Source organism: Phacochoerus africanus, chromosome 13 (assembly GCF_016906955.1).
Source record: "Phacochoerus africanus isolate WHEZ1 chromosome 13, ROS_Pafr_v1, whole genome shotgun sequence".
NCBI classification, from domain to species: domain Eukaryota; kingdom Metazoa; phylum Chordata; class Mammalia; order Artiodactyla; family Suidae; genus Phacochoerus; species Phacochoerus africanus.
The window spans coordinates 47,383,996-47,672,353 of record NC_062556.1 but is presented as its reverse complement, the minus strand read 5'-3'; the positions used below and the strand labels follow the sequence as shown (position 1 = coordinate 47,672,353).

General features: G+C 41.5%; 2 protein-coding genes, 1 long non-coding RNA gene, 2 other non-coding genes and 1 pseudogene across 9 annotated transcripts in view; 4 read left to right on the top strand and 2 right to left on the bottom strand.

Moving 5' to 3' along the window:
* The window catches only part of COMMD6 (COMM domain containing 6), a 24,681-nt gene extending 6,851 nt beyond the window's left edge, over positions 1-17,830 (top strand). Inside the window, exons 3-4 of the mRNA XM_047756104.1 lie at positions 8,966-9,118; positions 15,260-17,830. Of these exons, the coding sequence (XP_047612060.1) occupies positions 8,966-9,118; positions 15,260-15,310 (204 nt within the window). The 3' untranslated portion in view covers positions 15,311-17,830. The remainder of the gene's footprint in view (positions 1-8,965; positions 9,119-15,259) is intronic.
* A 19,846-nt stretch (positions 17,831-37,676) lies between these two features.
* LOC125113669 (U6 spliceosomal RNA) lies at positions 37,677-37,783 on the top strand. Its single transcript, XR_007131536.1, has one exon. It is a non-coding gene; the product is annotated as a U6 spliceosomal RNA (small nuclear RNA).
* Positions 37,784-48,841: 11,058 nt separating this feature from the next.
* Positions 48,842-49,589, top strand: LOC125113164 (MORF4 family-associated protein 1-like; annotated as a pseudogene).
* Positions 49,590-51,289: 1,700 nt separating this feature from the next.
* TBC1D4 (TBC1 domain family member 4) lies at positions 51,290-265,864 on the top strand. Of its 5 annotated transcripts, none has more exons than XM_047755694.1 (20): positions 51,290-52,205; positions 183,038-183,625; positions 185,880-185,969; positions 190,365-190,469; positions 197,721-197,853; positions 206,740-206,831; positions 207,417-207,527; positions 208,676-208,795; positions 216,308-216,382; positions 217,691-217,917; positions 219,679-219,843; positions 234,147-234,307; positions 236,883-237,092; positions 240,515-240,673; positions 244,244-244,402; positions 247,472-247,716; positions 252,606-252,765; positions 256,828-256,997; positions 262,187-262,363; positions 265,048-265,864. In XM_047755694.1, the coding sequence occupies exons 1-20, from the start codon at positions 51,708-51,710 to the stop codon at positions 265,279-265,281; spliced, it is 3,879 nt and encodes a 1,292-aa protein (XP_047611650.1). In that variant the 5' UTR covers positions 51,290-51,707; the 3' UTR covers positions 265,282-265,864. The 5 variants fall into 5 exon arrangements, with proteins under 5 accessions (XP_047611650.1, XP_047611652.1, XP_047611651.1 ...); XM_047755695.1 differs by having other exon boundaries at positions 51,295-52,205; positions 219,682-219,843; XM_047755697.1 differs by lacking the exon at positions 51,290-52,205 and adding an exon at positions 176,357-176,473.
* Positions 113,619-113,726, bottom strand: LOC125113674 (U6 spliceosomal RNA). Its single transcript, XR_007131540.1, has one exon. It is a non-coding gene; the product is annotated as a U6 spliceosomal RNA (small nuclear RNA).
* On the bottom strand, positions 214,816-217,914 carry LOC125113165 (uncharacterized). The gene is made up of 2 exons (XR_007131373.1): positions 217,824-217,914; positions 214,816-215,441 (listed from the first exon to the last, which is right to left on the bottom strand). It is a non-coding gene; the product is annotated as an uncharacterized LOC125113165 (long non-coding RNA).
* Positions 265,865-288,358: the final 22,494 nt, after the last annotated feature.

The window sequence follows — 288,358 nt, the reverse complement described above, 5'->3', positions numbered from 1 at the left end:
ACGTTTTGGGGGAAAATTGATACTTGTTTCATGCTGCAGGGCAGTTGTCCTGTGTACTTTCTAGTAATGAATGTGTTTAGTGGGAAAGGCTTTCTTTTCTGTATTATTTTTACTGGAGACCTTAACACTAACCAAATAAGAATTTTTAAATCGGTTTTTAGGGCCACACTTGCGGCATATGGAAGTTCCCAGGCTAGGGGTCATATCGGAGCTGTAGCTGCCGGCCTTGGCCACAGCCACAGTCACAGCAACACCAGATCCGAGCCGTGTCTGCAACCTACACACAGTTTACGGCAATGCTAGATCTTTCACCCACTGACTGAGGCCAGGGATCGAGCACACATCCTCATGGATATGAGTCGGATTTGTTTCTGCCACACAGCTGGAACTCCCTGAAAAATTTTTATTATTTGTATTTGCTAAAATTTCAGTGATCTAATATGGTTCAGCTTATACAGTTTTGAGAATTCATTTTTGATAAATCATATGCCATAGTAAGTTTATTAACAAAGCTGTTTTCGGCTCGTTGTGTTTGCTCTGCTTTAGTTATCTGTTGCCTTGTAACAACGTACCCCAAACTTAGTGATTTAAAGCAATTGTTTAATTATCTCTTATGAGTCTCTGGGTTAACTGGGCTTAGCTGGGTGATGGTTTCTGCTCCTTGTCACGTCAGCTGGGGGCTTGAGACATTGAGGAGCCTTGTTGGGCTGGAAGTGAAGAGGGCTCACTCACATGCTAGTGATGCCCTGGGCCACGTGAGCTGGTGATTGGAGCACCTTGGTTCTCCTTGACACAGCCGCTCCCATGATGGTGTCTGGGTTCCAAGAGGGAGTGTCCAAGAGCCAGCATCTCATGAAGAAGGAAGCACATGCTTCCACTTCTCTTAAGGAAGGCCTGGAATCAAAGATTCTAGAATACCTCTTCTGCCATAGTCTACTGGTCAAATAACAGGGACAGTTCAGATTCTTGCTCTACTGCTTTTTTTTTTTTTTCTTTTTTAAGGGACGCAGGCATATGGAAGTTCCCAGGCTAGGGGTCGAATCAAAGCTGCAGCTACCAGCCCACACCACAGCCACAGCAAAGCGGGATCTGGGCCTCATCTGTAACCTACACCACAGCTCATGGCAACACTGGATTCTTAACCTGCTGAGCCACAACAGGAACTCTCATGACCTACTTCTTGATGTGAGAAGGGAGGCGTCCATACAGAAAGAGGTGGAAGTACTTGTTGGAGGCTATCTTTGGAGACAGGTTACCACATACTCCAGAACGTATTAGCTCAACAAATACTTATTTGAACATTGACTTACTAGAACATCAGATAATGTTCTAATAGATTTAGGAGTAACTAAAATCCTCTGCTGTCTTAGAATTTGCATTTCCTTGGCGACACAGGTAATGAATAAGTAAATCTGATAATTTTAGAAACTGATAAGTAAAGTTCTCCTTGTGGTTCAGTGGAAACGAACCCGACTAGGATCCATGAGGACACGGGTTTGATCCCTGGCCTCGATCAGTGGGTTAAGGATCCCTGGCCTCGATCAGTGGGTTGCTGTGAGCTGTGGTGTAGGTTGCAGACACAGCTCGGATCTGGTGCTGCTGTGGCTGTGTTGTAGGCCAGCAGATGTAGTTCTCTTTCTACCCGTAGCCTGGGAACTTCCATATGCCACAGGTGTGGCTCTAAAAAGCAAAAACAAACAAAAAACCTGATAAATGCAGTAAAGAAAATCAAGGCATGAATGAAGTTGCCGTTAAACAAGATGAAGGCTAATGACTTAGCAAACTTTGTCCACGTATGCTAGAGCTAATATGAATTCTCAAGTAAAAATTTGCTAATAACTCATGCCATGATAAGTTTCTGCATATATAAAGTACTTAGCATAGAGTATAGCACAGCACTGTCCAATAGAACTTTATACAATGTTGGAACGTTCTGGGTTGGCACTACCCAGTATGGTAGCCCCAGCCACATGTGGGGTTCTTTATATGTGGCCAGTGCAATTGAGGAACTGAATCTTTTATTTATTAAATTAAATCATTTACTTTTTGGCCATGCCCATGGCATATGGAAGTTCCTCGGCCAGGGACCAAACCCACGCCACAGCAGTAATCAGAGCCACAGCAGTGTCAATGCCAGGTCCTTAACCTGCTAAGCCACCAGGGAACTCTGAATTTTAAATTGATTTAAATAGTCACAACTGGCTAGTGGCTACTGTATTGGACAGTTCAGCTCTTGCATGTAGAAGATGCTAAACCTTGCCCCTTCTTAGACCTGTCTACTTTTCTTCACCTAGTAGAACTCAGTTTAATTCTAAATGGTAATTGTGTTGCAAGCTAGGTGTAATGAAAAAGTCAAGGAATATAGAATCAGACAAATTTGGGTTTGAAGACCAGCTCTATTAGTTTTGTATCCTGGGATGAATTGTTTAATCAGTCTTTTCCTTGTAATGCTTTTGAGAGAGGTTGATGTATACAGATCACTTGACATTCTTTCCATTTGAAAACTTTAAAAAAGGAGAGAACTTAAAAATGGATATTTTGTGACTCACTATAAAATTTACATACAAAGGCTAGAAATGGGAACACAGGAATGTGAACAAAGGTTTTAGGTTAGTGGTGTTGCGCATGGTTATTTTTAAAATTTTCTCTTATGTTTTGAAAAATAAAAGTTAAATTTAAACTGAAATGGTCTTTAAAATTTTTTTCTTTCTTTTTTTTTTTTTCCTTTTCCAGCTACCCTGCGGTGTATAGAGCTCCTGGGCCAGGGATCAAATCTGAGCCATAGTCTTGACCTAAGCCACAGCGGCAGCAATGCTGAATCTTTTTTTTTTTTTCTTTTTGCTTTTTCTAGGGCCACTCCCTCGGTACATGGAGGTTCCCAGGCTAGGCATCTAATTGGAGCTGTAGCCGCCGGCCTACGCCACAGCAACACAGGATCCAAGCCACGTCTGTGACCTACACCACAGCTCACGGCAACGCCGGATCCTTAACCCACTGAGCAAGGCCAGGGATCGAACCTGCAACCTTATGGTTCCTAGTTAAACACTGTGCCATGACAGGAACTCCAACAATGCTGAATCTTTAATCCACTGTGCTGGCCAGGGGTAGAATCTGTCCCAGGGCTCCCAAGACGCCGTCAGTCCCGTTGCAACGCAGCAGGAACTCCAGAATTTATTTCTTTATAGACATTTTTTTTGTCTTTTGTCTTTTTTGTTGTTGTTGTTGTTGCTATTTCTTGGGCCGCTCCCTTGGCATATGGAGGTTCCCAGGCTAGGGGTCTAATCGGAGCCATAGCTGCCAGCCTATGCCAGAGCCACAGCAACACCAGATCCGAGCCATGTCTGCAACCTACCCCACAGCTCACGGCAACGCCGGATCGTTAACCCACTGAGCAAGGGCAGGGACCGAACCCGCAACCTCATGGTTCCTAGTCGGATTCGTTAACCACTGCGCCACGACGGGAACTCCTTTTTTTTTTTTTTTTTTTTTTAATTTTGGTCTTTTAAGGGCCACACCTATGGCATATGGAGATTCCCAGGCTAGGGGTCAAATCAGAGCCACAGCTGCTGGCCTACACTACAGCCACAGCAATGCAGGATCCGAGTCACATCTGCGACCTACACCACAGCTCAGGGCCTTAACCCACTGAGCGAGGCCGGGGATTGAATGGCATCCTTATGGATCCTAGTCAGATTCATTTCTGCTGAGCCACAACAGAAAATCCCTTTACAGACAGTTTTTATAGTGATTTTTTTTTTTATGTTACTACTCACTTCAGCTATCATATCAACTAATTTTTAGTGTGGTAGACTGAGCTAATTTTTTGTTGAATAGCTTTTATTTTTATTTGTTTATTTATTTTTGCTTTTTAGGGCCTCACACATGGCATATGGAAGATCCCAGGCTAGGGGTTGGAATCTGAGCTCCCCAGCCCACTGAGCAAGGCCAGGGATTGTAACCACATCCTTATGGATACTAGTTGGATTCATTTACACTGTGCCACAACTGGAACTGCTCAGCTAATTTCTTTGTTTACCTTTTTAATCTATATTTGCCTTCTGAGTATTTTTCTTATGTTCCTTTTACTTCAGGATGTTTTCTCTTTCCTTTTTTTTTTTTAACTACTAGCTTTTTTTTTCTGTACATTTTCCTTTTAAAATCATTTTCTTTATTCTCCAAGAATTTTGAGGCCACATTACTTTATCCTTAATATTCTCCATAGTGATGTGTGCCATATTCTAATTTTTTTTCTTTTTAAATTTAAAATGTCCTATGCAGTTCATTCCTATTTAAGGCTCAGCAACCTTTATTAGAAGATTTGCTTTTAATTTGCATTTAAATGTTCAGTTTAGAATTTGGGAGATTCTTATCTCATAAACCTAATTCCAGTTCTCTTTACCCGTGAATACTAACTTTGCACAGTAAATGGCAGGTCTCCTATTTCTCCACCTGTCAGTTTCACCATCTTAATGGTCAATGAATTCCAACATTGTGTTCCTTAATTACTTTTCTGCTTGAAATGTTCTAAATAACTCAGAGCTTTATTTCAGACTTTTAGAGTCAAATAAGCAATATTTTACTCTACCGTTTTACTGTACCCAGTAAAAATGGAACTTGCTGCATCAAGAGTTGTACAGGCTGGATACACTTAAAAGGTTTCTGAATATCACTGTTGAGCTGATATAAAACTAGTCTAATCCTGAACTCCTTTAAATTCTTTTCTTGGATTTTTAACTTATTGAGCATTCCTCTTTAGATATTCCTTATCACTTTTTTTTCCTTTTTATTTATTTATTTATTTTTATTTATTTATTTATTTTTGCTATTTCTTGGGCCGCTCCTGCGGCATATGGAGGTTCCCAGGCTAGGGGTCGAATCGGAGCTGTAGCCACCGGCCTACGCCAGAGCCACAGCAACGTTGGATCCGAGCCGCGTCTGCAACCTACACCACAGCTCACGGCAACGCCGGATCCTTAACCCACTGAGCAAGGGCAGGGATCGAACCCGCAACCTCATGGTTCCCAGTCGGATTCGTTAACCACTGCGCCACGACGGGAACTCCTTTTTTTCCTTTTTATGACTGAAGCATAGGGAAGTCCCAGGATAGGGGTTGAATCAGAGCTCTAGCTGCAAGCTTACACCACAGCTGCAGCAACACCAGATCAGAGCTCCATTTGTGACCTGCTTTGCAGCTTGTGGCAACACTGGATCCTTAACCCTCTGAGCGAGGCCAGGGATTGAACTCACATCCTCACAGAGACATCGGGTCCTTAACCTGCTGAGCCACGACAGGAACTTCATGTTCAAGGGTCACCTGTGAATAAGAGTATTTTGAAAACCTCTGAACACTTGTACAGTTTGCAAAAGGTATTGGCCTCTTGCTGTCTTGTCAGCTTTACTTTCCATGCTTCCTTATACCTTTCACTTTAAGAAAGAGAGATGCTCCATGCCTTAGCTAGATATTTTCATCTCCAGTTGGTTTAGCTTAATATTACACATTTTTTCTTTGCTAGGTGTGTATTTATGGAATATGTAAATAAAACACATTTTTTTTCTCTCAATTTCACTTCTTTTATTCTTCAAAATTGAGTTCTATCCTTTCTAAAGCTTTTCCCTTGGTCACATAGCCTGCAATAAACTTTTCCTTTCAACTAGAAATGTGCTCACTGACATATCCTCCCCTCCCCCCCCATGTGCAAAATAACATACATATCCAAACACACATAACATATGGACTGTTTACGGGACAACTTTACTTTTCTAGTTTTATTGAAATATAACTGAAATAGATCTCTGCATAACGACTTCACATACACATACTGCAAAATGATTACCGCGATACATTTTGTTAACTTCCATCTCCTCAAATGGTTGTTTTTTAAAAATGAGTAATTTGAAAGTGATCATCAGGAGTTTCCATCATGGCTCAGCAGAAACGAATCCGACGAGGACCCATGAGGACGTGGGGTGTGATCCCTGGCTACACTTAGTGGACCAAGGATCCCGAGTTGCCATGAACTTTGGTATAGGTTGTGGCTGTGGTGTAGGCCCCGCAACTGCAGCTCCCATTCAACACCTAGCCTGGGAACTTAAACATGCCGCGGTGTGGCCCCAAATAAGACAAAAAAAGAAGTTAACATCTGTGTAGCCACGACGGAAACTCAAGAAATGGAACATTGTTAGTACCCTACAAGCCCACCACGTGCCCCTCCCCAATGAAACCTCTCCATTTCCTCCTCCTTAGAGATAATGATTATCCTTTTGTGATAATCCTATTTTTGCTTCTTTTTTATAGTTTTGCTATCTGTGTATGCATCCCTAAATAATATTACATTTCCTGTTTCTTAGGTTTAAGTGAATGGAATCACGTAACTTTTTGACTCGTTTCTTTTTTTTCCTTATGGTTGATTTACGGTGTTTCGTCAGTTTCTACTGTACAGCAAAGTGACCCAGTCACACATATCTATACATTCTTTTTCTCACATTATCCTCCATCATGTTCCATCTCAAGTAACTAGATATGGTTCCCTGGGCTCTGCAGCAGGATCTCATTGCTTATCCATTCCAAAGGCAATAGTTTGCATCTATTAACCCCAGATTCCCAGTCCATCCCACTCCCTCCCCTTCCCCTCCCCCTTGGCAACCACAAGTCTGTACTCCATGTCCATGAATTTGTTTCTTTTCTGTAAATAGTTTCAGTTGTGTGGACTTGTTTCTTTCAAGAGTTTTTGGTGTGTGTGTTAAGTGTAGCTGAAGTTCGTTTTCATTTCTGTGCAGCATTTCATTTATCTATTTTATTCCTAATGGACATCTGAATATGCTGCTATGAATATAGCTACTAGGAACATTCTCATGTGTATCCTGTGTATATGCACATGTTTTTCTAGGTTATTATCCCTAGTAATTGAATCACTGAATCACAGGATATGCATAACTTCAGTTTTACTAAGGAAAGCTAATTTTCCCGAAAAGCTGTCCCAATTTAGACTTCCATCAACAGCCCTGTGACGCATCCTTGCTTGCCTATTTTGGAACTGTCAGACTTAAAATTTTGCCATTTTGGTAGGTGTATCCTGGTATCTCACTGTGGTTTAAATTTGCATTTCCCTTTTTTCTTTCGGTTATTAGCTGTTTGTAGTTCTTTTGCTGTTTCCCTATCCTTTCTCTATGTTTGTATAGGAAACTTTGATTTCAAATATGTCTATACAATCTTTTTATTAATTATTAAAGATGCTAACTTTTTTTTTTTTTGGCTATGCCTGTGACATGCTAAAGATGTTAACTTTTTAGTAGCACCAACCTGGCCTTCATGCTGTAGCTGATTGATCCAAAGCTAGTCTGAAGACAGGAGGAAGTTTTAGTCTTTTCATTGATCCCACCTTTTATAAAAATATTTTTTATTAATCAGTAAAGCTGTTTGCCCAATAAGCATTAATTTAGTAGCAGAAGATATCAGTCAGTATACAGGTATTTTTGATGAGTGCCTCCTTGTGCTACATATTTGCCTAAGCTTTGTGGAGAAGACACAAAATTCCTCCATTAATTGTCTTATGCTTTAAAGTCAGTATTCAGAGCTGCATTTATCTAATCCTGTCTTAATGCCTTGCAACACTGAACAGTCATTGAAAAGAATTAGCTAGAAAGTATTGAGGCAGCCAGTAATCTTTTTTTATTTTTTATTATTAAAGTATAGTTGATTTGTAGTGTTTCTTCAAGTTCTGTTGTACAGCAAAGTGACCCAATCACACAGAGTTCCCTGTGCTGTACAGAGGATCCCATTGCCCATCTATTCCAGATTTAATAGTTTGCATCCAAAAAACCCCAAAATGCCCATCCATCCTGCTCCCTCCCCATTCCCCCCTGGGAGCCCCAAGTCTGCGTTCCTGGGCCATGATCTGTTTCTCTTTTTTTAGATAGCATCATCTGTTTCATATTTTAGGTTCCACACAAAAGTGATATCATATGGTATTTGTCTTTTTTTCCTGGCTTACTTCACTTAGTATGAGAATCTCTAGTTCCATCCATGTTGCTGCTAATGGCATTACTTTGTCTTTTTTATGGCTGAATAATAGTTCATTGTATATATGTTCCACATCTTCTTAATCCATTCATCTGTCCCTGGATATTTAGGTTGTTTCCAAGTCTTGGCTCTTGTGAATTTAGCTGCAGTGAACATAGGGGTGCGTGTTTCTTTTTTCAAGGAAGGTTTTGTCCAATAAGCATGTAATCTTTAGCGTCAGACAGACTTTGCTTTCATTTATGAGTTCAGAAATGTGTGACCTGGTACATGTTATCTAAGCACTCTGAAATTCAGTTTTGTCATCTACAAAATGGAAATAATAGCCTGTAACGTTATGATGAGTCAGTGTGGCATTTAATACATGTAAACTGCATAGCACATCCCCTGGCAGGTATCCATCATCAGCAGTGATGAAATCTAAAACCACCTATCCCCAGTATTTATGCTTGCCTGAGGTTTCAGGTCTGGGACTGCGGTGAGGCAAGAAACTGGGAGGGTTCCCATGTGTGCCTCAATCAAACATGAAGATATTATGTAACTCCTCTTCCATTTTAGGACTTCCAGGCTGTGTCCTGGGGGAAGTCATATATGGAACAGGAATATGGGTTAAGAGATGGTCTGAAATGTTTGGAGTCCCCTTAAGTACAGGAGCAAAATACAAGGAAAGCCAGTCTTGCCGTCTTAACCTCCATTGCATAGCCACCGGAGATTTTTGTCTCTGTTTCTTCCCATTCGTAATTATGAGAGTGTTGTTTTCCAACTCTGTCAGTATCCCCTATGGCCTCTCTCCATGTTCATTTGATTATCATCCCCCAGCAATATTAAAACGAAAGATTTTCTTTTACGACTGGCAATGACATTAAAAGTTGATGTGAGAGCAGAAGCATTGAATATCTTCGTTCGGGGCAACATTAGAACTGCTGTTTTGTACTGTTTTCATTACAGCTGATAGATTTTCAGTGGAAGCTGGGCATGGCCGTGAGCTCGGACAGCTGCAGATCACTTAAGTATCCTTACGTTGCTGTGATGCTCAAAGTGGCGGATCATTCGGGCCAAGTGAAGAACAAGTCCTTTGAAATGACCATTCCGCAGTTTCAGGTTTGTGATTTCACTCATTCAGTTTTAGTTCATTATTCTATAGTTGCTGCTTAGAAAAGATAACACAATCTTTAAGAGAAAATTTTAACGGTCATTTGCAATTGTTTTGATGTGCTTTACTTTCATTAATATGTGCAAAAGATCTAGATTTGTTTCCTTTGGGAATTTGATAAATTACTCTCAATGTAATATGCTGAATTTGTATGCTGAGTTATTTCCTCGCTTTCTCCATACTCATCTATGAATATATTTAGGAAATTGGCATCTTTTCTAGCAGGAATATTTACTTTGCATTTAAACTGTTTTATTCTTCTTAGGCTCAATATTCAAGAATGATTAAGCTAAATGGATCTTACTTTTGGACAGAATTGACCCTAACTTTTCTGACTAATAGTGTTTACAAAATGGAGATCGAACTGCAGTGCTTGATGGCTAATTTTATCTGCTAGAGATTTATATAACTCAATAGTTTATATTTAGAATCATGCTGTGTATGTTATTATTTTACCTCTTTTCTGTAAGCAAAGAGTTAAAAAATGGCAAATTTGAAATCAGCTATTCTTTTAAAAGTATGTAGGGGGATGCTTTGTCATTGCTAATTTAATTGGCCTCAGAGTATTGTTTTTGTTTATTTGTTTTGATCCCTTTGGTGAGAGAAGAGATACAAATTCTTTCTTAAAGCAGCTGCTACTCTAAGAAAAGCAATCATAGTGAGTGAAGTGGAAATATAATGAGAAATCTTTATAAAGCTAACAAAAAATATATTGGCCTCTCATATACTACTCCTGGATGCTTTTGATCTCTTTTACAAACTACATTTCCCCCTCAGCTATACTGAGGTATAACTGACAAATAAAAGTTGTATGTATTCGCAGTTCCTACTGTGGCGCAGTGAGTTAAGAATCTGATTGCAGCAGCTCCGGTTGCTGTGGCGGTGCCAGTTCAGGAGGTCCCTTCGTGGTGCAGTGGAAACAAATCCAACTAGGAACCATAAGGTTGCAGGTTCGATCCCTGGACTCGCTCAGTGGGTTAAGGATCAGGCGTTGCCATGAGCAGTGGTGTGGGTTGCAGACAAGACTCGGATCTGGCATTGCTGTGGCTGTGGTGTGGGCCAGCAGCTGTAGCTCCGATTAGACCCCTAGCCTGGGAACCTCCCTATACCTTGAGTGTGGCCCTAAAAAGCAAAAAAAAAAAAAAAAAAAAGCTGGATTTCCTTCTATTTAAAGGATGAATAGTATTCTACTATGTATATATACATACCACATTTTCTGTATCCTTTCCTTCGTCAGCAGACACTCGGGTTGTTTCCATACCTTGGCGATTATGAGTAACGCTGCATTGACCATGGGAGTGCAGATGTCTTGAGACAGAAATTTTATTTCCTCTTTTTGACAATATGGATGAACTTGGAGGACATGATGCGAAGTAAAATAAGCCAGACACAGAAAGACAAATACAGCCTGATCTCACTTATATGTGGAATCTATAAAAGTGGAATTCATGGTAACATAACGTAGATAGTGTTTATGAGGGCTGGAGGGTAAGGAAAATGAGAAGATGCTGGTCAAGAGGTACACACTTTCAGTTACAGGATGATAAAGTTCTGGAGACCTGGAGTTCCTGTCTTGGCTCAGTGGTTGGCGAACCTGACTAGCATCCATGAGGTTGCGGGTTTGATCCCTGGCCTCGCTCATTGGGTTGAGGATCCATCGTTGCCGTGAGCTGTGGTGTAGGTTGCAGACGAGGCTTGGATCCCGAGTTGCTGTGGCTATGGTGTAAGGCCAGAGGCTACAGCTCCGATTGGACTCCTAGCCTGGGAACCTCCATGTGCTGAGCGTGAGGCCCTAAAAGACAAAAAAGACCAAAAAAAAAAAAATAGTTCTGGAGACCTCATGTACATTATGACTATAGGCAATACTGAGGTACTATACACTTGTATTTTGAGGTAACAGTAGATTCACAGGCAGTTCTAAGATATAATAGAGAGATCCCAAGTACTCTTTTCCTTGGTTTCCCAGAATAGTAACACCTTGTGAAACTATGACTGGGAGACAGACATTTCTGCCACCACACGGATCCCTCGTGCTCCCGCATTCCGCTCTGTGATAGCCGCACCCACCGCCCTCCCTCCACCACCTCCTCATTAGCCCCTGGCCGCCACTAACTAACCTGTTCTCTATTTCAGCAATTTTGTCATTTCGAGAAGAACGTTATATAAGTAATCATCAGGATGTAACCTCTGGGGACTGGTTTTTTTTTTTTTTTTTTTTTGCTTTTTAGGGCTGCACCTGCAGCATGTGGAAGTCTCCAGGCTAGGGGTCAAATCAGAGCTATAGCTGCCAGCCTACACCAGCCTATCCCCAGCAATGTGGGATCCAAGCTGAGTCTGTGACCTACACTCCAGCTTATGGCAACATCAGATCCTTAACCCACTGAGCGAGGCCAGGGATCAAACCTGCATCCTCATGGATACTAGTCAGACTCCTTTCCAATGAGCCACAATGGGAACTCCCTGGGGACTGTTTTTTTTTTTTTTTTTTTTTTCACTCAGCATCATTCTCTAGAGATTCCTTTAGGTTGTTGCAGGTGTCAATAGTTCATTCCTTTTATTGCTTAATAGTAATTCCACAGTGTGGATAGACATCGCCTGCCTAACTCTTCACTCAGCGAAGGACATCTGGGTTGTTTCTAGTTTGGGGCTATTACGAATAAAGCTGTTATAAATATACATATATTTTTTTCTGTGCACACATAAATTCATGTCATTAGAGATAAATGCTCAAGAATGTAAATGATAGGTCCTATGGTAGTTGCAAAATGCTTTTTTTTTTTTTTCCCCAGAAACTGCCAAGCAGTTTTTCAGAGTGGCTGTGCTATTTCACATTCCCACTGGCAATGTCAGAATAATCCCGTTTTTCCACACTCTTGAAGCATTTGGTCTTGTCACTTTTAAAATAAATCTAGCTATTCTGATAGGTATGCAGTGATACCTCATGGTTTGAATTTGTAGTTCCCTAATGGCTAATGATGTTAAACAACTTTTCTTGTGCTTATATGCCTTCTGTATATATTTTATATAAAAAGCTGACTCAAGATGGATCATGGACCTAAATGTAAAATGCACAATGATATTTTGGAAAAGAAACAAAAGAAATGAGGATCAAGGCCTAGGCAAAGAATTCTTTGACTGGACACCAAAAGCTCAGTCTATAAAAGGAAAAATTGGAGTTCCCGTCGTGGCGCAGTGGTTAACAAATCCGACTAGGAACCATGAGGTTGCGGGTTCGGTCCCTGCCCTTGCTCAGTGGGTTAACGATCCGGCGTTGCCGTGAGCTGTGGTGTAGGTTGCAGACGCGGCTCGGATCCCGTGTTGCTGTGGCTCTGGCGTAGGCCGGTGGCTACAGCTCCGATTCGACCCCTAGCCTGGGAACCTCCATATGCCGAGGGAGCAGCCCAAGAAATAGCAACAACAACAACAACAACAATAACAACAACAACAAAAGACAAAAAAAAAAGGAAAAATTGAAAATTGGATTTTATCAAAATTAAAAACTTCTACTCTGTAGAAGACCTTGGTAAGAGGATGAAAAGATAAGCTACAGAGTAGGAGAAAATATTTGCCAATGACATCTCTAACAAAGGACTAGTATCTAAAATGTATAAAGAGGAGTTCCCGTCGTGGCGCAGTGGTTAACGAATCCGACTAGGAACCATGAGGTTGCTGGTTCGATCCCTGCCCTTGCTCAGTGGGTTAACGATGTGGTGTTGCTGTGAGCTGTGGTGTAGGTTGCTGTGGCTCTGGCATAGGCTGGTGGCTGCAGCTCCGATTCGACCCCTAGCCTGGGAACCTCCATATGCCACGGGAGCGGCCCAAGAAATGCCAAAAAGACAAAAAAAAAATGGTAAAATGTATAAAGATGTCTCAAAACCTTATAGTAAAAACATAGTTCCAAGAAAACAACAACAACAAAAGCAAAAGAAGACCCCTGGCCTGGGACCTTCATATGCCACAAGTGCAGCCCTAAAAAAAAAAAAAATATATATATATATGTATTTAAAATTCAGTTAGGGGAGTTCCCGTCATGGCCCAGTGGTTAATGAATCCGGCTAGGAACCATGAGGTTGCAGGTTCGAGCCCTGGCCTTGCACAGTGGGTTAAGGATCTGGCGTTGCCGTGAACTGTGGTGTAGGTCGCAGACATGGCTCTGATCCCGAGTTGCTGTGGCTGTGGTGTAGGCCAGTGGCTACAGCTCTGATCAGACCCCTAGCCTGGGAACCTCCATGTGCCGGGGGAGTGGCTCTAGAAAAGACAAAAACAAACAAACAAATAAAATGAAATTCAGTTAGGACATGGGCAAAAGGCATGAATAAATATTTCACCAAAAAATATATATAGATGACATAAAAATGCAGGAAAAGTTGTTTATCATTTCTTTCTTTTAGAACAGATATATCTGCTTTAGAACAAAAAAGGCAGTCAACATTTTAATGCTAAGTGGTATCTTGGAAGAATTAGGACTTGGTCGAAAGGAAATAAAGGTAGCATACGGTGATGTATGAGTAGCTTTCAACTGAATATAGGGACAAAATCCACTTCAAAAAGGAATATAGGGAGTTTCCGTTGTGGCTCAGCAGTAATGAACCCAACTAGTATCCATGAGGATGTGGGTTCAGTCCCTGGCCTTGCTCAGTGGGTTAAGGATCTGGCGTGGCTGTGAGCTGTGTAGGTTGCAGGCGTGGCTCGGATCCTGCGTTGCAGTGACTGTGGCGTAGGCTGGCAGCTGCAGTTCCGATTTGACCCCTAGCTTGGGAACCTTCATATGCCTCAGGTGTGGTCCTAAAAAAAAGCAAAAATAAACCCAAAAAACAAAAAAAGGAATACGGTTTCAGTCCTTTCGTAATTCATAATCCCACTCTAATTCTTATTTTTCTTGCAGCATTTGCGCTTCCCGATTCCACTTCTAAATCACAAATGAGGCTACTTTTTTAAAGGTAGTTTTTATGTGGTTAAAGCTAACCAGGCAAACAGAGCCTGTTAGTCACATTACAGGACTGAAAGCCAAGGAACATTCTTTGAGCTTTTAATTTATATCTTTCTAGTACCTGAAGTTATGATCATCAGTATCTATTTTTAAGGAAATAATAACTTTCTCTTTCACCTCATAACATATTTACATAAACATTAAAACAAAAGACAGATACTCTTTTAAGTAGCAATGTAGAGAATTAAATCCAGATGAGAAGGAAAAACAAGGATGTAAATAAATCATGAGGTGGTATCAAATTCGCCTCCTACTTCTTGGCAGATAGAGGAGAAGAAAGGAAAACAGAATTTGCTTGATCCCTCTTTTATCTGAGGTTTCAAAAAGCGTGACTTCTGTAGGAGAACCACCATGGTAGCTTAGTTTTTAAATAAAACAGAAATAAAGCTTCTATCATATAAGTGATTGTTGGTGTTGGGTCTCTCTTACTGTAATTGACAGGACAGCCCCTATCACCCTGAAATGCCATCTTTCACTAAATTAAAAGTGGTTCAAAGTCTAGGAACCATTCTATCATTTTTAAAAATCTTCGTTGTGCTGGGTATTTAATAAATCTTTCTGGTGTGATCTCAGAGAACTTTGTTGGGTGCTTTTAAAACATTTAGTCCTGAGCCAGTTATCCAACTCTATAGTAGTATTTTTGCTTGCACCAAATTGCACCTGTTTTTTTCTTATGTAACCTTCCAATAATGATAGCTGAGGGTATAACATTAAAATTCAAACTTGGAGTTCCCGTCGTGGCGCAGTGGTTAACGAACCCGACTAGGAACCATGAGGTTGTGGGTTCGGTCCCTGCCCTTGCTCAGTGGGTTAAGGATCCGGCGTTGCCGTGAGCTGTGGTGTAGGTTGCAGACGCGGCTCAGATCCAGCGTTGCTGTGGCTCTGGCGTAGGCTGGTGGCTACAGCTCTGATTCAACCCCTAGCCTGGGAACCTCCATATGCCGTGAGAGCGGCCCAAGAAAATGGCAAAAAGACAAAAAAAAAAAAATTCAAACTTAATATGTTATAGAGCCTCTGTTGGTCAGCTGTAATTAAAAGAGTGATATAAATAGCCTCTAAAAAGGCAAAATTAATGTTATTTTTTCCCCTTTCTCTCCAGAATTTCTACAGACAGTTCAAGGAAATTGCTGCAATTATGGAAACTGTGTGAAAGCTAATTACTTGGTTGATGAATTGCTACCATTCTAAAATCATGGACTTCACTTTCTGCAACCACACTGCCTAAGGATCAAATGATATTTATTGAATGAAAGTTGCACTTTTGGTTTTCCATTTTTTTAAATAATCAAAATCAGACAAACAGGAATTACAAAGTTGTGATTGATGCCCAACTTTGTGAATGTACCAAGAGCCACTGAAACCGAACACTTTAAAGGGTGAACTTTGTGGTATGTGAATTATATTTTTAAATCAAACAGTGGAATGATATTAAAAGCAACACAAATTTATGTATTAGGCCAATAGTTTTAAAAATTACAGGTAATGTTACCCTTTATAAATAAAACCTTATATAGAGTCCTTTATATATAGTCTTATAAAGTATCTATAAATGACAAAAGTAGTGTTTGATTAGGGTAACATTACTTTACAAACTCAGTTTTATAACATTCACTTGTCACAAACGCAATCAGTGAGAAGAGTGAGGCTGCTTCTTCTCAAACATTTGGGCCAGGTTTGGATTGATCATTGTTTTCCTTACGTTAGCCAAGCATTCAGATGTTTCTGTTATTAATATTTGTAGAAATTTCAAATATGTGCACAGATTTACAAAAATAGGTTTTATTCTGAGTTCACATATACCTAAATTAATCTGGTAGCACAGGTTATTATGTTAGATGATCTCTGTTGGATTTATATTTTTAAATCTGTTGTTAAAATATTTTATAAAGCTACAGCAGTCAACACTGTATATCATTGCTTAGGAATAAACAGGTCCCTGGAGTCAACTAGGTGGCCTAGAAATAGATCAAGACATTTAGGGCAAGGATGGTATTTCAGTTGGATGAGAAAACAGGATTTATTTAATATGTGCTACTAACACTCACAACATATGCAAAAGTAAGTTCCAGATGTACTACTGACCTAAATAAAAAAGATAAAAATGAGAAGTTTTACAGGATATTTATGTTAACTCAGGCTTAGGAAGATAGCAACTCCCCATCTATAATAGCAAATATAAATATAATGGAAATAAAAAAATTAAAAAGTTATATGTAGGGAAAAATAGACCATGAACAAAAACAAAAGACAAATGCTAGGTTGATGTTTAAGTTAGTTCTCGGTTTGGAAAACAAATTGCTTTAACTGTTTTAAATAGGAAGAGCTTTTATACAAGAAATGAGATGCTTACTCAACTGTGGGACTGAGGGAACAAGTCAGGAGAAATCATTGCTGGCTCTTGAAAATCCAGTAAAGCAGGAATTTCAGGGAAAGCTCCCACTAATCTCCGCACACTCTCTACAGGCCATTTCTGCCATCAGTCAGCATGTCATGATGAAATAAAAAACCCTTCCTCATTTTGGTGAGATTGCCTCTCACTGGTGAAAGTTAAACCAGGACCCTTTTAATACAGGTATCTGGACAATTGAGCTTCTAGTCTTTTAGCACCTATGGAGGAGAGATTTAGAAAAGCAAGAATGGTGTTGACAGAGTTCCCACTGTGACACAATGGGTTAAGGATCCCACGTTGCCGTAGCTGTGGTGTAGGTTGCAGCTGTGGCTCGGATTTGATCCCTGGCCCGGGAACTTCCATATGCTGTGGCTGTGGCTGAAAAAGAAAAAAAAAGAATAGCGCTGAGTATTTCTGTTCTGCTGACAGAAATAAGGGTTATTTTGTTCTTTTTGCAGGAGGATACATGTACATGCCATGTAGAAATTTCACAATCGGAAATTTCAGTCTAGAAATAGATCCTTTGGAATAAAGCCACCAATATGTAAAAATATTTGCAAAACTGGCTAACCGTTCATCCACTTCCTGTTGGGGCACACAGGAAGACCGCATTTCCTAGCCTCCCTTGCAGTTAGGTTGGGAGCTTGTGATTGGGTTGTAGCCAGTGAAATCTGTGCAGAAGTGCCCCAAGCCACATCCAGTCTTTGTCATAAATCTTTCCTTGTCTTCCAAGCTCTCTCCCATGTTGGCTGCTGGAAATGAAGGAATCTGAGGTAGTGAAACCATAAGATGAATCCCTGAATTATGATTGGAGGCCAGCTCCTCGTGCTAGCAGCCTGATTTTGCACCAGGCAGTGATGTGAGCTAGAAACAAACTTACTGTGGTAAGCTGGTAAGATTTTTGGAGTGTTTAAACTTGAGCCACACAAGATATTTATATGAAGATTTTTATTGTACCATTTCCAGTGGCAAAAAAGCAAAATAAAGGAAAGTGAATAGCAGTCAATAAAGAAATGGTGAATAATGCCATATCTGTTATATCATACACCTGCCATTATCAATATGTATTGACAACAGGTATTATCCATATTGCTTTATAAGACTAAAAATGCATTCGTATATATTTGAATTCCATATATAGTGGAAAATTAAGAAGTAATGTCCACTAAGTTATAAGCATTGGTGAAGAGGATCAGTTAAAATTTTATGAAGTCCGTTGTGCATTATAAAAAATATGTATCATGGTTTTAAAAAATACTTGATTAAAATATTTGCTTTTAAGTATGCTTTTGAAAATTCCTTAAAATATTTGTTTTTAAGTATGGTTTTGAAGATTTCTTATAGTTCTTCTTATGGGGTGACGTTTTCTTATTTTCTCAAATGTGTAGTATTTAGAAGCAGGATTTTTTGTGAACCCTGCCCCCAAATGAGAATAGACACACCGAAAACGCATCAGACGTCGGTGTCGCTGTGCTATAGACATGGTGACACCCCCCCCCCCCATACCCCCAGCTGGGTATACCATTTTGCCTGGCATTACTGCAAGAGACTTTATTTCTACTTCCTCTTCTGACCCTCTGTATTGGGAAGAGAGTTCTCTTCACATCCTGTCAGCATTTCCGCAGGTCTCCTGTGTGAATCCACTCTCTGGGTCCTCTGCTCGGCAACACAGTGCTGTGGGAAGCGCAGGTCCACTGCTGGTTGCTGTCCCCTCCACCCACCACCCCGCTCCCGCCCCCCGCCCTCCCACCGCCCCGGGTACTCAGATCCCATGAAGAGTGAGCACACTGGTCCTGCATGCTTCCCAACTGCCCACAGGCATATCCATTACCCACCCTCTGCCCAGTAGCACATTAAACCTTCTGGGATTATGAGAAAATGAAGTTCCCTTTCCAGCCCTCCCTCCATTCCGTGGGGTACCGACGTCATTGCCCCTCCCCACCCCATATTAGAGGCGGAACCTGCCCGCCCAATCTGAGTCCAAACCACACACTTGCCTTCCCAGACTGCACTCAGGATCTCTCCATCTCCCACCCACCCAAGTGTAACACCCACTACTCCCCCCGCTTCTCCCACCTACCCCCTCCCTCATTTGTAGTATGTAAGGTTATATGCAAAGAGGCCCAAAGTAAGCCCCTGGCTCAAACACTGGGTGGTGGATTTGATGAGAATGAATTTATTTATTTATTTATTTGTCTTTTTAGGGCCATACCCATTGCATATGGAGGTTCCCAGGCTAAGGGTCCAATTGGAGCTGCAGCCACCAGCCTACACCACAGCCACAGCAGCACTAGATCCGAGCCAGGTCTGCGACCTACATCACAGCTCATGGCGAGACCAGGGATCAAACCTCATGGTTCCTAGTCGGATTCGTTTCCGCTGTGCCAAGAACTCCTGATGAGAATAAATTTAAATTGCATGTTTATCTTTTGAATTTAAAAGGCAAGCTGTTTTCCTAAGTTTTGTACTATTCTCTTTGAGAATATTTATTTTGCTTCTTAGGAATTTAATGAGTTTCACTGGGCTGACCTGGGAATTAACCACTGTTTATAGCATTTCTGTGGGAAAATGTGTTTCAAGTATCAAACACTTGACCTAAATGTAAACTTTTGGAAAATATCATTCTCAAGTTGGATAATATGTTAATGAACATTTAGTTTCCAAAAACAAATCCTTTGCCCCCAGCTCATCAAGCAAAACCCAGATATTTTCATACATTCTGCTCTTCAGACAGGTTAACATACATGTCAGATTTATGTGGAAAGAAGGCAAAATAGTCTCATTAATTAAATTTTTGGGCTTTTTAGGGTTGTACCCGCAGCATATGGAGATTCCCAGGCTAGGGGTTGAATCAGAGCTACAGCTGCCAGCCTACACCACAGCCACAGCAACACAGGAACCGAGCTGCATCTGCGATTTACACCACAGATCACAGCAAAGCTGGATCCTTAACCCACTGAGTGAGGCCAGGGATTGAACCCGTGTCTTCATGGATGCTAGTAAGGTTTGTTACTGCTGAGCCATGATGGGAATCCCTGTACTTTAGATTTTTAAAAGTACACTAAGTTTCAGATGTATAGAAAAATTGAAAAGATAACAGAAAGTTTTCATGTACCCCACACCATTTCCCTGATTAACAAACATCTATAAGATATTACATTTGGTAGATGGTACCTGTGTTATTATTACTATTTTTGTGTGTGTGTCTTTTTAGGGCTGTACCCTTGGCATGTGGAGGTTCCCAGGCTAGGGGTGGAATTGGAGCTGTAGCCACTGGCCTACACCACAGCCACAGCAACTCGGGATCCGAGCCGAGTCTGGGACCTATACCACAGCTCATGGCAGCACCTGATCCTTAATCCACTAAGCAAGTCCAGGAATCGAACCTGTGTCCTCATAGGTACTAGTCAGATTCATTTCCACTGAGCCACGATGGGAACTCCATTACCTTTGTTATAACTGATGAACCAATATTGACACACTAGGTTTCCTTGGTTTATCCCTAATATCTCTTTCTGTTCCAGGATCACATCTAGGACATGATATTACATTTAGTCATCATGGCTCCTTAAATTTCTCTTGTCTGTAACAGTTCCTCAGACTTTCCTTGTTTTTGTTGGCCTTGGCAGTTTTGAGAAGTACTCAAACTGGTCAGGTGTATTGTAGGAGGTGCCTCAGTTGGGATCTGATGTCTTTTTGGACTGGAGTTAAGGGCATCACAGATAGAAGGTGCATTTTCTTCACATCGTGTATCAAAGGTACTTACTTGCAGCATGATTGATGACTATTGATATTGATAGCCTGGCTGAAGCAGCGTGTGTCACATTTCTCCACTGTAAAGTTACACTTTCACCCCCTTCTTTCCATACTTCACTCTTTGGAAGGCAGTTACTACTTGCCATCCATACTTAAGGAGTGCAGAGTTTTGCTCTCCTTCTTTTATGATGAAGTAGCTACTTTTTTTTTTTTTTTTTGCTTTTTATGGAAGTTCCCAGGCTAGGGGTTGAATTGGAGCTGCAGCTGCAGGCCTGTGCCACAGCCACAGCGATACCAGATCTGAGCCACATCTGAGACCTGCATCACAGCTCACAGCAGTGCTGGATCCTTAACCCACCGAGCAAAGCCAAGGATTGAACCTGTATCCTCATGGATACTAGTCAGGTTTGTTACCGCTGAGCCACAATGGGAACTCCCCAACTCTATTATGCCTACTGTACAGCTTCTTTAAGTTCGGGGTGGTTGTGCCAACTCCTACCTTCACATACACATTCCACCAGAAGGAATGTTTTAAGGGAATGACCTAGAAGTTGCCCTCATCACTTCTGTTCACTTCCCATTGGCCATACTCAATAGTATGGCCGCAATTGCCTGCAAGGAAAGCTGGGGCCTATACTCTAGCTTAGAGACCCTCCGCCTAAATAAAAGCCCCATAACTGTAAGAAAGAAAGAACAGATATTGAGGGACAGATAGTTTCTGCTCTAAGTGTTAAGACAAAGGTATGTACAGAGTATTGTGTGGGTATAGAAGCATCAGGTGCCCAGGTAAAAGCTCTATTGCTATGCTAAATTGGTTGCTAAAGATTTTCTGGAGGCTCTAGAAACCCTAGGAATGGAAAAAAAAAAAAAAAACTGAAAAAAGAAGAAATACACTAATAAGATTCCTTTAGGAATTCCCACTGTGGCTCAGTGAGTTAAGGATCTGGCATTTTCTCCATGGTGGCACAGATTCGATCCCCGCCTGGTGCTGTGGATTAAGGATCCAGCATTGCTGCACACAGCTGCAGCTTGGATTTGATCCCTGGGCCAGGAACTTCCATATGCTGTGGGTGTGGCTATTAAAAAAAAAAAAAAAGAAGGGATTCCTTTGACCATCAGGGATAATTATGTTTAGACAGTGTTATACACGGTCAAATGTGAATGTAAAATCCATTACTGAAAACCCAAAATAAATTATTTGGCATTACCGTCTTTTCTTCTCTCACTTTCTGTCTTGTCATTCCAAAGTGATGTGATAAATATATTCAAATGTGGAGATTTTGGCACTTTCATAGAGAATTGGCATTTTCAGGCAAATCAAGATATAATTTTAAGGAAAACAAGAAGTTAGATAATACCCATGGGAACTTATGTTTTGCTGAAAGGAGTATGTGTAGGTCCATTCCCTTTGGAAAATGATTTTGCTTACTTTGTAAAGTTGAATTGTGTATGTCCTTTGATGCAGCCGTTCTAGTGCTTACACATTTATCTTCATAAACTGTTCATGACAGCAAAAAACTAACAATCCATGGAATTCCCGTCGTGGTGCAGTGGTTAACAAATCCGACTAGGAGCCATGAGGTTGTAGGTTCGATCCCTGGCCCTCCTCAGTGGGTTAAGGATCCGGTGTTGCTGTGAGCTGTGGTGTAGGTCACAGACGTGGCTCAGATCCAGCAATGCTGTGGCTCTGGTGTAGGCCGGCGGCTACAGCTCCAATTCGACCCCTAGCCGGGCAACCTCCATATGCCGCAGGAGCGGCCCAAGAAATGGCAAAAAGACAAAAAACAAAAAAAACCCAAAACAAAACAAAAAAAAAACTAACCCAAATAACTGAACAGAAGTGAGAAATGAATACAGGTATGTTTTCACAATGGAATATTGTACTGAGAGAAAATTAATGAGCTAAAAGTATACATGACATCATAAATTGGTCTTAGTACCAATGTTGAATATATAGGTATCTGTGTGTAAAAACATCAAAGTAAATAAAAAATGGGAGTGAAAAGCAAAATCAAGGTGAGTGGTTACCTCTAGGCTACAAGGAAGGGAGAAGTTAGAGGCAGGATAGAAGGGGAACCCATAGCGGATGTAAATTTCTGGGAATGTTGAATTCTTCAGGTTGGGAAATAAATCCGTGGGGTTTCGCATGTCATTAAATAAATACATGAAGTTAATTAAAAAAGAGAGAGCTAGGATTTCCCGTTGTGGCGCAGTGGAAATGAATCCGACTAGGAACCATGAGGTTGTGGGTTCAATCCCTGGCCTCTCTCAGTGGGTTAAGGATCTTGCATTCCCGTGAGCTGTGGTGTAGGTTGCAGATGTGGTTCGGATCCCGAGTTGCTGTGGCTGTGGTGCAGACCGGCAGCTATAGCTCTGATTAGACCCCTAGTGTGGGAACCTCCATATGCTGCAGGTCTGGCCCTAAAAATACCAAAAAATAAAATAAAATAAAAATAAAAATAAATAAAAGAGAGCCAGGTTTAGACCAATAATGAAAGTGTGCCACAAGCCAAGGGCTAGAATTAAATGATTAATCCGGGATTCAAGCCTGTGCTTCTGAAGTAATGACAAGCAAGCAGACAAGCAGTAAAGCTACGATACATGGCATTTTACTAGATGATGTAGGTGAATCTGTTACTGGCCTGGTTCTTGACCATCCTTAATAAAAATTGACGAGAGGCCAGACAAGAAATTCAGGCAAGGCTTTATTGGGGCCCCTGCTGCAGCAGGGGTTGGTGGGGAGCAACAGAAACCCAACAACTTTCTTGCTTGCTAGAGGTAGGGGTGGGGCAAGCTGATTATAAAGGGGGCAGAATAGGGGTGGGTCCAGGAGTTGAAGGAGGGGGTGACTTAGGGTAGTCTGCCCCCCTCTTTGGGGGTGTGCTTTTGCTCTCCACTCTTTAGAAGTGGCAGTTGGGGTTCCCATAATTTGCCCCAAAGGCACAGGTACGCAGTTATTTTTTAACCCCCTATAGTTTGTTTGTATTTTGTTGCTCCAAGAGATGTTTGGCCAGGTGCAAGCATTGCAGCCACTGCAGGAAGGGTCCCAGGTCCCAAGTCCCTGCCTGTCTCAGGTCTACTAGTCCAACATTTCAAGAAACTCAGTCCAATGATCTTGCCTCCAGAGGAATGATAAATGCTGACCAAATTTGGCAAAGATAGGTATATAAAATATTTATTAACTTACACTGAAAATGTAATGGCTAAGTAGGCTGCAATAGTTTGGTTTGGTAAGACTTTTATTCTTTACATTCAGTTGATTTACAATGTTCTGTCAATTTTTGCTATACAACAAAGTGCCCAGTCTCTCTCTCTCACACACACACACACACATATATATATATGCATTCTTTTTCTCACATTATCTTCCATCATGTTCCATCACAAGTGATTAGATACAGTTCCCTGTGCTATACAGCAGGATCTCATTGCTTATCTGCTCGAAATGCAATAGTTTGCATCTACTAACCCCAAACGCCCAGTCCATCCCACTCCCTCCCCCTCCCACCTCCTCCCCCTTGGCAACCACAAGTCTGTTCTCCATGTCCATGAGTTTGTTTCTTTTCTGTAGAAAGGTTCATGTGTGCCATTTATTAGATTCCAGATACAAGTGATATCATATGGTATTTGTCTAGTCTCTTTCTGACATAACTTCACTTAGTATGAGAGTCTCTAACTCCATCCATGTTGCTGCAAATGGCATTATTTTGTTCTTTTTTATGGCTAAGTAGTAGTCCATTGTGTCTATATACCACATCTTCTTAATGCATTCATCTGTGGACAGACACTTAGGTTGTTTCCATGCCTTGGCTATTGTGAAGAGTGCTGCAATGAACATGCAGGTGCATGTATCTTTTTCAAGGAAAGGTTTGTCTGGATATACGCCCAAGAGTGGGATTGCTGGATCATATGGTAGTTCTATATTTAGTTTTCTGAGGTACCTCCATACTGTTTCCCATAGTGGTTGGACCAATTTACATTTAGGCTGTAATAGTTATATCATTTGTTCATTCAACAAATATTTATTGAACATCTCTGAGGTATCAGACACTTTGCTAATCACTTGAGATATAGTGGTGAACAGACAGTTTTCACAGGGCTTATAATCTACTGGGTGAGTCAGATATTTAATAACTAATAATAAAAACCAGCAGGTCAGCCTATTATGCATTGTGGTAGAGTGGAGGATTTGTTATCCATATTGCAGACTGAACAAATTGAGTTAGTTACATGCTCTTGGGCAGGAGGCCTTCCTGGCAGGATTTCATCATTTCTGTGGACCAGTAACAACTGCCACCCATTCCTCTCTTTCCAATAAGTAAGAAAGAAAGTAGGTAAATAAGATGGCATTCTTGCCTGTGTTATTCTGTCTCTGCATCATCAGTGTGTGTTGAGTATGTAGGGAGTGGGCAGATTGGTTGGCTTTTTGTTCCTACATGGATCTGTATTTGGATATGATGGAGACAACTGTGCATCAAATGGAGATCCTGTACTTCAATAATTTTTTTTTTTTTTTGTCTGTACCCATGGCATGTGTAAGTTCCCAGACCAGGAATCGAACCGGCACTGCAGCTGCGACTTGCACCACAGCTGTGGCAATGCTGGATCCTTAATCCTCTGTTCCACAGGGAAAACTTCCAATGTATTTTTTTAATTCATTGATTTTCTGTTTTATTTGTCCTTATATGGGCAGTAAGCGACAGAATTTACTGTTTCACAATTAAAATTGCTGGTCCTTTTAAAATTGGAGACTAACATAATCTCTGAAATGAAACAAAATACCACTTTTAATTGATAATATAAATTCTTTAAGAATCTCCCAAATATAAAAATATTGTTGTGCTTCTATCTTGTGGTCATTTTTGATACAAGAAATAAACTGGAGTTCCCATTATGGCTCAGTGGTTAATGAATCCAACTAGGAACCATGAGGTTGTGGGTTCGGTCCCTGACCTTGCTCAGTGGGTTAAAGATCCGGTGTTGCCATGAGCTGTGGTGTAGGTTGAAGATGTGGCTCAGATCCCAAGTTGCTGTGGCTGTGGTGTAGGCTGGCAGCTACAGCTCTGATTCGACCCCTAACCTGGCAACCTCCATATGCCTCTGGAGCGGCCCTAGTAAAGGCAAAAAGACAAAAAAAAAAAAAAAGATTCAAGAAATAAACTTTAGTAGTATTACAGTGCTTTCAACTACAGGTTGATTTTTACAATATAAATTAATTAAAAATTTATTTTGAACTAAATGCATAATGAAAAAGAGATGTTTTTAAAAGTCTGAAATACTGGAAGTGGGTAATAAACATTTCAAGACAAACTTTTTTCCAATGAAATTTTCAACTGAGTGATGGTCTTATTGTCTCATCCCAAGTTAAGCACTTAACAGGTAAGAGATATGAGCAGTTTTATACACTGCTATTCATTTATTCAAAGAGATATCTGAACCTGCATGTTCATGGCATAGTTCAAACATTACATGCTCAAAACGAACGTGTAATGTTTTCTATATCTGGGAGTAAGAGTGCCTGTGGATATCTGAAGGCCAGAGGGGCAGCCCCAGGCAGGATTGGCCAGCTATTTCCTCAGCCATAAAACAGGGATAACAACTCCCAGGGTTGCTGTGAAAATTGAACACCATATGAAAACATAGTAAACACTGAAGACATGAACAGTCCTTGAGACATGCAAATGAGAAGGACGTTCAATGAACTTGAAATCAGAGAAAGGGGAATTATGCCAGTCCAGTGCACCCACCTTCATGGGTAAAATGTATCTGTCCAGGAGGCCCAAGTACATCTGAGAGCTGGTCAGTCTAGTGCCTAGTGATATATTGACTAATTTTCATTTTCCAATGTTAAGTGCTTGTTCTTTCTTTGACTATTCTTTCTTTGGACATGTTACATATTCACTCATTTTCTTCCTTCCTATATGGTTTATCTGAAAATTTTTGAAATGTCTGGCAATAATATGTAAATAAGAGAGTTAGAAAAGCCCTGTGGAAGATAGGACACATTAAAATATGAGTTTGAAAATAGTATGGCTGAGCTCAATGCATAGAAACATATGTATAGGACATTATCCTGAACAGTGGTTTAGGTTGGGTTGCAATAGACTATTAGTTTCCTAAAGTTAAAGAAATAAAACATGGGAGTTCCTGCTGTGGTATAATGGGTTAAGTACCTGACTGCAGTGGCTTGGGTTGTCTTGGAGGTATAAGTTCTATCCCTGGCCTTCCGTTTAAGGATCTGGCATTGTTGTAGCTGCACATAGGTTGCAGCTATGGCTCAGATTCAGTAGTTGGCCCGTGAACTTCCATATGCTGTGGGTGCAGCTATTGGTGAGGGGGGAGGCAAAGAAAACAAACAACCCCCCCCCCAACCCTCAACCACACCTGAGAATCGTGGTAGGATAAAAGGAAAAAATACAATTCAAGATAAGCCTGGAGTTCCCATCATGGCTCAGCGGAAACAAATCTGACTAGCATCCCTGAGGACACAAGTTCAATTCCTGGCCTGGCTCAGTGGGTTAAGGATCTGGCGTTTCTGTAAGTTGTGGTGTAAGGCCCCGGTTGCGGCTCAGATCTGGAGTTGCTGTACCTGTGGCATAGGCTCTGATTCAGCCCCTAGCCTGGGAATCTCCATATGCCTCACGTGTGGCCCTAAAAAGACAAAATAAATAAATAAATAAATAAATAAGGCTAATTTAGTTAAAAGAGATCTGAATTTTGCCCTCGGGTCCTGCCTGATAGAGAGTACACGGTACAGTGGGTCAGACGTGATCTTGGGCAACATCCTGACAACTAGAAGAGAATGCCTTATAAATGGTGGATAATGTTGACTGGACCACTATAACCAAAGTCATAACAAGTTATAATTACCATCAGTTGTTATAGATTTCTTGATTTACAATGCTTAGGAAATCCTTAAATTTTCATTAGTAATGCATTCAGAAGCTTTTTCTTATGTTGGGTTGCAAATAACTAATCCTTGCGTTAGATAATTCTTTCTTTCATTCCTTCTGCTTTTTAGGGCCGAACTTGCCGCATATTGAAGTTCCCTGGCGAGGGGTCGAATCAGAGCTGCAGCTGCTGGCCTACACCACAGCCATAGCAGGATCTGAGCTGCATCTGCAACCTACACCATAGCTCATGGCAACGCCGGATCCTTCACCTGATAAGCGAAGCCGGGAATGGAACCTCCATCATCAGGGATACTAGTCAAGGTCATTACCTCTGAGCCACAATGGGAACTTCCTTAACTGATTCTGTAAAAAGTAGATTAGGGGATTGTGTCGAGGGTCAGCAAGACCACCCTCAGTTTTGGCAGTTCATTAGGAGCACTCACAGGACTCCTCGTGGCTCTAGTTTATTACAGCGAAAGGATAGATACAAAGCATAACTGGCAAAGAAAAAAGGCACATGAGGCTAACACTTGGGTAAACATTTGCAGGCTTCCAAGACTCCTCTCCCAGTAGAGTCACACAGGATGTGCTTAATCCCTCAACCAACAAGTTGTGACAAATGGTGTGAAATGTTGCCAACCCAGAAAGCTCATTAGGACTCAACCTTGAGATTTTTTTATTTGGAGCTTATCATATAGGCACCTCTGCCTGGTCTTTCAAATTTCAGAAGGAATGCAGGAGGTTGCATAATTATTTTGTTTGTACAGTTTAGACACAGTGAGCCACCTGTATCAGTCAATGGTGGGAACCCTCCTGGAATCCAGGTTCCCAGTTGCCAACCTTGTCAGCTGGCCTTTTCAAGTACAAGCAGCTATGTTAACTCTTTTCTGCACAGGAATAATTAAACTCGTCTAAAAACTCAAGAGGTAGCTTGCTGAATAGCTTCTTATATATTGCCTAAAGTATCTACTCACTTTTGTGCTAATTCATTAGCATCAATTCTCATGAAATTGAGAATGATGCTAGTATAAATTTAGCCTATACATTCTACTATACTGATCAAGAATTTCAGAATTTAAGTATTAAAGATTTTCAAACTTGAATAAGAAACTTATGTGCCAGAGTTCCTGTCATGGCTCTTCAGTAATGAACCTGACCAGTATCCATGAGGATGTGGGTTCCATCCCTGCCCTGCTCAGGGGGTTAAGGATCCAGCGTTGCTGTGATCTGTGGTGTAGGTTCACGGCTCGGATCCCATGTAGCTGCTGTGGCATAGGCTGGCAGCTGCAGCTCTGATTTGACCCCTAGCCTGGGAACTTCCATATGCCACAGGTGTGGCCCTAAAAAAAAAAAAAAAAAAAAAAAAAAGAAAGAAAGAAAAAGAAAAAAAGGAACTTGTGTGCCATCACTTAAATGGAATTTTACTATTTCATGTGTCATTCTCTAATGAGTGGCTGATTTTTACCAGTCCTCTGTTTGATTAGGGGAACATTCCAGCTATTGATTTAACCACTATTTCATAGCACACACAAATACTGAGGGTAATGGATTACATAGCTGATTAACTTGATCCTAATGGATGCTCTTTAAATTCCAAATACCTTAGGAGCAAGTTGCTATTAATATTTGGCTAGTTACTATTTCAGCATATGAAGAACATTTGTCAGAAAAGTGCACATCATTGCATTTCACATTTCTATGCCAAGGGAAAAGGCAAAGGAATATTTAAGATGTGCTATTAAAGAACTGTTATTATCCAGGAGTTCCTGTCGTGGTGCAGCGGAAATGAATCCGACTAGGAACCATGAGGTTGCGAGTTCGATCCCTGGCCTTGCTCAGTGGGTTAAGGATCTGGCATTGCGGTGAGCTGTGGTGTAGGCCTCAGATGCGGCTCAGATCCCGCATTGCTGTGGCTGTGGCTTAAGCTGGCAGCTACAGCTCCACTAGACCCCTAGTCTGAGAACCTCCATATGCCACGGGTGCAGCCCTAAAAAGACAAAAGACAAAAAAAAAAAACAAAACCAAAAAACAAAAAAAACTGTTATATCCAGAACATAACTGTGAGATTTCAGATTCTAAGCCATGATGACTCAGGCAACAGGTTTGTAGAATTCAGACAGAAATTAATATTCTGGACCAAAGGAGTTTCCAAAGAAATGGCAGGGCAAATGGGAAATCCTAGAGAAGCAGACTGCTTACTGTATCCTTCCAAAACATGCAAACCCATTCACACTATAGAAGCAGCAGCTTAGCTTGGAGGATGGGGAAAGAGGGTATTTTTTTATTTCCTACTAAAAATGCCACCCCGTGGATGAGTATGAAAAAGCCCTCGTTTTCTAGTATTGTCATCTAACCATTCATCTTCCATACCTTTGGGGTCTATGCTGTAGCAAGCATATATATACCAAGAGCCTGAGGTGAATGAAATTGACCCTTCCCTTGAAGAGATAAGCCTTTTTGGTAGTGGTTTTCAAACTATAGGGTGAGTACAAATTTATTTAGATAGTGGTCGGGGGCAGGAGAGTGTAGGTGAAAGCTTAGCCAGCCATTTATTAATAATTGCTGGAGTTAGGTAATGGGTATATTTGGATTTGTTACACATTGTCTTTTTTATTTGTGTGAAAATTTCCATATAAATTATTTTTTATATTCTGATAAATTTACCATGTCTTATTTAAAAAAAAAAAAAATCAAAAGACACCAGCACTTTTAGTTTACAAATATATTTGAGCTTACTCCAAGATGGGAGACTAAGATATATCATACGGCAATTTTTACCATACAGTTGGCCTAAATCATCCACATTACTGTAATTAAAGTATATTTTGAGGAGTTCCCGTTGTAGCTCGGCGGGTTAAGAACCCAAGTAGTATCCATGAAGATGTGGGTTCGATCCCTGGCCTCGCTCTGGCACTGCCACAAGCTGGGTGTAGGTCGTAGATGTGGTTCGTTTCCCACATGGCTGTAGCTGCAGCATAGGCTGGCAGCTGCAGTTCCAATTCTACCCCAACCCTGGGAATTTCCATGTTCCACAGATGTGGCCCTAAAAAGAAAAAAAAGTATACTTTGAGCCATATACTGTGCTTTTTATATTTTGATGACTGATACATGGATTGGTAAGTGGCTTGGTTACATAATAGGCCAGTAAAAGATGCTTGTTTCACTCTGACAATTTTCCAAAAGTAGTGTTACATGTAAATCATATGAAAAAACTAATTTGACTAAAATATTTAAAACATTTGAAAAGCAATTGACAATAGACAGAGAGATATGTTAAGATGAACAGAATAAATAATCTGGACATTAAAAAAAAAAATCCCCTCCTAAGTCACGGTGTACAGCTGGAGACAGGAATTATGCGCTAGTATATGTGAAATATGAATAAAGCTATAAAATAATAAAAATCAAATGATAATCTTTTAAAATGCCTTATTATCATTGTATGCTAGTTTTTAAAACTTTAAACAATAAAAATAAATATTAAATGAATGAATGAATAGATGAATAAATAAATAGGTAGTTTTCTTTGGGAGTTCCCATCATGGCGCAGTGGAAACAAGTCCAACTGGTCTGTAAGGATTCAGGTTCGATCCCTGGACTCGCTTAGTGGGTCAGGGATCTGGCGTTGCTGTGAGCTGCTGTGTAGGCCAGCACTTACAGCTCCGATCAGATCCCTTGCCTGGGAACCTTTTTTTTTTTTTTTTTTTTGTCTTTTTGCTATTTCTTGGGCCGCTCCCGCGGCATATGGAGGTTCCCAGGCTAGGGGTCTAATCGGCTACGCCAGAGCCACAGCAACGCGGGATCCGAGCCGCGTCTGCAACCTACACCACAGCTCTCGGCAACGCCGGATCCTTTAACCCACTGAGCAGGGGCAGGGACCGAACCCGCAACCTCATGGTTCCTAGTCGGATTCGTTAACCACTGTGCCACGACGGGAACTCCCATTTTTTTGTTTTTAATTTGAGAATCTTTTTAAAAATTGAAAACCCCCAAAATAGTGCATGTACATTCTCTAGTGCCAGTAATAGGCTAGAGCTGAATAGTAACTACCCCCTTAAATGGAGTTTGAATTCAATACATGAACAAGTACACGCATGCGTTTCTGTACAGCTTGAATGTTCACAACCGTTTGAGTCTGGTCTTTATACTGAAATGTCAGTTTACACAGGTACAAAACCCTCAGGTCACATTTTCTTGCCTTGAGTGTGTTACATGTGTTACTCCATTATCTTCAGTCTTAAAGGGTTGCTGTAGAAAGATCTGATGACAGTTTGGTATCATTTCTCTCTCCTTTTTTTCTTTTTAGGCCTCCGTGTAGCATATGGAATTTCCTGGCCAGAGATCAGATCTGAGCCGCAGTTGCAACATAAGCAGAAGCTACAGCAATGCCGGATCCTCAACCCACTATGCTGGGCCAGGGATTGAACCTGTGTTCCAGTGCTCCAGAGATGCTGCCAATCCCGCCAGGCCACAGAGGGAACTCCTGATATTATTTCTATTATCAATGATTTGTGTTTGTGTTTTGGTCTAGATACAAAGTGAGTACTTAAAGTTTTTCTTTAAAATTCATTAGTTTTACTAAAATAAGTCTTGATGTTTGTTATTTCATGTCAATTTTTCCAGGTACATAGATAGTATGTTTTTCAATATGTATGTTCAAGTACCCCCCCCACACACACACACACATATTTAACTTCAGGAAAATTTTCTTGGATTATAGGGTTTTTTTTGTTTTTTTGTTTTTTATCTTTTATTTATTTCTACTGTACAGCATGGTGACCCAGTTACACATACATGTATATATTCTTTTTTCTCACATTATCATGCTCTATCATAAGTGATTAGACATAGTTCTCAGTGCCACACAGTAGGATCTCTCATTCCAAAAGCAATAGTTTGCATCTATTAACCCCAAGCTCCTAATTCATTCCACTCCTTCCACCTCCCCCTTGGCAACCACAAGTCTATTCTCCAAGTCCATGATTTTCTTTTCTGTGGAAAGGTTCATTTGTGCCATATATTAGATTCCAGATATAAGTGATATCATATGGTATTTTTCTTTCTCTTTCTGACTTACTTCACTCAGGATGAGAGTCTCTAGTTCCATCCATGTTGCTGCAAAAGGCATTATCTTGTTCTTTTTTATGGCTGAATAGTATTCCACTGTGTATATAAACCACATCTTCCTAATCCAATCATCTGTCAGTGGACATTTGGGTTGATTCCATGTCTTGGCTATTGTGAATAGTGCTGCAATGAACATGTGGGTGCATGTGTCTTTTTCAAGGAAAGATTTGTCCAGATATATGCCCAAGAGTGGGATTGCTGGGTCATATGGTAGTTTTATGTATAGTTTTCTGAGGTACCTCCATACTGTTCTCCATAGTTGTTGTACCAGCTTGCATTCCCACCAAGAATGCAGGAGAGTTCCCTTTCCTCCACACCATTCCAGCATTTGTTATTTGTGGACTTATTAATGATGGCCATTCTGACTGGTGTGAGGTGGTATCTCATGGTAGTTTTGATTTGCATTTCCCTAATAATCAGTGATGTTGAGCATTGTTTCAAGTGCTTGTTGGCCATGGATTATAGTTTTTAATATTTATTCTGTTCCATTGTTTTCATTCTGTCCCTTGGGTATTTCTAGGATACTTCTGTAGGAACTTCTCTGTCTTCTCTGCCTGTCATTTTGTCTTAAATCCTTTTCACCTCTTTCTTCATTTCTTTTGGAATTTTAACATTTTTTTTCTTTTAATCATCTATTTCTGTCAAGACATTATTTATTGTTTTTAATTTGTTCTTTTGTTTCTTCTCATTTATGTTTCCTTAAAATTTTTGAAAATTATTTCCTAAGTTCACTCATTTTTTTCTCCATGTAAACTTTTTTTTTTGTCTTTTTGTCTTTTCTAGGGCTGCACCCACAGCATATGGAGGTTCCCAGGCTAGGGGTCCAGTATGAGCTGTGGCTGCCAGCCTACGCCAGAGCCACAGCAATGTGGAATCTCAGCCGTATCTGTGACCTACACCACAGTTCACAGCAATGCTGGATCCTTAACCCACTTATCGAGGCCAGGGATCAAATCTGTGTCCTCATGGATGCTAGTTGGGTTTGTTATCTGATGAACCATGATGGGAACTTCTCCATGTAAATTTTTGTGCTGCTAAAATAAAGCACATTTATATATGAGGAAAACTCCCAGGCCCAAATAGGGGACACTAAAGTTACCAATGCTACAATAAATGTTTGCCACACGCATTTTAAGTCAAATGAGTGGAGACCTAAAGATACTTTGAACTCTTTAAGCTAGAAAGAGAGCTGAAGACTGGGTGGTTCCCTCTACCTCATGCTTAAAACCACTGAAGACTGGATAACTTCTAGAATTAGAGGCAAGTTTCTGTTTGTTCTAGTGAACCTTTCTCCCCATCTTAATGATTAGAACAAAGGCAAGAGTTACAAGAAGAGACACTCCACTGATAAATATAGGTCAGTATCAGAACCTCAAAGGGGAGGTAACATAGAAAATCCTGTCTTTTCAAATAGCAAATGCTTTCATTTTATAGTTGTACAGCAGTAGAGTAAACGCCATCTCTCAAATCTTAATCCAAAATCATTCTTTTGGTATCCATACTAAACAAGGCCCCCTGTACTCTGTACCTTTCCTGAACTGTGAGATCCAGCTGACTCTTTGCGGGTGTTGGAAACCTTTATTTTGTGATCTTCATTGTGGATTTCAACACCATTAGCTATTTATTTAGACAGGTAGACCTCCTGACCAATTTAGACATCAGCATCCATGGGGGTAGCAATTTCATTTATTTTATTGTTATTATTTTTCCCCCACCCCCTAAACTGTCTCCTCCGGAGACCAGAAGTTTTTCAATGTCTGTGAGTCAGCATCAGTTCTGCAAAGTTCAGCCTGTCCTTTTTTCAGATTCCACATGTCAGTGAAAGCATTGGATGTTGGTGTCTCATTGTATGGCTGACTTCACTTAGCGTGATAACTTCTAGGTCCATCCATGTTGCTAAAAATGCCAGTATTTCATTCCTTTTAATGGCTGAGTAATAATCCATTGTGTATATGTACCATATCTTCTTGATCCACTCCTCTGTCGATGGACATTTAGGTCATTTTCATGTCTTGGCTATTGTAAATAGTGCTGCAATGAACACTGGAGTACATGCGTCTTTGCGAGTCATGGTTTTCTCCGGATAGATGCCCAGGAGTGGGATTGCTGGATCAAATGGTAGTTCTATTTTGAGTTTTGTGAGGAATCTCCACACTGTTTTCCACAGTGGTTGCACCAATTTACAATCCCACCAACAGTATCCTAGGGTTCCTTTTTCTCCACACCCTCTGCAGTACTCACTGTTTGTCGACTTTTGGATGATGGCCATTCTGGCTGGTGTAAAGTGGTACCTCATCGTGGTTTTGATTTGCATTTCTCTAATCATGAGTGATGTTGGACATCTTTCCATGTGATTTTTGGCCATCTGTATGTCTTCTCTGGAGAACTGTCTGTTTAGATCTTCTGTCCCTTTTTGGATGGGGTTGTTTGTTTTTTTTTGGTATGGAGCTGCAGAAGGTGTTTGTAAATTCTGGAGATGAATCCCTTGCCAGTGGATTCACTTGCAAAGATTTTCTCCCATTCTGTGGGTTGTCTTTTCATGTTGTTTAGGGTTTCCTTTGCTGTGCAGAAACTTTGAAGTTTGATTAGGTCCCACTTGTTTATTTTTGTTTTTACTGTCATTCCTCTAAGAGGTGGATCTGAGGAGATGTTGCTGTCGTTTATGTCAGAGAGTGTTTGGCCTGTGTTTTCCTCTGAGAGTTTGATAGTGCCTGGTTGTTATATCTAGGTCTTTAATCCATTTGGAGTTTATTTTTGTGTATGGTGTTAGGGAGTGTTCTAATTTCATTCTTTTCCATGTGGCTGTCCAGTTTTCCCAGCACCACTTATTGAACAAGCTGTCTTTTCTTATTATTTTTAATTTTTTGTCTGCCGCTTGGCATATGGAGTTTCCCGGCCGGGGATCAGATCCAAGCCGCAGTTGCAACCTAAGCTGCCGCTGCTGCAATGCCGGATCCTTTAATCCACTGTGCCAGCTGGGGATCAAACTCCTTCTTCAGTTTTTATAAGATGTCAAACAAGAAAGATTTTCTAGCTTCCCTGTTCCAGGACATCTTCTTCCGTTGTTTTTGCAAAGTAACAAAGGAAAAAAAATAGCTTCTTTCAGCAGTTTGCCTCTCACTGCCTTTTTTATTACTGGGAGAGCAATGGATCAGTTAACAAGAGAGAATGACTTTAAAACAGGGAATATCATAATTGGTAGCTGAGAGAAGAATGGAATTTTAATCAAAGGTCCATAGTGAGTTTAATGATCCAAAACAGATGAAAAATTCTCCTCTAGAGTTATAGCCATAACCATAAAAAAATACTGCCTAAAAAACTTTTGTCATGTACATCAGAGCAAAGTGATGAGAAAATTGAGTAACTGTATAATCCAGAGGTGGTCCCATTGGTTCTTGGAGTATTTAACTTCTCAGCCATCATTTTTTTGTTTCTTCCACTCCATCCCTCCACATTTGCTTAAAATAAATTTTCTAGGCCACCTTTTTTAGTGGTTTCTCTTAAAGAATCTCACTACCAGATAAGTTTTCTATGTACTACATATGTCACTCAAGAATCTGCGTTGCAGAGTTCCCGTTTGGTGCATTGGAAACAAATCTGACGAGTAACCATGAGGTTTCGGGTTTGATCCCTGGCCTTGCTCAGTGGGTTGAGGATCTGGCATTGCCATGAGTTGTGGTGTAGGTCGCAGATGCGTCTCAGATCCTGTGTTGCTGTGGCTGTGGTGTAGGCCGGCAGCTGAAGCTCCGATTAGAGCCCCAGCCTGGGAACCTACATGTGCCGTGAGTGTGGCCCTACAAAGCAAAAAAAAAAAAAATTGTATTGCATTCTCTGAAGTTTCGTTGAGAACTGACTTAAAATTCCCTAGAGTTTGTCAAAAATACTTTATATACACATTTCTTATTGGCATATACTTTCTTTATTCTTTTGTCTGATTTTTGTGTGGAAGGGTAATGCTTATCCTTATACAGATTTGGGAGTTCCCCCTGTGACAAAACTGCCTGTCTTATGACTATTTTCCTTTTTGGAGGCGTGTTAGGTTTCCTGTGTTATATCCTAACAGAATTTCCTTTTTGAGGCCATGGGCTAAGGTCATATCGACAGACTTTGAGCAGGATCTCCTCTCAAAGGACACTTAGGAGAGTACAGAGACCTAAGCCCTTAGGATTTAAGCAGGTGAGAGCAGGGGCTTAGGGGCAGAGATGACTCAAGCTCTGTGCAAAGGGACCGAGTAGACAATGAAGTAGGCTTACCCACTCCCCCTCCCCACTTCTTCTGCCTTATGCTCAGTTTGCTCCTTTGCAGGCTGGTGGATGCTTTGATGATGAGGTCAGTATCTGTGTAGGCAGGTCTCAGAACTGTCATGAATGATAAAAAATGTCCTCCATGGAACCATGGGACATTGTCCAGGCTAGGAGTCAGAATTGTCCAAGGTCATGGACTCCCAGGGAGCTATGAGTGTGTGTCAAATCTGGTGGAACAGCGCCAGGAAAACAAAGGAGAGAACAAATATTGAAGATTGTGGCCAAGAGTTTCAAGTGAGGGAGGAACAGGAAAAGGTGCCAGGTGGTGCCGAGTTTATCTGATTCAGCCCTGAGGCCCAGTACGTGGCGTGTACGCTGGACACACACCTACAAACCACCACATGTTCTGCAGGGGCTGCCAGCTACTTAAAGGGGCTTCTCTCTGAAGCATCCTTCCAGAACACAAGAGACTATTTCCTAAACCTTTTTCATTTTTCTCAGTCCTTCCAATCGACTATTCCTCCTTTATTCTTCTCTGTGAACTCATCTTTCCTTTCACAGATAAAATAGAAATCATCTGATGGAAAATTCTCAAATGCTTGACTCTACCTACATCTCCCAAATGACCTGCTTCCACACTTGCTTCCTCCTTTTTTTGCCTTTTTGATGGAAGAGATAGTGTGCCACCTGTCTGCAGACAATTCCTTCACTTCGTTTCAGGATTAAATATCCCTTTCTTATAAAGGAGTTCATTAATTTCACAAATACTAATTGAGCATCTACTTTGTAACAGATGCCAGATTCCATTTGTTGATTAACCTTCCATTTGTAGACTCAACTTCTCTCACTCTATTGGTTTTTTCCCCAATAGGGTTTAACAGTGCTCAATACTCTCCGACAGTTAAAAACTACTAAACTGAGCCAAACTGCAAAACATCCCCCCAGGCCATCCCCCCTACTCCCTTCTTTAGCTACTCGTCTTTATTGTTCCCTTCACAGCCAAGCCTCTCTAAAAAGATGTCTATACTTTGCATTTTAATGTCTTCCTCTCTCACTTATTCTACAACCCATGGCATTCTAGCTTCTGCTCTTACTAAAAGCGCTTTCACGCTCCTTTTGGCAGCACATATACTAAAACTGGAACAATACAGAGAAGATTAGCATGGCCCCTATGCAAGGATGACATGCAAATTCTTGAAGCGTTCCATATTTTTCTGGGACTTTGGGGTTAGTAGATGCAAACTATTGCATTTGGAGTGAATAAGCAGTGAGGTCCTGCTGAATAGCACGGGGAACTATATCCAATCGCTTGTGATGGAACATGATGGAGGATGATGTGAGAAAAAGAATGGCTGTATAAGTATGACTGGGTCACTTTGCTGTACAGCAGAAATTAACAAAACATTGTAAATCAACTATAATAGAAAAAATGTAAATCTTAAAATAAAAGTGCTTTCTCTCTGGTCCCTGATAACATGCATGTGGCTAAATGGAATGGAACATTTTTAGTCCTCACCTTATTTGATCTGTCAGTATTTTATTTTAATTAATTAATAATTGTCTTTTTGCCTTTTCTAGGGCCACTCCCACGGCATATGGAGCTTCCCAGGTTGGGGTTGAATCAGAGCTGCAGCCACCAGCCTATGCCAGAGCCACAGCAACACCAGATCCGAGCCATGTCTGCAACCTACACCACAGCTCACAGCAACACCAGATCCTTAACCTACCGAGCAAGGCCAGGGATCGAACCCACAACCTCCTGGTTCCTAGGCGAATTCGTTAACCACTGCACCACGATGGGAACTCCCTGTACTCAGCATTTTATTTATTTATTTTTTTGTCTTTTTTTTTTTGGCATTTCTTGGGCCGCTCCCGCGGCATATGGAGGTTCCCAGGCTAGGGGTCGAATCGGAGCTGCAGCTGCCAGCCTACGCCAGAGCCACAGCAATCTAGGATCCGAGCCAAGTCTGCAGCCTACACCACAGCTCACAGCAACACCGGATCGTTAACACACTGAGCAAGGGCAGGAATCGAACCTTCAACCTCATGGTTCCTAGTCGGTTTCGGTAACCACTGCGCCACGATGGGAACTCCTGTACTCAGCATTTTAAAATGAGGGCCACTTCTTTTTTCACTGGGTTTCCATAACATCACATTCCTCCTGTGTCTCTGGTTTGTCTTTCGCGGTCTTTTCGCTGGCTGCATTTTGACCTCTATTTCCCTTAAATGTTGATGTTCCTCAGGGTTTCCTAGGCGTCTTTCCTTCTTGTTGTCAGCCCTCCATAGTTATGGCCACAGCTCTTGAGACTGAAATTCTCATCCATGTCATGTAAGAAAAATGCTTTGACACTGTGTTTAGACGTGAAGTTGTTGGAATCACAAAGACTGTCTTGTTTGAATAGACCTATAAGGAGAAAGCCTAAATCAAAATGTGCTCATGAATCCTGATGAGCAATCTCTTTCATGCCAACTAAATACCAGAGGAGTGACACAACAGTTATTGGGTTTATAGTTAGTATCTTAGTCATCACAATGCTGGGTATATGTTATAACATAGATTCTGTAGGATCTTTTTTTTTTTTTTTTTTCTTTTTAGAGCCGCACCTGCAGCATATGGAAGGAAGTTCCTAGGCTAGGGGTGGAATCCGAGCTGCAGCTGCTGGCCTACACCACAGCCACAGCCACAGCCACAGCCACGTGGGATCCGAGCTGTGTCTGTGACCTACACCACAGCACTGGCTCCTTAACCCACGGAGCGAGGCTAGGGATCAAACCTGCATCCTCATGGATACTAGTCGGATTTGTTAGCACAGAGCCACAATGGGAACTCCCCTTAGGCCATGTCCTGATTTGAGAATCTTTTGCTTGGGAAGCTGGAAATAGTTTATATTTCAGACTGGCAAATTTCTGCCCTTCTATAATCTCTCTAAATTCTGCTAATAAATGGGTCAGTTGTTTTCTGCACCAATCTCTTTCTGGAAGCTCCTTATATTTAAGCTGGTATAAACACTCCCGATTTTCTTTGTGGAAATCTCTACTCAAATCCAAAAGTCCATCTAGTTAGTGCATGGACTATTTTTCAAGTTACTGCAGGTGATACTTTTACCATTTCATAACATGGGCCACTATTTTTTAAGATTTTATGGCAGTTTCCTCACCATTTTCTAGTCTCCTGAAATCATTTTCTTGCTATTTTTCCTGCCCCCACTAACAGTTTCCTTTCCATCTGCCATATCGTCCTGGAATCAATGTCACAATTTTAGAGTTTTGTTATGGCACTATTCCAATTCTATATACTGTATAAAAGTTTAGTTAGCTTTTCCATTGTCTGTATTCCTCATGTGAGGATGGCAAGTATGTATCCAGTGCCCGGACCGTAATAGGATTTCAATACATATTACTTAGTAAGTAAATAAAGTAGTTTTAATTGCTAAAGACCCTTTATTTTATTTCATTTTATTTTTGTCTTTTTTAGGGACACACCTGTGGCATATGGAAGTTCCCAGGCTAGGGGTCGAATTGGAGCTACAGCTGCCTGCCTACACCAGAGCCACAGCAACATGGGATCTGAGCTACATTTTCAACCTACACACACCTCGCAGCAATGCCGGATCCTTAACCCACTGAGCAAGGCCAGGGATGGAACTTGCGACCTCCTAGATGCTAGTCAGATTTGTTTTCGCTGAGCCACAACGGGAACTCCGCTAAAGACCCTTTAAAGGCATCATTGTTAAGTTGTACCAGCCCTCAGTTACCCCAGTAACTATTACCACTAGTTCAGCTAATTTCTTCTTAATTATTTTTTTAGTATAGTATCTGAGTAAAACCTATAGAAATATGAGTAGCGGCCTTTGTTTGAACCCAAATTCTTCCACCTTCAAACTATGACCCTAAAAAGATTCTTAATGCTTATATGGTTCACTTTTCTCATTTGTAAAATGAGTATAGTGATAGTACTTATACGATTTTGTGAGGCTCCTTGGTGCAGAGTGAGTATTCAACAAATGGTGGCTATTATTATGAATTCATTTTTAGATCCATGGAAAATAAACTTATGACAGGGGCTGTTTCCAGAGAGAAAACGGGTATCTCGGAAAAGGAGTGGAAGGGAGACTTACATTTTGCTGCATTTGTCTTTTTGTAACTTTCGATTTCTCTACCATCTACAGATATATTACCTATTCAATTATTGGTTTTAAAAATGTGACATGTAGGAGTTCCCGTCGTGGCGCAGTGGTTAGCGAATCCGACTAGGAACCATGAGGTTGCGGGTTTGGTTCCTTCCCTTGCTCAGTGGGTTAACGATCCGGCGTTGCTGTGAGCTGTGGTGTAGGTTGCAGACGCGGCTCGGATCCCACGTTGCTGTGGCTCTGGTGTAGGCCGGTGGCTCCAGCTCCGATTCAACCCCTAGCCTGGGAACCTCCACATGCCGTGGGAGCGGCCCAAAGAAATAGGAAAAAGACAAAAAATAAAAAAATAAATAAAAAATAAATAAATAAATAAATAAAAATGTGACATGTATACTCGCTTTAATCTCTATAATATTAGTGGCTTGGTGATGTGTTTAAAAATCAGTAAGGAAAATGTGAAAGAATTCATTCATGACACACTTAAAAGAGATCTGTTTATTTTTAATTTTTAAATTACAGTTGATTTATAATGTTCTATCAATTTCTGCTGTATAACAAAGTGACCCAGTTATACACACACACACATATATACATTCTTTTTCTCATATTATCTTCTATTGTAAGTGATTGGATATAGTTCCCTGTGTTACATAGCAGGAACTCATTGCTTATCCACTCTAAATGCAATAATTTGCATCTACTGACCTCAAATTCCCAGTCTATCCCACACCCCCTTGGCAACCACAAGCTTATTCTCCAAGTCCATGAGTTTCTTTTCTGTGGAAAGGCTCATTTGTGCTGTATATTAGATTCCAGATTTAAATGATAGCATATGATGTTCTTTCTCTTTCTGATTTTCTTCACTTATTTTGAGAATTTCTCGTTTCATCCATGTTGCTGCAAATGGCATTATTTTGCTTTTTTATGGCTGAGTAGTATTCCATGTGTATATGTACCATATCTTCTTAATCCAATCATCTGTCAGTAGACATCTTGGTTGTTTCCATGTCTTGGCTATTGTGAATAGTGCTGCAATGAACATAGAGGCACATGTATCTTTTTGAATGAATTGTCCAGATATATGCTCAGGAGTGGGATTGCTGGATCTTATGGTAGTTCTATATTTAGTTTTCTGAGGAACCTCAGTACTGTTTTTAGGGCCCATTATAAACAGTAATTAAACAGGAAGCATTTTTACAGGGGGACACTTTTACTGCAGTGTCAATATGGCTTTCATTTGCAAAGATTTTCATTAGTTTGAAGAGAAAATAGTCAATAATATTAATGTAAATCCACATATTTCTAAAGAGCATAAATGTGAAATTTCACACAATGATAAAGGAATGTATAGTGTGGGAAGTATTTAATCTTTCCACACTAATATGCTCATTCAAATATATAGTATTTCATAACTTGTTCTTGACTTCATATGCTTGGCTGATGTGGAGCTGTCTGGCCTGAAAACATGCATGAAATAAATGTTCATTTTTAACCCTACATTTCTTTTCACCACTCAAATAGGTTTTATTACAACACAGTTTTTCAGATCACTCGAGGCACTTCTGAATTATGCAGTAAGATAAAAATGGGTTTTGTAAAATTATCCCAGCCTTATGGCAGAAGGAAAAACTGTTCCCTCTGCAGTAATTTTTAACTTCTGAAACTCTCTGATTCTGTCCTTTCAGAGCTCTAAACTCATTCATTCACCAGACTTTTATTCATCACTTTCTGTGTGCCAGACAATGTGCCTTTGATTAGCAATCTGTTGCTGTGTCTTCCATTCATCTTCTACAACATTATTCTTCCTACCCACTTGTTTTGTGCCTCAATTTCCTAATTTAAAATATGGCACTTTTGTAATTCTTGTTATCCATTTATTTGTCAAAAGCATTGAGATGTATAGCACCAATGTTTGGTGTATGGGCTGAAATAAATGAATAATTATCTCAATTTTTGTGAAGATACCCTAAACAATGTCCAAAGAGGAAGTGTGGTTAATTTCTTTGACTATTCCACGAGTGTTTGAAAAAAATCTGGACTTCCTGTTGGTGCGCACTGGGTTAATGATCTGGTGTGTTGCCATAGTTGTGGAGTGGGTCATATTCCATACTTCCACATGCCCTGGGTATATGCTGTGGGTGCAGCAAAAAAAAAAAAAAAAAGAAAGAAAAAAGGAAAAAAATATCATCTATATTCTCTCTTTTTGTTATACATAAAAAACATAAACTGGGAGAAATATAGAAAATGGGAATGTGGGGTTAGGAAATGCACACTGTTGCCTTTGGAATGGATAAGTAATGGCATTAGCAATGCTGTTCCTGCTGTATAGCACTAGGAACTATGTCTAGTCTCTTGTGATGGAGCATGATGGAGGATAATGAGAGAAACAGGATGTATGCATGTTATGCGTAACTGGGTCACTTTGCTGTTTGTAGAAAATTGACAGAACATCATAAATCAACTATAATGGAAAAAATAAAAATCATTAAAAAAAAAAGAAAATGTATGTTGAACAAAATGTTACTATTCCTAATATGAGATGAATCCATAATTTGACCCTAGTTAAAAAAATAGGCAATATGGGAGTTTCCGTCGTGGCGCAGTGGTTAACGAATCCGACTAGGAACCATGAGGTTGCAGGTTCAATCCCTGGCCTTGCTCAGTGGGTTAAGGATCTGGCATTGCCATGAGCTGTGGTGTAGGTTGCAGACGTGGCTCGGATCCCGCGTTGCTGTGGCTCTGGTGTAGGCCTGTGGCTACAGCTCTGATTCAACCTCTAGCCTGGGAACCTCCATGTGCTGCAGGAGCGGCCCAAGAAATGGCAAAAAAAGACAAAAAAGAAAAAAAAAAAGAAAAAACAGGCAATAAATACGAGCACCAAATTCTTCAAAAAGAAGTATAGATAATCAATAGATATGAAAAGATTCTTATTTGGTATTCCTTTCTATTGCTTTCCCATTCTTTACTTTCCTGATTTCTAGACTTAATCTTTTTTTTTTTTTTGTCTTTTTGCTATTTCTTGGGCTGCTCCCACGGCATATGGAGGTTCCCAGGCTAGGGGTCAAATCGGAGCTGTAGCTGCCGGCCTACCCAGACTCAGGATCTGAGCCGCGTCTGTGACCTACACCACAGCTCACGGCAACGCCGGATTGTTAACCCACTGAGTAAGGGCAGGGACCGAACCCGAAACCTCATGGTTCCTAGTCGGATTCGTTAACCACTGCGCCACGACGGGAACTCCTAGACTTAATCTTTATAACTTACTTCTTTATTATTCCTTTGGGTTTTTCCATGACATTTTTTTTTCTACTTTTAAGTTGAATTCTTAATTGATTTATTTTCATTCATTCTTTCTTTTCTATTTTGATAAGTGTAGTTTAATCAGTACATTTATCTATATTACACAAGTTTTGACAGATAATTCATTTTTAAACTTAATTCCACATATTCAAAAGTTTCTCTTATAATTTTCTTTTTAACCAGGACTATTCAATATCGGGTCTCTTACTTTACAGATGTATGGATTTTTACCTTCTTTCACAGGTGCTCTGTGATAATTTTGGATTCCTTATTCATTTATTCATTTCATATACTTTAAAAATCATGTTATTGAAATTTATAAATCTGGTTATATTTAGTTTATTTAATGTTATAGTATCTGAGAATGATTTGTTAAAATCACCATTTATTTTTACTGTCATTCTTTTAGTTGCTGTTTTTTGTATTTCAGAGCAATTTATTTAGTGTGTATGTGTTTTATTTATCTTTGTTTATTTATTTATTTATTTATTTATTATTTTTTGTCTTTTCCAGGGCCGCACCCGTGGCATATGGAGGCTCCCAGGCTAGGGGTCTAATCAGAGTTGTAACTGCCGGCCGTGTCACAGACACAGCAATGCCAGATCCTAGCTCATCTGCAACCTACAGCACAGCTCAGCACAACACCGGATCCTTAACCCACTGAGCGAGGACAGGGATCGAACCCAAAACCTCATGCTTCCTAGTTGGATTAATTTCTGCTGTGCCATGAGGGGAACTCCCCAAGATAGCAAATTTTTGTTCGGTCACAAACACTTGTGCTCTGTTTACTATCTAGTCAGAACTCCATCACAATTTTGGAGAGGCATTCTATTATTTTCCAGTATTTTATAATTAGCTGGTGGATGTAATTCGTATGACTGCCTGAAATTAGCTAATTAAATAATTTGGTATATCACCTCTATGATATTAAAATCCCCTCTTAATCTTTAGTTTCTTAAATTCTCATTTGCCATTCATTCAATTGCACTAATTCATTCACTCCATATTTATTAAGACCCTTTAAGTGTCAGCTACTGTGTTTTCTGCTGGAGGAAAATACAGCATAAAATAAATCATTCTCTCAAGATGCTCTCTTTGTTTTTGTTTTTTTCCCACTTTTTTTTTGTCTTTTTGTCTTTTTGCCATTCTTGGGCCGCTCCTGCGGCATATGGAGGTTCCCAGGCTAGGGGTCTAATTGGAGGCTACGCCAGAGCCAGAGCAACACAGGATCCGAGCAACACAGGATCCGAGCCACGTCTGCGACCTACACCACATCTCACAGCAACGCCAGATCCTTAACCCACTGAGCAAGGGCAGGGATCGAACCCGCAACCTCATGGTTCCTAGTCGGATTCGATAACCACTGCGCCACGATGGGAACTCCTCTTTGTTTTGTTTTTGCTTTTCTAGGGTCACTTCTGTGGCATATGGCAGTTCCCAGGCTAGGGGTTGAATTGGAGCTGCAGCTGCCAGACCATGCCACAGCCACAGCAATGTGGGATCTGAACCACATCTGCGACCTACACCACAGCTCATGGCAATGCCGATACTTCACCCACTGACCAAGGCCAGGGATCGAATCAGCTTCCTCATGGTTACTAGTCGGGTTCATCACCACTGAGCCACAATGGGAACTCCATGATTCTCTCTTTGTGGTGGAGAACACAGGCAGATCACCCAAGAGCCATAAATGTAATAAGCTATAATAATGAAATGTATTTTTAAAAGAAAGATCCAAGATGAGGGGGCCATTAACTCTGACTGGGGAAGTAAAAAATAACTTTACAGAAGATATGACTCTTGACTTGGGTCTTAAACAACAGATGAGTGTTTCAGTAGTGAAGGATGGGGGAGTTTCAAGTTGCGGGTGGTAGGAAGCAAGAGCAATCAGGGAGAGGAAGAAGCCAACGAAGCCCCATAAAGACCTGAACATGTAATGATTGCATCTGGAAATGGAAATGCTGTCTGGGTGAGGGAGTAGGGGTGCCAGCAGAGGCAAATATAAGACTAGAAAAATTTGTGCTTTGAGCTCTAGGAAATGTCTTCGTTTAGAGATTTTGAAGCAGAGAAGAACAGTAAATGTTAGGGAAGGGCATAGAATGGAAGAGAGAGAAAAGACAGAGAGAGAGAGAGACACACAGAGAGAAACATGAGAAAGAGAACAAAAAGAAAGAGCACACTTGTGCTTGGAAGCAAGGAAACAAGTGAAGACATTGCCAGGAACTTCTGTGGTCTTATAGCACCACTCTAGCTCAGGTCCTTATATTTCTCATCTAGCATAATTTGTAAACTAGGATTTGACTGAATGTAGTAACTTCCAGTGAATGCTGATAGCATTATAATATTGGGATTGTCTAAAAAGAAGCACTTTAAAAATGTGTTCACTGTCAGATACAATAGGTTGAGGTGCCTACAAGACTATTCAGGAGATAGTTCTTGCAGATCGTGAGACATGCTTTTCATGAGCATATATTCTTTTGTCCTTTTGGGGGCAGCAGTGGGGTTGAAAGTGGAAGGGTTGGGGGTCAGAGGTTGATTTATTGCCCCACCATTGAGTGAGCATGATAGAACTGCATATTCTGTGAAACAGCTGCCAAACATTTAAAATTGTATCTTGTCCTCTTTTTTTTCTCCAAATTTGAGTGATCAAACTATAACTGAACACTTTTTTTATGTGCATGCAATTCTCTAAGGTTCTGCAGGTGAAGACGTGGTTCTACCTTGCACAAAGGTGTGGTGGTGCGAGTAACCTAAATGAGAAAATCTAATGAATTAATAATAACGTCTTTATCTTGGAGCTTAAATTCTTTTTTTTTAATATTACGCAATGAATTCATTACATTTATAGTTGTACAATGATCACCAAAATCCAATTTTATAGGATTTCCATCCCACAACCCCAGCACATCCCCCCACCCCCCAAACTGTCTCCTTTGGAAACATATGTTTTTCAAAGTTTGTGAGTCAGTATCTGTTCTGCAAAGAAGTTCATTCTGTCCATTTTTCAGATTCCACATGTCAGTGAAAGCATTGGATGTTGGTGTCTCATTGTATGGCTGACTTCACTTAGCATGATAATTTCTAGGTCCATCCATGTTGCTAAAAATGCCAGTATTTCATTCCTTTTAATGGCTGAGTAATATTCCATTGTGTATATGTACCATATCTTCTTGATCCACTCCTCTGTCGATGGACATTTAGGTCGTTTTCATGTCTTGGCTATTGCAAATAGTGCTGCAATGAACATTGGAGTACATGTGTCTTTGTGAGTCATGGTTTTCTCTGGGTGGGTGCCCAGGAGTGGGATTGCTGGATCAAATGGTAGTTCTATTTTGAGTTTTGTGAGGAATCTCCACACTGTTTTCCACAGTGGTTGCACCAATTTACAATCCCACCAACAGTGTCCTAGGGTTCCTTTTTCTCCACACCCTCTGCAGTACTCACTGTTTGTCGACTTTTGGATGATGGCCATTCTGGCTGGTGTAAAGTGGTACCTCATCGTGGTTTTGATTTGCATTTCTCTAATCATGAGTGATGTTGAACATCTTTCCGTGTGATTTTTGGCCATCTGTATGTCTTCTCTGGAGAACTGTCTGTTTAGATCTTCTGCCCCTTTTTGGATGGGGTTGTTTGTTTTTTTTGGTATGGAGCTGCAGAAGGTGTTTGTAAATTCTGGAGATGAATCCCTTGCCAGTGGATTCACTTGCAAAGATTTTCTCCCATTCTGTGGGTTGTCTTTTCATGTTGTTTAGGGTTTCCTTTGCTGTGCAGAAACTTTGAAGTTTGATTAGGTCCCACTTGTTTATTTTTGTTTTTACTGTCATTCCTCTAAGAGGTGGATCTGAGGAGATGTTGCTGTCGTTTATGTCAGAGAGTGTTTGGCCTGTGTTTTCCTCTGAGAGTTTGATAGTGTCTGGTTGTTATATCTAGGTCTTTAATCCATTTGGAGTTTATTTTTGTGTATGGTGTTAGGGAGTGTTCTAATTTCATTCTTTTCCATGTGGCTGTCCAGTTTTCCCAGTACCACGTATTGAACAGGCTGTCTTTTCTCCATTGTATATTCTTGCTTCCTTTGTCATAGATTCATTAGCTGCAGGTGCGTGGGTTTAATTCTGGGCTTTCTGTCCTGTTCCACTGATCTATATTTCTGTCTTTGTGCCAGTACCATAGAGTTTTGATGACTGTAGATCTGTAGTATAGTCTGAAGTCAGGGAGCCTGATTCCTCCAGCTCTTGGAGCTTAAATTGTGTTCATAAGAGAGCCACTAGGGTGCGCTCAGAAATTTGAAATAGAAATAATGGCAAGTGATCATAATGGCCTTGTAAAGGAAAAAACAAAAAAAAGGGTCACAAGGCTTTATAGTAAGAATAACATTAAACTCAAAATAAATAAATAAAGGGGGAGGCTTTCATTTTTCCTATATGTACCTTGGAGAAAATGGGGAACTTTCAGTGTCTTTCCCACTTACTTGGTTTACCACTTACCTAACTCTGAATTTTCATTCAGTAAGGGTAAAAAGAATGAAAGTCCAATTTGCTAAAAAGAAAAAAAAAATACTTCTCTGCTTTAAAATTAGAATGATTAACTTATCCCTAGAATGTTTTCTGAGTTCCTTGGAAATATATATTACTACCTATGAAAGGGTGGGAAATCTCTACACTAGTTTTGGGCTGGGTAGATAAAATGAATAAAATATAATTTTTTCCCCACATTTTAAGAAGCTGGCTGCACTAAGAGCTAGGACGATTCATGTCTGTCACAGCATGTTATATTTTAAAGTGAAACTGGAGTTAAAAATACTTTATTGTGATCGTGTTCGCTGCTCTGCAGTTTTCCTGCAAGGCGGTTTCCTCTCAGAGCAGTTGTGAAGCAAAAGGCATAAGGGGAAATCTAAAAAAAAATTATTCGGGAACACTACTGACAAGGAAAGTTTGACTCTAGCAGTAACTGGTGATGGACTGTCCCCCAGGGCAGGGGGGTGGGTTTGGGGGGTGGGGGGAGGGAGATGCGGTTCTGAAGATGAGGCAGGAAAGAAAGATGCGCCTCTTCGACCTGGAAGAGGTAGAGGCACGGGAGGGAGGGGCAGTGCTGGAGTCCCAGGAAGATCTGAAGCAGTTGCTGCTTCCAGTCCTGGACAGGCTGCGGGAGGGTATCGTGGCTCTCGCCCCACAGCACGTGAGAGCGTTATCAGAGGACCAGGAGCGAGTTACGGAAGGTGGACAAGACGCTCATCCAAATGAAAACGCAGTGGAGACCTCAGAGGAGAAGGCCTTGAATCACCTTTAGCATCCCAGGGAGGAGGCTGATGAAAGAGTGCCGGCCTTGCGCCGGAAGACGGAGGAGAAGGCCAAGGAGACCGCGAAGCTGGGAGCGGTGTTGGCAGAGCTGGTTTGGCAGATAGAGAAAAGCAAATCATCCCTAAGGGTTCACAGCTGATAGACCCTGGTCAGCTAGTAAGGATGGGCTGACACCTGGAGAAATCGAAACAGCTTGTCCTTTTCTCTATCCTGTTTGTGTACGTTTTTACCACCATGTAACAGTCTCTCTGAGGATAAGTGTTTGGTGACCTTGATATAAGTGTAGATTGTGCAGTGCATTTGGTTCTTGAAAAATAATTTTTGCTGGAAAAATACTCTCATAAGGGATAGGGGACTTTAAAGTTGTTTCAGGGCTCGTGTTTATTTTTGTTACTTTGTCCTGTTTTGGAAATGGTGGGTCTTGTACTTTGCTGTTACCCATGTGACCTGATTGTTTTCTGGGACCTTGGCAGACCCATGAGAAGACTTGGGGTCAGAATCTTCCAACTTGAGAGGTGCAGGGGAAGGCACTACTTGCATGTAGCTCCTGAACAATGAAGGAATGAAATTGTAGTTGGAGATGGAAGATTGCTGGGCCTGTATTTTGAAACTTGAATATCTCAGTGATACATAGGAAGAAAGCTATATTTTGTGACATGTTGTCTTTGTGAGTATTGTAAAACCTGTCAGGTGAGTTTAGTTAGACAACCTACCTGATCCTAAGCGCCAAAAAAGTTTGAATAGGAAATGATGGAGCACGCTTTACTATTGTAATATCCTCACACATTACAGAGGTTTAAGAGTATGTCATCAAAGAGACAATCTACCAAGAGCCTTGAGAGGCTGGAGGAAGGAAAAGGCCCACCAAGTCCCTTCCAGTTCACCAGGTAGTAGACCTGACCAGTATTTGAGGTCAAAATCATACGTGGGCGTTCCCCTCCTGGCTCAGCAGAAACGAAATCTGACTAGTATCTGACGTGAATGCAGGTTGGATCCCTGGCTTTGCTCTGTGGATCAAGGATCCAGCGTTGCCTGAGCTGTGGTGTAGGTCGCAGACCTGGCTCTGATCTGGCGTTGGCTGTGACGTAGGTCAGTGGCTATCCCCCTGATCCAACTCCTAGCCTGGGAACCTCCATATGCCGAGGGTGCAGCCCTAAAAAGACCAAAAAAAAAAAAAAAATCAACCGTGTAACAAGTGTTCATTTGCCTTGAAACACAAAGACCTAAAAAGCCTTTTCTGAAAAAATATTTTTTTTTCGGATGACCAAAGCCCCTGCAAGTGCTAATAAAAAAAAAATCATAGATTTCTTTTGCAGTGGAAAAAAATTCATCATGATTTCGTGATTTATTTTTTTAGATTATTAAGATATAAGACTCAAAAATTATTGTGTAGGTTTTAAAAAGAATTGAAACCAAGCAAGTATGATTTTTTAAAAAAGTCCCGTTGCCCCATTGCGAGTGCCCCCCCTCCTCCAGGGGGCAGCAGAGATGCCCAGAAGAAGCTGGAGATCTCGGCGACTCTAGAAAAACCGAGTTGGTCCGGGCAGTGCCGGTGCCAGGCGCAAGACTGCTGCCCGAGGGGCGGATTGGAGGGGCGGTCTGGGGCCTGGGCAGAGAAAGAGGCGTAGAGGTGAATTCACAGATAAGCTTTTATGGACACGCTCTCTGCCCGCCGGACGGGAGGCGGGGTGGCAGCCGGATTAAAGCAGCAGCCTGGAAGGAAGGAAGGAGCGAGGGAGGGACGGGAACAGTTGGAGGAGGAGCAGCGAGCTGGGCTGCGGCGACTGGAGGAGGCGCGGCCCCCGCGAGGCCACGTTTTGTTTTTGTTATTTTCCAGCGAAAGAGTTCTCACAGGCCCTCGCTGAGTACCGATCCCGCCGAAGCCCCGCGGCCCCGACCTTCCAGGTGACAGTCGGTCACCCCGGTGGGAGTCAGCTCCGCCCCAAGTCATCCCCTCCCGCCCACAGCCCATTCCCCGCCCAGCCAGCCTCCCAGTGCCCGCCCGGGGCGAGCACGGCGGCCGCAGCGGCTCTGCAGCGCTGGAGCGGACGGCGACCTGCGGCGGCGCGGGGCCCTCGGCGTGGTCTTCCGACCCAGAGGAGTCGCGGACGAGGAAGGGGAGGTCCGGCCCTCGGCGCAAGCCGGAGAAAGGAGGATGACGATTTAACCCGCCCTCTCCTGCCAGTCCTGTTGCCTGGCGCTCCTCGGGTGCCCGCCGCCGGAGCCTGGGAGCCGCGCCCGGGGTAGTGCCGCATGGGGCAGGGCCGCTGAAGCGCGGAGTTCGGGGTCTCGCCAAGGCGGGCGCAGGGGCCCGACGCTGCAATTGGCACAGTTTCGGCGCGCTTCAACGCGAGAGCTGGGCGGGCGGCACGCCTATCCGACCGTCTCGGTGCCCTCGGGAGGTGCGAGTTATGGAGCCCCCCAGCTGCATTCAGGATGAGCCGTTCCCGCACCCTCTGGAGCCCGAGCCGGGCGCTCCTGCACAGCTGGGCCCCGGGAAACCGGGCGACAAGCGGTTCCGGCTGTGGTACGTGGGGGGGTCGTGCTTGGACCGCAGGACCACGCTGCCCATGCTGCCCTGGCTAATGGCCGAGATCCGCCGGCGCAGTCAGAAGCCCGAGGCGGGCGGCTGCGGGGCGCCGGCGCCCCGCGAGGTGCTCCTGGTGCTCAGCGCGCCTTTCTTGCGCTGCGTCCCCGCGCCGGGCGCCGGGGCCGTGGGGGCCTCCGGCCCCGCGACCGCTCAGCCCAACCCGGCCGTGTTCATCTTCGAGCACAAGGCGCAGCACATCTCGCGTTTCATCCACAATAGCCACGACCTCACCTACTTTGCCTACCTGATCAAGGCGCAGCCCGACGACCCCGAGTCGCAGATGGCCTGCCACGTTTTCCGGGCCACAGACCCCAATCAGGCAAGCAGAGGCTGGGAGGCGCGGGGGAGGGTCCAACGCACAGGGAAGAGGTGTGGCAGAGCTGCAGGCGGTGGGACCGCAAGTTAAGGACTGTCTCTTGTCCAGCTCCTGGCGCGCGCCCTCCACGTGGCGCGCCTGAGCGCAGGCTCGTCCCGCTCCTGGGACCCGAAGTCCGGGAGTCTGCTTTTGAGGGCGAAAGGGGCGGCGGGGCAGAAAACCCGCAGGAACAGAGGAGAGGGAGGGAGGCAGAGAGTGGCCTCAGGACGGTGGAGGAGCTGGTGCGCCCTAGGAGGATGGGCGCGTCCCGGAAGGATTTCGGTGCCTAGGGTGTGACTGGAGATGCCCAGCCTTGGCTGAGCGTTTGCGTGTAGGCATGAGCGTGTTTAAGAGGGAGCGCGGGAGAAGGCCGGGCTCCTCTAGGCCTTCACACTCTTTGTCGGTCTTGGTCGAGTCCTGTATCTTAGCCCGTTTGGACGGGTGCGTCCGAGTCACATTAGCACCTGCAGTCTCAGATCTGGGAAGCTGATTTGGAGCCGGGCTTAGGGAGAAGACACTAGATGCTGTCATATTGTCCGCCGAATACGAATGCGCGATTACATGTTGAGTGGCAAGAAGCCTTTTGGGGGCAGTTTTTTACACACTGATTGGAGAGTCGGTACCTACTCGAGTGAAATAAAAATCATTGTCGTAGAGAGGTGAAAATCTCTTCTGGTGTCATTTCTTCAGGGTTTACAAAATCGAGGTGCCTGTTACTAAACAGTGCGTGTTTACTTCCTTAAAACAAAAACAAAAACGGACGCGGCCCTTTATCTTTTTGAGAGAGGAATCTTAATCTTTATCATAGTGATTGTCTGGGACAACAGCCCCCCCCCCCCATTAAAAAATGTGTAAGTGGTTTTTACCATATCAAAAGCCCCCCAAAGGCTGTCATTTATAATAGTTATTTAATGGTTGGGCCAAGTACGTTAGATTCTTTGGGAAAATAGTGTTGTCGAAATATAAAGTCTCAGTTGGACTATGTGGTGGTTTCTTTAGTAGCTGGGCAATTAATAGGTGAGAAAAATGTCTTATAAATAAGGTTTTAGTTTTTAAAAATTAATATAATTAGTATCTGTAATTGAAATACTTTGTGTTGGTCCAGTAGTTTTTCACAAAAGGGCTGTAGCAGAGTTGAAGGAAATAAAAGGTCATTGTGGCAGATTTCATCAGTTACTTTGTAAACTAGTTTCATGTTCTGACACTCAGAACTCCCAATGTGAAGAGAGTAGTTTTAAGTGACCGCTGCTATTTTACGGTAAAATGTCATATTACAGATTATCTCGGGATCCTAAACATGATTAAAATGGATTTCATTTTATGCTTATTTGTTCAAAATTTATTTTTAGCTTTTACCTATGTTGAAATCAGATGCAGCATGTTCTTTATAAGTTACCACCATGGAAATTGTATTAAATTTTGAGGTTTTATCAGTAAGGTGGAAGGAGTTGCATTTTCTCAGGACTTTAAGGACTATTTCATGATTCTTGGTGGTGATTGCATGACACACCATTGCTAATGTCACTGATGACCAAAGTTTGTTTATGGTTTATGGCACCTTAACTTCTCAATGTGGCTATTGGATCTTTCCCGGACTCATAGGAAGGTCATTTAAAACATCCTATTTTATTTACCTTCATTTCGTATTTAGATGTTAGAGGCTGAATGTGCTGTTACCTTACAAATAATAACCTGCTTAGGCTTATTTCCCCCTTTTGGTCTTGTAGGAGCAGTGAAAGCCATAAGGCTTTTTGATAAAAGAAAAAAAAGAAACCTTTTCCCGTTTATGGCCATTTCCCAGTTGGGCCTTTGATCTAAAGCTATAGATCTCGATTTGCTTCAAACCTAGGGAGTCCCTGGCAGAGGGCTGTTAATTTGAAAGGCTAGATGTTGTCCGCCTAAGGATTATCTCCAGCCATAAATCAAGGGTTACAAACTCAGAGGGCTGGGAAGAGGGTTGAGTGAGGATGGGAGGACTAGTCAGGGGTGTCCTTTCTCAAAGGGCTGCTCAGCTCCAGCTGGAAGTCACATTAACAGAATATAAGCCCAAATGTTCCTGTTGCTTTTGACTTCTCAAGAGAAAATGGAAATCTGGATTTTTATGTATGAGTCCACATTGTAAAGTATCAGCACGTATTTTAAACATTTAAGAATCCTTTCTGGGCTAAACAAAACACATCTGACGGTTGGCTTCAGAGATCTAAGGGTTGTCACTTTTGATCTTGAGTATAAATATTTGTTGAGTGGACCGGTGCCGTCAGATAGGGTGTACTCTTTGTCACATTTCCTTTTGAAATAGTGGAGAGAGGATGATTGGGGGGGGGGGGGGTAGAATTTATAAGTAAAACTCCCAGAAGTGAGGATTCTGCAGTTGAACTTGTTAGAGGGATGGGCTCATGACATTGTTACTATCCAGCAGTGGGCTTCATATAGAGTAGACCCTCTGAATACTTCTGAGCACCTTTGAAATAAGAAGAAAGAAGCCCTTCTGTTTGCTTTGCTGCTGAGTTCTCTGTTTAAGGTGGAGAATTATTTAGTTGGAGTTTAATATTATTATGAAGAGTCTCCTAAGTGTTTTCTACAGTCAGTGAACAAAGCATGGAAGGTAGCCTGGAGCAGAAGGCCCGCGAACATCCTTGAGTAAATTTGCCTCTGCTTTGTCTCTCTTGCCTGTTTCTTTCCTGAAATAGGCCTCTCTGTAGGATGACCATATAATGTATTGTTTAAGTTAGGACAATTTTTATTGAAAAAGGGAGCACCATTAAAATTATACAAGCATGGAGTTCTCGTTGTGGCTCAGTGGTTAATCTGACTAGGAACCATGAGGTTGCGGGTTCGATCCCTGGCCTCGCTCAGTGGGTTAAGGATCCGGCGTTGCCATGAGCTGTGGTGTAGGTTGCAAACGCGGCTGGGATCCCGTGTTGCCGTGGCTGTGGCGTAGGCCGGTGGCTACAGCTGCAATTAGACCCCTAGCCTGGGAATCTCCATATGCCGAGAATGCGGCCCTAGAAAATACAAAAAAAGACAAACAAACAAACAAAATTATACACGCATACCAAGTATAACTTGGGACCATTTAGGGCCAGCTGGGATCTAGGTGATCATAGCTGAATGACCAAGTTTGTGTTCCTGCCCAGCCACCAAGATGGAGGATTTATGGTTTCTATATATAATATGATAATCTTTTGCAGAATATCTACTCACTCATCTTTGAGGGAGAGGATGTGGCTGTATATGTGACCTCAGGGATGGGAGCTCTGTGCAGTAGCTTGGGTCTGTTGTGGGGAGTTGCCATAGTGATGTGCCCTCTGGTTCCACACCTTCCTGGTGGTTCAGAGTCAGCCTAAGGATGGTAACCCACGTCCACCTAGAGCAGCGCCCTGCCGGAATGATCTGATGCAGAGCTCTTTCTCCCAGATGCAAAGAGAGGTGAGGGTATGGAGAGAACGAACCAGTTCCAGATCAAGTCTACGCCGATACAGGTTGCTTCCCATTTATTCAAACCTGTGTAGTCTTGTACAGGAGGAGTGTCAGGCTTCAAGCATATCAGCCAAACTCGGTTATTTGAACTAGTAAAAGTGCTTAACTCTACGTATTCTAAAAAAAAATCACAGTGGCCAAAGTGAGTTGTAGATTTAAAGTGAATTAGGGGAGCCAAGACTACCTGATTCTCTACCTAAAATCTTGGGAAGCTTGCTAATATTCTTCAAATACTAATCTTTATTTGCTTTCAGAAAGAGGGTATGTAACACATAGCGTTATCTCCATTTCCCCATTAGAAAGCAGCAGTTGTTTCATGTTATGCATATTTTACCAGATTGTAAAAGGAAACATTAATGTTTAGAAATATTGTTAGAGATTAAAGGTGTTAATTATGATTTGTATGAGACTTTTTTTTTTTTTTGGTCTTTTTGCCTTTTCTAGGGCTGCTCCCACAGCATACGGAGGTTCCCAGGCCAGGGGTCTAATTGGAGCTGTAGCCGCTGGCCTACGCCAGAGCTACAGCAATGCAGGATCTGAGCCGCGTCTGCAACCTACACCACAGCTCACGGCAACACCGGATCCTTAACCCACTGAGCAGGGCCAGGGATCGAACCCGCAACCTCATGGTTCCTAGTCAGATTTGTTAACCACTGTGCCACGACGGGAACTCCGATTTGTATGAGACTCTTAACACCACGAAAATTATATATATATATTTGTGTGTGTGTGTGTATAAATAATTGGAGGGGGGCATGCCTGACGCACGTAGAAGTTCCCAGGCCAGGGATCCCGCATGTACCACCGCAGTGACCGTGCTGGATCCTTAACCACTAGGCCACCAGGAAAGTCCAAAATTGTATTTTATAATTATAGAATGAGTCGTCATTTAAAAGGCAAAAACAATTTTGCTAAATTTTCATGGATGTTATTTATGTATTTCTTGAAGCTTGCAAGAATGTGCTTTCAAAGAGATGTTACAAATTGCGTTCCTAAAATTAAAAAATGTCATTGACACCAGTTTTTTTCAGCACTACGTTCTCGAAGACTGGTTTTCCTGTTCCCCTTAAAATATTTAGTATTTTCTGAGCCTTTTTTCAGGTAACCAATTTTCGACTTAATTTTTGCCAATATATTTCAGAAAAGCCATTTTCCAGTTCTTCCTCACAGTTCAGGGTCAGTGGCTTTGGGAATATTCTAGTAAGGAAGGCAGAGAAATAGAAATCTGGAAGGTTTCACATTTCTCCGCTTTCCAAGTCCTTTGTGCTCTTCTGGACAGGTAGATCCCTCTCTGCTCAGGTTTGCTGTAATAATTTTTGGGTTGTTTTCTCCCTTTCTGATCTGAGGTGGAATTAACTGGCCTGGGCTCAGTGGTAGAATTTTACCTAAAATATCTGGGAAAGAGTTCCCATTGTGGTTCAGTGGATTAGGGACCCAACTAATATCCATGAGGATTTGGGTTCGATCCCTGGCCTCACTCTGTGGGTAAAAGATCCAGTGTTGCCATGAGCTGTGTGGCGTAGGTCGCAGATGTGGCTTGAATCCCATGTTGCTGGGCCAGCAGATGCAGCTCCTATTTGACGCCTAGCCTGGGAACTTCCATAAGTTGCAGGTGCAGGCCTAAAATTTTTAAATACATACATACATACATACATACATACAATATCTGGGGGAAAGGCAAAAATGAGCCAGAGCCTCCCACTGGTGAAGGTTGTTGTAATGAAGGTGAGAATGTTAGTATCAGGGCTTAAGGCAGAGGTTCTCAGACTCGCGTGTGTGTTAGAATCACCTGGTGAGACTGCTGGACCCCCCCCCCCCCCACCCTCAGTTGCTGATGCTGTCAAGTTCCTGGCAATGCTCAGACTACTGGCCTGGGGACCACAGTTTGAGAGCCACTGCCCTCTGTGTTTTTGTTCATCTGGTTCGGGTATATGACCACTGCTGGTCCCTTGGTTATTATTATTATTATTATTATTTGCTTTTTAGGGTCACACCTGCGGCTTATGGAGGTTCCCAGACTAGGGGTCGAATTGGAGCTACAGCTGCCGGCCTACACCACAGCCACAGCCATGCAAGATCTGAGCTGCGTCTGAGACCTACACCACAGCTCACGGCAACGCCGGATCCTTAACCCACTGAGCGAGCAGGGCCAGGAATCGAACCCGCAACCTCATGGTTCTTAGTCAGATTTGTTAACCACTGAGCCCTGATGGGAACTTCCCCTTGGTTATTTTTGCAGTCATTCTCAGGCCCTGAGTTAATGTGAAGAAGAAGACTATCTGACTTACAGAGGATTTTTAAAGAAACTTTTCATTTTCTAGCTTAATAGCTTTGCATGTCTTTTCTAGATAAACATTATTCTGCCAGATGTGGTAAGATTAGCCATATGTTGTGTGAAAACTTTACCTTTGAAGCCAAAGTTTGAAGTTCTGCAGAAGGAATAAACAAGTTTTTTAGGAATATAGTCTAACGTTAAATTATGTTTTTGCAAAAATTGAAGCTTTATTTATTTGCAGCCAGAGAAATAACAGCATTCAGCATGTTTGATATACTGGCTATTATGAAAATCAGGCAGAAAAAATAGAGTTGACAGTTTGGCGAATAAGATTGTGGCCACTCTGAATAATTATGGCAAGCATTTCTCTCTTTCTTCTTTCCTTCCTTCCTTCCTTCCTTCCATCTTTCTCTTTCCAAATCTCAGGGCCTCTAGGAATCAGAGCTGTAGCCAATGGCCTGCGCCACAGCCACAGAAACACCAGGTCTGAGCCATGTTTGTGACCTACATTGCAGCTTACAGCAGTGCCAGTTCCTTCATGCACTGAACGGGGCTAGGAGTTGAACCTGCATCCTCATGGATACTAGTCAGGCTCATTACCGCTGAGCCACAGTGGGAACTCCTCAGGGGCCTTTGTTTTGTTAAAATCATCTGGGTGGTGATTTTAGACTCACATTTCTTTTGGGCTATGTTTCCAGGTTGTTACTTACATATGTCCCCTTGTAAAATAAAGGACAGATCAATTATAATTTAATTTAGTAGTATATGCAGAATAATTGACCACGAAAAGGATTTTGCTAGAGATATGGTCTACATAAAATATTAATACAAATGTAATAACTCATTGGGAAGCATCAGCTAAGCACCCATTGACTTGTTAAATTAAGCACAGTGTATACACCACAGTATGTCTCTCTGAGTAGCTTTTTTTTTTTTTTTGTCTTTTGTCTCTCTTTTTGTTGTTGTTGTTGTTGTTGTTGCTATTTCTTGGGCCGCTCCCGCGGCATATGGAGGTTCCCAGGCTAGGGGTCGAATTGGAGCTGTAGCCACCGGCCTACGCCAGAACCACAGCAACGCGGGATCCGAGCCGCGTCTGCAACCTACACCACAGCTCACGGCAGATCGTTAACCCACTGAGCAAGGGCAGGGACCAAACCCGCAACCTCATGGTTCCTAGTTGGATTCGTTAACCACTGCGCCACAACGGGAACTCCTCTGAGTAACTTTTTAATGCATTTCCTTAAAAGCTAACATTTATTGAGCTCTTGCTGGGTGATGGTGTGGCCCTTAGTGCTTTTCCTAGGCTGTCACATTTTATCTTCACAGTAATTTTGTAAAGTCTGTACCAGTCTTCCTCCCATTTTTCAGATGAGGATATGACATATAGAAAGGCTAAATTATTTCCCCAAAAACACTAGGCTTGTAATGGTAGAAACAGATTCCAGTCTGGGCAGGCAGTTCTCTCATCTGCTACTCTGGAATGCAGTTGTTGAAAAATTAGTTTTTAGTTGTTAGTGTCACAAAGTTTCATGCTGTTACCTTTTCCTCACTTTTTAAACAACATAGTCATTTTGTTTTGTTTTCCAGTTTTATTGAGGTATATTTAACCAGTAAAAATTGTATGTATTGGAGTTCCCGTTGTGGCTCAGTGGTAATGAATCTGACTAGTATCCATGAGGATTCGGGTTTGATTCCTGGCCTCGCTCAGTGGGTCAGAGATCCGGCGTTGCCACGAGCTGTGGTGTAGGTCGCAGACGCAACTCGTATCTGGCGTTGCTGTGGCATAGACTGGCAGCTGTAGCTCGGATTCGCCCCCTAGCCTGGGAACATCCATATGCTGTGGATGCGGTCCTAAAAAGCAAAAAAAAAAAAAAATATATATATATATATATGTATATTTAAAAGCATAGTGTGATATTTTGATGTCAGAATTACCACCAAGCCAATTACCATATACTTTATCTCACATGGTTATCGTTTTGTGTATGCGTGTGTGGTGCGAACACTTAAGATCTACTCTTTTAGAAAATTTCAAATATACATTATAGTGTTATTAACTATATTGTAATGTATATATAATGCTCTCTGTACGTTAGATCTTCAGAACTTTCTCGTCCTGCGTAACTAAAAGTTGGTCCCCTTTCACTATATCTCGTGTTTCCCATCCTCTAGCTCCTGGCAACCACTGTTCTATAATCTGCATTTATGTCTGACTTTTTAGATTCTGTATATAAGTGAGATAATGCAGTAGTTGTCCACTTTCCCTCCACTTGAATGTTAAAAATCTCCACAGTTAAAGGTGCCTATTAAATTTGTAAAGTAATAATGAAGTGCTGAATGCATGCTTGGATACACTGTTACCAGTGTGTATTTTTGTTTTAATGGAAAATGAAAAGTCCCTATGATTTGTTAAGCTGGTGAAACTGAACTCTGGTGTTATCTTTTATGTAGTGTCCTTAGGAATGGCAGGGAAGTAAACGATGAGAGCCTGTTTGCAACCTTTATAACTACTTTAGAACAAAAAATATTTAGGATATGTATTTAAGAAAAGGTACAATCATGCATTTGAATATATTTTATTGAATCATAAAGGATATAAATATTCAAAAGTATGATAAAGTATAAACTGTATTATGCACATATAATTACATAGTATAAAGTGTAAAATTATGAAATATAAAAATAATGCATCATACTATCATTATAAAACATATACAATAAAGTGAGAAATATTTGCACCAGGTTGTGCTATCTTAATTACCTTGATTTACAGTGAAAAGAATATGTACATTTTAAGGTTAGATAAAGCCCGGTGACCTGATGGGCTGAGGTACCATTTTTGCAGGAGTTCAAGTAGAGAAAAATGGCTCAGAAAAAAAGCAGGAGTTCCCTGGTGGTCCAGTGGGTTAAGGACCCAGCATTGTCACTGTTGTGGCATGTGTTGGATCACTGGCTTGGGAACTTCCACATGCTGCAGGTGCAGCCAAAAAGAAAAAAATAAGTACTCGTGGGGTCCACAGTAACATCAGCCATAGCCATGAATTTTGGAAAACAACACCTTTTCATCACATTGAATATGGGTTGTTAGTGTAACTGTTACTGGTTTTACACTTGTGTTTGTGGGTACTTTGTTAATTGGTTTTGGTTTTAGTTGTTTAAAAGCTAGAGCTATAAGCATGTAAAATTTACGTCTAGATTTTTGTGAACATAATAAAATAAAGTGACAGTAACATAATTATGTTAACATCTTAATTTACCTTAAAAAGGATTCTGAACAACCGCAAGTTTGGAAAACTCTGGGCTTAAGCTTTTAGATATATTTAATATGGCCCTAGTCATCTGTGATAATATGACAGAAAGGGAAAAAAATAAGAGATTAAGTCAGAAAGAGAAAGACACATATCATATATCACTTAAATGTAGAATCTAATAAAAATTATACAAAAGAATTTATTTATAAAACAAACAAACTCAACAGATTGTAAAACCAATCTTATGGTTACCATGGGTGAAATTGTTGGGAGAAAAGAATTGGGGGGGGGTGGGAACCTATACACACTGCTGTGTAAAACAGATAATTAATGAGGACCTACTGTGTAGCAGAGGAAAATCTACTCAGTAGTTTGTAATAACCCACATGGGAAAAAAGAATGGACATATTTATATGTATGACTGATTCACTTGCTGTTTACCTGAAACTAATACAACATTTTAAGTCAATTATACTCCAATTAAATGAAATTTAAAAAATTATTATCATCCCCCCCAAATCTGTTGGTTTCATTTCAGATAATCTGAATGCAGGTTTTTGCAGCCCCATGTAAAAAATATGGGAGTTATTCTTTTTCAAGGTACTGATCCCTTTCAAGTTTCATTTCTTGTAAGAGGTTGGGTTGGAAAGAGGACCTCCGGGTAATGGGATCTTCCTGGTTAAATATAGAAGCCTAAATTTGCTGCTTCAGTTCTTTTATTTTGTGGATGCCCTTAACTAGTTGGATAGTTTTCACTTTGGAACTGTTGTGAACTTTTACATGAATTTCTAAGATTCTCAAAGTTAGAGCCATGGAATTTTCCACTATCCATATTATATAACTCGTGAGTAGTTTATTATCAATTTCAGATTCCAAGTCAAACAGTGCTTCTGGATGAGCCAATCGAGTTGTCTTTTGTGTCTCACAATTGTATCTTCATATACATTTTCAGTGATAAGTTATACAATGTGGAGAAATACATTTATGGCTTAGGTTTTTGCAAACCAATAAGCAAATCTGTTTTCAGGCCCGAGACCATTCGCAGCTTTTTTAGTTTAGCTCTGGTCCTGGTTTCAGGCATCGAATTCTCATTGGCTAGGCAGCCTGAGAGATTTTCCCGAGTTTATCTGAAATTGAATGGATGGCCTTTCTGCTTGATTCTTGGATTTCCAGTGACATGTTCTTTATACCTGTTGGGATGCACCATTACTCTGTGTTGGCTCTATTAGTCCCTGTTGCTCACTTTGAAGACCACCCCGTGTCTACTGCCAGACCCCCTAAATATAGTGCACTGTCTGCTTGATTGAGTTTGTTTCCATTTTTGGAAACTGGTCTTCCCTCTTCTGAGGCATTATCTGGTGTCTGGTCCTTGCCCCTTCCTATTGGTTCCCTCCAGAGCTGTTAACATTGTGTACTGATTTTGCTTTTGTTTTCATAAGGAATCTTGCTAAGGCCGATTGACATGAACATAGCCTAGTGGAAGAAGTGCTGGTCTTGGACACAGCCCCTCTGTATTCATCCGTAATTATTACTATTATTGTTTGTCAAAATTTGTTGTCTTTTTAGAGCCACAACTGCAGCATATGGAGGTTCCCAGGCTAGGGGTCCAATTGGAGTTGGAGCCTCCAGCCTACGCCACAACCACAGCAACGCAGGATCCAACTGTGTCTGCGACCTACACCACAGCTCACCGCAACGCCGGGTCCTTAACCCACTGAGCGAGGCCAGGGATCGAACCCACATCCTCATGGATACTGGTGGAGTTCGTTAACCACTGAGCCACGAAGGGAACTCCTCATCCATAATTATTTTATCAAATTTGAGGACGGTTCAGTAGGCTGGATCTAGGAAACTGGATTTCTGTAGTTTCTAATAGTATTATTAAAGCACTTTGAAAGCGGGTGGTATTATATTTTATTTCTTCGCGGCCTTTTACAGTTTAACTTCCCTCACTGATCCTACATTCAAATGATTGAATTATTCTGTTAAAATTAATAGCTGCTATTAGATAAATTTGCTTCTATGTTCATGTAAATAAAGTGTACGAATGATAACAATAGACTACTAACCAATAGCTAATATATCATTAGGGATCTGGAAGTTAATTGGTATTAAACATTTCTTTTTAGTGCAAATTAGGTCGAGGATATATATTTGAAATTATATTCATTTTAATAACTGGAGTGTGAACATGACTAAATCTATCTTAGTATATGAAAAAGTATAGACATTCTTTAAAGAGTGTATAAAAACAATCTTTAATTTCTCAACTATTCTTACCTAAGCCCACCTTATAGTTTAACTGGGTTTGTTATCTCATTTGCATAATTCACCACAATTATCCAGCATTTGATTTGATTTTTAGAAATTATACTCTAAACTTCTGGGAGCCAAGTTAAAAAGTAATAGATATGGATTAATAATGATAACAGCTCTAAGAAGTAGTTATTTATATCCTTGATCAGGGGCTCTTAAACTTCAGCTTGCATCACCTGGAGGTTTTTTTTGTTTTCTTTGAATTTTGATTTTTAGGGCTGAATCCCACAGCATATGGAGGTTCCTAGGCTAGGGGTTGAATCAGAGCTGCAGCCGCTGGCCTGCACCACAGCCACAGCAATGAAGGATCCGAGCCGTGTCTGTGACCTACACCACAGCTCACGCAACACCAGATCCTTAACCCACTGAACAAGGCCAGGGATCAAAGCTGTGTCCTCAGGGATGCTAGTCAGATTCATTTCCGCTGAGCCATGATAGGAACTCTGCATTTACACATTTAAAATGAATGTTTTAAGCTCTTTCTCTGGGTACTGTCACCACCTCTAGAATGTAAGCTGTGAAGGGAGAGTGATCTTGGCTGTTCATGGTTGCCTGGGGAACTATTTCTATAGTAGGGGTTCTTTCCAACAAATTGAAATTAAGTGGAATAAGAATTTGTCCCTCCCCTCAAGGAATTTAAATCCACTGGTGAGAGTTTACAGTCTGCTGGCGATGATACGCATATGTTCTCCTACGTGTTACCTTCTGTTGTTAACGGTGACAAGTGTTGATTGTGTTGGTTGCACAATATTTTGTTGTTACGAATGTTTATACTTCTAGAGACATCATCCTGCTTGCAGTATTAAGTGAGGATTATAAGGCAGACATTTGTAAAATAAGTAAATTACGTAGCTTCTGAAAAAAATTTCATAGCCTAATTTGTGATGGACTCCCCCCCTTCATCAAAACACAGGAAGTTAGTGAAGCTGCCAACATGAGCACAGACGTGTCCAATAGCCTTTTCTTCGAATAATGTGAATCAAGCATTCAGGCATCTGGAAGATGATTAACGAGAGTGGCGTTGTGAATACATCCTTGCAAGAATCGAGTATTTTTTTTGGTTCAGTGCAGCGGTCATTTAGGCTTCTCCGTGGAAACATGTTCTCCTTTGGAAGACTCTTTAGCTACAAATGACTCTGAATGGTTTCTGTGTTTTTACTTCCAAATCTAAAATGGACTACGTTCTTAGGCACTGATTTTTCAACCTTATTCTGTAAAGGGGCAGGGAAGTGCCTAAGAGATGTCTCAAAAATTATTTTTTAATTAAAAAGAAAAACGAATGAATGGAGAGAAGTCCCGCCAGGGTGAGACCAGGGATGGGAAAGAAAAAAAGCTACAGCCATTGTCCACGGTGAACTGTTGACCAGTAATAAGTTGTAAGGTTTATATTCTGAATTTCTTTGGTTAAACAGCATACCCTTGTGACAGAGTATTTTTTTTTTTTTACTTCCCTTGTATTCTTTTAATCTGATGTTTATGATAAGAGTAGTTGATAGGTTGGTTATGATTTTCAGAAGCCACTGGGGCATGTACTAAGCTACACTAAGGTACTGAGGTAGTATTCATTCTTGGCAATGTTCCCATGTGTTAGGGTTGGACTTTATCATTTTTTTTTTCATTTTATTTTAGTTTTTTTAGGGCTGCACCCGAGGCATATGGAGGTTCCCAGGTTAGGGGTTGAATCGGAGCTCCAGCTGCTGATCTCCACCACAGCCACACCAGATCTGAGCCACGTCTTGGACCTACACCACAGCTCATGGCAACACTGGACCTTTAAGCCGTTGATTGGGGTCAGGGATCGAATCCACATCCTCACGGATACAACTCAAGTTCGTTACCCCTGAGCCACAACTGGAACTCCTGGGGTTGGCTTTTAAGGGAAATAAACATCACAAGGAAAGGTGACCTTATTTTTCCAGGAAAAATTATAAAGTGCCACAGTCATTTGCCTTCATAAATGCAGACCCCCTGTCCCTTCTCTTCCTCAAAATGAGCATTTTCTCCTCATTCCCCCATTGTCTTCAGGCATAATCTGTCTACCTCTGAGCATCGCCACATTTTTTTCAATGTTTGATCCCTTGCGTGGGATAGGAGACCCTTTTGCTCCATTGATGGAGCAGTGTGGGTTTTCTCAATGAGGTGCTCTGTCTTGTCATTTCCACTTTTTTTTTCTCAAATGATTGAAATGGTCTTTGAGGAGTTCTCTTGTGGCGCAGTGGGTTAAGGATCTGGTGTTGGAGTTCCCGTCGTGGCGCAGTGGTTAACGAATCCGACTAGGAATCATGAGGTTGTGGGTTCGGTCCCTGCCCTTGCTCAGTGGGTTAATGATCTGGCGTTGCCGTTGAGCTGTGGTGTAGGTTGCAGATGCAGCTTGGATCCCGCGTTGCTGTGGCTCTGGCGTAGGCCAGTGGCTACAGCTCCGATTCAACCCCTAGCCTGGGAACCTCCATATGCCGCAGGAGCGGCCCAAAGAAAAAAAAAAAAAAAAAAAGGATCTGGTGTTGTCACTTCAGTGGCTTGGGTTGTTGCCGTGGTGTGGGTTCAATCCCTGGTTGGAACGTCCACATGCCGTGGGCATATAATAAAAGAATAAATAGGGGTTCCCATTGTGGTTCAGCAAGTTAAGAACTGGACACAATGTCAATGAAGATTTGGGTTCAATCCCTGGCCTTGCTCAGTGGGTTAAGGATTCAGCACTGCCGCAAGCTGCAGCATAGGCTGCAGATGTGGCTCAGATCTAGCATTGCTGTGGCTGTGTTCCTACCTTGGGAACTTCCATATGTTGCAGGTGCGGTCCTAAAAAGAAAATATGTATATATAATAAATAAAACACTTTAAAAATTTAAAAAATGATCTTTGAAATCATCTTTTGAAAATGATCTTTGAAAACTTGATTTCCATTTGTAAACGTGGTTTGAAGACCTAGATGTTGCTGATGGTGCATTTTCTGAACCAGCACATAGAGCTGTTTTTTCAGGTAAAAGGCCAACATATAAATAGTTTAAGAGCAGGTTTGCCTGTTTACTAAGGTTGTTTTCTTTTGCTCCCAGAGTGGAAGATAAGCTCACAAGTCACTTCTGCAGAAGGACACACTGTAATGTACATTCTAAGTATCAAAGTTGCTGTTTGTTAGTCTTGGATCTGAATTATTACCCCATTCACATTATTCACATTTACTTAGGACCCAGGCAGGTTAATAGCTTTTGTGTGTATGTGATTGTACCAATTGGTAGTTGCTCTGGAGACATTGTTTGCTGTGATTAGGCTCTGATTTTTCTTCTGAGAGCAGAATTAATTCTGGACATTGTCAGTGGGAACCAACATATGCCTGCCCTGTCATTTTTTCTTAGCTGCTGACATTTTCCAGATGATTTATTTTTAAAAGTTAAGCTGCCAGCATGAAAGAGATTTACAGCAAATACTCTGCAGATACTTAGATCTCTGTAAATCAAGAGGAGACTTTGATTAGGATGTGGGTTCGATGCCTTGCCTTGCTCCATGAGTTACGGATCTGGTGTTGCTGTGAGCTGTGGTGTAAGTTTCAGATGTGGCTTGGATCCCGAGTTGCTGTGGCTGTGGTGTAGGCTGGCAGCTGCAGCTCCAGTTAGACCCCCTAGCCTGGGAACTTCCACATGCCCTAAAAAGACAAAAAACAAAACAAAAAAAACAAAAAAACCAAAAAAACCCCCAAACAACAAAAAGTTCACATTTCCTCAGTACCTGATGCTTATATATTTCAGTTTGGGCTTCTTAACTTTTAGTATCTACTGTAGGTAAGCTAAATGCAGGAAAATCCCATTCTTTGCTTATATTCTTTGTTTTGAACATGTTTCCATATGATCTGTCTCTAAAGAAGTGACTGTCTCCTGTTGGAGGTTTTTTTTCCCCCTGAACCTGCGGCATACAGAAATCCCTGGGTCAGGAATTGAATCCCAGCCACAGCTTTGACCTGTGCCACAGCTGTGGCAATACTGGATCCTTAACCTGCTGCACCACAGTGTGAACTCCCTCCTGTTGGAGTTTTCATTTGCTGGTCAGTGACTTTGCCAAGAAGAAAAGACTGTTGACTCTGCAGGTGTGACCACGCGGAGCAGAGATGACAGACCTTCACCTAGAGAAGCCAGATTGGACACAGAGACACAAAGCCTTGGACCCCACTCTTCCATAATTAATCACATAACTTCAAGACTCTGTTCCTCTGAATCATGGTTTTACAAGCTGTTCCTTTACTCATTACCTCATTCAGTTCATTCATTCATTCTTGGAACCATCTATTCATCAATTCAGTTTTCAGGTGAATTGAATTCTTCCTATGTGCCTTGCACTCCCTTGGACACTGATATTTTTGTGGTTTTTTTTTTTTTGGTGTGTGTCTTTTTAGGGCTGCACCCGAGGCACATGGAGGTTCCCAGGCTAGGTGCTGAATCAGGGCGGTAGCCGCCAGACTACACCACAGCCACAGCAATGTGGGGTCCGAGCTACATCTTCAACCTACATTGCAGCTCATGGCAATGCCAGATCCTTAACCCACTGAGCAAGGCCAGGGATGGAACCCACGTCCTCATGGATACTAGTCGGGTTCATTAAGTGCTGAGCCACAACGGGAACTCCTGACCCTGGTATTTTTAAAACAAACATATTCCCTGCTTCATGTATTTCAGAGTTGTCTGTGGGAGAGAGACAAAGCTGAGTAAGAGGGATAGCATATTGTAGTCACTGAGTGCCTGGGCTCTGGCATCCGATCCCTGGTGCTCAGAGCTTTACCACTGTGGGTTCCATGCCCTCAGGAAGTTCCTGCTTCTCTCTCTCTGTACCTTAGTCTCCTCATCTGTAATATGGGGATGTAGCCTTGTTGTGACAATTGGGTGAGTCCATTTATATAAACCATTTAGAATAGTGCCATCTAAAAGTACTCCATAAAAAGGAGTTCCCCTGGTGGCTCAGTGGTTACAGAATCTGACTAGGAACCATGAGGTTGCAGGTTCGATCCCCGGCCTTGCTCAGTGGGTTAAGGATCTGGTGTTGCTGTGAGCTGTGGTGTAGGTCGCAAACTCGGCTCGGATCCCACGTTGCCATGACTCTGGTGTAGCCTGGTGGTTACAGCTCCGATTCGACCCCTAGCCTGGGAACCTCCATATGCTGCTGGAGCAGCCCAATAAAAATGACAAAAGACAAAAAAATAAAAAATAAAAATAAAAGTACTCCATAAATGTCCACAGGTATTGGAGTTCCTGTTGTGGCTCAGGAGTAACGAACCCGACTAGTATCCATGAGGACTTGGGTTTGATCCCTGGCCTCACTTGGTGGGTTGAGGATCTGGTGCTGCTGTGAGCTGTGGTATAGGTCGTAGATGCTGCTCAGATCCCACGTGGCTGTGGCTGTGGTGTAGCCTGGCAGCTGCAGCTCCAGTTAGAACCCTAACCTGGGAACTTCAATATGCCACAGGTGCAGCCCTAAAAAGCCAAAAAAAAAAAAAAAAAAAAAGTCCACAGGTATCAAATTTCAAAGTGATGGGAGCTATGAAGGAAAAGAACGTGGTGCTATGAGGAAATAGGAAGAAGCTTACTCTAGATTGGGTTGCGTAAATAGATTCTCCAGCTCTCTTTTTCTAATAAAATCTTAAAATTTTCTTCAGTTATCTCTCCCTCTGCCCATCAGCCTATATGCAATAGAAGGCTGACCCCATCCCGTGCTCTAAGGTTGGGGATGTCATTCATTTGTCCAAGAATCTGGGCGCAAGCCAGTTTAGAAGTTTGTGCCTGGAGATCCAGTGGTCCCAGGGAGTGTATTCATTTGTACCAGTACGAGATGAGAGAAATTTGCTTGGGGCTCCCGAGGAAGTTTTCTCCTTGGATGTTGTCTACAGATGACAAGACTGGAACTGTTAGAGTTCTGTCACAACCAGAGTGATGATGAAACAGAGGAGGGCGCTCTGGGGAAGACTGGGGAAGAGGACACCTGAACACAGATTGGAACAAGCCTGATGACCACCTGCTGCGGACTTTTTCAGTTTATGTGGCTTGAGGTGAATTTTCTGCTACTTGTGGTCAGAAGGAAGAAGTGGGTCAAGGAAGGCTTGGCTTATTGTGGAGATGACAATTAAGGATGATTCCCAAGTTTGCTTTTTTTTTTTTTTCTTAACGAATGGGTTTGTTATCATTTACAGAGACGATGAAGGCTGGTTGGGGGGGGATAAATAGGTTATAGGGCAAAATTTTCATCTATAAAATGAGAGGACTCGATATTAGCAGTCATTTATACACCTTTCTTTTTCTGACCAAAGATTCCTAAGAGAGATGACATAATCATTAGTAATGATTTAGGATTGGCAACCATTTTCACCCAAATTGGGGCTAATCCAAGCAGAATCTCAGCAGGGGGTAGGGAAGGTGCTGTTGAGGCAGGAGATAGATGGGCTTCAGGATAGACAACTGCAGCTAACCTTGAATTTACACATCTCAGGCAGGAGATAGGTGGCCTCTGGGATAGACAATTGCAACTAGTCTTTTATTTACACTTCCTGAGGCAGGAGATAGGTCGGCTCCAGGGTAAACATTTACAACCGGCCGTGTATCTGTACCTCAAGATAGAAACAGCAACAGACACAAGGCAAATAATGGGTACTTGTCTTCTGTGAGTTTGTTAAGCAATGGTGATGACAGGATCAAAAGAGGGGCTGAACCCTGCTTGGACAGAAGAACAGAGAGGTCGCGTACTGCCCATCCTCAGGACCCCAACTATACATGCGCAGAGAGACCTCTTTGGGTCAGACAGAGACCCCAACTACACATGTGCAGAGAGACCCCTTTGGGTCAGACAGAGAGGCAGTGCCAGGCTGTAATAAGTCTGGGTAACCTTCCCGCCATGCTCTGCTTTGGAATCCATCTTGGCCAAAAGATGTGCACACAGATCAGGGGAGGGTCCTGGGTCTGGTCAGGTGTGAAAAATAAAACAAGATAACTGACTAAAGGAAGACAAAGGCCCAGAAGAACTGTCCTATATAAGTAATCTAAATCACCTCTCAGAGTTCCTGTCGTGGCTCAGTGGTTAATGAATCCAACTAGGAACCATGAGGTTTTGGGTTCGATCCTTGGCCTTGCTCAGTGGGTTAAGGATCCGCTGTTGCCCTGAGCTGTGGTGTGGGTCACAGATGCAGCTTGGATCCTGAGTTGCTGTGGCTGTGGCGTAGGTGGGTGGCTACAGCTCCGATTCGTCCCCTAGCCTGGGAACCTCCGTAGGCTGTGGGTGGGACCCTACAAAAGACAAGAGAAAAAAAAAAAAAATCACCTCTCTGGCACCGCCACCCTCGCTTCTCCTTTAGATGTGTATTGCTGCTTTACTTCTGCCTTAGATAAAGAAGACTAGTAACTGTATTTCTGTGCTCTCCCATATGTTGTACTGTGTTTCTAACAATAAACTTCATACCTACTTTTACAGTCTTTGCCTCCTTGAAACATTCTTGCTTTCAACAGGGGGCAAGAATCAGGGCAGTTCTGCTTCTAGCCTCTAGCTGGTCTAGTGGCTAGGATTTCTAGATTTCATCCAGGCTGCCCAGGTTCAATTCCTAAGCAGAGAATCAAGATCTCCTTCAAGCCATCACCCACTGCTGTCTCTCCAGAATCAATATGAGGGTGTTTTTCAACCTAGTTGCACATATGAACCTTGTGGGGAGTTTAAGAAAAGTATGTAGTCCACTAGATTCTTGGGCCCTTTTCCAGACACCTTGCGTCAGAGTCCTGGAAATACGTTTAAAAAGTAGAAACTGGGAGTTTCCGTCCTGGCTCAGCGGTTAGTGAACCCGACTAGCATCCATGGGGATGCAGGTTCAATCCCTGGCCTTGCTCGGTGGGTTAAGGGTCCGGCGTTGTCATGAGCTGTGGTGTAGGTCGCAGATGTGGCTCGGATCCTATGTGGCTGTGGCTGTGGCCGGTGGCTTCAGCTCTGATTCAACCCCTAGCCTGGGAACTTCCATAGGCCGTGGGTGCGATCCTAAAAAGACAAAAAACCAAAACAAAAAAACAAAACTGGGAGGTGGGACATAGCCAGCGTGGTGTTTATATGCAGCTGGATTTGGGGACCCCCTGAATTAGGGGATGCAAAGCCCCTTCCTGTACAGGGTTGGTTTTTAAAAAATTGAATTATAGTTGATTTACAGTGTTATATTGATTACTGATGTATAGCAAAGTGATTCAAAATATATATTCTTCAGATTTTTTTCCATTATAAGGTTATTACAAGGTATTGATACTGTTCTCTGTGCTATACAGTAGGATCTTGTTTAATCTGTTTTATGTATTGTAGAGTGTATCTGTTAACCCCAAGCTCCTAATTTATCTCTTTTGCTCCTCTTTCCCCTTTGGTAACCATAAGCTTGTTTTCTATGTCTGTGAGTCTGTTTCTGTTTTGTAAATAAGTTCATTTGTGTCATTTTTTTATTGTCAGCAATTAGAAAACCGAAATGATGCCATTTGCTTCAACTTAGATGGACCTAGAGGTTATTATACTAAGTGAAATAAGTTATACAGAGAAAGGCAAAGATCATGACAACAGTTGTATTTGGGATCTTAAACAAAACAAAGCAAAACCTGTACAGAGGTTTTTGATTGCAATTCCAGGAGCCAATTTTTTTTTTGTCTTTTTGCCTTTTTCTAGGGCCGCTCCCGAGGCATATAGAGGTTCCCAGGCTAGGGGTCCAGTCGGAGCTGTAGCCACCGGCCTACGCCAGAGCCACAGTAACACGGGATCCGAGCCGCGTCTGCAACCTACACCACAGCTCACAGCAACGCCGGGATCGTTAACCCACTGAGCAAGGGCAGGGACCGAACCCGCAACCTCATGGTTCCTAGTCGGATTCGTTAACCACTGCGCCACGATGGGAACTCCTCCAGGAGCCAATTTTTAACTTAGGCACAGAAAACAGCATGAACCATAGAAGTGGCCACAGAATAATCTTGTTAAAATGCCTCAGTGGCCTTTAGGACACCACTGTTTTCTTGAGTCTCTCTGGTCAAATTGTCATGATATGTTTTCTTTCTATGGTGAGAGTCAAAACACTGTCTTACTGCCAGCATGTTGGCAGTATTGTGAGTATATTAACAGTTGCCAAATGTTTAGGTGTATGACTGACAGATGTAAGAACATCTGTTACTTGAACAGCAGGAACAGTGTCTATCCCTGTGCATATCAGTAGCTGGGCCGTTCCACGAGAAGTCAGGTGGCAGATCAGCCTCCAGTTATAGGTTATGGTCTATAGTCGTTGTATGGACATTATCACTCATGCTCTGCTGAAGCTAGAAGGTAGCGATGATGTTTGTTGTCGGATAGTAAGAAGGGGGCTTGGAGAAGAAATAGATCAAGGACACACTGAAGCGTAATTAGGAGCCGCGTCATAGGTAGCGGGGAAGTGAGATGTCTGGGATGAGGGGGGAGCTGAGGAACATGCTGGCTCCAGGGCTGAGACTGGGCCTCCAAATCAAAAGATGCTCTCCAGGAAGCATTTGCCCTAATTAATATAATTAAGGCTTTATTTATGGTCCTTTGGGGCTGCATTGGCAGCCGGGCACTTTGCCCAAGGTGCTAATGATTCTCTCAGCTTTGGAAATGATGCTCCAGGCATTTTAGGGGACATTCAGCTCAGTTTTGCTGTATCTTTTTTTGTTTTTTGTTTTTTTCCCAGCATTTGTCCTCATGGGTTTATGAGTGGTGGAAGGAGAACGTTTAGTCCTGGAAAGAAGCAACATTTTACCTCCTAAGAGAGAGGTTTCTGCTTTAACTTCCCCAGGAAGAAAGCAAGATGTAAATATAACACTCTTCTCTTTGCTTATTTATTTCTGAGGTGACATACACTTTGGTAGTTGTATTAGGCATACTGTTACGCTTTAGATCATCATCAGACACGGTTGTGTTTGCTCTCTGGTTCAATTTGCTATCCCTAACTGATATGGTATAATTAATGCTAAAATTCAATGGCTTTTATAGCCATTGGAGAAAAACAAAACCAATAACGGTGTGAGTGTAGGGTGATTTTTGGTTACATGTTAGGCAGTGGAAGCCATGAAAATCTTGCTGTTAGCAGAGTGTTTTAATTTCCTTATCACACCATTGCTATCAGCTCCAGCATGGCCATTAGCAAGTACTGATTGACAGCTAACCAAGTGTAAAGTTAGTTAGCCACTGGGAATAAGAGGTTTGAGTGTTTTCTGCAGAAGCAGGTAAAAAACTGGGATAGTAACATAAGCTTGTGTTAATAGGTGGGAAAGCTCTTCAGAGAATATGCATTTGTTGGGCCTCCGTATCCACTCACGTGAGCTTCCATTCATGTAAGCTTCGAGGTTGGTCTCTGGAAATGCAGAAATTTCAGAGCCTGGTGCCTGGTTCTAGAGTTTGGAGAAAAATGGCAGAAAATTAAGACTTAAGGTTTTTATGCATTTTTATTCTTTAATAAAATGAGACTCTTAATTTGAGACTTTCTTTTTCTTTTGGGGGCCGAACCTGTGGCATATGGAAGTTCCTGGGCTAGGGGTTGCGTTGGAGCTGCAGTTGCAGGCCTGCATCGCAACCACCGTGGTGCCAGATCTGAGCCACATCTGTGACCTATACCACAGCTTTCGGCAATACTGGATCCTTAACCCACTAGGCAAGGCCAGGCCTTGAACCTGCATCCTCATGGATACTAGTTGGCTTCTTAACCTGCTGAGCCACAATGGGAACTCCTGTCTGGGACTTTTTAAAGTCGATACTTCTATCTAGATGTAGCAGTGAAGAATTTAGTGATTAGGAAATTTTGGTGACAGTGATTTTTCTGTCATTTTAAAATTTCTACAAAGAATGTGGCATTTATGAGTTTAATCAAGTTAAAAATTGCTTTAAATGGCTTCCTGGTGATTTTCAAGTTGCCCAGAAGTGTAATCCTGCCACTGTGAAAGAACATCTTGGTAGAGCTACAGCTTTTTTATCACCTAGTACTTTTTGGAAACTGTAGTATTAAAGAAATTTATAGTTTCATTATATATGGGAATGGGAGCTCAAGAGCATATGGTTATTAAAATCCACAGATGGTCCTTCACTGGGGGTCCTTTCTGGAATGTGGTGAGAAACAACAAAACATAGATAGTCTAGTCTTTAAACCTTTTTTCTTTTAAATTATCACTTGCATTTCTTTTAGGCCATATGTATTATAGATTCTAAGTGATATAAAAAAGGTTAAAAAAAAGTAGTGGAAATTGCTTTGCTGCTTGCTTTTGTGGTACAGACACTCACCGGTGCCCAGACATATAGCAGAATTTTAGATGCGCTCTTTTGTAAGCTAGTGGCTTAAGGAGTCATGATGGTATTGAAGATAATGGTCAAAAATCATGCTGACTGGAGTTCCTATTGTGGCTTAGCGGTAATGAGCCTGACTAGGATCCAATGAGGATGCGGGTTCGATCCCTGGCCTTGCTCACTGGGTTAAGGATCCGGTGTTGCCCAGAGCTGTGGTGTAGGTTCACAGACATAGCTTGGATCCTGCATTGCTGTGGCTGTGGTGTAGGCTGGCAGCTGTAGGTGCAATTCAGCCCCTAGCCTGGGAACATCTGTATGCTGAACCTGTGGCCCTAAAAAGCAAAATAAAAAAAAAAAATAAAAAATCATGCTGACGACTCATGGAAACACGTGAATGGATGCAGCTTAATCTTGCATAATGCTAGTGTCCAGTCTGTAAGGCTCTGTAGTCATCCATGGGATAAATTTGGTTCAACCATTTACTTTAGCCCTTGTTTCTCTTCTTCTTCTTCTTTTTTTTTTTTCTTTTTTATTCTTTTTTGTGTTTTGTCTCTTTAGGGCTGCACCTGCGGCAAATGGAGGTTCCCAGGCTAGGGGTCGAATTGGAGTTATAGCTGCAGGATCCAAGCTGTGTCTGCGACCTACACCACAGCTCACGGCAACTCCAGATCCTTAACCCACTGAGCAAGGCCAGGGATCAAACCCGCATGGTTATGGATACTAGTCAGGTTCATTCACCAGAGCCATGACGGGAACTCCATGTTTCTCTTCTTTTTTAGGCCTAACCGGGTTACTCTGAGATCGCCCAGACTCCTTAATGTGGCTTCAGTTCTTCCCCTTCCCCCTGCCCCTACCCTGTACTCCAGCTCTACCTTCCAGCCAATGGAAACGTCTCACTAGGCCTCAGGCCCATGTGGCCCTTTCACATCTTTATGTTCATACACTCGTCTTTTTGGTGGGAATGTCTACCATCCTCATAGGGTGGTCTCCTGATCATTACAGATGCTGCACGAGTCATTTCTTCTGTAAAATCTTCACTGTCAGTCCCCAGCCTCCAGGTGAAGGTTGCTTCTCCCTCTGCGGCTCCCTTACTGCTTTATGACAGAACTTGTCTCAGAGGCTTCGTGTTCACTTGTAAGTCTTGCTCGACTGCTGGTTTGTACACCCATTGAAGGTGGAGACAGTGCCATTTTTTTTTATCTCCAGCATCTGGTACGATGACTCATATGTATTTGGCATGCATTATATGCTTTGTTGAAATGATTTCAACAAAATGTATCTTTTTGTCGTCGTTTTTGAGTGTTTCCTCTCAGAGTAGGACTGTGCTGTGAGTCCAGGTGTGTAAGAAGTGTGACCACTGACCTGGGCCTTAGAGGTTTATATTGCAGCTGGAAGAGAAAAGACACATAGGAAAAATGTTAAATAATTAAAGACAACGAATGGTATTCTCACTGTTTTAAGAAAAAGAACACAGAGAAAGCATATAGAAAAAAAAAAAAATCCGTGTCATAGCACAGAGACCACATGAAAATGGGAGAACCAGCAATTTACTTCATCTGAGGCTCTTCCCCTGTCCTGTTAAGTAGGACTAATATTTGTACCTATCTCAGAGCATTGTAAAAAGGAAGCGAGGTAATTCATGTAAAGCATTTAGCCTAAGGCCTGTAACAGAGGAAGCTTTCACATGATAGCGATCCATTGTTATTATCGTTATTCTAGTTGTTATGAGTACCTCTTGGTGGCCAGGCATAAAAATATACCTTTGGGAGTTCCCGTCGTGGCTCAGTGGTTACCGAATCTGACTAGGAACCATGAGGTTGCAGGTTTGATCCCTGCCCTTGCTCAGTGGGTTAAGGATCCAGCGTTGCCTCGAGCTGTGGTGTAGGTTGCAGACGTGGCTCGGATCCCGAGTTGCTGTGGCTCTGGTGTAGGCTGGTGGCTACAGCTCCAATTCAACCCCTAGCCTGGGAACCTCCATATGCCGCGGGAGCAGCCCTAGAAACAAACAAACAAACAAACAAACCTTTATGAGGGAACCATACAAAGCAAAGCCAGACAATCTATCAGAAACCCAGCTGGAGAAATAAAGGCAAGGTAATCGGGCAATAAGAGATCAGATGAAAGTGTGTGGGAATGAACAGGTTATGTGGTCAGTGTCTGGAGAATTTTGAGGCCAGTCCCTACCCAGGGTGGCCCGCTCCCTCTGAGGGCATCAGTAAAACTTGCTGTACACTGGGAAAAAAAAAAAAAAAAAAAGCAGTTGAGACCTGAACACCAAGAACTAGTGAAAGGAAGATGACCTTGAAGCTAAGGCAGTGCTTGCCCCAGGCTGGTTTAAAAAAAAAAAAAAAAAAGATCTACTTCCTGTTGGGACTGGAGCCCATCACTGAGCATGACCAGCCTGAGGGCCTGCTGGTGGAGCAGGTGTCCAGTATGAGTGAGCTGGTTGGGAGCGGGAGCAGGACTTGTGGAAAGTAGGGAGTTGCCGGAGGGGCAGATGGTGACGAGAGATAGGGCTGTGATGGGAGTTAAGTAGGGAGATTGTTGGAGTTCCTGTTGTGGTGCACTGGTTAACAAATCCGACTAGGAACCATGAGGTTGCGGGTTTGATCCCTGACCTTGCTGGGTGGGTTAAGGATCTGGTGTTGCTGTGAGCTGTGGTGTAGGTCGCAAACGCGGCTCGGATCCCACGTTGCTGTGGCTCTGGTGTAGCCTGGTGGTTACAGCTCCGATTCGACCCCTAGCCTGGGAACCTCCATGTGCTGCGGGAGCAGCCCAAGAAATGGCAAAAAGACAAAAAAAAAAAAAAGTAGGGAGATTGCTGAGGTAAAAGAAGGGCTGAAAGGTTTATGGGAACCAGGATCCCAGTTAAAAGTTATGTAGGGCTTTCTCTTTCTACCACCCTGGGTTTGAAAGGCAAGGTCGCACAATCCAGAGATGGCATCTGACTCCTAGGCCCCCACGGAAGCTCATGGCCACTTGTTTGGCTTGTCTTTGTCAAAAATATTAGACAGCTCCGATGCCCAGTGTTTCAACTTTAGTGGATATTTTATTTCATTTCATTTTTAAGCATGAGATAAAAAAAGAAAGGCTTTTTTTATGCATGTGGAAATTTTGAGGACTTTGTCATGCAATATAGACAAAACATTTTCTCCCGAAGATGCATAAATTAAATATAGCCCTCTTAGAGTACTGTTCTTTGACTTGCATGTTTATAAAAATCACCCAAGGTGCTCATTAGACAATTTAGATTTCTAGGTTCACCTGAAATCAGCTATTTCTAGAGGAAACATCTTGAAATTCATATTTATAAGAATCCTTGGTATTTCTTATGATCAGACAACTTGGATAAATATTGCTTGTGTCAAACAAAAGACTTGTAAATTCTCCTATCCTTGTAGGTCAAGGATTCTAGTTTTCATTTCTGAATCATGGTCTGATTGGACTCTGATTTAGACTTTGAGAAGTCATGAGAGAGGTTTACTGTATTCTCCTAGTTAGGCCATTAAACCCAGGGATTCGCAACCGGGGAAGGGAGTGAATTTTATCCCCCGGGGGGCATTTGGCAATGTCTGGTGACAATTTTGATTGTCATCCTGGAGCTGTGAGTGCTACAGGCACTTACTCTACAGTGAACAGGACCTCCTCGGACAAACAAAGAGGTACCTGGTCCAAAATATCAATACTGTCAAGGTCAAGAAACTCTCATTAACACCTAAGTTTTGTCTCGTTATATTAATTAATAATCGGTTAATTAATTTGTCTAAATCAAGGTGTTTTATATATATATATATATAATTATATATGTATCTTGTAATCATCCATATTAAGATGTAGTACATTTCTGCATGAAAAAAACAAACATATATATGTATAAAATACATATATATATAAAATACATATATGTATGTAAAAATACATACATACATACATATATATAAAAACTTGTCAAATAAAAGTAAAACCAACTCTTTACTAATGTTTTGAGGCAGGTCCAGGTCGGGCTTTGCAGATGGGGGTGTTAATGGGAGTGGAGCCTCCTATTTTTTCAAGTCACACTTTAAAGATCCCTTTAAAATGGAGTTTCAGAATGTGAACAACGCTCGTGCATTGGTCTGAGTGCTAAGTCATCCTAAAGTTTTACAATTCTCCCCATTTTCCTGTATGGCTGTTTCCTCTATATTTGATCTGACAACAGTGTTTTAGTGTCTTAGTGACGTGCTTCAGTCCTGTAAGCCCCTTCGTATTTCATTTGGAACTCCTATTTTATCAGTTTACATTCTATTTAATTACCTGAAGACGATTACAATGGCTGTGTCGTGACCACAAACAGAACTGGGGACAAACGCAGACGATTCAGCAGGGGGCCCGATCAGCTTTTGTGTATGGAAGGTGGGGCTGCTCACAACCTGCAGGCTGTGGGGCTGTGGGCACACGAACATCCAGGTTTTGCAGAGGCAGTGGGAGCAAGGGTTCATTCGTCCACTCATTTATGGGGAGATGGATCAAGAAAGCTTCCTCAGGGAGTTCTCTGATGGCTTGGCTGGTTGAGGCTCCTGTGTTCTCACTGCTGTGACCCTGGTTGCTACTGTGTGGTGTAGGTTTGATCCCTGGCCTGGGAACTTCCCCATATGCCTGTGTGGCAAACAAGAAAAAGAAAAACAAGCAAACAAAAGCAAACAGAGCAATGGAAAAAAAAAAAAAAGAACAAACCACACAACAACAACAGCAACAACAACAAACAAACCAAGAGAAATCCTGCAATAAACGTTGCAACTCTCATTTCAAAAAAAAAAAAAAGCTTCAGTGTTCAGTGAGCCACGTAGTTCGAAAGACAGGATGAGAAGGAGAGAAAACCAGCTATTTTGTCCTTTTTGGTTAGTTACATAAAACAACCTTTACTTTCTCTAACTTCTCTCAATTAGGCAGTGAAAACGTAAGTTTGGATTTTTCTCCAATTCGTTCTTCCTGAAAAGAATCAGAAGTAGATTGAAAAAAAATAGCATATATTTAATTAGGAAAAACACTGAGGTGTCACGTTTGCTTTTTTCCTAGAGAGTATTTCATTTTCAAATTGGAAGTGGTAGTTTGGGAGAGGAATCTGACAATTACAAAAAAAATTACATTTAAGTAAGTATTCAATGTAATTATGTGAAGTACTTTACACATCGTTTTTCGAGAGCATAATCTATCTTTTAGATCAAATCATTGTAAACCCTGGGAAAAAAGGACTGGGACACTGCAGGCTCTTGTCAGGTCTTGCTTGCCTGTATCTGGAGTCAGCGTTGTCCTAACATGCCAGATTCCATCCCGTAAATTCTGTTGAAAAGCTGGCTGCCAATTTGAATCTGCCTATTAGCAGCTTCTTTATGTTTTTCTGTAGATGCTGAATAAATATGGTAAGATAAAATCTGTTTAATTTTGGAACTGATAATATTTTTCACTTGAAATCTTTGAGTCAAAAGTTGGAAGCAGTTTTTGCATGCAGCTTTAAATCCACATGAACAATATTTTTAATGTAGTTTAGAAGTCTTATATTTAAAAAAACTGGAAAGAACCCTATTAAATAATATGAGTACAGAGTTTACGCTACGGTTTGGAATGATAGATTATCTACTTTAAAAAAAAATTACAATTGAAATTTATTTTACAGTGCACTGTTAGAAACAGTTGTGTTTCACAGAATATTCCTTTTGGTTTTGTTTTTGCACTGTTTATTGCTGGCAGTTCTCCATACCAGAATCCACACATGATTTTTTTCTTGTTTAACATTATTAAATAATATCTTTTAAAATAGAAAATGTTGGAGTTCCCCCGTGTCCCAGTGGGTTAAGGTTCCTGGGTTGTCATGGCAGTGGCTTTGAAACTGACAGCACTAATGGCCTGAACCTAGCCAGAACACAGATTGGGATTTGAATCCAATGTGCTGGGACTCGAACCCAGCCTACACCCAGATTGGGACTTGAACACATGTGCCGGAACTCAGACCCAGCCTAGGCGCAGATTGGGACTTACACCCATGGTTTTGAATTAGAATCACTCACCCTGAGTCTGGACTCACTGAAGTTCAGGTTCGTCATGTCTCAGCGCAGAAGGAATTCATTGAGAGACAAAGTGATAGGTAATGGATTTATTAGGATAGGATGCTTGTAAGAGATGCAAGCGGGCAGACAAGGAAGCTCAGCCTCAGGATCTGGTGCGCTACAGTTTTGTCCTCCAAGGGGAGTGGGAGCTGGAAAAGCCTGCCTCTTCCTTTCTGGGAGTAGTAGCTCCTCCTTGGTGTCCAGTAAGGTGTGAATTCAAATCAGCAGAAGGGTGGTCTTCAAACTCCTGCCTTTGGTCTGAATCTGAATGCAGGCCTCCTCCCAGCGACCTGAGGCACTTCTCAAGGCTCCACTAATGAAGCAAGCCTGCCTTGTGCTGATGGTTTTCTGGAGCAATTTATTTATTTACGGTGATCTCCCAGTGTCCCCTAAATTTCCCTCATTATCTGCGGACCTTTATTGGGACTTCTAAAACTACCTGTGCCCACTCCATCCCTATCAGCTTGGATTGTTGCTGTGGTGTGAGTTCGATCCCTGGCCTGGGAACTTCCATATGCTGAAAGTGCAGCAACTCCCCACCCTGTGCTCTGGACCCCCCCGCCGACAAAAAAGAAAGTGTTTTATTCTCCCCAGTGGAAGATTATACATTACTATACTTATAATTAATATCGTTTTAAGAAAATTGAATAACGGTTTAGGTCAGTCTCAGTGGAACATCATTTATTTGGCAGTAAGGGGAATATGAATTGGTGAAAAAAAATTCCAAATTAATTTCTTTCTTTCTCTCTTTCTTCCTTCCTTCCTTCCTTTCTTTCTTTTTCTTTTTTTTTAGGGCCACACCTGCAGCAGATGGAGGTTCCCAGACTAGGGGTTGAATTGGAGCTGTAGGAACTGGCCTACACCACAGCCACAGCAATGCCAGATCCAAGCCATGTCTGCAACCTACACAACAGCTCACGGCAACGCCAGATCCTTAACTCACTGAGTGAGGCCAGGGATTGAACCTGCATCCCCATGGATACTGTCAGATTCTTTTCCACTGAGTCACGACGGGAACTCCGAAAAATCCAAATTTGAGTTTTAATGTGTACTTTAATTATTATCATTAGTTTTTTTGAACTCGATTGCAGCATGTGGAAGTTCCTGGGCCAGGAACTCGTGCCACAGCCCACTTCATAGCTGTGGCAGTGCTGGCTCCTTAACCTGCTGTGCCACGGGGAACTTAACGAATTATTGTGTTGAAAATATAGGCTGTAGTATATGAAATGTATTGCTTGTTAGAGATCCTTAGGGAATCAAGATTTGAATAGTCAAGAAAATTTTGTTAACCAGCTTACTCCAAGTATGCATCTCAATACTTAAGGATTCTTGGTGGAAGCAAAAAAATATTCTACCTAAAAATCTCATTTATACTGTTCACAAAGCAATATAATATCAGATTTAATTAATCAAAAGTCATTTACTGTGGCTAATTTATGCCAGGTACATTGGAGATACGAAGAATAAAACTTGTGCAAGCCGATAAGAGTTTTAATGCATTTGAAAATAATTTTCCTGAAATTTTGTTTCTTTTTTTTTGTAGAGAAAACTGCAATTTACTCATGCCAATATTTTTATGATTGTTGTTTTATGGGTTCCTTAAACCTGGATTTATTGAACCTCTGCTTTACATCAGAATAGCCACAGTTGGAGTTCTTGCTGTGGTGCAGTGGGTTAAGGATCAGGTGTTGTCTCTGTGGCAGCACAGCTTCGAACCCTGGCCTGGTGCAGTAGGTTAAGGATCCAACATTGCCATAAGTTGTGGTGTAGGTCACAGCTGTGGTGGCTTGGATTTGATCCCTGGCCCTGGTATGGCCAAAAAAAAAAAAAGAGCAGTCACAGTTGTCATTCATTTCTTGCACCAAATTGCCTTCTTTCCTCTTGAGATGTACTCTGTTTAGTGTAATAGCAGTAACCCCTTTGGTATTTATTTGTTAACAGATACACATGTTCCGTGATTTTTTTTCTCTAGGAAATTACAAATGGAAAGGATGAAATTGGTAACTTTACCTTCTTCTGTGTGTTCAGAACTCTGACTTAACCTCCTGGAACATCAGTATGTGACAATCCACAAAAGAGTATTGCTAACTAGGAAAGCGCACCCAAACTTCAGCGTCTAGTTTTCCTTGAGTCTTCATTACATAGTGATTGAATCACTGGGCCTGTAATTGAAGCCAGTCTGCAGCCCCTTCCCCTCTCAGGTTGACCTCACAAAGCCCTACCTGCTGATTACGTGGTTGGTCCTTCTGGTGCGTCTTCTTGTAGCATAAACTATCTAAGAGCTTTACGGTTCAAGCATAAATTATCAAGTATAGTCTCAGGGGTCCACTGTGCATAACAAGGATGCTCCTGTCACTTGGGAAGGGTTTCGAAGGCAGCCAAATTCTTATTGCAGACACTTCTAGTCCCCCTGACAGTATAGTATGTCTTGTTTTCTTTGGTTATGCAAAACTGAACTATATGTCATTCCTTTAACGTATTTTTAGAACTTTGCTGTGCCACGAGTGATGTGGCCTTGAGTGAATCACTTAAGTTGTTTGAGCCTCAGTTTTCTTGTCTGTATAATGGAGCTGATAGAGCCTACCTATTAGAGAAAAAGCAAAGTGCCTTCTAGAGTGTCTGCAAATAAAAGGTGCTCTATCAAATAGTAACCATTATTATGTGCACATATGCACTGTAATCAAGTAGATAATTTTATCAGCAGATAATTTTTCCTAATTACGTATATAAACTATTTACTGCTATAAACATGTAACTGGACTGTCTTTGCCCAACTTGTTTCCTATTTGTAACATACATATATATATATGAAATCTGTTAATGTATTTACATGTTATGCGAAACTATTTACTATTTATTTACATGTTATGCGAAACTATTTACTATTTACGTAATTTTTCCTACTTACGTATATAAACTATTTACTGCTATAAACATGTAACTGGACTGTCTTTGCCCAACTTGTTTCCTATTTGTAACATACATATATATATATGAAATCTGTTAATGTATTTACATGTTATGCGAAATATTAAAATATGTTAATACTTATATAAAATGTTATTTATATTATAATTTATTTATGTTTCTAACACATAAAATATGTTTGTAATAAATATGAATATATATTAAATAGAAGTATAATCAATTTATATTTAATGTGTAAGGTTTATATTACATATGTGTAATATAAATTAAAAGGAGTATTTAGCCCAGAAACTGATACAAATATTTTGACATTTGGCCATTTCTTGTTAAGCAAATCAATGCTTTAAACTATTTTACTTCTAAAAGCTTTATATTTTTATTTTATTTTTTTTACAAGGAAGCCAAGTCTTTATTACAGGAGAGCAAGTAGCTCCCAGGGCTACTGGACAAAAAGCTTTATATTTTTAGATGATATCAGTAAATGGATTCTTAAATATAGAATGTAATTTTAAATAAGTAAATCTCTTTTGTACCACATTTTAACCAGTTGTGTGTAGCTTTCCTCCTGACTGCTTTTTATTATATCAGCTACTTGAGATTTGACTGAATTTTTATTTTTTAGTTGCTTACATTATTATGCATCTGTTCGTATTTATCTTTTCTTCCCAGATAAACTCATTATTTCTTACATGTGTTTTTAAATCAATTTATAATGTCTGGAGTTACTCAATATATGTTACTCTCTGCCCAGAAATGGGAAATTGATTAACTTTTGTACTTCCTTCATAGAAGATAAAGATGACATTTGGAGTTTATGTCCAAAGTACCCTGATTAATATGTGAAAGCTCCACATGTTCAGAAACTATGAACATATGATGTGAGCATATCTTTAAAAAACTATGGAGTTCCCCTGTGGCTCAGCTGTTAATGAACCCGACTAGTATCCATGAGGATGCCAGTTCTATCCCTGGCCTGGCTCAGTGCATTAAGGATCCGGCATTGCTGTGGCTGTGGTGTAGCCCGCCTGCTACAGCTCAGCTTGGACCCCTAGCTTGGGAACCTCCATATGCCTCGGGTGTGGCCCTAAAGAGACAAAAAGACACCCCCCCCAAAAAAAACCCTCAGCTATCAGCATTCCTTTCTAAAATGTGTCACATTGGCTGACAAAGCTGAATTAAAACACCAATTAAAAGTGAGGAACTATCATTTGAAACCTTTATTAACGGTGGCAGTAAAAACAATAAAAATGAGCAAGTGGTTTATAGACGCATCATCTTTGTTTCAGTTTTCTAAGAACCTGCCAATTTTTTCTTTCTTTTTTTTTTGTCTTTTTGCCACATCTGCAACCTATATCACAGCTCATGGCAACACTGGATCCTTAACCCTCTGAGCAAGGCCAGGGATCGAACCCGCAACCTCGTGGTTCCTAGTCAGATTCGTTAACCACTGCGCCATGATGGGAACTCCAAGAACCTGTCAATTTTTATGATTAAATATTAACCCACATCCCATTGTTAACTAGTCCATAAAAGTTGCCACAAATTGCCTAAAGCAGTTTTCACCGGAGACACTGGTGGTGATGAAACAACTTGTATCTTTAAACCCTTCCATCCCTCTCATGTGTGTGACATGGAGGAAGGAAGTCATTATCCGGATCACAGGCCCTATCTCCTGTGATAACATTTTAGTTGGAGTTATCTAGAAATGGCCCATGAACGTCTTTCTCCTGCTCCTCAAAGTGTCCGTTTGCAGCTTTCTGTGCAGCCTGTGGTTGTGAGCTGAGGAGGAACCCCAGGGAGGTGTTTGGACGTCCTCCACCCTTTGCTGTCTTCAACCAGAGCAGCTGCTTTCATTTGATTGATATATTGGGATTCTACAACAAAAAAAATATCCTTTGAAAAAAAAAGAATTCTCTTGAGTGCAGAAACCACGCTGGTTCAGAAACTGCTGGCCTGAGAGACTGTTTAAGGATTTTCCACATAAACTGAGCAGTTAAAAATTATACCAGAACATAGCAGAGTAGAAGGAAGGGAGAAGCAATGGAGATGGCAGAGGCTCAGATGAGTTTTTTCTCCATACCCTGCTGGGAAAAGGGGAAGAATGTAAGACGATTATTTGGCTGCTAAACTGTATGCTGCTTGCTGGAATGATGCTGTCCTCTTTTTATTGAGGTAAAATTTACAGAAAATAAAAGGAACTATTTAAAATAGAATGTGTGGGAGTTCCTGTTGTGGCACAGTGGAAAAGCATCTGACTAGTATCCATGAGGATGCAGGTTTGATCCCTCAGTGGGTGAGCTGGGAGCTGTGGTGTAGGTTGCAGACCAGGCTCGAATCTGGCATTGCGGTGGCTGTGGTGTAGGCCGTGGGTGTGGCCCTAAAAAGTAAAAAAAAAAAAAAAAAAAGTGTTTTGAATGAATGAATGACCTGGGATACAGGCCTCTTGTATCAAGTCAGGTGCAATGTTAAGTCAGGTGCAATGTTACATTGAAGTCTGTGAAAATTTGTTTCTTTATTTTTTTCCAGCTTTATTGAGGTATAATTGACGAATAAAATCGTGCATTTTTAAAGTGCACAATTTGATAATTTAATGTACATACACATTGTGGAATGATTACCTCAATCAAGTAAATTAACACATTCATAACCTTAAAGAGTTACTTTGTGTGTGTATGTCTATTCAGAGTCTCTGCCATTTTAAAATTGAATAATTTGTTTTTTGCTGTTGAGTTGTGTGAGGTTTTGGTATACTTTAGGTATTACCCCCCATATCAGGTACAGGGTTTGCAGATATTTTCTCTCATTCTATAGGTTGTACTTTCATTTTGATCGTTTCCTTTCCTTTTATCTTTTTTTTTTTTTTTTTTTTTTTTTTTAGGGCTGCACTCGCAGCATATGGAGGTTCCCAGGCTAAGGGTCCAATCAGAGCTGTAGCCACCAGCCTACGCCAGAGCCAGAGCAACACAGGATCCGAGCCGTGTCTGCAACCTACACCACAGCTCACGGCAACACTGGATCCTTAACCCACTGAGCGAGGCCAGGGATTGGGATTGAACCTGCAACCTCATGGTTCCTAGTCGGGTTTGTTAACCACTGCGCCACAACGGAAACTCCATTTTTTTGTCTTTTTTTTTTTTTTTTATCCTTTCCTTTTAGCTTGATGTAGTTCCACTTGTTTGGTTTTGCTTTTAAATTTGTTTTTTTGCTTATGATTTTGTATCATATCAAAAAAATTGCTGTCAAGACTCATGTCAAGGAGTTTTCCCCTATGTTCTCTTCTAGGAGTTTTATGGTTTCAGGTTTTATATTTAATAACTCTTAGGTTTATTTTAAGCTAATTTATCTGAATGGCAGGAGATAGAAGTCCAGTTTCATTCTTTTGCAAGTGGCTATCCAGTGTCCCAATACTGTTTATTGAAGAGACTATCCTTTCTCCATTGTGTGTTTTTTGGTGCTTTTGTTAGGAATTAATTGATCATACAGAGTTCCCGTCGTGGCTCAGCGGAAAAGAATCTGATTAGCAATCATGAGGTTGCAGGTTTGATCCCTGGCCTTGCTCAGTGGATTAAGGATATGGTGTTGCTGTGAGCTGTGGTGTAGGTTGCAGATGTGGCTCAGATCTTGCGTTGCTGTGGCTGTCGTGTAGGCTGGCAGGTACAGGTCCAATTCGACCCCTGGGAACCTCCATGTGCCGTGAGTGTGGCCCTAAAAAAAAATTAATTGATCATATATATGCCTGGGTTTATTTCTGGGCTCTGTCCTGTTCCATTGGTTTATGTGTCTGTGTTTATTCTGGTATCATACTGTTTTGATTAATATTGCTTTGTAATATAGTTTGAAATTGGGAAGCATGCTACATCTAGTTTTGTTCTTGTTTCTCAAGATTGCATTGGCTATTCAGAGTCTTTGTAGTTCCCTAAAATTTTTAGGAATTTTAAAAACATTTTTGTGAAAAATGCCATTGGAAACTTGATAGGGATTGTACTGAATCTGTAGATTGCTTTGGATAGTATGTAGATTAAATAATACTAATTCTCCCAACCCAAGAACATGTAATATCTTTCCATTTATTTATACCTTCTTCAGTTTCTTTCATTAGTGTCTCATAGATTTGTACAGGTTGTTTTGTATAGGGCCCTATTGTACAGGTCTTTTACCTCTTGGGTTGAATTTATTCCTAAATATTTTTTTGATGCAATTATAAATGAAATATCTTTATTTTTTAATTTTTTTTTTTGTCTTTTTAGGGTTGCACCCACAGCATATGGAAGTTCCCAGGCTAGGGATCGAATCGGAGATGTAGCCACCAGCTTATACCACAGCCACAGCAACATCAGATCCAAGCCAAGTCTTCAGCCTACACCACAGCTCATGGCAACGCAGAATCTTTAACCCACTGAGTCAGGCCAAAGATTGAACCTGTGTCTTCATGATTACTAGTCAGTTTCGTTTCCATTGAGCCATGTTGGGACTCCTGAAGTTTCTTTCTCAATTTCTCTTTCAGATAGTTTGTTGTTGGTGTGTATAGATACAACTGATTTTGTTTCCTGCATCTTCACTGAATTCATTTACTAGTTTGATTTCTCAGCTTTAAAAAATCAGTTTACACTTTATATTGAACATATTAATTATTTTATTTATGATTCTTGGCTGAATAGATGAAGTGCTAAAATATCAACCACAAATGTGAAATGAGCAGGCTTTTTACAGAAGAAACAAAGTACTTGGATAATAAGAAAATAAGGTAATATAAACAAGTGTTTTCTCCAGTGGATCTAAAACACTTCCCTAGGGCATGATTAGTAACTAATAAACTTTATCAAACTGCCCCCCCCCACGCCTTTAAAGACAAACTAAACCAGTCTTTGAAAATATAACAGGTTATGTGAACTTTTGTACAGTTGCTATAGTTATGACCCCTAAAATGTGAAAATGACATTCTTATCACACCTCGTGAAATTCCTATATTTAATAAGGATTCTGCATGTGCATGTGCACACTTGAACTAGATATATATGTATTCTATGTTATAATTAGACACCAGTTTATTGATACTATGTAGTACTGACACATGTAATATTAACATATATATTTATGTCATGAATAATTTGTAGTTTTAACATTACGCATTCGGAGTTCCCATTGTGGCTCAGTGGTAGTGAACTCGACTAGTATCCTTGAGGACTCTGGTTTGATCCCTGGCCCCACTCAGTGGGTTAAGGATCTGGCGTTGCCATGAATTGCAGTTGTAGGTCACAGATGTGGCTCAGATCTGGTGTTGCTGTGGCTGTGGTGTAGGCTGTGGCAATTGTAGCTCTGATTTGACCCCTAGCCTGGGAACTTCCATATGCCATGGGTGTGGCCTTAAACAAGACAAAATAAAACAAAAAACAAAAAACCCCAAAAATTACACAATCCTTTGGGACTAAATGGCTGGTGTTGTAATGGTGCCCTGGCACTGTGATGGTTCCAAGTAAAACTCCACTACACAGTTGAATGTTACATTAGTTAAGTGTCAGTGCAAAGAACAGATACCATCGGGAGCTTGGGGTTATCAAATACAACTTAGAATAGATTTACAAGGAGATCCTGCTGAGTAGCATTGAGAACTATGTGTAGATACTCATGTTGTAACAGAACAAAGGGTGGGGAAATAAAATGTATGCATGTAAGGATAACTTGATCCCCTTGCTGTACAGTGGGAAAAAAAAAAAAAAAGAACAGATACCACTCTGGTTTTTCCAATCAGAATTATAAGTAAAGAAGAGGTGTACTACAGGAAATTACAAAATGGTAGAAAGAGCTAGAAGAGTAGAAATCAGGATCTGGCACCAGATGTTTGCATTTGTTGTCTTACTGCGCTGTGAGCAAGAGTTCTGGAAAATTCTGGGTGGGAAGGAAAGGAAGGAACATGCACCTCCATGTCCTGAGAGGGAAGGATCCCTGGGAGCACAACAGATAGTGTGAAAAGAAGTGTGTGTGTGTGTGTGTGTGTGTGTGTGTGTGTATACATTTTGGAGCAAGTTATGTAAGTCTTCACCCTTAAGGAACTGATTGCTTGGGGCATGAATTGAAGAACAATGACATAGAAATAGAATTTTCTTTTTACGGCAGCACCCATTGCATATGGAAGTTCGCAGGCTAGGGGTGGAATCCAAGCCACAGCTGCAACCTGCATCACAGCTGTGGCAACACCAGATCCTTAACCCACTGTACCGGGCTTGGGTTGGAACTCTTGCTGCTGCAGAGACAATGTCAGATCTTTAACCCACTGTGTGACAGCGGGAACTCCAGAAATAGAATTTTTAATCTAGAAGATTTAGAAATAAATCTACCCCAGTCCCATCTCTTCACAGATATGAAACAACAATCATTGAAATGACTGTTTGAAATAACTCAAGGTTACATAATACAGGCCTGGGCTGAGAACAATTTGAGTATCAAAAATTCAAAGACCAACCAACTGGTCCTGATATTATAAAGGATTATTTATTTTGACAACAGTTAATATCAATGCAGTCAGTGTATTGTAGCGTGTTCTGCAAAAATAGCAAGGAAATCTGATTGTAGCAATACAACAAAATAAGGGTTATTTCTGATTGTTTAAAACTATGGGGCTATTCAGATTACATAAGTATAGCCCCAGTGCTACTAAGTTGGGCGCCCTCTAGTGTTCTGGGTTGTCCTAAAATAAAGACGCTAGTCTTCAATTTAAGTGTATTTCACTAATTCTAAGATAACCATGTTCTCCCCACTTGAATATCTCTGCAGTCTGGATGTGTCTTATAATCTGTGGTATCTTAGATTTGATTATGGACAATAATTATATGAAGGAGAGGCTGACCGAAGTGGTTCTGAAAGCAACTGGGACTAGAATTACCTGAAACAAGTTTTGAAAAATGAAAGTTCCTAGGCTTTGAGTCAGGTTTATTGAATTAGCAGTCATTGATCTAGATTATAAATATGATAGGAAGATGGCAGCAATATTTGACAACTTTTTGTCTGTTCACACAGACAAAAAGTTCTGGGAGGTAGTAGTACATTCCATTTAGGCTTGAAAAATTTTTATTTCATCATTCAGCATGCCTTGTATGTAAATTGTAAGTTTACCAATCCAGAGTTTTTTCTTTGATTTTGTACCAACCATAAATCACAGATGCAATGGGAGTTCCTGTTGTGGCTCAGCCAGTTAAGAACCCAACATAGTGTCCATGAGGATGCAAGTTCCATCTCTGGCCTCACTCAGTGGGTTAAGGATCTGGCGTTGCTGCCAACTGTGGTGTAGGCTGCAGATGCGGCTCAGACCTGGTATTGCTGTGGTGTGGTTGTGGTGTAGGCCGGCAGCTGCAGCTCTGATTTGACCCCTAGCCCTGGAACTTGCATGTGCTATAGGCGTGACTGTAAAAAGAAAGGAAACAAAAAACCCTGCCAAATTAGATGAAATGAGTATTAGCACTACTGGATATTATGCTGGGTGAGTGGCTACTGTGTGGCTGCTGGTTTTAGTGCTTATGTTCGTAGAGGGTTATACAGTTTAGAAAGTGCTTGGCATATATCTCACTGGGTCCTTACGATGGTTTCTGAGAAAAACACAATAGACATTATTATGCCTTTTGATACAAATGAGGAAATGACGCGTTCAGGGTCCACGGCTAGTTCATATTCAAATCTCCATAAGAAGTCCATTGGACCCTGTGGACAAGGAGGAGTTCTTTTCTGCACATTCACAAATGTTAATTATTCAGTAACAACTTGAGCATTTTCTAGAACAGTGCTGTGCATTGTTGTATGTGCTGTATGGGACACAGAGACAAACAACATATATCTGTAGATTCTTTCAAATTCTGTGAAGATGTAAAATTGAGAAATATTCTCAATATTTTCAACCATTTTTGTGTCATTATGTTCTTTGATGTCTGTGTCATACCATTAGGAAATTCTAGTTTTAATAGAGTACGAAAAAAAAGCATGGACTTTGGGGTTCACACATTCTTGATGCCAGCACTTAGCTCCTCCATTGGTGAAGTATCTGTGACCTTGGGCAAGTGACTTTTATTTATTTATTTATTTGGTCTTTTTGCCATTTCTTGGGCCGCTCCCTCGGCATATGGAGGTTCCCAGGCTAGGGGTTGAATCGCAGCTGTAGCCACCGGCCTACGCCAGAGCCACAGCAACGCGGGATCCGAGCCGCGTCTGCAACCTACACCACAGCTCACGGCAATGCCGGATCCTTAACCCACTGAGCAAGGGCAGGGACCGAACCCGCAACCTCATGGTTCCTAGTCGGATTCATTAACCACTGCGCCACGACGGGAACTCCCGTTTGCCATATTTTAGATTCCACATATAAGTGATACCATATGCCTTTTGTCTTTCTCTAACTTCACTTAGCATGAGACTCATTGCATCCATGTGTTGCAAATGGCATTTTCTGTCCTTTTTTTATGGCTGAGTAGTATTCCATTGTGTACATGTGCCACATCTTCTTAATCCATTCACCTGTCAATAGCCATTTCAGGTGTTTCTATGTCTTGGCTATTGTGAATAGTGCTTCGGAGTGAATGTATCTTTTTGAATGAAAGTGTTGTCTGGATATATGCTCAGGAGTGGGATTGCTGGATCATATAGTAGTTCTATATTTAGTTTTCTGAGGAACCTCCATACTGTTTTTCATAGTGGTTGTACCAATTTATATTCCCACCAACAGTGAAAGAGGGTTCCCTTTTCTCCATACCCTTTGTTATTTGTTGAGCAAGTGACTTATTTCGTGGGTTGTTTGGAAAATAGAGGAGATTGTATCTATTCACAGAGATTTTGTGAGGAGTAAATGAGATCATGTACATAAAGGACCTAGCAAAATTTCTGGTTCTTAGGAAGCAATCAGTAAATGATTGTCATTAATACAATTCCCTTCCAGTTTTGGAATATAAAGTAAAACCCTTGTAAGTCATAATTAATTTATATTATAAATTAATATATTAATGCAATACTAATAAAACTTAAAATTAGGTTTATAAGCAAACATACAGACTGAAGTGATAAATGATCAACCCCAGAGCCAGAGGCATTTGATTTTATTTATTCTTTTGGCTTTGAGTTGTAAGTCTTTAGGAGGCTTATAGAAAAGCTGGGAAATACACCATGGTTTTTTTTGTTTTTTTTTTGGTTTTTTTTTTTACACACCCAAGATTCCATGTTTCATCAAGGTGTTCAAGAAACTAAAGACATGAAACATGAACAAAACTTGACTTCTTATTTGCAATGTGAAATTATTCAACTTTTGGTGCCCTTTTTTGTATTCTTTTGCGCTTGATGATTCTCTCCTCTAAATTGACGATCACAGTATTTTATTTTTAACTGAGGAACACCATTTTATTTTTACCACCGCATTCTTCCACCTTTCCCCCAGCAACTCAATATTATTTGAGTTCCTTGAGTACTTAGAATGACTAACATCAGTGGTTTCTTTGCCTTTGTTCTCTGTTACTCTTAACAGCTACTGATTTTTTCAGGTGTTTGTTTTTTTCCTAGTTTTTCTGTTTATAAAACACATTAAACAAACTTCAGAAGTTACCCTCTTGTCATGCCTCTATGTTCTTGTAATTCCCGCCGCCTGGATTCCAGAGGGGTCTCAAGTGCTTGGTGAGGCAGGTGAAGACACGTCATACCTTCAGCCTTATCTTTCCGGGTCTCTGTCATTGCAATTAAACTCCACAACTGTCATGGCTGTGCTTCTGAGTAGGGACAGGTCTCCCTGGCGAATACAAAAGGGTGCTTTCAGGTATGGGTAGAAGAATGCATATCTCTTTTTTTGGTTGTTTTGTTTTTTGCTTTTTAGGGCTGCACCCGAGGCATATGGAGGTTCCCAAGCTAGGGATCAAATCAGAGCTGTAGCCGCTGCCTTACACCACAGCCTCAGCAACGCCAGATCTGAGCTGCATCTGTGACCTACACCACAGCTCACGGCAGTGACGGATCTGGAGCCACTGAGCGAGGCCAGGGATCGAACCCGCATCCCTCTATGCTAGTCTGATTCATTCCTGTTGCGCCACAACAGGAGCTCCACCAAGGCTTACTGTCTCTGTTGGTGAGAGACAGAGCCTCGCTGCTTGTTCTGATGTACATTCTTCCTTTTCACTTCCTTGGGAATCGCTGATGTAGAAAAAGGGAAGAGGGGAGTTCCTGTCGTGGCTCAGTGGTTAACCAACCTGGCTAGCATTCATGAGGCGGCCGGTTCGATCCCTGGCCTTGCCTAGTGGGTTAAGGATCCTGCATTGCCATGAGCTGTGGTGTAGGTCCCAGATGCGGCTCGGATCCCGAGTTGCTGGGGCTGTGGTGTAGGCTGGTGGCTGCAGCTCTGATTGTAGCCCTTGCCTGGAACCTCCATATGCTGCGGGTGCTGCCCTAAAAAAAAAAAAAAAAAAAGGAAAAGGGAAGAGGAACCAGTCCTTCTCTTGCTGCTTCAGCTGTGACTTCAGCTTTGGAAGGGTGGCTGGAAAGCTGTGTCTGCTTGGTGCTCCATTGTCCTCTGATAGGAAAACCCAGCTCCTCTGTACTCTGGACACATTATAATGAGAGCTTGTCCAGCCATTTACTTGATCTTGCCCACCCTTGGCAGGGTGCTTTGAGTTAAATACAATTATGTTTTTGTTTTATGCAATGCTGTCTTTAGTACTTTCAGATGAGTCTAACCGAAACACTGAGACGCTTTATAAATTCACATGGAAAGTGCAAACCTCATCTTGTTTAAAACCAGACATCTGGCAAATCGAACTGCCTTTGTGTCTGTAATTCTAATTGTTATGTTCTTTTAGTTGGCTTTAGAAACGCTATGACAAATCTAGCCTTTTAGTTTCTTGATAGTTAAACTCAACAGGGAACAGGGCAGGTCCACAGTTATTTTTCAGTGACACACCCTGGCCACTGTCTTCCCTTCTCCATCTGCCCACATCCAACTAGGGGCCTCTCAGCTGAAGCAAAGTAGTTATTTACAAAAGCCCAGAGGAGCTCCGTAAAGCAACCTTCATAAAATAAGCAGAGCAATAGTACCATAGCAGGAGTTCCTATCATGGCTCAGCAGAAACAAAATCTGACTAGTATCCATGAGGACGCAGGTTCGATCCCTGGCTTTGCTCAGTGGGTTAAGGATCTGGCGTTGCTGTGAGCTGTGGTGTAGGTCGCAGATGCAGCTTGGATCTGGCGTGGCTGTGGCTGTGGCATAGGCTGGTGGCTATGACCCCTAGCCTGAGAACCTCCATATGCCTTGGGTGCCGCCGTAAAAGGACAAAAAGAAAAAAAAAAGTTGTATGGAAGCAGTCTCTCTGCAGTGTGCTGTTTTTAGCAGAGACCAGGACCCAGAAAATAGTTCTCAGCTCTGATGGGATAGGAAGGATAGGAAATCTGCATTGTTTTCCTGTCACCTTTTGCTATCTCCCCCCCGCCCCAAATCAGTCATACTCTAATTTAAATGTTAGTTTTACATTACATTCCAGGACCAAATATAAATGATTTTATGCTTGTCTTCTATTTTGGGGTCTTCTAGCATTGCCCTGTCTTATTACTGAGGATTATGAAGACCTTCTTAATAATAACATGACAACCACAGTGACTAATGTGTATCCAACTTAATTATGTGCTAGATGCTCTATGGAACATTTTATTTACTTCTAAGATGATTCTGTGGATGAGTTTTATTAGTAGCCCTTTTCACAGAAGAGAAAACGGAGAGTTTAAGGGTTAAATGTGACATGGTTTTCACGTGGCAAAAACTAGTACCACTTCCTCCTGACATTTTTGACATGAGGTTGCTTATTATATAATTGAGGAAGTACCCAAAACGTGTTCATCTAGTATATATTGTGATGTTTATAAATTGTCCAAGTTTCTTCTGAAGTCACTATTTGAGTAGCCCTAAAATAGAAATTACAACTAATAAATAATTAGCTCAGCTCTCTTTGAACATTGATTGACCTTAAATATTGAGTATAGTTAAACCGCACCATTAAATACAAGATGTATAAGCATCTCATTTGTCTTCTTATGGGTGGAACAGACCCCAAAACTGTAACACAGGTCAAATTGTCGTGGCTGCTGTCATGTAGGGGGGAAACTACAGTGAGAACAGAGACTGTGATGATTGATTTTTTTTTTTACTGGCAGGATTGGGAAAGGCTGTAGAGTTGTCATTCTGTCTCTGGCTTTAACTGATCTTGTTAAAACTTGCAAATTAAATTGGTTCAAATTGTCATGACTACATACTTTTCCAGCAAAGTCAGTAGTGAACTCTGTCTGTGCATGTGGTACATAAATCTTCCTGGGTTATGGCAAAGAAGAAATTATATATTTTTAATTTCTCCTTAGAGGGATTAAAAATATAAAGCTTTTAAGGTGCCTGTGTTTGTGGGAGCTATTTGATTTTTTCGGCAAGAATGCAGGTACTTCCACTTTTATTTTTTGAGATTGATTAGATTGCCCCCAACTTTTTTTTTTTTTTGGCTGTGGCATGCAGTGGCTTGATGTGTGATTTCACTTCTCAGACCAGGGTTGAACTTGGGTCGAAGTGGGCAAAAAGCATCAAATCCTAACCGCTAGGCCACCAGGGAACTCCCTAGATTGCATTTTTGAAAAGTGTGCACATAACTGTTTCTTCATATTACTTTGTGGTTTCTTGTGGTTTGCATTTAGTGCCTTCTCTTGAAAATACAGTTTCTAGATGAGAACCCAAGGTACAGATAGCTGCTCCCATTGTGTCTGTTTTGTACACTGCTGTAAAATCAAAGCTATAGTTTGTTGTATCTCAAAGGCACTCGTCCTGTTCTATTTTCTTTTTTTATCACCTAGGAAAGTGTCTAGGTGATAGAAGGTATGATCGTTTGATCCCTGAGTGTTTGTGAATTCATTATTATTATTATTTTTCTTTTTAGGGCCACACCCTTGGCATATGGAGGTTCCCAGGCTAGGGGTCCAATCTGAGGTGTAGCTGCCAGCCTACACCACAGCCACAGCAACGCCGGATCCGAGCCTTGTCTGCAACCGACACCACAGCTCACTGCAACGCCGGATCCTAACCAATGAGTGAGGCCAGGGATCGAACCCCCAACCTAATGGTTCCTAGTCAGATTTGTTTCCGCTGCACCATGAGGGGAACTCCATGAATTCATATTAAAATGTATTGATATAAGCATAGGTTCAGGCTTCACTGTATATTTCTTGTTTTCAGTCCAGGCTTCCCATCCTTCACAACACATGCAGTGGGTTTTTGTTTCTGTTTTTGTTTTCTTCTAAAATTTGTGCCAGTCATTCCACTGCTTAAAACCCCCATCTGGTTTCTCATTCCTTGAAAGATGAAGTACAGTTTTATGCGTGGCCGACTGCTCACTTCACCCCTCGCCCTGGCTCAGCTCAGCCTCAGACGTCTCAAGGGCCCACTTCCCCCTTGAAGATTTAGCCATTTCATTTGTGTCCCCTCCCCCCTCCATAGAAATGCCCTTCTCTTGTCCCCAGTTAAAGCGCTTATCACCTTATGGTAAAGGTTTGTTCACTTGTACGGCTCTTTGGAACTACTTGAAGGTGAGAATTTCCGCCTTGATATATCATTCATCTTTTAAGTACCAGCGTTTGACACAGAGTAGGTCAAAATAAGCCTGTCTAAAGATTGTGTGCTGTCCTCAGACTCCCCCATAAATTTTAATTTAAATTTTTTTTTTTTTAGGGCTGCACTTGCGGCATATGGAGGTTCCCAGGCTAGGGATTGAATCGGAGCTGTCGTTGCCAGCCTACACCATGTCACAGCAACGCCAGATCCAAGCCTCTTCTGCAACCTACACCACAGCTCACGGCAATGCCGGATCCTTAACCCACTGAGCAAAGCCAGGGATCGAACCTGCGTCCTTATGGATACTAGTCAGATTCATTACCACTGAGCCACGACGGAACCTCCCCATGTAAATTTAAAATCAGACATTGATTTTAACATTTAGTATGTTATTTTCTAAGTAGTTTTGACTCTTTTGGATACTCAAGCTTATTTTCATAGTGGCACAGTATAAACTGTTGATCAATAAAAATGACCGTATTAGTTTCCCATTGCTGCTGTTACAAATTACCACAAGCTCAGGGGCTTAAAACAACGCACATTTTTACCTTACAGTTCTGGAAGTCAGAAGTCTGAAATAGGTAGGAGAAACTAAAGTGTTGGCAGGACTGCTGTCCTTCTGGAGGCAGAAGAATCTGGAGGGGGATCTGTTCCTTGCCTTTTCCGGCTTCTAGAGGCGGCCTGCGTTCCTTGGCTTGTGGCTTCCTGCCAGCAATTGCATCACTCCGACATCTGTTTCCACCCTTCTATCTCCTTTTCTGACTCCCTTGCCTCTCTCCTTTCTTTTTAAGGAGCCTTGTGATTACACTGGCCTCATGGGCTCATCCAGGATAATCTCCCTATCTCAAAATCCTGGACTTAAGCACATCTGCAAAGTCCCTTTTGCTTTGTAAGGTTTTGGGGATTAGAGCATGGGCATCTCTGAGAGGAGGCATTATTCTGCCTACCACACTGATTAAACTCTTCGACCAGCGACCAGCGTACTTGTTTTCCTCAACAGCCAACAAAGCAGAAATAGAAATTGGCAGAAGAGGAGATTAAGGGATGGGTTCTAAGCAGCCACATGTGAAGTATTTATCTATTTATACCAAGATTTAGGCATAGCAGGGGTTTCTAATTTCTGTCGAATGCTCTCTGTACTAAACAACCTTATTATTTTGTATAATTAATGTATTGTCTTTGAGCAGTGTTATAAAGAACCCAAGGTTCAAAGATCAAACATATTAGGCTTACAGAATTACACGTAGCACATAGGCTCATGACAGTTCATAGTGTTAAATCTGAACCATTCAAAGTATTAACTGTTCAACTGTTAAAAGTATTAAATCTGAACGGTTAAAAATCTGAATGGTTAAAAAATTTTTTATCACAATACTTGGACTTGAATTAAAAAAATCAGCTTAAGATACTGTACAAGACTAAAATTTATGTATAAAGTTTAGCATACAGATATTTAGATATGGCAATTTTCACTTAAAAAGGTTCCATCAAGAAATTGGAGTTACCTCTTGGGTGAGGAACAAGCCAATTTTTTTTTTTAAGAGATTTTTCTCTATGGGAAACATATTTATAGAACTTTCAAAGAGAAGCATTAATAGTTGTGTTGCTTGAACTTATTATCTTCAGCTTCAGCAGCGAAGCTCTTTGCTCTCAAAATACATGGTGCACAAAATGCTATAGAGTATTAAACATTTGGTAGTAAAAAATGTAGCTCTCCGCTTAAATTACCTCAAACCAGAAATATTTTTTTTTTGTCTTTTGTCTTTTGTTGTTACCTCTCGGGCCACTCCCGCGGCATATGGAGGTTCCCAGGCTAGGGGTTGAATCGCAGCTGTAGCCACCGGCCTACACCAGAGCCACAGCAACACGGGATCCGAGCCGCGTCTGCAACCTACACCACAGCTCACGGCAACGCCGGATCGTTAACCCGCTGAGCAAGGGCAGGGACTGAACCCGCAACCTCATGGTTCCTAGTCGGATTCGTTAACCACTGCGCCACGACGGGAACTCCTCAAACCAGAAATATTTTTATCTCATATCATATGCCCTTTTTACTATCCATGCACATAGCTGTGGGAAACTATTTCTACATTTTCTAAAATATGAGTCTAAGGGAATTGGATTACCCATTGTTTATCTGTAGTGGATTAAGTTGACATTGAACTGCTAGAAGCAATAAGTGCAGAAACACGCCATGTTTTTGGATGAAAGTCTTAACATTGTAAAAGTTTTCTTCAATGTTTCATTGTAACTTGAATTTTCAGTGTTATATGGCCTTCTGTGTTTATGCTATTTTAAAAATATGTTTAGGGCTTCACCCAAGGCATAGGGAAGTTCTCAAGCTAGGGGTTGAATTGGAGCTGCATCTGTGGCCCTACGCCACAGCCACAGCCACAGCAACGCGGGATCCAAGCTGAGTCAATGACCTACACCGAAACTCATGGCAACACTGGATCCTTAGCCCACTGAGTGAGGCCAAGGATCGAACCCACATCCTCATGGATGCTAATTGGCTTCGTAACTGCTGAGCAGCCAGGGAACTCTATCATGCCTTTTAAACTCGACCATTGTTGTAGAATTTGGCTGCAAGTTTGATGGCCATGCTTCCTGAAACAACAGGTGCCTTGGACATGGATTGGATTTGTCCCATTTTGAACATTTAGATGGAGTGTTTTCATTTTTTCATCGTTAGGCAGTTGCAAGTGACTAGGTTTTCTTAAGGTGGCTATTTCAGGAGCAGCTACTATTCAAAAGCATGTTTCTAGAGAGAACCGAACATAAGCATTACTCAGGTAAGTTGGGATGTACTTTTTTTTTTTTAGCGTGGTCAACTTAATAGAGATGTTTATTTGCTTTATTTTTTCTCAGTTGTTAAGTTTCTGGGAGTTCCCAGGACATTTTTTTTTTTTTAGGATTTTTTTTTTGGGGGGTGGGCACTCCTGAGGCATGTGGAAGTTCCTCGGCCAGGGACTGAGCCCATGCCACCGCAGTGACCTGAGCCGCTGCAGTGACAACGCTGGATCCTTCACACGCTGTGCCACAGTTTCCCTAGGAAATTTTAACTTGTGGAATATGTACAACTTCATGAGGAAAGCCTGATGGTGAAAATTCAGAAGGTGGAAGTTGTCTTTCAAAAGAGCAGTTTATCATCATTTTAATTATTGGCTGAAACAGAGTAACAAAGTTTATGATATTAGTAGATTGGGGTGTGTTGGGAAAGTCTGCAGGTTTTCTTTTTGACATGCTATTTTGGCATTTTTGAGTATCTTCTAGGCTGACGACGTTTTTCTCAAGTTGCAATAATTGTATATATTTTTCTCTAAAATTGTTTAGAACAGATTTTTGGTGTTCTTTTGTGGTGAAGCCGGTTAAGGATCTGGTGTTGTCACTGCAGTGGCTTGGGTCACTGCTATGGGTTTGATCCCTAGCCTGGGAACTTCCATATGCCGTAGGTGTGGCAAAAAAAAAAAAAAAGGATTTTAAAAAACAGATTTATAAATGATTTGTAGCACAAGTGGGGAGTGTGAGTTAGCTCTCTACCAGATAGAGTTTAGATACTTTCAAACAGTTCACAGGGAACAGCAACAACTTCTCACTGAGAAGGTCAGGACACCTAACAGCCAGCTCAGATTTAGAGAGGAATTACCTGCTGCTGGTGAGTTAGCTCTTCGCTGAGTGTCTGTTATCACCTGGAGACATGAGCTACTTTTTATTTTTTATATTATTATTTTTTTGTCTTGTTAGGGCTGCACTTGCAGCATATGGAGGTTGCCAGGCTAGGGGCTGAATCAGAGCTGTAACTGCTGGCCTACCACAGCCACAGAAACACCAGATCCAAGCCGCATCTGTGACTTAACACCACAGCCTGTGGCAACGCTGGATCCTTAATTCCTGAATGAGGCCAGGGTTTGAATCTGCATCCTCATGGATGCAATGTCAGGTTCTTAACCTGCTGAGCACAACAGGAACTCCTACCTTGCCATTTTTACAGAGCATCACTTACTCTTTGAAGAGACCACTTACTGTGTAGGATGTTTCTCAGTTTGTGTTAGACCATAATTTCTCATGATTAGATTCAATTTATGCATTTTTGGAAGGAATACCTTGGACGTGTGTCCTTCATCACATCCAGAGGCACAAGAGATGTTGATTTGTCCCATAGCTGGTGATGCTAATTTTGATCACTTGGTTGAGATAATGCCAGCCAGGTTTCTGCAGGGTAAAGTTAAAGAGAATTGTCTACTTGTCAATTAATCATAGGTATTTTCAGACTTTTACCCATTAGCATCCATTGATGATTCTTTTTTTTTTTTTTTTTTGCTTTTGAGGGCCACACCTGCAGCATATAGAGGTTCCCAGGCTAGGGGTCGAATTGGAGCTGTGTTTGCTGGCCTACACCACAGCCACAGCAGCGTGGGATCTGAGCCGCGTCTGGGACCTACACTACAGCTCACTGCAGTGCCGGATCCTTAACCCAGTGAGGGAGGCCAGGGATAGAACCTGAGTCCTGATAGCAGTCAGATTTGTTTCTGCTGAGCCGCAATGGGAACTCTTCTAGTGATTCTTACCTGAATCCATTATTACTATGATGGTTGTGAAATGGTAAATTTTTTTTTGTCTTTTTTGTTGTTGTTGTTATTGTTGTTGTTGTTGTTGCTATTTACTGGGCCGCTCCCGTGGCATATGAAGGTTCCCAGGCTAGGGGTTGAATCGGAGCTGTAGCCACCGGCCTACGCCAGAGCCACAGCAACGTGGGATCCGAGCCGCATCTGCAACCTACACCACAGCTCGAGGCAACGCTGGATCCTTAACCCACTGAGCAAGGGCAGGGACCGAACCCACAACCTCATGGTTCCTAGTCGGATTTGTTAACCACTGCGCCATGACGGGAACTCCTGAAATGGTAATTTTTTTATTCCACCATTCTATCTTGAGGAATTAGTTGGTATTCTATATAAAGTAGAGCTATCGTCTTTCTTTTTTCCTCCCTCCTTCCTTCCTCACTCCCTCCCTCCAATGAGGACGCAGGTTCAATCCCTGGCCTTGCTCAGTGGGTTAAAGATATGGCATTGCCGTGAGCTGTGGTGTAGGTCCCAGACGTGGCTCCAATCCCGCCTTGCTGAAGCTGTGGTGTAGACTGGCAACTGCAGCTCTGATTGGACTCCTAGTCTGGGAACTTCATATGCTGCAGGCATGGCCCAAAAAAGCAAAAACAAAAACAAAAACACACACAAAAGTCAAATATTTTACAATCTTATATATGAAAATTTTTTTTAGTTATCTGTTTGAAGCCTTTCAATTTGCCATTGAGTTCTTTTACCCTGTTGTTTGAGTCAGTGTATATTAGATGAGTATTATGTGTGATATGCTGTATGATTCAATTACATTAGGAAAGATCCGTCTCCTGTAGTAATTTATTTAGTGGACTAAAGAATTTTCATTGCCTTTATCTTACACTCATACACCTCAATGTTTGTAAAAGGGGAAAAAATCTTACATTGTCTTTTTTTTTTTTTGTCTTTTTGCCTTTGCTTGGGCCACTCCTGAAGCATATGGAGGTTCCCAGGCTAGGGGTCGAATCGGAGCTGTAGCTGCCGGCCAGCGCCAGAGCCAGAGCCACAGCAACGTGGGATCCGAGCCACTAAGCAAGGCCAGGGATCAAACCCGCAACCTCATGGTTCCTAGTCGGATTCGTTAACCCCTGAGCCACGACGAGAACTCCGCATTACCATTTTTTAATAAGGGAAAGTAGATTGTTTTTATTTTATGAGTTATGCTGTGTCCTCATGCTGTGGTGCAAATATTAGGACAGAAGTGGGAACAGATTGTGCAAAGAACTAAAAGTTCTCTTAAAAATCTCCACTTTTACATGTACTTAAAAGTAGTAGAGAGTAGGGCAGTATGGTGCATGTCAGAGAATGTTCTGGGCAAGTGGCAGGAGTAGCTTCCTGTCTTCCCCATTGTGTGTGAGAGAAGAGGCTGAGGAAAGCCACCGACACCGGAGATGGATGCAGCGAATGCTGGCAAAGTGTGGGCCACTGTGTGTGACCGGGAAGCGACTCGCCCAGAGACGGTACTCAAACCTTGGAATGGCATGGAATGCAAGTGAGATTTGAGGCAAAAAGTGTCCGTGTTGTGTTGTGTGTTTTTCAGCACTTGTGCTGATCCTTGCAAGAGGCAGTATGCAAGGAATATATACACCACAGTAAGACAGGCACGATTTTTTCTGCTTCCTCCACTGCTTACTGTGTGTCCTTTACAGGCTTAGTCTTCAGTCTCAGTTTACTCATCCGTAAATGGAAGATGATAATACCAAACATAGGATGTGGCTATAAGGATATAGAAAGCATATCAGACTCAAAAACATCAGTGATCAGAGTTCCCGTCGTGGCTCAGTGGTTAACGAGCCTGACTAGCAACTATGAGGATGCGGTTCGATCCCTGGCCTTGCTCAGTGGGTTAAGGATCCAGTGTTGCTGTGAGCTGTGGTGTAGGTCACAAATGTGGCTTGGATCCCGCGTTGCTGTGGCGTAGGCTGGCAGCTGTAGCTCTGATTCAACCTGTAGCCTGGGAACCTTCATATGGTGAAAGCGTGGCCCTAAAAAAAAATGTATAAATATATATATATATATTAGTGACCCTTTTCTGCTTCTGTACTTGAAATAAGTAATTTATGGTTTAATGACAACTTTTGAATTGCTTTCTCTGTGCCGTTTTTATGTTTATCTAAAAGTGGCTGTAGGAGTTCTCGCTGTGATGCAGTGGGTTAAGGATCCAGAGTTGCTGCACCTGTGGCGTAGGTCGCAGCTGTGGCTTGGATTTGATCCCTGGCCTGGGAACTCCCTTATGCCACATGTACAGCCTATCGCCTGTCCTCCAAAACTGGCTATAAATGCCCACACCCTCCCCAGCCAAATTTCAGCTTCCCACGCAGGGCTAGCAGAGTAGTGGTCACTCTGTCCTCTTTATTATCCTTAGTGCTCTTCTCTGCCTCACCCGTGACATTGTTGACATTCTTACTTTGTCATGGGTTTTATTGTTTTGTCTGTTCAGGGCCACATCGGCTGCAGGAAACTGATGTTTCAGAACCTGTGGTTTGAGCGAAGCTTGTAGTCATTGTCCCTCTCAGGCCCTGGGCCCGAGAACCTCCCCTGGGCAGGTGGCACACTCACACCTGTGTAAGCCACTAAGCACTTTGGCTTTCTCTAGGGATGCACAAGATCAGGAAGCCCTCTTCTTGGATGTTCCACACTTAATCCTGTCCCCTTAATGAGACAGGGCTGCAAGGGGCCCCTCTAGCCAAGAGGGAGGGCAGCCAAGGCAGCTAAGAGATGGAGGGCCCCTGGTTTCCGCTGTCAGTGAGGCCAATCCACACTGGCCTTTTCTGGTTAAACACAGAACCTGAGTGCTCTTTCTTTACTTACGCCAGTTTGAGTTGGGTTTCTGCCACTTTTCACCAGAGAATATGGGATTTTCCTGGAATCCTTCTCTCTCACACTCCAGCGGACTACATTTCACTCATGTAATAATAGGCTCTCTTCTAGCAAATATAATTCCTCTATAAAGCTCATTCTTACCGTAGACCGAACTGATTTGCCCTTCTCTTCTCATAGGTCCCCTCAATACTGCTTTCTTAGTAGTTAACACGTTATTTTGAAATTGCTGTGCGCACAAGTCTATGTTTTCTACTATATTCTGTTCCTGGAGTATAATAGTCTGAACCCTTAGTACCAAGGCAGATTCAGGCTCATGGTAGATACTCCATAATTTGTTTAGTTATTTGTGTAATTCACTGAATGACAAGGGAGGGATTTGCCTACTGCTAACAACATGCAAATAGTTCCTTAATAAAGATCTTTGGTAACAAGAATGCAGCATCAGATTTCTTTTGTTTTTATCATTGCCGTTATTGCCTAGCCCTGATCATTAAAGTAATGATGATCATTTAGAACATTTAGAGGATGTACCAAACACCTTCCTATAATGCTGCCACCCATATGCTTGGTAGACACATGACGTCTGTTTCCCCAGAGTACTCAAGACTGAAGATTGCATAGAAACAAAGCCAACACTCAGATTGCTCATATTAATTTGTGCATATTATTACTAGCTTCTGCAAATCAACTAGAAAATTCCATCCGTTATAATTTTTAGGCCATCTTTTATAATTGATTGTTTAGAAGTATTTAGGGAGTTCCCGCTATGGCTCAGCAGGTTAAGGACCCGATGTTGTCTCTGTTAGGGTGTGGGTTTGCCCTGGCCCTGCTCAGTGGGTTAAGGACCTGGTGTTGCTGTAAGCTTTGAAGTGGGTCACAGATGTGGCTGGAATCCTGTGTTGCTGTGGCTGTGGCCTAACCCTCAGCAGCAGCTCTGATTCGAACCCTAGCCTGGGAACTTCCATTTGCTGCAGGTGTGGCTGTAAAAAAACAAAACAAACAAACCAAAAAACCAGAACAGGAAAGCTGCTCGAAAGCCCATTACAACCTCATTTTCCTTTTAGTCTCTCTGGGACACCCCAGGAATTAGCTTAGCTTGAGATTTCCTCAGATGTTCATTTGCTCCAGGAGCTGAGTTTGAGTTCAGCTTATTATTATTATTATTATTTTTTTTCATCTTTTTTTGTCTTTTCAGGCCTACACTCACAGCATATGGAGGTTCCCAGGCTAGGAGTTGAATCAGAGCTGTGGCCACCAGCCTACACCACAGCCACAGTAACGTGGGATCCCAACCACATCTGTGACCTACACTACAGCTCATCGCAACACTGGATCCTTAACCCACTGAGCAAGGCCAGGGATCGAACCCGCGTGCTCATGGTTGCTAGTCGGGTTCGTTAACCACTGAGCCACTCCGGGGACTCCTGAGTTCAGCTTATTTTAAACTATGAGGCATTGGTTCACCTTGCTTTTGAATGAGAATTAGCAAGGATTTTGTCAGTTACAGCGGTGGCATTGAGGGGAGCAGTGTGGGAGGGCAGATTTGAGCCAACACACCCAGGGATGGAGCCGCTCTGGCCTTGTAAAAGGGAGGTGTGGGTGGAGAGAGGGGGAGGTGCTCAGCCAGAGGGGCCCTCGTTGCCCAGAAAAAGGCCTTCAGGGGGAGCACGTGTTCATATCCACCCAGATCAAATGGAAAATAAAGGAATGGAAGATTCAAAACAGAAACGGCCATCTGTGTGTATCATAAACATTTGGTAAATTGTGATTTCTCCATCTGTCCCCTGAGGAGCTGGGTACTAAACTGGTGTAACAACAACACTTAACAAGAAAAACGCTTGTGATGACCTCTTTCTCAGTTATGCCATTTTTCCAATTCTGCTTCCTAGACTCAGGTGGTGACTCTTTAATTATGTCTGGAAAGAAGATGGGGCAACATGAAAGAAAAGAGAGTTTGGAGTGTGTGCTTAGGGTAAGGTGAGGGAGGAACGTCGACTCTTGAAAAACGGTTTATTTAATTTAAAATTTGTAAAATGAGGAGTTCCCGTTGTGGCTCAGTGGAAATGAATCTGATTAGTATCCATGAGGACGCAGGTTTGATCCCTGGCCTCACTTAGTGGGTTAAGGATCTGGCATTGCCATGAGCTGTGGTGTAGGTCACAGACAAGGCTCAGATCCTGAGTTGCTGTGGTTGTGGTGTGGGCTGGCAGCTGTAGCTCCTATTCGATCCCTAGCCTGGGAACTTCCGTATACTTTGAGTGCTGCCCTAAAAAGCAAAAAAAAAAAAAAAAAAAAAAAAAACCAAAAAACAAAAAAAACTCCCCAAAACCCCCACAAAATCCCATTTATTTAATTGTGAAGCAATGACACAATGCAAATTTAAACTCCATTTTTCAGAATAGAGAGTGTTCAGCCTTTAAAGACAGGTATGTTTCATAGTGAGAAAGGAATGTTTTCCAACTTAAAGTGTAATTTTGTCATCTCTTTATCAGATTATAGGGTGAATTTTGTAATTTCCCGTTGCAGAGTAAGTCTGTGATGAGTTATAGCTGCAGATACTGTGAGAATGTTTTGTGTAAACTTTGGGATTCTCCACTGTCACATGCATTTATCATAATTTTCTTTTATCATGTTCACCAGAGGGCTCCCTACATATGATAATGAATAAATGGTCCTGCCAATCTTGGAGAGTTAGAATGAAATACTTTTCACCAATATTGCCCATTTTATATGAACTAAATTAGATCTCCTCCTTTTCTCTATGGGTATTTTTGGGAATACTTTATTGTATAGATTATAAAATTAATCTAAAAATCTTCATTCTATAAAAGTTCTTCAGGACTACGCTATGTTCTGAAGTCCTGTAGTTTCCAGAGTTTCTCTTTGCATTTCACAGTTGTTTTAGTCCTTTTGGGGCTGCTCTAACAAAAATACTATAGACTGAGTGGCTTATAAATAGCAGAAATCTTCTTCTTGCAGTCGGGGGGCTGGTAAGTCCAAGGTCAAGGTGGTGATGGGTTCATTGTCTGCTGTTTCTTGGTTCATAGGTGGCTGTCTTCTTACTATAACCTCCATGGCAGAAGGGGCAAGGTTCTTTCTGGGGTCTCCAGGGGCACTAATCTCATTCATGACGGCCCTACCCTCATGACCCAATCACCTCCCAGATACCATCACACTGTGGGAGTGGGTTTCAACATATGAATTTGGAGGAGGCACCAATATTTGGTCTATAGCAAGTATCTTAACGTTTTCCCCTCATTTTTTCTGGTTTTCCCCAGATGTTTTCTTTTTTCTTTTGCTTTTTAGGGACAGTTATCCATAAATAGATTTTAAATGTATTTGGGGATCATTTAAATTGGTACCTTTGGAGTTCCTCTCATGGCTCAGCAGTTAACAAACCTGATTAGTATCCATGAGGACTCGGGTTCCATCCCTGGCCTTGCTCAGTGGGTTGGGGATCTGGTGTTGCCATGAGCTGTGGTTTCGTTCAATGAGGCGGCTTGGATCCCGTGTTGCTGTGGCTGTGGTGTAGGCTGGCAGCTGCAGCTCCTATTCGACCCTTAGCCTGGAAGTCTATATGCCACAAGTGGGGCCCTAAAAAGGGAAAAAAAAAAAAAAAAAAAAGGACAAAAGAAAATTGATACCTTTAATTTTATTTTGTCAGAAATTTTCTTTTGAAGAAAAATTGTATAGACTTTCTCATCTGACAGAAGTATAAATGTCCGGGCCTGGACGTCCTGTCAGAAAAGCACCACAGTTATCAAACTCCGAAGCCTTAGATGTCTAAGGTCAGACCAGAAGATCCTGAAAGCACTGGGTCAACCCTGGATCCTCTGTTTTATAAACACACCCTAGAAGTTTTTCCACAATAGGACCTTGGCTTTATTAATTGAGCTGTGGAACTGGACTCTTCCTTGTGATTAGATGAAAATAAGATTTACCTTCAGTGATCGAGATTATAGAGGCAAAGTTTGCTTTATCTTGTCTGGACTGTTGATTTCCATATTGACTTACTTTATAGAGTAGGGTAAGACATTTATAAACATTTAACTTTGCTGTGTTATCTGAAAGAAAAAAATCGTTAAGCATAAGGATGTCATAGATATGAAATATTAATGACAACTTAAAACACCCAATAAAGGGAGTTCCTGTTGTGGCGCGGCAGAAACAAATCCAAGTAATATCCATGAGAATGTGGGTTCAATTCCTGGCCTCGCTCAGTGGGTCGGGGATCTGGCATTGCCTTGAGCTGTGGTGTAGGTTGCTGACTCGGCTTGGATCCTGAATGGATGTGGCTGTGGTTTAGGCCGGCAGCTACGGCTCCGATTCGACCCCTAGCCTGGGAACTTCCATATGCCGTGGGAGTGGCCCTAAAAAGTAAAATGAAAACACAAACAAAAACACACACCCAGTATGAAATGTTAAAAGGTCATGGTTTTTGATCATGATACTTCATCGACTTCATGGATGCTTACTGTGGGATGTGGTATTCTTGAATCTATTTGCTCTTCTCTCGTGCCATTTTCTTTAGGGGTGGGCGCGGGATAGAAATTCAGTACTTATCCAGTCATCTGTACAATTGGAGTATTTCTGTTGACAGTCTGCCTCAATCTGCTTCAACTGTAGAAGAAAATGAAAGTGGCAGCTAATCTATTTGGATATGATTTTAAAAGCACCTTCATATAAATAGTAGTTGGGTAAGTAGTCACGACAGATATCTTTATCTTAATTTTACTGATGTGAAAGTAGCGTTTGTCTGAGACTTAAGTATCATCCTGAAGATCACACAGCAGCTTTAGTGACAGGGTGGAAATTCGAACAGTGGATTCTTGCTTGGCTTGATTTTTTTCTTTCAAGAAATGATGTTCCCTCTACAATGGAGACTATTAATTTCATTTTGTTTATTTATTTATTTATTTATTTTGTCTTTTGTACTTTTTACAATCGGAGCTATAGCCACCGGCCTACGCTACAGCCACAGCATCGCGGGATCCGAGCCGCGTCTGCGACCTACACCACAGCTCTCGGCAACGCCGGATCCTTAACCCACTGAGCAAGGCCAGGGATCAAAGCCGAAACCACATAGTTCCTAGTCGGATTCGTTAACCACTGAGCCACGACGGGAACTGTGAGACTATTAGTCTTATAGAACGATATTGACCTTCATAGTATATTGCACTTGTGGGACTCTTTAAATAATCAATTTTCATAAACATTGATATCTTGATTTATTGACATTTGATTAAAAGGGTGGTCTAATCCTGTTTATGTTGAAGTTTTGGAAGGCAGTGTTGATGGCATCATCAGTCTTGAGGTTTGTAGTGAAAGCGTGTTCCCTTTGTCATGTAGTACCTCCCTCCCCTCTCAATCTGGCTTTTAAGATTGTTACCTGACGAAAGAAGTGGCCAGGAGATAGTGGTCAAAAATTGCTGAGGCAGGATGGTGGAGTTCTGGTGTGGTGTTTGTAATTGCCCTGTGGCTTTATTTGATTATTATTTTTATTTATTTATTTATTTAGGGCTGCACCTGAGGCATATGGAGGTTCCCAGTCTAGGAGTCGAGTCGGAGCTGTAGCTGCCAGCCTACACCGCAGCCACAGCAATGTGGGATCTGAGCCTCATCTGCTACCTACACCACAGCTCACGGCAATGCCAGATCCTTGACCCACTGAGCAAGGCCAGGGATTGAATCTGCAACCTCATGGTTCCTAGTCGGATTGGTCAACCACTGAGCCACGACAGGAACTCCTAAGAGTTGCAATTTTTTTTATCACCAAACAGATAATTTAAATGAGAGTGATGATTAAGAATATTTAATTGTCAAAATTTAATTGTCCCCAAACTTTTCAGTTTGCTTTATGTTTGCATCATTACAGCTTTTGATATATCTGTTGGCTTTACTTTTTAGTAAGATAAAAAATGGGATTGGAAAATGAGCGTTGTCATTAAACAGAATAAGAAATATTAGAGTTTATGTTTTGTGTACAGTTTTTGGAGAAACTGGCTTAAATTCTCAGGCACAGCAAAATGGAACCAATTCATCATTGGTCATAAGGTGAAAAAAACAAAATTAGACATTTATAGCGAGTAGCAAGAGGGAGCCTGCCAAAGGAGAGCTGGCATTTGAAGAGGATGGGTCTTTTTTTAGCAGTCTGGAACACAGGTATCCCTAATTAACTAAACATACTTTATCCACACCTAAGACCTAAATAGATTTGTACAGTCAGGGGTGTTTGTATGTAAAAAAAATTTTTTTAATTGAAGTACAGTTGATACACAACATTATATGTGTTATAGGTGTATAACATAGGATTCAGTATTTTTAAAGGTCGTACTCCATTTATAGCTGTTATAAAATATTGGCTGTATTTTCTGTGTTGTACTATATAGCCTTGTAACTTATTTTATGCATAATAGCCTGTACCTCTTAATTCCTTACCCCTTTATTACCCCTTCTCGATTCCTTCTCCCTACTGGTAGCCAGTAGTTTTCTATATCTATGAACCTGTTTCTTTTATGTTATATTCACTAGTTTGTTTTAACTTTTATTTTTACATTTTTTTATTTTTTGCTTTTTTTTTTTAGGGCTGCACCCACGGCACATGGAGGTTCTCAGGCTAGGGGTCGAATCGGAGCTACAGCTGCCAGCCTATGCCACTGCCACAGCAATGCCAGATCTGAGCTGCATCTTCGACCTACACCACAGCTCTAGGCATGCTGGATCCTTAACCCACTGAGCGAGGTCAGGGATCAAACCCGCAACCTCATGGTTCCCAGTCAGATTTGTTTCTGCTGCGCCACAACAGGAACTCCTGTTTTATTTTTTAGATTCCACATGTAAATGATGTCATACAGTATCTGTCTTTCTCTGTCTTATTTCACTGAGCATAATACCTTCCAAGTTATCTATGTTGTTGCAAATGGCAAAATGCCATTCTTTTTTATAGCTGAGTGGTATTCCATTATATACACACACACATATGATATGCCACGTCTTTATCCGTTCATCTGTTGTTAGATACTTAATTTGCTACCATATCTTGGTGATTGTAAATAATGCTGCTGTGGACATTGGGGTGCATGTATCTTTTCAAAATAGTGTTTTCATTTTTTTTTTTTTTAGATATGTACAGAGGAGTGGAGTTGCTGGGTCAAATGTAGTTCTATTTTTGGTTTTTCACCATGGTTGCACCAATTTACATTCCCACAAGCAGTGTGTGAGGATTCCCTTGTCTGCACAGCCTCACCAGCATTATTTGTGTTCTTTCTGTGTACTGGTAAATGATGAACCTGTGAAGGAATGTGAAGATGCATGCATATCTGCTCTTTTGCACCCATGACCTTTGATGGACATGACTATCAATATGAGTGAATGTCATGACTCTTTGCATCATTTTCTTCTATGTTTATGCATTTATACCTGCATACATGTTTCTATGCATCCACACACATGCAAAGGCACAAAATGCTAAGTTTGAGCAAATTGTCATTGTGATATTCCTTGACACTCATAAACTATGAATAGGGTCCTGATGTCTATTACAGGCTTCACTCTTTTTCTAGCAGGTAACTATTTTGATATCAAAGCATTACGTGGGAGTTCTCTTGTGGTGCAGTGGGTTAAGCACCCTGTGCTGTCACTGCAGTGGCTTGGGTTACTGCCGTGGCATGGGTTCGATCCCTGGCCCAGGAATTTCCTCATGCTGTGGGCATGGCAAAAATAAAAATAAAAATATTAAAAATTAAAAAAAAAAAACATAGCACGATGGTTTTACTTTCTCATCGATGCCTAAGAGTGAAAAACCGAACAAAAAAAAACTTCTTACAGAGTTCCCGTTGTGGCTCAGAGGCTAATGAACCCAACTAATATCCATGAGGAGGTAGGTTCGACCCCTTGCCTTACTCTGGGTTAAGGATCCAGTGTTGCCGTGAGCTGTGGTGTAGGCCAGCAGCTACAGCTCCGATTTGACCCCTAGCCTGGGAACCTCCATATGCCACAGGTGTGGCCCTAAAAAGACGCAAACAAACAAAACAAAACACAACAGCCTTTTCACAAAGCTGGGACTGTCAGCATGGGTGACTCTGTGTAATTATAGTCTAGACGTGTGGTATGAGCGGTGTTGTGATGGGTGATTCAGCAGTGGCAGTTTCCACAGTTAATTTATTCTTATCTCCAGGATGCATGGATTTTTAGGCTGTGGGGCTCCCATTATCATTATGTCTCTGAAAGGTAGCAACTAAGGATCAAAGCTGTAGTGGTTGGAAATAGGGGAGCCATAAGAGATGTGTGGTGAAGAGGGTTTTAGCGACAACTCGCTTTCTTCTTTTATCTCTCCCTCATCTGCCCTGTGGCAAGCTTTGTTCTAAGAAGGCAAAGACTTTTGTAATAGTGCCTCAGAGGCTGTGTGAGTCCATTGCAGAATGGACAAAAAAATCCAGGGAACTGTGTCTCCAGAATTACTTTGGAAGAAAATTGTTTCCCATTTGTCTGTTATATTTGTGTTTCTGTTGTGTTCAGTCCCTGATTCTACACATACAGTGATTTAACTTCTTCTTTTTTATATATATAGTGAGTTTAATTTTTTTTTCATTATAGTTGGTTTACAGCGTCCTGTAAATTTTCCTCTGTACAGCATGGCGACCCAGTTACACGTACATATATAGATTCTTTTTTCTCACATTATCATGCTTCATCAGAAGTGACTAGACATGGTTCTCAGTGCTACATGGCAGGATCTCATTGCTTATCCATTAAAAATATGGGATGCTTCATGAATTTGCATGTCATCCTTGCCTGGGGACCATTGCTAATCTTCTCTGTATCGTTCCAATTTTAGTATATGTGCTGCCGAAGCGAGCACGTGATTTAGCTTCTAAGGGTATTATTTTTCTTCATCAGAGTTAAATGAGACTGTTACACATTCATTCCTGATTTTTTTGTTTTTCTAGAAAAAATCTAGTATAGATTCAGGTCAGCCAGCATCATACCAGTTTTCCAATACTTATATAAATTATTAAAAATAGTAAGGATAGAGGAGTTCCTGTCGTGGCTCAGTGGTTAGTGAATCCGACTAGGAACCATGAGGTTGCGGGTTCGATCCCTGGCCTTGCTCAGTGGGTTAAGGATCCGATGTTGCCGTGAACTGTGGCGTAGGTTGCAGATGCGGTTCGGATCCCACGTTGCTGTGGCTGTGGTGTAGGCCGGTGGCTACAGCTCCGATTTGACGTCCATATGCCGCAGAAGCGGCCCTAGAAATGGCAAAAAAGACAAAAAAAAAAAAGTAAGGATAGAGCAGAAATGCGCTGGAGGGGTATGCAAAGCATATGGTGGTTTCCTAGGTGAATGTTGACATTTTTTCCTTAGAAGTCTGATTTGGTGAATTTTCTTTTTTCTTTTTTTTCCTTTTTTTAGGGCCACACCCATGGCATATGGAGCTTCCCAGGCTAGGGGTCACATTGGAGTGGTAGCTGCCAGCCTACACCACAGCCATAGCAATACCAGATCTGTGTCTGTGACCTACACCACCAGTCACAGCAACCCTGGATCCTTAACCCACTGAACCTGCATCCTCATGGATCCTACTCAGATTTCGTTTCCCCTGAGCCACGACGGGAACTCCTGAAATCTGATTTGGTAGTTCACATCAGAATGGTGGTGTAGAATGGTAGAAAACAGATATATGTTTGAGATCTGTCTCTAGATGAAAAACCTATTTTTTAATTGTTTACTTTTTTGGCTGTGTCCACAATACATGAAAATGCCCGGGCCAGGGACGGAACCCACACCGAAGCAGCAGTCAAGCTATAGTGACAACACTGGGTCCTTAACCCACTGCACCGCAAGGCAACTCCTAGATGAAGCATTTATACTCTAATGTGAGAACTTCACTTGCCTTATTCCTTGCCCCCCCCCCACCAAACTGTAATAAACAAACCCCATGGCTCAGAGGCACTCCATTAGTAGGGAGCCTGCATTTTAACATCCCCTGTGAGTTTTTATACCTAGAGAGAACACCAGGTATTAAAAACTAGGTTTTATCTTATTTAATACCAATACTAATGCTTCGTGACTTCATTTTTATGGTTCATGCTCTTGTGGTCTATTCCTTATTTCAGCTCCTCTTCTTACGACTACACTGTAGGGGAGGGTTTCCCAAGGTGCATGAGGAATGGATTCATAGTTTACAAAATTAATTATTAGGAGAAAAATAATCTAGCATTTTCTCTTTGCTCTCTAAGCATCATAGCATAGAGAACATGTAAAGCCTTTTCACTTAAAGAGCGAATAAAGCACTGGTGCAAATTCTGTCGTGGTGCAAAGAGGAGTGAGAGCAGTGGTCCTAAGCCCTTAGGTGATCTCGATGTTTGTGAACAACTGAAGAGAGAGAATGTCGGACCAAGGGGAAGGGGCCAGTGAGGTCTAAATGTAGAAGACAGCGTCAAGCTTCAAGATGGGGTGATACTGAAGGGCTGCTGTGTGGAAGTTCTGTTTTAATAATGTTGCCAGACACGAGCCTCACAGTCAGTGCTTTGCAGATGTGCGCTCTTTCTACTTCCATTGAGAGATGTTTGATTTGGGGATGTTTTCCCCTTCACATAGTTTTTGCACATCCAACGCCTTTTGTGGTTATTACCAGACATTGGGTTGAGCAAGACTGCTTTCCAAGCCTGTGTAGATGTTTGCCCCATCAAGTAAGAAGTTGAGCCAGTGGCTGAGTAGTTCCTGGAATCTCCTACCAGTATTGCTAGGAAATGAGTTTAAATTTGGAGTGAAGGCGACGAGTTATTTTATTTATGTGCATTTATCTTAACATATCTAGGATCATATGGCTGGCAGTAACCAATACCAAACGTTTAAGCTCCTAAGTCACTAGGTTGTAAACACACGTCCTGTGCAATGGCTTAGTAATAGGAATCAATTCACTGTATTAGTTTTGAAAAAATGATCTGCCTGAAGCATTATCTAAAATGATTCAAAAATAGCTGTTACCAAAAAATCAATATAAATCAAAGATTTAAAATTCATGAAGTGACTATTTTCTTGGATCTCTTCTTCATTCACAATTTAAGAAATTAATTTATATCGAGAGAGAATAAAAGTTGTGGTATAAAAATAGACCAAAGACCTCCCCAAAAGGAATTAGGCCTTAAAATGGGGACTAAACAGAAGTAGCTGTGGATTCATAAAACGTGCAAGTTTTTGTTTACGGCGTCATCAGGGTTTTCCCTGATGAGGTGTCTAAAATCCATAGAGTAAACAGTCCCTGGAATTTCTTTTCTTTTTCGGGCTGCACCTGCTGCATACGGAAGTTCTCAGGCTAGGGGTCGAATTGGATCTACAGCTGCTGGCCTGTGCCACAGTCACAGCAACACAGGATCTGAGACACGTCTGTGACCTACACCACAGCACATGGCAACAACAGATCCTTAACCCACTGAGCGAGGCTAGGGGTCAGACCTGCATCCTCACGGATACTTGTCGGATTTGTTTCTGCTGCACCACCACGGGGACTCCTTTAGTGTCTGGAGTTGATTGATGTCTTCACCTGCCTGGTTATTCAGTCTCTTCCTTTCCTTTTACAGCTTTGCTTACCTTTTTATTTATTTATTTTTTCAATTTGAAAAGAAAACCCTCTCTCTTTCATAAATTGTAACTTCTGTGGCAAGTTATTAGCCCTAACAAACTGCCTCTTGTTAAAAAAAAGAAAAAAACAGCGCTTCTCTGTATTTTTACTGCTCTATTAACCAGGGGGAAAATATGCATGTTATTATGCCACTTAATTTTGGAAATCAATTGTATGGAAATTTCCTGAGGTATTTCCCTAAAACTTGCCAATTAGCTTTAAAAAGAAAAGAAGTACTTAAATATAGAGATATCTATATAAGTGAGACGTTAATGTAGATGTATTACAATAAAAATGTAGAAAATGTTCTGTTGATTCAGGGCAGATGCCAGTTCTTTTTTAGTTCTAGTTTGTGATTATTACTTTGGGCTCATGTTTTTAGTTTCCAATTTAGGGTGTTGTTGCTTTTCGAACCCCCCCCCCGCCCCCCAATTACCTCTGGTTTTATGCCATTATAATACATTTTCTCTGTCAACTGGGTCATTTAGCCTAACTAGTAGGGAATGTAACTCTAAAATTGGTCTGCTTATTTGAAGTATAATTTGAGTAAAAACTGTAAGTAACTTAAAGGAAAACTGTAAACAGATGGTGGCTAGACATGCAAACGAATGCAAAATTAAAGCAAAAATTCATTTTAAAATCCACAAATAGCTGATGCTTGATTGAACTCTGTTTTGCTTGTATGGACAAATTATCAAATTAACGATCTCCTATTCTGTGACATTTAGAAATGCATTGAAGATCTCCCTCTCTTTATTAGAAAAAAAGTATTTTTTGTGACTGTTTTATTGAAAGACACATTACATTGTTGTTGCCCTTAACATAAATGCCCAGAAAGGTCCTTGTCACAGTCTTTCTGGCACATTTATAAAAGGTAATTTAATAAATGTGTAACAGAAGTACCATTTTTTTAAAAGACAGATTTAAATATTGGGAAGGATTGAATTTTTGAAAGAATTTTCTGTGATAATGAAAAATTCATAGTGGAAATTTTCAGTATTTTCACACGAACTTCTGATTTTCTTCTTATCCACAATTAATTAACTTCCCATTTGAAATGATTGATGAACCCTTGCTTGACAAAAAGGTAATTTGCTCATCAAAGGATATTTTAAGACGGAGGTAAATGAAATAGTAGTTGCGGTTGGTTGTTAATGGATTCTTATCTTGGTTATGAGAAAGGACACTAATATCATCATACAGCTGTCCCAGCAGCAGTGGCTTTCTGAATTCAGGACTGAATTAATATTATTATTTTTTTTCTTAACAGTGTTTTTCAGATAGCATCCCAGAGACCTCTGTGAGATCAGGGGACGGATGGACTCATCTTTGCTCAGTAGTTCAAATGTACATCAGCAGTATTAACCCCCTAAAATTAGGTCCATGTGGAGTTCCCTTGTGGCATGGTAGGTTAAGGATCTGGTGTGGTTGCAGCAGCTCAGGTTGCTGCTGTGGCTCATGTTCAATCCCTGGCCCGGGAACTTACACATGCCGCAGTGTGGCCAAAATAAAATAAAGTCCATGTGTATTACAACAGGTGGCCTTATAAACAGTCCTTAGTTCACTAAATGTGCATTTTAGTGCACAGTCTTTGTACCTCAGGTACCTTTAGTGGGGGTGAGGGAAGAAAATGTCTTTGTAGGACATTTGATGAAATGGAGGAACGAAGACCATAAATGATTGATTTATCCCAATGTCAGTGATGAAGCAAAGTCCCAATAGTTAACTTTAGAACAAATATGTATCTTTTATAGATTTAGAATACAGTTCTCTTTTGCTAAAAAAGTTGTCGCTTTCAAAGTCCCTCCTTGTTCTTTTAAAATTTTTTGCTTGTTTTTTAATATTAAAGGAAATGAGGCACATTTTTAAAAGCCCCAAATTGTTTTACTGAAAACAAGATTTATTAGAGAAGTTATCTTTGTCTAGTCTGTCATATGCTTGTTCATACCATGTTTTTCTTCCAAGACTCACACAACCAAGGGAATAGCTCTCAGTGCTCCTTTGAAGTGTAATTGTTCCTAGAAAAAAATAATTATTCTGCAGTCCTTGTTATAGAACATTTTGTAACAGGAAAGCTTGTATAAATATACTCCAAAGAGCTATTTAGTAACAGGGTTTCCAATTCAACAAGCAACACCTGAGGACTCCATAGCAGACCCTCTGGTTGCAAGGGTGACCAGGACCCAACTCTTAGTCACAAGCACTTTTTCGAACTCTGTTGGAGGTGATCCCGCAGTTAGGAAGAGGGGAAGCGGGGTCAGAGACACCAAAACCAACCAGAGTGGTGAGTCCAAGGACGAAATCGGAGCTGACCAAAAAAAGGGTCGGAAAAGGCTTTGTGAAGCAAGTGATTTGTTTTATTGTCTCGGGTCCGAAATGCAGTTTGTGCCATCGCGAGATGTGCAGAATGCTTGTGCCCTGCTGGTGTCCCGCAGCTGTTCCTCTGGCTCATCTCTTTCCTGAAAGAAACTTGGAAAGCCAGTGTGGCAGGGCTGCCAAGATTTTCTTGGTGCTTCATTTTGCATATGTGGATAGGGTTTCTGTTGATAAGTAAATATGCAAATTTTGAATGAAGGGAGATACTTTTATTTGTTGATTGTCAGAATGTCTAAGCTCTTCATAATAACCGCGTGTGCCACTGTGCTTCAGTCGTTCCTGCTTTAAATAACTGCTTTGCATTTTGAATTCACTCAAGTTCCGTGTTCTAAAGGCCCAGTTCCACTCTCATATGTGCTCTCTTTCTTCCTGAGAAGTTGTTACTCCTTCTTCCTGAACAGTTTCCTGCTTTTATGTTTTCTTCTTTCCTTCCTTGTCCCCATGGCATCTGCGTACTTTATACTCTATCAGGCATAAATCGTTACCTTGTTGCTGGGTGGGACGCAAAAGGATCTCACCAGCCACAACTGTGTGGGGTTATTTGTCAGCCTTTGTTAGTTCTGATTGTGCCCCAGGAAACCTTAATAGCAATCTGGTTAGGATTCCTGCTTCCCTGCTTGAAAATGGAGGCATCTGCCTTTCCCATTGTTTTAAGCACTTGTAAATTTCTTACTTACTTGCCTCCCCAGATCCCTGTGGATACTCAGGTAGTTTCAGACTTTAGAAGGAAAATGTAGATTTTGTTGATTATGTATTGAAGCGGCACTCTAAAAAATTCAAACCTTTTAAAATCCAAAACTGAAAAGAATGCATATGTGTGTGTGTATTTATATATGTGTATTTATACACACACACAGACATATATATATATATATACACACACATATATATATATATGCTTAACTGGATCACTTTGCTGTACAGCAGAAATGGACAGAACTTGTAAATCAACTACAATCAAAAATTTTTTTAAAAAATCCCAAACTGGAATTCCCTTGGGGAGTAGCAGATTAATGATGCGGCATTGTCACTCTACTGACTGGGGTCGCTGTAGCAGTGCCGGTTGGATCCCTGGCCTGGGAACTTCCGCATGCCATGGACTGTGCCAAAAAAAGCAACAACAAAATGCCAAACTTCTGCAAACTCTAGACTTAGCATTTACATACCATATATTTGACCCCATTCACCGCTCCCTGAATTTGCCAGGGCCATGTCGTCGGAAGGCCACCTGCAGCCGGTGAGGAGTGGCAGCCCTCATTCACTGGAACTTCTCTGGGGTCAAGTGTCTTTTAAATAAGAGAAGTCCCCTTTCCATTTTGTTTTTGGTTCTTCTGTCCGGCACTCCTCCCCTACTCCTTCCTTAGGAATTTTCCAGATCCAGGTTCTTTGGCCTTCTCTGGCCTGTCCTCTTTCTGCTAAAATGTGTTACTGGGCATTCTTCAAATATATCTTCTCCTCTTCTCTTTGTGTTTGTTATTGCAGTTTTTCTTTCCACTTCTGCACACTGAGATCCGGCTCTTCCTTTAAAATCTGGCAAAAATGCCTCTTCCTGCTTGAGGTCTTTTGATCCTTCCAGAAAATATCATCTCTGCTAGTGTCATAGTGGTCTTTTCATGCTTATCCTGTTTGATATTCTGTGGTTATTTGTATGTATCTTATTACCCCTGAGGAGAGCCACTATATCATATAATTTATTTTTACATTCTCTATAGCATGTGGTCTGGTACCGTGCACGTGGTAAGTACTTAGTAAAGATTTTTGGATTCAGTGAACTTTTTTTTTTTTTCTTTTTAGGGCCGCATCCGTGGCATGTGGAAGTTCCCAGGCTAGGGGTTGAATCGGAGCTGTAGCTGCTGGCCTACACCACAGCCACAGCCAGATCCAAGCCATGTCTGTGACCTACATCACAGCTCATGGCAAAACGCCAGATCCTTAACCCACTGAGCGAGGCCAGGGATCGAACCCACATCCTCGTGGATGCTAGTTGGATTTGCTTCCACTGTGCCACAATGGGAACTCCTGGATTCAGTGGAAATTTTTGAGTCCCAAATGTTACACCACTCCTAAAGGTGGTGATGACTGGGAAACCATAGTTACTGTTTATGAAGCTGGCTTCTGTCTCAGTCTTTAGCAGACTGTTAATTGTTATAAACCCTTTTATTACTATGTGGTTCTCATTCATTTCCTATTGCAGTGTAAGAAACACACCTATTAGAGTACTTGGAAAAATATTTTTCCTCATTTAATATTACTTTTAATGGCTTTTCCCATAAAACTTATGGGTATGCTTAATCTGAACTTAGATATCTGCCTTCTTTAAATCTATTTTTTTTCTTAAAGCTGGTAATAGACTACTAACACTAAAAAGTTGGTAAAATCTGAGCTCTTAGCTAGATTCATGCATTTTTAGGTAGTAATCCAAGGAATCGGGTGTAAAAATGTTGCAAAATCTTCAGCAGTTTTTTTTTTTTTTTTTCCTTCTCCAGCACTGGACTGGGAAGAGAGCAGAACTGTAAAGAGGCCAGATGATTTCTTATAAACACCTCTTAGATTGCAACAGAACTGGACTAGCAAAAGAAGCTCCGGCCAAGCTTTCTTAAGCAATTACCTGAGGGAATTGTACAATTAGTTGCTTAGTAAAGGGGTTCCTTAGGTAAAGGTCATATTCAGACTTGAATTACTGTAAAAGTGCCTTGAATTATGTACAGTTATAATATCCATTTGTGCTTGTGAGAGGGGTGAGGGTGGAAGGGGGGGGGGAGGGAGGAAGGAGGAGACAGAGAGGGAGAGAAAGAGAGCCTGATATGTGTGCCCTGGAGCTTGGGGAACAGAGGGGGTTGTGTATCAGTGATGCCAGAGAAATCTAAAGGGGAAGAAGCTGGCTGACGCAGCCAACAGTAAAGAGTAGAGGATGGTGGGTGAGAAGTGACCGTTTGTGTTTTCCCACTGAGAGTGGGCCAGAGGTATTCTGTGGAATTGTCAGTGACCATTCAGAGAAGGTCCATTGACGCTTGTGAAGGCTGGAGCAGAGAGCCCACCTGTGAGTGGAGCAGTCACCTCTGGGCATCTGAATGGCAAACCAATGCAGGTGTTGGTAGGGACATTAGGACTTTCTCTGCCAGATTACCTCCCTAAAGGGGGTCAGAAGAAACCACTCATCAGCCAGTAGGGGGTGCTAGGGAGATCTGCTGGTCAACTGAAGAGAGACTCTGTAGGCTTGAGCTGGGGAAGGTGACTCCCTCCTTTTTTTTTTTTTTTTTTTTTTTGCTTTTTAGGGCTGCACCAGAGGCATATGGAGGTTCCCAGGCTAAGGGTCCAATTGCAGCTACAGCTGCTGGCCTACACCACAGCTCACAGCAATGCTGGATCCTTAACCTGCTGAGGGAGGCCAGGGATTGAACCCGCAACCTCATGGTTCCTAGTCTGATTCGTTTCCACTGTGCCACATGGGAACTCCTGACTCCCTACTTTTGAATGAAGTCCAGAATTTGGTTTTTCTGTGAACTGGGTATTTAATTACTGAGATGAGACTATTTTAGGGATTTTTTTTTTTTAATCCGACAACACCTGCCACACAACTGTGAGACTTCTCTTAGATTTAAATCGAGAGGAAGATTTCACCTGGCAGAAGAGGTTTGTAGGGGTGCTTGGGAAGGGGAAAAACGTTGCTTTATGCCATTTGTGTATTGCATCTTCAGTGTCCTGGGTCTTATTTCTTCTCTCCTAGCTCTAAAGCTCCTGGAGTGTGAGACCTTGGAAGTTAGAGGGAGATGGTGTCTTAGTCCTTGGGTTGTAGTCATTCTTGTAAATCTTACAGACACATATGTACTGAATGCAGATTTGTTTATGAGATTAAGCAAAATGGGACCTTGAATTAAAAAGCAAAAGAGACAACAACAACAACAACAAAAAAGACAAAAAAGACAAAAAAAAAGGAGTTCCTGTCGTGGCGCAGTGGTTAACGAATCCGACTAGGAACCATGAGGTTTCGGGTTCGATCCCTGGCCTTGCTCAGTGGGTTAACGATCCGGCGTTGCCGTGAGCTGTGGTGTAGGTTGCAGACGTGGCTCGGATCCCGCGTTGCTGTGGCTCTGGCGTAGGCTGGTGGCTCCAGCTCCGATTCGACCCCTAGCCTGGGAACCTCCGTATGCCGCAGAGTGGCCCAAGAAATAGCAACAACAACAACAACAACAACAAAAAAGGCAAAAAAAAGCAGAAGACAACAGTGATTACTTTTTTAAAAGAAACTTTAAATTTTAGAATAGTTTTAAATTTACAGAAAAGTGACAGAGGTAGTACAGAGTTCCCACTTATCCCATGCCCAGCTCTCCCCACTGTTCACATGTTACTTTAGGATGGTGTACTTGTCACTACAAAGGAAGCAGTGCTTGCTTTTTATCTGTGCAAATTCTACTTATTACAATAGGAAAAATAAAGGAAAACATACTGTAGTATTTATTTCACAAAGTAGCGGTTTAGATTTGTGGATCAAGGTTTTATACTGAGTATTTGTCAAACTTCTCCATGAGTTTGCTTTCTGCAATTAATGTGCCACTTAATTTCAGTTATAAATCAAAGTGTATTACAAAATCCCTACTGAGTCATATCACAAAGTCCCTTGACCCTTGACAAGGCTTTTCTGTAAAATGGTTGAGGAGGAACTTGACATTTAAGTGAGCTGTTTGTTTTGTTTTCTTTCTTTCTTTCTTTTTTTTTTTTTGTCTTTTTGCCTTTTCTAGGGCTGCACTCATGGCGTATGGAGGTTCCCAGTCTAGGGGTCGAATCGGAGCTGCAGCCACCGGCCTACGCCAGAGCCACAGCAACGCAGGATCCGAGCCGCGTCTGCAACCTACACCACAGCTCACGGCAACGCCGGATCCTTAAACCCACTGAACAAGGCCAGGGATCGAACTGAAAACCTCGTGGTTCCTAGTTGGATTCGTTAACCATTGAGCCATGACAACTCCTTTTTTTTTTTTTTTTTTTAAGCTGTCGTTTTCTTTATTCTGTGATGGAGGGCTTCATGTTGTTGCCAGAAATAACACACATTAAAAGTTAAGATTATTTTCGGTTCATATGCTTTTGTACCAAAGTGTAAACTATCAGGAGGTGATCAAATGAAACTTTTTCACCCAAGATGTTTTCTTCCTTCTATAGTCCAGCCATTATGCCTTGATCCAAGCAAATTGTGTGGTCTTCCTCACAAAATAATCAGAAAGAAAAAGTCAGTTAATGTAAGAAAGATATTGAAAAGCCAAAGTCTAAAATAAATTTACGAGTTTCCATGTGGCTCAGCGGTGATGACTAGTATCCAAGAGCATGTGAGTTTGATCACTGGCCTCGCTTAGTGGGTTAAGGATCTGGCGTTGCTGTGGCTGTGGTGTAGGCTGGCAGCTGCAGCTCCAATTTGACCCCTAGCCTGGCAATTTCCATGTGTTGTATCTATGGCCCTAAAATAAATAAATTAATTAAATTCAGGCCACAGCGTCAATTTTGTATTAATAATGTGATGCTTGCTTCACTGTCAGAACCGCATTTGGTGGTCTGTTATTTGAGTTTATGTGTTCATAAGCACAGTTTAAAGCATAAAGATAAACAAAGCTGAGGCTAGAAGTATTCACAAATGGTATCCTATGTAAACATGGCTGGATTAACTTTTTTTGGGGCGGCAGATAAATTCATGACGTGTAATGGAAATTTCATCAATGCAGTGTTTTTTCTAGTGCTGCCCGTTCTCAGCAGTGTTGTGGTCACTGGGACTCTTTTTACATCACACCTTCTGTCAGTGCTGTGAATGTCCGTGATTGGCTGTCTTATGTCACGCCAGACTCAGTGTGTCTGAAACCAATTCATCCCTTAAAGTCATCATTGTTTCTCCTGCCATCCCCCTTTAATTCATGGTAGTAATTCAGTGACTGCTTCTCAAGCCTCGTACTTTACCTTATATTTTCTTTCTTTCCACCCTTGCATTCCTTCTTCACATTTGGACTTAGAATTTTTTTTTTTTTTTTTTGGTCTTTTTAGGGCCATGCCAGCAGCATATGGAGGTTCTCAGGCTAGGACTCCAATCGGAGCTGTAGTTGAGGGCCAATGCCACAGCCATGCCAGATCTGAGCCATGCCTGTAACCTAGAATTTGGCCAGGGATTGAACCCACATCTTTGTGGAAACTGGTCAGATTTGTTACCATTGAGCCACAATGGGAACTCCTGGATGGTTTTTGTATGCACTTCTTCCTTTCCATTTCCAAAGCCTTGGATCTGGAATCACCTCATATCTAGATTTTTTGTTGTTGTTGTTGTTGTCTTTTTAGGGCTGCACCTATGGCATATGGAGGTTCCCAGGCTAGGGGTCAAATCAGAGCTGTAGCTGCTGGCCTATGCCACAGCCACAGCCACACCAGATCCGAGCCATGTCTGTAACCTACACCACAGCTCATGGCAACGCCGGATCCTTAACCCACTGAGCAAGGCCAGGGACCGAACCCAAGACCTCATGGTTCCTATTCGGATTCGTTTCCACTGTGCCATGACGGGAACTCCATGCATTAGAATTTGAATTGTTGTCATATTTACCATATGCTTGCCTTTTAGGCTTAGGAAAGCAAAAAGACAGTTATTTGTTTTTATTTATTTTTTTCTTTTGTTTTTTTAGGGCCGCACCCGCGGCATATGAAGTTCCCAGGTTAGGGGTCGAATTGGAGCTAAAGCTGCCAGCCTACACCACAGCCACAGCAACGTGGGATCTGAGCTGTGTCCGTGACCTACACCACAGCTCAAGGCAACACTAGATCTTTAACCCACTGAGCGAGGCCAGGGATCGAACTTGCATTCTCATGAACATTAGTCCGGTTTGTTAACTGCTGAGCCATGACAGGAGCTCCTAAGAAAAAGATTTAAGTCACCTGTGAAAATATGTGGCATGAGGTTAGGGTACTTTTGGCTTCTTTATCTCTGTGACCTGATGTAGCCTTTGCCACTTGGATTCATGGTCTGTGTGAAGTGTCTGACATTTGAGATTGGTTAAGATATTTTAAGTCTATGCTTAGAATGTAGCTTGTGAATTTCCCCTTTCAGTATTTCTAGGGTAGTTAATTTCACTATTCATTTCCAGGTGATAGTTCTGAAAAAAAAAATTGGTGTTTAATTAGATCCAAATATAGAGCTGCACAAAGTGTAGTGACTTTCCTTGAGATATGCCATGACCCATCTTCCTAAGCAAATATAGCACGTGTGGAGTTTATTTATAGTTTTGACCTCTAGTCTTCATTGGCTCCCAGTTTATTTGGGGCATAATTCACTAGGGTTATGGGTTGCGATTGTTAAAGTAAATTGAGGAGAAGGTGACAGAAGAAGCCACACGGTCCTATCCTGTGTATAACGCTGCAGTGTGTCCACACCTGGATTGCTGTGCACAGTATGATAGGTGGGGTTTAGGAGGACAGACTGAAAACAGGAACTGTGAGTGCGAAAGGGGAAAATAATATAGAAAAGCTTTGAAAACATATTGGAGCTACCGTTTTTTGAGTAATAATCATGAGCATGTGTTGTGTTAAGAGCTTCCTGCATATACATATTTTTTTTGGCCATACTCATGGAATGCAGAAGATTCAGGCCAGAGATTGAATCTGCACCACAGGTGTAACCACAGCCATAGCAACAGTGCTGGATCCTTAACCCCCTGAGCCATAGGGAACTCCTGTATTAGCATATTTAAAGCTCAGAACAGTATTATGAGAGGGCTGTTATTTCTCTTGTACAAAATAGGCAACTGAATTTTAGATCTGTGGCAAATCAGGATAAACAAACATGAATTTGGTGAAAAAATTTTAAAATCCTGGAGCTGAGTAAATTCTTTATCAATTGTGTGGAGTAGATCAGAACATTTAAAAGTTTTGTGTTCAGGAGTTCCCGTCGTGGCGCAGTGGTTAACGAATCCGACTAGGAACCATGAGGTTGCGGGTTCGGTCCCTGCCCTTGCTCAGTGGGTTAACGATCCGGCGTTGCCGTGAGCTGTGGTGTAGGTTGCAGACGCGGCTCGGATCCCGCGTTGCTGTGGCTCTGGCGTAGGCCGGTGGCTACAGCTCCGATTCGACCCCTAGCCTGGGAACCTCCATATGCCGAGGGAGCCGCCCAAGAAATAGCAACAACAAAAGACAAAAAAAAAAAAAAAAAGTTTTGTGTTCAGGAGTTCCTCTAGTGGTTCAGTGGAAACAAATATGACTAGTATCCATGAGGATGTAGGTTTGATCCCTGGCCTTGCTCAGTAGGTTAAGGATCTGGTGTTGAGCTGTGGTGTTGCTGTAGTGTGGGTTACAGATGCGGCTCAGATCTGGCATTGCTATGGCTGTGGTGTAGGCCGGCAGCTACAGCTCTGATTCAACTCCTAGCCTGGGAACTCCATGTGCCGTGGGTATGGCCCTAAAAAGACAAAAAAAAACAAAACAAAACAAATCAAGACTTTGCTGATATAATTTAAAAGAAGTAACTTGATTGTCTGTTTCAAGATTAAGCATATAAAAAAAGTTTTGTGTTCAGCTTCATTTCTCCTAGAGATGATGGAGCAGGATAAAGATAAATTGACAATAATATCTTAATAGCCTAGGATTAGAAGGAAATTTTATGGCTATCTAGAAGAAAAGGGTTGTAAAATCCATTAACTGAAGTTAAACAAGTATCTAAAGAGAAACTGGGATTACAGAGAACATTCATGAAGGTCTGTAGACAACAGAGTATTAATTTATTATTGTATTTATAGCTTTGTTCCTTCAAGTTGTATTTAGGATTTTGTTTATTTTACTATGAAACTTCATCAAGGATCAATCTGAATCAAACTGTCTCCTTCAAACTGGAGTGAACTAAACTAATTTGTAAAAATTCAAGAAGAGCCCAAATAGTTAAAATTATCTATCAACCAGGAGTTCCCATTGTGGCTCAGCAGGTTAAGAAATTGACATAGTCTCCAAGAGTATGCAGGTTTGATGCTTGGCCTTGCTTGTTGGGTTAAGGATCCAGAGTTGCCACAAGCTGCAGTATAGGTCATAGATGTGACTTGGATCCTGCATTGCCATGGATGTGACACAGGCCTCAGCTGCAGCTCCTATTTGACCCCTCTCTGGGGAACTTCAATATGCCACTAGTGTGGCCCTAAAAAGAAAAAAAAAATTATCTATCAACCAGAGTATTTTGAAGGGAAAAAAAGTCTAAAGGGTATTTTTGTATAAGTCCACACTAGAAAAGAATCAAATGTTTGCTAAGACTACTGAAATGGAATAACAAGACAATTCTAAACCCAGTCATTATTTTCTTAGTCTTAAACTGGGGCAGTTGGCAAACTTCCTGGACAGAAGTGAAAATACACTTTTAAAAATAAATAGAAAAATTAAAATTAGAGGAGTTCCCTTTGTGGCTTAGTGGTTAACAAACCTGACTAGGATCCATGAGGATGTGAGTTTGATCCCTGGCCTCACTCAGTGGGTTAGGGATCCAGCGTTGCTGTGAACTGTGGTATAGGTTGTAGACATGGCTCGGATCCAGCCTTGCCGTGGCTGTGGTGTAGGCTGGCAGCTGTAGCTCCTCGCCTGGGAACCTCCATATGCCATGGGTGCGGCCCTGAAATGTGTTAAAAAAAAAAGCAAAATTAAAATTAGAAAAAATTTAACATGTTAATTATTTAAAAAAAAGTATAAATTGAGCAAAGACAAAAAAGGTTGCTCATAGTAACATTCTATATGTACACTCCTAGCCTTAAAAAATAGATATATCTGTATAATTATGTGCACACATATTTATATATTTAAAGTATAACTTTTTTTGGGGTTTGTTTTTGGCTGTGCCCTGGCATGCAGAAGCTCCCAGGCCAGGGATTGAACCCATGCCACAAAGTGACCTAAGCTGCTGCAGTGACAATGTTGGATCCTTAACCTGCTGTGCCATACTCCCCTGAAGTGTAACTTTTATTGGGTTCTTCTGAGGGTCAGACTGATAACTGATCAGTAGCTCTTTCTGAAGAGCTGATATTTTAAAACATTTGAATGTAAGAGAGAGAGAGAAAGTGTATGTGTCTAGACTTTGCTCTGTGTGAAATGATAAAGACCTGAAATTTCCATTTGGCAATAAACAAGCTGAGTACAATATTAAGAAAGCAATTTCATTTATAAAAGCATGAAAAAATAAAATACTTAGGAATAAATTTAATAGAAGTGAAAGACTTGTACACTAAAATCTACAATATGTCATTGAAAAACAATAAAAAGGTCTAATAAATGGCAAGCCATCAGTGTTCATGAATTAGAAGAATTAATATGGTTAAAATGGCATCCTCAGGTTGACGTACATATTCACTGCAATCCCTGGTGGAGTCCCAGCTGGCTTTGTTTGCAGAAATAGACAAGCTGATCTTAAAATTCAAGAGGCCTAGGATGTTCAAAACATTAAAAGAAAATACAAAGTTGGTACTCACGCTTACCGACCTCAAAATTTACTACAGAGCTATAGTAATCAAGACAGTTCAGTATTCACCCAGAGAATAAGACACATGGAGCTATGGAACAGAATTCTGAGTCAAGAAATAAACCGTTATATTTATTGTGAATTAATTTTGGCTAGAGGGCCAAGGCGATTCAATGGGAAAATAATTATCTTTCCAACAAATGGTGCTGGGACAACTGTATATCTATAAGCAAAAAGATGAATTTTCAGCCTATTTCACATGCTATTCAAAATTTGAAGTGGATTATAGATCTAAATATAAGAGTTAAAAACTATAAAACTCAGAAGAAAATATGGGAGCAAATCTTCATGACCTTGGGTTGGTTGATGGTTTTTGGATATGGCCTCTGAAATATAAAGGTCAGAAAAGAAGACGTAATCAAAATTAAAAACTTGTGTGCTTTATCTTCAAGAAAATGAAAGGACAACACACGGACTGAGAGAAAAATATTTGCAATTCATACATCTAAAGGGACTTGTAACCAGAATATATGAAGAATTATTATGACAAAGACATGAAATTATTACATTAAAGACATATAACATAGGCAGAACACTCTTTTGCATAAATCATAACAATATGTTTTTGGATCTGCCTCAAAAATAAATGGGAACTAGTTAAAATCTTTTGCAGAGGAAAGGAAACCATAAACAAAACAAAATGGCTACAGGATGGGAGAAAATATTTTGAAATGATGTAACTGACAATGGATTTAATCTCCAAAATATGCAGACAGTTCATATAGCTCAATATCAAGAAAACAACCTAACCAAAAAATGGGCAGAAGATCCAAAAAGACACTTCTCCATAGAAGACATATGGGCATGTGAAAAGGCACATGAAAAGATGCTCAACAAGTCTAAGTATTAGAGAGATGCAAATCAAAACTGCAATGAGGTATCACCTCATATTAGAATGGTCATCATCAAAAAGTCTACAAATAAATGCTGGAGAGGGTGTAGAGGAAAGGAACCTTCCCATAATTTTTGTGAGAATGTAAATTGGTACAGCTACTATGGAGAACAGTATGGAGATTCCTTAAAAAACTAAAAATAGAGCTACCATATATGATCCTTTAGTCCCATTCCTGGGCACATATCCAGAGAAAACTGTAATTTGAAAAGATACATTCACTACAGGGTTCATAGCAGCACTATTTGCAATAATGAAGACATGGAAGCAATTGGTGTGCATCGACGGATAAGTGGATAAAGAAGATGTGCTATATAAAAACAATGGAATGTTACACATAAAAAAGAATGAAATAATGACATTTGCAGCAACACGGCTGGACCTAGAGATTATTATACCAAGTGAAGTAAGTCATTCAGAGAAACATCACATGTTAGAGTTTATATGTGGAATCTAAACAAAGGATACAAATGAACTTATTTACAAAACAGAAATAGACTAACAGATGTAGGAAACAAATTTATCCTTTCCATAGGGAAGAAGGGGAGAAGGATAAATTAGGAGATTGGGATTAAAATATACACACTATTGTATATAAAGTAGATAACCAAGAAATACCTACTGTGTAGCACGGGGGGCTATAGGCAATATCTTATAAAAACCTATAATAGAAGTGAATGCAAAAAACATATATATATATATATATATATATATATGTATAACTGAATCACTTTACACTTGAACTAACACAGCGTTACAAATCAACTGTACCTCAATAAAAAAATAAATTAAAAATAACGACAGATCGCCCAATTAAAAAATAGGCGAAGTATTTGAAAGACATTTTCCCCAAAGAGATATGTAAATGTCCAAATGCTCAACATCATTTCCCATTATAGAAATGCAAATCAATTGCTGCCTTGGCTCGGGTTCGATCCCTGGCCCAAGAACTTTCCCGTTGTGGCAGCACAGTGGTTAATGAATCCGACTAGGAACCATGAGGTTGCGGGTTCAATCTCTGGCCTTGCTCAGTGGGTTAAGGAACTGGCATTGCCGTGAGCTGTGGTGTAGGTTGCAGACTTGGCTCGGATCCCTTGTTGCTGTGGCTGTGGTGTAGGCCAGTGGAATCTCCATATGCCTCGGGAGCTGTCCTAGAAAAGGCAAAAAGACAAAAACAAAAACAAAAAAAAAAAGAGAAATGCCAATCAAAACCATGAGTTACTACTTGACACCTACCAGAGCAGTAATGATAATGTGAAAAAAAGAATGTATATATATAAAAAACTGGGTCACTGTGCTGTACAGTAGAAATTGACAGAACACTGTAATTCAACTACAGTAAAACAAAAAAAGACAATAACAAGTGTTAGAAAAGCGATAGAGTCATTGGAAACCTCATACACTGTTAGCAGGAATGTAACATAGTGCAGCAACTATGGAAAACAGACAGGAGTACCTCCAAAGGTTAAGCATAGAGTTGCCATATAACTCATCAGTTCCATGCCTAGGTATGTACCTAAGAGAAATGAAAACATACTGTATACAAAACTTATACAGGAATGTTCATAGCAGCCAAAAAGTGTTACAACCCAAATGTTCATTACATGATGAATGGATAAAAAAAGTGTTATATCCACAGAATGAAATATTATTTGGCAACAAAAAGGAATGACGTTTATGAATTACTACTACGTGCTACAACCTAGGTGAATCTCAAAAAGTGCCAAGTGAAAGAAGCCAGTTATTCCAGACCATATTGTATAACAGCATTTATATAAAGTATTTAAAATAGCTGAAACCATACATACAGAAACTCTAAATAGTGGTTCCCAGGACTGGAGTAGAGAAAGGAAGGTCGAAGGAATGGAGGTGTGACTGGCAATAGGCACAGGGTTTCTTTTGGGGGTGTTGAAAATGTTCTAAAATTGGGTAATGGTAATGGTTGCACAACTTTGTAAATATACTAAGAAAGAGCAAACAGTATGCTTTAAAAAGGTGCTAACTTGTGGTATGTGAATTATATCTTCATAAAACTTTAAAAAATGCAGTAGCTTATTATTATTTTTTTTTTATTGGCCACACCTGTGGCATTGGAAGTTCCCTGCCCAGGGATCAGATCCAAGCCACAGCTGAGACCTGTGCCACAACTGTGGCAATGCTGGATCCTTAACCCGCTGCGCCACAGCAGGAACTCTGAGTAGCTTATGTTTTGAGCTTTCCTGGCTTCTTCCCCTCTTCCTCTTTTATCTGGACCTATTTTTTCCTTTTCCTGTTCTGCTCAAGTTTGATTCCACATCCAGCAGTTTCTTGTCTGCATGGAGTGAGTCCTTGGGGAGCAGATTTCGGGGAGAGCAGTCCTCTCACTGATCTCTTTTTGGAGTTGACAGAAACCTTCTGGTTTCAGCTACTGTCCTCCCATTGGCCCGCCAGGCTTTACAGTGTGTACTGGTTGGTGACTCTGGCTTGTAGGTTCCTTCGTCACCCCATTGCTTCCTTTTCCTTCTTTCCTGAGAGAGGTGGGGACAGAGCACATCCTCTTGCTGCATGTGATTTGTATCAATGATTTGTATTTTGGGATTTGAGAAGATACTTTCTCATCTAGTTTTGTTGTGGATGTTGTCCTTTTTTTTTTTTTTTTTTGTATTTTTAGGGCTTTACTGGTGGCATGTGGAGGTTCCCAGGCTACAGGTCAAATCAGAGCTGCAGCCAGCCGGCCTACACTGGAGCCACAGCAACACCAGATCTGAGCTGTGTCTGCGACCTACACCACCGTTCATGGCAACGCTGGATCCTTAACCCACTGAGTGAGGCCAGGGATCGAACCTGCATCCTCATGGATGCTAGTCAGGTTTGTTAACCACTGAGCCGTGATGGAAACTCCTATCCATGGGTTTTGATATCAGTTGTTCTGTTTTTATGTGGAGACTTGAGAAAATGCAAAAATTACACTTCAATTGCTGAGACCATCTTTCTAGCATCCAAAAAGTGTAACCTTTCAGACAGTTTGAGGAAGAGATTTGGAAAGAATCTGGCAAAAACAGAGGATATCCTCCCAGGGATTTAAATATCCCAGAGGGAAGAGCCTGTGGTTCATGAACTTTCTAAATCCAGCACCTAGCACAGGTCCTGGCACTGGTTAACAACCAGATAAATATTTCCTTGAATAATAATAGGAGTGCAGAGGGATGAATGATGCTTGAAGGAGAGTGAGCTGTAATTTATAGCTGGTATCCTCGTACCAGTGTTGACCTACGGGGCCTTGGGTGGGTGGTTTCCTTTCCTTACACACACTGATCAGAAACACATCTGAAGCTTTGGTCAGCTTTTCAGCTACATGACCTGCCTCTGTTTAAGAACTTGTGAAGTGGTGCAAAACTATCATGTTAAATTTTCAGTATTCCTAGTGTATTAATGATCTAGGTTACTCAAATTCTAGATGTGTTTGAATGAACATGCCAGACCCTTCATTGTCCCATAGGTTCTGTGTCCCAGAAGTCTTAGATTCCCTTATGTCCCTCAGCCTTGTTTTTATTTTATTTTAATGTTCTATTTTTTTTTTTTTTTTTTTTTTTTTTTTTGCTTTTTAGGGCTGTACTCGCGGCATATGGAGGTTCCCAGGCTAGGGATCTAATCAGAACTACAGCTGCCGGCCTACACTATAGCCACAGCAACACGAGATTTTTAACCCACTGAGCGAGGCCAGGGATCAAACCCGCAACCTCATGGTTCTTGGTTGGATTCGTTTCTGCAGCACCACGAGGGGAACTCCTTGCTCAGCCTTTCACACCCCTCAACTGCCCTCACTTTGCTTGTGGGTAAATAATCCCCATGTATGAGATACTATCTTGTTTTGCAGGATAACACACTTTCCAGTGTGATGGCGGGGGCGGGAGGGGGGGGGATGCCTGATCTCCCCTGAGCTCTGTTTCTCTAATAAGTCTTTTCTGCTTATTTTACCCTCATAGGAACCATGAAAAAATTTAGTAAATAGAAGTATGTATCTTGTAAAGATGAATTCCCTGAAAGCCTGTTACTCTTCTGGGTGGCCTTGGACCAGTCACTGTCCTGTGCCAGCTCCTTCCTGACCCTCTCATCCTCATCACCGCTTACTTTCCAGTGTTTCATTTTCTTGGTACTCTGTGTTTCGCTACAGTTAGTGTGATAAAACTCTTCTGAGATAGAAATGAAGGATAAAAGCAAAAAACCTGCTGTCTGTTCAAGGTAGCCTATGCTGTGTGTGTGTTTTAACCAAGGCTGGCAAGGCTTGAACTCAAAGAGGCTGAGCTGGGGAGGAACTTGAATACTTTTGCCATTTTCCACACTGAGGTGATGTTCAGTGATCTTGGAAATCATAAGACATGTAAGAAATAAAATCATAGGAACACAGTGTTCACTCTCTAAATGGCTGTGATGATTCGTGTTGCATTTCTGGGTTGGTCCCTTGGATGGATTTCTTAACTGATTCACCTGAGATATGTGTATCAAATCACATAAAAAAAAAAGTGAAGGACCGGGAGTTCCTGTTGTGGCTCAGTGGTAATGAACTGGCGTCCATGAGGACGAGGGCTTGATCCCTGGCCTTGCTCAGTGGGTTAAGGATCCGGCGTTGCTGTGAGCTGCGGTGTAGGTTGCAGACATGGCTCAGATCTGGCATTGCTGTGGCTGTGGTGTAGGCTGGTGGCTATAGCTTCAGTTTGACCCCTAGCCTGGGAACTTCTATAGGCTGTGGCCCTAAAAAAAATTTAAAAGACAAAAAAAGCAAAAGGGGAAGGACCATGTGGGCGTATTGCCCTCCCAGGTTGAATGCTTTTAGACGCTGCAGCTGTTTGAAAGGCTCGAGTGAATTAATTTAGTTGAGAATCCTGTCTCTCTGATGTTGGTAAATGTCATGAACATCCTTCTTAAAATAATGATAGTTGGGGAGAGAGAAATGTGCAGGGACTCCAGACAGCTACATTTAATTTCCATTTGAAAAAGGACCAAAACACACAAAAATGGCATTTGTGTTCTGAAAAGTTAAGAATTATTATCTCTCTTTGTCATGTTTGAAATTTATTGAGACTTCCTTCTTTCAGTTTACTTTTGGGAACTGTGCCTCATTTTGTATGTAGAGGTTAGTTTAACTCTGTAAATGAATGGATTTTTGGCTTCAAGCTTCTCCATATTTTAAAACCCTTTTTTTTAAAATTTAATTTTTGAAATTACTCAATGAATTTATTACATTTGTAAACACTTTTAAGTCACGATAAAAGATGTTTATGGTGAAATTTGTATAATTTGTAATTATAAGAAGTTAAAAAAAAAAAAAGAAACACCCAAAGCGATTTCCCTTTTAATTCTTGTTTGCTTCAGGAAGTTACAAACCGATTCGCAACTTTCTAGACTTCAAGAATGCATATGTGTGATTGACTGGAGGTGTATATATTGTAGGTTTTTGTAAAAAATTATGTCCTACCATTTATACTCTTCTGCAACTTGATTCTTTTTTTAACCTCACGATCTTTTCTCTACGAAGATGAGAATTTAATGAGCTTAATTCTGTCTTTTCATGTCCAAAAGGATATTGCATGTTGGCCTCCATGTCAGAAAGATGTCAGAAAGAGTGACAACCCTCCCCAAAGAGTTTGCCTCCTCTGTCTCTGACCTAAATAGATGCACCAGTACCTAGAAGTCATTCGGCAGCTGTCATATCAGTCCCACAGCTGCTGGTGACATGGAGGGGAGGCAACAGCCGGTAGACAAGTGTAGCCACCCCATGTTTGAGCATGGGGGGAGGGATGACAGGTGACACATTTCTGCTATTGTTCCATTTTTAACTCCATGGTTTCCCTTTAGGCGTTTCCTTTTATAGTCAAAATGCTTTTAGTGAAACATTAAAAAAAAATGACTTAGGTAAGTGAGAGAAGGAAAAAAATTACCCAGAGACCCTTATCACTCAAGTTAATTATTTTAACATTTTGCTGTATTTTTTTTTAAATGTGTTGATGGAAATAGCACTTTACTTCTGTGATCTTTCTCATCCAAACGCATCCGTTCAGTCTAACCATGACAGACACATCAGAAAAGTCCCCATTAAGGAAACTGCCTCATGAGTGCACTTCAGATGATCAAGGTCATGAACCACTAGGAAAGTCTGAGAGGCTGTCACAGCCAAGGGAGCTTAAGGAGGCATGAAGACTAATTGTACTGTGGTCTCCTGGACGAGACCCTGGCACAGAAAAGGACTTTTGGGGAAAGCTAAGGACCTCTGAATAAAACATGAGTTTTAGTTAATAGTAATATATCATTATAGGTTCCTTAATTGTGATAAACATACCATTGGAAAGGAAGATGGTAACAACAGGGGACACTAAGTTTGAATTATATGGAAACTCTTTATACTACCTTGATGTCTTTTCTGTAAATCGAAAACTATATTTATATGATATCACATATCTGGAATCTAATATGTGGCCCAAATGAACCTTGCCACAGAAGAGAAATTCATGGACTTTAGAGAATAGACTTGTGGTTGCCAAGGGGGAGTGGGAGGGAGTGGGATGGACTGGGAACCTGGGGTTAATAGAAGCAAACTGTTGCATTTGGAGTGGATAAGCAATGAGATCCTACTGTATAGCACTGGGAATTATGATGGAGCATGATGGGAGATAATGTGAGAAAACAAATGTGTGTGTGTGTGACTGGGGCACCATGCTGTGCAGTAGAAAATTGACAGAACACTAAACCAGCTATAATAGAAAAAATAAAAATCATTTAAAAATAAAATAAATAAAATAAAGAATAAAAGTATTCTAAAATAAAACAAAAACATTTTATGTTGTGGTAGTAACATGCATACAGTTTTGTATTCTGCTTTTTCTTATGTCATCTTTTAAAAAATTAATGATTGTTTATTATTTCTCAGAATGAATATGCTATAATTCATTGAACATTTCTTTCATATGGGATATATGTTATGTAAATTGTTTCTAATAGTAATCTGATGAACAGCTTTCTTGTTTATCTGTACCCCTGTTTTTAAAGGATCTTTTAAAAAATTTTGGAAATAATTTATTTTTTAAGAAGAATTTAATAATTTTCAGAAATATTTCTATATTTAACTTGGGGTGGGTGGTGGACAAATTCCTTAAAGTGGAGTTAAAAAGTTAAATAGTTGTATGAAGGTATTAAGTATTTTGCCCAATTGTTTTACTGAAAGCCTATTCTAATTTACCATCAATGCTTTGTTTTATTGGATCTTTTCCAGCTCTGTGTATGATCTTTTATTTTATAATCTTTCTCAAAACTAGCATCTTCTTGACTTAATTTGTATTTCTTTATTTTTCATTTTAAACATCTCTCCTTGTCTTTGTTTTACTCATTCTCTTAAGGATTATCTGTTTATGATTTTAGAATGGGCAGAAGACAGCAACAGACATTTTTCCAGAGAAGATGTACAGATGGCCAACAGACACATGAAAAGATGCTCAACATTCCTAAGAATTATCAGAGAAATGCAAATCAAAACCCCAATGAGATATCACCTCACATCTGTCAGAATGGCCATCATCAAAAAGTTCACAAGTAACAAATGTTGTCATGGTTGTGGAGAAAAGGGAACCATTGTACAGTGTTTGTGGGAATGTAAATCAGTGAAGCTGTTATGGAAAACAATATGGAGGTTTTGCAAAAACAAACCTGAAAATAGAACTACCATATGATATAGCAATTCCATTATCAAGTACATATCTGAAGAAAACAAAAACACTAATTCAGAAAAAAACATGCACCCTAGTGTTTATAGTAGAATTGTTTACAATAGCCAAGATATGGAGGTCACCTAAGTGTCCATCAACAGATGAATGGACGAAGAAGATATCATGTCTGTACACAATGGAATATTACTCAGTCATAAAAAGGAATGAAACTCTGCCATTTGCAGCAACATGGATGGATGTAGAGGATATTATACTTAAAGAGGTCAGAAAGAGAAAGACAAATATTTCATGATAACACTTATATGTGGAATCTAAAAAATAAAGCAAAGGAATGAATATAACAAAATAGAAACAGACTCATAGGTTTAGAGAACAAACTAGTGGTTATCAGTGGGGAGAGAGAAGTGGGGGAGAGGCAGATGGGGTAGGGGATAAAGAGGCACAAAATACTACCTAGAAAATAAATAAGCTACTAGGATATATTGTACAACACAGGGAAATATAACCATTATTTTTTTTCTTTTTACTGCCTCACCTGCAGCATTGAAGTTCCTAGGCTAGGGATCAAATTGGAGCTGCAGCTGCAGGCCTACACCATAGCCACAGCAACACTGGATCCAAGCTGCCCCTGTGGCCTATGATGCAGCTTGTGGCAATGCTAGATCCTTAACCCACTGAGCAAAGCCAGTGGTCAAACCCGTATGGTCATAGACACTATGTTGGGTTCTTTTTTTTTTTTTTTCTTTGCCTTTTTCTAAGTCTGCTCCTGTGGCACATGGAGGTTCCCAGGCTAGGGGTCCAATCGGAGCTATAGCCGCCAGCCTACACCAGAGCCACAGCAACTTGGAATCTGAGCCGCATCTGCGACCTACACCACAGCTCACTTCAACTCCGGATCCTTAACTCACTGAGCAAGGCCAAGGATGGAACCTGCGACCTCATGGTTCCTAGTTGGATTCGTTAACCACTGAGCCATGACGGGAACTCCCTATGTTGGGTTCTTAACCCTCTGAGCCACAATGGAAACTCTGCCATTATTTTATAATAACTTTTTGTTTTTAGGGCCGCATATGTGGTATGTGGAAGTTCCCAGCCTAGGAGTGGAATCAGAGCTGCAGCTGCCAGCCTGCACCACAGCCACAGCAATGCAGGATCCAAGCTGCATCTGCAACCTATGTCACAGCTCACAGCAATGCTGGATCCTTAACTCACTGAGAGAGGCCAGGGATGGAACGCACATCTTCATGGATACTAGTTTTATTTCTAAGCCCGCTGAACCATGATGGGAACTCCATAATAACTTTAAGTGGAGTGTAGTCTATAAAAATATTGAATCACAATGTTGTACCCCTGAAACTAATATAGTAGTAAATCAACTATATGTCAGTACAAAAAGAATTACTTGTTCACATCCTCTGTCTCACTTGAATCTGTGTTTTGCTTGTCAATTTGTTCAGTCTCTTTAAGTAGGAAACACAAAATCTTTAATAGTGAACACAAAAATAGATGAAATACTGGGCTTCATAAGTACTCTTTTTTTTTTTTTTTCCCTTTTTGGCTACTCATGGCACATGGAGTTCCTGGGCAAGGGATCAGATCCAAGCTGCAGTTATGACATATGCCATGACTGCGACAACACCAGATCCTTAACCTACTGTGCTGAGCCAGGGAGCAATCCTGCGTCCCGGCACTGCAGAGATGCCACCGATTGCACTGTGCTACAGCTGGAACTCCCCTAAGTACTCTTTTGTGTTGATGCTATAATGTACTTAGAAGAGGGAAAAGTATGTTTTTATGATAAAATCTAGTGTAATTGAAATTTGTATCATGAGATACTTAATAGTAAGTAATCAAATCATGATGTCAACCTAAAACTGATGTAGTGTTATATATCAATCATATCTCAATAAAACTAGAGGAAAAGCAAATAATAGTAAGTAGCAAAGAATTTTCTTTGTATATGCGTTAATTATTTTGGAGCAAAATGTGAATTTTGAAAATGTTGGTGTATTAAACAATGTTATTTACACTTGTCTTTATTCACTAAGGTATCAAAATCAGTTAAATTTTTTGACCAAATGGTCATATCCAAAAACCTTCAAAATATTTCAGAATGTATTTTAAGCAATATTGAGATGATCATAAAAGCATTTTGTTTAGTGATGATGAAAAACCAATTGTTAGAAAATGGTTTTATTACCACCTATGAAATTAGAACCAGTAATTTTTTTTGTACTGTCTCCCCACCAAAAGAACCCACACACTTTTCCCTGAAAAATAGTGAGGACATGAAGCTGAGGGTGTGGAGGAAGAGAAGTTAAAAATGTGTTGACCTTGGATCTGTGATACCTGGCCAGCTACAGGGGTATGTCATCGCCCATGGGTGAAAGGCAGTTCAGTCTCCTGGTTTGGTTTATTTTGGACCTGGATGCCTGGAGCTGTCCTTCAGAGAGGGGCCCTGGAGCATAGGGGCTGCATGTTCTTTCCTCATGACTGCAAATGCCAGACATTCTGTGAAACCAGACTATGGACCTCATTCACCTGGGGCCTGATGACTGGCGTGCTTGACAGGTTCCTCTGATTTGGGTTGGAGACAAGTTCAGACCCCCTGTGTGTGTGTAACTTTACCTCTCTGTGAGTTCTCTTTTCCTCTTTTGTGGTTAGGCAGTATATATTTAGGGCCATACTTGCGGCATATGGAGGTTCCCAGGCTAGGGGTTGAATCGGAACTGTAGCCATAGCAACATGGGATCCCAGCCGAGTCTGTGACTTACACCACAGCTCACACAATACCGGATCCTTAACCCGCTGAGCAAGGCCTGGGATCGAACCTGCATCCTCATGAATGCTAGTCAGATTTGTTTCTGCAGAGCCATGATGGAAACTCTGGCAGTATATATTTTTAGGCATAGAAACTTCCTGAATTTCTCACACTTTTACATACCTTATAAATTTTACCCTTTATTCTGTGCCCACTTAAAATTCATATATGAAATAATTTATTAGGAATTTTTCATCATAAATCATAATACTTTTTGCTGTGTGTGTGTGTTTACTAAGGCGTGGAAGACCACGTGGACAGTGGTTTGTAAAGTAAAAATTTTAGGTACCAAAGAAGATAGATATACGGAGTCAGGTAGGCAAATGACTTTTTTTTTTTTTGTCTTTCTAGGGCCGAACCCTCGACATATAGAGGTTCCCAGGCAAGGGGTCAATTCGCAGCTACAGCTGCTGGCCTACACCACAGCCACAGCAATGCAGGATCCGAGCCGCATCTGCGACCTACACCACAGGTCACAGCAACGCTGGATCCTTAACCCAGTGAGTGAGGCTGGGGATCAAATCTCCGTCCTCATGGATACAAGTCACATTCATTTCTGCTGAGCCACAGTGGGAACTCTACAGATGACCTTTATAAATGGTGAATGTGGTTAGAAAGTTCACCTTTGGAGTTCTCGTCGTGGCACAGTGGTTAACGAATCTGACTAGGAACCATGAGGTTGCAGGTTCGATCCCTGGCCTTGCTCAGTGGGTTAAGGATCTGGCGTTGCCGTGAGCTGTGGTGTAGGTTGCAGATGCGGCTCGGATCCCGTGTTGCTGCAGCTGTGGTGTAGGCCGGTGGCTGCAGCTCCGATTGGACCCCTAGCCTGGGAACCTCCATATGCCGCGGGAGCTGCCCTAGAAAAGGCAAAAAGACCAAAAAAAAAAAAAAAAAGAGAGAGAGAGAGAGAAAGTTCACCTTTAAATATTTTATTCTTTTCTTTGAAGTTATTACCTGGGAATGGAAGTCTTTACTATAGCACAGTCATTGTTAGGTGACTGGCTTTTTCTTACATTGAGTGAGTGGTGATACGTTCTGTGGAACGTTCTATTCAGTCTTTCTGAATTTTACAATCAAAGCTTAAGGGCAGAGGAAAGTGAAGCTATACATCTGGGAAGAATGGAGGTGACATCTCTGCAGTCTGCCACAAGCCCTAAGTTACTCTGAAGCCTTGTTGTGTATTAAGAATGAAAGCAGGAGGTCCTGTCGTGGCGCAGTGGTTAACGAATCTGACTAGGAACCATGAGGTTGCGGGTTTGATCCCTAGCCTTGCTCAGTGGGTTGGGAACTCGGCGTTGCTGTGAGCTGTGATGTAGGTTGCAGACTTGGATCCTGTGTTGCTGTGGCTGTGGTGTAGGCCGGTGGCTACAGCTCCGATTAGACCCCTAGCCTGGGAGTCTGTGGGAGTGGCCCTAGAAAAGGCAAAAAGATGAGAAAAAAAAAAAGGAATAAAGCAGATTTTAGTCTACTCTTTAATACATCTTGTTTATTTGAATATAAAAATATTTTACATTTGTTACTAGTAAAATTATTTGACCCCTTCCCTCCAATCTGTAAATGAGAATGATTCTGCTAGAATGCCTGCCATGTATATATCCTTGACTTTGGGACACCCTTGCCTGCCTGTTAGACATCTTACAGAATACACATCGCTTCATTTAAATAGCTTTCTAATCAATGGAGGAAGAACAAGTCAGGATCTGCATGTTTCAGGAGGTGCCAGTAAGAATTTTCATTGGAACTGTCCATTTGAGCCAAAGTCCACAGGTTTTCTTGGTTTGAATAATTGCCTCGTTGCTTAATGTTCCCTTTTCATTAATTTGTTTGCTAATTTGACCAATAGTTCAGTCTCCTGGACCGCAGAAGTGTCCATCTTCATGGAGCTTACAGTGTAGTTTTTCTGATCATTTCCAGTTTGTTAGAAACATTCTTTTTTTTTTGGTCTTTTTTTTTTTGCTATTTCCTGGGCCGATCCCGCAGCATATGGAGGTTCCCAGGCTAGGGGTCGAATCGGAGCGCAGCTGCCAGCCTACACCAGAGCCAGAGCAACGCAGGATCCGAGCCGCGTCTGCAACCTACACCACAGCTCACGGCAACGCCAGATCCTTAACCCACTGAGCAAGGGCAGGGACCGAACCCACAACCTCATGGTTCCTAGTCAGATTCGTTAACCACTGCGCCACGACGGGAACTCCTAGAAACATTCTAAAGCTAGTTTGAACTTGTCGCCTTTATTTTCCAGGAGCTAAAAGAAAAATGTAAAAAATCCAAATCAAAAATATCTTCTTTACTCTGGAAAATAAATGCGCTGTATTCTGTGGGTGAGAAAACAGACAGATCCGCAAATGGTGTTGTTTATTGCTAAGAAGGGACTTTCTCACTGCCAGAGAATTGTGGTTGTAAACTTTATACGTAACTCTTGATAGAGAAGAGTATGCCCTGAAGGTGACGTCCTGGGTTCTTTCTGATTATTCTTTATTTTCAGCTATTGACAAACTGCCTCATGCCAAGATCCTGTCATATGATGTACTGATGGAAAATATTTAGAGGTGGTTTTTGCCTGTGAAGTACCTGACTCATAAAGAATCATGCACACAAATCCCCCATTCTGCTCGCTCCACTGTCATGGGAGCCACCATCAGAAGGAAGCTTTGGGGTTTGTGAAGATAACAAGACTGGAGAGAAAGGAAAGGGGGATTAAGCACAGATGAGGGAAGCTGATCCTGGAGACAAGCTCTCAGGCTGGCACGAGGGTAGAGCTTGGGACCAGGGAGAAAGATGGATGTGTAACTTCCCCTTTAAAACCCATTTTCTTTCTTTTCTAATTTCTAAAAAGCATTTTGGGAATTTCAGCTTATTGGAGATGGATGAGAGCTCAAGAATCATTTAGTTCTGCCCTCACCCTGTTGTTTATGTAAAGGAAACTGGAGTCTGTTTCAAGTGATTGCCCACGTTCCCATGGTTAGTTAGTGGCAGCATACAGGCACCTGGATTCCAGAACCGACTCTTGGATTTGTCAGACATATTATTTTTCCGGAGCGCTCGTGGCCTGTAGGAGATGATGGCACGTGGAGCTGAAGGGTTGTTTGAAGGCAAATCGGGGAAGGCTTTGTATACCATGCTAAGGGGTTTCCTGTGAGTTCTGGAGATCAAGTGATGATTTTAAGCAGGGGCGTGAGTTTGGATTTGCATCTGGGAAGGAAACTTTGACTGTAATTTGGAAAAGGATTGGTGTCTGGGGTGGTGGGGAGTGGTGGAGGGGTATAAGGAAGTTGCTGGAGTAGTTCATTCAAAAAAGTGCTGACATAGAGTATGAACAGTGAGAGTGAAGAGATGGAAGACTTGTTAGAGGAATATTAAGGAGGTAGAGAGAGAAAGCAATGATGTCCTGTATTTTGCTGGGAGATGGGGGTCAAGGGAGAGGGGGAAATTAGGCGTTTTGACGTTTCCGAGGTGCATAACAAATCACCTTAAAAATTATTGGCTTAAGCCAATAGCTGTTGTTTAGTTGTCACTATTCTGCAGTTTGGGCAGGGCTTGATAAGGACAGTTCTCTCTACTCCATATGGTGTCTGATAGAGTTGGAATTTTTAGGATGGCTTCTTCCCTGTCTGGTGTCTCAGTTGAGATTGCTGTGTCTTCTAGGGGCTGGCCAGATATTTCTTTGTTGTCTCTCCTTATAACCACTTTTAGATTTCCCATAGCACTGGAGTCTCATGGTAGTCTGATATTTTATATGGTGACTGGCTTTTCCAGCAGCTATAACAATACAAAATAGAAGCTGAGTACAAAAATAGAAGCTGAAGGCCTTTTTCTTCTTCTTCTTCTTTTTTTTTTTTTTAATTTATGGCCACACTCGCCAGGGAATCCCAGGCCAGGGATTGAATCCAAGCCACAGCTGTGACCTGTGCTGCAGCTGTGGCAATGCTGGATCCTTTAACCCAGTGCTCCGGGCTGAGGAATCAAACCTCTGCCTCCACAGTGATCCAAGCCACTAAGTCGGATTCTTAACCCACTGTGCCACAGCAGGAACTCCCTGAAGCCCTTCTTAATGCATGGGTGCAGAAATCTCATAACATTATTTCTGCTGTGTTTTATTGGTCAGAGCGATCACAAGACCAGATGAGATTTAAGACATGGAAAATAACCCCCATCAAATAATTTATGGATATATGCATAAATCTACCTGATCTGCCCTCTGGGCACAAATTTTGTTCTTTAACAAGAAAAATACACTCACCTATTCTTAACATACCTATTCCTAACTCACCTATTCTATCACAGGATCAGACTCATACTCGAATATCAGAATCTTCCTCATTAAATCATATCTAAATGCAAACGAAGTGTGTTGGGTGTGATTTCTCAGATGCAGAGATCTGTAAACTAAAAGGACAAGTTATCTGGTCTTCTTTTCCAATAGCAAATGGGAAAATCAGGCTAAGAAAAGTACAGTAGATACTCTGTTCAAAGTGGATGTGTGGGTGTGAGGTTATGGAGCTAGATAACAGGCACTGGTCCATAGCATTTCTGAAATCTAGCCAGTTGCCCCTGTTCTAGGGGCAGAGAACATTAGGGCCCAGTTCTCACTGGGAATGACTTTCTGTAGTTCCTGGCTCCACCCTCTGTGCCATCCCTTCTCTCCAATGAGAAATGCCTGTGTTTGCACACAATAGCTTTTTTAGTCTGCTTCCTGCCCACATAGGTTTGGGGGCCCAGAGACCTCTTTTCATTTTAGAATGTCTCATTTCATTTTGGTCCAACCTGTTATAGCTCCCTAAATTTTAAGGACTTCCTGTATATCAAATTTTAGTCTCCTCTGTTGGATAAAAGTCACACCCAGAGATATTTGTGAGATGACTTGGCCCTTCTCTCTAGGCTAGGTGTCAGGTTGCTATGGGAGAACACTTTAAGTGTCCTGGAACAAGCCCTCTGTCTAGCTAAGAGAGTCTAGGAGGCAGGGCCTTAGATCTTTGAGGTTTTAAAAAAGTCTTATTTTCTTGATATTTTTACTGGCAGAGCCCTATTTTGGTCTTTGCCCAGAGGCTATGAGACTATTTATTTTTACTCAGAGGGTCTTTTGCTGAAAAAGACTGCTGATGAGAAGCAGTTTTACTGTAGGACCCGTAAAGTCCTAAATCCTTTAGATGTCCTCTAATTTCTGCTTTGAAAACTGAATAGTTTCTTCTTGGCTTATCTTGCATCTCTTATGCTTTATCACCTGCAGATAAATAAGGCCAGTTGCACATTTACCTTTATGCCTAGAATCCCCATAACCTGGTTCACAAATTCATTAGATACTCTTTCTAGTGTTCACGTTACTGTGAATAACAACTTTATTTCTGGTTTTTCCAATACACAGCTCCTTTGGTCTGGCAACTTCCTTACTACTCCTGCTCCCACCGTCTCCTCAAGGTCTCCACACAATGCCCGCTCCCAAAGCCAATGCCACATATTTTAGGTGTTTGTTGTGGCACCACCTCATTTTGAGATAATGACTTTGTATTGTTTATTGCATCACAAACCAACCCCAAACTTAGTGGCTTCAAATGACAACAGCTTTTACTTACTTACCATTCCACAGTTTGGTTCTCCATGGTCAGAACAGTTTATTTCTTTTCTACATGGTATCTTGTAGGACTGCAGTTTCCATAGTGGCTTCTTCACTGTTGTGTCCAAAGCCTCAGTTGCTTGGTTAAAACATCTGGAGCCTGGCTCAGCATCTCTTTTCTTCCCTGCGGCTTCTTTACGTGGCTGGCTTGAGCTTCCTCACAGCATGGCGGCCTCATGGCCGTCCGACTTCTTAGATAGCTGCTGGCTTCTGTTCAGAGTAAGAAAGCAGAGGTGGCCAGGCCTTCTTATATTGAGGCTTGGCAGTCTCAGCATGTTATGCACTTGCATTCTGTTGGTCAAAGGGCAAGCCCTGATTCAGGGTGAGGCAAATTGCCCTCACTGGTCAGTGGGAGAATGAAAAAGAATCTGAGGCTCTATCAGATCCACTACGCTGGGATAATTCTTAGGTTTTTCTGGTTTACATAACTTTCATAGATCATGATATTCTTCACTTGGACAGAATTTTGTGGAAAGGTCATCTTTAGGTATGGAGACATTTCAAAGAAAAGAGGTCCAGAACAAACCAAAAACAGAAAGAAGACAAAGAAACTGGGCTTGCCAAAGATGCATACTAATTGCCTCTGCCTCTCCTTGCCCTCTTCTTGCACTATAAATTCTCTTAACTGTTTGCAGGTCTTCTACCCACTTTCACAGTTTCTGCTTCCATCAGCAATAAATAACACCTCAAGATTTTTGTGTCATTTCTGCCACCTTTGTGTGTGCATGTGTGTTTTAATCTCTTTTCTTCCACTTCCACTTTCTAGTTTCTGGTGTCTGTACTTTTAAAGATATTGCTAAAATTGATATCATTACAGCATGTGGTGCCCACAATTAATTTCATGATTTCTTTTCAGGTTGATTTAAAATTTTGGTCATGAGTAACAGGTCATGCTATTGTAACTCTGTAAACATTCACCAAAGGAAAAAAAAAATACTCACCAAAGAGTTAATGTGCCATAATTACACGTCTTTGGTTGTACGGCTTTAATTTTTTTCCTGGGTTTCTACCAGTATTTTCATGCCTTCTCTGCTTTAGTCATATTCATAAATTCTTCTAACATCTCAAGCATACTAACCCACCTGGAAGCTCTTTCTTTCCTAGATCCTCCTTGGCCGGAGCCCCCTGTTATCCTGGTCAGTGGGATTGATGGCACCGATGCCGGAGGCACAGCCCTCAGGGTGGAGTCACTCTTTCCTTCATCCCGTGACTTATTCTTATTTTTCTCTGGTTTTGTTCAAGCCTTTTTTTTCAGCCGCCCCTGTGGCATATGGAAGTTCCCAGGCCAGGGATTGAATCTGAGTTGCATCTCTTGCCTCCATCACAGCTGCAGCAACACTGGCTCCCTTAACCCACTGTGCCAGGCTAGGGATAGAGCACAAGTTGCTGCGGAGACAACACTGAATCCTTAACCCTCTGCACCGGTAGGAACTCCTTGTTCAAGCATATTTAAAAAATAGTTTCTCCCAAAGACTTGTATGGGGCAAGCTTCTGAATCTTTTCTCATCTGAAAATATGCCTCTTCTATGACCAGAATATTTTTGCAATATTGTAGGAGAAGAAATGGTTAAGTACTCAGAAACAATGTCTCCTCATTATGCTGTACCTAAGTGTAAGTTTATTTGTTTTTTCCCCCCAAATCTACATTATGATCATTTGTCCATTTTATCATTGTTTAATTTTCTTCCTTTTTGAATTGTAGAAATTGCAAAACAGACATTAGGTTTGGGGTTTATTTGTTGCTAATGAATTCCATGAGGAGACAAACTTGTAAATTTTTCCCTGCGTGGAAATTATTATCTTGAAACAAACTTCTTTTAGGAAAAAAAAAAAGCAAAAATGTTTAAAGTATTTAAGAATCTCTTTTAGCCTTTATTTAAGAATCTCTTTGCTTTTTTCCCTGGTGAGATAAGGTCCCTTTGTTCAAAACTTGTTTCAGGACAGTTTGTCTCTGTGGCTGAACTTGAGCTTTATCTTTTTAAAAATGCAGTCAACAAGATCTGAGAAGGTTTCAGGCCTCTGAGCAGTGGTGCGGCTCTTAGGTCAGTTCTGTTATCCCTCCTTTGAAAACAGCTGTTGAGATGGTAAAAGGTTGAGATATAAACTCCATTAATAGCATTCATGCCTGGAGGAAGAATGTGCTTTATTGTTTTCGTATAATGAATGGAACTGTCTTTGAGTCTGTACTGAATTTTTTCTACACCTGTGGAGGTGTGAGAGTTGAAGCTTGTGATTTATAATGAAGGAAACTGGATTAAGCATTTACCCTTTACCCAAGTTATCAGCCTGTGAAATAACCCCGTGGAAAACATTGCTTGAATACAGGAACTACATTAATAGCGGGTCATGAGACAAAGCAGGTGCTCTGTTGGAAAGTCCAGAGCCAGTGGGATTGCAGAAAAAAAAAAAAAATCTGATCCTGTATATAAATGAAGAAGCTTAAGCAGGCCAAGCAGTTAAAATGGAAGGAACCCCCAAATTAAGTGGTTCTGGAGTCATGATAAAATGGAGGAGGACCCTATGGTCCTTCCCCCTCATGGCCTCTGCCTGCCTCTTGTCTGTAGAAAACGTGGTTTTTTTGTCTTTTTGTCTTTTTAGGGATGCACCTGCAGCATACGGAGGTTCCCAGGCTAGGGGTCAAATTGGAGCTACAGCTGCTGACCTACACCACAGCCACAGTAATGCCAGATCTGTGCCTCGTTTGCGGCCTACACCACAGCTCATGGCAGTGCCAGATCCTCACTCAACCCACTGAGCGAGGCCAGGGATCAAACCTTCAACCTCATGGTTCCTAGTCGGATTTGTCTCTGCTGCGCCACGACGGGAACTCCGTAGAAAAACTTGAGTCAAGACAAATACCATATGATGTCACTTATAACTGAAATCTAATATACAGCACAAATGAACCTTTCCACAGAAAAGAAAATCATGGACTTGGAGAATAGACTTGTGGCTGCCCTGGGGGGAGAGGGAAGAAGTGGGAGGGATCGGGAGCTTGGGGTTATTGGATACAACTTGGAATGGATTTACAAGGAGATCCTGCTGAGTAGCATTGAGAAGAACTATGTCTTGGTACTTATATTGCAACAGAACAAAGGGTGGGGGAAAAAATGTATACATGTAAGAGGAACTTGGTCCCCGTGCTGTACAGTGGAAAAAAATTAAATAATAAAACAAGAAAAAAACAAAAAAGAAATGGTTTAATCCAAGAAGCGAGAAAATGCAGAAGCAAAGGAAATCAGTCAAAGACCAGTAATTATAGTTTAGTCATTAAGCCATGTCAAGGCTCTTTAGTCCTTCGTCAAAGGCTGTAGATAATATTCTGAGCCATATTCTTTGAGCTGTTTCAGAGATACTGAAACCGCCACTGGGTGGAAGAAATTAACTACATGATGACAAGATTGTAGCCATGACATAAGCTGCCACAGTTCCGAGAAGTGGCCTCATAGACATTGGAACAAATTGACCCTGGAACTGAAGATTAACTGTACTGAAAACAATCAAGATGACATTGGTCGGACCACTGCATGACCAAGTTCAAGATGACTGTCAGAGGTGACTGTGCTGTTTCTGCCAGTAGCCCCCTCTTTCTGCCTATACACCCCTGACACTCCCCCTTAAAAAGCTCTTACCCACTGATTATCAATGGGGGAGTTGGCCTTCGGCCACGAGTCTGCTCACCCCTTCCTTCCTCCGGCTGGCCCTAGGTTGTCAGCCTTTGAAATAAAGCAGTTTCCTTTCCACCAGTCTAGCCTCTCGAGTACAGGCTTTTGAGCCGTGAGCAGCCAGACCCACTTTCAGTAAGGATACATACATACCAAGGTGTCGTTTTTTTTCTCTAGTGGATTGTGAACATCATAAACTGTAGGTTTGCTCTTTCTAGTAACCCGTCAAGTAATACAAGGACTTTTTATATAAATAGCCTTTGATAGCATACAGGTAACTTATTATGCTGTTGGAGGAATGCGTGTCATGTTAGGACTTGTGAGCTTCATTACTCGCTTAAAAAAAGGTGTGTGAAAGAAGAGTTGCTGCTGTGGCTCAGCGGAAACGAATCCGATGAGCATCCATAAGGACGCGGGTTCGATTCCTGCCCTTGCTCAGTGGGTTAAGGATCTGGCATTGCAGTGATCTGTGGTGTAGGTTGCAGACGTGGCTCAGATCTGACATTGCTGTGTAGGCTGGAGGCTACAGCTCTGATTGGACCCCTAGCCTGGGAACCTCCATTTGCTGTGGATGTGGCCCTAAAAAGCAAAAAAAAAAAAAAAAAAAAAAAAAAAAAAAAAATTAAAAAAAAAGTGTGTGAAAGAGGTCTTCTAGTGTAGTCAGCGTGTGACGCATCATTCCTATCCAGATATTCCACCGAGTTAAGAGCTGAAGCCTCCTCAGTGAGGAGTCACTGGGGAGAGGTCGCAGGAGATGACAGCCTAGCCTTACCCACTGGCCAGGTGGACACAAAGCAGGACACATATTTGCCAGGTTCCCAGTCCTGGGGATTTTAGAAGGAATTCTACTTTTTCCTTGAACTTTCTTCCCAGGACTACTTTAATACTTCAAAGGAATAGCAATATTTTTTCAGAAAATTTATTAAAATTTGATAAATTTATTTTTTTAAGTCAAGCACATGCTAAAATCTCTGTAGTTAGTGCCTCTTCTCTGTAGAGTTGTTTGGGACCTCTATGCTGAATGCAGTCATTTTCTTCCGCCTAAGATAATTATCTTTGTAAATTTATTCTTTAGAATTGAGGTAACATTGGTTTACAACTGGATACCGTCTTTTTAAAAAAATTAATTAATTAACGAATTTTCGGGGGGATGAGAATCAGAGTGGTGGTGGGCCCTCACAGTTTTTTGAGTGGAGGGGACATGAGATAGTTTTGTTTGTTTGTTTGTTTTTGCTTTTTAGGGCCGCATCCACGGCATATGCAAGTTCCCAGGGCGGAGCTACAGGTGCCAGCTACACCACAGCCACAGCAACTGGGGATTGAGCCGAGTCTGCGACCTACGCCACAGCTCATGGCAACGCCAGATCCGTAACTCACTGAGTGAGGCCAGGCATTGAACCTGCCTCTTCATGGATCCTCGTGGGGTTTGTTAACTGCTGAGCCACGGAGGGAACTCCTAGTTTTTTAAAAATGTACTTTATTTTTAATTTAAAAAAATTATAGTTGATTTCTAATGTAGTGTCCATTTCTGCTGTATAGCAAAGTGACCCAGTCGTACATATGTGTACATTCCTTTTCTTATATTATCTTCCATTGAGTTCTGTTCCAAGAGATTGGATTCAGTTCCCTGTGCTATAGAGTAGGACCTCATCACTTATCCATTCTAAATGTAATAGTTGGCATCTACTAAGCCCAAACTCCCCATCCATCCCAGTCCTTCCCCTTCTCCCTTGGCAACCCAGGCCTGTTGTCTGTGTCTGTGAGTCTGATTTTTGTAGATAGGTTCATTTGTGCCATATTTTAGATTCTACATATCAGTGATATCATTTGGTATTTGTCTTTTTCTTTCTGACTTACTTCACTTAGTATGAAAATCCGTAGTTGCATGATTATGTCCTAAACATGTGTATTCTTTCATTTAATCCTTACAGTCATCATTTGAAGTACGTCTTATTAGACCTTTTTATACAAGAAAAAAGATTACCGTTTTAGAGAAGTTACTAATACATTCATATAAGGCCACACAGCTAGTAAACTGGAGAACTGGTATTGGAGCCTGTTTGAACAGTTTTGGAAGACATTAAATTCTGATTAATAACCTATGTCTGTTGAAGTGCAGTACAGATGTTTTATGGTTATTGTATTATTTGTATTTCCTTCTATTTCTCGAGAGCTTGTTCTTATTTTAAATGCCTTTTCAGAAGTGAATCTTGCTAATATTTTCTACATTTTAAAGTTTTTTTCTTAATATAAAAAAATAACTTGTATGTCTGTAATTGAATATGGTGGAGATAACTTAGGGTAATGTTTTAGTACTTTATAACTGTGGGCATGGTGGAATTCTCTATTAACCATGGTTCTCAAAACAATTGTAGAACTCTGGGTTTCCTGAGATGCTTTCCGTGGGTCAGCAAAATGATTTTCATCATACTATTAAGATGTAATGTGTTCTTTTCACTAGGTTGATATTTGTACTGTTGGTCTACAAGCAATAATAGGTAAAACTGCTGATGCCTTAGCACAAATCAGTGTAGTGGCCCCACACTTTACAAGTGGTCACTGTATTTGTCACCACCAAAGAGTCACAGTTAAAAAAAAGGCTGGATCCATTTAAGAATATCCTTGAAGGATAAACAGAAATTATTCAATTTATTGTCCCCCTGAGAACACATCTTTTTAATGTATGTGACACAATGAGGACTACATACTCAACTATGTTGTTTGTCTGAAGGAAAAGCCTTTGTGCAGTTGTACAGGTTGTGTGTTACGCAGAAGGGTGGCCTCTCAATATGTTTGTATCCTTATCCCAAGAACCTGTGAATATATTACCTTACATGCCAAAGTAACTTTGCAAACGTGTTGAAGGTTAAAGATCTTGAGATGGAGAGTTTATCCTGGATTATACAAGGGGGTCCAGTGTAATCACATGAGTCCCTGAAAAGGACAGAGGAAGGTAGAAGAGGAGCTTGAAGAAATGTGCCATGAGAAGGACTGGACCCCTCTCGTGGGCTTTGTAGATGGAGGAAGGGGCCACAAGGCAAGGAATGTGATGCTGGGAAGAGCCCTCAGCTGACAACCAGAAAGGAAACAGTTCTCAGGAGGTCCTTGGTGGCCTAGTAAGTTAAGGACCCCTACACTGTCACTGCTGTGGCTTGGGTCACTGCTATGGCGTAGGTTTGATCCTTGGTCCAGGAACTTCTGCATGGTGCAGGCATGACCAAACAAAGAAACAAACAGACAAAGACGAAAACAAAACAAAAAAACCCAAAGCAGGAGTTCCTGTCGTGGCGCAGGGGTTAACGAATCCGACTAGGAACCATGAGGTTGCGGCTTTGATCCCTGGCCTTGCTCAGTGGGTTAAGGATCCGGCGTTGCCCTGAGCTGTGGTGTAGGTTGCAGACGCGGCTCGGATCCCGAGTTGCTGTGGCTCTGGCGTAGGCCGGTGGCTACAGCTCCGATTCAACCCCTAGCCTCGGAACCTGCACATGCTGCGGGAGCGGCCCAAGAAATAGCAAAAAGAAAAAAAAAAAAAAACAAACAAAACCAAAGCAAACAAACGAAAAAAGCCAGTCCTCAGTCCTTAATCATAAGGAACTGGATTCTCTCCTAGAAACCTCGCAAAGGAACATCATCAGGTGGCGCCATGATTTTGGTCTGGTGAGGCTCGTACTGGACTTCGGACCTGTCCAACTATAGGGCAATGAATGAAGTTTGTGATCGTTTTGTAGGGCAATACCAGAAAGCTGGTACAAGATGTGAGTGGAAATTGCCACTTTTTCTGTGGAATACCATTTTTACTTGAACGAATAACTGACAACAAAAGATGGTTAGTCAGTCTTGGGTGTTTTTGGCAGACAGTGTCTCAAAGATGGACGAAGTGTCTTAGCACCTCAAGGAACACAAACAACAGTATTGAGAGTTTTGGAAAAACTTGTATTTATCATGAGGAGCTTGTCAAAACTAAAGACTTCTGATGAGACTCATGGTACTGTTAACAAAAATGACATTTTGATATTATTTAACAAAATGTTGTCAATATCAACATTTGAATAACTCAGTGAACTAATAGTTTCCAAAAGACTAATGTTTGAGTTATAAAGGTGTGAATTAATAAAAGATCCATTTGAAGAACAAGACAAAGAAAGGGATTTTTATGAAACAGTACGGAAAGTTCAGTGATACAGCTTTAGATTTTTTTTTTTTTGTCTTTTTGCTATTTCTTTGGGCCGCTCCCGTGGCATATGGAGGTTCCCAGGCTAGGGGTCGAATCGGAGCTGGAGCCACCGGCCTACGCCAGAGCCACAGCAACTCAGGATCCGAGCCATGTCTGCAACCTACACCACAGCTCACGGCAATGCCGGATGGTTAACCCACTGAGCAAGGGCAGGGAATCGAACCCGCAACCTCATGGTTCCTACTCGGATTCGTTAACCACTGCGCCACGACGGGAACTCCAGCTTTAGATTTTGTGTTGCAGTAAATCTTTTTGTTTGTTTGGTTTTGTCTTTTAAGGGCCGCACTTGCTGCATATAGAAGTTCCCAGGCTAGGGGCTGATTCAGAGCTGTAGGGAGCTGTAGCTGCCCAGCTACAGCACAACCACAGCAATGTGGGATCCCAGTTGAGTCTGTGGCATACACCACAGCTCATGGCAACGCTGGATTCTTAACCCACTGAGCGAGGCCAGGGATCGAACCTGAGTCCTCATGGATCTGAGTCGGGTTTGTTACCACTGAGCAATGACAGGAACTCCTGCATTGCAGTAAATCTTTAAGAAACTAGAGACTATACACAGTTATCTGAGAAGGCTCTTAAAATCCTTCCTTTTCCTTGAACATATGTTGGTGTGAGGCTGGACTTGGTATACTTAAACCAAAGCAACGTGTTGCAGCATATTGAATATGGAAGCAGATAAAAGAATCCAGCTGCTTCTATTAAGTCAGATATTAAAAAGGTTTGCAAAAATGTAAAACAAATATCTATCTTCTCACAAAATTTTTGTTTTGAAAAATTAATTTATTTTAAATGAACGTACATGACAAAAGTTAATATGCAATTTGTTATTGTAAATGAATTAATTACTACTAAATATTTAAAATTTTCTCAACTGTAATTTCTAAAATAGCGATTATTAATTGGTATAGCCACGCACATAAAAGCTCTTTGAATCTCTCAACGATTTTAAAGAATGAGAATTGCTGTCCTAGAAGGCACTTTATTTTTTATTTTTTTGTCTTTTGTTTTTTTAGGGCTGTACCTGCAGCATATGGAGGTTCCTAGGCTAAGGGTCCAGTCAGAGCTCCAGGTTATGCCACAGCCTCAGCAACTCAGGATCCTAGCCTCATCTGCGACCTACACCACAGCCCACCAAAACACCAAATCCTTAACCCACTGAGAGAGGCCAGGGATTGAACCCTCATCCTCATAGATACTAGTCGGGTTTGTTAACCCCTGAGCCATGACAGGAACTTCTAGAAAGCCCCTTAAAAACGATGATAAAGATCTGTAGTTATTGGGATGGAAAAGTGCTTAAGCTATATTTTCAAGCACAAAGGGGCTCACAAGACTTTGCGTTTAGAATGATTTTACTTATTCTAAACTTTATGCCTTAATTTTATGTGCAAAAGAAAGATCTGGAGAGTGTTCACGAAAATATCAGTCGTCATCTACGTTAGAGCATTTTCTCATTTGTACTTATCTTTATTATTTTATGATATTACAATGAGCATCATTTTAAAAAACAGCAAAAAACAGCAAAGCTACATAAACCCACATTTTATTATTTTACGGCAGGTGTCGTTTTTATAGAAACCTATGAAACCATATAAAAAGTGCACAATGTGTTCATAAGAACTGTTCTTCTAGCATATTCTTTAGACATGCTAAATAGTAGTGGTGGTTTGTAGTCTAGATTTATTGTCGCAAACTTTCATGTAGTTGTTTGAATGTGTAAGATGGTGTTATTGGTACCTTGACCCAGTGGGTACTGACATCAGGCATCTGATAATGCAGCTATGCGTGAGCAACTTTATAATCTCTGTTTTCTGCCTAGCGTTGGTGGATAAGCCTTGTTAAGAGAAAATTAGACTGTTGATATTTGTAAAAACACAGTGGATTGTTTTAAGATCATAGCTGGCCATGGCAGCTTTGTGGGATACACAGTTAATCATAAGCAGACATTGTCGCAGAAACCCAGTGTTTGATATCAATTTACTGTTATCATCAAAACATCTTTGATCTTTATTCTTGTCTCGGGATTGGATATTGTCGTCTCCACTTTCTTGATTCAGTGAATGTGGTTTAGAGTAGTGTGGGTTCTGTAAAGCTGCAAATCTAGCACCGTGTCTTATCAGTAAAATGAGGATAATAACAGAATTACCCCAAAGGGTGGTTATGAGGATTAAAGGAGAGAAAATATATATGGCATTTAGAACAGCGCCAGGCATAAAACAAGTACTGGATAAATGTTAGCTGTTATTTTCTAGAGTGTGAACAAAACAGGGAGTTCCCATCGTGGCTCAGTGGTTAATGAACCTGACTAGCATTGGTGAGGATGCAGGTTCAATCCCTGCCCCTTGCTCAGTGGGTTAAGGATCCGGTGTTGTCGTGAGCTGTGGTGTGGGTTGCAGACACAGCTTGGATCCCGAATTGCTGTGGCTATGGTGTAGGCTGGCAGCTGTGGCTCTGATTCCACCCCTAGCCTGGGAACCTCCATATGCTCAGGGTGTGGCTCTAAAAAGACAAAAGAAAAAAAACGTGCACAAAACAAGTCCACAGCAAATAGTACTTACAAGAGCAAACTTTCCCCAATATTCATTTGCAAGTTGCTCCTGTATTTACATTAGCGATGGTTGTGCAAAGGCTCTTAGCTTTCTTTTTAAAGCAGGTGCCTGCTTTTCAGGTGGCATTTATAATTTGATTAGGACTGTTTCCCCAAATGAAAACACTCTGGGTGCGGGCAAGAACCTGTCCAGCATTCTGATCTAGGAAGGCGAGCACAACCATCATTTTCTCTTTGATTATTTGTTTGCTCATTCATTTGTTCACTTATTTTGCAGACATACACTGAGTGTGAGCCATCTGTGCTAGGTTTTGTGCTAGGGACACAGACGAAGGCATGAGACACATCGGTGGGGCAGATACCGTTGGGAAACTAAAAATGTTAAGGGCCCTTCAGGGGAAGCTCTAAGTGCTGTGGGTGATTTGAGGCGGGTGTTAAGGCCGAGGAGCTCCTGGGTCAGGCACTGATCAAACAGAGGTCTTGGGGGCAGTTTTCCTAAGGGGAGGGGAATGTAGGCACAGGGCCTCCCGGGCTGCAGAGCAGTGTGGCTTTGTTCTCCACTTGTTCCCATTCTCTGAGGACATCTTATCTCTGCTGATATGCCCTCGAGGCAGTTTGCAGGGAAGATTTATGAGTGATGCTTTTATGTTCGTCACCTACTGTTCACTAGGCTAAAAGAGAGCAGACGTGTTTATCCAGTATGTGTAGGTCATCACAATTTTTAGGGATATTTAAGTTCCCCGGTGGTCTAGTGGTTAGGATTCTGGGCTTTTACCACTGCTGCCAGGTTTAATCCTAGGTCTGGGAACTAGACCACATCAAGCTGTTGCATGCCTCGGGGGTAGGGGGAGAAAGGTCAGTATTATGTGCATTTCATCTCAATAAAGAACATTCTTTTTAAAAGAAAGGCAAAGAGGTTTCTGAATGATTTTTCTTTGGGTTCTTTTCATCAGTCCTTAAGCTGAGGGTTTTTTCAAAATATAATTTAGGAGTTCCCATTGTGGCTGAGCAGGTTAAGAACCTGACATAGTGTCTGTGAGGACCTGGGTTCAATCGCTGGCCTTGCTCAGTGAGTTAAAGATCCGGCGTTGCGGTGGCTGTGTCGTAGGCCAGCAGCTGTGGCTCCGATTTGACCCCTAGCCTGGGAACTTTCATAAAGAAAGTATAATTTAATGCTTATTTTTGTTATTTCACAAATATGGAACGAATAACCTCTCTCAATTTTTTTTTTCCCCTGAATCAGCCCACAAAACTCGTAGGTGAACCATAGGAAAACCATCTAAATGGTGTTTATTTAAGGAAATATTTTACTGTAATTGAATTTTCAAAAACATGGGCTCAAATTCTTATATTTTGCAATAGCATGTCTTTGTGTGTGTGTGTTTGTGTGTGTGTGTGTGTCTTTTCAGGGCTGCACTTGAGGCACATGGAGGTTCCCAGTCTAGGGGTCCAATCGGAGCTACAGTTGCTGGCCACAGCCACTCGGGATCCCAGCTGAGTCTTTGACCTACCCCACAGCTCACAGCAAAGCTGGATCCTTAACCCACTGAGCGAGGCCAGGATCGAACCCACAACCTCATGGTTCCTAGTCGGATTCGTTTCTGCTGAGCCACAATGGGAACTCCGAAATAGCATGTCTTTTTACTGGTTTTTTTTCTTTTCTTTTCTTTTTTTTTTTTTAGTCTTTCTGCTATTTCCTGGGCCGCTCCTGTGGCATATGGAGGTTCCTAGGCTAGGGGTTGAATCGGAGCTGCAGCCACTGGCCTATGCCACAGCCACAGCAACTCAGGATCCGAGCCATGTCTGCAACCTACACCACAGGTCACGGCAACGCCAGATCCCCAACCCTCTGAGCAATGCCAGGGATCAAACCCGCAACCTCATGGTTCCTAGTCGGATTCGTTAACCACTGCGCCACGATGGGAACTCCCTGTTTTTTTTTTTTTTTTTTTTCCCTGTATCTTTTCATGTTGCCAAATTGAAGTAGAAATTTCGAGAAATTGGAGAGTTCCTGCCAGTGCTGCAGTGTATCCAGAAAGGAGTGTGTTAGCCCGTTGGAGATAAGTTTAGAAATGGGTTGGGAGCTGGAGGGCAGGAGATGAGAAAGAATAGTTCAGGGAAGCTGACAGGGGTGTGTCCAGGAAATAGATAATGAGATAAGAGAGAATATAAGCAAGGAACTTTAGGATCTTGTAGGAGACACAAGCAAAAAGGCAAATTACATACAAGTCAGACTGTAAGTACCATGAGGTTAAGAACAAACTGTGTTTTAGCAGTTCATTCAGTATTTATTGAGTGCCTACTGTATGCCATGGGGAGACGGAGATCATTTCTATGTAAAGAATTCAGGATGGGTTTTTGATAGTTTGGAACCTTTAACTTGCCCTTGAAGGGTATATAGAGAATTGAATTCTAAAGCAGTGCTGTCTAATTGAAATATGATATGGGCTACATATGTCATTTAAAAAGTTCTAGTGACCGCATTAAAAGAAGGAAAAAGGGGATTAAAAAGTACAAACTTCTAGGTTGTTGGAGTTCCCGATGTGGCTTAGTGGTTAACAAATCTGACTAGGAACCATGAGGTTTCGGGTTTGATCCCTGGCCTTGCTCAGAGGGTTAAGGATCCAGTGTTGCCGTGAACTGTGGTGTAGGTCGCAGACGTGGCTTGGATCCCGAGTTGCTGTGGCTCTGGTATAGGCCGGTGGCTACAGCTCCAATTCGACCCCTAGCCTGGGAACCTCCATATGCTGTGGGTGCAGCCCAAAAAAAGACCAAAAAATCCCCCAAACTTCTAGCTATAAAATAAATGTCATGTGGATGTAATGTATAACATGGGCACCGCATTATTAAATGCTAATATTAATAATGCTAATATTTCAATAATAATATTATTGAAAGTTGCTAAAAGAGTAAATCTTAAAAAAATTTTCATCACAAGAGAAAAATAGGAGTTCCTGTCGTGGCTCAGCGGTAACAAATCTGATAGTTTCCCTGAGGACACAGGTTTGATCCCTGGCCTCGCTCAGTGGGTTGAAGTTCCAGCATTGTCGTGAGTTTCCATGTAGGTTGCAGATGCGGCTTGGATCTTGTGTGGCTGTGGTTGTGGCCTAGGCCGGTGGCTGCAGCTCTGATTCGACCCCTAGCCTGGGAACCTCCATATGCCGTGGGTGCAGTCCTAAAAAGACAAAAAAATAAAAAACAGGAGAAAAATATTTTGTAATTTATATATGCTGATGGATGTTAACTAGATTTATTGATCATTTCGCAATATTTGCAAATATAGAATATAATGTGGTACACCTGAAACTAATATGTCATATGTTAATATATCTAAAAAATTAATGCTTTCTTGCTCATAATATTTCTTCAAGGAAAATTTGCTGTCAAATAATTTTTTAGAAAAGATGTAAAAAGAAACAGGTGAATTAATTTTAATGCTATATTTTGATTAACCTAGTATATCCAAAATATTGTAATTGCGACATGTAATCAAAATAAAAAGTATTAATGAGCTCTATTACATTTTTGTACTAAGTCCTTGAAGTTTGCTGTGTATTGTATACATACAACACATCTCAATTCAGGAGCTGACTAATCTTTCTCTATCAATTTGAAGATTTCTCATATCTGATGATTTGTCGTATTCTAGTTTGGTATTTACTTACTGTATCATTTGAGACAAGTGTTTAATCTCTTGTGTGTCATCTGTAAAATGAGAATGATATTAATGTCTTGTAGGGTTGTTGTTCTTACTGTTCATTTTCCTGTGAACTACAGCAATGTCTGCCTACTGTCAGGAAATCTTTTAGAAACACATAGGGATCCTCGCATGACTTTTGGGCTCTCAAATTGCAGTATCTCCATATATTTACTTGAGAAGAATTACAGCAATGAGTCTTTCCAGGAAAAAAATTCATGAACAGCTTTTTAATTATTCCAACTTTTGTAATGTCCTTTGGTAGAATTTTTTTTTTTTTTTTTGCTTTTCACATGAACTCTGGCAGTTTTCAGAGAGGGTAAAGATTTGGGGATGCCAAAAGCCTTAACAGTCATTTGAACAATGAGGAAGCAGCTGGGGGGATGGTGGAGTTCCTTTCCATGAAGTGCCAGGGGTTTCAAGTCAGATTTTTTTTTCAGGGCCATGTCCAAGGCATATGAAAGTTCCCAGGCTAGGGGTTGAATGGGAGCCACAGCTGCCAGCCTACACCGCAGCCACAGCAACTCGGGGTGCGAGCCGCATCTGCGACCTACACCACAGCTCATGGCAACACCGGACCCTTAACTCACTAAGCGAGGCCAGGGATAGAACCTGCATCCTTATAGATACAAGTCAGATTTGTTTCCACTGAGCCACGATGGGAACTCCCAAGTCAGATTTTTGTTGGGGCAAAATTGAAGCAAAACTGTGGGGCACTTCCTCAGACCCGCATGTATCTTATTAAGAACACAGAGAAAATTCAAATAATTAGAGGACTCCCATAGCTGGATAGAGGCAGCATACACTCTCCCTTCTAAGATGTTTAAAATCAGGAATCCTGGGGCTAGAGGTGAAAATCAGGTTCAGTCATTCCGACAGTTAAGTAAATAATTAAATGATAGTTACAGTCCATTCACCCCCAGTCGGGATCTTAAGGAAAGACTAGTGTTTGTGGGAAGGTGATGATGACGACTCAGAGGTGTTTTATATGTCAGATGGTTGATGTGATTTTTGTGGTATCTTCACGTGTCAGTCGAAAACAGTTTCTAATCATTGATACAGATTTAATATGCATTTAAAGAATTTTTAGGAATTGTGACCAACTTTTAGTAAAATCAAATGTAAAAAATACACTGATGTGTGTTTATGATACGAGTTGGGTTATGTGGGAAACAGTGCTAAGATTGAACAACAGATAAGGAGTAAAATCATTTTGATGGATTTTTCACTAACCAAGTCGAAGACATAACCATAGTATTAATGTGTCTCTAACATTTTAAATAATTGTGACTGATGGCTTTGAGATGTTTAAAATATGAAAACACCATATCACAAGATTTTTATATTTCGAAAGGGGAACTTAAGGCATTAAATGCTTTCTATCAATTAGAAGTATATTTTGGGAGTTCCCGTTGTGGCGCAGCAGTAACGAATCCCGACTAGCATCCATGAGGATGCTTCGGGTTCAATCCCTGGCCTCACTCAGTGGGTTAAGCATCCAGCGTTGCTGTGACCTGTGGTGTAGGTCGCAGACATGGCTTGGATCTGGTTTTGCTGTGGCTGTGGTGTAGTCCTATAGCTGTAGCTCCGATTCAACCCCTAGCCTGGAAACTCCATATGCCGAAGGTGCAGCAATAAAAGCAAAAAAAAAAAGGGGTATTTTGCATGTTGTTAATATATATTTGCATGCTACCTTATGTATTCGTTGCTGCAAGTTCCCAAGTAAATTCTCTTAGGCCTGGTTGAGTTGATAATATATGTCGTTAATATAAGAGAATATCATTAAAATAGTGGGGGTTTTTTGGCTAAAAAGTACCCGTGGCATAGGAAAGTTCCCAGGCCAGGGGTCTAATTCGAACCGCAGCTGCTGGCCTATACCAGAGACACAGCAACACCAGATCTGAGCCGCGTCTGTGGCCTACACCACAGCTCACCGCAATGCCGGATCTTTTACCCCACTGAGCGAGGCCAGGGATTGAACCTGCATCCTCATGGTTGCTAGCTGGGTTTGTTACCACTGCGCCACAACGGGAACTCTTCTCAGGGTCCTTTTGAATGTCCATTAAAGAGAACCCTGAGACAGTTTTGTTCTGGAAACAAGCATGATGTTACTAAAGAATCAGAAAATACTTTGTGTGTCAGATGTCTCCTTCCATAGTTTTGGAGAACAGGGTCTACAAAAGTAAGCGGACGGCCCCGTCACAGTTATTCTTGTGGGGCTCCAGTGCTCATAAACAGCGCATTTCCTGCAGACAACACGGGGCCTCCCTGACCTTTAACTGCGTCACTCTGTGTGAATTTGAAGGTACTTTATCATGCAGAGGTTTTGATATTTTTTTTAGCAGCTGGCCAGCAACAGTGACCCCTGTGTTACATTGAACGTATGCTGCTCATGCTTTAAATCAGACAAACATTTATATTGCACCTAGTAGTAGTAAACTGTTTATGAAGACAGAAATGTAAGTAAAACATACCCCAAATAATTAAAGTCAAAAACTATAGACAACCACAGTTACGTTTCAGCGGCTCAGCAAATTCTTAGAATAAGAACAATGCTAGATTAAAACATGATGTTCCTTGTGCTTGGCCTATGGGAATGAAGTGAATCTATTTATCTGTCTTTCTTCTTTTTCTGTCTTTTCTTTTCCTCCTTTCCTTCCTTCCTCCCTCCCTCCCTCCCTCCTTCCTTCCTTCCTTCCTTCCTTCCTTCCTTCCTTCCTTCCTTCTCTCTCTCTTTCTTTCTTCTTTTTTTTTTTGCTGTTTCAGGCCACACTCATGGCATATGGAGGTTCCCAGGCCAGGGGTGGAATCAGCTACAGCTGCTGGCCTGTGCCACAGCCACAGCAACATTAGATCCGAGTCACATCTGCGACCTACACCACTGCTCATGGCAACACCAGATCCTTAACCCCTGAGCAAGGCCAGGGATTGAACCTGCAACATCATGTTTCCTAGTCAGTTTTGTTTCTACTGTGCCACAACGGGAACTCCCATGGAATCTATATTTCTCAAGATGAAACATTATTAAGAATTTAATTTGGGAGTTCCCTGGTGGCCTATCGGGTTGTCACTGATGTGGGTCCAGTTGCTGCTGTGGTACGGGTTCCATCCCTGGCCTGGAATTTCTGCATACTGCGGGCACGCCCCCCCCCCCAAAAAAAGAGAATTTAATTTAAATTAATCGTATTTGTTAGTTAATCTCGTTTGAGACTGCATCAGACTAATACGAGTGGGGGCATATGACAGATTAAAATAAGTTTTAGGTGGTTATTTGTGAGTGGCTGCTCCATTGCTATCGCTAAATAACTGTATAGTTTACTTAAAGACCACCTGCTAACATGATTCTATTTGGGAAAAATATAAATTTCAGTTATGAGTGTGGGTATAGCTTCCCTGCACTGCCATCAGAAGTGATTTGTTGTCTTTTTAAGTAAAAAGTTGTAGTTCTGTGACTGTCTTTGAGGGTTGGCCAGAAGGTTTTCTGCTTCTTCAGTTTGGGGAAAGTTTTGGAAACATCTAGTCCAGTCTTATCTTTATTAAGTACGTATTTCTGCAGTTTTGACATGAGCTCCCTCTTTTTAGAACCATTATGTGATTATTTAAATATTCTGACATACTTAGCCTCCACTTTTCTTTTTTGAAGTGGTCTGACAGATGCCCTTTTTCTGATGAGTCATTGATAATTGTGACAAGAATGCAAATTGTTCCTGATTTCTGTTCTCCCTTCTTCTTTAGTAATAGAATTTTAAACTATGTGTATGGCCATCCAGAGTCAGGACTACATTTCTTAGCTTCTCTTGCTGCTAGAAATTCCTCTCGTTCTGGCCAGTGGGGGGGTACATAGATTTTTTTTGAAGAGGTAACTTCCTGAGAAACCTTCTATAAGAAGGAAAATGTCTATTGTGTGTGTGTGTGTGTGTGTGTGTGTGTATACTTCTTGCTCCCTCTCTCTCTTATTCACTCTTTCATCACATTCTGCTGCCTAGAATACTGTTGCCACTATTTTGGACAGTGGGATCGAGGCCCCCAAGGCATAACAGGAAGATTGAAGGAACCCAAGTCTTTGTTATTTAATGACACAATGTCAACACACAACAGACCTGCACTGCCAACTGGACTTTTATGTGAGAGAGAAATAAACTTCTGTTTTGTGTAATCAGTTGCTATTTTGGGTTTCAGTCATAACAGACGGACCCAATCCCAATGATTGGGTTTGACAGGTTATAGGTAATATTAACAAATTTTATCATCTGTATTAATATATATTCTTATAGACTCGTTTACTAGTCTGGACTCTTTGAGGCAAGGGTGAAAAACCCTCACCCTGCACCCTCAGGAGAGGACCCTGGGTGGCCCCCAGAGTTGGAGGAGACCGAGAGCTCATTAGTCACATCTCCAAGGATGGCTCCAACCAGAGACCCCAGGACTCTTTCTCTCCAAATCTTGGTTTTATTTTATTTTTATTTTTTATTTTGTCTTTTTAGGGCTGCACCTGCGGCATATGGAGGTTCCCAGGCTGGGGTCTAATCGGAGCTGTAGCCGCCAGACCACGCCAGAGCCACAGCAACTCAGGATCCGAGTTGCATCTGTGACCTACACCACAGCTCATGCCAACGCCGGATCCTTAACCCACTGAGCGAGGCCAGGGATCGAACCTGCAACTTCGGGGTTCCTAGTTGGATTCATTAACCACAGAGCCACGTCGGGAACTCCAAGGTGGGTGCTATTTTGATAAAACAGTGCCTGTTTCAAGCGGATAAGTTTGTCATAAATGATTTGTGATAAGAAGCAACTTATTCCTTGAAAGTCGTTCACATATGAAAAAATATGAGGGCTGCCAGTTTGCTTTGAATTTGCTTTCTGACTTGGAAGTTGTGAATTTTTGCAAGACATAGCTCCGATAGATTCCATGGAAAATTTTAATGAAAATCCATTTTGACCACCTTATCACACTCTACAGGCTAACTATTCATTGCTACTGGACAGATTTCCTTAATTTCTTTTATCTTCAGTCAAGTTGATTATACTGTCAGCCTTGAAGCATTGCCGTAATTATTAATCCTTTTAACATAGTTATGAGGAAGCATTTGGGGCATTAGAAAATTAGGCTCTTCCATCATGAAACATACCTCAGTGTCACACATTCTATTTAAAATTCTGGAGTGAGACTTTCCTTCAAGGAATTGAAATTGGGCAGTTAAATGTTTAAGATACATGAAATTGGACAAGTGAAAATACTTTGGTGGGGAGAGAGCTTTGGGTTGCCCAAGTTTACTTGAGATCGTAACAATTTTATGAAAGATGCATTAATTGAAAGGTAATGGTGTCATGTGATTTCTGTTGAAGGAGAGAGGAGGTCTCTGTCCACAGATCATGTCCCAGGGTGGAGAGAGCTAGGTTTGTGCTGAGCAAAGGCTAGTCATGACACAGTGCACTCATCCGGGTGGCTTTCAAGCGATCTGGTGACATTTCGGAGGCCTCAAAGGTAAAGTTTGGTTGCTCTGGGGGTCCTGTATTTACGCATTTGGTTTTAAGTCCCATGCCTGCCCGGGGCATAAGCAGAATGTGTTCTTGGAGTTCCCGCTGTGGCTCAGTGAGTTAAGAACCTGACATCGTGTCTGTGAGGATGCAGGTTTGATCCCTGGCCTCACTCAGTGGGTTAAGGATCTAGCATTGCCACAAGATCTGGCGTTGCTCTGGGCAGGACGTCGGACGGCAGCTACAGCTCCAATTCAACTCCTAGCCTGGGAACTTTCATATGCCACAGGTGAGCCTGTAAAAAGAAAAAAGAAGAAAAAAGAGAGAGAGAGAGAATGTGTTCTTTCCCCAGAACTCTGAAAGGCTCAAGCTTCTCATTCTTTTCTGTAATCAAAGATGACAGCGAAATGGGGTTGTTCGGATCACCTCGATCATTGTACACTTCCCGTGGTCTCTTTTAGCCAGATCACACAAAGAAGAGAAGAGGAGGGGATGTCTTTTATATAGAGGAACAAAGAAGAATGTCTTTCAACAGCCAGTATCTGCTGTGAAGAAAGGTCTTTTCTGATCAGAAACTTTCCTAGGTATGGAGTTCCCGTTGTGGCTCAGTGGTTAACAAATGCGACTCGCATCCATGAGGGTGTGGGTTCAATCCCTGGCCCCGCTCAGTGGGTTAAGGATCTGGCGTTGCTGTGAGCTATGGTGTAGGTCGCAGACGCAGCTCGGATCCCGAGTTGCTGTGGCTCTGGCGTAGGCCGGTGGCTACGGCTCCGATTCGACCCCTAGCCTGGGAATCTCCATATGCCTCGGAAGCAGCCCAAGAAATAGCAAAAAAAGACAAAAAAAAAAAGAAAAGAAACTTCTAGGTAATATTCACCATACTCCCAAATGGAAAGAAGGAATGAGCACCGAGGGGCAAGTGTTGACGCAGAATTTCATTGTGTTGGTTTTTCACGTCGTTGGGGGCAACACTGCATTATGACTCACGTTGTTTTCAGGAGTTTACCTCCCTGAACCCTGGGGAGGGGGGGTTGGAGATGGAGCAGTCAGTGTGTAGGGACAGGCTTTTCCTTCACCTGCGGAAAGAGCAAGTCATGTCAGAGAGCGGGCATCTGGTTACCTATGATTGCCCTTCCTTCCAGAAGAATTTTGGAGAGAGGCATATGTATGTTTTCCATGTGATCCTTGGGTAGCAGGTGGTTAGGACTTTAATTTGAAAAATGGAGACATTCTCCCCTTTAGGGGTTAATTATAGTGTTACAAGTAACCGATGATAAAAGTTCAAGAATGTCCTATTCTGGAATTCCTGTTGTGGCTCAGCGGTAACGAACCTGACTGATAGCCATGGGGATGCATGCGGGTTCGATCCCTGGCCTCACTCAGTGGGTTAAGGATCCGGTGTTGCCGGGAGCTATGGTATAGGTCACAGATGCGACTCAGATCCTGTGTTGTTGTAGCTGTGGTATAGGCTGGCAGCTGTAGCTCTAATTCGACCCCTAGCCTGGGAACTGCCATGTGGCGCAGGTGCAGCCCTAAAAAGACACACACACACACACACACACACACACACACACACACACACACACACACGTCCTATTCTCTTCATTTGCAAGATGCTCACTCACTGCTATTGTGGTGATATAAATATCTGAAGTAATACGGAACCAAAATAGGTTTCTGAGAAACCCGTGGCATTTGTTGCTTTTTGATAACATTATAGCTTTATCGCCTGATCTCAGCTCGAGCTTGTCACATCCAGGTCCCTCTGGGCTTAGCCTCCTGTCCCTTTCCTCTTTTCCCGAGGCCTGTTCCATTTCACAACCAAGCATTGCTCAAAAAGTTCTCAAGAGTTCAGACATTCCATAAAACTACTCATCAAACGTCCAGTTTTAGCATTTTGCCTACATGACTCTAGTTCCGACTGTCATGATAAAGGATTACGTCCTGCTTGAAAATACCTAACAGGTTACATGTTATTAAGGCTGATATTGATATACTCTTGTTTTTTCAGTCTATTTTATTAACCTACTTAATTGCCAAATTTGTCTAATCAGTTAAAATTCCAGTTAATTTACTTGCCAGTGATTAATGCTGTAAGGCTAACATGGAAGCAGTGGTAATGCCGTTTTATAAACAGTGGCATTTCTTTAGTATAAAAAAACCTTGGATTTTTAGTTTGGGGGGGTGGGAGGATGCACTGGGGTTGTGGGATGGAAATCCTATAAAATTGGATTGTGATGATCATTGTACAACTATAAATGTAACAAATTCATTGAGTAATAAAAAATAAAATAAAATAAAAATGCAAAAAAACCACCTTTATTTTTGGCTTTTTGCTTTGGTAAACTAGTTCATGTGGGAAAGCGCCCTCTAGCGTTTGTTAGAGTAAGTACAAGTGGTATTGAACTGCATACTTTTTAAAAAAAGATGTTATTTCTTTAGGGCATTTTAAGGCCCACAAATAAAATAGAGCAGAAGGTACAGAGATCTTCCATCCACCCCCTGCCTCCCCACATACCAGCATCACTCTCCAAAAGTGTCCATTTGTTTCCAAAGGATGACCCTACGCTGATAACGTCTTAATCACCCAAAGTTCCTAGTTTACCTTAGGGTTCACTCTTGGTGTTGGGCATTTGGGATTTGGTTACGTTTATAACGACATATATCCATCATTATAATATCATACAGAGTATTTTCACTGTCCTAAAATTCTCTGTGCTTTTGCCTCCCTCCTCCCCCCATCCCTGCCACCACTGACCTTTTTATTGTCTCCGTAGTTTTGCCTTTTTCGGAATGGCATACAATTGGAGTCATACAACATGTAGCCTTTTCAGATTGGCTTCTTTCACTGAATAATACGCATTTAAGTTTCCTCCATCTTTTCATGGCTTGAGAGCTTGTTTCTTCTTTAGCACTGCTTAGTATTCCGTTGCCTGGAGGTCTGACAGCGTATTCCTTTACCTGCTCAAGGACGTCTTGGTTGCTTCTAAGTTTTGGTAGTCGTGAATGCAGCTGCTTAAGATGTCCATGTGCCAGTTGTTAAGTGGGTGTAAGTTTTCAGCTGCTTTGGATAAATACCATGGAGCAAGATTTCTGGATCATGTAGTAAGAGTATGTTTAGTTTTGTAAAAACAACAACAAAAACGAGTGTGTTTTGTAAGAAATCACCCGTTTTCCAAAGTGACTGAACCATTTTGCATTCCCACCAGGAATGTATGAGAGTTCCTATTGCTCCACATCCTTGTCACCATTTGGTGCTGTCGATGTTCCAGATTTTGGCCACTAATCAGATTTTGGTACACAGTGGAATCTCATTTCATTTGCATTTCCCTGATGACAGATGTGGAGCTTCTTTTCATAATGCTTGCTTGACATCTGAGTATCTTCTTCTGGGAGGTGTCTTAAAGTCTTTGGCCCATGTTTTAATCATACGGATTTTTTATTGTTGAGTTTAAGAGTCCTTTGTATATTTTGGATAACAAGGCTTTATCAGATGTGTCTTTGGCAAACGTCTTCTCCCAGTCTGTGGTCTGTCATCTAATTCTCTTGAGATTGTCTTTTGTAGAGTAGAAGTTTTGAACTTGAATGAAGTCCAGATTATCAGTTATTTCTTTCATCGATCATGTCTTTGGTGTTGTATCTAAACAAGCATCACCATCCCCAGCGTCATCTGGGTTTTCTAGATTTGGGGTGAATTCTTTTTAAGGGTTGTTAAGTCTATGTCTAGATTTTTTTTTTTTAAATTTTACATGCAGAGGTCCAGTTGTTCCAGAACCATTTGTTGTAAAGACAAATCTTTGCTGCATTGTATTATCTTTATCCCTTTGTCAAAGATCAGTTGACATTATTTATGTGGGTCTGTGTCTTGACTGTCTGTTCTGTTTAATTAATCTATTTATCTGTTCTTTCACCAGTACCACATTGTGTTGATTTATGTAGCTTTGAAATAAGTCTTGAAGTCGGGTAGCATCTATCCTCCAACTTTGTTCTTTTCCTTCAGTACTATGTTGGCTGTTCTGGATTGCTTGCCTCTCCATATAAACTTAGAATGTTTGTCAACATCTGTAAAAGAACTTAGTGGGCTTTGATTGAAACTGCACTGAATTTATAGAGCAAGTTGGCATCCAGACAAATACAAAGTCTTTCTACTCATGAACATGGAATATATCTTCACTTATTTAGTTTGTCTTGATCATGTACCTCAGGGTTTTATAGTTTTCCTCATATAGATCTTGTACATATTTTAGATTTATACATAAGCTTTTACCTTTTTGGGGTACTAGCGTAAATGGTGTTGGGTTTTTAATTTCAAAACCCACTTGTTCATTGCTAGCATATAGGAAAGCAATTGACTTTTGTATATTAACCTTGTGTCATGCAACCTTGCTATAATCACTTATTACTTCCAGGAGTTTTCTTTTTTTGTCAGTTATTTCAGATTTTCTACAGACAGTTGTGTCAACTCAGAACAAAGGCAGTTTTATTTCTTCCTTTCCAGTCTACACGCCTTCCCCGCCCCCTTTTCTTGCCTTATTGCATTAGCAAGGATTTCTGTATGATGTTGAAAAAGAATGATGAGAGAAAACATCCTTGTCCTCTGCTTGAGTTTCTCACAATTAAGTATGATGTAGATTTTTTTCTAGATGGTTGAAGAAATTCCCCTTTATTCCTGGTTTACTGAGAGTTTTTTTTTTTTTTTTAAATCATGAATGAATGTTGGATTTTTATCAAACGCTTTTCTTGCACCTATTTATAGTTTGATGTGAATTTTCTTTTTTAGTTTTTGCTATGATAGATAACATTGACTTTTGAATGTTGAACTGGCTTTACATATCTGGGTTATTAAATCCCACTTGATTTTGGTGCATAGTTTTTGGATTCAGAATGCTGATATTTTCTTAGGATTTTTGCATTTTTGTTCATGAGAATATTGGTCTGTAGTTTTCTTTTCTTATATTGTCTTTGTCTGGTTTTGACTTTAGGGTAATGCTGGCCTCATAGAATGAATCAGGAAGTATTCCCTGCTTCTATCTTCTGAGAGAGATTGCAGAGAATTTGTATCATTTCTTTCTTAAATGTTTGACAGATTTCAGTATATCCATCTGGGCCTGGTGTTTTCTGTTTTACATGATTATTAACTATTGATTCAAGTTCTCTAATAGTTGTAGGCCTAAACATATCACCTCCTTATTCTTGTATGAGTTTTAGCAGATTGTATCATCCAGGGAATTGGTCCATTTCATCCAGGATATTAAATTTCTGGTCACAGACTGGTTCATAGTATTCCTTTATTATCCTTTTAGTTTCCATGGGATCTTAGTGATGTCCTATCTTTCATTTCTGATATTAGTAATTTATGTTTTTTCTCTGTTTTTTCTTAGTTCTCCTGGCTAGGATCTTACTGGTTTTGAATTGTATCTTTAAAAAAATGTGAGCAAATAATTGGATTGATTTGATGAATAGAAAGCATTACTTTGAATAAACAGGTAATAGTTTGATCTCTCATCAAAAGTGCTATGGTGCATTTTGAAGCTGTGGGTCTCTTAATGCCAGCGTAAGTGAATAACAACTTTCAGGAGTATTTTTTAGATGTCCCTATCCTGTGTTTTTACTGTTACAAAGTGAAAGTCTTTTCCTGACTACATGTTTATAAGAAGTTTTATTTTTTTTCCTTGATGACTTTGCTTACTTCATCTTTTTTGGTTATATCTGTGTATATATACATATCCAAAAAAAGAAATGTAGAATTAGACCCAAGTACTCTATAATCAAACTATGTTATTCTTATTTTGGTAAGGTACAGAGTAAATTTTTTTTCCCTACTACGTGTGAGCTTTTCCCAAAATTTATTTCTTATGTCACTGTCACCTATATAGGTTAGTTTTCGATTTCATGCTAGGCAGAAAAAGCAGTTTACCTATGCTGTTTCAGTTCAGGGTGCAAAACCTGTCTTCTAATTACTGGTTGACTCCTGAGTGTCACCTAAGATACTTGGGTTCTCAAGTGAAACCTTAGATTAAACAGCGTATTTCCCTCTGAAAAGATTGTAAGAGTCACATTTTCACATCATCAGAGCACAAAAAGGGGAGCCTGAGGGTTCTAAAGATAACTTCACCTCATAATAAATTAAATATTTACTGGTCAATACTCGATTTGATATTCTTCCCCGCTCTCCCCTCAGCTGATTATCATGCTTTCTGTTTTACTGAGAAATTAAAGCAGTCAGAGAAGAACTTCTCCAAACGCCTACCACCATGTCTTCTTGCATATGCACCTTTTTTTTTTTGTCTTTTTAGGGCCGAATCTGAGGCATATGGAAGTTCCTGGGCTAGGGGTCAAATTGGGGTGGCAGCTGCCGGCCTACACCACAGCCGCAGCAATGCCAGATTCAAGCTGCACCGCAGCTAGCAGCAACGCCAGATCCTTAACCCACTGAGCCAGGCCAGGGTTCGAACCTTCATTGTCACGGACACCGGTCGGTCTCTGAACCCTCTGAGCCACAGCAGGAACTCCAGCATATGCACCTTTTGAGATACACTATCCATGCCTTGGGTCAGTTCAGATTCTTCCATTAGGCCCTAGATTCTGTCCCTTCCTTTCTACTTGAAGGCATTGCTAGCAATTCTGCTCTTTTTCTCTGTCATCAATTTCTGAATCACCACAGGAAATTCTCTCCTGGAAGCTGTCATTTTCCCATCTATGAGAGAACCCTCCCTGGACTGGACCGTACCTCCAGCTACAGCCCTAAAAGGTTGTCTGTACTTAACGTTTTGGATTTTGTTCCTGATGTCTTTTGCACCTACTCTAGGAAGGCTTTTTGCTCCAAGCTCTCCCCAAACGTTCTTTGTCAAAGTCACCCATGATCTCATAGTGCTTCTTCCTTCTTTCTTGGAAGCCTTTCCTCCTTGGCTTCTGGATACCATTCTTTTCTGGTTTTACCCCCTGGCTCTTGCTGTATTTCCTTGGCTCATATCTCTCCATCTCTCAGACTGGAGGCATTGTGAACTTCAGGGCTTGGTTCCTGGAGATATTTCTCTTTCTGCTTAGCTTGCTGTTTCTCTCTTTCTCTCTCTCTCCCTCTTGCTCTGTCCTTCTGTGTCGTCTGTATTCACTTTTGGGGATGAACTTGTCTAATCTTATGGTGTTAAATGATATGTATATGCTAATACCTTCCCATTTTTTTCCCCCCTTCTCAGCTCTGTCCTCTCCTCTGTGCTCTAGACACATCCCTCACCTGCCTGCTGACATCATCCCCTGGATGTCTGTAAGCTTCTTAAAATTAACTGTCTAAAACTCAGCTCCTACTGTCTTAAGCCACCGCCATCCTTCACCCTGTTTCATGACAGCTCCATTTTTCTCTCTCCTCTAGCTAAAACCCATAAAGTTCACCCGTGCTTCCTCTCCTTCTTTTACCGTCCATGTTAAATCCATTAACAAATCATGTTGACTTTGCCTTTAAAATCATACCCAGGAGTTCCCGTCGTGGCACAGTGGTTAACGAATCCGACTAGGAACCATGAGGTTGCGGGTTCAGTCCCTGCCCTTTCTCCGTGGATTAACGATCCGGTACTTTTCTAATATGCCATGCTGTGGACTGAGCCATTTTTAAAAAGTGATTTTCAGTTCCTGTTGTGGTGCAGCAGAAACAAATCCGACTAGGATCCATGAGGATGCAGGTTTGATCCCTGGCCTCGCTCAGTGGGTTAAGGACCCGGCGTTGCAGTGAGCTGTGGTGTAGCTTGCAGACACGGCTGGGATCCAGCATTGCTCTGGCTGTGGCTGTGGTGCAGATCTGCGGCTATAGCTCTGATGCAGCCCCTAGCCTGGAAATTTCCACATGCCTTGGGTACGGCCCTAAAAAGCAAAATAAAAAAAAATAATAAAAATAAATAAAAAAGTGATTTTGCTTTTGAAAGGGCATTTGAAACGGTCTGTCCTTTGCCTCTCCTTTGCCATCCATCTTCTCACCAACTCCGTCTTCTGTCTTATATCCTTGTAGCGCTAAGCTCAGCCCCTGCGGAAGAGCTTCCATTTTCTTAATCAAAATCACATGAGCCCCTGGATGCCTCCTGTGAGTTACCCTGGTCTATTTTATAACTGGTCACTTTTTAAATTTTTGAATGATTGTAAAGGCACAAGTTAAAACTTCGGGAGAAAGAATTCAAAGATAACGAGCAGGGAGAGCAGTGAGACAGAACAGGAGCGTTGAACTTGGAAGGAAGGTTAAGGAGTTTCTCTCTCTGATGCTTAAGCTCAGAGGCACCAGGAAAGGGGCGGTTAGAGACGTGCGGAGCCAAGAAAGAGTTTGGAGCAAAAGAATTGAGAATATCTAAGAACCACAGCCTAGTCTGAGAGAGGAAACTGTCTTGGCTGAAGCCCAAGACTCAAACCCAGGCAGCTTGTATGACTGCAGTTTAAGTCCTAGAGATAGTCTTGCTTTGCTTGGCTCCACAGTGTCGCGTTCCTTGTAATCTCGTTGTTTCTTCTTTCTTGGTTTAACTTGTGATGTAAACCGTTTGTTTCCACATCTGTAAAACAAGATAGTGGGAACCAGTGGTTCCATTAAGAGTGTCTTTCATTTTAAAATTCTGTGCTCTTAAAACCAGTTGATTTTGACTTGATCTCCCTAGCTCCCCACCTTTTCTTTTTTCTTTTTCTTTTTTTTTTTTTACTGTGCAAAATTTACCTTAAAAGGATAATTTATACACTTGACCAGATACAAAGAGTCACTGAAGTACTTTCGGGTAAGCGTCAAAATGGTTTAAAAATCAGTTTATTGCTTAATGAGATTGACGGACAGCCTCATCTTAAAAATGAACACCCAGAGTGAGTTTACTTCCAGAGTAACTCGGGCTGGAACATCTTTGTGGGTTCTTAGAAATGGTGAGTGTTTCCTTAATATAAGTAAACTATCTCATGGCACTTATATATCTTCCAATGACTTTCCATTGGTTGAAGATAAGATTTTGAAAGCCCAACAAATTCTAACATTAGGAGTTCCCTTCGTGGTGCAGCGGAAATGGATCTGACTAGTATCCATGAGGATGTGGGTTCGATTCCTGGCCTTGCTCAGTGGGTTAAGGATCCGACATTGCTGTGAGCTCTGGTGTGGGTTGCAGATGAGGCTCAGATCCGACGTTGCTGTGGCTGTGGTGTAGGCCAGCAGCTGTAGCTCCGATTGGACCCCTAGCCTGGGAACTTCCATATGGCAAGAGTGTGGCCTTAAAAAACAAAAAGAGAAAGAAATTATAACATTAAATGACCAAACTAGTCTTTTCTCCAAATGCTGAGCTGATTTTACTCCTTTCTTTTTTCTTTTTTTTTTTTTTGTCTTTTGTTGTTGTTGCTATTTCTTGGGCGGCTCCCTCGGCATATGGAGGTTCCCAGGCTAGGGGTCCAGTCAGAGCTGTAGCCACCGGCCTACGCCAGAGCCACAGCAACGCGGGATCCGAGCCGCGTCTGCAACCTACACCACAGCTCACGGCAACGCCGAATCGTTAACCCACTGAGCAAGGGCAGGGACCGAACCCGCAACCTCATGGTTCCTAGTCGGATTCGTTAACCACTGCGCCACGACGGGAACTCCCTGATTTTACTCCTTTCTTAAGTGAAACAAAATTAGAAAGGAAATCTACCTATCCCCTAGTAATGTGTATTACTTCCAAAGCAAATATGTACCTTTTCTTCACTGTTTCTCTTTGAGACTAGTTTAAATTGTTAGTTCTTCTCAGTTGGCAGATTTTTTTTTTTTCAGTTTACTTGAAGTGTTTCCTAGTATCTTTCCTGAACTTTTTTTTTTACCCTTTCCCCCCTCTTTTTTTTTTGTGCTTATTAAAGTTTTGCTGAGTCTACTCTGATTATTATTAAATGATTAATAATGAATCAGCAGCTAATAAGCTCATGTTGGTTGTGAAAGAACGTACCCAGTTATTTTTTTGCTTTAAATATGTCTATGAAGCTTATCCTTGAGTTCCTATTTGTATCCATTTTTAAATATCTGCTGAAGTTCATCTGTTTATCAGTGAAACTCTATGAGGAAAGAAGATGTTGTATTATAGATTAAATTTCTCCTGCCTTCACAATTCATGCACGTTGGAGGCTTATGATTATTTAAACAGCCTAAGAAAGACATGCATGGTACACAAAGTTAAAATGCTTCTTTTTTAAGAAAGCTAGTGTCTGTTCTTTAGTCCTGAACAATCAGTGTGTTTCCTGATTGCAGAGTCAGGAAATACTTTACTTTTGAAGCAATAACGGTTATTCCTGGGAAGTTTTATAATTGGCTGCAGAGTGATAACGCGGACTTGAACAAATACTGTGAAATTACTGCTGGCTTATCTAGAAAGAAGAACTTCTTAGGTGCGACAGAGAGCTAATACTAAGGATTAATTACATCTGTTTGGCATATTCATGCTCTTGGAGAACGACTCCAATTTTCAGCTGGCTTCCTGACCAAAGGTATCTTTCTTTTGTGCTTTTCAATATCCAGATTCTTCTCCTGTGTTTGTGTAGGCCTTTTAACATCACTGGGTGGTAGTTGTAGAATTTATTTTCTTTTGAAGTCAGGTGACGTGTAATTTTTACAATATCATTAGATTTCTTGGAGTGTGATTACCGGTTGTGATAATGAATTAATGAGAAACAAAAACCTAAAATCTGGGGATCTAATGGCAGTTTTTCTTTTCTTTAGAGTGAGGAGTTGCTTTAACGTCTGAATTTGGATACTTGAATCTAAATTCTTTTAGCGAGATCACTGAAGGTGTAAGGACAAAGTACTAGCTAAAGGTGGCATTGTACTTTTTCTAAATATCATGAGGCATTTGAAAAAAGCCCCATTCATCTTATTGTTTGTTGACTTGGTTATTGTGTTAATGGAAACGAATAATGTCGATGACTGACAATATTTCTGGCTTAATAATAGAGATGATTCTCTATCTCCATTTAATATCCATTATCTTGCTCTTGTATTGACATCGATGCAAAAATAAACCCGTAGAAATTTCAGTGAGAGCTTAAGTGAGATTTAAGTGAAAGCTTATTGGTCATCTATCCAGCCCCACTCTACTAGCGAGGAAACTCTAGGGTGGATGCAGAATGACACAAATACCTGGCTGATCTGGGGACAGAGTATAAACCTCAATCCCGAGGTAGAGGGATTATTAATTCCCTTTTCATTATTGTTATTTTGTGTTAAAATTAGGTGCTGCCGTGTAATAAAACCTTTGCCTTGAATTGATGTTGAATCCTCATCAGCCTCTGTGAGATGTAGGCAGATCCTCAGCATTGGCGTTATTCATAGCCAGAGCACAAATAACTAGAATACACACCTAGAATGTGTGGCTGGAGGTGTCTCATAGCACCTGGAGACATTCTTGCCACACACATTCACTTCCTAGTTGAGGGGAGCACTGGACAGAGTGGAAAGCCACAGGTCTCCATTTTGGGGAGTACCAGCTCTCTCTTGTATAATCAACAGAAATTTACTAAATCTGTCTCAGTCCTGGAGAACTTTCATCAGGTTTCTAGGTAGCCGTTTACTATTTGCATACTTCTGTTTGCTGACAGCTGCCACTCAGTTTCTTCTGAACAGAGAATTCTTTCCCAGTGGTCACATGGGAGAAACTCTCAATTTACTGAAGCACTTACTAAAGACACAGAATCACCCCAGCTGAGTCTTTCTTGTAAGAACTAGTGTAATGTATGAACGTAGTGTAATGGTTGAGAGGAAAAGAGACATTGAGAGATGCAGTAACACAAGGAGTCAGACTCATTTCCTACTGGCACAGTGGGTTAAGGATCTGGTGTTGCCACAACTGTGACATAGGTTGCAGCTGTGGCTCAGATTCCATCCCTGGCCTAGGAACTTCCATATGACTCAGGTGCTACAGAAAAAGAAAAAAAGAAAAAAAAAATGTCCGTTAACACTGTCCTATAGCAGCAGAATACTGTTTTCTCAAAGCGCCTTGTGTTTGTGCAAGTACTAGAGATTGTGTGTTTTTCCTGTGCTGCTTCTGATTGAGTCCCTTAAATATATGTCTCAACAGAACGTTTTCATGGTTCTCTGATAACTCATTTCCCCGTCATGGATATTTTACTGTCCTTGCTTTATCAGTGTGTCTCTTCTGGTATGAGCTCTGAGTTTGGAGGCAGGGGCTGTATAATATTCACTTCTATGTGTGTCTGCTACTTAAAAGCAAAAGCAGAGCCGAATGTTGTTAGCTCAGTTTCACAGTTAAGTCTCTTTGCAGCCCAGGTCATTGGAAGGTGTGTTTATTCATGACCCGAGAGAAGATATTACAGGCACAGAATCTGTGTTTTATGGTGCAGTTAACAATTAAAATTACTGGAAGATTAAATTACCTATCAGTTTAGTCAAGATGATAAGCTTTACTTATATAAACTGGGTCATTCACAGAGTTATATGTAACTGAGCTTTTTTATTTTTTATTTTATTTTATTTTATTTTATTTTATTTTTTTGCTTTTTAGGGCTGCAACCACGGCATATGGAGGTTCCCAGGCTAGGAACTACAGCTGCCGACCTTCGCCACAGCCACAGCAACTCGGGATCTGAGCTGCATCTGCCACCTACACCACAGCTCATGGCAACGCCAGATCCTTAACCCACTGAGCAAGGCCGGGGATCGAACCCGAAACCTCTCAGTTCCAAGTTGGATTCATTTCTGCTGTGCCACAACAGGAACTCCTAATTGAGCTTTTTACCTGTGGTCAGAAGAAAGTGTCCACTGAGACTATGGAAATTCAGCCACTAATCAATTCTTCACATAACAGCTCTCCGTGTAACAACAGAGAAAACGTACAAACTTATACTAGAGAGGAATTGATACAAAGACGGTCAGATTGACTTTAATTTACAGTCTCAGCGATAGAATATAACTCTAATATTCCTTAAAATGTATGTGACAAGATCACAATTCTGCAAGTTCAGAAAAAAATCCTACAGATAATATCTCTTATTTGGCACAGCATAGAGACACTGTGGAAATTTAGGTGTACTTGGGTTGGAAAATCAAGACCCAAAGTATTTAGTGAAATATAATTAGTGAGGAAGGAGGGAGCCATCTATTTTAGAGCTTTGCCTATCCTTCTAGAATCATTGTACTTTTCGCAGGGTTCAATGTCTAGGTCACTGTCCACGGCTTTGGCCCTTGTCAGATACAAAAGCAAAAAGAAAATGACAGAGGGCTAAGATTGCTGATCATGTGTTAGAATAAAACATCTGACTTCCCTGGAGATATGTCAACTGTTCAGGGTGAGTCCCTGAAACTGTAGCATTTGGACTTTATTCTTTCATAGGAAATATTCTACTAGCAAGCTAAAAACATTGTGATTTTTAAACTGTGAATGCTCTGGCAGGATATCCAAAATAATTATGTGAAAAAAGAAGGGATTCTGGTTTTAGAATTGGTGGTAGAAGATTTGAAGAAATACCATATATGTCGGAATGTGAAGCAACCCCGTCTATAAGAAGCTCTCTCTTTTCCAAAGGTAAAAATTACCCCAAACGGTGATTTTTTTCCTCTCCAGCGCGCATACTGAGCATCTGCTCTGTACCAGGTCTTAGTCTAGGCTCTGGAGATACAAGGAAAAAATGGAGGTGGGGAGGAGCCAGAAGTCATTACCCTCCAAGGGCTTATATTCTAGCAAGTAAATTACACAGAATGTTAAGAGGTGAGTACTATAGAGAGCAATAAAATGGGGGAAAATTTTAGGGGAACCCTGGCTGTGTCAGAGTGTGTGCATGTGCGTGTTTGGGATGCTGCCTCACCAGGTGACATCAGAGGATGGATTTCAATGAGATGAGGAGTGAGCTGCAGTTTTCTAGGGGAGGAGCTTGGAGTTCAGAGACCTTGAAGGAGGATTGTGCCTGCCTTGTTCAAACAGCACCGCTAGCTACGTCCAGTCTCTTGGGTCAGAACATGGGGGAAGATAGTATGAGAAAAAAAAAGAGTGTGTGTATATATATATATATATATATATATATATATATATATATATATGACTGGGTCACTTTGCTGTGTAGTATAAATTGAAGGCATGTTATAAATCAACTATACTTTAATAAGAAATACCAGTGTCACAAAACAAAACAAAACACCGAGGTGGCCAGTGTGGCTGGAGCAGAGTGAGGGAGGCGGGAGGGTAGGAGGAGTAAGGTTAGAGGAAATGAGGTGGGGATGAAAAGATGGCATCTAAGTTGACTCTCTAATGGTCACACACGGGATGTCACATGCAGAGGGGGAGGTCCCTGTAGGACTTTGTGGGGATTTTGTCTGAATGAGGCGAGCAACATGACAAGCTTAAACAGGATCCTGTTTACTTTTGAGAGTAGACTGAAGGGGGCAGAGGATGTAAGTTGAAAGATGATTGCAGTAAGCCAGATGAGAGATGATGAGTAGTATTCCATTTTTTAAAAAAATTTTTTTGGTCTTTTTGTCTTTTTAGGGCCACACCCTTGGCATAGGGAGGTTCCCAGCAACCTCAGATCTGAGCAGGTTCTGGGACCTACACCACAGCTCAAGGCAATGCCGGATCCTTAACCCACTGAGCTAGGCCAGGGATCGAACCCTTGTCCTCGGATACTAGTCGGGTTCATTAACTGCTGAGTCATGACGGGAACTCCAGTATTCCATTTTGTATGAGTGTGCCACCTTTGGTTTATCTGTTCATTTTTTCCTCAGTTTTATCAAGATATAATTGACATAGAGCATTGTATTTAGTTCAAGGGGTACAACGTGATGAGTTGAGACGTGTGTATATTGCAAGATGATTACCAGAAATTAACATCACTCTCCTCCCATAAAGATTCACTCGTGTCACATGGTTATGGATTTTTTTTTTCTTGTGATGGGAATGTTTAAGAGCCACTCTCTTAGCAACTTCCGAATATACGGTATAGTCTTATACACTCTCGTCACCATACTGTACCTTACATCCCCAGAACTTACTTGTAGCTGCAAGTTTGTACCTTTTGACCACCTTCACCCATTCCTCCCTCTCCTGCCTCTGGCAACGGCCAGTCTATTCTCTTTATCTGTGAGCTTTTTTTTTTTTTTAATTTTTAAAATATTTTATTATTATTATTTTTTTTGTTCTTTTATTTTTTAAGGGCGACACCTGCAGCATATGGAGTTTCCCAAGCTAGGGGTGGAATCAGAGCCGTAGCCGCTGGCCTAAGCCACAGCCACAGCAATGCCAGATCCAAGCCGTGTCTGTGACCTACACCACAGCTCACAGCAATGCTGGGTCCTTAACCCACTGAGCAAGGCCAGAGATCGAACCTGTGTCCTCAAGGATGCCAGTCAGATTCGTTTCTGCTGAGCCATGATGGGAACTCCTATTTTTTTTTTTTTTTTAAAGATTCCAGGAGTTCCCGTCGTGGCGCAGTGGTTAACGAATCCAACTAGGAACCATGAGGTTTCGGATTCGGTCCCTGCCCCTGCTCAGTGGGTTAAAGGATCCGGCGTTGCCGAGAGCTGTGGTGTAGGTTGCAGACGCGGCTCGGATCCCGAGTTGCTGTGGCTCTGGCGTAGGCCAGTGGCTACAGCTCCGATTCGACCCCTAGCCTGGGAACCTCCATATGCCGAGGGAGCGGCCCAAAGAAATAGCAAAAAGACAAAAAAAAAAAAAAAGATTCCACATAACAGTGAGATCATACAGTATTTTCCTTTCTCATCTGACTTATTTCACTTAGCATAATGCCCTCTAGATGCGTCCATATTGTTGCAAATGGCAGGATTTCCTTTTTTTTTGGCTAAATAATATCACGTTTTTAAAAAATCCATTCATCTTTTACTGGACACTTCGGCTGACTTCACTTGTGTCCATGTCTTGGCTATTGTGAAGAATGCTATGATGAACATGGAGGTTCGGGGAGCTCTTTAAGAGAGTGATTTTCTTTCTTTTGAAGTGGAATTGCTGGCTCATATGGTAGTTCTATTTTCAGTATTTTAGGAACCTCCATGCTGTTTTCCACGGTGACTGTATCTATTTATATTTCTACCAACAGTGCACAGGGGTTTTCTCTCCCCCCCTTCCTCCCCAGCACTCACTTTCTTTTGTCTTTTTGATGATAATCATCCTAACAGGTATAAGGTGATGCTTCATTGTGGTTTTGTTTGTGTTTCCTTGGTGATTAGTGAGTTTTCACTTGTGGAGGAACATTTAAGTTGTTTCCAGTGCTGGGGTATTGTGACTAAGGCTTCTATGAATATCTGTGTATAAGCCTTTCTGTGGACATATGTTTTTAAGGACTTTCAGCTCAATCTCTAGGAGTGGAATGACTGGGTCATGAGATAGATCTAGGTTTAACTCCTTAGCAACTGCCAGCCTCCTAAGGTGGTTGTGCCGTTTTACATTTCTGCATACAATGGGTGAGGGTTCCAGTTGCTCTATATCCTGGTGGGCATTGGCCTTTTTGATGTTAGCATCCTAACAGGTGTGCAAATCACATCTTCCTATGGTTTTAATTTGCATCTTCCCTGAAGGCTAATGCTGGGGGGGGGGTGTCTGGATCTTAATCTTTTCGTGGAGAAAGTTAATTTTACCCTCATTGTTGAAACTTTGGGTTCCTTTCAAGCTGAGGCTCATAATAATTTATTTATCTCAGTCGTGGTTGGTACCTCAGTGTTACACTTTATTTTTAATTTAATTTTTAACCTTTTGACTCCTTATAATAACTTTTAAAAGTACTCAGAGGATATATGATGATTTACTAAAGGTTGCAGTGGCCTTTGTAGTCTTATGATTTTGTTTTGGGGAAATGATTACATTTAAAAGGGAAAAGTTTAAAGCTGATATCATAAAATTTCAGTCTGATCCCTAAATCATATATATCTGGTAGTATAATTTAAGTTTACACTTTATGTTATGTAGGGTCTGTTCCTCTCTGCATTTTGTCATTTGGTATGAGAATGCAATCCGTGCGATAATAACAGGTCTAGGTAAACATAAATGATCCCTAAATACTCCACTGAAGTGAGGATTTGGAATTCTTTTCCAGGTTCCGGATGTCATCAGCAGCATAAGGCAGTTATCGAAAGCGGCCATGAAAGAGGATGCCAAGCCCAGCAAAGACAACGAGGACGCCTTTTACAACTCGCAAAAGTTCGAGGTCCTGTACTGCGGCAAGGTGACGGTGACCCACAAGAAGGCCCCGTCCAGCCTCATCGACGACTGCATTGAGAAGTTCAGCCTGCACGAGCAGCAGCGCCTGAGGGTCCAGGGCGAGCCCCGCCCCCCGGATGCGGGCGAGGACTCGGCGGCGCTGGTGGCCGAGGCGCCGGCTCCCCTCACGGACGCGCTGTCCGAGGAAGGGGACGACGTCGCCGACACCCACCCGGTCTTTTCCTCCGCTCCCAGCCAGCCTGGACCGGCCAGCTCTCGCATCTGCTTCCCCGAGCGGATTTTGGAAGATTCTGCCTTTGATGAACAGCAGGAGTTCCGGTCCCGGTGCAGCAGCGTCACGGGTGTCCTGCAGAGGAAAGTTCACGAGAACAGCCAGAAGCCCCAGCCGCGGAGGAGGCACGCCAGCGCGCCCAGCCACGTCCAGCCCTCGGATTCGGAGAAGAACAGAACGATGCTGTTCCAGGTGCTGCCCTGGCCGCGAGCTCTCGGGGTGTTTCCCCCTCCTTTACTAAATGCAAGCGGCGGGGTGGCCAGCTCCTCGCAGTTCCTCAGTCTGCAAGCATCCAACTTTTCTGTCTTACCCCCTGGGAAGCAGAGCCGGCAGTGGACAAAGAGAGCAAACAAAGGAGAGTAGTGAAGGGGTGAGAGGCAGACGTGCAGTGTAAGAAAAAAGGGAGCAGGGAGAGGAGGAGAAAGAAGCACTTAGAGGAGTGTCAGGGAAAGTTGGTGGGGAAATAAGAATAGATTACTCTTAACATCCCCAGCGTTTGCCTTAGCTTGATTCTTTTTTTTTTTTTTTGTCTTTTTGCCATTTCTTGGGCCGCTCCCCTGGCATATGGAGGTTCCCAGGCTAGGGGTCGAATCGGAGCTGTAGCTGCCGGCCTACACCACAGCCACAGCAACACGGGATCCGAGTCGCCTCTGCAACCTACACCACAGCTCATGGCAATGCAGATCCTAAACCCACTGAGTAAGGGCAGGGGTCGAACCCGCAACCTCATGGTTCCTAGTCGGATTCGTTGACCACTGAGCCACAGCGGGAACTCCTTGATTCTTAAATAATTTTTTTTTTTAAACGACTGTAGACAGCCAACCTTATAAAGGGTCTGAAGGTATAATTTGAAAGAGTGTGAATTGTCATGAGGAAAAGAGAGTTTTCTAGAGAGAGAAAAAAAAAGTCCAGAGACTCATAGATGTATATTCAGATGAGAATACCCCAGTATACTCTGTCACACAAGAGAGACAGTTAAAGAAACATCATAGACCTAATAATTTACTAGATCAGTTATTACAATAATTGGGTACAAACTATGTTATAGGTGTAAAAGACAATTCTTAATTCTAAAAAGTACTTTTTGGAGTTGTATAGGGTAGAAAATGTCAGAGTAGAAATTGTCTTAAAAGAACTCAAAATTTTTTTTTTTGTCTTTTTGCCTTTTCTAGGGCTGCTCCTGTGGCATATGGAGGTTCCCAGGCTAGGGGTCCAATCGGAGCTGTAGCCACCAGCCTACGCCAGAGCCACAGCAATGCAGCAGGATCTGAGCCGCATCTGCAACCTACACCACAGCTCATGGCAACGCCGGATCCTTAACCCATTGAGCAAGGCCAGGGGTTGAATCTGCAACCTCATGGTTCTCAGTCGGATTTGTTAACCACTGCGCCACGGCGGAAACTCCCAAAAGACCTCAATTCTTAACAACACCCTGTAGAGGATCTTTAATTAAACCTCAGCTTTGAGGATTAATTTGTTTTTCTCAGATTTGTGTTTTCTTGGAAAAAAAATAAGAGCAACTTCCTTTTTTCCTGTTGCAAAGAGCCCTTGAGAAGGAAATTCCACATGTACCTTGGTAAACAACCTCAGTGTGTAGTATTTGCTATAGCAGAAGTTCATGGGTTGTTTTGTTCTGTTTTGGATTTGATAACTCTAGGCATGTAGTTAAAGTGTCTATACTCTTTGGTGATATGCTGAGTTTTCTCCCTTCTTTAGGATATTAGATTTGTTCTTTTCCTTAGCTAGCCAGAATCCTAATTTTTTTCTAAGTGGTTGTTTATTTAAAATTTTAGGCAGTTTCTGCCATAGCTCAGTGGTAACAAATCCGACTACTATCCAGGAAGACTCGGGTTTGATCCCAGACCTCACTCAGTGGGTTAAGGATCTGGCGTTGCCTCAAGCTGTGGTGTAGGTCACAGACGTGGCTCGGATCCTGAGTTGCTGTTGCTGTGGCGTAGGCCAGTAGCTGTAGCTCCAGTTCCACCCCTAGCCTGGGAACTTCCATATGCTGCGGGTACAGCCCCAAAAAGCCAAAACATATTTTTTCTTAATTCATCATCCCAAATTGCGAGTATATCTTTCTGTTGATCATTTGTTAGAAAATATGATTATAACTTGTAATTAAATAATTGGAATCTTTACAAATCATAAAGTGAGGGAAAGTGGGATTTTTTTGAAAAGACAATAATTTCTAATCTGGGAAAAAAAAGCAGTTTCTTGTCTATTAAGACCAACTTAATTTCCATGATTTCTGGATGAAAGGAAGAAATGTTTTCAGGGAGCTGGTCATTGGGGTTGAAATATTGATTGGCTTGGATATTGACACGTGTGAATATGTACATCTGGGAGAGAGCATTTGCATCTGTATAATTAGTCAGATATTTAATTGTAAAGTAAAATATTAGAATGATCAGCTGGAATTAATTGGAATGTTTTTATTTTTAAGGTTGGCCGATTTGAGATTAACCTCATCAGTCCAGACACTAAATCAGTTGTGCTTGAGAAGAATTTTAAAGATATCTCTTCTTGTTCCCAGGTATGTATTAAAGTAGAGAATAGTATTTGAAGAAACCAATGAAGACTTTTTTCCAAAGTAACTGCAAAATAACTAGGCTGAAACTCCTTCAGATTTTATTCTTAAAAAAAAATTTTTTTTTTTAAGTAGATTTGTCTTAAGAGTGTTCATGTGTTTGGGTTTATGCCAGGGTGAGGCACCCTGGTCAGGTGCCTCAGTATCATAACGCTTTGTCCTCATGTTCATCAATCCTTTCTCCTCCTTGTGTCATTTCATCCAAGGGGTGGAAGGAATTTTTGTGGTGGTGAGTTCTTTTGAAAAATATCTTCACAGTTAATGTTCTTCAGAATCTTGGGCAGTAGGTCTTGTGGGCATTAACAAGTCATGTTTGCTCTCTATGCCATAGTAAGTAATAAAAGGTGAACTTGTACTTTCAAGTTTATTCATGTAAATAGGAAATTTTGAGAAAAAAAAAAGGTTTTGGTGGAGATCTCTGTCCTTTTACTTATTTTTAATTCTCAAATTGTGTATTTGTTAAGTTATTTATTTATTTATCTACTTAGTCTTTTTAGGGCTGCACTCACAGCACGTGAAAGTTCTCAGGCTAGGGGTCAAATTGGAGCTGCAACTGCCAGCCGACACCACTGCCACAGCAACACAGGATCTGAGCTGTGTCTGAGACCTGTGCCACAGCTCACAGCAATGCTGGATCTTTACCCCACTGAGCAAGGCCGGGGATCGAACCCGGGTCCTCATAGATACTAGTTGGGTTTGTTACCACTGAGCCATGGCAAGAACTCCCTGCGTTTATAAGTTTTTAAAGTAATCTATGCAACTCTATGTGTTCAAAGTCATATTAGACATAAAGCAGTGTCCTAAGCACCACAGTGATACTTTAGAATGTCTATCCAAAGGTTAGAGCTATCTAAATATATTGCAAACGCAGAATTTCTGAAGATATTAGAGTAGAGGGAGCCTCTCAAGCTGAATATGGGAACGTTAAATATGCAGAGGTGCCTCTGAGGAGGTCCCTGGAATAGAGAAGCATTGGCTCCTTTCCTGGCAGATGTACCTTAAATGTACCTTCAGGGACTTGGATTTTGCCAACACCTCTCCCTATATTTTCACATTGAAAAATCAGGACTTCCTGTTTTTTAAAAATTGGTGTTTTTAGTTTTGGAATTAGCATTGCCAAAGGAATGATAGACATTCTTCCCTTTGAAAATGGCAAACTTTAGTACATCTGGTTAATTACTCTCTTCAGCCTCAGCTAATTCGGTCTCATTCCTAATATTTTTTTCCATTTCTACTATTTCATTTTAATGATTCTTTTATTATATGGAGACACAGAATTATGTTGTGAGGGCAAAAGTTTTCTATTGTAAGAATTTAGAGAGCCAGCATCTGACTGTAGGAAGACTATATGGCAAATTTCTAAATTCCTATATAAAGGACAAAAAAATGGGTAGAAAGATTATTCACTTGGGGGTTTCCCTTTGTGGCTCAGTGGTTAACGAACCTGACTGAGATGCATGAGGATGCAGGTTCGATCTCTGGCCTCACTCAGTGGGCTAAGGATCTGGTGTTGCTGTGGCTGTGGTGTAAGCTGGCGACTACAGCTCTGATTCGACCTCTAGCCTGGGAGCTTCCAAATGCCTTGGGCGTGGCCCTAAGAAGACAAAAAAAAAAAAAAAAAAGAGGAAAGATTATTCATTTTAACTGAAACATATTATTAAGGATTCTTCTAATTACTTGTGTACCGGGGCAGGCATGTCCTGCATGATCATAAGCTCTGTGAGGGCAGGTGTCTTATTCTGTAGGGCATCAGAGAATAACATGTATTAAGATGGATTTTAATGTTTGGGCATTCAGTAACTGTTGAATGAATATTTCGGCACATTGGGCCTTATGCCAAATATGGGGCAAAGAGTGGTGAACAAACCATTGTAGTTCCTGGTCCCCAGAGCAAGAGGAGTCATTGGAAAAGCCTGTGCCTCCCAGCAAGGAAACTAGCCATGCTTGTTAAACATCTAAAGGAAAACAAAAAATAGAAAAAGAAGAAGAAAAAAAGAAACAGCCAAACCAAATATGTAAAACTGACAGTTCAAACAAGAATTTGCTTTTCCTTTTTTTTTTTTTAAACAAGCTTTGTATTCTGATATTCTGGTTCCAAAAAAAGGATTAAATAAAAACAAGAAGATCTGTGCAAAGACAAATAATTAGCAGGTTAATTTCTGCTCCTCACTGAGTGGCCCTTTCTTATTACTTCTTTGCTGCCCAGAATTGAACCAGTGGAGCGTGGCCACCCTCAGGATGGGCATCCTTTTTTTTTTTTGTCTTTTTTGTCTTTTTGCCTTTTCTAGGGCCGCTCCCGTGGCATATGGAGGTTCCCAGGCTAGGGGTCGAATCGGAGCTGTAACCACTGGCCTATACCAGAGCCACAGCAATGCAGGATCTGAGCCGAGTCTGTGACCTACACCACAGCTCACAGCAATGCCGGATCCTTAACCCACTGAGCAAGGCCAGGGATCGAACCCACGACCTCATGGTTCCCAGTTGGATTCGTTAACCACTGTGCCATGATGGGAACTCCCAGGATAGGTGTCCTTTTTAATACCTGCACACCTCCAAATGTTTCTTTCTTCAATATCGATAGGATGGTGTCCCTGGCAAGCCTGGGGAATAAAGGAATGGTTTTCTTTACCACTGCCTGAAAACCCGCTGAGCTGATGAGGTCCTATACATTTCTTCCAGTTAGTGCTAAGCTAGTGGAAGATTAATCACGAATGAGGTGTATCAGATGGAATTTACTTTCACCTCATGGATTGTAGCCTCACTCCTGCTTATTGAAATTTTTTTCCCCTTTTTATCAGAGTTAATTTCCTTTTTCCACATCTGTTGGGTAGATTGAGCTTATTATTACAAGAATAGTGGTACCGTCTATCAAACAGGACAGACACTCTAAGATATTTCTGAGTTCTAAATCTCAAAAACTTCTGAGGGCAGGTGCCATTACTGTTTTTTATAATGAGAAATGAAGCCTCAGAAATAATTTTTAGCACCCAGCACAGTACCTCATACCTGGTAAATAGGTTGAACCAAGATCGAAGCACAAATCTCTGACTTCAAAGCCTGTTTCTTTTCTTTCTTTCTCCTTCTTCCCCTTTTCTTCTCCTCCTCCTTCTCCTTCTTTTCTGTTATTCTATACTTCTTTATTGACGGTGTGATTTTTTTCATATCTTTTTGTTTGTTTGTTTGTTTGCTTAGGGCCAACCCACAGCATATGGAGGTTCCCAGGCTAGGGGCCGAATCAGAGCTTTAGCCGCTGGCCTACGCCAGAGCCACAGCAACCCAGATCCTTAACCCACGGAGTGAGGCCAGGCATCAAACCATGTTTGAGACCTACACCCCACCTCATGGCAACACTGGATCCTTAACCCATGGAGCTAGGCCAGGGATCAAACCTTTGTCCTTATAGATACTAGTCAGATTCATTTCTGCTGAGCCATGATGGGGAACTCCTGACTGTGTGATTTTTATGATTAAGTCATAAAATACAGATTTTCAAACAATTATGAAACTGAGCTTCTAACTGTGGAATAATTTCATGGTTTGAGTAGCGGTCCAATTGATAGTTGCGAAAGACTATGAAAGACTTGTGAAACCCACTGGGGTTTAGTGATTTGTAGGACAACTTTAAATATTTTGTCTTCCTGGCTTTTCAAAGTACTGTGCTTTCTGCCAATATACCAAGATGCTGTCTACTAATTGGTTTATATGTATGCAGGCTGATTGCGATTCTCAGATGATTCAGAATGTTTTATTACATATAGCTGAGGTTCATTAGCTTGTGTTCAGAAAGTCCAGGTTTGTGAATTTGGATAGTTGACATCTACAATAATTTCTTAAAGGATTAGTCTTCTGACCGCAAGTTGTGGCTCCTTGAATGTCTATAAATAGGCAAATATTCTAGTATTTTTAATGCCTACTAGAGGGAATTGTGTGCCATTTAATTAGAGCATAGTTAGTCTTTAATGATTCTTAGTCTCCTGTAAACAAGAACAGGGTTTATGATAAATCATTAAACTGACTTTTCAGAGACAAGCAATACATTGGAAACTCCTTTACTGGTAAACACTGAGTAGTGGTTTTATTACAAGAGACAGTGGGTCATGCCCTCTGTAATCTTCCTCCTGTGGCCCTGAGTTGGCGTGAGTGCCAGAAACAGAGCAATCTGAGCTGGTCTCACCCTTTATTTTATGTATCAAAAGGCCACTGGATAAGTTTGCTCTGATATCGTCTCCCATCACAGCGCCGTGAAGGAGAAATTCATGCACGTGTACGAGCGAGGACTATTTCCATGGTGTCACTTAAAAGGACATAATCCCGTCAACGCTGCCCTTCTCCCTTCTCCAGGGTATAAAGCACGTCGATCACTTTGGCTTCATCTGTCGGGAGTCACCGGAGCCTGGGCTGAGCCAGTATATCTGTTACGTGTTCCAGTGTGCCAGCGAGTCTCTGGTAAGTGGTGTGACTGCTGTCTCTGAGCTCCCGCCCACACCCCTGGGCTAGTGGGAGATTCATCTCTGGTGAACCCAGGCCTCACACAGCAGCCATCCATGGAAAAAGAAGAGCATCTCGAAGTAGATTTCTGCCCTTTGAAGCAGCACCCTCAAGGAAAGCCAAAAACAAATGTGTCCTGGCGGTTTTTAAGCCTGGATAAAAACAAATCGGGACGTGTTGCTGGGAGGATTTTTCAAAGATAGGAAAGACTAATAATAGGAGGAGAACTGTTGCTTTTTCCATTGCTCCTGTCATCAGATAAGGAAGACCTCTTATTCTCTCAATTGCTGTAACATCTCAGAATAGGTGGTGCTGATTTCAGCAGGGTAGAGGACAGTTTTGCTTTTTCCTTTTAATTTCATTAGCCCTGCCCCCATTTTAAAAATACTTTCTTTGAAAGTTCCCGTCGTGGCACAGCGGAAATGAATCTGACCAGGAACCATGAGATTGTGGGTTCTATCCCTGGCCTCGCTTAGTGGGTTAAGGATCTGGCGTGGCTGTGTCTGTGGCATAGGCCGGCAGCTGTAGCTCCGATTCAGCGCCTCACCTGGGAACCTCCATATGCCACAAGCGTGGCCCTAAAAAGCAAAAACAAACAAACAAAACCCCCCCAAAACAAAAAAACTTTCTTTATGGTCTTTTTGAGCCTTTGTTTTCTTTCTTTGGAATTTGAAAGTCGGCTTTTCTCTCCAACACTCCCACCCACCTACCCCACCCCCCCTTTTAAAAGGGGGTGCAGTTAGAGTTTGAGAAGAAAGACGTAGGGCAGACTTGGAAATAGATCTGGTTGACTGAAAATAAGTTGATGTTTTTCCCTAAAATTGTGCACTCATTCTTCCACTCGTGTTATCTCTTCTAAGCATTGTAATACAGACCTTTCCATGTGTCTGTCAGCATTCTTTGAAGCAAAGCATTTCCTTAAGTTATTTCCTTCCACCCCAGGGAAACACACACCATTTGGACATATGCAGAGTAAGGCAGGCAGCATCCTCCTCATTTCCTGGATGCATGTTGTCATCCTTCCTGCTCATGCTTGCCTCCACATTCCCAGTGTGGACACTGAGTTGAGGAACCAGGGAATAAACTGGTGCAGAGGCACTTTCGGACTACTGCTCTACTTCAGGTCCTAACCCTTTTCTCTAGGGACTGTTGGACTCCCATGGCGAACAGGTGCTTACTCAAGAGAGTAACTTTTGAGTTTGGTTCTCACTCTGGATGGTTAGCCACAGCAATGAAAAATCCACATGTTGCTATCCAGTAGAGATATCAGAGGTCTTAGAGGTTCAGTTCAGGACTCAAGATAGAAATTGGAGAGTTGTTATGTAAAAAGTAGTTGAAGGCATGGACGTGATGAGCGCCCAGGGCGGGAAGAAAACAAGAAAGCTAAAGAGAGCCACGGCCACAACCCTGGAAAATGCCAGTCTCGTAAGAGTAGCAAATGATAGGCGTTCCCATCGTGGAATCAGCAGTAATGAACCTGACTCGTATCCATGAGGATGCAGGTTGGATCCCTGGCCTCGCTCCCTAGGTTAAGGGATACGGCATTACTATGAGCTGAGGTTGTAGGTTGCAGGTGAGACTCGGATCCCGTGTTACTGTGGTTGTGGTGTAGGCTGACAGCTATAGCTCCGATTTGACCCCTACTAGCCTGGGAACTTCCATGTGCCACGGATTCGGCCCTAAAAAACAAAACCAAACCAAACAAAACCCAAGAAAGAAAAAAGAAGATAGCAATTTCAGGGATGTTTGCCCCACTCTTCACCCATCCCCCATGCAGCTTGCCCTTTCTCTGTCCCTCCTCCAGTCTGTGGCTGATTCTGTTTCCGGATCTCTTGCTCTCCTGCCTTCCCCAAACCTGTTGTAGATCCTGTATTTTATTTTGGCTGCTGCATTTGCCTAACTTCCCAATTTAGAAACCATAGCTTGCTCTCTTGCACCATCTAGATCCACCTGTTTACTGAATCTGATAAACTCAAAGATAGAAATATCCCTGGGAGTTCCCGTCGTGGCGCAGTGGTTAACGAATCCGACTAGGAACCATGACGTTGCAGGTTCGGTCCCTGCCCTTGCTCAGTGGGTTAACGATCCGGCGTTGCCGTGAGCTGTGGTGTAGGTTGCAGACGCGGTGCGGATCCCGAGTTGCTGTGGCTCTGGCGTAGGCCGGTGGCTACAGCTCCGATTCAACCCCTAGCCTGGGAACCTTCATATGCCGCGGGAGCGGCCCAAGAAATAGCAACAACAACAACAACAACAACAAAAAAAAGACAAAAAAAAAGAAATATTCCTGTATCCGTCTCCTCTCCTTTTCCTCTTTGCCTGGTACCCAAGTCTGGGCATTCATCTTCTTTACTGACATTATTGCGTTCGTGTCCTAACTAGTCTCCCTGCCACTGGTTTACTCTCTCATCTATCCACTTCCTACATCCTGTGATAGTTTTATTTCTCCCTCCTTATTAAGGGACAAAAATCTCGATTGTCTAGTATGGCAGAAGGGCCCTCCTTAGTCTTCTCTGGTGTCCACTGGAAAGCTCGCCCTTTCGTGACAACTGTGGCCTCACACGTGCTGTTCTGTGACCTAAGCTCTCTCCAGGCTAGACTCCAGAGGCTGGTGTGACAACTAGGTAGGATGGTGTCATTATTTGGCTTGCTACTGGAGGAGCAACTGGTTCAAGCACAGGACACATAAGATCAAGGATCTAAATGAGTGGCGGGGCCCACGGAAGTGCAGCTGACATTCTGAGGTTACTGTTGGCTGCATGGAGTGAGGGGTCTGCCTCTCAGAGGAGGCCAGAGCCAGGGGTTACAGCTTTTATTTTTTTATTTTTATTGTTTAATTTTTCTATTATTACAAGGTATGGTTATTATATATCTATATCTATATCTATATCTATCTATCTATCTATCTATCTATCTATCTATCTATCTATCTATTTTTTTTGCTTTTTAGGGCCGCACTGGCAGCACATGGAAGTTCCCAGGCTAGGGGTCAAATTGGAGCTGTAGCTGCTGGCCTACACCCAGCCACAGCGATGCAGGATCCAAGCCGTGTCTGTGACCCACACCACAGCTTATGGCAACGCCAGATCCTTAACCCACTGACCAAGGCCAGGGATTGAATCTTTGTCCTCATGGATTCTAGTCAGATTCGTTTCCACGGAGCCATGGCAGGATCTCCTGGTTATAATTTTTGATTCCATAGGTACTGCAGGTTTTTTACAAAATTTGTTTTATTGAAGCACAGTTGATTTAAAACGTTGTGTTAATTCCTGCTGTACAACAAAGCGATTCAGTTATACATATATATTCTTTTTCATCTTCTTTTCCATTATGGTTTATCAAGGATATTGCATATAGTTTGCATCTGCTAATCCCAAACTGGCCTCACTCCTTTTATACCATCACATAGGGAAGGCAACCATATCCCCATACCCCTCAAGGGTCCACCCTGCTACCCTGCTTCTATACAAGGAGATTGTATTTCTTTCTTTCTTTTGGCCATTACCTCTTATTTTTTTTTCTTTTTCTTTTTTTTTTTTGGCTGCATCCACGGCATGCAGAAGTTCCAGGCCAGGGACCTAACCTGCACCACAGCAGGTCCTTAACCCACTGAGCCACCAGAGAACTCCTTTCTCTTTATCTGTTTTCATTCTCTTTCTGGCTGCTGCATTGGATGGGAAGCAGGCCACGCTTCACTTTGCTGTGACTTGAACCCCCTTCCCCTTCTCTTTTGCTGTGTTTTTTTAGGATCCTGCCTAAAGATCACATCTTAGTGAAGGCATTCTGACACCCTCTTTTTCAGGAATTGACTCCTTTAGTTCCTTTGTCGTCAGTGCTTTTGCTCCATCTTGTTCATAGGTTTCTAAGAGATCCTGTAAATCCCTTTTCTTTCTTTTTTTTTTTTTTTTTTTTGCTTTTTAGGGCCACACCCATGGCATTTGGAAGTTCCCAGGCCAGGGGTCGAATCAGAGCTACAGCTGCTGGCCTGTGCCACAGCCACAGCCACATGGGATCTGAACCGAGTCTGAGATCTACACCACAGCTCTTGACAATGCCGGGTCCCTGACCCACTTAGTGAGGTCAGAGATCGAACCCGCATCCTCATGGATACTAGTTAGATTCGTGTCCTCTGCGCCATGATGGGAACTCTCTTTTTCTTATGTATTTTTCACATAACTTGCTACTCCACTGGATTGTGAATCCTACAGGGTTCAGACTGTTCTGATTGTTGTTGTCTTCCTCAGTTTCTAGCATAGCAGGTGTTTGTTAGGTGTGTTTTGAGTGAGTGAGTGGGTTATTCTTCATGTCAGGCAATCATTTCCTAGGTGCTGGTTAATCTCTGATTACTGGATAACCTACACTGAAAGGAAAACTGTAACACCTTCTGCTGTCCAACCTCTTTCACCAGTTTTGTTTTGTTTGTGGTTTTTAGTATTTTTGTTTTACCCTCACGCATGTGGAATGAGTTTTCGACACAGGGAGTCAGTGGAAAGTCAGGGAACATGCTGCATTTTCCCCCTTAAGAAGCTCTGTGACTAAGGCAACAGACCAGGCTGGCTGAGAATGTCTTCCTATTACATGGAAGCTGGACCAGAATCCCTGTTTGAGAATCGTTCTTCTTAAGAACGGGTCTGGCTAGAATCTTTGAAATCCGTTTGACTTGAATTTTATCAGTAAGCACCTTAACTGGATGGTGAGAACTAGAACTGCAAGCTTAGAGGAAAAATTAAATGTAAATTTCCTGTATAAAGGAGGATGGTTCAAGCAGCTGACATATAGAATGAAACAGTCAAATATTATAGGTCTAAGCAGTGTGCGATTGATGTGGCTTTGCAGTTGGGAAAGACAAAGTATTGTAAAACCACACATGCTGTGTTGACTCTCTGAGTACAAAGAATTCACAACTAGCATTTTCAGTTACTTCTCTACAGCAATTGCTATGAATTGATAAACAGTATCGGGTTCTGATGGTCCCAGGAGGGGACCTTTCTTCTTTCCTTGTTTTGTGAAATAGCCCAAGGCAGGTGGCTTAAACTTGTTTAAGCAACCCTAACGATTTCTGAAAAATATCATTTCCGCTTTCTCCAAAATTGGTTTAAAAGGTGTGTAAAAAAAAAAAAAAATGACAGTGACTACTATTCAGAGACAAAGAAAAAGTAGAACTCCACAGACCCATAGAAGCAGACAATAATATCCAGGGAAAGTATAACCAAAAAACTAATCAAAACAAAACACCCCCCCCACCCCGGCCCAAAATCCAGGGTACCAAGACCCAGGATTTGTATAGGGTTAAGAGTGTAGATTTTTCCAGAGAATTAGGCTAGATAATCCTTTTTTTTTTTTTTTTTGTCATGCTCACAGAACGTGCGAGTTCTGGGGCCAGGGATCAAGCCCATGCCACAGTGGTGACCTGAGCAACAGCAGTGACAATGCCAGATCCTTAACCTGCTGAGCCACCAGGGGATAGACTCCTAGTCTAGAAAATCTTTTGAAGTCCTTACACATTCTGTCATTCTTATTCTAAAATGCTACAAAACACCTACGTTTGGCATATAAATGTTTATGAGTATTATCTCCATGACAGATTTTAACCTTAGTATTGTAAATTGTCTTTCTTGGTTCCATCACATACTTTTCTCTGGAAATTTAATTTTGCCTGATGGTCACACCGAGAGTGTTTTCTTTTGTTTTCATATGACTGATTTATCTTTGCCTCTTCTTTTACTTTTAATCTTTTTTTTTTGTCTTTTCTAGGGCCACTCCCTCGGCATATGGAGGTTCCCAGGCTAGGGGTCTAATTGGAGCTGTAACCGCCAGCCTACACCACAGCAACAGCAACTCGGGATCCAAGCCATGTCTGCGACCTACACCACAGCTCAGGGCAACGCAGGATCCTTAACCCACTGAGCAAGGCCAGGGATTGAATCTGCAACCTCATGGTTCTTGGTGAGATTCGTTAACCACTGCACCACGACGGGAACTCCTACTTTTAATCTTTTAACACCACTTACAATTTGTTATTGCTGTTGTTGTATCTAGGCTTAAAACAATACAGTTATTCATAGTACACTAATTTAACTTTTAGTTGCCTTAATCCCATCATAGAATGTATAGGCTATCTGGGAAAAAATAGTAGACTTAAGAAAAAATTAAAATTTTTAGAAGCCAAGTAAGGTTTTTAGAATATTTACAACTGGGAGAAATTGGTAGTCACATTTCACTCACTATTAAAATGACCTCTTATTTCATATAGAAATAGATAAAAAAAACCATGAAAGTTCACTATTTCCATTTGGAGGCCTTTAACAGCACAGTTTTTTTGTTTGTTTGTTTGTTTGTTTTTTGCTTTTTAGGGCTGAACGCAAAGCATATGGAAGTTCCCTGGGAGCAAGAGGTTGAATCAGAGCTGCAGCTGCCAGCTTACACCACAGCTCACGGCAATGCCAGATCCTCAACCCACTGAAGAGGCACAGGGATTGAACCCACATCCTCATGGATACTAGTTGGGTTTGTTACCACTGAGCCACAACAGGAACTCCTGCAACACAGTATGATTAAATAACAAATAATAAACCAATGTGCAAACTAAGCAGATGACTAACCCCTTCAGTGCCATAAATAAATGACCCCTAGCCTGGGTACCTCCATATGCTGCAGGTGCGGCCCTAAAAAGGAAAAAAAAAAAAATACCATTGAAGTAGCAGATCAGTACATTGTGTCATACACATGAAAACGGTCTTATTTCAGCCAGCTTTGAATTTTATTTATATTAATTGAAAGTCTAACTTCCAGACTTCATCTTTTCTCTCTCTACCAGCTCTGTGGTCATCAGAATTCCATTATTCATTATTTAGTCAGCATGAACAGAGTCTCACATTGCTGTTGGGCTTTTTATTTTATTTTTTGCTTTTTAGGGCCCACGCATGGCATATGGAGGTTCCCAGACTAGGCGTCCAGTCAGAGCTACAGCTGCCGGTCTGCACCACAGCCACAGCAACGCAGGATCTGAGCTGCTTCTGCAGCGTACACCACAGCTCACAGCAACACCAGATCCTTAACCGGCTGAGCGAGGCCGGGGATCGAACCTGAAATGTCAGTGTTCCTAGTCAGATCCGTTTCCACTCCACCACAATGGGAACTCCGCTGTTGGGCTTTTAATGTGTTACCCTGAAAGCAAAAGTTTATAGACCTGGATTTTGTTTCTTCTTGTAGGTCGATGAGGTGATGCTGACTCTCAAACAGGCTTTCAGTACGGCCGCTGCCCTGCAGAGTGCCAAGACCCAGATTAAGCTGTGTGAGGCCTGCCCTATGCACTCTTTGCATAAGCTCTGTGAACGGATTGAAGGTACCGTATCAGTTGGCCTTGGCAAAACAGGAGTTTGCTTTGGCATTTGGAAGTGAGAAAGCCGCTACTGTTGTTGACTGGTTCTTTGTTTCGAGGTGCAGCAAAAGCCCCAGCATCATTTCTCATGTCCAGTCAGATTTGTGCTGTCAGTCTCTCCTAGGTGCTTGGCTGTTTTTCCTCTTTCTCTCTCTCTCTTTAATTTTTTTTGCTTTTTTTTTCTGAAGGCAGATGCAAGGGAGGAACGAGCATTTCCCACAGTTCTTAAGACTCTGCTACTTGCACAGTGAGAACTGACCAAATATTTGTTGTATGAATGAAGAAAGGCAAAACCATCCCAGAATGTGGACTGTTTACTTAAGTCTTTCCTTTTTTTCCCTTTGCACTTGGTAATGTGTTTTTTTTGTTTTTTTCTTTTTTTTCTTCTAAAAGTTTAGAACAGGAGTGAAACTTGCATGGTTTTTGAGGGACATTTGAAAATCACAGAGGGAATTCCCGTTGTGGCTCAGTGGTAATGACTCTGACTAGTATCCATGAGGATGCAGGTTCAATCCCTGGCCTTGCAGTGGCTTCAGTATCAGGCTGTGTCTGTGGCCGTGGCTGTGTCTGTGGCCATGGCTGTGTCTGTGGCCATTAGCTGCAGCTCGACCCCTAGCCTGGGAACTTCCATGTGCCAAAGGTGTGGCCCTAAAAAGCAAAAAAGAAGAAAGAATATTAGAGTTCTCATTGTGGCTCAGCGGAAACAAATCTGACTAGCATCCATGAGGATGCATGTTCAATCCTGGGCCTCACTCAGTGGGTTAAGGATCCAGCGTTGCCATGAGCTGTGGTGTAGCTCGCAGACACGGTTTGGATCTTTTGTGTTGCTGTTGCTGTGGCTGTGGCTGTGGTGTCAGCTGGCAGCTACAGCTCTGATTAGACTGGCTCGAAACCTCCGTTTGCCTTGGGTCTGGCCTTAAAAAGACAAAAAAAAAAAAATCACACAGCCGTGATATCATAAAGCAGGTTCAAAAGTGTGTTTGGACGAGGGGGAGGGGAGTGAAGGAGAAGTGATTTTGACTCATCTTCGCTTCTTCTCCTTGTCTCTTACTAACAAAAAAGGCTGAGAACTACTGCACCAGAGGAGACACACAATTTACTAAGCACCTGTTAAGCATCTTGCATGCGCTGGGCAGTGTGCTCGGCACTGGGGATGCAGAGATGATTGAGACGTGGACTGTGCTTTCAGGAAGCCTATAGTCTAGAGCAGAAGACAGGCGTGCATGCATGTAAATGCAGTTTAGTATGATAGGTGTTACAGTTGATGGGGAGACTGCAAACTCCAGAACAAAGCAGAAAATGGACTAGCTGTTATAAATGCAAATTGTGATATCTGTTTAGTAGGCAGGAGGATCCTAGGGACGTGGCAGAACTGATGAATAGCCGTATTTACTGAATATCCACTGTGTAAACAAGGACCATTTATTTATTTATTTACTTATTTATTTGTCTTTTTGTCTTTTTAGGGCCGAACCCACGGCATATGGAGGTTCCCAGGCTAGGGGTCTAATCGGAGCTCTAGCTGCTGGCCTACACTACAGCTCATGGCAACGCCCGATCCTTAACCTACTGAGCGAGGCCAGGGATCAAACCTGCAACCTCATGGTTCCTAATCGGATTCATTTCTGCTGCGCCACAACGGGAACTCCAATAAGGACTATTTAAATGTAATATTTAAATTTTAAAATGTATAATTCTGATTTTACAGAATGCACCTTATTTTCAAACATAACGTATGTATATATATAATCTTTACAAAAATGAAATATTCTTTGGTATATGGTAATGGAAATATTATAGGGTTTATTTATTTATTTTATTCTTAGTTGCTATTTCTCCAATACAGTTTTTTTTCTACTGCACAGCATGGTGACCCAGTTACACATACCTATATACATTCTGTTTTCTCACATTATTATGCTCCATCAAAAGTGATTAGACATAGTTCCCAGTGCTACGCAGCAGGATCTCATTGCTAATCCAGTAATGGGAATATTATAGCTGGGGAGGAAAAGCTGAATGACTCAGGAAATGATGTTCCATCAGTTTGCTATGCAGAGAGGCGAAGATTCCTTCCACTTATCCCACTCACAATACTTTCTAGATAGAGCAAAGTCTAAAGAGTAGGCAAACAAAATATTAAAATCATTAAAAGAAAATAAAAATGTTATTTTGTCCCTGAACGCAAAAGCCTTCATTGAGACACAAAAATGCAGAAGCTATCAAAAGAAGGCATTGATAGATTTGACTTCATAAAATCTTAACATTTTTACATAACAACAGCTGCTTACTCTCAGGTTAAATGATAAGCAACAAACGGCAGATTGCTGTTCAGAATTTTTTTTTTTTTGGTCTTTTTGGAGCTGCACCCTCATATGGAGGTTCATATGAGGTTCTTATGAACATATGGAGGTTCACGTGAGGTTCATATGAACATATGGAGATTCCCAGGCTAGGGATCTAATTGAAGCTGCAGCTTCTGGCCTCCACCACAGCCACAGCAACTCGAGATCCAAGCCGCGACGGTGACCTACACCATAGCTTGAGGCAATGCCAATCCTTAACTCACTGAGCGAGGCCAGGGATCGAACCTGCATACTAGTCAGATTCTTTTCCTCTGAGCCATGACCGCAACTCCCTGATGTTCAGAATTTTTTTATTTTTTTGGTCTTTTTGCCGTTTCTTGGGCCGCTCCTGCGGCATATGGAGGTTCCCAGCCTAGGGGTCGAATCAGAGCTGTAGCTTCCAGCCTACTCCAGAGCCACAGCAACACAGGATCCGAGCCGCATCTGTTACCTACACCACAGCTCACGGCAACGCCGATCATTAACCCACTGAGCAAGGGCAGGGATTGAACCCGCAACCTCATGGTTCCTAGTCGGATTCGTTAACCACTGCGCCACAACGGGAGCTCCTGTTCAGAATTTTTAAGGATGGTTATTATCTATAAGAAAAGGATAAAACCACCAGTAGTAAATTATGCAAATCATATTAAAAAACGCTCCTCTGAAAAAAAAAGGTCCAATAATAAAAATGAGAAGATGCTCAATCCTATCAGATATCAGAGACATGAAGATGAAAATAGCAGTAAGATACTCACCCGATTAACTGTTGCTAAGATTGTAGGGATTGTTACATTTATGTGATGTAGATGGGAGTGTGAATTGGTACAGCCATTTGCAGGACAATATATACGCTGTCAACCAGCAATTCCATGTCTTGATAAGAGAAACTCATGTATAGATTCATAAGGTGACATTTTCAAGGGTATTATTTGTAAGTATTAGAAAATTGGAAACAACCTAAATGTCCATCAGTAGCAATTGAACTATGCTCATATAGTGGAGCAATGAATGGGACTGAATCTCACCTATCAACTTGGATACGTCTTAAAGTTATATTATTGAGTGAAAAGAATAATTTGCTGAGTCGTACTTACTCTTGGATGCCGAATCTAGAGAAATACATAAAATAATACCTCATATTTCTTTTCTTTTCTTTTCTTTTTTTTTTGCCTTTTCTAGGGCCACTCCTGTGGCATATGGAGGTTCCCAGGCTAGGGGTCTAATTGGAGCTGCAGCCTCCAGCCTACACCAGAGCCACAGCAACTCGGGATCCAAGCTGCATCTGTGACCCACACCACAGGTCACGGCAACGCCGGATTCTTAACCCACTGAGCAAGACCAGGGATCGAACCTGCAACGTCATGGTTCCTAGTCGAGTTCGTTAACCACTGTGCCACGACGGGAACTCCTACCCTCTATTTCTTTTTAAAAAAACTCTTAGAAGTTCCTGCTGTGGCACAGCGGGTTAAGGATGTGGTGTTGTGTCTGTGGCAGTTTGGGTCACTGCTGAGGCACAGATTTCGTTCCTGACTCAGGAACTTCCATATGCCTCAGGTGTGCCCCCCCAAAAAAAACCCCCAAAACCTTTTAATTTGGTCTAAAGACTTACAGAAAACTTGCAGAGAGTTTCCAAATATTCGTCCCCACACTTTCCCTGTCATTAACATCTCACATAGCCCAGCGCTATGATCAGAACAGGACTTTAGCATTGGTACAATATTATTATTCAAACGAAATACTTCTTTTGATCTTTGCCAGCTCCATTTGATTTAATTTAATTGATTTATTTACGTATTTATTTTTTACCCAGGTCTTTTTTTTTTTTTTGTCCAGGATCCCAGTTAGAATCAGGTATTGTAAATAGTTGTTGACTCGCCGTGGTGCCCTGAAGTCTGCCACTCTTCCTCCAGCTTTCCTTTTCATTCATGACCTTGACATCTCCTATGAGGAATCACTCGGTTATTTTGCTGTACATCCATCAGTTCAGCCTGTCTGACCGCCTCTCACATTTGGACTGAAGTCATTCCTCTGAGACAAAAGCTCTATAGAAAAGGGGCTGCCTCCTTCTCAGTGCATCTTATCAAAGAGCTTGTGATGCTGATAAGATTTACTCCTAGTCTTGCTGGCCTCACCCCCTGGTCCTGGTGGTCTCAGGAATCCTTCACTGTAAAATTACTGCCATTCCCTTTGGAGCCAACACATGTCTTAGGGAAGATAGTTTGAATCTACCTAAATTTGCCCTCATGACTGTACCCACTGATTTTAGCATCTATCAATGGCAAATTCTAATATTTTAATATGTTATTTTAAATATAAGTATTTTTAATATATAAAATGTAGAACTTAGGGGAATTCCCATTGAGGTGCAGTGGAAACAAATCTGACTAGTATCCGTGAGGATGCTGGTTCGATCCCTGGCCTCCCTCAGTGAATTAAAGGATGTGGCGTTGCTGTGAGCTGTGGTACAGGTCACAGACATGGCTCAGATCCCTAGTTACTGTGGCTGTGGCGTAGGCCAGCAACTTCCATTTGACCGCTAGCCTGGGAACTTCCATATGCAGCCCTAAAAAGAAAAAAAAAACATGGAAGTTATATTACTTGGGTAATAAGATATAAATCAAATCTATATATAAATAAAAAATTACATTAGAAAAAACTGGAAGCAAATATGCTCTAGATGTTGGTAAAATAATGATGAGTATCATTTTCCTTTTTGAATTTTGTTTTCAACTTCACACTGTACACATGTTCTGTCTATGCAGACAAAGCTAAACACTTTGGAATCAAAAGACAACTTTGTATTTTTTTGTTTTGTTTTGTTATTTCTCTTTTAAAACTACATTGTAGGTGCGTTTTAAACTATGTTTTCAATTATGGAAAAAAGTTTTAAACTTTCATAAAAGTAGGCAGCCATCAAAAAGAACGAAATACCAGCATTTTTAGCAACATGGATGGACCTAGAAACTATCATGCTAAGTGAAATCAGCCGTACAATAAGACACCAACATCAAATGCTTTCACTGACATGTGGAATCTGCAAAAAGGACAGACGGAACTTCTTTGCAGAAAAGATGCTGACTCACAGACATTGAAAAACTTAGGGTCTCCGGAGGAGACAGTTTGGGGGGTGGGGGGATGTGCTTGGGCTGTGGGATGAAAATCCTGTGAAATCAGATTGTTATGATCATTATACAACTACAGATGTGATAAATTGATTTGAGTAATAAAAAAAAAGAAGAAACAAATAACAATAGCCTAAAAAAAAAAAAAAAGTAGGCAGCCCGTCAGAAGCTGGGCATACCCTGCAGCAGAGCTTTAGTAGATAATAAGTACTCTGTTTATGTGTATATAAGGCTGGAACTCAGTTTTGTGGCATCTGAAGTGTTTATGCTTTTAGGGACCTTTGTAAAGAAAGAGAATACAAGTTATACATCTAGGAGTTCCCATTGTGGCTCAAGGGTTAAAGACCTGAAGTTGTCTCAGAGGATTTGGGTTCAATCTCTAGCCCTGATCAGTCGGTTAAGGATCTGGCATTGCCACAAGCTGTGTTGTAGGTCATAGGTGTGGCTTGGATCCAGTGTTGCTGTGGCCATGGTGTAGGCCTCAGCTGCAGCTCTGATTCGACCCCTAGCCTGAGAATTACCGTATGCTGCAGGTGCAGCCGTAAAAAACCCTAAAAAACAAATTATACATCCAGAATGAGTGGGACCCCTCCCAAGACTGCAAAGGACTTTGCAACTTAAGCTTCCCTAGCTTCAAAGTATGCATCTATCTGAAGGGAGCAAAGGAAAGATTCTTGTGGATTGGAAAGGATTCACAAAGGCTGCTTTTCCTGAGGCGTTGGATGACACCTTCTGATTGGATTTCTTACCCCTGCCTTTGACATCGTGCAAAGTGAGCAAAAGATAGGGCAGTGCTCTGAGAGAATGAAAGGAATAACAATAAAGCAGATACTCTCATATGGCTTACTGTCTCTGGGCACTATTGTGTTTTCCATGTAGAAATCCCGCCAAATAGGGACCGTTTTGAATCCTCACATTACTCGTGAGAACCCTGAAGCACTGAGACACAGAGTGGGTAAGAACGGCCACATCCTCATTGCCTGGGAAGGGCAGAACCAGGCTCTGAACTTGTTCAGTCTGTTTCCAAAGCAACCTGATGCTTCTCTCTGAAAGTGTATCAGACATCTGCGATGTGCAGGGCCAAGATGTCTAGAAGCCTTAGCATCCGTGTGTTTCCCCAGGCGTTGTTGCCATCTACGTCAGATAACAGTGTGACTTCTCAACTTGTGTTATGCGTAGGTACGAAAGTGTAAAGCTGGAGAAAGGACCACATTTAGACTCAAAACAAATTAATAGTAGAAAATGAGAAAGATATTTAGATGTACCTAGATAGTAGGATTTCATATCACTTACTCAGAATTATAGAATCCTGTCCATACATTTGGGTGCATTAATAAGGAGCTCTGTTTTTACTGGAGTTAAAAGAAAAAAAGGAAAGGGAGTAGATGAGAGTGCTGATGCGAGCCCTGATATCTCTGCTCATGTCAAAGGAGCCTCTCCATTTCGATGGGAAGGAACCGTGCCCGCTGGGTCGGTGGACCAGAGTGAATCCAGGAGGCGGTGCCTAAGGGGACCATCTCTCGAGGACCAGTCCTCAGAGGGTGAAACCAAAGTGATGTTGAGCATCATAGAGGCGGAGCAATTATCCTCAATCTTGTTTTCCTACAGTAACATCCCTGAGGGATACATAATATACTTAGCGCTCAGGATGCGTTAATTCGCTAATTAGTGATTCCAAATTGGGGGAATTAGAAGAAGTCAGAACAAATTCATGGCAGTGTAGGGGGCAGGCATAATTTGAAAATAAACTCCATCTGTTTGCAATGCTGCTCCCAAAATAAAGGTCTCAAGAAACTTCCTGGGCTGTGGATTTAGTTACCTATTTCAAATAAGTACCCTCTTTACCTCTCTTCTTGTAGGTCTTTTATCCTCCTACGCGGGCAAATAACATAATGGAATAATAAACCACATGAAACAAAACAAAAACAATCCTGCGAATCAGTGTCTTAATACATTGCCTAAAGAGACTCTTAATGAGACTTAGCCAGCAAATGATAAGCTGGGGTAACGCTTGGCCTCACACTGTCAAAATGAAGTTTAGTGCCCACTGTTTCTGTATGGGATGACAGAGATTTTCACAGTATTTTGGTGTCCATTTCACAAAGAAAGGTAGAGCAGAGGACTTTTTAGAAGCTTTTCTTCTTTCTGATTCCCATTATATACTGCATGGTGGTTTAGAACAGGCACTGTATGCATTCGAACCACTGTGCAATGAATTCTGGTTCTTTTAAAACAATGCATATTTTGAGGTGACTCTTCCAGGGATTTTAAAGAGAAGTCTACCTATGAGGTTCGTTAAATATTATATATAACTAGATAGCCTCTTTTTATGTATGTGTGTATGCATATATGTATGTGCGTATTTACTGGTTGTGTTTTTAGGGCTGCACCTGTGGCATATGCAAGTTCCCAGGCTAGGGGCTGAATTGGAACTGCAGCTGCCAGCCTACAGCACAGCCACAGCAATGTGGGATCTGAGCAGTATCTGTGACCTACACCAAAGCTCATGGCAATGCCGGGTCCTTAACCCACTGAATGAGGCTAGAGATCAATCCCATGTCCCCATGGATACTAGTTGGGTTCCTTACTGCTGAGCCACCATGGGAACGCCTAGATATCCTCTTTTTAATCAAAATACAATACCATGAGTAGCAGTTCCATAACTTGCCCCTAACTGTGCAAAGGAGATTTGTTCCTTAAAAACGGATGGCTGGGTGAATCATTGTAAATCGGAATTACATTATTCCCTTTTTTAAAAAATGTGTAGAAACAAAAAATGTTTTTATGAAAAAAATTTTGGCCTAGGACTTAATATAAGTTATGTGTAGAAGTGTGATATATAAATAATACGATGTCAAAAGGTAAACAGTTTCTTGGTAAAATAATAGCCCTAAAAAATATCCCTAAATACTAATGCTGACCTTGGCGTTTTATTGCCAAGACCTGCATAAGGGGGAGAGCTTCCTGTCTAAGCTTTAGTTCTGCTCTTTAATACTGTTACTCTTTTTTAAATGTCAAGCTTTAAGTTTAGAGATTTCCGCTAAACCCCTGTGAGCTTCTAGGGTGGCTAAATTTGTTAGTATATTCCATTGTCTCTGGTTATGCTGTTGCTTTGGTATCATTTAGACATTTTTTGTTAATGAATCTGAATTCAGGGTCACTCACAGGGTCACTGACAAGGCCATCACGTCACTGATTTTGGTGAGAGACAGGATTTTGTCTTTTATTTTCATCATTTCATTGCAGTATTCCAAGGCTTGTTGTAGGCAGGAGTGCATCTCCTAGAGATTTAACCTGCTGGTGAAGGGACAAGCTCCAATGCATTACTTATATACCTGTGGGGCCAGAATCTGTTTACCAACAATCCCCTTCCCTTCTTTTAGGTCTCTACCCACCAAGAGCCAAGCTGGTAATACAGAGGCACCTCTCATCATTGACTGATAATGAGCAAGCTGACATCTTTGAACGAGTCCAGGTAACATTCTTTCTAGGCTTCAGAAACAAGACCTAAGGAATGAGAATTGGGCCCTGTTTTTGTGAGTTCATTTTCTTCCTTTCTCCATCTGAAGTTCAAGCTGCATATCCTATTGTACCATGTGGTAGTTACTAGAATGCCACTGTTACTTGTGCTTCCAAGAGCAGCTAGACATGGAACACTTAGTTTTATGTATGTTCCTCTGTGAGACCGATTCAACTAACTGAGAATAGGATAAAACAATATTCATTAAAGATATTAGCCTGTAATTTTGGAGGAGGGAGTGGGATGGACTGGGAGTTTGGGGTTAGTAGATGCAAACTATTGGAATGGAGAAGCAGTGAGGTCCTGCTGTATGGTACACTCTCTTGGGATAGAACATGATGGAAAATAATATAAGAAAGGGAATGTGTGTATACACACACACACACACACACACACACAGGAATGACTGGGTCACTTTGCTATACAGCAGACATTGGCACAACATTATAAAACAACTACACTTTAATTAAAAAATTCAAAAAAAAGAATAAAACAGAAGCCGTATTGCCATAATGTGCTTTTGGTTTGTCTGTTCAACAGAAAATGAAGCCCATCAATGACCAGGAGGAGAATGAACTTGTCATTTTACATCTGAGGCAGCTCTGTGAAGCCAAGCAGAGGACACACATTCACATTGGGGAAGGCCCATCGGTGAGAAGGTTTCGCCTTGACCTATTTTTGGTTTGTTTTTTTTCATACACTCCATCAAAGTACCCTTTTCTTCTTGACCAATGAGACCCACCACTCCTGGTTCCATATTTGATACTTGGGTGTGGCTTTGTGTCCTATATTCCCTCCCCAAGCAAAGGAGAAGGCTTCTCTCTCGGAAGTTTTCTGGCACTAAGAACCGGGGAAGGAGTTCCTGTTGTAGCTCAGCAGTTAATGAACCCAACTAGTATTCAGGAAGATGCGGGTTCAATCCTTGGCCTTGATCAGTGGGGTAAGGATCCAGTGTTGCCGCGAGTTGTGGTGAAGGTCACATATGTGGCTCAGATCCTTGTTGTTGTGGCTGTGGCATACACTGGCAGCTGCAGCTCAGATTCAACCCCTGGCCTGGGAACTTCCATATGGCACAGGTGTGGCTCTAAAAAGACGGGGAAAAAAAGAAAGAAAGGAAGAAAAAGAAAGAAAGAAAGAAAGAAAGAAAGAAAGGAAGGAAGGAAGGAAGGAAGGAAGGAAGGAAGAAAGAAAGAAAGAACGAACGAAAGAACGAACCAGGGAATATACATATGTACATAGTGGCTTCTTATCTCTATATGAAATAAAATGTTTAGAGAACCAAATAGAGTGGATACACTGTAGATTCTCATGCAGTCTAGTACTATCGGTGAATATTTGTTGAAAAGAGAAATGACCCACTCACACATGAAAATGGAATTACAACAAAGGCATTAGAAGAATCCGGCTTTACTGGAAGATACTTTGTTCTTTGAAACCTATTTCTTGTTTTTCCTGCCAGTTTGGACATACAGGCAACTTGGAAAGGGATGGTTATCGTTGTTAATCAGAATGACAGCCATAAACATTGACATCTCAAGATTAATTTTTGTTAAACACGGGAGGAATGTCTTAGCAGAAAGGAAAGGTCTTATTTCTGTCTTTTTATTACTTACGATATTAATAATTGAACCCTTTTTCCATATAATTTTTATGTTCACATTGTGGATCCTAACTTCTTACTTCTAACAGAGCTAGAGAAGAATTCCTGTGCTTTTTAATGACCTATCATAAGCCTGTCTTTAAAGCTTCATTTAACCTTGGGTATTTCCAAACGAAAATTGATGTGTTTCTTTCTCTAGACTATTTCCAGTAGTACAATCCCGGAAAATTCGACGAGCAGTGGAAGGTTCAAACTTGACATCCTGAAAAATAAAGCTAAGAGATCTTTAACTAGCTCCCTGGAAAACATCTTCTCAAGGGTAAGATCAAACTGAGGCTCTTGTCTGTGTTTTCTGACTACTTTGCTTCATTCTCAACTGGCTCACAGAACATTTTCTTAGGAAAAAAACCTTAAGATTAATTTAGTTAGCCCTTATTTAAAACAATCTCTGAAAATTTAGTTTCATTTGCAGCTCTAGCTTTATTTTGGTGCCTCTGATATCTGTCTTTGAGCAGTAGAGATTTAGTAGCAGAGATATATGTATAGAAAAGGAGAAATAGAACATTGATGCCCAGTCCTATGAGACCTTTTTATCTTTTGCCACATTTTATTTTGTGTTGTTTTTTCCTTTCTTTTTTTTTTTTTTTTGCTTTTTATGGATGCATGTGTGGCATATGGGAGTTCTCAGGCTAGGGGTCGAATCAGAGCTACAGCTGCTGACCTATGGCACAGCCACAGCAACGCAGGATCCGAGCTGCATCTGTGACCTACCCCCACAACTCATGGCAACGCCAGGTCCCCAACCCACTGAGCAGGCCAGGGATCAAATCTACATCCTCATGGATACTAGTCGGATTCATTTCTGCTGCGCCACAATGGGAATGTCCAGTTTGCCACATTTTAAAGTTATAAAGAAACCCCTCTTTAGCTCATTCTCAGAAAGCTGATAGGGAAGGCTTAAAATAGTGAGTATAAGTTCATAGAAATGTATGTGTTCCATTTAGTGAATTTATATATTCTGTTTAGAAATAAGCCAAGTGATTTCTCTTCCTCTCCTTCCTGAACAGTTCACTCCGAAAGCTATTGGACAAGATGCTTGTGTCTTGATCTTGGGTCTGTGAGGCAGGCAGCCACAGTGGCTCAGTGCAGGAAGACAGAGGCTGTATGGGTGCTGGGGCAGATGGTTCTGTGCAGTGAGTGGAAACCAGAGTGGTGATGAGGGCATCAGACTGTGGGGGGTGGGGATGCCCCCGTGCGGGGTGTCAGAGCCAGGGTGGAGGGGAGAAAGCCTTCAGGGTGCCCAGGACAAGGAATTGCCTATGTTGTCTATGTCTGGGAGACTGTTTCTGTTTTGTAAATGCGTTCATTTGTATCCTTTTTTCATATGATACCAGGCATATGGAGAATCTAAAAAAAAAATGATACAAATGAACTTATTTACCTTTCCTCACCTGCGAAATGGGTGTCCTCCTACCTGTGTCAGTCACATTCTGGTGCAAAGGAAGTGTCAGAATGTTAGGAAAAGAGCCCACCATAGACATGAAGTGGGACACAGAGCAGTGGGAAGCTCCGAAACCTCTGTCACTTCCAAAATGCCACAAGGGTATTGAGAGCATTACGCTCTTGATCCCCGCTGAGGACCTTGGCTCGCTGCTCCGTATGTGCGCGGCAGACTTTGAAGTGCCGCTTGCAGAGCCTTGAACGGCTGTCATGACTTTTCAGCAAGGGCACAGCCAGTCTGTTTCGGTCAAGGTGGATAGTGTAGCTTTTGTGTCCCAGTGTGCTGCCAACTGCCATCAATTATGTGACCTAACAAGGTCTCGCTTACACCATACACCGCAGCATGGACTCGTGGGGAAGGCTGGCACGTACCCATGTTGTATCGAAGGTTATATAGGAAAGGGGTTTTGTGGACTTCTGAAACTTGTCTGTTTATTTATTTATTTTTCTTTCTGAGTGAGATGGTAGAAAATTGACACTCCAGGCATGGTGTTTGGCTCCCAGTTGCTGCTATTTTTAAATGTCAGCATATTTTATTTAACTAACTATAGTTGTTTATGAAATAGGATATGTTTTTAAGATGCTTTAGAGCTCAGCTCAATAATAATTCAAAAGTGGGTCCAAAGGAAAAGACTCAACACCCACATTACCACGTTATAACAGCTAAAACTGAAACGCTGTGTGTTCAGAGATGCAAAGACAGGCTCTTGTATTGTTTGTCGGTTGCCTCTGCTTAAACTGATGTTTTCCAAAAGAAGACTGTTTACTAGTATATGCATATATTCCTGAAAGAGAAATATTTACTAATAGAAAGTGTGAGTCATTGGAAAACTGTCCTCATTTCATGGTTTCTTCAGAGTGAGAGCCATTGTCCTCACTTGCTGATGAATTAATGGGGGGGGTAGAGTATCATTTTCAAGTTCATTTATTTTTCTTTGTGTGTAAGGAAAACTCATGGATAAAACACTTCCTATGGTGAGACTGCTCATGGCACAGAGAGCAGAGAGAGGTCTTGCTGTCTGTGGGCACCTTGGGGACAGAAGGCAGAGATGGATGAGCCATCCTGGGAGCCCGGAAGCAGGGCTGGTGAGGGAGGCAGCTGCAGAGGAGACAAAGAACTGATGGAAGGGGAGAGAGCCGTTGTTTCCATTGTGATTGAATCTGGAGGGAAAGAATGAATTATTTCCTCTTAGCACATCTTTCTGTTGGCTCCCTTCCCGTCTCCTTCTCTTTTGCCCAAGCAGACTCTGGGCACAGATGACCTCCCCATCTGTCTGAATCTGGGAATCAGTGGGCAGTCTGGGAAGCCCAAGGAGAAACCCTCGGGAACTTCTGTTCCCCCAGCTGCCCCTGGATGGGATTCCATCCAGCCCTAGGATGGATCAGGTCAGAACAGAGGGCAAGGCCGCCATGTGGCCTGGGCAGCATCCAGAGCCAGAACTTGTCCTTGCTTTCCTGCTTGCAAATTACAAAATAATAACAACTGGAGTTCCCCGATGGCTTAGCAGCTGAGGATCTGGCATTATTACTGCTGTGGCTCTGGTCACTGCTTTGGTGTGGGTTCTCTCCCTGGCCTGTGAACTTCCTCATGCTGCAGTCAGAGCCAATAATAATAATAATGATGATAACAACTAAGAAGTAGGAAGGAGTGAGAATGACTATTCAACATTCCCCATAACCCCCGGGGTAATTCATTTTTGCTGGGTGTTTTGTTGTCGTCAATGTAAATATATTCTGTGTATATGTTATATATGTATCTTCTGGGCTTGTTGAACATATGCATTCTCAGAAATGAAAAAAAAACACTCCTATGATAAAATGTGTGATTTAAGTTATTTTTCTTTTTCTTTCTTTTTTTTTTTAGGGCTGCACCTGTGGCATATCAAAGTTCCCAGGCTAGGGGTTGAAACAGAGCTACAGCCTCCAGCCTATACCACAGCCACAGCAGTGCGGGATCCAAGCCGCATCTGTGACGTACACCACAGCTCATGGCAATGCTGGATCCCCAACCCACTGAGCGAGGCCAGGGATTGAACCTGCATCCTCACAGATACTAGTCGGATTCGTTTCCACTGCACCAGTACAGGACTCCCTTGTTTTTCAAATAATGGAAATGATTTGTTACCCACCTGACTGCATTCTCTATGAATAACCTGTTTGAGATAACCAGGCAGGTTGGTTGTTCAGTAGCAGCAAAAAAAGTAGAAAGCAACATGGCCTGTTTTTCTTGACCACACATATGAACCCAGTAATTTATCAGCCACATGAATAGTTTATTTTTGGAAGTATTTCATGTTACTGAATAGAACTAAAGAACTGATAGAACCTACATCAAGTTCTAGGACATTTGCAAAATAACTCTTAACCAATGTAGGCTAATTGTTGTTTTTGTAATGGTATTTTCACAAAGCTCTGTGTCTTCAGGAAGTAGTATTGAGTAATAGTTCAAGAGCTTCACTTTAAAGTTGTGCTCCCTGAATTCAAATTGCCGTTCTGCCCTTTAACTGTGTAAACATTGGCAACGTACTTCTCTGTACAGGCACTCTGAATAACTATGCTTACTTCATTAGAATTGTTGTGGAGATTAAATTAGGTAAAACATGGTAAAATACTTAACATAGTACATGGCATATGCTAAGTATTCAGTAATGTTAGAAGCAGCTCTCTTTTATGATTGATGTAGTTATTTTGGGAGCCACCAGGGATAGAAAACTATAATTAATATACACATATTAGAATAAATATTGCTTCTATGAAACAAGATAGGATATCATAAATATAAAAGAGTCAATTGAGGAGTTCCCTCTGGCTCAGCGGAAATGAATCCAACTAGGAACCATGAGGTTGCAGGTTCGATCCCCGACCTTTCTCAGTGTGTTAAGGATCTGGTGTTGTCATGGGCTGTGGTGTAGATTGCAGGCACGGCTCGGATCCCGTGTTGCTGCAGCTGTGGTGTAGGCCGGTGGCTGCAGCTCCGATTTGACCCCTGGCCTGGGAACCTCCATATGCCGCAGGTGCGGCCCTAAAAAGACAAAAAAACAAAAACAAAAAACAAATAAAAGAAATAGGTGTGAAATGTTACTATTTGACAAAGTAGTACAAGTTTTAAGATTAAACATATTTCTTAAAAAAAAAAAAAAAGAGTCAATTGAAAATGGGAAAGAACTCTTAAAATTTTCTGATTGTGGACCTCAAATGAAAAATTCAGTAGAAGGCTAGGAAAGCAGAGTTTGAAAAAAATCGTCCAGAAAGTAAAGCAAAATAAAGTCATGGGAAATTGGAGAATTAGGTAAAAAGCTAAAGGATCAGTCTGGAGACCCAAAAGCCAGGTGGTAAGAGTTCTAGAAAGAAGATGCAGGCAGAAATTTTCAAAGAAATCATTTAAGAAATTTCTCAGAGCTAAAGGATATGTTTCAAGATTCAATGGACTCAGAAAATGCACACTAGAAGGACTGAATAAAGCAATGCCAAGGCATTTGGTTGTGAAATTTCAGAACGCCCAAAGGTCAGCTCAGATTCTGCTCCAGAGAGAAATAGCAGGTGACACATACAGCTCAAGAATCCTAGTGAAACTAGACTTCTGTACCAAGACACTTGAGCAATGCTAACATATTCTGAAGGGACATTTCCAAGCAGAACGGTATATTCAGCCCAACCATTATTAAAACACAAACATAGGACAGTGACATTTATAGACATGTAAATTAAAAAAAAATTTTACTTCCCAGTTTCCCTTTCTCGGAAAGCACCTGGAGTATACATTCCATCAAAATGAGGAAGTAAACTAAAAAAAGAGGAAGACAATGAGCTCAAGGAAACAGAAATTCCAACCTAGAATAGCATTGAAGGGGACTTCCTGTTGTGGCTCAGTGGTAATGAACTCCGACCAGGATCCATGAGGATGTGGGTTCGATCCCTGGCCTCGATCAGTGGGTTAGGGATCTGGCATTACCAAGAGCTGTGGTGTAGGTTGCAGACATGGCTCAGATCTGGCGTTGCTGTGGCTGTAGTGTAGGCCAGCAGCAACAGTTCCGATTCATCCCATAGCCTGGGAACCTCCATATGCCATGAGTGTGGCCCTAAAAAGAAAAAAAAATTATAGCATTGAAGGAAAATACTGGAAACATCTATTCCGGAAGCCTAAATTACCACCAGACCAGATTGGGACAGGGAGACAGAGGTCTCCAAAATGTAGCCCGAAGAAAAAGAAAAAAATGTAATTAAGGATTAGGGGATGTTTGACCATATGGAAATCTGCTGGCAATAAATGAATAATAAATAAATTAGTGGTGATAAATTAGTTATTACTGAGGCAATTGTTAACTCTGGGGAAAACAAACTCTGTAAGGTATGAGTTATATTAATAGCAAAATGTATAACTCAGATGTAAACAGTATTTATGTATATATTTATTTATTTTGCTTTTTAGGGCCACACCTACAGCATATGGAAGTTCCCAGGATCGGGGTCAGATTGGAGCTACAGCTGCTGGTCTGTGACCTACACCACGGCTCACGGCAATGCCAGATCCTTAACCCACTGAGTGAGGCCAAGGATTGAACCCTGATCCTCATGGATACTAGTTGGATTCATTACCACTGAGCTACAATGGAAACTCCGTAAACAGTATTTATAAGGTCATAAAAATCTAAGCATGAAGTATTGGTTTAGCTGAAACTTGTGATAGAATTCTCCTGAGAGAAGAGGGGAAGAGAGAAGTGTGTAGAGGGATGGGTGATGAAGTGAGAATCATAAAGTCTCTTCTTCCAGAGTAGAAGGTGAATAGATAGTGCCTAAAATGGAAAGATTAATGGTAATGTAAAAAGAGTAACAAAAGCATTAAAGAAGAAAAATTTTATTTTTGGCTACACCCATGGCATCTCCCCTTCGAGGCTAAGGATCCAACCCTCGAGGCAGTTGTGACCTGCACTGCAGCTGCAGCAACACTGGATCCTTAACCCACTGGGCCACAAGGGAGCTTCCAACAAAAGCACTGAGAGAAATAATTTCAAGTGTTTGCTTTTGGGGAATGGGATGTGTGAGAGAGGTGGCCGGTGATGGCCACCTATCGTTATACGCTTGGTAGCGCCATATGACTTTGGAAACTTTGTGTCGGCATTACTTTGATTAAAAATTAAACACTTAAACCCCTTCCAAATGAAACCCAAGAATGTTTGGAGACACACTTGAAAACTGTGAAATGCTGTAAAAATATTTTGCATTTTTTTCGTTGTGTAGAGTCGCTGTCACACTGACTTGATGTATGTCTACTTCTTCTCTTTACAACGTGCCCATGTGTTTTAGAATTATGTGGAACTTCTCAGTTGGTATTTTGTTTTGTAAGATCCTCTCCGTCTTCTTTCCTTCAATACTTGGCTTCAGTTTCTTCATGTATGAAGTGAAGGGTAGAGATGAGATGGTCTCTGGTTCCTTTTTTGATCGTCTACCAAATCCGTATCAAAGGACTGTGTGAACCGAAAAACAAGAACCAACTCACCATTATTGAAGCTGACTTTTATCTAGTCTTCTGGGGAGAAAGGCGTTATTGGACTCATTTTGCATTATGGAATAATGAATGAAGCTAAATCTGTACATTTTTGGTTGCGGTTTTCTTTTTTTAACCTGTGTTTATTGTAATCCTGTAATATAAACTGTGACCTAGGTTGTAGGGAAATTGTGGGTATTAAACCATTTTCTTTAGAACTGTTAAGATTTGTTGTGCTGTACCTTCCATGTTGGTGTTTATCTGTCTGCAGCACCAAGTTCATGGGCCAGGTCTTATGGGTGAATAATGTTTAACCTTGTGACCAAAGTCACTTCAATAAGTGTGGTCTGAATATCTGGTTATCTAATGGCTGATTTAGAAATAATGGAAATAGAGTGTGAATCGTTCTCTTTGCCATGCTGGGGATGGCTGTTAATACTGCCAACAAATTTGAATGAACCCCAGAAGTTCCCGTGTAATGCCGACATAAAGGGGCAGCTGCCTTTAGTATTTAAAGTAAAAATGCAAGAGTTCCCATTGTGGCTCAGAGGTAACAAACCCAACTAGTATCCATAGGGACTCGGGTTCGATCCCTGGCTCTGCTCAGTGAGTTAAAGGATCTGGCATTGCCATGAGCTGTGGTGTAGGTTGCCGACGTGGCTCAGATCAGATCCAGCGTTACCGGGCCTGTGGTGTAGGCCAGCAGCTGCAGCTCCGATTCAGCTCCTTCTCTGGGAACTTCCATATGCCTTTGGTGCAGCCCTAAAAAGACCAACCAACCAAGCAACAAACAAAAAGTAAAAATGCAAACTGTATGAATGCTTTAATTTTGTTGTCTTCACTCAGGGAGCTAGCAGAATGAGAGGCCGGCTTGGAAGTATGGACAGCTTTGAACGGTCCAACAGTCTTGCTTCAGAGAAGGTATCTAAGCGGAGCTCCCTGTTTCACTACCATTGCAACTGGGCAAAACCCAACACTAACATGATAATATGCATGCCTAGTAATTTTTGTTATGAGCCCTTATGACTAAAAAAATAAATATTTGAGCCTTTATTATTTGAAAGAGGATTCTGGATAGTAGCATGTTGCTCTTGATCCAACTGAAGCTTTCTCTTGGTGGGACGGAAAACATTCCTGGCTGGCTAGCTGCACTATGGGGCTTTTTTCTCTTTGGAGATAATAGGGGTTTAGGGGACTGTCTGTGAGCAACTGTTGATCCAAAGCCATAGAAAAAGGAGCCATATGATGACTGCACTTGCACAGTGATCTTTTCATCTTTTGTTCTGTTTTCATGTTGCTCTCCACCCCCCATGTTTAACCCTTTTAACTGCACTATTCAGCTCTTCTTCATTTCACAGATGATTCTCAGTTGGTTTGGTTTCCTGTTTCCTGTAACATGTCACCTAAGGCAAAGGCAACCTACTTTTTTTTTTTTTCAAATGGAAAAATATTAAAATATTTTTCCTATAGTTTCTGTTGGTAGAATGGAGGACTTAAGTCCAGTTATGAGTCCATTAGCCCCAACCCATGTTCATCAGACTACACATTTCTACGGCGGAGACTATTCTGGAAAGTATAAACAGCATTCTTGTCTAAATTGAAAGATTTATGATGTCTCCCCCTGCAATATGAGAGGCATTCCGGCATAGCTCCCTTTTCATTCATTTCCTGTTTTTCATGTCTTTTTAAGATTTTCTTACCTCAGGGAACCCGTAGTTGGATAGAAACATCCCCAGCGAGGGGAGATACTTAACAGGCTTTATTTTATTTTCCTGAAGCCTTTTGCCACGAGCCTGGGACACTTAAGCAGTGTGATATTGTTTTGACAGTACAGGAAACATGCCACTGATAAGTCATGGAAAGCAGTCGGTAGGTAAATACAGACTCCACCCTCTTTTGGTCAGAATCTCTTTTCCTCTTTTTTGGCAACAGAGAGAAAAGTACAGTAGCTGTATAGCATTGCACCACAAAGGGGTTGGGGGAAAGGATACCTTTTCTTATCAAGCCTTTCACTTTCGGGCCTGTCTTCACGGATGCTGTCTTACAGCTGCTTATCGGCAGAAGTGGGTGGTGGTGATACTGATTAGCCCTCAGCATGGATTGAGTAAAACTAAACAAAACAACAGTTTGTCGTGACTCAGGAGGAAGAAGAGGCCCCCTGTCACTTCGGAGCCCCGTGTCTGCCATGCTCCATGTAGGGAGGCAGACGCCTGGCTTCTTGCGTTGCAGGACTACTCGCCCGGAGACTCTCCGCCCGGGACCCCGCCAGCTTCCCCACTGTCCGCCGCTTGGCAGACGTTCCCTGAAGAGGATTCCGACTCCCCGCAGTTTCGAAGACGGGCCCACACGTTCAGCCACCCACCTTCCAGCACGAAGAGAAAGCTGAATTTCCAGGATGGGAAGGCTCATGGGGTCCGCTCCCCTCTGCTGAGGCAGGGCTCCAGCGAACATTGCAGGTGAGTCCAAACCGCTCTCCGGAAGCGGGAACCCCGGCCACCTGGCCCTGGGCGCTGAGCCCTGGGGAGTCGAGAGGGGTGGTGACCTCGTGCTGCAGCCAGCGCTCCGGGGTTCAGAAAAGGCCATAAAAATAAATTGAATTCTAAAATCCTTCGTTACTAAGGGCAACAGGCCAGCTTTAAGACACAGCCCAAGAGAAGAGAGAGAAGGTTTAGGTTGGGAATATGTTGATTTCCCAGGAAAACGGAGGCAACAAGGTATCATGCGGTGGTTTGGTCTGAACGAAACTGCTGATGACACGTGTTCCTCAGTGTCTCCTTGATGATGACTTCCGTGAAACGGTCAGCAAATTCGAAAATAACATCCTGTTGCCTACCATGAGACACGAAGGTTAAAAAAAAAATCACCTACTTTACCTTTACACATGGAGTAAAATTTGGCTGTATTTTATTTCATAGTAAATTAAAGCCAAGTACGAAAAGTGTTAAGCATTTTACCTAGAATAAAGTGATAATCTATACAAAAGGTGCATATACCATAATTGATGGGACGTGTCCATTAGAAATTGTATGGTTTTTAAAAAATGATTTAACAAAATCCTTTGGCATTTGGTAAGCTATAATAAAGGGAGTAAAATGGGAATCGTAGAATGATTATACATCTTAATGAGTAGCACAAATCAGAATTTATATTCTGGAACTAATTTTGTTTCTCCTCTACCTATGAGTTTGTTGTAGGAAACAGTCTGATAGGGATCCCAGTCAGAGGAAAACAACCCTCACAACTTTAAGTACAAAGAAGATTAATTTTTGTATTAGTTGTTATCAAGTTTACCAGCATTTCTTTTAATGATACAATGGAACTGCTGTTTTTTTGAATGATTCTATATTTAAAAATAAGATATTTATGATACATGAAAATAAGGTAAATAGAATTATCCTCAGATTTTTTAAATGAAAACGTATTACTCATGTGCATATCAAAAATTTTTTATGATCATTTATATTTACCCAAGGCATTAAGTCTTTTTTTTCCAAGGAAAGTCATTTTTAAGAACTTGACATTAATTATTTTAAACTATAAATGATGTCTCTATTTTTCCTTATGTTTTCTGCATTTTGTAATGTATATGCTCAAAGGATTTCTGTCAAGATAAAAAGGTACTATTTATATCATGGTTAAATCTTTCTATGAGAAGTCTCTTCTCGAAAAAAAAATGTTTGTAGGATGTTTAGAGATTCCAATAAACCCATGGCTGCATAATTCCATAGGCTGCAGGAAAGAACTTGGGACCTTAATGTTTGTTAAGTTAAAGGTATTGTGATGAATTCCAGCAATCAAACATGTTCTTTAATTTTTGGAAGGGTTTATATCTTAAAAATAATCAGATCCTTGAACTACTACGAATCATCAGTGTTTCCTTCCGGAAGTTGTTTCCTGTAATTATTTGTGCTTTCCTACTTTTTCCCCTTGAAGTATCTTTTGCATGTCAAGACAGACACCTTCTGTCCTCAAATTGTTAAAAGTTTTTTTTAGAGACAAACACTGTGTAGACAAGGAATTCCGTTTGTGAGACAAGGAACTGGGTCATAGTCATCTAATAGAGAACTGCATGCATATAAATTTTTTCCCATATAAACGGAAAAAATGGCAAGAACATTACATCAATGGCAAGAACCTGTGTCTATGCTATTTCACAGTGAATGAAGATTGTGCCAAAATATAAATTAAGACGCATTTGCTGTATTTTCTGTACTCAGCAGCCTTCCGTCAGTTCGGCGCATGCACAAGGAGAATAATTCTTCCACCAGTCTTCCAAGTCTTCATACTTCCTCCTCTGCCCCTTCCTTCACTGCCCCCTCTTTCCTGAAAAGCTTTTACCAGAATTCAGGTAGACTGTCCCCACAGTATGAAAATGAAATCAGGTGAGATCAGTGTCCTCTGTTTGCAAAGCAACATTTTCTGCAGTGATATACTGATATGTTACTAAGAAGTGGCTGATTAATTTTAGAGTGACATGAATGCATCCGTTTGTGCTTGTTCTAACCTGTTTCTAATATATTGGTTTCAATTCAAATTAATATGAAGAAAACTTTTAAAACCAATGTTTCAAAGCTTTTCGGGGACATGATAATCTTACTTTTTGGATTATGTTTTTTTGTACAGTTTTGTGTGTTTCTTTGCCTTGCGCCTCAGAGTCTAAGCTTTGCTTTGTTTGGAACAAGACCCAGTGCTAACATATACTAAGAAATCCTCCCCTGATCATGCCTTTTTAATCTTACCTTCTTTGGACATATCTTAGGGAGCCCAAAAGCCACTGACTTAAACAACTGTACCTCAGTGATGAAGATGACATATCTATAATTTTAAGTATATGGAATATCTCCTAGGCATTTATCTGCTTTTGCAATGACATAGATGTTTCTGAATTAAGTCACATAATGGGTACCAGGATCATGTGGTCAGCAACTCTTTCAGACAGCTGACCTTGCACTGAGATCTTACACATTCTCAGTGGGATAGTCTAGTATTTGGAAAGTGCTAGAATAAGTTGGAAGTTCTTTTAAAGGGGTTGTTGTTGGCTTAGACGTTTCTGAGAGTCATTGCTATTTTTATGTGTAGCTTGAGCCATTCATTTTTATTGCTGTATAGTATTCCATTTAATAGACCAGAGTTTACCCACTCTCTTGCTGATGGGTATTGTTTGATAATTGGCAATTCTCGCAATCAGGGAGAGGAATACATGCTAAAAATGAGCCTGTGTGCCACTCAGACCTTCCTGGGTATTCTTTCCACTTCCTTTCTTTTAGACTTAGGAAATCCAAAAATTAGCATATAGTTAGGTAACCCACGATAACTAGTTAAATTAGAATAACCCTTGAGTTATCTGTGAATATCTCTTATCTATGTGTGTCAATTTTTTGGTACCCCAAGAACAATAATTAATGTTGGATTAATAAAATTTTGAATCTGAACTTTCTTCTGAATTAGTACAAAGTTATGTTCAAACAGTGAATTTCTAGTGAAGGAAGTTGGTACAGAATTGATTTTAAAGGGTTTTTCAGGGACAACCTTATGGCAGAAGATTTACAGGAAGTTAGCCATAAAATTAGCATAATGTATATTGAAGAAGCAATGAATTTGGAGAACTGAGAATGTATACCTATCAAAATGTCAGTTTGTCTTATTATCTCTGTAGTAGTTCCTATTAATAAGAATACAATGCTTTCCGTGACACCCATTTGCAATTTCCTCTTGTTTTGTTCAAATGAGCAGCAGGAGAATCTTTGTTTCCTTCCAGAAGCAGAACAGTGCCTGAAGGTGACAATTAGGGAAAGCCACCAAGAAGGTTGAAGATGAGCTATGAATTGGTTATAGAGTGTAAAAGCAGTGACTTTTAAAAAAGATTAGAGGTTTTTTTGTTTGTTTGTTTTTGTTTTTTGTCTTTTTTAGGACCGCACCGCAGCATATGGAGGTTCCCAGGCTAGGGGTCTAATTGGAGCTGTAGCCACCGGTTGACACCAGAGCCACAGCAGTGTAGGATCTGAGCCACATCTGCGACCTACACCACAGCTCACGGCAACACCGGATCCCCAACCCACTGAGCAAGGCCAGGGATCGAACCCACAACCTTATGGTTCCTAGTCGGATTTGTTTCTGCTGCGCCACGATGGGAACTCCAAGATTAGAGTTTTTAATGTAAAGTTATATATATATCTTCAGTAATTTCTGCTTAGGTGTGGGTATCATTATTGTGTATAGTTTCCCTTGGCTCTCTGTACCTCACTCTAACAGGAGGATATTGAAGTCAGAGGGCAAGTAATTTTGCACTGACATTATCTCATTTGAAATGGCATATTTAAACATGCAGAGGGCTTTTAAATCAGAAGCATCATTAAAATCATCCTGTTTTTGGTGCTTTGTAATGTTTTCTTGGCTCTGAGAAGTTTTAAAAATCAGACAGCATTGGAGTTCCCGTCGTGGCTCAGTGGTTAGCGAATCTGACTAGGAACCATGAGATTGTGGGTTCGATCCCTGTTCTTGCTCAGTGGGTTAAGGATCTGACATTGCCGTGAGCTGTGGTGTAGGTTGCAGACGCGGCTCGGATCCGGCGTTGCTGTGGCTCTGGTGTAGGCCGGTGGACTATAGCTCCGATTCAACCCCTAGCCTGGGAACCTCCATATGCCACGGGAGTGGCCCTAGAAAAGGCAAAAAGACAAAAAAAAAAATCAGAGCTATTTTTTTTGTATTTTTGTTTACTTTTTGTACAATGTTTTGTAATTTGACAGTATAGAATCAAAAGGCCAAAAAGACACTTTAACATTTTCATTAAAAAGTACACCGATCCTAAGCAGACAGCATCGTGTCTTATCACAGAGTGAGCACCCCCCCGTTACCCCCACCCAGTCACTAAATGGAGTGCTACCAGCACCCCTCCAGCTCCTCCCATTTCCCCACCCAGTCTCGACCCCCTCATCCTGACCATAGTTTAGTTTTGCCTGGTTTTAAACTTTCTATAAATGGAATGATACAGCATAAATTCTGTTTCATCTCACTTCTTTCACCGAATATTACTTTGTGAGATTCATGCCTATTTTTATATGCACTTCAGTTCATTCACTTTTATTGCTGAATAGTATTTTATTTACTGTATCACAGTCAATCCATTCATTTGCCCATGGGCATATGGGTTATTTCTAGTATTTTGGCTTTTAAAGCATATTCTCCTGGGGTATTGTTGTACATATCTTTAGAGGTATACACCTGTGCGCTTTTTCTTTGGCTGCCCACACAGTCATGCAGAAATTCCTGGGCCAGGGATTGAACCCACGCCACAGCAGCAGCCAGAGCCACAGCAAATGACAGAGCTGGGTCTTTAACCCACTGAGCCACCGAGAAACTACCCTGTGCATTATTGATTATTTATACAGTAGTAAAACTGTTGGACAAAATTCTTAATAATTTCAGTTAGTAAGTTACTTAGACACACATTTACTAGTTATAATCATGGAGAGATTTTTTTAAATGATATCGTGGGAGTTCCGTCGTGTCTCAGTGGTTAACGAATCTGACTAGGAACTATGAGGTTGTGGCCTCGCTCAGTGAGTTAAGGATCCGGCATTGCTGTGACCTGTGGTGTGGGTCGCAGATGCAGCTTGGATCCCGAGTTGCTGTGGCTCTGGCGTAGGCTGGCAGCTACAGCTCCAATTAGACCCCTAGCCTGGGAACCTCCATATGCCGCGGATGCGGCCCTAGAAAAGACAAAAAAAAAAAAAAAAGGATATTGTGAAATAATTTCAAATTTACAGGAAGGTTGCACAAATATTGTGGAGAACTGCTAACCATTTATCCAAGATCATCAATTTTTTTTACATTTACCACATTTGCTTTATCATTCTGTCTGATTGCATACATATATATGCATACATTTTTCTTTATTCTAAGCCATTTATGAGTAGGTTGCCCACATCAAGTCCCTTTACTCTGAACACTTTAGTGTGTATTTATTTCCTAAGATATTCATGCGTGTGGTTTTAAGCCAGTAATTTCTGAACTCTCTTTTTCTTGTTATCACTGGTATCAGAGAAAACATCTTATGCACACAATTACCATGATATTTGGAACAATTCAGAATAATGAGAGGGAGAAGTCCAGAATACTGTGAAATGTAATTTTCACTTGGGTACCTCATATCTTATTAGATGCATGGAGTGAATCTCTAAATATTCGCAGGCAAGCAAGGCAGAGGGTGGGTTGGCACATAGGCTAACGTATTATTATTTTTGTCTTTTTAGGGCTGCACCTGAGGCACATGGAGGTTTCCAGGCTAGGGGTCTAATCGGAGCTGTAGCTGCCGGCCTACGCTACAGCCACAGCAACACCAGATCTGAGCCGTGTCTGTGACCTACACCACAGCTCACGGCAACACCGGATCCCCAACCCACTGAGCAGGGATTGAAGCTGCATCCTCGTGGATCCTAGTCAGGTTCGTTAACCACTGAGCCACGTAGGGAACTCCTAAGGTACTATTTAAAGCTCAGGTTAATTTGAAATTTGAAATTCAGATTAAGCATCCTTCTCCAGGACCACTATTCTGAATTATTAAAAACATGTAGTTTATTGTTTTTAAGCAGGCTGAGAAAAAGAAGGCAAGATATTTTTAATATCACGGTTATTGAGTGGTAGGTTCATTTGCACAACGTTGAAATGCTAAAGGAAAGCAAGTATGCAAATGTTTTGTTTCACCTTACCAGAACTTGATTCTTAAAAGCTTAATTTTATTTAATTGTTTAGTAGCTAAAATATAATTGTGTGTGATATATCAAATATATATATATCAAATATAGTACCTCCTTTTATAGACAAGCATCTTTGTTTCTCCTTATTATTGCTTCTCAGCTTTTAAGCTTTTATTTAAAAAATAATTTATGTGGAAATTCACTGGCCAGAAGTCAATGACAGTCATTACTTCCCTTATAAAACTTTTAAAATGAGAAAATAAGATTTTTGCTGATTAAGTACTTTGTGGTACAGTTTTGGTTCTTTAGTTCTCTCATATGCACTGATCAAAATAGTGTAATCACTCATTATGGTCTATTATTGAGCTTAGCCGTGTTCTTTGGTGTCTTATTGGGAATGTCTTTTTATTCTAAACTCTGGTTTGGGACATCTCTCTTTCTCTGTGCTAATGCCCTTCCTTGTTTCCCTGTTTACTAGACAGGACACTGCTTCAGAATCAAGGTGATTAGAGGTCTAAATATTTTCATTTAAAAAATGTATTCATTCTTCCACCTGATGGTCTCCATTAATTTAAGCATCAACTTTTGGAAGTTCCCTCGTGGTGCAGTGGGTTAAGGATCCAGCGTTGCCACGGCTGTGGTGCAAACCACAATTGCGTCGCAGGTTTGATTCTTGGCCCGGGAACTTCCACATTACACGGGTGCGGTCAAAAAAAAAAAAAAATCATTTTTGTCTGTCTCCTGAATGCATGCCATCCTTCCCGGGCTGTGAAGAAATGTGATGCCTGGTGTAATCAAAGATCATGAATGATCGTGTGAAAGGCTGATTGCAAACAAAAGTCCTGTTTCTACTCTGTTCCACATTGACATTTCCATAGGCTTCGATTGAAGCCCACAGTTCATTTAAATTTTGAACTAATAGAAATGAATGTGCTAATTTGGAGGTGCATATGTACATTGAAGGAGTTTCTTTCCAGTCCCAAGAAGATGTAGAAATGAGAATCCTAAAAGAAACAGACTCAGAAAATGGAATCTGGTTTGGGGTTCCTGTCATGGCTCAGTGGTAATGAGCCCGACTCGTATCCACGAGGATGCGGGTTTGATGATCCCAGGTCTTGCTCAGTGGGCTAAGGATCCTGTGTTGCCATGAGCTATGGTGTAGGCTGCAGATGTGGCTTAGATCCTGAGTTGCTGTCACTGGCTTAGGCCTACAGGTATAGCCCCAACTTGACCCCTAGCCTGGGAGCTTCCATATGCTGAGGGTGCAGCCCTAAAAAGACCAAACAAACAAACAAACAAAAACAACACACAAAAAAGTCCAATCTGGCTTTCACTGAAAAGAATTATTAGTATCTTTCTGTTCTTCTTAATTCCTGACACATTGGTTCCTTGGAGATACTGCTGAGGCCTTCCAGACCTCCCGCGGGGCTGGGTATAGGAAAATACCTACTTCCTTATTATGGAAGTCTGACCCCATCTGTGATGACATTTTCTCCCCTTGACCCACAAGCTTTTTGTGGTGAATGTCCAGAATCACGGCTGAACAACTTAACTTAAAAAGATTGTTCTTTGCTGGAGTTGCCGTTGTGGCTCAGCGGTTAACGAATCCAACTAGGAATCATGAGGTTGCGGGTTTGGTTCCTGGCCTTGCTCAGTGGGTTAAGGATCTGGTGTTGCCGTGAGCTGTGGTGTAGGTTGCAGACGCAGCTTGGATCCCACATTGCTGTGGCTGTGGTGTAGGCTAGCAGCTGTAGCTCCAATTAGACCCCTAGCCTGGGAACCTCCATACACCGTGGATGTGGGCCTAGAAGAAGAAAAAAAAAAAAAGACCAAAAAAAAAAAAAGATTTTTCTTTGCTCTATTGTAGTTTCTCTGCTTTGCTTCTATCACAAGCCCACTGGAAAACACACATCCAACCTTCCTGTTTGAGGCCATTGACATTTAGATTTCTTTCTGGTGGGAGTATAATCCAGGAATAAAGATTGGACTAGCAGGAGAGGTTCAAGGAGAAAAAAATGTTTTTGGCCACACTAAGATAAAAAGTAACTTTTTGCAGACTTGTAGCTGACCTACATTTTTTAATGGTTGGGTATAAGACCACTTCAGTAATATTATTTATCTACTTTTAAAAGCCCAACAGAAATGTTAGGCTTTCCTGTGTATCCTTTTAGGACCTACGTTTTTTTAATGGTTGGGTGTAAGACCACTTCTGTGTATTATTACCTTAGGGATCATCTGGCCTAGAATTTCCTTATTTTCCATATGGTTAGATTGAGCCCCACAGCAGTTTCATTTCTTGCTTGATATCATTTTCATAATCTTACATTATGAAGAGGTGAGTAAGCAAACGGGATACCCAGAGATATTTTAAATTCCAATGCAGAGAACTTAATTTTTTCATTCAGTCAGTGTATGGTTTAGGAAAGAAAATTCTTTTGTGTGTGTGTGTGTGTGTGTGTGTGTGTGTGTGTGCTTTTTAGGGCTGCACTTGCAGTATATGGAGGTTCCCAGGCTAGGGGTCCGATGGGAGCTGTAGCTGCCAGCCACAGCCACAGCCACGGCAATACAGGATCCAAGGTGCATCTGCAACCTACACCACAGCTCACGGCAACACTGGATCCTTAACCCACGGAGCGAGGTCAGGGATTAAACCTGCATCCTCATGGTTACTAGTCAGATTCATTTTTGCTGTGCCACAACGGGAACTCCTAGGAAAGAGAATTCTTTGTTTTTCTTTTTTGTTTGTTTTTGATTTACACATGGTTCCACTAATCAGTTTATCTCTGATTCAGCTCAGATGCCATCTATTGATTTCCACTAGAATAGCTCACTCTTAATTTTATATAATTAGTAAAGATTTTCTATAGGATGATAGATGCATACCCACTTAAAGCCCGGACTTAGATAAGCTATTCGTGCCCCAGAAGCAATTATGAGTTAAATTGTACTGAGGGTCCTATGGGGAAAAACCTCAAGTTTAACCACGATGCTGTTCTATGCAGCCTTTCTTGAGGCATTTACAAAGAGGAAGCCTTTTCAGTTTCTGTTGAATGATGCTGTGACATTAATCAAGTTTTGTTTCTATCTTGAGTTATAATATATTGTGACTTAGACATAGATTTAATCAGTGTGCAGCCTTTTATTTGGGCTTTATGATGCTGGTAGTTTTAGATGGGTGCTAGGGGGTTAGAGGATGGGCTGTCATTTGCTACCCAGCAGAGCACCACCTTGTGAGACTGGTCCAGGCCTAAGAGTTCACCTGTGTGAAAAGTGTATCTGCGTGTTAGTCCTGGTAGGAAATAAAACTTAACTGCATCTTTCTTGACGTTGAGTCCCTGTGAGTGGTCACTAAAACACCTTCATTCTGTGTCATATCCAGTGTTATTGCTATCGGAATCCTTTTTTTTTTTTTTGGCTTTTTTAGGGCCATACCTGGAGCATATGAAAGTTCCCAGGCTAGGTGTTAAATTGGAGATGCACCTGCCAGCCTACACCACTACACCACAGCCACAGCAACATGGGATCCTAGCCTCGTCTTCGTCCTACACCACAGCTCACGGCAACACAGGATCCTTAACCCACTGAGTGAGGCCAGGGATTGAACCCGTGTCCTCATGGATATTAGTCAGGTTCCTTACTGCTGAGCCATGATGGGAACTCCCTGGAATTAATTTTTATTAAAGCAGGCACGTATACATTAAAATTCCATTTGTGTAAGAAATAAATAATACCAATTTTATAGTTGATATGTTGAAGGCTATAACTGCTTGGTCAAGGATAAATTAAAAAGTTGTCTTGAAGCTCTGTGGGAGGTTCATTTCATATCCATATTTTGATTGATGCTGTGTCCAGAAGGACTTGGAAATGCCTCCCAGCTCACACCATGACACACATAGTACAGGATTTTTTCTCTGCTTGCAGAGCTCTCATGTGTGTTCATAGATTGTGGTTCTTGATTAATTGATGACTGGTAATAGAAAGTATATGTAGACGGAGTTCCTGTAGTGGCTCAGCGATAATGAACCCTATGAGTGTCCACGAGGACACGGGTTTGATCCCTGCCATCACTCAGTGGGTTAAGGGTCTGGCATTGCCATGAGCTGTGGTGAAGGTCACAGACGTGGCTTGCATCCCACGTGGCTGTGGCTGTGGCCTGGGCTGGCAGGTACAGCTCCAATTCCACCGCTAGCCTCGGAACGTCCATATGCTGCAGGTGCAGCCCTAAAAAGACCAAAAAAAAAAAAAAAAGAAAAGAAAAAAGGAAAGAAAATGTAGAATACACCAATACCAAAATAGGTGAGCATTCTTCACATTGTATTTGCTTCGAAGTTGTTAAGCTTTAATTAAATAAATTTTTGATAAAGCTAATACTGGCACAGAATACTTTTCCTGAAAGTATCTCTTGGGAAGCAGTTTTATAGTGCATGTATTGATATTCCAAAATACAAAAGAAGGAGGAAAAAGATTATTTGAAAAAATAAGGGGATGGTTCCTATTTGCCTCATCATTTAAAAAAATGTTAATGTAATTAATTTACCAATATATGTTGGTGTATATTCCACCATAGTAATGTATTTTTGATTTATCCTCTTATTTAAAAATAAAAAAGTACTTACATTTTGAAATGCAGTAATTTCAAAAACAAAGAAAAGGAAGTGAGATGTTTATAAAAATGAACACCTAGTATAGTAATACTCTGAAGTTATTTCTTTGCTGAAAGAAATGACATTATTCCATGAAGAAATGGAAAAAAATACTGACTGAAAAGACTTACTGCTAATTAGAGACTATTTTTTTTTTTTTTCATCAGAAGTACAGGGGATCCTGGGAGTCCCGGCAGCTTGATTTTTATGAACCAATAGTGCTTTGTCTGAACTAATGCAAAGCGTATTTACATTGGCATAGTAAACTGCAGTGCCTAGTGTCTGGATTCTGGACTGTCTGGGTTTGAATCCTGACTCCTCTGCTTCTCTGTAAGACTGTGGGCAAGAAAGTAGTTTCTTTCTACCTCAATTTTCTCACTATAAATAGGAATCATAATACCATTTACCCCATAGGGTTGCAGTGACATTGAAATGAGTTCATACTTGTAAAAATGCTTCGAACAATGCCTGGCACACAGGATATCTTCTTGCATTAGCTTTATTATTACTTTGATAAACACCACAAGTTGTTTTTTCATTTTTTACTCAAAAGGTGAGTGTTATGCTTGCCTACCTGCTAAGGTTAATTAAAGGAGATGTTAAAGTGAAAACTTACGTTGTAGTAAAAAAAAAAAAAAAAAGCCAAAAAATAAACAAGACAAAACCAAGACCCCCACCAAAACAAAAACTTTTCCCCCTCATCCCAGTAAAATTTTCAAAGTGAGATGTAAGAACTTTGAGACACAAAAGTGTGTCACATGGTTTTAATTCTTGAAATTACGACTTTAGGAATGTCAGATTGCTGGTTAAATGCAAGTCAAAAAGGAAACTATTGTAAGTTGCATATATACACGGACTGCTGAAACCCTTATCTGGATCCCGACTTCTGAATGCATATTTCTTTTATTAGATGAAGCAGGGCAGCTTTTGCCTTATCTTGGCCACCAAACCACTTTTTCAGGATGTCGTTTTCCAGGACATGATAAGGGGTCAGTGGTCTGTTAGGTACGTTCTTGCTATTGGTATAGCATTATCTTATATTTTGACGGCTACTTTTTGGCTTATCATTGGCCATTAAATCCCAGACAAATGAGGAAAATGAGTCATTTGGCAGTTTATTTAGAGTATAGGATTGAAAATGTTAGATGTTATGAAATTTTCCAATCTGTAATAGAGGGCGAATATATGGGTCTCTTATGCATCAACTACATAGCCCCACCCCTCCCCCAAACTGTGTATTTTACAGGGAATAATAAAAATGATAGGGGCCCTTCTCAATTTTAATTTTAGTTCTATCCAAACACTTGATATGTCATTAAACAGTGACTTGGAAAAGATGATTTAACTTCAGTATTAAAATACAGATTTAGAACTCGGTTTGGTTTATTCTGGTTTTGTTGTTAGAGCTACTAAAGAGTCAAGACAAGCTACTATTCATTGAACACCTAATCCTGCGAAGCCTTGAAGTAGTTGCTTTTAGCTTTCTAGGCTCAAATTCTAAATTAGATACCCTTATGTAGATGTGTTACTTAACTGGAAGAAAGACACCTTACGCTGTTGATCACCAGTGCTGTCGCTGTCAGTACCTCCCAGCGCCAGCGCCATCTCAGCCTGTGCTTTTGGGGATTGGAGCTATTAGAACTTTTTGCCAGAAAAATTTAAAAATTGTGATTACCAACAAAAGAGTTTCAAGAAGGTAGATTTAAAAATTTATTTCCAACATGTTAGCCTGGACAATATTTTTTGTTCATTTTACTTAACCTTCTGAGTGAATGTTTTTGTGGTTGTACAATATTAATTACTCAATTTTTAGGGCTGTAGGTGCGGCATATGGAAGGTCCCAGGCTAGGGGTCTCATTGGAGCTGTAGCTGCTCATTCATGCCATAGACGTAGCAATGCCAGATGCCAGCCGCGTCTGTGACCTACACGGAAGCTCACAGTGACACCAGATTCTTAACCCAGTGAGTGAGGCTAGGGATTGAACCTGTATCCTCATGGATACTAGTTGAGTTCATTTCTACTGAGCCATAACAGGAACTCCTACAATATTAATTTACATGGTTATGTGTTGAGTGCTTACTATTAATTGCCAGTTACTACACTAGAAGCTAGAAATAAATATACCCTCGAGTTAGGCATTTAGCACACAACTGCCAGTGAGGTAGTGTTACACATATGAAGATACATTAAGAGTGTTTTTTAGGGTATAACTATTATATATAGGATGTTTGAGTCATAGTTCCCAAAAGGGAAATATTTGAGTTAATGGTTTCCAAAGTGGAAGCGAAGGTGGACATACTCATTCAGTATTGCAGAGTTTTGAACCGTGGACACATGTGAGGGTTAGAACTTTATCCAGGATACATAACAAAGTGGGTTTGACTATATTGGAATGTGTGTATCAGCTACTTTCTGAATCATCATAATAGAGCATGTTACTTGCTGTCTGTTTAGTAGCTCAAAGGTATGTCCCTTTCTTTCTTTCTCTTTCTTTCTTTCTTTCTTTCTTTCTTTCTTTTTCTTTCTTTCTTCTTTCTTATTTATTTTATTCTTTTTATTTATTTCTTATTTTTATTTATTCTTTCTTTATTATTTCTTTCTTTATTTTTCTTTCTTTTATGGTCTGTATGGGGGGGCGATGTCTGGCTTTCTTGCTTCTCCACCATCCACGACATCCCTCACCTACCTTAACGCCTCCTCATTCCTTCATTCCTTCCTTCCTTCCTTCCTTCTTCTTCTTCCTTCTTTCTTGCTTTTCAGGGCTGCATCTGTGGCATATGGAAGTTATTCCAGGCTAGGGGCTTATAGTTGGAGCCGTAGCTGCCCGCCTTGCCAGAGCCATAAGCAATTTGAGATCCGAGCTGCGTCTTCAACCTATACCACAGTTCACGGCAACACCAGATCCTTTACCCACTGATCGAGGCCAGGGATCAAACCCTCATCCTCATGGATCCTAGTCAGGTTTGTTAACCACTGAGCCATGAAGGAACTCCCAGTATGTCTTTTTCTTAACCTTAATTTAGCTAACCCCAAAGTAATATTTCCAGAAAAGACCAAGATTAGAAATAACTGAATTGCCTGATAACTGTGAGTGTGGATACACAAAATAAATAAACATATCACAGACGAGGGCTGAATTGCTTTTCTGACTTTTGGTTGCCTCCGCCCTAGTGAGTTCCTCTGGGTACCTGAGCAGGGCTATGGCTTTTCCAGCTGAATTTCACTTCTGCCCTAACTACGAACACTCCCTGGCTCCATCAGAAGTTCTGTGCCTTCACTCGTTGGTGTCATCTCCTGTAAATATTATCTTCATCCTTCTCTCAGGAAAGCTCAAAGGCTTTAAAACTTAAAAGTGGGAGTTCCCATTGTGGTTCATCAGGTTAAGAACCCAGCATAGTGTCTTTGAGGATTCAGGTTTGATCCCTGGCCTCATTCAGTGAATCAAGGATCTGGCATTGCTGCGAGCTGTGGCATAGGTCACAGATGCAGCTTGGATCTAGCACTGCTGTGGCTGTGGTGTAGGCCTCAGCAGCAGCTCTGATTTGACCCCTAGACCAGGAGCTTCCATATGCTGCAGGTACAGCTCTAAAAAGAAAAACAAACAAACAAAATTTACAAAGGGTAAAATACTCCCACCACAAGTAGCAATGGTCATTGCATGGTATTTCGACTGCTGATAGTGTTGGTTTCAAAAGTAAGTCTGAGTCATACTGACCTTTTTTTTTTTTTCTCCCCCAATGACCTTTTCTTGCACATAGCCCCAGTGCCATTTAGAGTGCTCTTTCGCAGAAATGAAATTCTTAGAGCAGAGCAGCATTTCTGCATGTTTGTTTTACAGAGCACTAACATAGAAAGATGTGACATCCCCAACTGCCAACCCTTCTGGAAAAAAAAAAAAAAAAAAAAGGAAGGTGATTCTGGGGTCAAATAATTTAAGTTAGGGAATTTCTGTATACTATTTCCCTTTGGAGAATCACAATACATGCCAGCATATTACAATCTCTAGGTAGTCTTGCTCTAAAGAAATCTGTTTTTTATTTTATTTTATTTTAATTTAATTTAATTTAATTTAATTTTTTATTTTTACAGCTTCCCCTGCAGCATATGGAAGTTCTCAGGCTAGGGGTCAGTTGAGAGCTGCAGATGAGGCCTACACAATAGCCACAGCAACACCGGATCCAAGCTGCATGTGAGATCTATGCTGCAACTTGCAGCAAGGCCAGATTCTTAACCCACTGAGTGAGGCCAGGGCACAAACCCATATGTCACAGAGACAAGGTTGGGTCCCTAACCCACTGAGCCACAACAGCCATTAAAAACTTTGTGTTTAATATTTTAAAATGTAACCTATCCAATCTTATTGGCCACACTTTTTTCTTTAGTATATCGCCTCACAATAATCCCATGGTTGGAGTTCTTGTGTGGCTCAGCAGGTTAAGGATCTGACATTGACAGTGCAGTGGCTCAGGTCGCTGCTGTGGCATGGGTTAAATCCCTGGCCCGAGAACTTCTGCATGATGCAGGTGCAGCCAGAAAACAGAAATAATAATCCCAAGGTTGACCATTCTGCCTTTGTTCAGGCTTCTTTCTGTCGTGATTCAGCTATGGGTAGGTAACACTTTGGAGATGGTTAACAGTTACAGAAGACTAGAAGCTATCTTGTTAGCCCATCCCAAAAGAGCTATACGAAAAGCTCCTCAGGAGCCTTTCTTGAAATATTTACATTGTTTTGAATATACTACTAATTTTAGTTTTTTTTTAGCAAAGCATGGATTCATTAGTTAATCAGCCTTTACTCTTTTTTTTTTTTTTTCCTTTTCTAGGGCCGCTCCCTCAGCATATGGAGGTTCCCAGGCTAGGGGTTGAATTGGAGCTGTAGCCGCCGGCCGACGCCAGAGCCACAGCAACTTGGGATCCGAGCTGCGTCTGCGACCTACACCACAGCTCACAGCAACGCCAGATCCTTAACCCACTGAGCAAGGCCAGGGATCGAACCTGCAGCCTCATGGTTCCTAGTCAGATTCGTTAACCACTGTGCCACTATGGGAACTCCAGCCTTCACTCCTTTGTATAAATACTTCTTTTGCTCAGGTTAGAACTTGGAGTGGTAGGCTGCTGTGGAATGAGTAGAAACAGGTGAGCTTCTGATGACCGAGCTGTGGCCTGGACCGCATCTGTCCCAGGATGCAGTGGCCTGGGTGACCAGGGATGCAGTGCTCCATGGTGCCTGTGGCTTGTGCTTGCCCGTCCTGGAACTTGTGAATGGCTTGTGCTACCATTTGGCTGTGAAGGATCATGTGATACAGTTCCCCTTACAAGCTGTATATTTTTGTGCTTTCCTACAGCGATGGAGAGGGGAGAAAAAGGACCTCATCCACCTGCAGCAATGAGTCGCTAAACACTGGAGGAACCCCTGTCACTCCTCGCCGAATTTCCTGGCGACAGCGCATCTTCCTTAGGGTTGCCTCGCCCATGAACAAATCTCCGTCGGCAATGCAGCAGCAGGGTCCGTGTGGTACTCAGGAAACGGTTTTCCCTTCCTGGCAGCATAAATTAGGGGATGGAATTCGGTGCTTTAGTATAAAGATGTTAAAGTGGTTGCAGTGGAGAAATAATTTCTCTTTTTATATCCAATATAGTGGTTAACCTCTCGGATATCATTAAAACCTATCAGATATTCAGCAAACGCTTGTTGAATGAAGAAGGAATAAACAGGAATTCTCATCGTGGTACAGCGGAAATGAATCTGACTAGGAACCATGAGGTTGCGGGTTCGATCCCTGGCCTCCCTCAGTGGGTTAAGGATCTGGCGTTGCCGTGAGCTGTGGTGTAGGTTGCAGATGCGGCTCAGATCTGGTGTTGCTGTGGCTGTGGTGTAGGCCGGTGGCTATAGCTCTGACTGGGCCCCTAGCCTGGGAACCTCCGTATGCTGTGGGTGTGGCCCTAAAAAGACAGACCAAAAAAAAAAAAAAGTGAACCAACGATTAAATGAGTGAGTGAATATATGATCTCCTCAAACCTGTGAAGAGGAAGAGGCCTGCTCCCTAATGTATGGGAAGCCAGCGTAATGCTAGAAAAGACGTCATAGATCTTTTTATTATCAGAAAAGCAACATTTTTTTTTTTTTTACGAGTCACTCATAGAACAGAGGAAGGTAGAACTGTTGAACAGTAAAGAAATGGATCCAGATTCACTAGAGAAATATGCAAAAAGAGAGCACTAGCAGCTGCCTTTGCTCATTAGACCAATAAGAAATTAAAGCAAAATGCCCAAAAGGGCAAAGTAAATATAAGAATAAACAAAAAAGATTTAAGAATGATGAGAACACCCATAATTATACAGCTTTGAGAGCTAGAAAATAACACTCTACAGAATTGTGGGGAGAAATGAATGAATAAGTAAATAGCTCTCATGGGAGATTTTAACATATTTCTCTCTGGAAATAAAATATAGAGGAATCCTATTTGAAAAACACAGTTGCATAAGCTTGATCAGACATTTATATAGAACCTTAACACTTATTGAGAACATTCATTCATTTTTAGCACACATGGGACAATTAAAAATTAGTTATGTACTTAGCTATAACGAGTTTTGAAGAAATTGATGACAATCCTGATTATTTATACAATATTTTGTAATCACACTGGAAAAGGAAGGGAGGAAGAATTAGAGGACAACTAAAAAATTTCTTGTGTTTGGAGACTGAAACCTGTGTTCCTAGAAACCAGAAAGAAAATGTGGTCAAAATCCAACATATCAAAATGGAGTGGTGTTTAGAGGGCAATTCTCAAACCAAGAAAGCCAAAATCCAAGGGTACTAAGTATTCTATGCATGCGTTTAAATTAAAAAAATAGTTTATTAAGGAAGTAAACAATAAGGGTAGGGCAGAGATCAGTTAATAAAGGGACAAAAAAATCAAGGAAAAAGCATTTCTAGAGATGAAATTAACTCTGCCTGGGGTGGTCCGAGAAAGCTTCACAGTAAAGTTAGATATTTATTTAAACTTACTGCTGGGAAAAGTGTCTTTCCGAAAGAGGGACTAGAAAAGCTGTAGAGTCATTAGAGAGAACTTTGTGGGTCAGGGAGTCCTGAGAAATTCCGTGTGATGAGAGCAGCCTGGGAGATGGTAAGGTTCTCGATGCCAAAGTCTGAAGGGATCTATATGCCATTCCCGGGCGTTTGGATTTTGTTCTTTGGGATGTAGGCAACCATTGAAATTTTTAAGACACAAAATCAGGTGGTGGTTTTTTGTTTTGTTTTGTTTTTATCTTTTTAGGGGCGCATCTGCGACATACAGAAGTTCCCAGGCTAGGGGGTGAGTTGGAGCTGCCCCTGCCAACCTACATCACAGCCACTGCAACGTGGGATCCAAGCTGTGTCTGTGAGCTACACTGCACCTCACAGCTATGCTGGATCCTTAACCCACTCAGTGAGGCCAGGCATCGAACCTGAGTTCTCTTGGATCCTAGTTGGCTTTGTTACCACTGAGCCGCAATGAGAGCTCCTCTTGTTTGTTAATAGGAAAAGAATTGGCGACAGTGCAAAAGATGACCTGGAACAGAGGGAGAGAACGAGCCCTGGAAATTGGGTCACAGCCTTGCAGGAATGCCCAGAGATGCTGAGTGAGCCAGGCCATGTCCGGAGTCTCTCAGCTGCTTTTCTCTGGACAGGTTCTGATGTAAGGAGTAGACCTTAGGCGATCACACTAACACCTCCTGACGGAATCTTTTAGTTTCTCGCACAGGGAGTCCACACACCTAAATTGCAGAAGTGTTGCACTCTGGGGAAAGGCCAGGTCACTTTGGGGCATCTAGCTTCTGAGTCCTTTTGTGCCGAAAGAAGAAGTGGTGACATTACCTACGCATTCATTTCACTGGGAGAGGGAAATCCGAAAGGGGAATTCAGGCTAGTGAATTTACTTAAATCATTGGTTCCAGAAACTCACAGTTCCTGGGAGAGCGGCTTTGTGACTCGCTTTAAAGGTAGACTATAGGAGGAGAGAGTGTCAAGTCTAGAGAGAACCTCTGTCGTCTGGGTGACTGCTTAGGAATGCCGCTCACTGTTTTCTTCTCTGCAGATGGACTGGACAGGAGTGAGCTGCTGCCACTGTCCCCTCTGGCGCCAACCATGGAGGAGGAACCGCTGGTTATATTCACATCTGTTGAAGATGACACGGAAAAGGTGGAAGGAAGGAAAAAGTCGGAAGAACTGAGGAGTTTGTGGAGAAAAGCTATACACCAGCAAATCCTGTTGCTTCGAATGGAAAAAGAAAACCAGAAACTTGAAGGTTAGCCATTCAAACGGGGCTCAACGATAGGATATGATACCATGGTGTGAAGGTGTAGTTTGTTAAAACTGTCCTGCCCTCAGACAGACCTGCCCTCATTCTCGGACTGTGTGCCCGCTTTTACTAGAATAGCTACTGATTGAAATAGTTTCTTTCTGGTTTATGAGGTGGTTATGTCCTGGGAAAAGTCAACTTAAGAAAATTGCCTTTTTGTTGAATGGACTTAAAACATCAGACTCTCTTAGAGGATATTTGGGTGATCGAATAATAGAAGGTAATAGAATGTATATAGCGAAGTCGATGTGTTTAATATGATTGAAAGTTTAATATGATTTAATATCATTAATATCTCTTAAAGAACTTTAAATGTGAACAAGCAAGTTCTCGTCTTTTTGAATATGATTTTCAAATTTCAGGCTAATTGTATTTATAATATAAGAAATGTGCCTATTTCAGATGAATTATATTGTATCCAGTTCAGCTGTCTAATTACTTATCAAAGTTTCAATGTTTTTACTGTTTTATAAATTCGCTATTTACAACATCCTATTGGAATCATTCAATTGATAAATGGATAATTTATAACAGCTATTATGCTATTTGTAGCACTTTATTGCCTTATGAAAACCAAATGCTTTAGAATGTGTTTTCTAAACTTTGAAATAATGATGTTATTTACCCCCAGCACTGATAGAATCACACACAGGAAGCTGTGCACACAGTACCGAAATCTGAAAAATGTACTAATGCCATTATCTTGGGAAAATTACTTAACATAAAAAGGCCTTGTTTTTTAAGATTTGTAAAATGAAAGATTTAACTTAAGTGGACCCTTTGCCTTTTAAGATTATCGGAAAAATATAAATAATCTAGGTTCTTCTCAGACTTGCTTTTATTATGCTGTCTTCCAAAAAAGCTTTTTCAGTGAAGGCATTCACGTTTCTGTGTTCTTTATGGATCTTATAGGTTCTTCTTACCATGCCTGTAGTCCAATTAAATTTTTAATATTTATTTAGTTTGCTAGGGCACAATTTTTCTTTATTGCTCTGTCCTTAGCAGAAAGAAAAGTACATAAGATTTCTAAACATCGTTAGGAAATAAATCTTTTTTTTTTCAAGTTAAAAATGCAATTAATCGTTATCGACAAGCTTTTTAAAAGTTTGGTGTGATAAATGGTACAGCAACTGAAGCTTCCATAGATTTTTTGAAAGGAATTGGGTTTATATTTTTATGTAATTGATTATATCTTGAACTAACTCGTAAATAGAAAAAGAGGCCGGAAAAAATGGTTATTTCCTTAAAACACTTAAAGCATAAAATTGTACTCATTAACAGTTGGGAGTATGTGCAGTAGAATATTATATTAAATATTAACGGGTAATTTTAGAATCATAGGTTATTTGAACTGGATATGGCCTTAGAGATTATTTAGCTCCATTCTTCATTCTGCAGCTGTTAGTGACTGGCCTGGGGAGGCTAAGGAATTAACCCAAGATCAAACAGTGTTGTACTGCAGAACAAGTATTAAAACTCTAGTTTATTTATCCTGATTCTTGGGCTTTTTCCCAATACACCATAGAGTTTCTCAACCATCTGGGTTAGCTTAAGGAACTGGAATGTTTTAATACAAATGACTCTGTGTATTCTGAGGTCAGTTTTACTGTATAAAGTGAAAGAATAAGAGAGGAGGTAACATTTAGAATATATGAACAGAAACCTTTGTCAGTTCTGTATTTCTGTACTTAACGTAACAGACAAAAAATAGCTTAATCCGCTAAAATTTTTAGCCAGCGGATAAGCATTTCTTCATGATTCTTTGCTCTTGCCTCGTTAACCAGTTGAAAGCAGATATTAACTGCTCTTACTCAGCACTTTATCCTTGGGGCCTGTGACCTGCACTTAGTAGATGATGATGATTTTAAATGAGTAATGAATGATCTAGAGAAGGTTGGAGGAAAAAAAAAATCAGAGGAAATATTATGCTTTGTCCATTGTGAGGGATATCATTAGTAAATATATGTAGAATTATTTTTATTATTAGCTTTAATGAACTAGCTTCTTTTTAAAAATTGATAATCACAGAGAAACAAAGCAAATATAGAGAAGCAAAGCTAAACTGTGTTAGACCGCCACCTAGTGGTGTCCAGGAGGATTTTTTTTATTTATTATTATTATTTTTTTTGGTAGTGCAATTTATCGTTTGATTCTATCTGGACTTTCACGTATAAATTTTTACTGGCCTGCTGGAATCAAAGCCTATTGTAAGATATTTTAGTTCTTTTGTAATGGCTTTAAATAGTAAGTAAAGAGTAATACTCATTCTGCTGTTGTTTTTGTGCTGTCGAGGACTTTGGATGCATGACAAAGATTTGTGTTGCAGCAGGTAAGGTGGTTGAGCCCTGGAGCTTGAATAGTTACAGATATCTCCTGTTCAGTGTGGTCCTAGTGAAAGAGAAGAAATACACTCACATGTTTTTTCTCCCTTCTTCCCTTTTGGAATCAGTTCTTCAAGATAAAGACCAAGTGAAGTTAGTATTTGCTTTTTTTTCTTCTTCTATTTTCCTTTTTTTTTTTTTTTTTTTTTTTTTTGGCTGCCCCATGGCACATGGAGTTCCCAGACCAGGGATCAAACCTGAACTGCAGTTGTGACCCATGCTTCTGCTTCAGCAATGCCGGATCCTTAACCTACTGTGCTGGGCCAGGGATCAAACGTGTGTCCCAGTGCTCCAAAGATGCCGCCGATCCCGTTGTACCACAGCGGGAACTCCAGTAGTTGCATTTCTTTTGATGAACTCTGGGCTTAGATTTTAGATCATCAAATGAGAGAGAATTCTGTATCATTTTGAAAAGTGAAAGTAGTGTTAGTTTCAATAAAATGAATTTTACTCTTAAAGATGATTACAAATGGACACAGGAATATAGGACTTAGTGTTCCTAAGGGCAGTGCTGGTAACTCTGGAAACAGGTATAGAAATGTATCAGGTTACCGTGATCAAATATTTCTCAAATCAAAGTTAGCATGAGGCATTGTCTTCTCACAAATGTCATATGTAAAATATTAACATATTCATGGTGTTAAAATGAGCAAGGTGTCACTTCTGAGGCTATCACATTTGTCAAAAAATTGAAATTTCTAGCATAGCAGACATGGCTTGTTTTTTTAATGCTTTTAGCGGAGTTACCATCTGTAAGATACAGAATAAAACCTCCTGAGAAAGTTAATATTTTTTTTTACATGAAATGATTCAAAATTTGAGAACCTTTCATATATTCTCAGGTGTTTTTTTTTTTAATGTTCTTTTTAAGAAAAGGTTAGTGTTTGATTCCTAAGTTATTTGGTATGGTTTTTCAAATGCAATAAAACATTACAAATACTAGGTTTTAGAAAACATGCTGGTCATATTGGAAATTCTCTTTCTTAGCAAGCAGAGATGAACTCCAGTCCAGGAAAGTTAAACTGGATTATGAAGAAGTTGGTGTGTGTCAGAAGGAGGTCTTCATAACCTGGGATAAGAAGTTGTTAAACTGCAGAGCTAAAATCAGATGTGATATGGAAGATATTCATACTTCTCTAAAAGAAGGTATTCTGGATCGTCTCAAGTCTTTTTTTTTTTTTTTTAAGCATCACAGATTTGTGTGTGTGTGTGCGCGTGTGTGTGTGTGTGCGTGCGCGCGCGTGCGCAGCTCAGGCATAATTTTTTTTCTTTGTGCTTTGCCTACTGAAAAAAGGAAATTAAGAATTCCCATTGTGGCTCAGCAGGTTAAGACCCCGACATAGTCTGTGAGGATGCAGGTTCAACCCCTGGCCTCGCTCAGTAGTTTAAGGATCCTAAGGATCTGCTCAGGTCACAGATGCGGCTGGGATCTGGTGTTGCTGTGGCATAGGGCTGCAGTGGCAGCTCAGATTCGACCCCTAGCCTGGGAACTTCCATACACTGCAGGTACAGGTGTGAAAAAAGAAGAAAAAAGCCTATGATAATGTGAAACTGTTGCCTAATTGTTTGAATTGAGATTAATTTTATAAGATGCTACATTTACACACTCGATGCATGCTCTTTTTCCTTGAAGATGTGGAAATCCCAAAGATTTCCACAGAAGGCATCATTTGGGAGACAAAATAATGGCTAATAGAATGCATGTGAGATGTAGCTCCCGCCATCCTTTGGTATGACTTTGAAAGATGTCTTAGGGGTGCACATCTTCATATTTCTTACAGCACAGAGTTTGAACTTCTTAGTACTGTGCCCAAGGTCCCGCATGAGCTTTCCTTCCTTCATTCCTCGTCTCACTTGCTCCCTCGCCCTGCCTCGTAGTGCTCCAGAAATGCTAACTCCTCTGGGTCCCAGTGTGGCGCAGGCTGTTTCTTGCATGGATGCTCCCATTCTTTGTACCCTCCTTCTTCCATCCTCTCTGCCTTCTTCCCATTTCCCACCACCCTTTCTTTCCACCTCATCATCTTCTCACTCCTCCTTGGTCCCTCTCTTTCTCTGCCCCTCTCAGGGCCTCCATATAGTCTTCTTCTCAAAGTGATCGTTGCCTCCATTCCCAGCCTGGAGAGTCCTGTTATCCCTCAGCTCTCAGTTCAGATTCCATTTCTTCAGTGTCCTCCCCCACCAAAAAAAAAAAAAAAATTAGTTTTGCTTTATTAGTCTTTCTCTTGGATTCTTTCCCTGTAATGGTGCTTTTCACCATCTGTAATTTTGTATCTGTGTCTAGACCTGTTTAATGTTTTCTCATCCCACCACCACACACCATGCACCTAAGACAGCATCTGGCACAAGTTATTTACTGAGTGAATGCATGAGGCATTTTCCTGAGAATGGATTTATTCATCTTTCAGTGACAGGTATCTTCCATGCCATGCTCTGTGCTCTGCTCCTTGTCAGATGCTCAATAAGTATTTAATTGAAGTGAATATCCTTTTTGTAGAATTGCTATTGGATGGGTGATAAAACAGCCCACTCCTTTTATCAGCAATTCACTTAATGGGCTAATGAAAGTTACCCTCTAAAAATGACCCTTTGCATAAGATCATTCATTTATTCATTCAACAAATGCATAGGTAGCAAGATAAATTCTTGGATTTCGTCATACAGAGAGGAAAGTGCTGTTTTCAAGGAGCTCGCCATCTAAGTGAAGAAACTAGAGAAACAGACAGTATGGTGCTAACTGCAGTCCAGTATGGTGATGCTACAGTATGAGTCACAGAGTAGCTGTAAAGGGAGTACTTACTCCCAGAGATGCTAGGGAGAGGTTCTGCAGAAGATTGACAGTCAGGCTTAAAGATAAATAGGAGTTCCTGTCATGGGTCGGTGGAAACGAATCTGACTAGTAACCATGAGGCTGTGGCTTCGAACCCTGGCCTCGTTCAGTGAATTAAGGATCCTGGATTGCTCTGCGCTGTGGTGTAGGTCCCAGACGAGGCTCGGATCCCGTGTTGCTGTGGCGTAGGCCAGCAGCTGCAGTTCTGATTCGATCTCTAGCCTGGGAACTTCCATGTGTCATGGGTGCGGCCGCCCCCCCCCCAAAAAAAAAGAAAAAAAAAGAAAAATAGAGATACCCTGGGCAATCAACAGGAGGTGCTTAGAATTCCATAGAGGTGACGGTGGGAACCAGAAACTGGAGGCGCAAAAATAACCATAAGCTTCTTAAGGTTATACACTAAGATGCTGAGTGTGTACACACACATACACACACACACACACACACACGCACACACGCACACTTAGTATGGCAGGGAACAGGAGGAAATGGGACAAAAAATGATAGTGGGGAGGTAGATGCTGTGAAGGGCTTTGTAATAATTCCTGTCCCTGAGCCTGAGTTTCTGTGTTTTGCGTGATAGTTCTTTCAGGGCTTGCAAACTGTGGCATTGTATTCCAAATAGCTTAGTACCATTAAACCTCCCTGTAACCAGCTGGAGCTCGGGAACCTATTCCTTATCTAGGCTTTTTGGGCTGAAAACAGTGAAATAAAATTGCCTGCACTGTACAGAATTGCATTCTGTCCCTCCCAGTGCTTTACTTCATGTCTCTTGGCATAAAGAACATAGCTTCAGCATACTTCGAATTGCTCATCTGAGACCCTTTGGTTTTCAAGCACACTGGAGTGAATGCTTCATTATATATGAATAGACCATTGTATATGCTAGATATTTTCTTTTCCAAGGTTGGGTGATACTATGGATCACTACCTTCATATTGTATGTGCCATTTGTATTATTTCATTCTTTCGTGGACCATGGAAGAATGCTATTTCATTCTCTTTTACAAAGTTACTTTTTAGTAACACGTATTTAGACATTAGAATATGAACATTAGCGTTTGTCACCAGCATCAAGCCAAATAAAAAGAGAAAATAAGCAGGAATATTTTTTTTTCCTTTGGCTTTTTTTTTTTTTAAGGGCCGCACCCAGAGCATATGGAAGTTCCCAGGCTAAGGGGTCACATTGGAGCTACAGCTGCCGGCCTACGCCACAGCCACAGTGACGTGGGATCTGAGCTGTGTCTGCGACCTACACCACAGCTCATGGCAACACCGGATCCCTGACCCACTGAGTAAGGCCAGGGATCGAACCTGCATCCTCATGGATACTAGTCGGATTCGTTTCCACTCCACCACAATGGGAACTCCAGGAATGCATTTTAATATTTCGGAATTTAGCCTCCGAAACTAGAGTCCTGCTTCTAAAGTGCCGCTTACTAGCTGAGCAAACTTAGGCAAATTACTTAGCCCCTTTCTGCCTCAGCTTTGCCATCTGTAAAGCATAGATAATAGTAATTGCCTGTCTCATTAGGTTGTTGTCTGAGCACATGTGGGTAGTTTAGGTGCAGTTTCTATAATGACAGAGCTCAAAAGCCAGGCATCCTCAATAAACATTCTATTAGGTTCTCAGTCAGTGGTGGCTGCTGCTCTTGTTAATATTGCCATTATCACCCTCATTATTTGAGGACTTTCCTTTGTGAGACAGTAGCAGCTACAGGATTCAACTTGTCAAAATACGCTTCCGTCACTGCATCGTGTTGTCTGATTGTAGGGTGGGACGGAGGACGGTATAGCTGCCTGTTTTCAAGCATCGCATTAATCAGCTCTGAGGTAGCAACGTCATTCCAGTGTTTTAGACCTTACTTTTGTATCTCTTTGATTTGTAGGTGTTCCCAAAAGTCGGCGAGGAGAAATCTGGCAGTTCCTCGCTTTGCAATATCGTCTGAGACACAGATTGCCTAATAAGCATCAGCCTCCTGACACATCCTACAAAGAGCTTTTAAAGCAGCTCACGGCCCAGCAGCATGCTATTCTAGTGGACTTAGGTATGTCTGCCATATTGCTTATGATTTGCAGAAGTAAACGCTACGTCCTATCTGTTGAGGTTTGGGGTTTTTTTTTAATTTGTTTTTGGTGTTGATCAAGAGGATCTCTTGGTTGCAGGTTGCTGACTGTGTCTGAAATTTCCTAAGGGCAAGGTGGCCTCGTGTCTGGTTGAAGAGACTCTAAATGCCTGAATGTAAATGCCTGAGGTTTTCATCCTCAGACTTGCCCTCTAAAAAGAAAGTCATCTTGTGTTTGAATCATTGTAAAGATCATATTATCGGGTGCTCTCAGCTCCTGTTTTTTGGAACAACTGACCTTTATCATCATTTCAATCAGCGTTGGTCTTGAAATAGGTTAGAAAAGGTTACAAGGCCACCAGAAAATTTAACACAGGTCTACTAAGTCTTCTTGGACAGCTTGCTGAAAACAAACCTTTGAGTGAGCCTTTAAAAAGCAACACGGGGGAGTTTCCATTGTGGCTCCTTGGTTATCCAACCCGACTAGCATCCATGAGGATGTGGGTTCGATTCCTGGCCTCGCTCAGTGGGTTAAGGATCTGGCATTGCTGTGAGCTGTGGTGTAGGTCACAGATGCAGCTCTGATTCCGAGTGGCTGTGGCTGTGGCTGTGGCTGTGCTGTAGGCTGGCTGCTATAGCTCCAATTGGACCCCTAGTCTGGGAACCTCCATATGCCGCCAGTGTGGCCCTAAAAAGACAAAAAAAAAAAAGGCAATGCAGTATGTGGTTATGTTGTGGAAATCATGAATACATTTTTATAGGGTGAAAAAAAAATTAGCTGTCCTAATGTTACATGCATTTCCAGTGCATCATAAAGATGACTTTATGCATCATAAAGTCATCTTTTTAGGTGTAGAATTTCAAATAACTTATGGAAAGTAAAAATGGTGATTTTTAAAAATTACACTGTATCTAATTTTTCTCTAAATTAACATATCTTATTACTTTAAAGTAATTTATTGGATTAAATATTATATATTGACATTGGGTTATTTCATCTGTATCCCCAAAAGTTGGTAAGGTGGCCAAATATGTTATCTGAACCCATTTGGAGAAACAAGGGATTACTGTATATTCAGTCACCTTATATTAAGGTAGGTAAAAATCACTGTCCAAAACCTAGGCTTTTTTTTTTTTCTATTTTTAATTTTAATTAATTAATTTATTTCGCTTTATAGGACCACACCTGTGGCATATGGAAGTTCCCAGGCTAGGGGTCGAATCGGAGCTACAGCTGCTGACCTACACCACAGCCACAGTGGCTCAGGATCCGAGCCGTGTCTTTCTATTTTTTAAAAGTTTTACTGAAATATAGTTGGACCTCTGCTTCTTTTGGATGACAAAGGGCTTTTGTTGGGAAAAGGCCAACTCACTTAATATTTTTCGAGTCCAGTAGAATTGAAAAGGAGAATCTTACAGAGAAACTGAAAACTTCAGTTTTTGCCCTGATTCTGCCATGGAACAGTAGTTTTAGGCAAATTACTTTGTTTCTGAGTTGCAATCCTTTCTCTTAAATGAGGACAGTGAACTAGGCAGTCCCTATGGACCCCTGCAGATCTGTGGTTCTGTGACCAGAAATTGATAATGAGATGTGAAATTGGGGTGTTGCAATTACAGCCAGTTAAGATGCCCTAAAACAGAAGGTGATGAAATCATATTACAGGGAAAGGCTGCTAGGGAAAAAAATGGAGCTAGAATCAATGCCTTGTATAGACAGTATATGTATAGTTTTATTCAGCCAAAAGTTTTGGTGAGAAAATAAAAAGATAATTTAAAAAATTGCTTATTTGACTTTCCTCGTAGCCATCTGTGTTTCCTCAGCGTGTTCGTGTTATTTTCCCCTATCTTCCCCTTCCTTACGCTGCAGAATTCAACTTTTCAGTTCCTGGAAAAATAAAATCACTTTTAAGCATATGTGGTGGAAAACATTTAAAAATCTGGCATGCTTACAAGTTCTAACTGACATGCGTAATCATTTCACAAGGAAGCTAACACCCTGTCATTTTCATGGTGCAAGCAAAGTCCCCTACCACCGTGTACAGCCTAGGTGGTAAAGGTGGCTTTGTTTCAGTGTTGAGTACCAGCTTTTGAGTAACCCTAGACTCATGTTGTCTGTTTGCTGAAGTGTCTCTATGGTAATGTTGTACACAGAACTGAAATCTAGGGTGGAGTTTATTTAAAATCAGCGTGACCCTTCCCTATCCTTGACTTTTTGGATATATTGAAAAAAGAAAAGAGGTAGGTCTACATGACTCCTAGAAGTAGCGTAAGAAGCAGAGAGCCAGGAATATTTGAAAAGGAACTATTTCCTGAATGATAGACTGGATGTACAACAAAACAACCCCTGCAAGGTCCCTCCAGCATCATATTACAAGAAAAGCAGGAAGGAATCTTCTGTGAACGTCTAAGATTTTTCTTTAAATCCTATGATGCCGCCTGTAGAATAATTTTTTTTTTTCCCGCTTTTTAGGGCTGCACCCTAGGGCGTATGGAAATTCCCAGCTAGGGGTCAAATTGGAGCTACAGCTGCCGGCCTACGCCAGAGCCACAGCAACACCGGATCCTTAACCCACTGAGCGAGGCCAGGGATCGAACCCGCATCCTCATGGATCCTAGTTGGGTTCATTAACTGCTGAGCCACGACGGGAACTCCCCCTCCTGTAGAATTCTGATGTCAGTTAGCAGGTGGAGTTTATATGAACTTAGAATTTGCTTTGATTTATAGTCAGAATAAGTTTTATATTCTATTCTTCAGGGAGCTCTCCTGAATATGTCTTTGATTTGTCTGTGGATTTTTTTTTTTTTTTCCTAAAAAGAAGTGCTGGTTAGCATCCAATGTTTGTCCACTGTCATATACGTGGAGGTGGGATGACGGACTGGCAGGTGGGACTTGGGACTGTCTAGAGGGAGACTCTTAGAGGGGTGCTCTAAGCAACTCTCACTGGTTTGGAAAAGAGTATTTGTTTCTTCCTGGAAATCACTCAATTGCAGTTTCACTCTGGTCTCCAAAGCATCAGGACATCTCAAAAATATTGTTCTTTTCTTTTGCAGGGAGGACATTCCCTACCCACCCTTATTTTTCGGCACAGCTCGGGGCAGGGCAGCTGTCTCTCTTTAACCTCTTGAAAGCCTATTCATTGCTGGATAAAGAAGTGGGTTACTGTCAGGGGATCAGCTTTGTGGCCGGAGTCCTGCTTCTGCACATGAGTGAAGAGCAAGCCTTTGAAATGCTAAAGTTCCTCATGTATGACCTGGGCTTCCGCAAGCAGTACCGACCTGACATGATGTCACTACAGGTGAGCGGTACATCTTCACGAGGGACGTGTAACGCTGGGACCAGAAATCTTAGTGGAAGTCCTCTTCTGAATTACGGTTCAGATTTAAAGAAATTGGGACCCATTGTCGTGAAACTTGGAAAAATGTAGAGGCATGTTTTAGCTCATGGTGGGATTTGCAATTTTGCCAAGCTCTAAGTGCATGGCATCCATATGTAGAGTAACTTTTCCATAGTTTCTTTCTTTCTTTCTTTTTTTTTTTGTCTTTTTAGGGCCCCACCCAGGGCCTATGGAGGTTCCCAGGCTAGGGATCAAATTGGAGCTGTCGCTGCTGGCCTACACCACAGCCACAGCAAGGCGGAATCCAGGCCATGTCTGCCACCCACACTGCAGCTCACGGCAATGCCAGATCCTTAACCCAGCGAGCGAGTTCAGGGATCAGACACGTGTCGTCATGGGTACTAGTCGGGTTCGTTAACCACTGAGCCACGATGGAAACTCCCATTTCCGTAGTTTCTGAGGTAGAAGAATAAGCAATTCTAGTGAGTCCTCAAGTCTGTTTCGTAAGTACCTGGAACAAGTATCAAGCCATCTTTGTTCCCTTTTCCTCAACTTGTCAGTCGAAAAGAAGCATAGATATTTTGTTTGAAATATGAAAATCTAATGTTTTATTCTTTTCCTTTGAGTGCATACATAATAGACATCTATATCGTGCTTCTTCTAGAACTTTCCATGCGCTGCTTCTAGAACTTTCCATGTCTCCCCTTCTTCATCTGAATGTCGGACAGGCCCTGGTAGAGGATAAAGTGTTCTGAGTCAGTGGTACTTTTTCAGTCTGCTTTTCTCAGCATGCTCTGAAGAAGCACCGTTAAGCTCTTTTGGTTAAGGAAGGTATCCATTGCCATTGCTATCTTTCACCTATTTCAAACTTTCCCTGTTTACACATTTCTCTTCTCTAGTTTAAACTTCGCTTTCTTTAATGTATTGGTTTCTAACAGAAAGTTAAAATTTTGTCTATAGATAGGATATCTCAAACCATCACTACCTTGCAATTTAAAGCTTTGGGTTGTAAAAATATGCAGGAAGACTTTAAAGAGAAAGATGCCAGGATTCTCCTCCCTTGGCATGAGGGAAGCATGATGCTATGTTACTGTGCGTTAGATAAGAACTAAGTGTTTTTATTGTTATGTTTTTATTTTTTGCCTTTTAGGGCCTCACTCGCGGCATACGGAGGTTCCCAGGCTAGGGGTCGAATCGGAGCTTCATCTGCGACCTACACCACAGCTCAAGGCCACGCCGGATCCTTAACGCACTGAGTGAGGCCAGGGATCGAACCCACATCCGAGTTGGGTTCCTTAAAAGCTTATCCACGAAGGGAACTCCTAAAGTATTTTAAAAATACTTTTAAAATATGCTTTTTTCCTGGTTCCCGATGATCAGTTTTTACACTTAGTTTTTTGGTTACTGATCCTTCGGCAAAAAAGGAGTTTGTTTTCACTTTTTTTTGTCTTTTTTTGTCTTTTTGTTGTTGTAGTTGTTGTTGTTGTTGTTGTTGCTATTTCTTGGGCCGCTCCCACGGCATATGGAGGTTCCCAGGCTAGGGGTTGAAGCGGAGCGGTAGCCGCCGGCCTACGCCAGAGCCACAGCAACGCGGGATCCGAGCCGCGTCTGCAACCTACACCACAGCTCAGGGCAACACCGGATTGTTAACCCACTGAGCAAGGGCAGGGACTGAACCCGCAATCTCATGGTTCCTAGTCGGATTCGTTAACCACTGCGCCACGACGGGAACTCCTGTTTTCACTTTTTGAGTATTACAGTAAGTGGAATTTTCTTGAGAGGATGAGTGGAGGGAAGTGCTCCATTTTTCATTAGTTGTTCAAGATGAAATTTTTGACAGGGAGGCAGGGCTTTGCTCTCAGTGTTGGGTTTCAGCTGAGAGCTCATGTGAAGAGTTCATATGAAGATTAATCACCTGGCTACATAAATCAAGTACAGTGACTCTTGGTTAATAACTATTCATAAGTCCATAAACACCCATGTGAAATAGTGATGACTGTAAAATCTATGAAGGTTTTATTTTTTTACTTTATTTCTAAATAGTTTACTGTATCATATTGGGTAGGAAGCATTGACACCCTTGTAAGGAATTCATCAGCTCTAATTTTTGGAAATAGTAGTTTGGGAATTTGAAAGAATGGAGTGTATCTGTGAGTAGTGTGTTGTCTTGGTTCATAAATAAAAGGATAGATACAGATATTACTTTTAAAATGTGACAGTTTTTCAATTTAAAAATTCCTCATTAGTTTGACATTATAAAATTTGCGTAAATTAAATTTTTATGTTCATTGAATATGACCTGCAATTACCAAGAAATATTTTATGTCTATTATTATGAAAATGAAAATGTACTAAAATCCTCGGGGTCAGCATTTTTCATAGGCCGCAAGATTGGGGATCTTATTCTGGGAGTGTAGAACTTTTTGATCCATAAAGTGAGTTGCAGCACTTTTCCACTTTGAGAGACAAAAGTGTTTTTTTTTTTTTTTTTGGTCTTTTTTTCTTTATAGGGCCGCTCCTGTGGCATATGGAGTTCCCAGGCGAGGGGTTGAATCAGAGCCACAGCCACAGCAAAGCAGGATCCAAGCTGCATCTGCGTCTGTGACCTACACCACAGCTCACGGCAATGCCAGATCCTCAACCCACTGAGCAAAGCCAGGGATCCAACCCGCAACCTCATGGTTCCTAGTCGGATTCTTTTACACTGCGCCACAACGAGAACTCTGACAAAAGTGTTTTTTTATCCAGTAAATGACTTTTGAACATGGAAGTGGCAGAAGGCTTGGCATCACCTGATAGAAGTTCTGATTCCCTGAGTGGGGTGAGCTTGGATACTGTAGGTTGAACACATCAGTTGCCTTATCTGCGAATGAGGGGGGTGGAGGTCTTTTTAAAGATGTCCCAAAATGTTTTGTGTCTGCTGTTTTCTGTGTTAAGTGTAAAACATAATATCTTTTTAAAAAAATGTATTTCATTCAAGTAGAGGTGACTTACAATGTGTTAAATCCTGCTGTATAGCAAAGTGATTCAGTCTGTCTGTTTATCTATCTATCTATCCATCATCTATCTACACATTCTTTTGCATATTTGTTTCCATTATGGTTTCCCAAGTGTTATATCTTTTTATCAGGAGTCTTTGGTTTCTATTTTTTCCCATCTCCCCCCCCCCCACCCTGTTCATCTCCCTTCCTCTAGTTCTATCTCTTCTATCAGAAGATTTTCCGTGTTATCTATAAGGCAGAATGGAAGAAATATTTGTCCTTAGGAAATGGCCTCTTATTATTAAAATTTCCTTTGAAGGAAGACTGAGTTGTGTTTTTGTTTGTCTTTTGCAAAAGAAACTTAATGTAAATATACCTTTCCAGGAAAAATGTTCTTAGCCCCTAGTTTAGAATGGAGGGGAAAAGTAAAGGCCTTTTAAAAAAATTAAACATTGTAGTATTGCTTCTGTCTTATGATCATTGCTGAACCAGAACAGAGTGCTTTTGATGATAGGCTTTCTTTTTATCCTGCTAAATAGACTTCTTTGATTTTTGTGCCCCCAAATTACTAATTCTTCTGTTGAAAGAGCCCAGTATATTTACTTTCTAAATTGTAAATGGCCTAAGTAGAAATACATGATTTCTTTCAACATGACTTCATGAGATTATAATCTCATTTTTAAAACTTTGTTTGACTGCAGCTAAGCTTATTTTATAGTGGTGACTTCCTGTGGCTCTTGAATTCTTTCCTTTGCAGCTTGTGTGGAACCTCAGTTTCCACAGGTGTGTGTTACAGAGATCAAACATCTGCTGTATTGATGTATAGTATTTTGATTTTTAGTTTTGTGCTTTGAAAACAACAGTGGTTGAATTCACAATATAATTGGTTATTTTAAGGTATTTTTATAGAGCTAACTGTGGGTGATACTTTGCTAATGTCTTCTAGAGAAAAAGTTCTGCTGGATTTAGTATATATTTCACACCAAAATGTTAAGCTGATGTGACTGGCCAAGGACCCACTACTCAGCGTGTTACTGTGTAGATAAAAATTTAAATTAAAGCACAATTCATGAATTTGTTTACTATTTGCTACTGCTTTACTTTTGGCCACCACAGACAGGAGTTTAAGCTTTACGACAAACTGTTGTCTTCATAACTTCTTTTTTTTTTTTTTTGAAATATAAGTAATCAACTCAGTAGCCAAATGAAATAATTTCTTCTTTCAATACTAGAAACATTCCGACTTCATTTCTTGCCTTAATCTCTTTTCTCAAGGAAAATATGCTGCTGGAGTACCTTGGGTGTTAGAAATCACAGCTCAAGCTTCTGGCTCCATAACCTTCTAAGCCTGGCAGTTCCTAGCCATGCAGATTGCCTGTGGGTCTAAGCCAGAGTTCGGTCATAAATTTGATGCCCAGCCCAGCAAAGAGAAACAAACTTTGTTTCTGAACTGGATGTGGTAGATTCTTTAAAATGGAAGCTTTTCTGGAATGGGTCTGAAATTAGAATGGACCTTCCGTGAAAGTCCTGAGCTAGGACAGTTCTGCTTAAATTCCAAAAGCAATGCCTCCCTACAGGAGGAAAAATGACCACTTCTGTATATCTGTGGTGATGCCAAAAAGAGACATGGTAGAGAAACACGATCCATGGTCATAGATGGACTTACAGTGACCCGCTTTATGACCTCAGTTAAATGAACTTGGGTTTGTCAGCTTTCACATAATAATAATATAAAGCAATACTCTTTTTATTTCTGTAACATACATGAATTTGTTATTAAATATTAGTAATGAAATTAAAGCTAGTATATGTTATGTACACTTAGATAAATGCATAATATTTTATTTTTCTTCTCCAAATTTACTTTAGATTCAGATGTACCAGCTGTCCAGGCTCCTTCATGACTATCACAGAGCTCTCTACAATCATCTTGAAGAAAATGAAATCAGCCCCAGTCTTTATGCTGCCCCCTGGTTCCTGACATTGTTTGCCTCTCAGTTTCCATTAGGATTTGTAGCCAGAGTTTTTGGTAAGAGACGCTGATAATCCAATGGGACAGTGGTATTTATTCTGGGGGATAGGCTTCTAGCCATAACGCTGCTCCAGTGGTTTTGTTGGGAGTTACACAGAATAGCACATTGCTTGTGGCATTTAATAAATATGCCTGGTTCCATTCTGAGAGTAATTTGAAACCATATTGGGCTTCGATAAAATTGAAATTAAAAGGGAAAGAAGGAGTTCCCGTCGTGGCGCAGTGGTTAACGAATCCGACTAGGAACCATGAGGTCTTGGGTTCGATCCCTGCCCTTGCTCAGTGGGTTAAGGACCCGGTGTTGCTGTGAACTGTGGTGTAGGTCACAGATGCGGCTCAGATCCCGAGTTGCTGTGGCTCTGGCATAGGCTGGTGGCTGCAGCTCCGATTCGACCCCTAGCCTGGGAGCCTCCATATGCTGCAGGAGCAGCCCTAGGAAAGGCAAAAAACCCCAAAAGATAAATAAATAAATAAAAGAAGAATCGAGCTCCCATATTTGAGTAAGCTGCAATGGTGCTCTTATTTTCATTTATACCTACAAATCAGAGTATAATTTTTTTTTTTGTCTTTTTAGGGCCACACCCACAGCATACGGAGGTTCCCAGGGGTCCAATTGGAGCTGGAGCTGCCGGCCTACACCACAGCCACAGCAACTCGGGATCCGAGCCGCGTCTGCGACTTCCACCACAGCTCATTTCAGTGCTGGATCCTTAACCCACTGAGCAAGGCCAGGGATCGAACCTGCGTCCTCATGGATAATAGTCAGATTCATTTCTGCTGAGCCACAACGTGAGCTCCAGAGTATAATTTTTTAAAAATCTGAATTAAGGACTTCCTCTGTATATTTTTTTAGATTTTTATACACATCTTTCCAACTTTTTTTCCCCCCATTGTCCTCTTCACCCTGGATTCAAAACACAGAGAAGCATGTTCTTTGAGTGTGTCAATGAAAGTACCTATGTCAGTGTTGTCTCTAGTGGCTTTTTTTCCCCCAATGGCCTCACCTGCAGCATATGGACATTCCTGGCCGGGGATTGAATCTGAGCCACAGCGCAGCCTGCACTGTGGCAACTCCCGATCCCTTAACCCACTGCACCAGGCCGAGGATCAGACCTGTGCTTCTTTAGCAATCCGAATCACTGCTGCAGTTGGAGTCTTTACCTTTTGTGCCACAGCAGGAACTCTTCTAATGGAATTTCTTTCCCTTTTTTTTTTTTTCTGCTTTTTAGGGCTGTGCTCGTGGCATATGCAGGTTCCCAGGCTAGGGATCAAATCTGAGCTACAGTTGCTGGCCTGCACTACAGCCACAGCAACTCGGGATCCGAGCTGCCTCTGCGACCTACACCCCAGCTCATGGCAATGCCAGATCCTTAACCCACTGAGCAAGGCCAGGGATCGAACCCACATCCTCATGGATCCTAGTCATGTTCATTAACCACTGAGCCACAAAGGGAACTCCCTGGCATTTCTTAATAAGCCATTTTGATTTCACAAGGTAACTGAAATTCCCGTTAGGCTTCATGCCAGGGTGGTGTTGGTGCCCATCTCTAAGACTGGGTGGCTCAGGGAAAAGCTCTGGGCACCGGGGGTCCAGCCTGGGGTCAGTTATTGAGTTGCTGCCTTGGTCCACAGTGTTAAGAACAAGGAATGAAAAGAAAGTGGGACATGGTTTTGCTCCCTTATGGGAACACGAGTTTTTAGTTAGGTTTGTCTAAATCCATTATTTAAAAAGCAAAAGTTATTATTATTTTTTTAAAACCAGCTCTTTACCAGAGATTTGTTCTAATGTTTAGGCCTTAATGATCTCAGAAAGGGCTTCCTTTCTGAGCTTTTATGTTCTACTCATCTATCTTGTATCCATGGTGAAAGTCATCCATATTTATAACTGCGCTTTTGCTAAGTTAGAGCTTTTGGTGGATGTGTAAGTATTGCCCTGATTGTAGGGCATTTCCAGCATTAGCAAAAAAATGAAATACAGCGGAGTACAGGGAAACCGTCAGAGAGAATTACAATCATAGGGAAAAATGTTGTTTGGGGAAACTTCAAGTTTGAATAATCTATACATCATATGTATACACATACCAGATTACAGTATATGATATCTTTCTTAGTGGAGGCTGTGGTTTTAAGAGTTAAACATTGCATTAGTAATAATACAGTCTATAGGCAAAGTGTGCAAAAGAGTAAAACCAAGATGCACAAAATGAAATGTTTACCAGATTTCTCTTTATTGCATATATATACACCATTGCTTTTCTCCAGAGAGGTTTTCTTTGGAGGTTGGGTTCCCATTTTGGGGTCTTCTACAAATCCTTTCATTTATAGATTTTCTTCTCAGAAAAAATAGCTTCTGTAATCACAGTGACGTTTAGGGTATTTCTCTTTGACTTATCCTTGGAAGCTTGATATCAGAATTCTCTGATATCAGATATCAGAATTTGGAAACAAATCTCTGCAGTTGTCTGTTTTTTTTGGCTCAGAGAATATGAATGATTCTATCAGCTCTACAGTAGCTGCTCCTTTTCTTAGAATGTGGTGAAAAATAGAGACTGTCAGGAAAGGGAGAGATGCAGGAGTAAGAATGACCATGTTTGAAGTAATCGTTTCCTGGGTCCCACTGCGTATGGAGGTTCCCAGGCTAGGGGTTGAACTGGAGCTGTAGCTGCTGGCCTGTGCTGCAGCCACGGCCACACCATACCCAAGCTGTGTGGTTTGACCTACACCACCAGCTCACGGCAACGCCGGATCCTTAACCCACTGAGCGAGGCCAGAGCGTGAACCTCCGTCCTCATGGATGCTAGTCAGATTCATTTCCACTGAGCCATGGCAGGAACTCCTGGTTCCCTCTTTCTGACTGCTCCCTGTTGTTTATTATTGATTGCAGAGGGCCTGGATGGAGAGGAACGCTCATAGTTTGGGGTTAAGAGATGCAGACTATTGCCTTTGGAATGGATTAGCAATGAGATCCTGCTGTGTAGCTCTGGGAACTATGTCTAGTCATTTATGATGGAGCGTGATAATGTGAGAAAAAAGAATGTTTGCATGTATGTGTATCTGGGTCACCATGCTGTACAGTAGAAAAAAATATATTGGGAAAATAAAAAATATAAAAGCTTTAGATCTTGAAAACAAAAACAAAACAAAAGTATTTAGAACGTTTCAAAACTATTGCATGTTGTATTTGTTAGGAAACAGAGAGTTCAGAGTTAGGGTAGCTTTTCTTTTTTACTTCTGATTTAGGTTATATATTGGCTTTGATTTTCCTTTTAAAGTTTTTTTAAAAAAATTCCTGCTCTAGTGCAGATTTAATTACTTTATTAACTGGTTCATTTACTATTTTATTATTGTCATGAGAGTTTAAACAGCCCTAATTGGTCGTGTTGATTTGCTTTGGTATTTCCCTTGTGAAGAAAAATCTAAACATGAGTTGAATAAGTATTTTTGAGCAATACCTAGTCTCCATTAAATTTGCCACTAAAAATTAAAAATTCATGGGCAGATATATATAACATCTTTTTCTTTTTACCCTGGCCTTATCTGAGATTCCTAAATAAGTGAGAAGAATATTTAAACATGTTTATTCTGGTCATCTTAGTATTTCTTCAAATCTCTGTGATCTTGACCAGTTTTTGTTTTGTTTTGTTTTGTTTTTTATCTTTTGTCTTTTTAAGGCCGCACCTGTGGCATATGGAGGTCCCCAGGCTAGGGGTCTAATTGGAGCTGTAGCTGCCAGCCTACACCAGAGCCACAGCAACGCCAGATCCGAGCCTCGTCTGCAACCTACGCCACAGCTCATGGCCACACCAGATCCTTAACCCACTGAGCGAGGCCAGGGATCGAACTCGCAACCTCATGGTTCCTATTCAGATTCATTTCTGCTGCGCCACAGCGGGAACTCCTTGACCAGTTTTCTTTTGTAAAATATTCTGAGGTTCTGTTGCAGTAATTAAAACAACAGCCACAAAAGAAAACCACACAAAAAACCATTTGCATAAGGAGGACACTTTTGCAATAGTGTATGCATAATTTTGATCATGACAATTATATCTCTTTTTTCAGATATTATTTTTCTCCAGGGAACTGAAGTTATATTTAAGGTCGCCCTCAGCCTGCTGAGTAACCAAGAGACACTCATAATGGAATGTGAAAACTTTGAAAATATTGTCGAATTCCTTAAAAACACGCTACCTGATATGAATACATCTGAAATGGAGAAAATTATCACCCAGGTATGGTTTAAATGGTTTAAGTGGTAATAATAAGGGATAAGATTATACAGCAATTTCTGGTTTTGTTTGTTTGTTCGTCTTTGTTTTTTAGGGCCGCATCCCCAGCATATGGAGATTCCCAGGCTAGGGGTTGAATCAGAGCTGCAGCTGCCGGCCTACACCACAGCCACAGCGACGCCAGATCCGAACCATATCTGTGACCCACACCACAGCTCATGGCAATGCCGGTTCCTTAAAACACTAAGCAAGGCCAGGGATCGAACCCGAAACCTTGGTTCCTAGTCGGATTTGTTTCCGCTTTGCCACAATGGCAAGTCCCTATAGCAGTTTCTCTACTAATTATATATATTAAAATGTTTTAGCATAAAGATGTAGTTTTGCCTGACAGTTTTTTTCCTATTGATCATGTGTGTATATATCAATAATATAATAATTATTATTATTATTGTTTTGCTTTTTAGGGCTGCACCCACAGCATTTGGAAGTTCCCAGGCTAGGGGTTGAGTCGGAGCTACAGCTGCTTGGCTTATATCACAGCCACAGCCATGCAGGATCCGAGCAGTGTCTGTGACCTACACCAAAGCGCATGGCAATGCCAGATCCTTAACCCACTGAGTGAAGCCAAGGATTGAACCCACAACCTCATGGATATCAGTCGGGTTCATTTCTGCTGACCCACAACGGGAACTCCTGATCAGATAAGTTTTACTTAGAAATGAGATTGTTGTGCCATTTCTCCATTCCGACATTGCCTGGAGGCTGTGCACAGGCAAAGGGATTCAGTGCATCCTCAGTTTTTCAGGCATCTTCCAATTTAGGCCAATGGTAAGACCAAAGATAGAACTGGCAGAGTTAGGAAGACCCAATACATAAACAAACTGAGACTCACTTACCTTTGTAATATTGTTAATTCTGTTGTAAAATGTATAAGGAGTACACATGATAAGATCACAGACTTTGCAATTAGACAGTCTTGGGTTTCCATCAACATCCAGCTATTTTATTAGTTGTTTGGCTTGCACCCATCACCTAACCTTTCAAACCCTAGTGTTCTCACCTCCAAGAGACTTTGCGAGGCTTACATGAGACCTTACATGATGTGTCAGTCAGGGTCTCTTGCTGAAAACAGTCTACCTCCAGTGATTCAAAGGAAGGTACCATTTACACGGGTGTGGGCAATTAAAGAACCAGATACAGGTGTCCAGGTGCCCAGGAACTAGTGCCAGAGGGAGACTCTTTATCCTTGCGGTGCTGCGTTCGGAAAAGGAGGATATAATAGTGTCACCAGGCCCAGTGAGAGGTGGCTGTGCTCTTGGTGAGCCAGACATGGAAGGAGCACAGAAGAAGCACCCAGCTGCTTTCTTTGCCCCTTTTGATCTCCTGATGGACTTTCCCATGGGTGGTACCAGCAAGACGGCAGCAGGAAGGAAAGTGTGGGGAGTGCAGTCACAGGGGTCCACCTCCCAGGGTACAGGGAATGGATGAGGGCAGAGAATGGACCTGGGAAGCACCTGGAGAGTAATCAGCACATCGTGTGTCTAGTCCCAAGCTCTTCATAGGGACCAGGTAAGTGGTAGTTATGTATTGTCATTTGACATAAAAGGACATGAACAAATTTAAGAACACATTTGTAGAGAAAGCAGTCACGACTTGTGAGTCTTGATAAAATTGACCGCTTTTAGAGGCACGTGGGGTAGCAGATAAAAAGACAGAGTTTAGAGCAATAGAAAGGGAGTTTGAGTTTGCGCTGGGGTCCAGCTATTCACTAGCCGAGTGACTTTGGGCAAGTTACAACCTCTCTGGGTCTCAACTCCCACCCTTACAAAGTGGGAATAATGTATTGCTTTTAGGAGCAAATATAACTCAGTAGAAGGATTTTGTACACTCTAATTCACTCTATATGAAGAACTCATATTATCATAGATAAATTTTTCTGTCCACTACATTGAAATGAAATCCCAAGCAGAATGTTCTGTAAATGTCCCCGAGCAGTTTTTCTTTGTTACAGTGCTTTGGGAACTGAAAAAGATGGCCTTTGTTTACATATTCAGTTGTTTACTGATTCTTCAGAAGTACCTTCTTGGCTGGCAAGCAGTCAGAGATTGTGCTCTTAGAGAGAGATGGTTACCTGATTTAAAATCGGATCGCCTCTCTACTAAAACTATTGAGGGGGAGTTCCCATTGTGGCTCTGCAGTAACAAACCCGACTAGTATCCATGAGGACTCAGGTTCCATCCCTGGCCTCACTCAGGGGGTTAAGGATTTGGCATTGCCATGAGCTGTGGTGTAGGTCGCAGACACAGCTTGGATCCCGTGTTGCTGTGGCTGCAACTCTGATTCGACTCCTAGCCTGGGAATATCCATATGCCATGAGTGCGGCCCTAGAAAAAAGATAAAATAAATAAATAAATAAATTTAAAAAAACTAATGAGGGAATTGCCTAGCTTTAGAGAGTATAACAAAGAGTAATGGATGGAATTGATAGGCGGGTATATATAGCCTTGAAATTGGAGATAATTTGCTGACAAATAGAGTTGATTAACTATGGAATGAACTGTTAATTTTAAAGGAGACTTTGATGAGTTATTTATGGCCGCTGTAAAAAACTCAAGTAGGAGTTCCCATCGTGGCTCAGTGGTTAATGAATCCGACTAGGAACCATGAGGTTGCTGGTTTGATCCCTGGCCTTGCTTAGTGGGTTAAGGATCCAGCGTTGCTGTGAGCTCTGGCGTAGGTTGCAGACACGGCTCGGATCCCACGTTGCTGTGGCTGTGGCATAGGCCAGCGGCTACAGCTCTGATTCGACCTCTAGCCTGGGAACCTCTATATGCCGAAGGAGAGGCCCAAGAAATGGCAAAAAGACAAAAACCAACAAAACAAAACAAAAACTCAAGTAATGCTGAATAGCATAAATAAGAAAGTAAAAGTAACTACAAATCTCCACATTTTGAGATTTAAAACCTTGTAAACCTCCTTTTTTATTTTTCTTGGCTGCCCTATGGCACATGGATCAGATCTGAGCCATAGTTGCCACCTAAGCTGCAATTGCAGCAACACTGGATCTTTAACCCACTGGGCCCGATCAGGGATCGAACCTGCATTCCCATGGATCCCATTGTGCCACAGCAGGAACTCCCTAAACATCCTTTTACAACCTCTAATTATATACACATATAAATATGTATCCAGTTTTACTTTTATGTATCCAGTGATATCACACTCTACCTGCTATTGGGTAGCTTGATTTTTTATTAAAATAGTTGGACAACACTGGCCATTTTCCTATAAGTATAGATCCAGGCCGTCATTTTTAATGGTTATATAGTAGTCCATTGTGTTCATACCCACTGGGTAGAGGAAAATGACGCTTGCTTGAGAGGAATAACCAGATTGAGAAATATCATATAAATTTGAAGATTTGCATATCTTTAATAGGAGTAGGGTAAGCAAGCAAATGAGGTGTTTATAGTTTCTTTTCTCCCTACAGTGTTAGTGTAAATACTAGGCTTAAATGGCAGTGCTGCCTTGTGAGCTTAAACCAAGGAGGGTTTTTTGCTCCTCTAAACAATACTTTTCTTTGGAAAACAAGCCCTATGAATAAGTTGGATCCCACCAAGTTGGATCAGTTTAGCATACTAATTTCTAGAGGCCTTGGGGACAGAAGCTACAGGGGACAGAAGGTTTAAAAAGTAGATCCCAGATCAAAGTTGCCTGAATGAGCATTTTCTTTTAAACATCAAGGTATACCTCTGAACATTTCAATGACAAACAATTTGGTCTGCTGAACAACCCACTGGACAGCTAAACACTTCAGACCACAAAGTTAACATTAGGTTATGTACATCTTACAACAAATGCTGCTTCATTCTGTTAAAATAAGCTAACCTGGTGGAGTTCCCATCATAGCGCAGTGGAAACGAATCCGACTAGGAACCACGAGGTTTCGGGTTCGATCCCTGGCTTCGCTCAGTGGGTTAAGCATCGGGCGTTGCCATGACCTCTGGTGTAGGTTGCAGATGCGGCTCAGATCTGGCATTGCTGTGCCTGTGGCGTAGGCTGGCAGCTGTAGCTCCGATTAGACCCCTAGCCTGGGAACTTCCATATACTGCAGGTGCGGCCCTAAAAAGCAAAAAACAAAAACAAAAAGCAAACAAACAAAAAAAAACCTGACATGAGATTAGAAAGGAAAAAAGAACTCTGCTTTAGTGCCTAAAATATCACAGTATCACACTTAGTAGCAAGGAGTCTTATCTTCCTCTTAAGTAGTTGTCATGCCATTCAGATCTTTAAATGTTAGCAAAAAATAAAGACATACTTGAAAATATATTATCAGAGGGAATGAATGGAGAGAGAAGTTAGCTGTCCTCTAACTTCTAAGCAAATTGTTTTCCCATTTGGTGGCAATCGGAGGGCAGAGGCAGCCTCGACTAAACCCCACAGCTGTGGACAGGGCTCTGGGTGTGCAATTTTAAGGATCCTATGTATATCTATGGTGCGGTATGTTAATGACGGATTAGCAAAAGGATGAAAATATTTATTATAAGACCTCTCTGCCTCGTGGACAAATAACTAGAAGGACTTTTGGTCTCATTGTTATAGAGCTATCCTATGCAATTTTGCTTTTAATCAGAAAATATGATCTCTAACTCAGATAAGAGTTACTCAGTAACTAATGTTGCTTGTCTGGTATGCTACATTTGGGGAGATAGTTACTAGATTATGTACATCTGGGTTGAAAAACATTTGAACATTAACTTTTTTATAGGAGTTCCTGTCGTGGCTCAGTGGTTAGCAAATCCGACTAGGAACCATGAGGTTGCGGGTTCAATCCCTGGCCTTGCTCGGTGGGTTAAGAATCCAGCATTGCCGTGAGCTGTGGTGTAGGCCGGCAGCTGCAGCTCAGATTCAACCCCTAGCCTGGGAACCCCCATATGCTGTGGAAGCGGCCCTAGAATTGGCAAAAAGACAACAAAACAAAACACTTTTTTTCTAGTGTCTTGGCCTCTTGAGAATGTTTCATTCATTTCATTGTCCTTATATGACAGTCACATTTGCTCTTCTTCCTTTTAGTGTGCTGTCCTCTTCCTCATTAGTAAGTATTTGGAAATCTACATGAAGTACCCGGATGCAGAGCCTGTATCTTGTGTCCATTCTGAAGGTCAGGCTAACCCGTGGTGTTTTCATGGCAGGTTTTCGAGATGGACATTTCTAAACAGTTACACGCCTATGAGGTGGAGTATCATGTGCTGCAGGATGAACTCCAGGAATCTTTATATGCCTCTGAGGAGAGTGAGCCCATGGAGAAGCTGGAGAGGGCCAATAGCCAACTGAAAAGACAGAACATGGATCTCCTAGAAAAATTACAGGTACAGGGATAACGATGTGACCAAAAAAGCACTGGGATGCCTCCTGTCTACACAGAGTCACCCCAGGAAGGCTCGAGCTGTGACATGCATGGAGCGGTTGCTGACTGTGGGCCTGTATTATCAGTCTGTGTCCGAGGGCTCTGGGGGCTGCAAAGGCACATAGCAAAGTAAATTTCAGTTGGGAGGGAAGGCGTACTCTTATAAAATCATGACATGGCAACTCAAAGCAGAATCTGGTTCAGTACTTATTGGATGTTGTGCCACACTTGGTTCAAGTTAAAGGGAAGAGGGATTTGACTGTAGGAAATTGGGAAATCTCTGGGGGGCTTGGAGCTTGAGCTGGTCTCCAAAGGGGTCGGTGGGAGAAATGAGTGAGGAGTTGGGGGGGGGGGGTGTAAATCAGGAGGATATGACAGCGCAGCAGAGGGAGCTTAACAGCTTAAGACTTCATTTGTGGGGAGGAGGTGGGATAAACATGATGGAGGCAGTTAAAGAACATGGCTTTAATGATGTTGGAAGGGAGATCTCTGAATGTGTTTGAACCATAGTGTAGAAAGATCAGTCTGGAAACCTTGATGAGGACAGACGAGAATGGGGAGAGAAGGTAGGGAGACCCGCTAGCAATTATTCGTAGAAATCTGACTGGGGGGAGTTCCGTCATGGCTCAGCAGAAACAAACCTGCCTAGTATCCATGAGGATGCAGGTTCGATCCCTGGTCTCACTCGTTGGGTTAAGGATCTGGCGTTGCCGTGAGCTGTGGTGCAGGTCGCAGACACGGCTTGGATCCTGTGTTGCTGTGGCTGTGGTGTCGGCCAGCAGCTCCAGCTCTGATTGGACCCCTAGCCTGGGAACCTCCATATGCCGCAGGTGCAGCCCTAGAAAGACAGACAAAATCCGATTGGGGATTGAGAACTGTCTAGAGTAAAGCTCATAGAAATGGAAAGAAAAGGAGACGTTTTTGAAAGAATTGAGTAAAAGCCGGTGTCGTATCATCTCTGCCATCAAGGAGTTTATAGTTATTTCAGGATATAAAATAGTATCTCTGTTGATCAGTGCACAATTACAAATGTGAGAAGTGATTTAGTATAAACTAATATTGAGCATCTGCAGTCTGTATGAAGTGTGCTGTATATCCGAGCCCTGAGGGGTGGGGCTACTGTGATCAGAGGAGGAGGAGGTGAGAAAGTGAACCTTCTGGGGAGTCGGGGGCCAGGCTGGATGGGGGGGAGACCAGTTCTGAGTTAGAGCTTAAGTGCCTAAGGGCTCCTTGGTTTCTGCTTTCGCCCTTCCCCCAAACCGCACAAACCGGAAACCATAAAACTCTGCTTCCATGTGTGGTGAGCCCTCCAACAAGCACTAGGAGAGAAATAGTTTCGAAATGAGGGACTTCTCATTGCCCCCCAAGAAGGAACACTTGCTTCCTTCACTTCATCTCCATTAGCTCTGGCCCATAGAAAATTTTATGCTTTTTTTCTATTCAAAAAAAGAGCCAAGGAGTTCCCATCATGGCTCAGTGGTTAACGAATCCGACTAGGAACCATGAGGTTGTGGGTTCGATGCCTGACCTTGCTTAGTTGGTTAAGGATCTGGCGTTGCCGTGAGCTGTGGTGTAGGTCAAAGACGCAGCTTGGATCCCGCGTTGTGGCTGTGGCATCGGCTGGTGGCTACAGCTCCAAATAGACACCTAGCCTGGGAACCTTCATGTGCCAATGGAGCGGCCCTAGAAAAGACAAAAAGACAAAAAGACAAGAAAAAAAAAAAAGAGCCAACATTCTATTTTCAGAAAGAAAAGTAAACAATTGGGGTAGTATTCCTCATTACTAGGATGTTTCAATGGTGATTAATTGACTACTCATTTGGAAAAGTGGATTTGTACCTGCTTTATATTGTAATGATTTTTATTAATGGTTACAAACTTTTTCTGTGACAGTTCAAAGCTGTCATCATCTCTGGGTTCCCAACAACCTTAAAAACTGATAGGACCTCAAGTATGTGTTGAGAAAACTCCCGCTGTTTCTAGTCAGAGGGCAAAAAAAGCTTCTTTTAGAACCTCAAGCCGTGTTAGGAATCTCCTGTTTCTCTGTCAGATTTCACTCACAACAGGAGAAGATCAGTGTGTGGAGTGAGAACCCTTCCCACTGTGGGAAGGTTTTAATATTTTAATATTAAAGGTTTTAATATTGCATTTTTTTGTGTCTTTAGTATTTGTTTAGTATCCTAGTTATACTTTTGAGAAACCTAAAAAATCTCCATTTCATGGAAAGTTTTGGAGTTATTGCTTCATATGCTATTTTTATTTATTTATTTGCTTATTTATTGCTTTTTAGGGTTGCCCCAGCGGCATATGGAGGTTCCCAGGCTAGGGGTTGAATCTGAGCTGCAGCTGCCGGCCTACACCACAGCCACAGCAACGTGGGATCCGAGCCACGTCTGCGACCTACATCACAGCTCAGGACAACGCCAGATCCTTAACCCACTGATTGAGGCTAGGGATTGAACCCACAACCTCATGGTTCCTAGTCGGATTCATTTCTGCTGCACCATGATGGGAACTCCTTCATATGCTATTTTATTAAGTAATAGGACATGACTAGTTAATACACGTAAGGTCTGGCCGCTGCTATGATGAACCAAACTCTTCAAATTTTTGATTTGGAGGATTTTGTTTTTCCGCTCCAAACAGATAGCTCATGCTAAAATCCAAACCTTGGAATCCAACCTGGAAAATCTTTTAACCCGAGAGACCAAAATGAAGTCATTGATCCGGACGCTGGAACAAGAGAAAACGGCTTATCAAAAGGCAGTGGAGCACATCCGGAAGCTGCTGCCGCCAGATGCTCTGGCCAGTTTTGACCCGCTGCTGAGAGACTTGAACTGCAACCCTAACAACAAAGCCAAGATCGGAAACAAGCCATGAACGGAGGCAGGCTGCCGGGGCAGGAAGTGCCCCGAGGATGCGAGGATGCAGGATGCGTCAGTTAGGAGGAGGCTGCATGCTCCTGGCCCATCGCTGGACACCGGAGCTGACAGAACCACCAAATCGGGTCTGAGCCCAGATTGGAGTGGTAGCCCTCGCTCTCCTTAGACCATGCCAGTTCTATGCCATTGTACGTAAGCAGACTGTTTTTTGCTGTCCATGTTGACTATGTACATACATATATATAATGGACCTAAAGAGTTCTTGCTTTCTGAAAAAAAGGAGTAGATGTATATTTAGGGCAACTTTTTTAAAAAATCAAAACTTCATGAAATCCACATCAAAGGGAAGCTAAAGTGAAATTCCCTTGGACACATGTGAAATCATTTTGTCTTTGTAGTGAAACAAAGCTAGAACATCTTTGTATATTGACATATACTTGAAAAAAATGAATGTATTTTTTTCTCCAAAGAACAGCATGTTTCACTCAGTGGTGGGGAGGTTAAAAACTTTTGGGTAGCTTTATGTGGACCTGTCTTAAAATCTACTGACAATATATATAATATATATATATGGAAAATGACTGATTGCCAGTCAGGCTCCTATGGGTTTTTCAGGAAAGTGGGGGCCTTCCCCCTGCTGCCTGCTTTGTGCCAATGGGCATGTTGCATCTACATGCATTTTGAGTCTGGTCAAGCATTACTTTAGGTGTGTGCAAGGAGAAAGCAAGACTGTGGCTGAGTTGGCCCACCCAGCTCAAGGTGAAAGAGAATGTTACTAACTTCCTAGCAAATCAGACCAGCATTATTACTTAAAGTAAAAATATCAGTCCTCAAAAATTTAATTTTGGAGAGTTCCCGTTGTGGCTTAGTAGATGAAGAACCTGACATAGTGTCTACGAGGATGCCCAGCAAGGCGGGATCCAAGCTGCGTCTGTGACCTATACCACAGCTCACAGCGACGCTGGATCCTTAACCCACTGAGCGAGGCCCAGGGATGGAAGCTGTATCCTCATGGATATGAGTCAGTTGCATTAGCTGCTGAGCCACAATGGGAACTCCTAACTCTCTACCTTTTATTTAAATTACTCCTACAGTTGTGAATGCACTCCCTTTTATTTGGTGCCACAGTTGGTGACAGGGATTTGCCATTTCCCACCAAAATGTGGGAGCTCTTACTTAGATCTCACTACCTTAAATGAAGAATAAGGAAATGCAATTATGATTGGTTTTCTAAAGATGATGTTACTATGGTGAGAATCTTTTTTTTTTTTTTAATGCCAGTTAGAGGTCTGATAAGCTCACATCTTCCCCTTTCATGTAACAATTTATGAGAACTGTGGAATGTCTAAAACAAACTGTTGAAATCCATTGGCAGGGAGGGAGAAAGCCCTTCTAAAGCCTACGGTTCTGCATCCGGACTCCCGACTTTCTCAGCCTACAGATTATTAGAGGACATTCGTGCATGCTGGGTGTGGAAGGAAAGGCATTTGTAATGTACCCGTGGAATTTCTCCATTTCAGAGATGATTCTATGATAGTGCCTTGGAAAGTTGATGCAGCATTTTTGCCTTTCCAAACAATATTTATCACCACTGCTTTTTGCATATTATCTCAGATGGATTGTCTGGAATACTTTTCTTCAAAGGGAGTTTGTTATACACAAGCTACAATGTATTATAGAGTTAAAGAAGAAAGCTCTAAAGGTTTCAGAAAATCTTGATGAGCAGGTGATCAGCATCTAAAACCTCTTCTAGACCATTGCTTAGTGTATATGTATTGATTCTTGATACAAAACAGCATGCCCTCCAACCCATGCACTTTCTTAAAAGAAAATAAAGTCTTATTAGCAGGCTATTAATGTAATTTCTAGGTTCTAGAAAATGCTGATTCTCATTACCCCATTCACTTGGGGGCACCAGCTATTTTGTTGCTTGGATTTCCCCCAGATTTCTCTATTTGTAGGAGACGTTTTTCCTATGAGGAATATAATGAATATTATCTGGTTATTGTTTGGCAATGAAAATTTTCTCATGTGTGTGATACACAAGTGGTAGCCAGGGCATCTTCAAGTTGGGAAAAGAAACTTTTCCTTTCAGTTGTTCAATTTAAAATAAATTTTATTCTGGAGGTTCAGAGTCAACATTACGAGTTGTTTTACGATGTTTAGAGTTCAAGTTGTCTTGGATACAGTATTTCTTTTGAAAATGAATTTTTCTTTTGTGATCTTTTAAAGGTTGCACCAATTATGCTTCATGCGTTGTTACATCTTCATCTGATTAGTATATGTCTAGTTCATTTTCAATAAATACATTGCTGCAGTTTCCTTGGCTTATTGATACTACTTTTATTTGTAAGAAAAGAGGTCTTGGTTAGACTCCTTTGCAAAATCTGAACCGGTTGGATTGTTGCTACTTAAGATTTGCCCACTGATAATTCTTTAAATCAGAGCCAACAAAGATAATTTTTAGAAACATGTATGAAAGTACATTGTCAGTTACTAATTTTCAACCTCGTTCCTGATGGAACCTTTTGCTGATAAATACAAAAAGACAACCACAGACAAATTTGCATTCTACCCCTTTGTTTTTTATGCCTCTTATAGATAGCAAAGGAAAGAGGTTAAAAAATACAAAATTTTAAAATTGGGTTAGCTCTCATAAAATCCTTAGGGGCACTTATTGATGGATAGGATATGAATGTGTTTACATTATATATATATACACATACACACACATATATCTTCAGAATATTTTCAAGCATGTTTGTAATTCAATAAAAGGATAATGTATCTTCTCAGTATAACATTTTGCACTACATGTAATGGTTAAACATTTTAAGGAGTCAAGGTGGGCTTAAGTAGAATGGTCTCTTAACTCTGGAGACAGGCATGCTAAGATTTGCTCCAATCCATTTAATACCTTCGGACAGAAACCAGGGACTGCGAGGCTGCAGTTAGGTGAATGCCATCAAAATCTTGCCCCCTCCCCCCGAAAAAAGCAAATCCTGGTATGTGACAGTGACCTTGGGAAAGCAAGTCAGTCTAGTTCTCTATCTTTTTGATACAGTATGCCAATGAAACCTGCTAGTTTTGTCTGCTAAATATTTGTCCATTTCTCCCTGAAACCGAGGGTGGTCATCCGTCAGATCCCTTAAACTGTAACTCGCTTAATGAACTTAACCTGCCTACACGGATCGGATCAAGTTTGCCTTAATTGTTTCTAGGAAAACCTGCACATCCCCCAAGTGTCAGGGAGCCTAGACAATAAGATGTTTGCCAAGTTCTTCTTCAGGAACTTAGAGTCAGCTGTGTCCAGTTGGAACTTGAGCTGGTTAAGACTGATTGGAACCGATGAGCCTCCAACTGGGCATGTGCGAGTGTCCGATGCGTGACCTTTGGAGGTCAGAGGGCTTGAAACTCCACCCTCAGAGCATGTGCCCTGTGTTCAGAAGCGTGCAGTTTAGCTGCGCCTGCGCGGATTCCTTTTCCTTCTCTCCAATCGCCTTCCCCACGCTCCCCACGCTTCAGCTTTATCCTAAGTACCCCGAGCCGCTTCTCTTCTCGGAGGCGAATTTGAGGTTTGTCCTCTGGTCTCCTCGCTATCCCGTGGATGAACCCCTTCTCTGCTGCGAACCTCGGCATCTCAGCGTTTGCTTGGCTGTGCATCTGGCAGAAGAACCTGGTTCCATAAGCCCTCCATCGCTGTCGCAGGTACCTTAGTTCCTGTCTTTGTCTTTGGGTTAAACTGAGACCAAACCCCATTTCTAGGGGCTCCAGAGTCACCGATATTGAGCTACTTGGTGTTTGTTTTGATGAGTGAGACGGGCAGGTGGAAGGCGGGGGTGGAACGTTTCAGTCAAAAGAAGAGAAGGCTCTAGAAGAGAGAGGGCATCAGCTGGAAGCGTCGGGGGAAAGCGACAGAAGAGATGTTGGGTGGCGGTTTTGGAGTGAAATCCTGGTGGCCTCAAATGCTGGGGGGTAGTAACTTTGCCTCCCTCCAGTCTACCCGTGACATTCAGTGTTGTGTCCGTTTCGTGATTCTCCACGTTACGGAACCAGATTTGTTTTGCTACAAATGCTGCTTCAAGGTGAGGGCAACAGCAGAGGGCACAGCGAAGGGAGCCAGCCCCGATCTGCGTGATCATGGCTTTCCTGGACTGCCCTTCCTTCGCCTAGAGGGACCGTCCGGAGTCATGACTCTCACCCAGTTTATCGTCCCTGTAAAACCCTTCAGAGGCTCTTCATGCAGTTTTTGAGATGACACATTTGGCCTTTCCCGAGCGTGTCCCTGATAAGCTGTCCCGTCTGGTCTCCTGCCTTGTCCTCTGCTCTGGTCAAATGGTTGAGCCCCCGTCTCGTTTCCTGAACCACCCTTCCTTTTGCTTTACACTGACTGTCTCTCGTGGCATCCCCGCAGGGGCGGGGAGGGGGTGCGCAGTCTGGGAGGCTTCTTTCTGCCTTCACTCCCTCTGCTCATTCCTTCAGGACTGCTTAGGATGGTGGGGGGAGAGGACAAACCGATCACCTCCGCTGTAGCCCAGGGCCAGTTGTCAGCATGGGTGTCCCCGCCCCCGCGCCCCCCGGGGGTACTGCTTACCTTCACAGATGTCTCAGGATCTCGGGGCCCCCAGCTGGGAGTAATAAAATTACACCTAATTCTCAAGTTACCTAAAATCAATGACCAGGTGTTTTTTATAACAGGGTAATGATGTTGTCAGCTTTGTTAATATGCATACTCCTGGTGCACTTGTGGATGGGCAGCCACATGAATTGCTGGTAGCATCTGTGAGATCTAGTGCTTGTGGACTAGATATGTGGACTCTCTCAGGCTTCCCCAAAGTTTGTTCCTGGAGGACGTTTATGACTGCTCAGAGGCAGACAGGTTTTATGGCCAAATAAGTCTGAGGGACATAGACTGAGCCACAATACACAGACTTCTCCACTCTGGCGGGGGCTTCCCAGAACCTGTAACCTGGCTAATCCGGGGAAGCCCAGAGTGGATGGGAGGATACAGCGCCCCCTTTCGGGAGCATGGTTTGTCAACATGTGGGCCAGCCTGAGGTCTGCTCCTCCCCTTAGTATGTGTGAACTTGAGGCCAGTGAGGAAATCCTTGGAGCCTGAGTTTTCTTATCTGTAAGATGATGAACTTCATCTAGACTGCCAAGGCTTCATGCAGCCACGTAACTTCCATGGTAACTGATTTTCCAAAACTTCAGCTAAATTAAGGCAGATGGAAGGAGAATTCTAGTTTTGCCTTTTAGTCTAACTGCCATAATCCATCTTTATCTCATAGTTGACTTAAAAAAAAAATACCATAAAACTAATGACCCGAGTAAATTATTTTTTACGAGCATTTTTTTTTTTTTTACTAAGTAGTGCCAGTCAAGTGGAAACTGTATGATTAGACTTGTTTTTTTAAAAAATAGATAAGTCCTTTTCCTCCTCTTTATTCTTGGTGTTGGCACATAGCGACTGCATTTTCTCTATAGTTGGGCCTTTCTTCATTGGAATGATGCAAGCGGAAGAATGATACATATTTTCTCCTAATTTAACCAAGAAAATAAATTTCATTTTAAAATTCTGGTTTATTAAAAAATCTATAATCTGGAAAGATAAAAGACTATTATCACATGCACTTCTGTAAATGCTTAACTCTTAAATACCAGTCTCATGACTCTCTACTCAACTTCTATCACACGGGGGATACTGAGCATCATTCTGTAAATGAATGAAAGTTGGCAAATAGAGAAAGACCTGTTTGTGCAAGAAAACTCTCCTATGTTTCTACTTCATCATCTTTCTTTTTTTTTTTTTGTCTTTTTAGGGCCACACTCGAGGCATGTGGAAGTTCCAGGCTAGGGGTCAAATCAAAGCTGGAGCTGCTGGCCCACGTCACAGCCACAGCAATGCCAGATTCGTGATGCTTCTGCAACCTACACAACAGCTCATGGCAATGCCAGATCCTTAACCCACTGAGCAAGGCCAGGGATCAAACCCGAGTCCTCATGGGTACTAGCTGGGTTTGGTAACCTCTGAGCCACAATGGGAACTCTCTTCTTTACTCTCACAGTACTGCCATATTCCAACACGTCTGACACCAGATCTGTAAATTTTCTTTTCTTTTTTTTTTTGTCTTTTTGCCTTTTCTAGGGCTGCACCCATGGCATATGGAGGTTCCCAGGCTAGGGGTCCAATCAGAGCTGTAGCCGCCGGCCTATACCAGAGCCACAGCAATGCGGGATCCGAGCCGCATCTGCAACCTACACCACAGCTCAAGGCAACACCGGATCCTTAACCCACTGAGCAAGGCCAGGGATGGAACCCGCAACCTCATGGTTCTTAGTCGGATTCATTAACCACTGAGCTACAATGGAAACTCCCAACATCTGTAAATTTTCCACACATCCAGCAATTCTGTAGCATTAGCTGGGCCTCCTACGATTTAATTCCATTCTGACACTCCTTACCTGGAGTTAGCATCAGATCCCACAGGTTAAGCGTTCAGTCCTGCAAGAGAGCCCCCACTTCAGACAACAATTTCAAGTCCCAGCGCATCACTTGTATTGACAGGCTCTTGATTGGGACTCTCACGATGCCCTCCTTGGGCTCAACAATTTGCTAGACTGGATCATAGAAGCCAGGCAAACACATTTACCTGTTTACTATAAAAGGATGTGATAAAGGATACAGATGAACACGCAGGTGGAGAAGATTTGTAGGTGAGGTATGTGGGAAGGGACCTGGAGTTTTTATGACCCTTTGGGGAACAGCACCAACCCAGCAGCTCCAGGTGTTCACCCACCCAGCAGTCCTCTGAACCCTGCACTTTGAGGACCTCCCGGAGGCTTCACTGCAGAGACAGGGTGGATCGTTAACTTAGTCTGCAGTCCCTCTCTCCCCTCCCCAGGGGATGGAAATGGGTGCAATGTTCCAAGCTTCCAAGGATGGCGTGGTCCTTCTGATGACTAGGTCCCATCCTGAAGTTATCCAAGAGTCTACCAAGAGTCACACTGCTATCACCTAGGAGATTCCAAGGGATTTAAGGCTCAGGAACCAGGGTCAATGACCAAATATTAGAACAAAACATGTTCCTAGTGTTTTTATCACTTAGGATATTGCAAGCATTTTAGGAGCTCTGTGCCTGAACTGGGGCATAGAAATTACACACACACACACACACACGTATACTTTTATTCTATTTCACACTAATAAACTGTCTTTCTATTGTTATGCTGTGTTGTATCTGCTTCTCCTTGTCGGGAAAGTGTACGTTCTTATTTATATAGAGCATTATACATAGCATACACATCCACTAGTGAGGTAAATTGGAATATTTATTTTTTCATTCACTCAAGAAGCATTTATTAAAAACCTGCTGTATGCAGGCCACTGTGCTAGGTTCTGAGATCATAGTCTAACAGAGAAGGTAGATAAGAAGAGGCAACAAAACTTGGTCGGATATGTTTCATGCTAGATGTGATGAGGTGGTGTTAGAAGAAATGGGGGAGCACTTACCCCAATCTCCTGAGATCAGGAAAGCCTTTTAATTACATGAGTGGAATTTTAATAGTCATTTGTCTACATGACACCGAAAGAATTTCAGGCTTAAATTGACCAGAGTCTTCTAGTAGACAGCCTTTCACTGTACTATTACTCATTAAAATAATAAATTGATTGTAATTTTTTTCTAAATATGAAGTCAGAATAACGAATTACAAAACCCTGAAAATTTTAAGAAAACTTACATCGCTGCTCCCACCTACAAGTAATTATTAATATGTTGGTGTATTTCCTTTGTCATCATTTCCATGCATTTCAAAATATAGTCATGAATACAGTTCTGTTTCTGGTATTGTTAATATTGTGATGTACACATATCATTAGAAATCTCTAAAATCTCTATAAGCATAATATTAATAGCTACTAAAATGAACCAACATTTACTAACATTTTCCATATTTATATACTTTCATATATCTTGCAAATGTGCTTTCATTCAACTACATATGTGAAAAATCAATTTAAAATAACTGAATGTTTTCTAGTTCTTAAAGTCTGTGCCCTAAAGGTTATATTGTATTTCCTTCCCGATTCAGTAAAATAATGCTTAGACTATGCTGCTAGTATATGGTGAATTAAGCATATCTGTATATTTTCTAGGCAGCAATGTACTTTAAATCTTTTTTTTTTTCCCCAATGCTTTCTATGCTCCCAGAATTTAAGATGGCTTTGGGCCCCCAGATCATATGGCAACATCTGAAAAGTAACTTTTTAATCTAGTTCAGTGCCTCTCTGTAAAGAGGAGGGAATATATATGTTCCATGGGTACATGACAAAATTTGCTTAATGTATACAAAGTCATACTTCTATTGAAATGGTAATAATTTTCTACTTTGGACAGTATAACCCGGATATTATCCAGAACCTTGTGTAATCCAGTCTCACTTTCCCGTAGCTTTCAAATTCCACATCAAAGTAAATGAAATTTGTAGGGGAAAAAAAAAAAAGATCCAATTTATAAACCGCAGCCTCACTTCTTAAATTCTCTCGACGCTCTTCTTTAAATCCGCCACAGCTGGAATCTTTCTCTCTCAGCTGTCTATGGGAACTTTCCCCAGCACTCATCCTGAGAAGCTTTCCAGGTCTCTCGCTTTTACAGATCTCATTAACCTCTCTGCTTCTTGTAGCTTTTTCCCATCCTCATCCAGGGAGCAAGAATCCTTTCCCACAGAAACCCAAGGTGAAGGAAGAGACTTACTTTAGGTTGGTTGGTTCTGTTACATAGTATTAATTTATGTGTGTCTGTTAACTAACTCTTGGCTCATGGATAATTGGAGCGATTCTCTCTTCTTTCAGATTAAAGAATATAATAGGATACCATCCACAGGGCCAAGTCAGCATGCCTGATGCTTTCAGGAAGTTTGATACTGCTCTTAACTCTGCCTCTCATTCAGACAGTGACAGTATTTGTCAGAATACTGATGGTCAGCTGGTTTAGTTGCTCATGTCCAAAGGCAGAATAGACATGTAAAAGGTTGTGCAGCTTTGGTTAAAATTTAAGTCTATAGACTGACCCTATCACATTAAGAGAGCATAAAATTCAGAGATCATGAAAGTGTTTATTGTTTGTGCCTGAGCAGTCACATCACCTCCAAATCATGAAGCTGTGTTTTCCATCCTGGACCTCTACAATTTTATCTTTATTTTACAGATGAAAAAAATATAAAATTACACAGCTAGTAAGGGATGAAGTTGGGGCTCAAATGCTGCATATTCTGACTGCAGCACTTGTCCTGTCAGTGCCTTTGCCATGCTACTATAGACTTCCTTGGGGTAGTGAGCAGTATTCCTAGGTTTATCTAGGTCACATCGTCTCTAAGTCTCATAATATCTTGCTGTGTGGTTTCCTGTGCATTTGTTCCAGTTGAGAATGCTTCTCGTATTGAATGTACTAAGATAAGCAATTTAGGAATGATTCATGAAGCAAAGACTGTTTAAGATTGGGGGGGTGGTCAGAAGGGTGGAGATGAATAAGGAAAGAGAGACATGATTCTTTTCGTATCTGATGACCTGTCATGTTCAAAAGCTGTGTGAAGAGGGCCCTAATCAAAGCCTGAGAGCGACTGTGAACTACTCTTGACTTCTTATTGGATTCCCATATCGAAACCAGTTTATAGCCCTTGGTGATTATTTTTTTCCTTGGAGCTGCACATAGAATTTAGGGACATATCAATTTCTGCTCTAGTGGATTTCTATAAAAGGTTACAGAAATCCCTGGATACGAATCTGTATCCTCCACATGCCATCCTTACCCAGAGCTGACGTGGCCATCTAGTCTGGGGTCTGGGAGAAGTCAAGAAGAAGAAATGTCTTCACGTTCTCCAGCTCTGCTCCTCATAACTTTCTCTAGCTTTACTCCCTGGCTCTGACTAGAAAAGACAGTCTTTGTAGGAGGGAGTCAGAGCTACGCTATTTTCTTCTGATGAGAAATGGAATCGTGGAAACATTCTTAAGGCAGGAGATAGGCAGGCTCCAGGATGGGCATTTATAACTAGCCTCTTCTTTACACTTCTTGAGGCAGGAGATAGGTGGGCTCCAGGATAACCATTTACAGCCAGTCCCCTATCTTTACTTCGAGATAGAAATAACGGCGGACATAAGGCAAATAATTGGTACTTGTCTTGGGTGAACTTGTCAGATGATGGTAATGACAGGATCCAAAGAGGGGCTAAGCCCTACTTGGGCAAGAGACCAAGAGATCATGTAGTTCCTTCCTTTTAGATTAGAGGGTTATCTAATACGTCTAGATAACCTTCCCACCATGCTTTGCTTTGAAATCCGTCTTGGCCAAAAGGTATGCACACAGATCTGGGAGGTTCCTGAGTCCGGCCAGGTATAAAAGATAAAACAAGATAATTGGCCAAAGGAAGACAAAGACCTGGAAGAAGTGCCCCATATAAGTGGTTTCAGTCACCTCTCCCATGCACTCCTCGTTGAGGGGGGACACCCGCACCTGCAGTCCTTCTCTGGGTGTGTATTTCTGCTTTGCTTCTGCCTTAGATAAATTGACTACTTCTCTGTGTGCTCTCCCACGTGTCATGCTGTGTTTCAAACACTAAACTTTGTACCTGGTTTTGCAGTCTTGATCTCCTTGAAACATTCTTGCTTTCAACAGGGAGCAAGAATCAGGGCACTATACCACTAGCTGGTATAGTGGCTAGGATGCCTGGTTTTCACCCCAAGCTGTCCAGTTCAGTTCCTGAGCAGAGAATTAAGATCTCTTTCCAAGCCATCACCCACTGCTGTCTCTCCAAGATCTGGCTAAAAAAGATGATCATTGTAGGAGGGAGTCAGAGCTACAGTATTTTGTTCTAATGAGCTTATGGATGGGAAATGGAGTCGTGGACACATTCTGAGTCCATACATTCAAGAAGGACCATAAATCAGGTTTTTCCATCACGATTTCAGATGTTGTGTGTGCCTGAAAGGAAAGCTGTGCGACCTGATGGAATCTGGATCTGTTCAGTGATTTCTAGGGACCTGTAGCTGTGAGGTGGAAAACAAGTTTGGCTTCACTTTGAGAAACAGTGTGGAAAAAGAAAGGACCTACTTGATCAGAGGTGGGATTTCTGAAATTAGACCTGTGCTTATTCGCATTGTGCTGTGTTGGCTGACTGACTGGAAGAGTGGTGAGTGGATGGAAGAAATCTCAACCTTTTGCAGCACTGGTGTTTGGTAAAGTAATTGAACAGTGGCATTAGAAAATGTTGGGAGTGGGGGAAGAATATATTGGGCCATTTGCCCTCAACAGAATGATCTAAGCTTTCCAGAAAATGGGTTTCCTTTTTATTGGGAAAGGACAAGATGGAAATTGTCTTCTGATGGTGGCTGTAACTTCTGTGCTAATATCATTTAGATGCAAGTCACTTCAAAACATTTTGTAGATGTATTTGGTTCTCTGGTTCTGACACCTAGTTTCTTTTTGGTTCAGATTTGCATCATCTCTTTTGGTTTGGGGGAATTATTTTAAATTTTATTGGATTGATACATTATACAATCTAGAATTAAAATCTATAGAAGTGGAATTGGCAGACTGCCTCATTTTGTATTCATAATTTCATGGTCACAACTTTGAGTAGGAAGAGTAATCAATCACCCACAAAGTTTGATTTGAAGAGCATAATCTCAGGGATGTTTTTTGAACACCTGAATTTGGCATCATTTAATTCGACTCATACAACTTTTATGGAATAACGACTATGTGCATTGTTCTTGGGGAGAGAGACACAGATAAATATCTACATTTCAGTTTGGTGAGTTCTGTAATAAGATATGTTTTACTTTTTTTTTTTTTTTTTTTTGTCTTTTTAGGGCCACACCCACAGCATATGGAGGTTTCCAGGCTAGGGGTCTAATCGGAGCTGTAGCTGCCGGCCTACGCCAGAGCCACAGCAACACAGGATCTGAGCTGCGCCTGAGACGTACACCACTGCTCACGGCAATGCCAGATCCTTAACCCACTGAGCGAAGCCAGGGGTCGAACCTGCGTTCTCATGGATACTGGTCAGATGTATTTCTGCTGAGGCATGATGGGAACTCCTCATAATAAGATATGTTTTAAGCTTTGTGCAAAAGTAAGGAAACAGTCTGTGCCCAGGAGGATAGGCAGCCAAGCAACTGAGTTCAAGTACCTATAAAGTGAGCCTTGAAGAGTCAGGAGAGGACCAACAGAGAGGCAGTTGTGGGGGTGGGGAGGGGGAAAATGTGTGGAAAGGGTGAAGACCCAGACTGTCCGGCAGGCTTTGATATCCCTTGATGAGCTGTTCCTCAAAACACTCTCCCTCCGTAGAGTAGAGGTAACTAATTCTGCTTCCCCAACACCGTGATGCTGAGAAACAAGGTCATCTGACGCGGGACACAGGTATCCCGCCCATTGTGTTTTTCTTCCTTTAAGAAGAGGGTGGCCCCTCGGTGGTGCATTTACCGTGAAGCCAACATCCTAGGGTTCCTTATTTGCTGGAGATCCTCCCAAGATTGTGTCCTTCACTTCGTATTAATAGTTTCCTATCATTTCCGATGAAGAAGGACTCATATTACATAAGATCCCGCAAAGCCTGGATATGCCCCTAGCTACGTACGATGTATTGTAGGGTGGATCAGCCGGGGTCCAATCAGGGGACATAAAGCGCAAGTTATTTGAACAGGGACCACATCTTAGAGACGTTCATTAACTGTAACAGAATTCGAGTAATGGGAGTTGGCTAGTGAGGAGTGAAAAGAACTGTGGAGAAGAGAAGAGTAGCAGGTACAGGGGGCAGCCTCTAAGGGCAGCAAGAGAGCGCACCCACGGAAGGAACAGATCCAGAAAAGCCACCCTCAGCCTTTTACCTCAAGACAGATCCGACTCATTGGAGAGGGCGTGGCTGAGGCTCCCTGGATGGTGGAGAAATTTGCTGAGGCTGTACAGCTCCCCTAGGCAGTGCCAGGGAAGACGGGGAAGTGCCGAGCCAGTGGCACGCCACCAAGAAGTCCCCCTAGGGAGTGTGCAGGAAAACTGCGCCCCGGAGGCCGGAGGTGCTGTGCACTGCTGGTCGTAGCACTGCAGCAGCTGCCTGCTCAGTGGGGATTGGGTGCTGCCGAAGCTGCACTCACTGCGCGAGTTGCCCCAGGGGGGGCGCCGTGGAACCGGGAGGCAAAGCCCCTTCCTCCTCGAGTGTTCCTCCAGCGCCCTCTACTGACGAAGTTCGCATTCGATCGTCGTGCAAGCCGCAAAGGAGAAATATAGGATCCAGGTCCCTTATGGCAAAGACTGAAGGGCACGTTTGGCTCTCAAAGGCAATCCACTGATAACAGGCACATTTGGTTTCCACGTGTACGTTGTATACCTAACCTCATTCCATTCTGACCAGAGGCCCCTGGGTCCCACATAAGTTGTCTTGGGGCGAGGCACGCTTGTGGCTTACTGGGCTGCTGTAATAGAAACACCGTGGACTGGGTGGCTTCCAAAAAAAACATTTATGGGAGTTCACGTTGTGGCGCAGTGGTTAACGAATCCGACTAGGAACCATGAGGTTGCGGGTTCGGTCCCTGGCCTTGCTCAGTGGGTTAAGGATCGGGCGTTGCCATGAGCTGTGGTGTGGGTCGCAGACACAGCTTGGATCCCGCGTTGCTGTGGCTCTGGCATAGGCCGGTGGCTACAGCTCTGATTCGACCCCTAGCCTGGGAAACTCTGTATGCCGCGGGAGAGGCTCGAGAAAAGACAAAATAAAATAAAATAAAAAGTAAATAAATAAAAAACATTTATTTCTCACAGTTTGGGAGGCAGGGAAGTTGAGATCAAGGCACTGGCAGATTTGGTATCTGGCAAGAGCCCGCTTCCTGGTCCATAGACAGGCGTACTAAGTCCTCCAATGGCAGAAGGGGCCAGGGAGCTCTGAGGTCATCATCTTATTTTTGTGATCTTATTTGTGAGGGCTTTGCCCATGATCCAATCACACCCCGAAGGCTCCATCTCCAGATACCACCCTGTTGGGGATTAGGTTTCAATCTAGGAATTGTGGATGGACACAAATATTCAGTCTATAGCAGCTTGTGCACTTCAGCTTTTCTGACTAACAGCAAAGGTGGGGTGAAGAAGACCACCTAAAACAATGGAGGTGTTTCCCCAAAATTTGTCTGAGAGGCATCACCTAGCAGGGCAGCCAAAAGGGCCTGCCGGTCAGCTTAGCTGTCTGATACCTCTCATCAGCAATCAGCCTTTATCTCAGCAACAGAAATTTGTACTTGGCTTCAAATCTGGAAAACCCAAGACACACATTAGGAGCGTGGCTGTTAAGAATTTAATTAAAACGTTCCTATTCTGTTGGGTTTAGCCTTTAAACTGTGACTATGGAACTACTTATGTTATCATCTGCGAGTCCCCCTGGAGGGTTCAGTCATCGGTTGGCCTGATGATTTGGGGCTTGTTTTTCCCTTAAGCATATGTGGCTGAGGCATGGATGGGAAAAATACAATCTTGAAACAGGTTTGCATCTAGGTTTAAAAAAATTAATTAGTTTTAAACTTGAAAGTATATAGGGATTTATTTGGTATATTGCGTGTTATTCCTGAACCTTCCGCTAGATGACACTATTGCTTCAGTTTATTTGCTGTCATTGGAATGGACTTCATAGAACTGCAAGCTGCTTGAGGAAATTATGTAGTTCTTCAGTATTCGGCTTCCAGGTAAAAATATCTCTGGTATAGCAAAGTCAGGCTTATTTAGAAATGCCTTCAGGGAAACGACTTCAGTCTCCTTAAAGAAAGCTAAAGGACCTAGTGCTCTTTATTGACAAGAAATTGTTTTATATTAGACCTATATTTTTAATACTGCTCTTTAAACACATTTCTTCTTCCTCTGTTCTCAGTGGAGATGAAGAAAAACAGATCATCTTTTTATATAAAAAAGCCTTTCAAATATAGAAGACCAATATAAGATTGGTTTTCATCTTTCTTTCCTTAAGGCGAAAGTAATATGATTTCTTTTAAGTTTTCATCACATTTCTTTACCATTCGTTCTGCCTAATTTTTGATGAGCTCTGGAATCCAAATGGAATTCAAAATACTCCAGGGACTTTAGATTTGTGTTCATGGCTGATTCACTTGTTAGTTTCCCAAAGTTTTAGAAACACGAGCCTGAGAACTAAGAACAGGGAGCTAATTCTTGGATTCCTAGCAATGGAGAATAAAGCTAATATATGAAAGTCGCCACACTTCGTTCTGTGGATGACAGAGACCAGAGTTCTAGGGTGTTTATCAGCTCTGACTTGTCCTGGCCAGGCTATCTTTGCTTGCTTTTTTTTTTTTTTGCTTTTTAGGGCTACCTCCGCAGCATATGGAGGTTCCCAAGCTAGGAATCAAATTGGAGCGACAGCTGCTGGCCCACACCACAGCCACAGCAACATCAGATCCGAGCCACATCTGAGACCTACACCACAGCTTATGGCAGCACCAGATCCTTAAGCCACTGAGCGAGGCCAGGGGATCTTATGGTTCCTAGTCAGATTCGTTTCCTCTGCGCCATGGCAGGAACTCCTAGCCAGGCTCTCTTTGAATAGGACGTGCTTTTTTCCACCTTTGGATCTTGTTGTTCCCTCGTCCTGAGATGACTGCAACATCCCCACCTTATGCTCTTGTCACATCTTCAGTCTCAAGTTAAATATCATTTCTCCAGAGTCTTTCCCTGCGCCCACCAGCATCCTCTGCCCCTGCAGACCATGTCAGGTGCAGCCTCCCTTAGCACCTTGCATGTCTCTTTTGTAGATTTTTGCATCCACATAGGAGTCTAATTAATTGTGAATATTTATTTGATGTCTCTTCTTTTCCCCCATTAGACTCTAAGTTAAGAATAAGATTTTCTATAAAAATAGAACTCCCATTTGATCCAGCAATCCCACTCCTGGGCATCTACCCAGAGAAAACCATGACTCACAAAGACACATATACTCCAGTGTTCATTGCAGCACTATTTGCAATAGCCAAGACATGGAAACAACCTAAATGTCCATGGGCAGAGGAGTGGATCAACAAGATGTGGTACATATACACAATGGAATATTACTTAGCCATTAAAATGAACGAAATACCGGCATTTTTGGCAACATAGATGGATCTAGAAATTATCATGCTGAGCAAAGTCAGACAATGAGACAGCAACATCACATGCTATCACTTACACATGGAATCTGAAAAAAGGACACAATGAACTTCTTTGCAGAACAGATATTGACTCACAGACTTTGAAAAACCTATGGTTTCCAGATGAAACAGGTTGGGGGTGTAGGGGGATGTACCGAGGGTTTGGGATAGACATGCTTTCAAATTTGCTTGTGAGGATTGTTGTACACCTATAAATGTAATACAATTCATTAAGTAATTTAAAAAAAGAATAAGATTTTTTTTTTAACCCACATAGTTCTAGCACTTTACTGGGGATACAGTAGGCACATGGTAGGAACTCAGTAGGCCTGGTTTGACCAACAGACTAATTTCTGACTTATTTTGCATTCCTGTTTTTCTTTTCCAGAGATAGAATGATTCATAGTGGAGGAAGTTATCAGGAATCAGGAGGCAGACAGGAACATGACTTGTTCAAAGCTCTGACAGGAAGTCGAGCCAAATTGGGGAAGGAAAGAGCTGTCCATAACAATTTGGCGAGGAAGGAAAAGCCAGGTTTTAAACCCTCTACTCTGGACAATTAAAGCAATTGATGTGCGTTTAAAGAGAGACATGATATGATCAGGTGGTCACAATTCACCAGGAATGTTGAATGGTTCGTGAGGACAAAGACCATTTGTCCTGATAATTGTAGTAGTAATCTTGACATTGAGCTTGCTCTTTCTGGCTGGTTGTAATTTCATTTCCAGCTGTTATTTTGGAAGTTATTTTACCGTGGTTTGGAAGCCTTTCACACAAATGTGGATGACAACCATGATGTCAACAATTACGATCTAATTTTTGTAGCCCTGCCTGTGCACCAGGCGCTGGGCTAGCTATGTTATTAGCATTATATCAATGATCAGACTTTAGCACGTGGAACAGTCACCTGGGGGAGGGCTTCTTGTTAAATGCTGATAAAGCCTTACTCTCAAAGCTTGTGATTCAATAGGTGGGAGAGTGGGATGATAAGTTTTGAGTTTCTTTTTTTCTTTTTAGGGCCACACCTGCAGCATATGGAGGTTCCCAGGCTACGGGTCGAATTGGAGCTACAGCTGCCAGCCAGAGCCACAGCCACAGCAACACGGGATCCGAGCCACGTCTGTGACCTACAGCTCACGGCAACACCAGATCCTTAACCCATTGATGGGGGCCAGGGATTGAACCTGCATCCTCATGGCTCCTAGTTGGGTTCATTAACCACTGAGCCACGAAGGGAACTCCCTAAGTTTTGTATTTTTCTTTTTTCTTTTTTTTTTTTTTTTTTTGGTCTTTTTAGGGCTGCACCTGAAGCATATGGAGAGTCACAGGCTAGGGGTCTAATTGGAGCTGTAGCCTTGGGCCTACGCCACAGCCATAGCAACCCCAGATCTGAGCCGTGTCTGTGACCTACACCACAGCACACAGCAATGCTGGATCCTTAACCCACTGAGTGAAGCCAGGGATCGAACCTGCAACCTCATGGTTCCTAGTTGGATTCCCTTCCAGTGTGCCATGGCGGAAACTCCTAAGTTTTGTGTTTCTGACAGGATCCTAGGTGATGCTGATGCTGCTGGTCCGGGGACTATACTTTGCCAACCACTGCCTTTCATTTCATTTAGTCATCAGGACAACCATCAAAGAAATGTAGTACCATGGCCTCCTCTTTATAGATGAGGAAATTGAAGCTTTGAGAGGTTTGCTGACTTATCTAGAGTCACACAATTGGTTAATGGCAAGAGCTGTCAACTGCAGGTCCTACTAACGCAAAAGATGATCTTTTTTTCCCTGAGACAATCAGTTGTTCTCAAACTTTTTGTGCATGAGAATCCCTGGAGGAGCTTTTTTAACAAACGTGGGTGCTTGAGTTCTACCTCTGTCTAATGAATCACATCTTCCAGGGTAGGATGGGCTTTGTGTTGTTTGACAAGCTTCTCGGGACGTTCGAAAGCTCTGCGATTTTTGGAAATGGTGCACTTGGCTGCACCTGGTAATCTCTTGGGAGTTGAAAAGAGTACTGACATCTGGTTGTACCCCCAGGTTTCCTGATTTATTTGAGCTGGAATGTGGCTGGGGAATCGGGGTTGTCAGAAGCTCCCCAGGTAATTCTAATGTGCAACTTGAGGAGTGCGTGAACCACGGCACTAAGATTCTGTCTCTTGAACTTGACTGCTCATCTTTTAGAAACACTTGAAAATGAATTCATTATGCAAAACAGAGGTTAAAGCAAGAAGAGACTCAAGAGCAGGGGCTTTCCGTGAGAGGAGCTCTGAAGATAGGATCCGGGTTTAGGCTCTTCTATTATTTACTAACTCTGTTGTGACCTTGGGTGAGTCACCAAAAATTTCCTAGGCCTCTGTTTCCTCACAGGTGAAGTGTGAGTAATGATGAGACCACGCGCGCTGCTAATGGTATTGCTCCGCCGTTATTGTAAAAATTAAATGGCATTATTTCTCTGCAAGGCCTTATGAACTCTTGGACGCTAACCCAAGGTGAGAGATTACTTTTGCCCTGATTCAAAGGGAGATTCCTCACCCAGGATGGATCATAGCTGGCTACAAGGGAGGCTTTTTACATTTTTTTTCCACCTGCAGCAGCCGTAATGCCCAGCTCATATTCAGGTAGTTATGTCAAAAACATTTCCTTGGATTTTTTTTTTTTTCCCCTCACAGGCGTAAACAGAGACAGAATCTTTATTTGTTTATTTATTTTTAAAAATATCGTCAGTATGCTTTTCCTGAAAGCACCAAATTACAGGGAGGACTAATGGGTTGAGAATGCTTAATGCCAGTTTATTGTGGCTGGCTTATGGCAAGCACATCACCAGCAGGAAAGCCATCACCGAGAAAAAAAAATCATTCACAGTCTAATTTAAATAATGACCACATCTTTGCAATGATGACAGACTGTGACAGTTTATAGGTTTTAGATGGTGACTCCTTCACTATATAAAAACAGACCAGCTGCCAGTGGATCTACAATTATTGCCACACACATTTGTGAATCTTTAAAGGGAAATTGAGTGGGCAACTGCCACTACAACCAGGTAAATTTAGATGAATGACGTATCCATCAAGTGATTTTTTTTTTAAAAGATGTATCATCTGCTTGTAAAGCTCGAAGTTCCTGAGGCCCATTTCTCATTTTTTTAATTAATTAATTTATCTTTTGTGCTTTTTAGGGCCGCACCTGCTGCATATGGAGGTTCCCAGGCTAGGGGTCCAATCAGAGCTACAGCTGCCAGCCGACACCACAGCCACAGCAGCATGGGATCCGCGCCGCGTCTGTGACCTATACCACGGCTCACAGCGAGGCCAGGGATCGAACTTGCAACCCCATGGTTCCTAGTCGGATTCATTTCCACTGTGCCTCGATGGGAACTCCCCATTTCCCATTTTTAAATTTTTATAATGCCTCCTTGGAAAGAGGTAGAAAGTAATTAAGGGGAGCTAAAGGAATATCTCTTTATAAGGATGGAATTGGGAGAACTGTAAATCATTTTCTCCCTCCTTCCTCCTCCGTACACAAGCACCACGTGGAATCTGGGAAGCCAGAAGGACACAGTCTAGAGGGGTTGGTGGACAGAAGAGTGGTTACAGAATAAATAAGGAAAAATTCCCTTTGTCTTTTTCAAGGATGAGTTCTCCTGACCCCTCAGCTCCATAGACAGAGCCTTCTTCATGTATATAAACTGCATCAACTCAGAGGAGGGGACCGTGGCTGCCCAGGAAGCGGGGAGTGAGACCCTCTGAGTGGGGAAAAAACCTTTCCTTCCTTTGTCCTGGGAAAAGAAGGTTTCCGAAAGCAGGGGACGGTTATTCCCTCGGCTCTGAATAGAGATAGAGATCTAGAACTGGACAACTCGTATAACACTCTAGAAGACTGGCAAAATTTCTTCATTAAATTCTACCAAAAGACACCTGTGATTTGGGTCCTAACTCTCTGAAATGCAAAGATTGGAATATTAAAAATGTTTTTGGAATGTTTCACCGATTCACCAATGAACGTCTAAGTACCAAGTCCAGTGATGTCATCAGCCTTCATCGGACTTGACTGCTTGCCATGCTGACTATCTTGTTCAGCTTTCCTTGCTTCTGTGGGTCTCCTATTTATGGGCAAAGCAGAAAAGAAAAGAGATTGGGGAGTGGTCAGAGAGAAAGGAAATAAAGCCACTTCTCTATAGTATTAATCTGGCCTTCCTTGAGGCTTTGTTTGTTTCTCACTGATGGCACTTACCATGTTGTGCTGTAATTTATTGTGCTTGCCGATTAAACTATGAAACCCTTGACAGCTAGGAAGTGACTTACTCAACATAGTTTGCATAGTGCCTGGTACATAGTAAGTGTTTGACAAATGCTTATTGGATGAATATTTAAGTCCACATATAATAAACCTAAGAGAAAATCAGCAATTTATAAGAATTTATGTTCCATGGGATGCTCTATTTTAAAAAATACATATATATTCATGGAGTTCCTGTTGTGGCTCAGTGGTGAACGAATCCGACTAGGAACCATGAGGTTGCGGGTTTGATCCCTGGCCTTGCTCAGTGGGTTAAGGATCCAGCGTTGCCGTGAGCTGTGGTGTAAGTTGCAGACATGGCTCGGATCCCACGTTGCTATGGCTCTGGCGTAGGCCGGTGGCTACAGCTCCGATTAGACCCCTAGCCTGGGAACTTCCACATGCCGCGGGAGCAGCCCCAGAAAAGGCAAAAAGACAAAATATATATATATATATTTTTTTTCAAACATGTTACTGGTATGATCTCTTTAGCATCTTGTATTAAAAATATGATCACATCCTTCTTACCTCTAAACATTTTGTGATTCTAGAGTGTTATTTTAGAAGAAAGTTGCATTGTTTCCTAAGGATTATTTTATCCCTAATTATTCAAGAACCTGAGTGGCTTATTCAGTCTAAAAGGGTCTGTGCACAGTCTGATTGGGTCAGTGTCGGGCCTTGTCTGTAGCAGCCGCTGGTTTGGCTGACTGGCTCCATAAGCTTTCTTGCCTGCCTTCCTCCCCAGTCCTTTATTGAGTTCCATCTCTGGGTCTCACACTGTTCCAGGGGTTCTATCTTATGTGTCTGTGTCCCCTGCTGCAATGAGGCAGCATCTGTCGGCAGCTTCAGACACCTACACAGGCCGCATGGGGCTCTGTGCTCAGCATCCCAAGGTTACCTCTTTTGTGTCTAATTGGACTCACATGTTGGGTCTCGAGGCTCTTCTAGGCTCAGCCACTCAGTGTGCGGGGGCAAGCTCTTTCCCCAGACCTCAGTCCCTGGCTTTGAGAGAATGGATTACCCCGGACTTGCCCTACCTGCCTGGAGAGCTCCCCCTGGGGCCCTGCGGTCCTTTGCTACCATCAAGTCATTGTGAGGACCATCCCAAATATTCTAATATTTGACCTTGAGAAAGGAAAAGGTCATGCCCACATTCTTTCCTGGACCCTTATGCAGATTTGTCCACCTTCTTCACAAGTGATGACTCTGCATATCAAAGGATATGGAGAAGGCAACACTTTATCAGGTTCCAGAAGGTTCTGCTATATCTTTCCACTGGGCAATAGATGACTGCTACGTTTACTTTTGAATAACTGAGAGGGATCAGTGACTCTTTCTTGAGAAAGCAAAACTTGCTCCAAGACCCCTTGTTATGATCATCTATAGATGCAAGAATTTTTGTAATAAATGCTATTTTAAAATTTCTTTTCAACACACATGCAGGTACATATACACACACGCTCTTAAAGTCCACTGACGATGTTACCAAGAACCATTTCTAGATAATAAGATCGCAGAGCATGACTTTATTTTTCTTACTTTCCTCAAAAATACATGCTATTTGAATATTATTCATCTTAAATATTAAGTTAATAAAATAGGCAGATAAATCCATAAATTCACCGTAAAAGATATCAACTGAGTATGCCAGAGCCAGGATATCTTTGAAAATAAAATGTGACATTGTCCACAGGTTTTATCCTCTGTTTCACTTCAAACTCAATTGCAGGTGACATTATAAAAAGATCTAGTCACCTGTAGTACTTGCTTACTTTCTGAAACGCAGGTGCTGGTGACAAGCGGTGCATACAATTTGATAACATTGGGTCATTTTGCTGCTGTTATGGTACTCTGAATATAAATTTTAATATATTTTCCCCTCCATTTTTGAATTGATTATTTTTTATAAAGCATATATCTGGAAAAGTGATTTCAAAACTTGCATTGCAGAAAGAGAACAAACGTGTTGGCTCCACTTGTGTTTACATATCATTTTACTGTCAATCTAAAATTTTCTAAGATAGATGGCGCATCCACTGGCATCTTTTCAGAAAGGCTGGCAAAATCTTTCAGGCAATCTCTTTCACACATTATTATTTAGAAATGCAATTTTTAGTTGTCGATTTAATCTCAAAACATATCCTCAAAATAGTCCTGGAGCAACACCCGACTCTTTAAATGCAAAGTAGAATAGAGGAACACGTTCAACCATTTCTTGGTTGAACTGTCATTCATCAGTCACCCTGTCATATTTGCTAACTGATGTCCAAACATTTGAGACAGACAACATATGCAGAATGTGCTCTGGTTGACTACAATTCCACATCCCCTGCATCAGTTCAATGTGGGGAGAAAGAGCTCATTGACTCCTCTGAGTTCAGGGGGACTGGAGCTGTGACAGAGGGACTGGGAATAACTCACGCTCCCCGCACAGCTGGGAGGATGAGAAAAATGATTTCATTAGCGAGAAGATTCCAAATTGGAAGCGAGTTGCTTTTACAAATTTCATAATAAAAACTGATTTTTGTACTTTCCATGTGCTTATTCTGCAAGTGTTTAGCACATTTCTGTCTGCTGGGTTTAATTTTCTAATTTGGCTCTGGTTTGCATGTGAAGCTGATTT

Coding starts and splice junctions, on each gene's coding strand:
- TBC1D4 (XM_047755694.1), top strand. CDS start 51,708: ATGGAGCCCCCCAGCTGCATTCAGGATGAGCCGTTCCCGCACCCTCTG. Junction 197,854..206,739: donor GCTCTGTGAACGGATTGAAG/GTACCGTATCAG, acceptor CCCTTCTTTTAG/GTCTCTACCCACCAAGAGCC. Junction 208,796..216,307: donor TGGAAAACATCTTCTCAAGG/GTAAGATCAAAC, acceptor GTCTTCACTCAG/GGAGCTAGCAGAATGAGAGG.